The 245,289-nt window shown below is 47.5% G+C and overlaps 4 protein-coding genes and 3 long non-coding RNA genes across 11 annotated transcripts; 5 read left to right on the top strand and 2 right to left on the bottom strand.

Annotated features, from left to right (window-relative positions):
• The first annotated feature begins 9,975 nt into the window (after nucleotides 1-9,975).
• On the top strand, nucleotides 9,976-12,193 carry SMIM33 (small integral membrane protein 33). Its single transcript, XM_090289402.1, has 2 exons — nucleotides 9,976-10,021; nucleotides 11,602-12,193. Exons 1-2 carry the CDS (start codon nucleotides 10,013-10,015, stop codon nucleotides 11,989-11,991), a joined length of 399 nt encoding a protein of 132 aa, XP_090145528.1. The 5' UTR covers nucleotides 9,976-10,012; the 3' UTR covers nucleotides 11,992-12,193.
• Nucleotides 12,194-14,683: 2,490 nt separating this feature from the next.
• Nucleotides 14,684-19,329, bottom strand: STING1 (stimulator of interferon response cGAMP interactor 1). The gene is made up of 7 exons (XM_090288203.1): nucleotides 19,129-19,329; nucleotides 18,423-18,649; nucleotides 18,114-18,297; nucleotides 17,749-17,857; nucleotides 16,642-16,880; nucleotides 15,719-15,905; nucleotides 14,684-15,194 (listed from the first exon to the last, which is right to left on the bottom strand). The coding sequence occupies exons 2-7, from the start codon at nucleotides 18,647-18,649 to the stop codon at nucleotides 14,998-15,000; spliced, it is 1,143 nt and encodes a 380-aa protein (XP_090144329.1). The 5' UTR covers nucleotides 19,129-19,329; the 3' UTR covers nucleotides 14,684-14,997.
• A 25,607-nt stretch (nucleotides 19,330-44,936) lies between these two features.
• LOC150000702 (uncharacterized) lies at nucleotides 44,937-61,128 on the bottom strand. 2 transcript variants are annotated; one of them, XR_016513305.1, is made up of 4 exons: nucleotides 60,836-61,128; nucleotides 56,905-57,033; nucleotides 49,023-49,085; nucleotides 44,937-45,128 (listed from the first exon to the last, which is right to left on the bottom strand). It is a non-coding gene; the product is annotated as an uncharacterized LOC150000702 (long non-coding RNA). The 2 variants fall into 2 exon arrangements; XR_016513304.1 differs by lacking the exon at nucleotides 49,023-49,085 and having other exon boundaries at nucleotides 44,938-45,128.
• On the top strand, nucleotides 60,772-108,143 carry UBE2D2 (ubiquitin conjugating enzyme E2 D2). Its single transcript, XM_090288202.1, has 7 exons — nucleotides 60,772-61,262; nucleotides 93,406-93,469; nucleotides 99,561-99,592; nucleotides 99,672-99,749; nucleotides 99,832-99,937; nucleotides 104,669-104,762; nucleotides 106,508-108,143. The coding sequence occupies exons 1-7, from the start codon at nucleotides 61,239-61,241 to the stop codon at nucleotides 106,551-106,553; spliced, it is 444 nt and encodes a 147-aa protein (XP_090144328.1). The 5' UTR covers nucleotides 60,772-61,238; the 3' UTR covers nucleotides 106,554-108,143.
• A 3,222-nt stretch (nucleotides 108,144-111,365) lies between these two features.
• Nucleotides 111,366-116,451, top strand: LOC150000700 (uncharacterized). Its single transcript, XR_016513531.1, has 2 exons — nucleotides 111,366-111,484; nucleotides 116,330-116,451. It is a non-coding gene; the product is annotated as an uncharacterized LOC150000700 (long non-coding RNA).
• A 9,588-nt stretch (nucleotides 116,452-126,039) lies between these two features.
• Nucleotides 126,040-159,321, top strand: CXXC5 (CXXC finger protein 5). Of its 4 annotated transcripts, XM_090288200.1 has the most exons (4): nucleotides 126,676-126,745; nucleotides 152,015-152,085; nucleotides 155,718-156,795; nucleotides 158,289-159,321. In XM_090288200.1, the coding sequence occupies exons 3-4, from the start codon at nucleotides 155,878-155,880 to the stop codon at nucleotides 158,331-158,333; spliced, it is 963 nt and encodes a 320-aa protein (XP_090144326.1). In that variant the 5' UTR covers nucleotides 126,676-126,745; nucleotides 152,015-152,085; nucleotides 155,718-155,877; the 3' UTR covers nucleotides 158,334-159,321. The 4 variants fall into 4 exon arrangements, with proteins under 4 accessions (XP_090144324.1, XP_090144325.1, XP_090144326.1 ...); XM_090288198.1 differs by lacking the exons at nucleotides 126,676-126,745; nucleotides 152,015-152,085 and adding an exon at nucleotides 126,040-126,580; XM_090288199.1 differs by lacking the exon at nucleotides 152,015-152,085 and having other exon boundaries at nucleotides 126,663-126,745.
• Nucleotides 159,322-183,144: 23,823 nt separating this feature from the next.
• LOC150000698 (uncharacterized) lies at nucleotides 183,145-202,346 on the top strand. The gene is made up of 6 exons (XR_016513527.1): nucleotides 183,145-183,295; nucleotides 188,397-188,517; nucleotides 190,113-190,224; nucleotides 191,082-191,227; nucleotides 200,555-200,668; nucleotides 202,027-202,346. It is a non-coding gene; the product is annotated as an uncharacterized LOC150000698 (long non-coding RNA).
• The last annotated feature ends 42,943 nt before the right edge of the window (nucleotides 202,347-245,289 follow it).

The following is a 245,289-nucleotide window of genomic DNA, read 5'->3' as shown; positions in this document are numbered from 1 at the left end:
AATATTACATATTACAATCATTTATTATTTTGATGCTCAAATTGTCCCCATTTTGGTCACTGGGAACCCCTTCAGGCTGACTTCTGAGTCCTTTCAACATGTCTCCATCATTCTTTGAACACTTCCTTACTTTCTGGCATAATAAGATGTTCCAGGTTCATTTCATGCTTTACCAGCCCCAGCTCTGCAATCAGCTATTTCTCTGAGGAGCCCTACTCCTTTAATGGAATCAGATTTAGAAACTGAGACATCATAGATACAGAAAACAAACTGATAATTGCCAGATGGGAGGGGAGGTGGAGGTGGGGCTGAGTGAAAAAGATGAAGAGATTAAGAAGTACAAATGGGTAGTTACAGAAAAGTCATGGGATGTAAAATACAGCATAGGGAATAGAGACATTAATATTGCAGTAACTATGTGTAGTGCCAGGTGGTCGCTGGACTTACTGGGGGGGATCACTTTGTAAATTATATAAATGTCAACCACTATGCTCTACACCTGAAACTGATATAAAATAATATTGAATGTCAACTGTAGTTGAAAAAATAAAACACCTGACATCCACATTGTGGGTGTGCTCATTGTTATGAGCAGGTAGCTTCTCCAAGGCTCTTTTCTGAAATTTGGCTCCTATTATCCTTATTTGATCACTTGCTTTGTAACCAAGCTCCCATCTCTGCCACTATCCTTGCCTCATGGCTGCCTTCCACACCCCACTGGCCCTCCACCCTGAACCATTCCCCTACCTTTCTCACTCCTCCTGGGCTCCCTGCTCTGGACCACTGTGACTTTCCCCACCCCCACCTTCACGGGCATATTGCTTACCTTCTTCTGCTTGCCCTTTAGGACTGAATTATTCCAGAAGGGAAAGGAAGAGGAAAAAGAAAGCTTGTCCTTATTCTCAAATCATAAGCATTTTCTGCTGACTCACAGTCTTCATAGTGATTTTTTTAAAAGATTTTATTTATTTATTTCTAGATAGAGAGAAAGAGGGGGAAAGAAATATCAATGTGCGGTTGCCTCTTGAACGTCCCCAACTGGGGACCCAGACATGTGCCCTGACCGGGAATCGGACTGGCGACCATTTGGTTCACAGGCTGGCACTCAATCCACTGAGTCACTCCAGCCAGGGCTATAGTGATGATTTTTTATGGCAATTTATGTAATATTCTGTGGTCTATTTAATCATCTTTCTGTTTTTTGTACATTTAAGCTGCTTCCATTTTTTGCTTTTATGACTGATTTTGGCATGAAGAGCTACAGTACTATCACATTGTTGTCTCAGCCATTCTTAGAAGTGTGTGATTTTTCATTGTGGTTTTTTAAAAAGATTTTATTTATTTATTTTTAGAGGGAGAGGAAGGGAAGGAGAAAGAGAGGGAGAGAAACATTGGTGTAAGAGGGCAGCATCCATTGGTCACCTCCTGTAGAAACCCCAACCAGGACCGAACCCACAACCCAGGCATGTGCCCCGATAGGGAACTGAACCAGCAACCTTTTGCTTTGAAGGATGATACCCAACCAAATGAGCCACACCTGTCAGGGCTCCTGGTGTGTGTGTGTGTGTGTGTGTGTGTGTGTGTGTGTGCTTAACAACTTTATTGAGATACACACTGCTTGCTATAGGCTGAAAGATTGCGTCTTCTCCAAATTCATATATTGAAATCCTAACTCCGATGGTGATGGTATTAGGCCACGGGGCCTTTGGGAGGTGATTAAGTCATGAGGATAGAGCCCTCATGACTGAGGTGAGTGTCCTTATAAAAGAGGCCCCAGAGAGCTAGCTTGCCCGTTCTGCCATGTGATGCAGCAAGAAGGCACTATCTGTGAATCAGGAAGTGGGCTAGTTCTCATCAGAGACTAGATCTGTTGGTGTTTTGATCTTGGATTTCCCAGCCTTCAGAACTGTGAGAAACAATTTTCTGTTGTTTATAAACCACCCAGTTCATGGTATTTTTGTATAGCAGCCTGAACACACTAAGACGTATACTATGCAATTTATCGATTAGAAGTTTACAACTCAGTGCTTTTTAGTATATTTAGAGACTTCCATAACCATTCCCACAAACAATTTTAGAATATTTTTATTACCCCACAAAGAAATCCCACTCCCCTTATAGATGTATAGCTTGTAATAAGAAGGCTGGAAGCAGGGTGTGGCTGAAATGCGCAGCCCTAGCTCTTGGCTTACACCAATGACCCAGAGCTTAAGATGAACTCTGGAAGTCAGCCAGCTGTCAATGGCTCCCTATCATGGCAACCTTCCATTGGCTTGCTCAGGATATTCCCACAAGTCCTTCTCCTTCAGCTTCCTTTGCAGAATCCTAACCCTGGCTGCTTCAGTGGGGACAGAATGAGGGAAGAAGGGCTGCTCTTTGCCTTACTGAGGCCAACAGGGCCACTTCCACCTCCCACAGTGAGTTGGAAAACAGAAGTGACCCCAGTGTAAAGAACTGAGTCAGGGAACTCCAGCCCGGATGGGTGATGGTGGGGAGGACCCCAGAGTCTTTTCACCTTTGGTCCGAGAGCTCACACCTCGAAAGCCAGGACTTTTCTTCTCTGTGAAATAAGAGCAGATTCTTAATCATTTTAGCCCCCTGAAATCATCTAAGAGGTTCCACGAGAGCAAAAAGCAAAAATGAAACAGAGGGAGCAAGTTAGTGGCTCAGAAGTGCCCTCCCACAGGTGAAGGGTGCTCCTTACCAGCCTCTGGTACTAAGGACAGGATGATGGTGGAAGGCTTGTCCAGGTTCCGGTTCTATTCAGCAAACTCTAGTCCAGCACCTGTGTGTAGTATCACTTACTGTGATAGACTCTGGGACACACACAGGCATGCCCTGATGGGGTTCACAGGCTAGGAAGAAAAATGAGCCCCCACACACCAGGACCATAAGACAAATGTCAGGAGCAAGTTAAGAAACATACTGCTACAAGGTTTAAGGAAAAGGGAAATTTACTTCAGTATACATTCCTGGAGGAGGTAACACTTGAACTAAACCATAAAAGATGGTTAGTGTTTGGATGGTGGGAATCGGGGAAGGGCAGCTCATAAGAGTGAGCATGGAGATGGGAAAGTGAGAGGAGGCTGGGACAATAATCTGGTCCCTGAAGTGCCACCCCCTTATCCTTTCTGAAGCCTTTTAGGAAATAAATCCAGGACTGATGAGGGAGGGGAAGGAAAAATGAGCCATCAGAAGGATCAGAAATTGGGTTTTTGGACTCGAAGGCTGGAGCCCCAATGGTGGTGGCTGTGAGAGCAATGGGACATGTATCTTGAGGAGGCAGGAGGCAAAGAGCAGTGGCTGGAGCTCTGAACTGTGACAGGATCTAGATTCCCTTTGGCTGATGATGTCTAAGTGGTCCAGGTGGGAGGCAGAGAATGACTGCAGCTTTTGATTGCATGGGGCAGTGGTGGGAGCCTCCTAGTTGGTTTAATGGCCAGCCAGCTACTGGTCTCAATTACTTTGCAGGTGAGATCGGCAGCCCAGTGACCTAGGCTTAAATAAGCTTGGAGGTCTGAGTGGGGTTCCTGAATGTTAGGGTGTGGAGCAGCTTGGCTGAGGGCCGGGGAATCAGGGTAAAGCCACTGGATGAGGGAAGTTGCCGGAGGTCTCTTGGTCTTCACACTGGAATGGAATGTGACACATGCACAACAAGGGACAGAATGAGGGATGGCTGGTCCCATAGAATTAACTGGGACAAAAAATTGTCCTTTGTAAACTGTCCCCAGAGAGAGGAGAGACTGGTGCACACTTTCTGTGACTTAGACATGTTAAAGCACACACATTCCCTCTTTTTTTAAATTATATTTTATTGATTATACTATTATAGTGGTCCTGATTTTTTCCCCTTTGCCCCTGCTCCACCCAGCACCCTTAATCCCTCAGGCAATTCCCCCTACTATTGTTTATGTCCATGGGTCATATGTATAAGTTCTTTGGTTACTTCACTTCCTATACAGTACTTTACATGTATATGGCTATTCTCTAACTACCTATTTGTACTTTTAATCCCCTCACCTCTTCACCCATTCTCCTACAGCCCCGTCCCATCTGGCAACCAACAAAAAGCTCTCTGTATCCATGATTCTGTCTGTTCTTCTTGTTTGTATGTTTGTTTTCTTAGATTTACTTGGTGATAGATTTGTACTTTTTGCCATTTTATTGTTCATAGTTTTGTTCTTCTTGTTCTTAAATAAGTCCTTTAACATTTCATATAATAAGGGTTTGGTGATGATGAACTCCTTTACCTTTTTCTTGTCTGGGAAGCTCTTTATGTGCCTTTCGATTCTAAATGATGTCTTTGCTGGGTAGAGCAATCTTGGCTGTAGGTCCCTGCATTTCATGACTGAATATTTCTTGCCAGTCCCTTCTAGCCTGCAAAGTTTTTTTTTTAAGTATATTTTATTGATTATGTTGTTACAGTAGTTCCAATTTTTTCCCCCTTTGCTCTCCTCTGCTCCATACCCTCCTTCTCTCCAGCAATCCCACCTCTTTAGTTCATGTCCATGGGTCATGCATATAAGTTCTTTGGCTTCACCCTTTCCTGTATTATTCTTAACTTCCCCCTGTCTATTTTGAACCAATTGATTATGCTTCTTAATCCCTGCACCATATCCCCATTACTCTCCCTTCCCCCTCCCAGCTGATAACCCTTCAAATGATCCCCATACCTATGATTCTGTTCCTATTCTGGTTTGCTTAGTTGGATTTTTTTTTTTCAGATTTAATGTGTTTTATTGATTAAAATATTACATTTGTGCCAATTTCCCTTCCCTCTGCTCCCCTCCACCCGGTGGCCCCCCTCCCTCCAGTTGTCCCCCCCTTTTAGATTATGTCCATTAGTTGTGCATACAGTTCCTCCCAACCTCTCTCCGTCTATTCCATTCCCTCCTACCATGATCCCCAATTCCTATATCATCTCCCTCCCTCTCCCCACTCCCCCTCCCTGTTGACCTCCCCCCAATATGCTTCCCGTACCCACAGTTCCTTTTCCACTCTCGTTGCCTGTTTAGTTTGCCTTTGTTTCATCTCCCTAGCTTCTGTTTTTTAAACCAGTCCCTTTAACATCTCATATAACAGTGGTTTGGATCTAATGAACTCTTTCAGTTTTATTTTGTCCTGGAAACACTTTCTCTGTCCTTCTATTCTGAACGACAATTTCGCTGGATAGAGTATTCGTGGTTGTAGGTTTTGGATTTTCATTACTTTGAATATTTCTTGCCAGTCCCTTCTTGCCTGTAGGGTCTCCCTTGAGAAGTCAGCTGATAGTCTAATTGGGACCCCTTTGTACATAATTCTTTTCTTCTCTCTTGCTGCTTTTAAGATTCTCTCTTTATCTTTAATTTTTGACATTTTGATTATAATGTGTCTTGGAGTGGTTCTCCCTGGGTCCAGTCTCTTGGGAACTCTCCTTGCTTCCTGGACCTGCAAGTCTATTCCCTTCCCCAAGTCTGGGAAGTTCTCCTTTATTATATTTTCACTCAATTTTTCAAGTTCTAGTTCATCTTCCTCACTCTCTGGCAAACCAATGATTCTTATGTTGGGCCTTTTATAGCTGTCCCAGAGGTTTCTGATCCTCTCATTGTTGCTTCCCATTTCCTCTCTCTGCATTGGTTGACTGCTTGTTCCTTCTCCATATTCCAGTTTGTTGAAATGAACTCTGGATTTTTTTTCCTCACCATCTGTCTCGTATGTGGTTTTGTTCCTTTCGTTATGAATGTTTTTCGCTTCTTTCTTATCTTTTTCCTGCTCTTTTGTGAATTCTGTAAGCCACCTGATAACAATGGCCCAGAACTGAGCCTCTGACAGGTTTCTTATCTGTTCATCTGTCAGGTTCTCTATCTGTTGCCTGGTGAGCTGTGCCACCGGGATTTCTATAGTTGTCTGCCTCATTTTGACAGATGCGTTTTGTTTTCTTGGGCTGGCTGTAGGGGGCAATGCCTGTGTCCGCGTCACAATTCAGCAACCGGCGCCTGTCCGCGACCTATTTCGCAGCCCTGTGGTGCTTTCTTTGGGGGCGGGGGTCCAAGATGGATTCACACAGTTATTCAGCTAGGAGACCGGGATCCGTCCTCCCGCCCCCCTGGGCCTCACTGTTCAAGGCGATGCGGTGGTTGCTTTCCCCAGCGCTGGGGTCGCACACTGCCAGGGGCTTGACTGCCGCCGGGATTTTTCGCCGCCCTGCCGCTGTCCCAGGTGCGACCGCAAACAGCACTGCCCTCTTTAACTCTTACCTGCCCAAATGGCACCGCTGGTTTATAACTTCATATGTTGGGCTTCCGTGTAGTTTTATTTTCTGGAATTTCTAGTTATCCTTTGTTTTGAAGTAGTTGTATTCCTCTCTAGTTGTAGAGGGAGACCTAGCGTGTCCGTCTAAGCCTCCATCTTGGCCGGAAGTCATCGGATTTTGTTTTTATTTTTTAGATTCAGTTGTTGAGAGTTGTGAGTTTGTTGTCATTTTAGTGTTCATAGTTTTGACCTTCTTTTTCTTAAATAAGTCCTTTTGACATTTCATATAATAATGGCTTGGTGACGATGAACTGCTTTAGCTTTACCTTGTCTGGAAAGCACTTCATCTGCCCTTCCATTCCAAATGATAGCCTTGCTGGGTAGAGTAGTCCTGGTTGCAGGTTGCCTTTCATCACATTGAATACTGCTTGCCAGTCCTTTCCTGCCTGCAAAGTGTCCTCTGAGAAATCAGCTGATAGTCCTATAGGCACCCCCCTGTAGGCAACTCTCTGCCTCTCTCTTGCTGCCCCCAGGACTGTGTCTTTACCTTTCACCTTTGGCATCTCAATCATGATGCATCCTAGTGTGATTCCCTCTGGATCCAGTTCCCCTGGGACCCTTCGTGCTTCCTAGAGTTGTATGTCGATCTCCTTAGCAAAATTTGGGAAGTTTTCATTTTTTTCAGTTCTTGCTTCCTCATTCTGCACTGGTTGACTGTTTTTTTCTTCCTTATGTTCCAAATCATTGATTTGAACTCTGGTTTCCTTCCCTTCACTATTGGTTTTGTGTGGATTTTTCTTCGTTTCACTTAGCATAGCCTTCACTTCTTCTCTTATGCGTTTGCCATACTCAAGCATATCTGTCAAGCCTGTGAGCATCTTTATCACCAGTGTTTTGAATTCTGCGTCTTTTAGGTTGTCTGTCTCCTCATCTGTGAGGCTGGCTATCTCCCCGTCGCTTAGTTCTCCCACTGGAACCTTGATCCATTCCCTTTTTTGGGCCATACTTCTCTGTCTCCTCATTCTGACAGGCTCCTGTGTTTGTTTGCCTCTGCATGCCAGGTAGAGCTGTCACTCCTGTTACATTTAAGGGGTGGAGCCTTAGGGATTCATCAATAGAAGGGGACCTGTTCCACCACGTTGTGGCGCTGTATGTTGGGGAGGGGTCCGAGAGGGAATAATGCCGTCTGCCCAGCACTCGTCCCTTTTCCAGGCACCTCTCCCACTTCTGCACCGGACTGGTGCCCCTCTAGCTGCTGCCCTGGCTGTCGTTCCCAGAGTGGGTGGGTCTGTGGATGTTCTAGGACGTGGGGGCCCTTTAAACAAGTGGACCCTGCTGAGAGACCAGCAGTTTCTTCCTCCACCCCAACCCCTACTGGTCCACATAGTCAGAAGCAATGAGGCTTGATTTTCCCCAGTGCTGGGACCGTGAGCTGGGAGGTCCGGTGAGGAGCTGGGAATGCTCCCCAGGTGTCCCTCCTGACTTTAAAACATGTGACTGTGCTTTCTGCTGGCCTGCTGCTGCCACCGCCGCTGCTGCCACCACACCGGGTCCTCTCCACTCTGGTTCTGCCCCTCCTACCTGTCTGGATGAGTATTTCTTCTTTATATCTTTGTTTGCTGGACTTCCATGCCGTTTGATTTTCTGGAACTTCTGGCTGTTTCTAGTTTTGAGGTAGTTGTATTCCTTCTTAGTTGTGGAGGGAGACACAGCATGTCTGTCTATGCCTCCATCTTGTCTGGAAGTGTGCAAAGTTTCTTTTGAGAAATCAGCTGACAGTCTTATGGGAAGTCCCCTATAGGTAACTAACTTCTTTTATCTTGCTAGTTTTAAGATTCTCTCTTTACCTTTAACCTTTGGCATTTTAATTATGATGTGTCTTGGAGTCAGCCTCTTTGCATTCATCTTGTTTGGGACTCTGTGCTTCCTGGACTTGTGTGTCTATTTCCTTCACCAAATTAGGAAATTTTTCTTTCATTATTTTTTCAAATAGATTTCCAATTTCTTACTCTTTCTCTTCTCCTTCTGGTACTTCTATGATGCGAATGTTGGACCTCTTGAAGTTGTCCCAGAGGCTGCTTACGCCATCACTGTTTTTTAAATTCTTTTTGCTTCTTGTTGTCCTGATTGCTTGTTTTTTGCTTCCTTATGTTCCATATCACTGATTTGATTCTTGGCTTCATCCACTCTACTGTTGTTTTCCTATAAATTGTTCTTTATTTCAATTAGTATATTCTTTGTTTCTGACTGGATCTTTTTTATGCTGTTGAGGTCCTCACTAAGTTCCCCGAGCATGCTTATAACCAGTGTTTTGAACTCTGCATCTGATAGATTGCTTATCTCCATTTTGTTTTGCTCTTTTTGTGGAGCTTTGACCTGTTCTTTCATTTGGGCCATGTTTCTTAGTCTCCTCATTTTGGCAGCCTCCCTGTGTTTGTTTCTATGTACTGGGTTAGAGCTGCTTTGACTCCATGTCTTGGTAGTGTGGCCTAATGTAGTAGGTGTCCTGTAGGGACCAGTGGCACAGCCTCCCCTATCACCCAAGCTGGGTACTTGAGGTGCACCCTTTATGTGGGCTGGGTACAGCCTCCTCTTGTGGTGGAGCCTTAGTTGCTGTTGGCAGATCAATGGGAGGGATTTACCCAGGCCAATCAGCTGCCAAGATTGGCTGTGACCACTTACCACCAACCTCTGCCCTCCGTGGAAGATCAGCTGTGCATGGGCAGGGTGGTGGAAAGCACACACATTCTCAGATGAAGTTGCTGCATTCAGACAAATGCGGAGACATACAGAATTTATATTGTAAAAACCAAAGGAAAAAAAATCGCAAAAAGAAAAGAATGCCTTGCATGGGAATGCTAAACATCAAATTCTACAAGATGGTTATCTCTGGGGTGAGAGGGAGGGGAGAGACCAGGGAGTGGGGTTCTATTTTATTTGTAACATTAGGTTCTTAAGAAAAAAATTTTCTCTCCCTTGTTGGTGTGGCTTAGTAGATTGAGTACCACCTGCAGACCAAAAGGTCACGGGTTTGGAATTGAACCAGTTGAGACACATGCCTGGGTCGCAGGCTGGATCCCCAGTAGGGGGCATGAGAGAGGCAACCGAAGGATGTTTCTCTCCCTCTCCTCCCTTCCATTCTCTCTAAAAATAAATAAATAAAATGTTTAAATTTATTTATTTATTTTTATTGTAGGCTTTTTATCACCATCTATCTCCCTTGTGCCCTCTTCCACCTCCACCAACCCCCTACTCTCCAAAAGTTTTGAAATAAATGTGGCAAACTATTGAGACGGATAGAGCTGGTGGTTGGGCCAAAGAGATTTAGTATATTATAGTCTGTGATTCTCCTGTGTGCTTGAGATATTACTGTAAAAAAAAATCAAAAGACAGTACCCCAGGAAATTGGTTGGAGTGGGGAATCACTATGTCCTGGTGGGTGGCAGGGCTGGGTAGGAACGATAAATGGCCAAGTATCTGGGATTGGGTGGAGAAGGAATAGGCAGGCAGACCCAGGCTCCTGAAGCTGGCAGAGAGCATGAAAGGAGGTGCCGAGGAGTAAGATCAAGGTACTGTCAGAGTTAAGGGCTGGTGTCAGTATTGTCCCTATGTTCAAGGAAGTGAAAGCGCGGGAGAGAGCATAGAGGGCGTGTGTGCAGAGGGCGTGTGCCCTGTGAGCCCCATAGGATGTGGCAGCTCCGGGTAGGGGCTGAGCTCAGGCAGCAGGCTCTCCTTTGCCCAGCTGGCCACCAGTCTTGAGGGAGTCTTCTGCCGGGGAAAAATGAACCAGGTAGATGCTCCCCTCACCCCTTCCTGCCAGGCTGGCCTGACTCCCTGAAGGGGCCCCTTGCCTTTCACCAACCTGTGCTTCCTTTTTCCCCTGTACATCCGGGGGAGCTGCTTCCCCACCCCCTGCTTCCCCCAGCTGTGACCTGGGTCCCAGAGAGCCTCAGACTTTGAAGGGGGGTCGGGTATTGGGCTTCCCACATTCAAAGGGACACATATTGGGGGTGGGATGGGGTGAACAGTGTGACTGAGAGACTAAAGGGAATGAGTGGGTTTCTTCTGGACAGCCCTTTCTGGACTCCAAATGCCTATCCATCGAAAAAGCCGGGCTGAGAACTCAAGAGTTAAGGGAGGGGCTCCACCTCACAGTGTCTACTTCTGACAGTCCAGCTGGGCACAATGAGGCTGGGTAGAAGTTCCTGGAGTCTGTGATGACCTTGCTGGCTCTGGGATTTATAGTTTGGAGGTTTGCTCTCTTCATGGCAACCCACATAACCCCACACTTAGCAGGGTGGAGATGGATAAGTAGGGATCAGGGCCTCCAGCTTCAGGCATAAAACTCTGGGACCCTGAAAGAGGTAGATAAAGGCTGGCATGGCAACTCCTCAATCTGTCCTGGGCAATGCCAGAAATCCAGTCTGGGCAGCTCCCCCACCCTGCCCCTGCCTGGAACCTGATCCTGACCTGAGGGGATATTGTAAATGAGATATTCCTTACCAAGTTTCTGGGGTTTCTGTTTCCTTTTCCTCTTTCCCTTCCTCTAGGTCACTCCTTCCCTGCCCTACCTTCTCTGTGTATAGTGGGAACCTAAGATGCTGGACATAATGACTCCCTTTTCCCAGGACTTCAAGAAACATTGCTCACTGCCCACTGCCACTGCCCAGGACATGGGAAAGCAGCCCACAGTGTGCTGAGATGCCTGACCTAGGACACAGGGTCTATTCAGGAATTTTGATGGAGACCTGGGAAGAGAGGGCAGAGGGAGGGGACCTGCAGGGCCTAACTACATAATGAAGCCCCTCTCTTCATCCCTTTCTGAACAACTTTGTTCCCCTTTCTCTGTTTCTTTTTTCTTTTTCTTTTTAAATTGTTTTTCTATTACAGTTTTTCCATTTTTCCCCCATTGCTCTCCCTTACCCCACCCACCTACCCCACCAGTCCCAGAGTCAATCCCCACCCTGTTGTCCATGTCCATGGGTCATTTATACTAGTTCCTTGTGTTTCTTTTTTCTCTCTCTGTATCTATCTTCATTGCTTTTCTTTTTTCTCTGTCTCTCTGTATCTATCTTCATTGCTTCTGTTGATCTCTTTTTCTTTTTGTGTCTTTCTTTCTCCCCATATCCCCTCTGTCTGTCTTTTCCTTTTATTCTATCTGTGTGTATTTATCTCTGTGTTTCTCTCTCTATTCTCTCTCTCTCTCCATGTCTTCACTGTCCCCCTCTCTTTGCCTCTGTTTCTCTCTCTCTCCCCCTGAGGCTCTCTGTCTCTCTCTGTCAGCTCCCTTTGGGGTCTCTCTCTCTCTATTTTGGTCTTTTTCTGGGTGTACTTTCCCATGTCACCCTCTCTCTGCCATTCCCCTCCCAGGCTGACCACTATTCCTGGCTTCCTCCAGTTGTGAACGGCTCAGAGGGGCAGGAGCCCCAGAGGCAGCTCCCAGAGGTGCTGCGCGGGGCCTGGGAACCACCTCAAGAGGATGGACTGCCTCTGCTTGCCGTCATCATCGCTCTGTTTGTCCTGCTGGCAGTCTGTATCGTGGTGGCAGTCCACTTTGGGCCAAGTCTACGCCAGGGCCATGCCAATCTCCTCACAGAGCCACCAGCCCCAAAGCCAGAGGGTGGCATCTCCCTCACCCACTGGCGAGTGCTGGGACCCGAGGACAGACATGAAGACACCCAGCAGGGCCCTCCTCTCCCCAGCTCCTGCCTTGTGCCAGGTGGGCCTAGACTCAGCATTGATCAAGTCACGTATCTGTAGCAGGGAGACTTTGGCAAGTTGGTATGACCTGATTCAGAACAAGAAACTGGACAGAGAACCAGGGCTGAGGCAAGATGGGGCCTGGGTATCAGAGCTTCGGAACTGCACACATAGACAAAGCTGGGGCTGTCCTCTGCAGAATACAGAGAAAGCCTTGCTGTGGACAGGGGAAAATAAAAGGAGCTTGAGGGCCCTGCCCAGACACATGCTGCTATGACCATTCCCAATGCCCAAGACTGCCCTTACAAAGCTTCTCCCTCTTCTTCAGGGACTGCCAGACCCCCGAGCTTCCTTCTCTGTGTCCCTACCCTTCCTCCCACCCCTAATCTCCTCTCCTTTTGGTGTCAAGGTAAATCCATCTTCGGAGATTCCACCACTCAGCTGACCTATGTGCAAGGATGACAGAGGCTCCCTATAGAGGCCTGCCGCCCCAGCCCCTAGGTATCCATGTGGGCCAGCCAGAGAGTGCCAGGGCAGAGAGCCCTGCCTTCTCTGGGACTCAGGAGAGGAAGGAAAATCTGTTGCCCTTCACTGATTGGGACACATCCCTTTGGCTGTCAGGGCCCAAGACTTGTTATCAATTTTTAAGGCCCTTGAAAAACCCCAAGCACCAATTATAGCTCCCCAAATTGATTTTGAATGGCCCCCAATCTCTTGGGGCAAGACTCTGTCTTGCCTTCCCATGGTGAGATGGGGGACATTTGGGAGCTCTCACTACTTTCTGCTTTCTGTGTGCATGGGACTGTTGTAACTAGCCTAGAATTTTCCCCAGGACATTTCCTGACTCCAGAACCTTCCACCTGATGGGGAAACAGGAAAGAAAAGGGAGCTTCACGGAGCTTGTCTGGGGGAAGAAAGGAGTGGGGAAAAGACCTGCAGGAGGAGGGACATGGAGGTTGGGAAGAGGCAGGAGGCCAGGAAGACAGAGCTGAGCCTCCCAGCAGCTCCCTGGAAAGGTACCCCTTTTCCCTGCTGTTATGAAAATGCAGACAGACATTTGTGGAGGGACTTCTGGGTGCTTTACCCTGGGAACAACTGAGGGCAACAAGTCAACCCTGAGCATTGCCCTTAGTGAGACCCCAGCACAGTTGGGGAGGCTGGGGAATAACAGAAGGCAAAGAGGAACAGAGGTGGGGATTGTAATGTGTGCAGAGGACTGGCTTGCCACCTTTGCGCTGATGAGAGACAGCTATAATGTTAATACCTCCTCCTTCTTGAAGGCCAGCTATGTGTTGGGCACTGGATTCCTCCATGGGCCTGCAGATATTATACCATTCATCCTCATAACCTTGGGAAGAATAGCCACTATTATCCCCATTTTACACCTGGGGATATTAAGATACCCAGGTGGATGAGAATCTCCTGAGAAGGATTCGAACCTGAGGCCATCAGACTCCACAGCCTGAGCATCATGTTGGGGGCCAGATAGGTGGGGAAAGTCGTGCTGGGGAGGCCCTTGATTCTGGTCTGGTTTCTAGGTATAGGAGCGACCGATATGATGTTGGAGGATCCTCAGGCCTTGGGGACAGAATGGCTGGGACAACTGGGGAGAGTTTCCCCTTCATTCTCTCGGCTCTGTCATTGTTAGGGGCATCAGTTTCTTCTGGCCAATGTGTCTGTGTGTGGAGCCTTTCTCTACAGCATGCTGTACTCAGATATGCATATTGAACATTTGTGACAAAAACAAAGGTGGGAGGGAAGGAAGGCACAAGTTCTGGATGGAATGAATGGAACTGGTAGAAATGGGCCACCTCCCCTCCCAGATGGGGGCAATTTTGCCACCACAGTGTCATTGCAGTGACTCAATTCTAACAGCAATAGCATATAGTGTGGCAGGTGGCTGGCTGTGTTGTCCCCCAGAGTATGTCCTACCTCCTCACACAGGCCCTCTTCCCCCTTTATCTCTCTGCAGGCTCTCTCATCCAGGGATGTTTATTCAGTGCCCCCTGCTTCTTTGAGCAACCTCTTGCCCATGACACAGCTGTGTACCCCTCATGGCATTGGTATGCTCCCTCAGGCAGCCTCTGGTCCCTCCCAGCTCCCCAAGCCTCACACTGGAGACAAGGGTGCTGAAAGGGCAGGTGGAGTGGAGGCTGCTGCCCAACTCTCCGCCCTCAGTCTCCCTGTCCACATTGAACTGATACCCAGCACCCCACCACCTTGTACTAGGAAGGGGAGGGGAGTAAGGAAGCATGTCTGAGCAAGCCGATTTAGACACTGCAGGTAATAAATGCCAATAGCTTGTATCGATCAATCAGAGTTCAGCCAGGGAAAGATGGCATACTCAAACGTGTAATCTGAAGGGACCATTTAGGAAGGGCAGGGATAAGGAAACCAAAAGCGAGCATGAGTAGGACAGGGTGAACATTGGTGGGGAGCCATGCCACTGCTGGGTCTGAAGGGCCAGGGGGAAGAAGCTGTTCACTGGACCTAGAGAGAGACCAGGTTCCTGAGCAGGTTTGCTCAAGACATGCAGAGAGTTCATAGTGACCTTGACACCATAGGGAGGGTGCTGGGGGAATAAATACTTGAATTTCATTCTCCTCCTCTCCTTCATTCTCCCACTGGGATTTCCCCATTAACCAAACATAACCAGAAGCCATGGGGCAAGGGAACCTGTTGATTCCATCCCAGGGAGGATGCAGAGAGCGGTGGAGAGAGTAGATCCAGAGGGTCCAATGGAAGACACCTGGCACATTCCTTAAGTTTATCTGAAAATTAGAGTTTACAAGAAACTTCCATACAGTCACAGTCCTCACGACAACCCTGTGAGGTAGGTAGGGCAATGATTATGACCCCAGTTCATAGATGAGGACACTGAGGCTCAGGTAAAACAACTTGCCCGAGGGCATAGGACTCATCTTGAGATGTCAAGTCCCTGTACCTTCTCTGAGAGGCCCCCTGTGGGAGGAAATGACTTTGCTGAGCATCTAGCCCCTAAAGAAAGTCCCCAAATGCCGAGAGTTTTGGGGACTGCTTGGGGCTCAGACAAGCTGACCCTGGGCTTCAGAAGAGATCTGTGCGGAGCGGGAGAGGCTGATCCATGCTACTGATGAGGAGCTCAGGCCGCTCTTGGGGCAGCATGGAAGAGTCAGGCATCACTGAGGTTCTCGCACTATCCACAGCAACCTCCTCCCTTTCCTCCTGCTTCAAGTGCCTGAGAATCTCCTGGGCCAGGGAGAAGCTGCTTCCCTCTGCAGATTCTGGAATGGGGTGGGGAGTGCAGTGAGAACCTCTCACATTCCCACTCCAACACACCCAGAGGACTTGCTGGGCAGATCCTTCAACCCTCCCTCCTCTCCTCCTTCCTACTCCCCCTCCCCATTCAACTCATTAGAGATAGTGGAATTCTGTCCTCTTGCTTTTAAGATGATGCTTAGAGAAGGGCAGAGACCTGCCCAAGATCATACAGTGAAGGAGTATCAGAGCTGAAGCCGCAGCGCCTGTCAGTCTCTTAGTTCCTGGCTTGGGCTCTTTTGCTTCCTCTGCTTCCCTAGATGAAGTGAGGAGCCCCTAGAGCCCACCTCTTTGTGCTGCACCCAAGACCCACAGTCAAAGGCCTTAAAGCAACCAAGCATCCCAGCATGGGCGTGGTCCTCTCTAGGGGAGGAAGGGACAGGGCTCGAATGCTTGACCACTTGGGAAGTCCCAGGGCACGATGCTGTCCTATCTCCTGACCCCTGGAAGACCCTGACTCCTCCTGCCCTCCAGACTATCAATACCTTACCCTGGTAGACAATGAGGCGACAGTTGTTCTGACACTCAGGGGCATCTGCCAGAATGTCCTCAAGCATCCGGCAGAAGAGTTTGGCCTGCTCAAGTCGATCCTCCCGGCTCAAGCTAGCTCGGCTATCCTGGGACATGGCAAACAGGGTCTGCAAGGGGGTAGCGTACTCCAGAACACAGGTGCCCACCTGGAGGAGGTGAGAGGAAGACCGGACTAAACCAGGGCAGACAGACTCTGGACATCAGTACCACTGAAGGGACCCTACTCCTTCAGTGCATAGAGATGGAGTCCTGGGAGGAGCTGCCCTAATACGGTTATGCTGTCCAGCTGAATTTGCTTCTGATACCCCACTGCAAAAATCAGGGCCAGGGCTGAACCACATTTACCCTTCACAGATCCTCTTCCTGAGATCCCAGGGCAAGGCCCCCTGAGCTAGGCTGTCAACTGCTCCAGCTTGAAACCAGTCCGGGCGCTAGGCTCTGGGTTCCACCCTACTCTGGGTCTCCCCACCCACCCATGCAAAATCCATCAGATATTCTCACAGCCTTCATCTAGGGCAGCTTTATGGTCAAAAGCATGGTATACTCAGGTCAAAATTGTCTACTTTCTCCCTGGTTTTCTGAGTATCAGTTTCGCCATCTGTACAGTACAGGTCATGACAGTCCCTACTCCATAGAGTGATGGTGAGGATTCATTGAGGGGTTAGAGAAGCATCTAGGATAGCATATGGCATGCATAAGTGCTCAGTAAATGTTACTTATTGTCCTCACTCAGCACTGAATCTTGACCAGCCCTGGGACTAATTAGGTAAACTGAGACTCAGGGAAGGGCTGTAAATTTTTATCAGTGGTTGGCCAGAACTCAGAGTTCTGGGGGTCTTGGTGTGAGCCTCTCCAGCAAGACCCAGCTTGCTGCACACTCACCGGCCTCCCGTTCTCCAGAAGCTCATAGATGCTATTGGTGTAAACCCGGCCCCTGATGCCCGCGCGGTCAGCTGTCTGCGGGGGCAGCTGATGCAGGAAGCGAATGTTGGGGTCGACCACACTCAGGTCATCAGGCACCCCACAGTCCAGTGGGAAGAGGATGTACAGCCGATGGCTTCCTGCGCCCCGTAGCACATTGTTGTGGTGCTGATTGTAGCTGCGGATCCGGGCCGGGAGCCCTGCGGCGGAGAGGCCCAAGAGGACATTCTCACTAACGCTGTCTCCTGCCTGGGTCATTGGTCCCCTCAATGTGTAGATGCAAGAGAACTGAGGGTCCAGCCCCTCATACTGCCTAGGAGGCCAGGAGGGGCAGTGCATCCAAGAACCCTCTCCACCCCTCCGCCTACTCCCACCACTGCTTTCTCCCCTTCCTTGTCCTTTGTCCAGATTTCTGTCAGCCCCATTCATTACCCCCACAGCTTCCAGGGCTCTGAGAGGCAGGCAGAGCCCTGGAAGGTGACGTGGCCAACATCCCCAGGTGCACTGGATCACACCTCCAGCACAAGCCATTTCCTAGCAGAGGCCCTGGTGCTTAGGGAAGGCAGCAATAAGATGTGGGAGAACCCTGGCCTTGGCTGGCAAGTCAGAAGAATGAGACACAACACATAGACTCACACAGTAGAATGGTCAAGGATCCAAGCTCTGGACAGACCTGGATTCAAATCTTGTCTCCTCTCACTAAGCTGTGTGACTTTGGACAAGTCTCTTTATCTCTGGGAACCACAATTTTATCTTTTAAGCAGGAATAATGATTATCCCCTTCTTCATAGGATGTGAATTAAAAGAGAAAATGCACATGAAGAGCACACAGCATGCAGAAAATAGTTATTGAAAGAACTCATGGGTGACCTTGATATTGACTTAATATTTCTTCCTATAAACCAGACATAATAACAACATTCTTCATGCCTACACAGTTGCTTGGGGAATCAAGTGATTTGTTAGATATGAAAACACTTTGAAAAATACACTGAGTTCTAGAAACTATGTGTCTTATTGTCTGCGTGTCTTGTAGATCTAGAAATAGGGACACAGAGAATAGCCCACCTGGCAGGATCAGTCGCAGGTACCCGATATAAAATGACCATGCCAGCCCATGGGCCACGTTGAAGTTCCTTTTTTCACAGACTGCAGAGACCTCAGCTGGGGCCAGGCCCTGTGGACAACAAGGTGGGGCTGGGAGTCCTCCTTGAAGGACAATGAGAGCTTTTCCTCCTCCAAGAAGATCTCCCCACCTGCTGCTGATTGTCTCCCTTCTCTGCCATTGCTGACACCACCGTTCTAGGACATTATAGGTTCTGCTCCAAGAATCAACCTCTAAACTAGTCCTACTCCCTGTACTGAGCTCAGAGCAGGTCCCACTTGCCACAGCCTCCACTTGGTCATGCCCTCCACTTCCCTCTGTGTCACACCTGGAGGTCCAGGAGGATGCTTAGTGCCTGGGAGAGGCCCAGAAGCGAAAGCATCCAAGTGAAGGGCAGGCCAGCTGTATTTGGGAGGGAGTCGTAGAAATAGCAGGACAGCAGCAGCAGGGCCCCACAGCGGGTGGGGCAGCCCAGGCAGGCTCGCACAGCCTTCCAGTAGCTGCCCTGGTACCTGCAGGTGACAGCCAAACCCCAGACCCCAGCTCAGCAAGAGACATTCAAGGAGGGGCAGGGCTGCACGTCAAGGGAGTAAGACATGCTGGATGCCCGATCACCATGGGAGCTGCAGGAACTCACCTGGAGTGGACGTGGCATAGTTCCTCAGCTAGATCGCAGACTCCTTTGAACAACTGCCCCAGCTGCAGGGAGGCCAGGTGAAGCACCAGCCACCGGAGAATGCGGTCTGGCTGCTCCCCTAAGTCCCAGAGAGCTGCTAGGCAGGCACTCAGCAAAACAAAGGCTGCCTTCTTGGCCCTGTGACCCCTGGGCCGAGGGATGGATGGGTGCAAGCTGGAGGGGGACATCTGTGGGTACCAAGAAATCCATGGCTATGATCCTCTCCCTCTCCTGTCATTCCAGGACTGAGGACCTGGCTGGGCACCTCCCCCCAGCTCTCCCTTTTCCTGATGCCCAGCCATACCCCAGGGCTGCTCTTGGAGACCCCTCTAGGGGACAGCATCCCAGAACTCCAGTCCTGAAGAGATTTGTTGAAAACATAACAGGTGGAGAAGTGGGCCCACACATATATCATACATACCACCCAAACCCAGGAAGGCCACAGAGCAAGGAAGAAAGAAGGCAGCAACCCTCTCAGACCCAGATCTATGAGGTGCTACCCACCTAGAAACCCTTGGGGAACTGGGCTTCCCTCTCCCAAAATCCACCCCAGGATGGCTATTAATAAAGCTGAAAACTACAGTTCAGGTAGTGGGAGCAGGGTAGCCAGAAGGGGTCCCCAGAGGCCTCAGCCTTGGAGCTTTGGCTGGGCTGCTTCTGATCCTACCTTCTACCTCCAGACAGGTTGTTTCTTGCAGTCCACAGGGTGAGAAGTCCCAGTGCAATGGCTCCCAGTAAGTAAGGGCAGCAGCCCCTCTGGGTGGAGCCTAAAAATGGATGAGTTAAAAACAATTTGAAGCTTTCTGTACAATACTCCAGCCCTAGCACCTCAAACCACAGCTCAGGCTGCTCTGGGGAGGAGGGTGTTTCCTGGCCTCCCGGAGAAAGAGAAGAACCCTCCCCTCAAAGCCCTGATGAGTCATGCCCCAGTGCAGGGTATGTGGTTGGCAAAGCTTGTGAAGGCTCCCATTCTGTTGCAGTTTGCTACTCTAAAGCCAAAGACGTTCAGATATTTTTTCACACTCCCCTGAACCACAACCTGAACACCAGCTTCTCCTTAAGCTCCCCACAATTAAACACACTCTGCCAATACACACGCGGCACTCCACACACTCAGCTAAGGCATCACACACACTACACCAGGCTGCCTGGCCTGGTTATTTTTATTCTCATTTCCAGATGAAACTCTTTTTTTCTGAAGACTGTGATATCAGGAGGGAGGCAGGGAAAATGAGCAATCACTTCTCGTAACAGCAGCATTTCAAGTAAAGGGTTTGGTAGCAACAGAAAGAAGCCAGCAGGGGAATGTGGGATTTGGGCTCTTCACAGGAAGTGGTCACGCCTGTGACTTCTCAGAGAGAATCTGGTGCTTCCAGCCAAAGAGGAAGTTGCATGGATAATAAAAATATATTATACCAAGTGTTACATATATTATTTCACTTAATCAACTCAGCTGCCCTGTCAAATAGGTTAATTTGAGGCTCAGTGGGATAAATTAATTTTCCCAGGCCCCACAGATAGTAAATGAGGGAGGGGGCACTGGAAGCCAGGTGGGCTGCTCCAAAGGGTAGCTTAATTTGTGCCTTGATTTCCTGAGAAAGGGTAGAAAGTGCTAGAATCCAGTTTCATGCTTACAGTTTCTCCTGGAGTGGGGAGTGTCTCTGGCCACCTCCCAGCAACCTGATGAGCTGATCTGACTTGAGGATGGGCAGGCCTGGAGAGTGGAATTGGGGTGCCAGCCACAGAGCAGCAGCAGTTCATTCCTGCCCAGGTCAGAGGGTCCTTGCTTTGACCTTCCTCCACATCACAATCAGACACAAGAAGACACAACAAGGCTTCTGAAAACTCTCTTGGTTTTGAAAACCATTTCCTAAGAATGGAGGTAATTCTCTAAATTTTCTCTCTCCTACAATTGACTCACAAAGAGGCTCACTGAGGTGCACAGAGTCTCAGCCGTTTCAAGACCAAAGAAAGTGGAGGCTGCCAGAGAGAAGGCCTGCGCAGAGTCCTGCAGGAGCAGCCCCGAGGTCCAGCTATGCCAAACAGGCTCAGCCTCCGGGATCCTGCCCCACTTTCTAGCACCAGCTCTCCTGGGTGGCACTGCTCCTGCCAGCTCTGCTGCTCCGCACTGGTTGTCATTTTTGTCATTTCCTCCGAAACCTATTTTTTCTCCAAATCCTGGTCTTCCTTCCCTGGAAGAAGATCCTTTACTTGATAGGCTAGGTTGGCACTATGCTTCAGAAGTCTCAAAAAACACACATAATCGTGGACCTAGCAATCTACTTCTAGGAATCTTTTTTTTTTTTCCTTTTTATTGAATTTACTGAGGTGATGTTGGTTAACAAAATTATACAAGTTTCAGATGCCCAATTCTACAACATATCATCTGTACACTGTATTGTGTGTCCGTTACCATTTATCCCCCCATACCCTCCTCCAACTCTCCCCAACCCCCTAGGAATCCTTCCTCAAGAAGTAATCACTTCTAACCTGAAATCTATGTAATTTAAAAAAAAATTTTATTTATTACTGATTTTAGAGAAAGAGAGAGAGCAACAGTAATCCACTGTTTCGCCTGTTTCTGCATTTATTGGTTTCTTCCTGTATGTGTCCTGGCTGGGGATCGAATGGCAACCTCTGTGTATTGGGATGACGCTCTAACCAACTGAGCTACTTGGCCAAGGCAAAACCTATGTAATTTTACTAACCAATGTCACCCCAATAAATCCAGTTAAAAGGAAAAAAGAAAAAAAGAAATAATCGCCATGTATGCATCTCAGTCTAGAAGCGTCCCACAGTCTCCTCTGCAAATGGGCCCCATGGCCTCCACCCGCCTGTGATTTCCCAATGAAGCAAGTAAAGGGTCACCCCCAAGGTTTCCACCAGCCCACAAGCAAGAGCATGGCAGCCACCAGCTTGCTCATAGCAGGAGGATTCCACTTTCAGTAACAGCAGCACCTGTGGAAGTGCCAAGTACCCCAGGAAAGCCATCCCCCACCAACCCAGTATCCCGAAGTCCAACACTGGTCACTGTGAGAGAACTTATTTTTTGGGAAGTCCACTATCCCACTCATGGCCGTGAAGTTGGGGTCCCCAGAGCACTTGGAAGCTCTGCCAGGCCTCCAGTGGTATGATCACCTGTGACATGGCTCAGGAAGCCATGAGAAAGCAGCCTAGCAGCCAGCCTGGCAAAGCCAACCCCAGTCACCAGGCTTTCAGATGCACTGTAATCATCAGATTCTTTCCCCTCCCCACAACACCCTACCTGCCTCATAGACTAGGCAGGCTGCAGCAAGCACAAGCAGTTGGGTTCTTTTACATCAAAACAACAAAACACCAAAAAGGAAGTTGAAAGAGTCCGTTCTTTAACATCCAAACCACACTCGAGCCTCCCATATGTTTTATACCAAGTGAAAAATGAACACCAAGAGGCCAACAAGAGAAGGAAGGGAGGGAGGAAGCAAGGGAGGAAGGAAGGAAGGAAGGAAGAACCAGACAAGGGTACAAAAAGGCCCATTTTTCAAATGTTTGTAGCAGCATTGTTCACACCAGAGAAAAACTAAAAATTATCTAAATGCCCAACAATTGGAGGCTGGTTAACTAAATAAATTGTGGTTCATCTTAGAGTAGAATGTTGGGCAGCCACTAAAAATGGTGATGTAATTTTGTATTATTGACCCTTAAATGTGCTTATTATATCTTTCTTACTGGAGAAAAGCAGTGCACAAAACAGTAAAATTGCATTTTAAGAAATATACATGGCTGCCCTGATCGGTGTGGCCTAGTTGATTGGGTGTCTTTCCTCAAAGCAAAAGGTCACCAATTCGATTCCTGGTCAGGGCACATGCCTGAGTTGTGGGTTCAGCCACTGGTCCAGGAGCGTACGAGAGGCAATTGATTTATGTTTCTCTCTCACATTGATGTTTCTCTCCCTTCCTTTCGCCCTCCTTTCCCCCTCTCTAAAAAGAAATAAATAAAGTCTTAAAAAAAAAAAAGAAATATACATGGCATGAAAAAACTCTGGAAGGATATATGACAAAATGCTAACAATGATTACTCTGTGTAGTGGGAATATAGACGATTTTTAGTATTACTTCCCTTTTTGTTCGTTATGTTTTTGAGGGTTTCTTTTTCCATCATTGAACATATATTGCTTGTTTACTGTTTAGAGAACGCTGTAAAGAGAAAAAATTCTAACATCGCCTCAGCCTTGGGGCTTTGGGAATAGATAGGACTGCTGGTGAATGTATCAGGCCAGGCACTGTTGTCATGACAACTATAGCTGGGTCAGGCAGTGGGTATTACACAACTGTATGAGTAAGTAATTAACTACAGATGTGCTAAGAGCTGCGAAGAATGCATTCCTATTGCTGCTCTGAGGGAAACCCAAGTCCACATTTACCTGAAGGAGACCATTTAAAGCCAAGCTCAGAAGGAGCAAGGGAGGGGGCATGGGGAAGATGTTGGTATAAGAGCATTCAGAAAGAGCAGTATGTATAAAGGCCCTGGGGTTGTGAGAAGGAACTTAGCCTGTGGAGGAGCAGAGAAATGGGTGGTGTGGCTAAGGCATGAAAGCATGTTGGAGGTCTTTATTATTTTCCTAGGGCTACTGTAACAAAGAAACATAAACGTGGTGGCTTTAAACAACAGAAATTTATTCTCTCGTACTTCTGGAGGCTTGAAGTCTGAATCAAGGTGTTGGCAGGGCCATGCTTCCCCAGAAGCCTCTTGGGTGAGCATCTCTCTTCGCCTCTTCCAGCTTCTGGTGGCCCCAGGTGATCCTTGGTTTGGAGCCACAGCACCTCAGTCTCTGCCTCCATCACAGGATGTTCTTCAACTTGTGTATCTCTTTCTTCACATGATGTTTTCTCTTCTTTTTATTTTTTTTAAATTTATTTATTTATTTTTAGAAAGAGGGGAAGAGAGGGAGAGAAACATAAATGTGTGGGTTGCCTCTCGTGCGTCCACAACTGGGGACCTGGCCCACAACCCAGGCATAAGCCCTGACTGGTTCACAGGCCGGTAGTCAATCCACTGAGCCACACCAGCCAGGGCTATTTTCTCTTATAAGGGTACCAGTCATATTGGATTAGGGCCCACTTTAATGACTACAAAGACACTATCTCCAAATAAGGTCACATTCACAGGTATCGGGGGGTTAGGATTTCAACATATCTTTTTAGGGTACACAGTTAAACCCACAACAGGGTCAGTGGTGAAATAAGGGGCCTCGAGAGTGGTAAGAACCCTGCAGGCTGTGACCAGGGCCTTTGGTCCTGGAGAGCATCAAGGCAGCCACATGCATGGGACTGTCTTGAACATTCAGACAGACCAGCTCTCCCAGACTGACACTGGTGTCTGAAGAGGAAGCTAAGGGCCACAGAGAGAAGTTAGGCCCAAGTTGTAGGCTGCCCGGCTCACATGCTGCTGAGTGACACTGTGTGGTAGTTGCTTCTTCCCTCCAGACACCTGACAGTGCTGGTCTGGATCAGTCCTCATTTCTATACTGAACGCAGTTATAGCTTCCATCTTCATCATCAGTGTGCCCGGGACACTTGTTCAGCAGACTCTGAGCCTGAGACAGAGTGTGTGGAGGGTAAGGAGGCCTGTGGCCTCAAATGAGCCACCCTTTTTCAATACCTTTCATATGTAAAAGTTTCTGAAATTAATATGCAAAGGTCCCTGAATCCTGCTAGGATGCAGGACATTGGGGGGATTTTAATATCAGCTGAACATGGATCCAGTTTGGCCTCTGCCTCTCCTAGCTATGTGACCTTGGCCCAGTTACTTAGCTTGCTTGAGCCTCAATTTCCTCACACTTTAAATGGGAATGGTCGCACCTTTTATCTCAGAAAATTGTCATGAGGATGGAAAATAATGACATTGTAGACCTGACTTCTTGTAAGTGCTCAGTGACTGCTAACTCTAATCACCACCACCAAACCATTATCATCCTCACCATTAACAATCACACTCCTGGAGTTGACAGACCCTGTCATCATGGCCTCTACCGTGGGCTCCAGTCACCTTTCCAACAGACGCAGAGATTTGATGTCTCATCCATGGGTTGCTCTGAGTCTGACGCCAGTTACCTCCTTGTGATAATTTCATTGCACCATCACGGAGTCAACTAGTGTGTCATGGTCTTTCCTGGATAGGATGATAGCTTAGAAGATGTGATAGAAAAAAAAGGGGCTGAATGATGCATGTTTGGGGTGCAGAAGCACATCTGGCTGAGCTACTGTTTCTTTAGGGAGTGAATAATGGAGCCACAGACTCTCAGAAGGAGGTATCCAGCAGGGTAGAGAGATCTACAGTTATTTTTGGTAACAGCTTTATTGAGATATAATTCACATACCATATTTAAGTAGTTTTTAGTATATTCACATATTTGTACAACCATCATCATAACCAACTTTAGAACATTTTCATCATCCCAAAAGAAATCCTGTAACCATCACCCCTCAACCACCCTTACCTCCAGCCCACCCCCCGGGCACCCACTAATCTACCTTCTGTTTCTATAGATTTGCCTATTCTGGACATTTCATATACATGAAATCATACAATATGTGATTGTGTCTGTCTTCTTATTGTATATGATGAGGAACCACAACAAAAAATGGTAATGTAGCACTAGATTTACTGACACTGAAAGACATCTATAGTATATGTTTAAGTCTCAGCACTAGTTACAAAATAGTCCATATTAAATAAACTCTGGTGCTTCCATTCAAGAAAATATTCTGTGGCTTTTTTAAAAAACGAGACAGCTCTTTATATGCTGATGTGGAAATATCTGAAAGAGATATAGAGAGGGAGAAGAGCAAGTTGCTGAGCAGTGAGTGTGCAAACAAAAGAGTAGATATGCATATTTTATAATACAGTGAAGGCAGTGAACTGATTGAGTGAGAGCAAGTGAGAGGGAGACTCACTTTAAAAAAAAATATTTTTATTTATTTATTTATTTATTTATAGAGTGAGGGGAAAAGAAAAAGAGAGGGAGAGAAACATCACTGTGTGGTTGCCTCTCACGTGCCCCCAACTGGGGACCTGATGTGCAACCTAGTCATGTGCCCTGACTGGGAATCGAACCAGTGACACTTGGTTCACAGGCCAATGCTCAATCCACTGAGCCACAGCAGCCAGGGATAGGAGATTCACTTTTAACTGTATACCTTTTTGTGCTTCTGTACCCTTTAAGTTTTATACTGTGTGCATTATTACCTATTCAAACATTAAATAAAATAGTAATAAACCACACTATGTATGATTCCATTTTTATTTTTTGAGGGAGACATATATTCACATGAGAAAAATTCATACAACAAAATCTTCATAATGGTTATTTTGAAAGGGGATTTAGGATATCTGGGGGCTTAAAAATATATCCGCCAATTCTTCAATACTCTGCCCTTCAAAAGTGTAGGACTGCCCTGGCTGGGTAGTTCGGCTGGTTGGAGCGGCATCCCAATGCTCCAGGGTTGTGCACTCCATCCCTGATCTGGGCACATGCAAGAGTCAACCAATGAATGCAGAAATAAGTGGAACAACACTTATGTCTCTCTCTCTCTCTCTCTCTCTCTCTCTCTCTCGCTCTCACTCTCATCAATAATAAAGTTGTTTTTTTTTTTTTTTAATTTTAAGTATAGGACTAACTAGATCATAAAAAACTTTGTGGCTTCTTCCTTGTTCTCTTTCTTGGGTCACTTGCTCTGGGACAGTTAGCTGCCATATCATAAGACTTTCAAGCAGCTACAGAGTGGTCCAAATGGTGAGCTACAATGCCTGTCATGAGCAATCAGGAACATTTTGCCAGGTGTGAAAATCAGACACCTAGGAAGTGAAACCCCAGCCCCTGTCAAGCCTTCAGATGACTGCAGCTCTGGCTGACAACCTGATTACAATCTCATGAGAAACCCAGTTTAGCCAAAATTCCTGATCTGAGCAACTGTGAGGGAGCAAATGCTTGTTGTTTGAAGCTACTAAGTTTTGGGGTAATTGTTGCATAGCAATAAATACAGTAGAGTGAGGTAATTTTAGATTTGTATTTTGTTTATTGTAGTTGTAAATTTAAATTAAAATTAATGCATATTATTTGTGTAATTAAAACTGAGAAAAGCCATGGCTACGTTCAGTTTGTTAGAGCATGATCCTGATACACCAAAGTTGAGGATTCGATTCCCGGCCAGGGCACATACAAGACTCAACCAATGAATACATAAATAAGTAGAACAACAAATCAATCTCCCTCTCTCTTTCTCTCCCTCTCTCTCTCTCTGCCTCCTTTCCTCTCTTTCTCTTAAAAAAAAATCAATAAATAAAAATTTTTAAATAATTTTAATAAAACTAAACTTTGCTTTATATTTGATAAAGCACTGCACAAATTTTTTAAAATAATAAAAAATAAAACTGAGAAAAAAAGAAAATGGGCAAGAGAGCAATGGGAATACAGCTCTCTCTGAGGTTCATTCACTCAGCTGTGTGATCCCTAGATGGGGACACTTCGGCCTCCTAGCACTTTGAGTGAAGACTCTTTAAGGACTGAGAACCAAAAGTGCACTGTAAGTCACCATCAAAAGGCTGCTGCCCTCCCAGGCTGTGTTTGTGGGAATGTAGTGTCTGCATTGAGGGAAGTGATCTTGTGGTTCGCCAGACCTCACATCAGATCAGATTTGGGCATCGGACACATGTGTCCAGAAGCTGCTGAAGGACCTGAGAATAACTCCTCCTTTTTGGGAGGCCTCTTGCCTCATTGCTCCTTCCTTAGTTGTACACTCCAGCAAGACTGGGCCTTGTCATGGCCCCTGATACTTCATGCTATCTCTCACTATCTGAATGGCTTTTCCTGTCCTCTAAGCACCCTACTTATCCCCATGATGCTGCCTTTCCCAATGAGCATACTAAGCTCAGAGTACCAGCAAAACTCTCCCAATTTTTCTTTAAAAACTTTGATATTTGAACAGCATTGAAGTTGCTCACCCTTTGCCTGACCACAGAGAGATCTCCCCAGGAAGTCTTCGCTTCGCAGGTCCCATGCTGGCTGAGGGCCTTGTCACCAGCTCCGTGTCAGCCCAGATCTCTTCTGTCAGGCCTCGTGCATATTTTATTATTACTCTTGGTTTGGTTGCTGGTTCCTTGGACAGATTAAAGGCCATCGGAGGATAGGCATCAGCCTTGCTTGCCCTCTGCTGTGGACTCGAGGCCTGACATACAGTAAATGCTCTGTATACAGTCATGAATGATAAATGAACAAACAAACTCAGGGGGACTGAGCAATCTCTGCGTGTCTGAAGGGTTTTATGGGGCAGAAAAGTCTTTCTCTTTGTGACCACAGAAGGCAGAACTAGGACAAGTCAAAGTGAGTGCCAAAGTTTGTTTTTTAAGTCAGGAAGAATCTTACAATAATATAGGCTACCTGTAGGTGAGCTGTAGGCCCCAAAGGGGTTTACAAGAAGTCTGGTGGGCTCTCTGTGAGGGACGGGCTGCAGAGAGAATTCCAGACTGGACAAAGTTTGTGAGCTCCCAAGGTCCCAGGCAAGCTGGGCTGTTAAGGAAGTCATGAGGGTGTCTTTTTGGTGGAGGAGGGGCGAGGAGGTGGGATTGGTTTTTTCCTCTCACTTGAGAAACTTGCTTCTGATTCAGACTGGCTGAGGGGAGCTGATCAGGTTCACGCATCTACACTTCCCATTCCAACTGACTTTTTCTCAGACCATGGAGAGGCTTTGTGACTGGCACTGGTGACACCTGGTGGCCAACTGGACTTGGACAGAGGCAGCGTCACCACCTACCTGTTCATCTGGTTCATGGTTATACCAGGGCCTAGTACAAAGCTTCGCACATTCAATGAGTGAGTGAATGAATGAATGAATGAATGAACGCAGATTGTGAAGAGGAAGAGGAAGAGGAGATGTTATCTCTGTGGGCCTGAGATCTGACCAAGGAGACCACTTGGAACTTCAGGAGGGGGCCAGACAGACAATTCATCCACTCAGGGATACACAGACAGAGGATCTCTGCTCTTTCTCCCACCTCCCTCCTCTGTGTCTGTCCTGTGTCCTAGTGGTACTTGTGAAATGAGAAAGGGGGCTATTTAGAGAAAAATCTAAGGTTAATTAAAAACTGTTTCTGCATCTGAGCTTAACTGTGCTCTGGAGCTATGAATGGAGAATCATGAACTTGGTTGGAAATGCCTGAGTAATGCTTTTTTTCCAAGTGAGGACACTGGGACCCAGAGAGGGCGGGGACCTGCTTAAGGTCCAATAGCCAGACTGTAGCAGGGCCAGGATTCCCAGCTCCAGTTTCTCAGGTCAAATCGTAGCACTTGACAACCTAAGGTAGAAATACAGTGGAAAGGAGAAGTTGATGCGGTGCCTGGAGGAGCAAGTACAAGCACTTTGGCCTAGCAAACGGGGCTTATGCATTACTGATGATACCTCTACTGCACGCTTTTCCTTCCAATTAAAGAGGTGCAGCACCATCTGCCCCAAAATGAATGTGCCTCCCCTCCCAACTCACCCATAGCCCTCCTCTCAACCACTCTGCTTTATACCCATCCCTTCAACTGTATGGATAGGTTTAACCCGCCCGAGCCTCAGCTTCCTAATCTGCAAAGGGATTGTTTGAGGTATGAGGGAGGCTGCATGTCAAATGCTTAGAAGAATGTTTGGTACCTGGTAAGCATTCAATAAGAATCATATTTGTTATTATTGTTGCTATGGTAATTAAGACCCAATTCAAGTTCTTCCCACAACCTTCAACCAGATGGAGACATCCTTGAGGGCAGAGGGCAGACTTCCTTGCCTCTGTACCCAGAGAAGACTGAGAACATGGCAGTGGCCTCTATTGGCTCTGGAGGGCATCTGCTGGCTGATTTCCCTTAGTGTCTTCTTTGTGGGCTGGGCTGCTGTCTGAGCCTGGCTTTCGGCTTTCATTCCTTGAGGCTGTAATGAGTCATTTGTCTGGGCTGAGCTTGGGATTTCTCTGATGAGTCAAAAAAACAAAGAGAGACAAGGTGCTGCTGGAGTACAAAGATGCTGTCCCCAGCTGCCCTGCATGGTACAGAGGGGACTCAAAGCCTCCACCAGAGGAGCAGAGACAGGTCTGTGAGGCCACAGAGAAGAAAGCTAATATAGCAGGTTGGTGCAAAAGTAATGTCCGACTTTTTAAAAGGAAGTTTTAGATAGTATTTATTAAATTTGTGCCTCATAATTTTTTGATGTCACAGTGACTAATTTATACCTTACTTTTTCAGATTATCGAAGTATTGTTCATAATCATCCATAATATTTGCTCCCATGTTCATCCGATCTAAAGACCACATTAGAAATGTTTTACTCTGTGAATTTTGTAAAGGTGCCAATGCAAGTACAGAAGCAAAGTCTATTCAGAGCGCTTATGGGGATGATGCAGTGACTGAAAGAAGTTGCAGGAGGTGGTTTTCCCATTTTCAAAGTGGGGATTTCAGTTTGAAAGACGAGCCAAAAGAGGGTCGTTCAAAAAAACTTGATTCCGAAGTGTTGGAAGCTGTTGTCACAGAAAACCTCACCATTACCTCTAGGGAACTAGCAGAACAATTTAACGTAGCCCATACAACTGTGCTATGCCAAATGAAAAGAATCGGCAAGGGTTCAGTAATTGGAAAATGGGTCCCACATGAACTGTCTCCAGAGAATCTGCAACAGCATGTTGCTTGTTGTGAATCATTGCTTTCGGGACACCTTCAGGCACCATTTTTAGGCAGGCTTGTTACAGGTGCTGAGAAGTGAATTCTTTACCATAACATTAAACGCCACCAATTGTGGATCAGCTGAAGAGGAAGAAGAGTTCAACAACCAAGGGGAGGACTTCATCCAAAAAAGATCATGTTGAGTGTATGGTGGGATATGGAAAGAATTGTCCATTACAAACTGTTAGACAACAATCAAACAATTACTGCTAATCTGTACTGTGAACAACTTTGTTGTCTGAAAGTAGCTTTGAACCAAAAGCGACCCTCCTTAGTCAACAGAAAGGGTGTCATCTTCCATCACAATAATGCTCATCCTCACACAGCTCGACTCACCAAAAATTTCTTGAAAGAGCTTGGTTGGGAAATATTGCTTCATCTTCCATATTCTCCTGACCTTGCTCCTTCTGATTATCAGTTGTTTCGGGGACTACAGAACCATTATGATGGTCTTAGGCTGACATCAAGAGAAGAGGTTGAAAAATGAGTTGGATTCATATTTTGCTTCAAAAACCTAAAGAATTTTACAAGCGTGGCATTTATAAGCTAGTTGGCAGATGGAGTGAGGTTCTAGAAAGCAAAGGAGGTTATGTTAATGAATAAATACTTTCATAATCACGGGCTTTTTCATTTTTAAAATAGACCTCGAAATCGGACATTATTTTTGCACCAGCCTTATATAGGCACAAGTTCTTCTGGGCATCCTTGGGAAGTCCTGCGCTCCTAAACTAGCCCCCTGTGGGTGGTAGCTTAAGGGGAACTGAAAGGACCCACTACCCCTCGGTCACTCCCTCTCTTCTATCTTCAGGGTTGGCTTATTCTGGGTTGCTCTTCTCTCTCACACCACCATGCCAGGTCCTAAAGTTGCCTTGAGCTTGGATTATGCCCAGGTATTCATTCATTCAGTATTCATAGAGTACTTATTGAGCCCCTTCTCTGTGCCCGTCACCTTGCCATAGCTCTTACATTCTAGTTGAGGGGACAGACAAAGAAGCAAACAGGTAAAACTCCACTGAAGAAGGGCTGTCTCAGGAGTGAGCCCAGGCAGGGCTCAGGGAGAGCAGGAGAGAGGTGACTTTTTAGCTCAGTCGGAAAAAAGTGCAGGAGGTCTGGTCTCTAGGCAAAGGGAAACTGCGTACAGTCCAGGAATAAAGAGAACCCTGGTATTTTTGAGGACCTGAGTCTACAGCTGGACAGAGACCAGAGAGGCCCAGACCTCACGCAGCTGGGTGCACACCCACCCTCTGTCCCTTCAGTGACCCGCCCCCGGCGTCTGCCATTCCCCGCAGGTCTCCTGGCGGTGACTTCATGAGGCTCAGGTGCCAGGGCCCCGGCGTCCGCTAGGTGGCACTGCTCCCAGCGGTCCCCTTCGGCCGAGTCGGTCGGCCGGCTCCTACTTCATAGTCGCTTGGGCAGTAAGTCCGGACTGGCCCTGCCCCAGTGGTCAGCGCCGCCTCAGAGCTGGGGCCGCTGGCTGGCTGGCTGGCTGGTTCTGCCACTTCCTCCGCGCTACTGCCCAGAGAGCCTGTGTTTTTGCACGCTTCTCCGGGTGTGCAAGCAGAAACGTGGGCACCGTCCCTGAAAGTGTTAGCATCCTCACACCCACAATCCAGGCGGTAATGGAGTCTGGTCTCCTTTCTCTCTTCCCATCGTCTCCAGAACCTTCCCCTGACCCCTGCGCTCCCTCAGACCCGCTAGCATGACGATGAAAACAACAGATTGCAGGATCAACTCCTGTCTGTGAGCTTGAGGAAACAATACTCCCCATGCTCGTTTCCTCTAAAATTAAATGGAAATAATACAGCCTCATGAGATCGCTGGGAGAACTAAAAGAAATAATTTTTATTACAAAGCACGTGGTCAATTAATATCAGCTATTTTAACACTTTTCTCTGTGGTGTTGGAATATACTCACTGGCCCAAACTCTTCAATGGCTTCTGGCTGCCCTCAGGCTACAGTCCAAACCTTTTGCTTGGCCTATAAGGCTCTTCCAGTCTCATTTCCTGTTACTTCCACCTCTTCCTCTCCAACACCTTTTGTTGGCTTTGTCACAGACTCCTCTGTGCCTTGGCCTGAACACCCTTTCCCCATCTTCTTTACCTGCCAAAAACTCTCCCCACCGCTTGAGACTCGCCTCAAAAGCCTCTTATCAAATGCCGCTTAGTTTTAAGATACTCAGAACTGGCATTATCAGAGACAACATGGAAACACTAAGGAACAATATGTCACAATTATAGACATACTTGAGTACTCTATGCTTAGCTTTAGAGACACAAATGGCTGGGGAAGTGACTGAGCTGGGTTTTTAGAACAGGAGTGAATGAGGGAGGAGAAAAGAAAAAGAGCTTCTCCTACTCCTTCCCCCACCAGGTGCCCTGGCCCTGAGTAGGCCACCTCCCCAGGAACCAGGTCAGGTTTCCAGACAAAACTAGTTTATAGGTTCTTAGATGCAGTTGCTGCTCACCCATTTGAGCAGCTTTCTAGCTGTGGGAATGGGTGCCACTTAGTCACCTTGTAACAGAACCCACGGGCTGCTCCAATTGAAACAGAACCCAGGGCTGTTCAGTTATTAGGGGCCCGATTGCCCACCGCCAGAAGCATAACTCTCAATATCAGAGTTTGGTGAAAAGAAAAAGAATTGTTTATTTAATGATTATGTAGATTTAGATTATTTGCGGACTTTTGTCGTAAGTCTTATTTTCTTTTAAACACCCACAGACACATAGTTCTGCCTCCCCCTACTGTTACAGAGTGGGGGTGTCCAGAAATCCCCAGAGCCTGCAGGTTGGGGGATGGGGAAAAGGAAACAGCTTTTAAGATGCCTTCACATGCCTGTGGCTAGTGTCTAGTGTCTTTGTTACACAAATGGCTTTGATACTTCCAAGGCCCCAAGAAGATGGGAGGGGTTTTTGGACCAGAGAATGGTACAGAAAGCATACAAGGGCCTGCACAGGGTTGTGTGACTGGTCAGAACTGGTTACCACACCCACTGAGTCAGAGAACGCAGTCAGGGGGTTAAAAATAGACGGCAGACATTTTAGCTAGGTTCTCCATGCGGTTTTGAAGAGAATACCATGTGGCTTTGAAAGAGCAAAGGGAGAACCATGCGTGATCCAGTGCAACAAGGCACATGTTTTTCTGGACTGTTATATGGAGGCTGATGACATGGTACACCAGATCCTGAAGGAGACAGCTGACAGATAAGGGATGGGGAACTTCTGGGCATGTTTTTAGATTCTAGCTTTTAGGGGAGCAAGGGAAGTGCTGGGTCCTGTGGGAGAACAGGGCTCTGAGCTGAAGTGCTCACTGTCCTCCCCAGGTTGGAATGTTGTAAATAAAGACCTGTTTTCTTCAACACTAATTGTTGGGTTTTACACCAAGGCGCCACGTGAAAGAACCCCCTTTCGCTCTGTAACACTACCAAACCAGGCTAGTTTTAGAAAAGTCAGAGATACAGTCTTCCTATTTCCCAGACACAGTTCAGCTTTACCGACAGCTCCCAATCATTCGATCCTGATTGGAGAGGTTTTGCCTGTGTTGTGGTGTCCTCCAGCTCTTAATGCAGAACCACGTGGAGTTCTTCCTTTCCTTTCAGAGACGCATGGCGTTCTTTCCCTAAAATGTCTGCCACTTATTTTTAAATCCTTGACTGCGTCCTGTGACACAGTGGGCATGGTAACCAGTTCTGACCATTCACAAAACTTTGCACAGGCTCTGTGTGCTCTTTCTGTACCATCTCCTGGTCCAAAACCCCTCCCATCTTCTTGGGGCCTTGGAAGAACCAAAGCCATTTGAGTAACAAAGACACTAGCCACTAGCCACAGGCATGTGAAGGCATCTTAAAAGCTGTTTCCTTTCCCTATCTCCCAACCCCCAGGCTCTGGGGATTTTTGGAGACCCCCATTCTGGAACAACCTGCCCGTTGGCATCTGGTACCCTGAAAACCAGAGACAGCACATGTGAGGAGGCCAGCAAGATCTGGGGCAATACCAGCTGATGGAGGATTTGAGCTGGCAGCCTCTGTAGGGGAATCTAGACCTCAGCAGACCCTTGTAAATAACCCAATATACCCACTCCTATACCCAAACTCTTTCAGTTCCCCTACCAGGTCATCCAGAGTCTTTGTTCAACTGGGTCATCTTCACACAGGTGAAGTGCACAAAATAAAAAACCCCTCCCCAACCATCTCAGTCCTTCCCCAGTACTTATTGATACATATTTCAGACACTGGGCTGGGCAATGCTGGATATATGGGACAGTTAGAACAGTATCATTCATGCCATCTTGGTGGGGGAGATGGGTAAACCATGAGGACAAGATGTGACAAGTGCTGTGTGAGGATTAAGTGAACTAGAGGCAGGCAATGTATTGGAGTGGTTAGAGGCCTAAAATGATGCTCTAAAAGTGCTAGTTCCATACATGACATGTAAGGCATGATCAAAAATATTTACCTGATGCTTTTTACCTGAGTCTACTGAAGATGTAAAGGTCTAGTATCTAGCTCATCCTCTAAGCTTTCTGTATGCTCCCCAAAAATGTGAACTACCCCCCATTAAAGCTCTGTAGTTATCATTCATAGTGCCCCTGAGCAGAGATGAGCAACCCCCCACCCCCACAGATAGTTCAGGTTGATTACCTGAACAGAGAACAATGAGGAGGTGAGGACAATGAAAGAAAGACTGGGGGAGGGGCTGCCACCTCTAGAGGAGGTAGTTCAGGTCCTTATGGTGCTGAACAATGAGGAGCCCTTCTGGTGGAAGGGGTCCCTACAGGACTTGTCCTGGAAGTCCACTTGAATCAATTATCTGTATCAAAGAAAAAGAAGGGGTTCCCAGCCCTCTATGGCAATGCCAGGGTCATGTCCCTAGCTCTCCAGATCATTAAGGACATTACTGCTGTTGCCAAAGAGTGTTAGAAAGGGGCCACAGTGGTGGTTGGATGTTCTTTCTTGCTACTGCTTTTCTTTTGACCTAAACTTTTAGATCTGCTGAGGCTTCTTATTCTGGAGTTCAATGGGCCACAGGAAGACAGAGGTCCACCCAAGGGCTAAATATAAAGCCAATCAAAGGCCACTGACTCCCATTTCTACCCGTTTTGCCAAATATGGCCTTTCCCCCTTTATTATAGGATACATATGTGCTCATTTGCAAATAAATTAGAAACCACAGATAAGCAACAAAGAAAAAATATTTTATATACTGTAATGTTTTATCATTTTTCTCAAAAATATAAAAAGTTAAGCAAAATACATTCTGAACATTTGCTCCTGTTGTTACAGAGTGGGGGGTCTCCAAAAATCCCCAGAGTCTGCGGGTTGGAGGATGGGGTAAAGACAACAGCTTTTAAGATGCCTTTGTATGACTATGGCTAGTAGCTTAGTTTCTCAGTTATGCAAGTAGTTCTGGTTCTTCTAAGACCCCAAGAAGATGGCAGGAGTTTGGACCATGGAAGGGTGCAGAAAGAGCACACAGATCCTGTGCAAGGTTTTGTGAATGGTCAGAACTGGTTACCATGCCCACTGCGTCACAGGATACAGTTAGGGATTTAAAAATAGGCGGCAGACATTTTGGCTAAGAGAACACTATGTGGCTTGGAAAGGAACGGGAGAACTCCATGCGGTTTACAAGGAGTCTGGGAACTCCTCGAGGTTCTGCATTAAGAGCTGGAGGGCACCACAACACAGGCAAAACCTCCCCAATCAGGATCAAATGATTGGGAGCTGCCGTTAAAGCTGAATTGTGTCTGGGAAGTAGGAAGACTGTATCTGACTTTTCTAAAACTAGCCTGGTTTGGTAGGGGGAGGCAGAACTATGTGTCTGTGGGTCTTTTAAAGAAAATAAGACTTAACAGCAGAAATCTGCAAATAATCTAAATCTATATAACTATTAAATAAACAATTCTTTTTCTTTTCACTAAACTCTGGTATTGAGAGTTATGCTTCTGGCGGTGGGCAATCGGGCCCCTAATAACTGAATAGCCTGTGGGTTCTGTTTCAATCAGAGCAGCACATGGGTTCTGTTACACTGTCATTAAAAATTGCTGCAGAATTTTTAGGGGCTGTAGACTGTTGTGTTAATGAGGTGCGTGCATGTGTGTGTGACTGCGCGTGTGGCCGGCCAGTCTCCTACCATTAGACACGGGGGTTGCTTTTGTTCAAAAATAACAATGAAAGGATATAATGGATGGAGTAGCATAAAACTTGCTTCCTGGGACTTCCTGCCAAGATGGAAGCATGGACGGACACGCTGCATCTCCCTCTGCAGCTGGAAAGGAATGCAACTGCCTTGGGGCTGGAGACAATCAGGAGTTCCTGAGGGTAGAGCTGCATGGAAGTCCAGCAAACGGGGATGTGAGGAGGAGTTACTCATCCAAACAGGGGATGAGGGGTGGAGCCAGGGCCAAGAGGATGTGGTGTGGTGGCAGCAGCAGCTGCAGTGGCAGCAGTGGCAGGCCAGCAAAGAGCGCAGTCACACGTTTTGAAGGGTTGGGAGGGACACCTGGGGAGAGTTCCCAGCTCCTCGCCAGACCTTGCAGGCCACGGTCCTGGCACCGGGGAGGATCAGGCCTCATTGCTTCTAACTGTGCAGACCAGTGGGGGTTGGGGTGGAGGCGGAAACTGCCAGTCTCTGCAGAGTCCACTTGTTTGGAGGGCCCCAGTGGTCCTGCAGCATTTGCAGACCCACCAACTCTGGCCGCAATGGCCAGGGTGGCAGCTAGAGGGGCGTCAGTCCCATGCGAGAGATGCCTGGAAGGGGGGTGAGTGCTGGGCAGGTGGTTCCTTCTCAGAGCCCTCCCCCACATACAGTGCCACAACATGGTGAAACAGGTCACCCTGTACTGATGAATCCCTAAGGGTCTGCCCCTTACAACGTAACAGGAACAACAGCTCTACCTAAGACACAGAGGCAAACAAACACAGGAGCCTGTCAGAATGAGGAGACAGAGAAGTAAGGCCCAAAAGGGGAAATGGATCAAGGTTCCAGTGGAAGAACTAAGCAACGAGGAGATAGCCAACCTAAAAGATGCAGAATTCAAAACACTGGTGATAAAGATGCTCATAGGCTTGCCAGATATGTTGAGTATGGCAAACGCATAAGAGAAATGAAGGCTATGCTAAGTGAAATGAAGGAAAATCCACACAAAACCAATGGTGAAGTGAAGGAAACCAGGGTTCAAATCAATGATTTGGAACATAAGGAAGAAAAAAACAGTCAACCAGTGCAGAATGAGGAAGCAAGAACTGAAAAAAAAGAGGAAAACTTCCCAAATTTTGCTAAGGAGATCGACATACAAGTCTGGGAAACATGAAGGGTCCCAGGGGAACTGGATCCAGAGGGAACCACACTAGGATGCATCATGATTGAGATGCCAAAGGTGAAAGGTAAAGACACAGTCCTGGGGGCAGCAAGAGAGAGGCAGAGAGTTGCCTACAGGGGGGTGCCTATAGGACTATCAGCTGATTTCTCAGAGGACACTTTGCAGGCAGGAAAGGACTGGCAAGCAGTATTCAATGTGATGAAAGGCAACCTGCAACCAGGACTACTCTACCCAGCAAGGCTATCATTTGGAATGGAAGGGCAAATGAAGTGCTTCCCAGACAAGGTGAAGCTAAAGGATTCATCATCACCAAGCCATTATTATATGAAATGTCAAGGGACTTATTTAAGAAAAAGGTCAAAACTATGAACACTAAAATGACAACAAACTCACAACTCTCAACAACTGAGTCTAAACAATAGAAACAAAATCCAACTAAGCAAACCAGAGTAGGAACAGAATCATAGGTAGGGGGATCATTTGGAGGGTTATCAGCTGAGAGAGGAGATGGGGAGAAATGGGGAAATGGTGCAGGGACTAAGAAGCATAATTGGTTGGTACAAATAGACAGGGGGAATAATATAGGAAAGAGTGAAGTCACAGAACTTATATGCACGACCCATGGACATGAACTAAAGAGGGTGGCATTGCTGGAGGGAAGGGGGGTGCTGGGCAGAGGGGAGTAAAGCAGAAAAATATTGGAACTACTATAACAACATAATCAATAAAGTATACTTAAAAAATAAAAATAACATTGAGAGGCCTGTCCTTATAACAGAATCCTTGCTAGGCACCTTAGTTATTTCAAGATACATTTCTAGATGTGGACTTGCTGGGTCAAAGGGAACAAACTCACTTTTGACTGTGTTGCCAAAATACAATGGGCCTCTTCAGTGTCACATTTTAGGAGTCGAATTAGGAAATAAAGCTGCTGGGAGGTGAAGAGGGGCAGGAGGAGGAGAAGCTGGCCTGGGTTTAGAAAACCATGACCTAGACTACTTTGCTTTTCCTCAATATTTAATTTTAGGTAATTGTGCTAAATGATTTATAAGCATTATGTAATTTAATTCTCATCAAAGTAAGTATTATCTTTATTTCCAATTTATGGATGAGGACAGTGAGGCACAAAGGAGCTAAGTGATTTGGCTGAGGCCATAGAGCTAGCAGGTGGCAGAGTAAGAGTTCTGAAGAAACTAAGATTTTCCCCACCATCAACCCTGCTGGGTGGGCTGTCTGGATCTGATCCAAACTTGGTTACCCTGGGAAGGAAGAACTTGACAAAAGACAGTTGAAACTTCACATGCTCACCTCCCAACCTTCTCCAGGAGCTACATTTTGGCCAGGGCCAGCAGCTGACCTAGTGATGAGGGAGACTTCCAAAGAGCCTCTTCCCTCACTTGTGACCTTTGACCTTTAAGGAGGTTGGATAGCCCCAGCAAGGATGGAGAGGATAGCTGGATTGGGAGAGATTGGGGAGCTAATCCTTTGTGACTCCATGAAGGTCTTTAATAAGTGGAAGGACAATGAGTGATGAAAGGGATATTGAAAATCCCAGTGGGTGGCCTGGAGATGAGAGAGGAGAGAAAAATCAGGGGAAGCTGAAGTACCAGCCCAGGTAAGGACAGGTTTGGCAGCAGAGCTGTCCTGGAGGTAATGAGCACTTTGTTCAGAGTCCCAGAGCAGGCTTTCAGTCCCCAGCTTACACCTCGGCCCCATGCCCTTTTGTTGCCTTCTCACTTTGAATAGTTAAGGACCCTCAGCCTTCTTTTTCATGTCTGTAACAGTATCTTCCACCTAGAACAGTCATGAGGGGTTTGGTAACTGATAAGCACTCAAAAGAAGCTAGCTATTATTATGATCTAGTGTGAAGTCTTGGGTGTGGTAAGCATTCCAACAAGAAGCCATTGTTAGGCACTACATGGCCACCTCTGCGGGCTCAGCCTAGAAATCTCCACAGGGTGGTGGTGCTGGGGGGCATCAAAGGAGGCCTAAAGACCATGACCGTGAAAGCCCCTTAGGGGACTCCAAGTCTCCTTACCCTAACCAGGAAGGCCTTTATGATGATTATTAAGCACTAGGCAGGGGACCAATCCCAAACTTGGCTCATTCACCCTCACCCCCTCCATTTCTGGGTGGGGTCAATGGTCCCCCAGGGCCTTGGCAGGAGAAGTATAAAGATCTGGGTGAAAAGAGCCAAGAAAGCCACACACAGAAGTTGGGCCAGGTGCAAACATTCCCATCCTGCCTCCACGCCAAAAGACAGCACCTGGGCCTACAGAGATGGGTTCTGGGCAAAGAAAGAGTGGGAGGTGCCCACAGGAGCACTACCACGTGCTACCTTCCCTCCCCACAGTTAGACAAGCTGCATCTGAAACAAGGGAGAAAAAGGAAAAGCTTCAGAGGGCCTTAAAAATGACCCTCCCCTGACTACAGAACTCTCATGAATAAACGGAACTGACAGGAGGAGGTATTAAGATTAGCCTGCAAGAGGGATTTTGTGTATCTACTGACAGCAATGTTAAGTGAGCTGCTTCTAGAGAGGTCAGGAACCTTCTGCTGGCAATTTGTTAGAATAATGATACCTACTTGTTTACCTCGTGCTTGAGGAGGACCAAAGATTTGCTATCCCAAAGTGTGCTCTTTTGGAATATTGATGTTAAACTGGTTCTTAACAAAAGACTCAGAAAGAACCTTTGACCCTCCTCTTCCTGCCTAAAAAAAATTCTGATAGGAAACCCTGCATCAGGAAGGGAACTTTAGCATATGCACCTAATCATATATGAATTAGCACATATGTGACACAAGAAGAAATCTAGCAAAGACTGTTTTGCTCTGTGTCCCATCGTTTCTGGATGGCCCAGCAAGAATTTATTTACCATACATTTATTTGCTCTTTCTTCTACCTTAGAATTACCTACTCTCCTTTTGGAATCCCAGACTCCTCCCCTTTTTCTCCTTTGTCCAGACGGGCATAACGTCCTCATCTGCCCAATGTGTTTCAGGTCTCATATCTCATGACACCCCTGCGCATACATCCGTAATACACTTTGTACATTTTATCCTGTTAAACAGTTAATCTGTCTCTGTTAATTTGATTATTAGTCCAGCTAGAAGAACTTAAAAGGTAGAAGGAAAATTATTTTTTTATGTGCCCAAATGCTCTTCATATGTGCCTGCATCATTCCATTGGGTAAGTGCTATTATTACACCTTTTTAGATGAAGAAACTGCACTTAGAATTTGGCAAGCCACTTGCCCAGTGTTATTCAGCAAAATAAATGGCAGTGCCAAAACCTCCATCCATTGACCAACTCTGCCTCTTGGACATTAACCTTCAGAGAGGGGCTGGGTGGGCCCAATTAAGAGCCTCCCATAACGGCTCAAGGATTCTTGTGTTTAATTTGTATTCTGGCCATCTCCATAAAGCTGTCACTTAGCATTACAGGTGGATGTGGATGCTGTTAATCATTGATTACCATGGGTTGGGGGCTTCCCATGAATTACAAAAAGGGCTCAAAGGCCTCTCAGAGCAGAAGTCCTTAGTGTCCTCTCTTTAGAGCCAGAGGCCTTCTTCAAAAAAGGAGCACTGTGTGTGGGGTTCTCCCCCACAACAGCAGGAGTGAGGGTGACAGGAACTGCACAGGCATTGCCATTCGTCCTTAATCTAATAATTCTCATGTCTGGGAGTCCCAGGAGTCAACATCCCATTTTTACAAATGAAGAAACCCAGGTTCAGAAAGATACAAGTATAGGCATGCAAGTCTTTGAGCAAGAAATACAAGTAACCAAAAAGCATATGAAAAAGCGTATCTGACTTCATATTTGATGGAAATGTCTCTGGACATGGGGAAACAGTCTCATACACTGTTGGTGGAAGGTGTAAATCTTACAACCTCCTTAAGAAATGGTCTGGCAATATTTACTGATAATTTAAATTTGCATATCCTTTCAAGTGTACTAAAGATTAACCCCAAATTAAATATCTTTTAATAGGGGTCAGTTAAATACATTATGATACAATCCTCATTATGAAATTATAGTTCTTAAAAAGAAAGTATAGTGCCACATGTAACACTACCCTGTCTAAATTTCTGACCCATGGAACCCATGAGCATAATATAATAAATTGTTGTTTTATACCACCGCATTTGAGGGCACTTAGTTTCACAGTCACAGGAACCAGAACACTGCTCCATTAGCATGTGAGCTGTACAAGGGCTGCAACTTCACCTAGTTTACACCTTGGAGCTAACATGTGGGCCAGCACAAACTAGCTGCTCTGTGAGTATTTGTTGAGTGAAAGAATATATCACTCTCTTCATTCCCTATCATATAACTGACACAATTGGTCCTAAGGTGTTAAAGGCCGAAGATGACCTTTGCAGGGACCATTTACATGTTCGAAGGGAATTTTTGACCGCCAGAAGTAAACCTCAGGGTGAAGATTCAGGGGTTAGGTGAGAGTTTGGCTCACGAAGGGGACCACACACACACATACACACACACACACACACACACACACACACACACACCTTTCACTTCCTGTCTGGCTTTAGTGTCAGCAGCTGGCCAACCTGTTAGTGTGAAAGGCCTCAGTTCAGCCACCCATCCTCAGGTACCTGACAGTATGTGGAGTGACCTGGTGCTCCGAAAGGGCAATTTGATTGTAGGCTCTGGTCTGCAAGGTAATAAAGAGGTCTTTACGGAAAAGGGGAAGAGCTGGCACAGAACAGATATGTCAGATACTTGCCCTACAATTTTATACACACACACACACACACACACACACATACATACATACACCTTATGATGTCTGTCTGGAAAAAGTTTAGCCATTGTTAATATAATGAGAACAGTTAATACAAGATCAGTGTAACCTGGCAACCAAGGAGAGTAGACTGGAATGTACATGCATGAACAATGATGACTTCACTGTACTAGTCAGTGGAGATGATAGATGTGTATACTATGTGGCTGTTGCATTCAAAATGACTGAGCAAATAGATCAACAAATCTACATCAAATTTTGTGTTACATTTGAACATTCTTCCACAAAAACCATTCAGACGATTCAGAAGGCCACAGCTATGGGCAACTGGTGATTGGCAGCTTCATCATAACAATGCACCCACTCACGCATCATGTCTCCTGCAGAGTTTTTTGGCAAAACATCAAATCACCCAGGTGACTCAGCACTGCCTCCCCCCATAACCCAGATTTGGTGCCCTGCAACTTCTGATTTTTCCCAAAGCTAAAATCAACTTTGAAAGATTTCAGACCATTGATGAGATTCAGGAAAACATGACAGGGCAGCTGATGGCAATTGGAATTGTGTGAGGTCCCAAGGTTCCTACTTTGAAGGGGACTGAGGCTCATTGTCCTATGTATAATGTTTCTTGTACCTTGTATCTTCTTCAATAAATGTCTCTATTTTTCATATTACATGGCTGGATACCTATTGGACAGACATTATAGTGTGTGTGTATGTCTATATGTTTATATGTGTATATATATATGTTCACATTTTATGAATATATATACACATAGATATAATATATCCTCACCTGGGGATATGTTTATTGATTTTAGAGTGAGATGAAGGGAGAAAAAGAGAGAGAGAGGAGAGAGAGAGAGAGAGAAACATTGATTGTTTGCACCCTGATCAGGGATTGAACCCATAACCTAGGCATGTGCTCTGACTGGGAATAAAACCTGCAACCCTTTGGTACATGGGAAGATGCTCCAACCAACTGAGCCACTCAGCCAGGGCAGACAATTGCCCTAGAATTTTTGAAGCATGGATGCCGGTGCAGGGAAAGGGAGGCCACAATTGCTCTCCTGACTCTCAGGCTTTTGTGCACACTTTTCCTCTCCCTGGAAAGGCAGTCTTTGTTTACTAGGCCTGGTTACCTCTTACCTCTAATTCAGGTTTCAAATTAGATGTCTGCCCTTCCAAGGCTTATTCCACAGGATTATAATTTCCTATATATCATGGTGCCCCACTTGACCATAAGCACCTTTAGGTCAGTATTATTCATTGTATCCCAGACCCAAGCACAAAGCACATTTATTCAGTCATTTATTCATTCATTGAACAAATAATTATTGATCCATCACCCGATATGTGCCAGATATAGGGCAGGTGTTGAGTGCTCAGGAAGTACTTATTGAAAGAATGACAGAAAACGGAGGCACTCCTGATAAGATCACTCTCCATTTCCATAAGATGGTAGGAGTAAGAACCTCCACTCTATTTCTCAATGCTAAATATTCATTGGGGGATAGTCCTAGCCTCTGCACCTTCTTCTCCTTCTCAAGCACACTCAAAGCCAACATAGAACCTACATATCTATGCAGGAGAAATGAGAACAATTCCATGCAAAGAGTTGCTTATGAATATTCAATAGCAGTATTATTCACAATAACCAAAGAGTAGAAACGATCTTTGGGCTGATTATCAATCAACTGATAAATTCATAACAAAATGAAATGTTACTTAACAATAAAAAGGAAAAAAATGGAACAAAATATTGATGCATACTACAACACTGATGAACTTCAAAAACATTATGCTCAGTAAAAGAATCAAGACATGAACAAATATTATATGTTTTCATTTATATGAAATGTCCAGAAAAAGCAAATCTATAGAGAAAAAATATAGATTAGAGGTTACCTAGGACTGGGTGTGGGACTGAGTGACTGTAAATGGGATGATAAAAATATTCTAAAATTAATTTATGGTGACAGTTGCATAACTATAAATATGCAAAAAAAAATCATTGACTTGTATATTGAAATGAGTGAATTTGATGGCATTTAAGTTATGTTGCCATTAAACTTCCTTTAAAAAAGGAAGAACCCTGGCTGGTGTGACTCAGGGGACTGATTGCTAGCCTGCAAATCGAAAGATTGCTGGTTCGATTCCTGATGAGGGCACATGCCGGGGCTGCAGGCCAGGTCCCTGGTTGGGGGCACTAGAAAGGCAACTGATCGATCAATGTTTCTCTCCCTCTCTTTCTCCCTCCTTTCCCCTCTCTCTAAAAATAAATAAATAAAATCTTTTTTTAAAAAATTAAAAAGAAGAAAAGGATTGTGAATGACCAATATATTGTTGAAAGTATTGAAAAATAGTTAACCTCAAGGATTTTCCTAGAGAATAATCTCCCCATATACACAAAAATCTGAAACATGCACATCCTTTGACCCAGCACTTTCACTTCTAGTAATTTATTCTAAGGAAATAATTAACTGGGCAGGGACATTTGTACAAGAATATTTCCTGCAGTATTGTTTAGAATATTGAATATTTGGAAACAATCCAATGTACTGTTACAGGGAATTGATTAATAAATGTGTAAGGCTGTGAAGCTCTTAAAGAGCATAAAATTGGTCTCCATCTATTAACATGGAAATATGTTCATTGATAAGTATTTTTATTATTATGAAAATTTAAAACACATACAAAGGCATAATAAGCCCTCATACATCCATTCCTCAGCTTCAATAATTACTCTAATGGGAAGTCTTGTTTTATTTGTACCTCCACCTGCTTATTTCTTGTGTTACTTTGAAGCAAATCCAAGAGAGCATTTCATCTGTAAAAATTTCAGTATGTATCTCTGAAAGAGAAAGATTCTATTTTAAAAAAACATAATATGACACTTCTAAAATAGTAATAAATCTTTAAATATCCTCAAATATCTAATCAGTGTTCAAATTTTAAGTTGTATCATACATTTCATTTGTAACAGTTTGTTTGAATCAGAATACAAGTAGGGTCCATACATCATGGTTGATTGATATACTTCTTAAATATTTATCAGATTTAATCATATACAATTCACCCACTTAGAACAAGTTAATAGATTTTAGTGCATTTGCAGAGTTTTGCATCCATTACCACAATTTTAGAACACTTTCATCATCCTAAAAGTAACCCCCATCCTTTAATCATCACTTCCTTCAATTCCCTCATCCTTTATAGCTGCTTTTTTCTTTCTTTCTTTCTTTCTTTCTTTTCTTTCTTTCTTTCTTTCTTTCTTTCTTTCTTTCTTTCTTTCTTTCTTTCTTTCTTTCTTTCTTTCTTTCTTTCTTTCTTCCTTCCTTCCTTCCTTCCTTCCTTCCTTCCTTCCTTCCTTCCTTCCTTCCTTCCTTCCTTCCTTTCTTTCTTTCTTCCTTCCTTCCTTCCTTCCTTCCTTCCTTCCTTCCTTTCTCTCTCTCTCTCTCTCTCGCTCTCTCTCTCTCTCTCTCTCCCTCCCTCCCTCCCTCCCTCCCTCCCTTCCTTCCTTCCTTCCTTCCGTCCTTCCTTCCTTCCTTCCTTCCTTTCTCTCTCTCTCTCTCTCTCTCTCCCCCTCCCTCCCTCCCTTCCTTCCTTCCTTCCTTCCTTCCGTCCTTCCTTCCTTCCTTCCTTTCTTTTTCTCTTTCTTTCTTTCTTTCTTTCTTTCTTTCTTTCTTTCTTTCTTTCTTTCTTTCTTTCTTTCTTTCTTTCTTTCTCTCTTTCTCTCTTTCTTTCTTTCTTCTTTCTTTGATAGTATTGACTCCAAAGCCTCTTGGCCAAGAAGTCATAGTTTTTATTTCTATTTATTTTTAATTTTCATTTATTGATTTGAGAGAGAGAGAGAGGAAAGGGTGGAGAGAGAGAGAAACATTGATTTGTTGTTTCATTTATTTCTGCATTCACTGGTTGATTCTTGGATGTGCCCTGACCCAGGATCAAACCCACAAACTTGACATATTGAGACAATGCTCCAACCAACTGAGCTACCTGGCCAGGGCAAGTATACCTGCTTTCTGTCTCTATGAATTTGCCTACTCTCAACTTTTCATATAAATAAAATCATATAATATGTGGTCCTTTGTGACTGGCTTCTTTTACTGAGCATGTTTTCAAGGTTCATTCATGCTGTAGCATGTATCAATACTTCATTTTTTATGGCCAAATAATATTCCATTGTACAAATATATTCCATTTTATTTACCCATTCATCAGTTGATAAACATTTGAGTTGTCTCCTTTTCTTAAACTATTATGAATAATGCTGTTATGAACATTTTTGTACAAGTATTTGGTGTGGATTCTTAAGTATTTTTTAATTTATAAGTTTCCTCAATCTTAGCATGTGTGCATATGTGCATGTGTTTATGTGAGAGAGAGAACTTAACTACAACCTATTTGCTGAAGAAACTGTGTTGCTTGTCATGCAATTTCTCACAATGTGGATTTTGCTGGTTGCATATCCAAAGTGTGGTTTTGACGTGCTCTCTTTTGTATTTCTTGCTACTTCATATTTAGAAGTAGAGATCTGATGGCAAGACTGCTTCACAGTTGGTGTGGTCTACTGCTACCAGAAGACACATAGGGTCTGGCATTTATACTCCATGCCTCAATCAATTAATTCATCAGAGGTTGCAAAATGCTGATATTCTATCATCCCTTTAAAATATTATCTGGAATACTCTATAAAGAGAAAATTTCCCTCACCTACTATTTTGTTAACCAGTGGCATGATATAGTTTTGATAAAGAAAAACTCATTAGAGAACATCCATGTTCACAGCAGCACAATTCACAATAGCTGTAAGGTAAAAGCAACCCAAGTGTCCATCAAGAGATAAATGAATATTATTCAGCCTTAAAAAGGTAGGGAATTCTGACACATCTACAACATGGCTGAATCTTGAGGACATTAAGTTATGTGGAATATGTTGGTCACAAAAAGATAAATACTGTATTTCCACTTATTTGAGCTATCTAAAGAGTCAAATTCATAGAGACAGAAGTAAAATGGTGGTTGTTAGGGGCTGGGGTAGAGGGATTGGGGAGTTATTGTTTAATGGGTACCAAGTTTCAGCTTTGTAAATGAAAAATGTTCTGTGGATGGATGGTGATAATAGTTATACAACAACATACTTAATGCCACTGAACTAAACACTTAAAAATGGTTAAAATGGCAAATTTTTTAATGTATATTTTACCACAATTTGAAACATTTTAAAAGTACCTTACAGAGTGCAATACTACACAGTAAAAAACAAATGTTGATGCACACAACTTGGATGGATCTCAAGGGCATTATGCAGAGTGAGAAAAGCCATTCTCAAAATGTCACATACTGTATAATTCCATTTACATAGCATTCTCATCTTAAAACTATGGAGATGGAAAATAGATTAGTAATTGCCAAAGGGTAGCGATTCTGGGGTGGAGATGTGGTAGATGTGACTATAAAAAGGTACCATGAAGGAAATCTTTGTGGCAATGGAATAGTTCTGCATCTTGATTGTGGTGATGGTTACAAGAATCTGCACATGTGATAAAATGACATTAAATTATATACACACATTGTACCAACATCAGTTTCCTGGTTTTGATATTGTACTATAATTATATGAGGCAACCACTGGGGGGAAACTGATGAAGGACACAATGGAACTTTTTGTACAATTTTTGCTGCTTCCTGTGAATCTATAAATATTTTAAAAATAAGTCTTAGAACAGCACAGTCATAGAAACTTGTATGTAGTAAGAGTCCACACATATAAAAATTAAAATAGCAGTTATTACTTATTATGCTTATTTTATATTTGAGAAAACTGATGTCCAGGTTAACCATTGTAAAAGTCTTCCTGTATTTTTATTTTTAATATTTTATTTATTTTTAGAGAGAGGGGAAGAGAGGGAGAGAGACATCGATGTGAGAGCGAAATATGGATCTGTTGCCTCTGGTACCCCTTTGGGAACCAAACCCAGGCAAGTGCCCTGACCTGGAATTGAACTGACCTGTCCCTTTCCAGAATGATGCCCAACCAACTGAGCCACACTGGTCAGGGCTCATCCTGTATTCTTAACCGTTATGTCATACCATGTGCATCATGTGGATATTTATATATGCAATATTCACATTAACAAGTTTGGAAGGACACATATAATTTGTTATGGTGGTTATTCCCGGAAAGTAAGAATAAAGGAGGGGAGCTTGAATTTTCAGCTCTATTGGTTTCTGTATTGTTTGTCTCATTTAAAACAAACAACATTCTGTTATAATCAGAGTAAAAATATTTTAAGTATTTTTCATTTGAGGAGGGAGGGGAAGGTAAAGCTAGCGAAGCACGCCCTCCTCCGTGCCCTAATGACTGGCAACACCCCCGACGGGGCCCAGCCAAAAGCTGTAGATGTAGAGAGGGGCGGGACGGTAGAGGCTGCTTTCTCTCCCTAGACTGACGCTTCTCAAAGCGAGCCCAGCCTCTTAGGTCACCCGTGCCTGTTTCCCATTGGTTCACTTTTACTGGAACGAGAACCTTTCCCAAGGAACGCTTCTAGGGCATCGGTAAAAATAGATGTTTAAAAAGTGATAAAGTTCACGAGGAGCTTCGCCAACAATCCTAATTGCAGTGGAAACGTTACATGGTCGTGAGACGTAGCATTCAGGTTCGTCTGTTTTCTTGCTTTAATGAGATTGACTTCACCCAAAAGTTTTATTTTCTTAATGTAAATTAGAAGGAAATCAGTAATACCATGATCCGGACTGGACACAATTTGCCTGAACCATTTGGATGTTCTCGGTTCATCTTCTTTATCTATGAAGAGGAAGGGAAGACAGCAGAATGCCCTTGAAATCAATGGGGTGACCTAGGGAACTCCACAGAAGACAAATAATACATTTATAGCCTTACGTGTTTATTAACCAACTCCCTGTTAGAGTATATATTTTTTTCTATTTCTTTTTTGCTATAACAAAAAGTAATATTTTTAAATAATAAAAGCAAATTATGCTTATTATTTTACAGTGTAATACTGTGGAAGTATGTAAAGCAAAATGTGAAAGACCCTTCCCTCACTTTCCCCATGCATTCCCCAGGGGTAACTAAGTAGCCTATTAGAAATTTAGTCTTCATCTGTCTAGATCTTTTTGTATGCACATTCTAATACATATACCCACACAGTCAACACACAACTGAATTTCATGAAGATAAAAAAATGCTTTTATTGAGATGTAACAGAATAAATTGTGCAACTCTTAAGTGTACAGCTTCATATATATGTAGTATATATTTTATATGAAAAATATACAAGGTCTGTCCAGAAGATATCCAGCTATGTAATGTGAAAAATAGAGACATTTACTGAAGAAGATACAAGATACAAGAAACATTGTACATAGCACAATGACGTTTCAGTCCCCTTCAAAGTAGGCACCTTGGGACCTCACACAGTTCTCCCAGTCACCATCAGCAGCACCATTCATCGTATTTTCCTGAATCTCATCGATGGTCTGAAATCTCTTCCCTTTCAAAGTTGATTTTAGTTTTGAGAAAAGCCAGAAGTCACAGGGCACCAAATCTGGGTTATGGGGGAGGGGGCTGAGTCACCTGGGTGATCTGATGTCTTGCCAAAAAACTGCAGGAGATGTGATGCATTAGTGGGCACATTGTCGTGATGAAACTGCCAATCGCCAGTTGCCCTATCTGTGGCCTTCTGAATCATCTGAATAGTTTCCACAGAGGAATGTTCAAGCTTAATGCAAAAATAAATAAATAAATAAATAAATAAATAATTTTTTTTGCCTAAATGTTTTTATTTGAAACAAATAGAGGCACCAAACAAGCGCTTATTTTCCCCACTCCAGATTAAAACAGAGCACAATAGGGGCAAACATCATTTGGCAGGACGGGTCCAATGTGTGAACATCCTTCTACTCACTGTGGTAACTTTACTCAGAAGCAGCCATTCTTACCCAAAATATTACCCCCACAGTACTAACATCAAACAAAAGGAAGTGGTCTTAATTCAACGTGTGGGGTAGTATGTTCTATAAAAGCCAAAAGGTGGAAGAAGCACAAACACAACCTATTCTTTAAAAACACTAAAAAAACTAAGTAGAATTTTCCATCCCCCCTTTCTCCTGTAATAAAAAAATAGTGTTGGGGTATAAAGCCCAGATCTGGCTTTTATCTGGCCTATTTACAAAGTGTTCCCCCATATGACTTGCATCATTAGGGTTATGGATAATAGTCCATTCACTATGAAGAGATGTATCTACTCCTTCTTCCTCTTCTTGCCTTCATGCTCATGTTCCCTGGGGCAGCTGCTATCTGAGGGTCTTTTAGAGCCACTGTGCTATTTGGCTTCTTCTAAAAACTTGTCCAAACCAAAAGGATCTTTCTCAAACTGAATTGGTCCTTCTCGACCTCTTTGCCTACTGTGGTCTGAACCAGAAAACTCCTTATCGCAAACAAATCTGTTGGTCTTTATTCTGGCTTTGGGTCATCACCATATATATCCTTATCCAGATTTTTACTGGGCCTGTAAATATTCTGGGCCATATCTTTACCACCTCTTCAGGCTTGATCATAAATATTATAAGTTTCATCTTCTCCACCTGCAAAGCCACTGTCAATACCCTTAGGTTGATTCAACTCTATGATATGTTCATTTTCTTTTCCCTGAGGATTGCTACTCATATCAGTACTTAAGATACATTATTTCTATTGTGCATAATGCAAAATTTGACACAGGTTCATTGCTCTACTCAGTCATTTTTTAAAAAATATTTTATTTATTTATTTTTAGAGAGAGGAGAAGGAAGGGAGAAAAGAGAGGGAGAGAAACATCAATGTGTGGCTGCCTCTTGCACACCCCCAACTGGGGACCTGGCTTGCAACCCAGGCATGTGCCCTGACTGGGAATTGAACCAGCGACCTTTTGGTTTGCGGGCCAGCACTCAATCCACTGAGCCGCACTAGCCAGGGCTCACTCAGTCATTTTGAATGCAACTGCCACACACTAGATATGCTCACTCAATGGCATCTACTGCTCCCAATGACTAGTACAGTGAAGTTGTCATTGTTCAGACATGCACATTCCAGTTCACTCTCCTTGACTGCCAGGTTACATCAATGTCACGCAAACCGATCTTGTTATATTAATAATGACTGGACAGACCTTGTGTAGATATACACAACTGTCAAAACTCATGGAACTGAACATTTAAAATTTTGTGTATTTTATTTGTAAATTGTATTGTAAAACATAAAAATGTCCCCAGACATTCCAATCTCTTTAAGATAGTACCACCACGTGAGACTATTAGAGGTTGTTAGAGGCTAATGTAGTTCCTTAGAAAACCAGGCTTTGTGAGTTTGAAGTAGCTCTTTTGTTTTCATGTGGTCAAAAATCAGAACAGTTGTTTACCAAAGGAATGGTAGTATTCAATTTTACATTCTTTTTGTCCAGCTGTCTCTCTTGTTATATACAATTTGGAGTGTGTTCTGCCTACCATCGTGTATTCTGTTTTGGGGTCCTGGTTCCATATCCATGCGCTACTTCATAGAAATTGCTGAGTAAAGAAATGACACTAGCTTTGCCACCCTACTCCTAACACTTTCTTATGTTTGTTGGCAGCCTGATTTTATCCTAAAGTCATTTGCAGGAAGCTTTCCTTGCCAGTCACCTGGATTAGGTTAGGTGCCTTTAGATTAGGGTCCTGCCATCAGAGAGTGATCACATTTTATTGTAATGATTGCACAAATGTCTCATTCAGTAGTGTCAATTTCTGGAGAGGAGGGATGTTGTGTCTTTTGTTTCTCCTTTTAATTCCCAATATCTGACATATCAAAGATACTCATTGAATGAATTCATAAGTGGTTGAATAATGAGCAGTTCAGGAAAACCTTTATATTCACAAATTGTTGGATAAGACAGAAGCTTCCTTAAAAAACAAGTAAACAAACAAAACCACTTCATGGTATTTCAAGACTTTATGTCACAGAACTACAGTCTAAATCCAGTGTAGAAGGGTTAAAAACCTAGTAGAAAGGAGAATATTATTTTCTACTCTGTCTTTGGAGAAGATATTGTACAAATGTGGACTTCCTCCTAGTGAAATAATTGCAAATGAGAAGGAGATGTTTGTGCACCACTGTACTTCTTCCCTTACTGAAGTCAGTAGTACTGAGGTGAGACCTGAATGAAAGAAGGGAACAAGTCATGTATTGTGTTGACCAAAAAGTTAGTTTAGTTTTTTCTGTAAAATAAAAGACATTTTTCATTTTCACCAGTAACTTTATTGATTTGGGTATTTTATGTATGTCAGTTATCTCCTGCATGGTATAACATTGACTGTGTTCTCAATTAATGTCTTGATTTGATCGCTGTCAACTTCAACTGGTCTACCTGACCGTGGAGCATTGTCCATCAAGAAATCTCCAGCACAAAACTTTGCAAACCACTTTTGACATGTTCAATCAGTCATAGCACCTTCTCCATACCCTGCACAAAGCTTTTATTGCATTTCAGTTGTGTTTTTATCTTTCTTGAAATAATAAAGCATAAAGGCCAGAAGTGTTGCGTATTTTCTTCCATCTTCAATATTAAAATGGCTACACAAAAATTCACCAATTTTGATTTTTTTTAAATGCAAGCTGATATGACAGCTATCACAATGCAATTTAACACAGTTGTTTCGCTGAGGTTAAAGACAACTAAGCACTACTAGGAAAAAAACAGAATGAACTCTAGGCCAATTGAGTAGTTACCATAATCTGGAGTTGATATGTGTCTGGTGAACCTAGCTGTGTCACAGAAAGTCATCTGCCTCTTTCCTCAGTATAGTAGGTGGAGTAAATTGGTGCCTTATAGGCTCTGTAAACAAGTTAACAAGTTACAGCCCTGGTTAAAACATTGGTTATAATACATGGAGTACATACAGGCAATAGCAAGGATATTTGATCTCTATAACTGGGGTTTGTTCATTCCACTAATATATGAGAATCTACTCTGTGCTGTAGAGAAGGAAAACTCTGACTCCAAAAAACCTCCGCTGCCTTGCGGCATACCTCTTCAGGGGAAAGGCTAAGGGAGTAAACCCCGACAGAAAATCCGGAGCCGGAGTCCCTAAGGCGGTTTGACGTTGTAGTCAACACCGGCAACTCCTGCGGCGCACCTGAAGCCAAGCTGTATTGACTCCGTCTTTCCCTTGGACCCTTCAGCTGCGAAGAGAGGGGGGGTCTGCTGCATGGGCAATAGCAGACCCTCCATATCACCCTGCCCAGGCTCTGTAGCTTCAGCTTCACTGGAGAGGACACTCCAGCGTCATCGCAAGATGTCGATTCAACACGGGAGGAGACAGATACCGTGTCACTCCCGAGTCGGACTGCACAGCCATTCTCGGCGGTGCAGATAGACTCTTAAGAAGCTACACCATCGTCTCTTGAGGCTCTGTAGCTTCAGCTTCACTGGAGAGGACACTCCAGCGTCATCGCAAGATGTCGATTCAACACGGGAGGAGACAGATACCGTGTCACTCCCGAGTCGGACTGCACAACCATTCTCGGTGGTGCAGATAGACTCTTAAGAAGCTACACCATCGTCTCTCGAGACGGACGGCTGCCGATGATGATGGGTACTGAGAAGTAATGTGATAAGTGATATTTTGGTTTAACATTGGGGCTTTGCAGTCAGTGGGTTTGAGCCCTATTCTGCTATGTATAGTATGAAATTTGCATAAGTTACTTGACCTCTTAAAACTCTGTTTTTCTCATTATTAAAACAGGGGTAATGTTAGCATCTTCATAGGATAGTGAGATTAACAAATGGTACGTTAAAAGTTCATGGCCTGAAGGAAGTACTCATCAAATATTAGCTATGATGATGATGGTGATATTTTTCTATTATAAAAGACTGGTCCCAGCAAACTGTTTGCCCTTGAAAGACATCTACAACATCAGTTCCTGTGTAGCTGGGATTGGTGTTTTGTTTTGGAATTTGCAGAGTCCTCCACCACTACTCTTTCCCGTGGACCTTGTGGCTGGGATAAGAGTGCCTCAGCAAAGGGGCAGCTCACTTACTGCAGGCTCAGCCCACACACCAGGTGGCAGAAATCTTGGGGGCTTTCAGCCTGGAAAGCAAACAGCCTGGCCATTCAATCTAAAGATAGTTCCCCAACCTCCCTCTAGATCCTGGAGAGGAGGTGGGAAGACAAGAAACACTTGAGTGGAAGGCTGTGCATATACAAGTTGTTCACCAGATCTATTACTATTATTTGGTATTATTCAAAGGGAAAGTTTAAACAATTTAAAAATGTGACTCTGTTAGTTATTAACCTTGCTGCTTAAATAAAGGATATACCTATCTGTAAAAGTGGCAAAGGATGTAGACAAGTCATATATTTATCGTGTGTGTGGTGGGGGTGTGGAATTTTTAAAGACAAGAATAGAAAAGGAGCCCTGGTCAGGTAGCTCATCTGGTTAGAGCATTGCCCCAATATGCCAAGGTTGTGAATTTGATCCCAGGTCAGCATACATACAAGAATCAACCAGTGAATGCATACATAAGTGGAACAACAAATCAACGTTTCTACCTCTCCCTTCCTCTCTCTCTCTCTTTAAAAACTTAGTTAAAAAAGAAAGAAAGAAAAAAAGAACAGAAAAGGACCTTAATTCCCAGAGGAGTAGAGGACCTTTGGAGAGAAGGGAGGGATGTTGCTCTGCCGGGAAAAAGGCAGGGTCTGTCTAAGGACAATATGGCAGATGAGGTGGCAGAGCAGTGTAGAAAGGAAAGTCCCTATTTCTGATGAGTTGGTGGTTCTCACAGTCTATTGCTTAAAAAGGCCCAGCCTCTTCACTACTGGGAAAGATATAAGGACCTAGAATTTAAAATCCAATGGCTTCAGCAGCAAACAAGATATATAGTATAACACTAATTGTGTTGTCAATAGTGTATAGAGACTACACGATATAAATTATATATATGGCATATGCATAGAACAACATCTGTATTTGGTGGCTGAGTTGCTTTCTAAACCATACATTTCTGAAATGTTGAATATTTTATACTGAATATGTATTATTTTCTTTTTTTAAAGGAACACACTATTTTTTAAAATACTTTTTTAAAAGATTTTATTTATTTTTAGAGAGAGGGGACAGGAGGGAGAAAGGGGAAGAGAAACATCAATGTGTGAGAGGAACAGCCATCAGTTGCCCCTCCCACACCCCCAACTCGAGACCTGGCCAACAACTCAGGCATGTGCCCTGATCAGGACTCGAATCGGTGACCTTTAAGTTTGCAGGCGGCACTCAATCCACTGAGCCACACCAACCAGAGCTATTATTTTCATATAAATAAAAAATAAAACTTTAATGTTTTAAAATCCAATTACATGTAATAGCAAAAAACTGGACACAGTCTAACTACTCATCAATTGGGAAAGAACAGAGGGTACTGCAATTCATACTGCTGAATACTATGCCATCATGAAAAGAATGGGTTAGATCCACATGTACTACTGTGGAAGTACTACCACAATGTTATTGAAGTTTAAAAAAAGAAGAAACTGTATACCTGAAACTAATATAATATTGTATGTCAACTGTAATTTAAAAATAAAAAATATTTAAAAACAAACAGACAAACAAACAACTGCAAGCCCAGGCCCGATAGTTCAGTTGTTTAGAATGTTGTCCTGATACACCAAGGTTGTGGGTTCGGTCTCTGGTCAGGGCAAATACAAGAATCAACCAATGAATGCATCAATGAGCAGAACAATAAATCCACGTCTCTCTCTCTCTCTCCCCCTTTCCTCTCTCTCTCTAAAGTCAATAATAAAATTTTTTAAAAAATTTAAAGCAACTGCAGTGAAATGTGTTTGATATAATTCTATTTTTGTGGGTTAAAAAAAGTCTCGTTTTACTTTCCTCCCTCAAATGAAAAATTTAAAAATATTTTTACTCTGATTATAAAAGGAGTATGTTTGTTGTAAATGAGTCAAACAATACAGTAACCTATAGAGCTGAAAATTTGAGCTCCCTTCCTTAATTTTGACTTCCCAGGAATAGCCACCAAAATAAATGATGTGTATGCCCCCAAACTTTTTAATGTAAATATTATATATATAAATATCCATACAATACATATGGTATGACATAGCACTTAAGAATACAAGATGACTTTCACAATCAACACTTAACCTGGACATCAGTTTTCTTAAATATAAAATGAGGATAATAAGTAATAACTGCTATTTTAATTTTTTTACATATATGGACTCTTACTGCATAGAATTTCTATGAATGTACTGTTTTAAAGTTTATTTTTAAAAATATTTATAGATTCACAGGAAGCAGCAAGAATTGTACAGAAATTTCTGCTGTGCCTTCATATATCAGATATATAGATATCTGTGTAACATCCACCCAAAACAATATAGAAACCATTTTCATTATCCTTGAAAATTTCCTTGATCCCTTTCTGGACAAATGATCTCCCCAACAACAGCAACCACTTCAAACACTAACAATTAGTTTTGTGCATTTCTGGATTTCATAGAAATGGAACTGTACAGTTCTTATTCTTTTGTGTCTTTCTTCTTTTGCTTAACGTAATTGTTTTGAGACTCACCCATGTTGCCGAATGTATCAATAGTTCATCCTTTGTTGTTGTTGTTGTAGAATTCCATCATATGAATATATCATAATTTGTTATCCCATTCTTCTGTGGGTGGACATCTGGACTGTCTCCACTTTGGAGCTGTATATGAACAAGGATGTTATAAACATTTGTGTACAAGTCATTTTGTGGAGATGTTTTCAATTTTCTTAAGTACATAAGAGAAGAATTGCTGGGTCATATGGTAGGTATATGTTTAATGTTATAAGAAATTACCAGTTTTTCACACTGCTATGCCATTTCACATTCTCACCTGGAACGTATGAGAATTACAACTGCTGTACTTACTTGCTCTCACTTATTGTTGTTAATGTCTTTTATTTTAGCCATTCCAATAAGTATATAATTTTAATCTGCATTTCCCTGTTGCCTAACAAATTCCAAAGTATTTGAAAATAACCCTTGGTCAAAGAATAAATCACAGGGGGGATATGACTATTTTAAACTGAATGAAAATTAAAACATAAAATTGTGGGATGTAGCAAATGCAGTGTGCTTTTAATGCTTTACTAGTAAGTGCTTATATTAGAAAATAGGAAAAGTGTAAAACTGGTGATCTAATCTCCTACTCTAAGAGGCTAAAAAAAGAATGAATTATATCCAAAAAGTAAAAGAGAGAAAATAATAAAAATAAGAACAGAAATAAATAAAATAGAAAATGGATGGAGAAAATATGAGGTCAAAATTTGGTTCCTTGGAAGGTTAATAAAATTGATAAATCTCTAAAGATTTATCAAGGAAAAAATAGAGGAAACACAAATAATCAATATTGGACATAGAAAAAGGACATCATTATGGATGTTACAGATGGTAAGAAAAAAATAATAAGCTATTATGAGTAACTTTATTCTAATAAATTGTACAACTTAAATGAAATGGACAAATTATTTTAAAAACACAAATTATCACAATGAACACAGGAAGCAAAAAGAAAAATCTAAATATCCCATATTTATTAAAGAAATTGAACTTATTATCTAACACTTTCCACAAAGAAAACTCTAGCCCTGACCTGTGTGGCAAGTCGGTTGTGTGTCTTCCCTCAAAGTGAAAGATCACTGGTTGGATCCTAGGTCGGGGCACATGCCTGAGTTGAAATTTCAGTCCCTGGTAGGGGCATGCTCAAGAGGCAACCAATTGCTGTTTCTCTCTCACATCAGTGTTCTCTCCCTCTTTTCCTTCCTCCCTTCCCCTCTCTCTAAAAAGCAAAAAAAAAAAAAAAAAAAAAAGTTAAAATAATGAATTGAACATATTTGGTGTCATGCAGAACAAAAAGAAAACTCCAGGGCCAGATGTCTTCACTGGTGAACTCTACCACATATTTAAGGAAGAAAAAATTAATCATACACAAAATCTTTCAGAGCACAGAGGAGGAAATACTTCCCATTTTATTATTACTTTATTTAAAATCCTCACTTGAGAATATATTTATTGATTTTAGAGAGACACGAAGGGAGAGAGAGAAACATCGATGTGAGAGAGAAACACCAATTGGTTGTCTCTCATACTGCTCCCCAACTGGGGAATCAAACTTGTAGCCTAGGTATGTGCCTTGATTGGGAATTGAACCCTCAATCTTCTGGTGTATGGGACGACACTCCAACCAACTGAGCCACCCAGCTAGGGCCTTTCCAACTTATTTTATGAGGCCAGAATAACCTTGACATAAAAATTTGATAAAGATATTACAGAAAATTATAAACTGATATCCTTCATGAACATAGATGCAAAAATCTGATCACTCTTTGATACAGCAATTATTGTTTCTGGAGTTTACCCTAAAAAAGAACTCTTGAAGTTGTACAAAAATTAACTACAGGGTATCCACTATAGTAATATTTTTAATAGTAAGAATTGGAAACAAATGTACCCAAAATGTGACCAGTTAAATAAATATGGTACATTTACATGATAGAACATGTAGTTATTAAAATATGATAGAAATGTGCATTGAAAAAGAAAAAGTCACTATACATTTTTTATTTTAAAAGTAGATCCCAGGGCCCTGGCTGGGTTGCTCAGTTGGTGAGAGCATCCTCCCAATACCCCAAGGTTGTAGGTTCAGGCACATACAAGAATCAACTATTAAATGCATAAATAAGTGCAATGACAAACTGATGTTTCTCTCTCTCAAATCAATTACAAAAAAATTCTCAGCATCAAGCCACCATAGATTTAGGGGGGAAAAAGGAAGTAGATTCCAAAGATTACAGGTCCTTTCACCCATCTGCCAAAATGAGGAGATGGATGTGTTACCTTGACTGTAGTAAATCATTTCACTGTTTATCAAATCATCATGCTGTACACCTTTAATGTATATAATTTTTATTTTAAAATAAAGGTAGATTACCAAATAGTATTATGGTATGATGTTTTTCAAAGAAAAATATGCATATTTATATGTTAGGAAAAAAGACTGGAAGGACATAAACCAAACGTCAAAAATTATCATTGGATGATGAGAGCGTGGTTGACTTTTACTTACTTCATTTTGCTTATCTGTGTTTCTTGCACAAATATATAATTCTTTTCTAATACAAATTGTTGAAGAAAAATTTAAAATATGACCAATGGGCATTTTTGCACTTCTCCCCTCACACTTATCAGGAAGAAGAGTTGGGGCTGTGTAATGTTCCTTTTTACCTCTAACCTTCAACACACCCACCCTGGAGGGCTGGATATAGTTTTTCCTTCCTCTGACTGACTGACTCCACAGTGGCCCTACCTATTGGACTAACTTTCTCAGGTGAGGCAGTATAAATTTTGTTAATTACCCTACTGAGTGACTTTTGGCAAGATTTGTCTTAGGGGCTCCAGTTTATCCTCTTTAAATTCATAAGTTAGAATCAATGATCTTCAAGGTCCCTTCCAGATAGAGGAGAAAACACAAAACCTAGGGGTGCACTTCATAATGTGGGCATTACCTCCCAGGAGAATATTATTCACTAATGTCCCGTGTGAGTGTCTCCAGCCAGATAGTAAGCGCCTCCCAGCCCAGACCTGGCCTTATATCTCACTGATCTTGGTTCAGGGCTTGTCACAGAGTAGTTAGTTGGTAAATTAGCTTTTTGCATCCAGTTCCTAAAAAACAATTTCAGAATAGGTTTTCTAGGCTTGCTCCCGATGTTGAGCTGAACCACAAGATTGGTGTTAAGTATTGGAGCACACATTGAGCAAATCGCCCCACCCCGAAGTAATTGGTATAGTGCTTGTAACAGTTCACCTAGCAGAGTGAGGTCTGGGCACTTTAACCACTGCCGTGACCGTGACCGAGAGACACTCAAACTGTCATCCAGCTGAGGCCTTGATGGGAAAAGCCATCTCATGGCTGCCTTCGTTATGCGAAGGAACACATTCCCCATAGGTGCTTAGGCTATTAGCACGCGGCTTCAGGAAAGGGATCTGGGGAGTCCCAGCTTTGCCAAGGTGGAGCTGTGTGACCTTGGACAAGTCCCTTTCTCCTTCAGGAACATTACAGTAGGCCTAAATGCCTCCCCCCGGATCGGTCTATCCTATGGGGACGGTCGAGTGACCTAGAAAACATTCCCCTTTAAGCGTTTATTGACCTCCGATGACACTAGCGTAGGGGACCAGAAGCAAGGAACTCAACGGTCGCTGCACGAGAGCATCCACTACTCGCGCCACGGCTCTCGCGAGATGTCCTCACTGAGCTTCGCGGCGTTATCCTTTCCGCGACCGCGCGTAAGGTATCACTAGGAGCGGCTCGTATCCTTCCGCCGCCTACGCTGCCCAGCCCTCCTTCCCATGGTCCGCCAATCCCCGCGCATCCCGACCTGCCCCTCGGCCTGGGCCCACCCTGTGCTCGGACGGCCCCACCCCGGTGGCGCCGCCCGCCCATCCGCCCGCGAGTCCTTCGGTCCACCTGCACCAAGCAGTCCGTCCCTCCAGCTGCCTGACTGAGAGGCGCCAGCCCAGCCTGAGGCCTGGGCTCTTGCTCCTCGGCGGAGGGATTCGCGACGACTAAGGAGGCGGTGCTGAACTAAAGAGGAAGAGGTCCCTACCGCGGCGGCGGCGGCGGCGGCGGCTGCTTGGACAGCAACGCATAAAGGGGCCGCCGCCGGGTGATGCGGTGACCGCTGCGGTAGGCTCAGGAGCCCAGTGGGCCACGGCCCTCAGTAGGTCCCGCTGGACGCACGCTTCCGAGCTCTCCATCTTCTCCGGTCGACCCCGTGATCACTGAGGCGGCCTCGCGCCCCCTCGCCCCGGTCCCGTCCCTCCCCTGTCCCCGTCCCCGCCCCGGGGACTGCCGATACCCGCCTCCCACGATGGCTCTAAAGAGAATCCACAAGGTAAGCTGCCGGAGGTCGGCTGTGGGTTCGGGCCGCTGGGCGGGCCAGCTGAGCAGGCTGCGGCCTGCACTTCCCGCCGTCGCCTCCACCGGGCTTGCGGCCTCTTCGGACACAGCTACGGACGATGTCCTCGCCGGGTGGCCTTCACTCCACTCCTAGTGATGGCGCCGGTGGAGGCCCCGGCGCAGCCCGCGCCTAGGCCCGAGGTGCGCTCGTCCGCTCGGCGTTCCTCCGCGGCCTCCTTCCTGGTCCCTGCGTGGTGTGGCGTCCCAGGGTCTCTCCCCGGCCTGGGACTGCTGCGCTAGTGGGCCATTGTCCCGTCCTGCCGAGAGTGGGGGCCGGGGCATTGGGCGGCTGCTTCGACAGAAGTCGAAAGGGCTCGCCGGCTCTTTTGCACCTTCTCCACCCCACCACCCCCTTCCCTGCTCCTACAGAACCGCCTGCGTACCCTTATCTCAGACTGACGGAGGACCCCTTTTTGTCCTATTCCTAAGTATTTCTTGAGTTCAGTCACCTCCTGGCGGCCGCACACTTCGGCCCACTCTACTTGTCCAGAAACTGTTAAGAATAGGAAGTTCAGAAGGAAAGAAACCTATGAGTCTTGAGAGAGTAAGGAAGAAAAGGGAGAAGCATTTTATTCCTTGAGGTTGCCAAATGTAGTCAGAAACTAACCTTCATTTTTACCGGAATGAATCTAATAGAAAAGCTGTTAAATTGGCAAGGGTAGAGGTAGAAATCTGACTATTGAAAACCACTGGAGAAATTGTACAATTTCCTTTTACAGCTTAAATAAGGTGGTATGTAAAGGGAGACCCTTTTAATATAGAAGGGATTTTGTTAGATTTTTCCATTAGAAAGGACTTCTTTGCCTTTATGACAAAGGGTTATTCATTTAGTCATTTATACGGAGGTTTTCCTAATACTGTGTATAGAATACAGGCTTGTCTTAAAATTTAGGGATCCGCCCCCAATATTGTAACTTTCTAGTGCCTTTCACTATAGTTGTTGGTTTTTTGTTTTTTTGAAGTGGGGAAGTGCCACCGGTGATATTTGTTTAGTATTTCACTTGGTTGTATTAAACCTAGCCTTTTAGAGGTAGATGCTGGGATTATCTATCTGTCCTGAAGGATGTGATGGAGATGCAAGGGAAAGAGAACCAATTTTCACCTTGCCTTAAACAATGCAGATTGTTAGGCAGTTTAAACACTTCAGCTAAGCAGTTGGTTCTCATTTCATTCTTGTCCAAAGTTCTTTAATGTGAAATTAATCCCAATGGTTACTGTAAAATAGGTTACATCCATACCAAATTCTTCTGACTGCTTTGATTTATGACAAATGAAAAGGGGCAAACGTTAGAAAGAGTAAATCTTGTACTGAAATGAAGCAGGTTATTTGTTCAAATGAACTTTAAGCAAAGATCTCAACCATTCATTCAGGGGGCAAGAATACACTGAGGAATAGTAATCCAAGTAAAAATATATATGTATTTTTAAGGCTTTTAGGAGTTACTAGGTTGTTATAGAGGCTAATTGGGAAGTTGGGAGATTGTACCTGTAGAAAATTATGCTCTTATTTTAAAACCCGAAGAGGAGTATGTATAATGCGTGATAATTTAGTCAAGAAATGTAGCCTTTAATCTCTACATTGAATTGATACATGTGTGTGTTTGTTTTTTTCAGAGAAGGATTAGCACTCAAAACATGCATTTAAATTTTTTAATGTACTTGCCCCCAGTAATGTATTTCTTTTGAGTTACTGTTTATTCTCTAGGTTTTCCTCTAAAATATGCCCTTATAAAAATTTTAATAAGGAAAATCAAGTTTAGACAATGATAATTTAAACTTTTGAAACTCAATATTAACTTCCCCACCTCCTCTGGTTTATTACTTAGAGCCCTCCTTAAGTATGGCTCAACTTCGAGACTGCCAAGGATTAGACAAATAACATTTATTTTTGGTATACTTGTGCATAAGATTGTGAAAACAAAATGGAGATTTTTTTTCCTTCCAAGCTTTGTGTATGACACCAATTTTACGTTGCAGACTTACCTAGGTGTGGATGAGATCAATCCTTTCTCATCCTTAGCCCTAACAATGTACCCACAATGGAATCTCCAAAAGACTTAGGTGGCTTATATTAATTGACCTTAGTTTTGAACCTTCCCAACTAATCATTTTCTGAAAAAATAGTTCTACTTAAATACACTCTCAGCTCTCATGAACTGCTGCACCTGGGTTTTAATAAAGTTTTGCTAAGAACAAGTACATTTGACATGGGGCGTCCTGAGGAATTCAATATCTTGTTTCTTTGACAGAGGGCAATAGTGTTGTGTGAATTTGACAGTGCCATGCCTTTTTTGAAAAAATCTTGTGATGGACTTCATTTTTATATACACTTTAAGGTTTCCTGACCTATGCTTTAACAGTATACCAAAGAGGGTATCCAATGTAGTTCTGTCTGGGATTGTTTGTATCTACACAAAATGGCCCCACCCTGCTGTATTTTGAGGTTTTCTGCTGACTTTATAGGGCTTGAGCTTTGATTTTGATGCTTTGAGTGTTTGCCTCTAGCAGCACCACCCCCAGCCTTTTTCCAGTTGGCTGCATCTCATCTGTTGTGGGCTGGGAAACCAGATCACGGAGCTTATTAAAATTATGTCTAAAATAAGAACCAGTAGACTCTTGAGTGAAGAGGGAGTACTTCATGTGTTCTGTGAACTGTGTGGTCTCTGGCCCATCAGAGGCCTTTTATACTCGCTTCCTGTTTTTCTTCACTTTTGTTAGATGCAGGAGGCTTTTTGGTGCTCTTACAGAATCATAATATTGAAGTACAGAGTTAATTTCTTTATTCTTGGGAATGCTAAAAGGCTAGATATCTTAATTCAACAGTAATAGTGCCTTGTACATTTTAATGGTATCCTGCTAGTTATATGTATAACATTTGTTATACACAGCTTTAAAGCCAGGATCATCACTTGATTTAATCTATTTTTATGATAAAGATTTGTTTTAAAAATTTATCTTCCAATTACAGTTGACATAACAATATTTTTGTTAGTGTCAAGTGTACAACATAGTGATTAGACATTTACATACCTTACAAAGTGATCACCTGGTAAGTCTAGTATGTATCTGACACCAAGTATAGTTATTAGAATATTATTATTTATATTCCCTGTGCTGTACTTTGTGACTATTTTTAGAACTGGCAATTTGGATTTCTTAATCCTTTTCACCTTTTTTCACCTATTCCCTCCAATGCCCCTCCCAGTGACCATGAATTTGCTCTCTGTAACTATGATAAAGATTTTTATGGCTAGCTTCTTTTAATGCCCTCTAAGAGACACTAACAAAATAAATAAATAAATAAATTTCTCAGTAAAATAAAGATTTCAAACTGAAGGCTATGAAGGCCAGGCATGTAACCAAAGTGAGCTAAGAGAATAGGGGTGGGGGAGGCGAGGGAGCTAGAAATTGCTTGTGCTATCAGAAGAGGGCAGCTGCTACCCAGCTTTCTCCAAATGTTGCTATTGCTAAAATATGTGGGCCCAATGTTGCCAGACCTTTCTTTTCTTCTTTTTTTAAGGGAAGCCACAAATCCAGATTTTTGGCAACCAATTCAAATTTTAAAACAACCACCACACTTTTTTGGTAGGCACCAGTTTAATATGTGAATGAGAAATAACAAAAGATTGAGGTTCAGTAAGTAATCAGGAGTGTAAGGATTAAATCATTTAAACCATATTTACTATTTTTTTAAAGTTTCAAAGTATTGCATTATATAGATGGGCAAGATTAGGTAGTTTACTTAAACTTCTAATTAGCTTTGTTGCTGAGGTTCTGTATGATTATGTGTATGGTTATAGGGAAAGCAAATTTAGTACATGCATTTATTTCCATAGAAGTTTACATCTTAATTTAATTGTGATGTGTTCATGTTATAAATCATCTTTCTGTAGACCACATACTTTCAAAATGTCTTAAGATTCAGAAGTTACCAAATGATGATTCTTAAGGATATCGGAAAGAAGTTGAAACAATGTAACAAATTTACTAAATTTTAAAAAAGATTATTTTAAAATACTGTACTGGAAGTGTGATACCATATACTACATTAATATAATCAGAGGTAAGGATTGAATGAATTCCAGTCAGAATGATGAAACAGATTTGGAAATAGTCAGGTGGAATAAGTACTGAGAACTTGAAAATAGTGAATGGTTGGCCGAAGATGGCTGTTTGAATTAGTTCTGTCTTGGAAAGCAAATACACATTCTCACTCCAAAACAAGCCCGTTGAAGTCTCCAGGATTTTTTTTTTTTTTTAATTTTAAGAAAAGGATGCTTTGCTTTACAAAAGATTTATTGAATGAGAAACTTTCTTTGCCTCTTCAAGGTTGCTATTTAAATGTAATTTAAACAGCCATCATTGAAGAATAGCTATTAGTAATTCCAGGTTTTCTTTAAAGTCTCTTTGTGAGTATTACTGTACTGTTGACTGACAAAGAGGAAGTGTTGACAAAGTCCAATTCTGGATATTTTAGTCCAGAGAGGACTGCTAAAAGTGCCCAGGCAGTTACCAGGATAGGAATACCTGACTCATGCCTGATACTGCCAGGAACCTCTGCAGCCTCATCCCAGAAATGCAGAAGCACACCTGTTTTTTTCTGTAGAAATGCAGTTTTTTCTGGTTAGGTTCCTAGGCTAACCTTCAAAATCATAATAAACAATGACATAGAAAAATAAAGTATCATTTGTCCTTTTGTCTACGGAGTCAATTGAAATTCCAAGTAATGCAATCCTAAACATTTTAGCATTGCAACACATCTCGAAGCTACTTTCTGAAAAGGCCATGTGACTTACTAAGACTGGATCAAAAACCTGAATTTCTTGACTAAGTCCAGGGTCTTTCTGGCAGGGTCTGTACCCTTATATAGCTGTTACGTCGAGGACGCAATGTTTTTCTTTTGCCCAAACAATTGTATGTTTCAGACTATGCCCTGGAACCAGAAGATTTTTTCCTCAACATATCTTTATGTTGGAGAGGTGTCCCTAACTCCCTTAAAACTGCAGATTTTGGATGTTTGTCCTCCATATATATATTCATCAGAATCATAGGGGTTTTTAATCTCTCCAAAAAATGAAGAATCATTTCCCTACCTCCTTAAACACTGTTTTAATCAGTAGGTGACCTGAGTACCTCTTTTACAGAGAAAATAGAAATCTTATGTGTGAATATTTTTTTAAATTTTCTTTGAAGCCTTTCAAAACAAAACAAAACCCCACAGCTACCATCTTTAGAGTACTTTGTATCAGAATTACTGAATCTTCTGAACATCCTTATTAGAATTCTGTTCTCCCTGCTTAGATGAGAAAATGGAAACTCGGAGAAGTAAACAAACTTGCCTATGATTTATGGTAGGAAGAGCCAGGATTTAGATGCAAGGATGCAAGCTTTTGTGTTATGGTTATTTTATTTTTTTTGTTGTATTTTTTCATTGCCATTTATCCCTTTATACCCTCTTCCACCTCCCCCTGCCCCTTTCCCTCTCAGTCACCACACTGTTGTCCATGTCTATGAGTCCTTTTTCATTTTTGCTCGATCCTGTCACCTTTTAACTGCCCCCCCAGAGCTCTCAGTCTGCTCTCTATGAGTCTCGATTCTACTTTGCTTATTAGTTGTTTGTTTATTAGATTCCACATATGAGTGAAGTCATATGGTATTTGTCTTAATCTGACTGGCTTATTTCAATTAGCATGATGTTCTCCAGGTCCATTCCATACTGCCGCAAAGGGTAAAATTTTCCTTTTTTACGGCTGAGTAGTATTCCATTGTGTAAATGTACCATAGCTGTTTTATTTACTCATCTACTGATGGACACTTGGGCTGCTTCCATATATTGGTGATTGTAAATAACATTGCAGACAACATAGGGTTGCTTATATTCTTTTGAAATAGTGTTTTGGGTTTCTTCGGATAAATTCCCAGAAGTGGAATCGCTGGGTCATAAGGCAGTTCCTTTTTTTTCTTTTTTATTGATTTTAGGGAGAGGAAAGCAGAGAGAGAAAGAGAAGCATCAATTTGTTTTTCCACTTGTTGATGCATTCATGGGTTGATTCTTGAATGTGCCCTGACCAGGTATCAAACCAGCAACCTTGGCATATCAGGACAACACTCTTAACCAACTGAGCTACCAGGCCAGGGCAACAGTTCCATTTTTAATGTTTTGAGGTAACTCCATACTGCTTTCCACAGTGGCTGCACTAGCAGTGCAAAAGGGTTCCCCTTTCTCCACATCTTCACCAGCACTTGTTCATTGTTTTGATGATAGCCATTCTGACTGCTGTGAGGTTTTTTTTCTCATTGTGGTTTTAATTTGCATTTCTCTGATGATTAGTGATGTTGCACATCTTTTAATATGTCTGTTGTCCTCTTTGGAGAAGTGTATTCAGGTTGTTTGACCATTTTTTAATGAAACAGAATGGATAACTCAGAAATAACTCTAAGCCTTTATAGGCAATATTTGACAGAGGAAGCAAGCACATACAATGGGCTAAAGAGAGTTTATTCAATAAATGATGTTGGGAAAATTCGATACATGCAGAAAAGTGAAACTAGAGCACCTTCTTACACCACACTCAAGAATAAATTCAAAATGCATTAAAGACTTAAATGTTAGACCTGAAACTATAAAAATCCTAGAAGAAAACATAGGCAGTAAAATCTCAGACATTGCTCGTAGCAATATTTTTTCTGATGTATCTCCCCAGGCGAGGAAAACAAAAGAAAGTTTATTTTTTGCACAGCAAAGAAAACCATCAAGAAGATAAGACATATTCACCTATACATCTGATAAGGGATTAATATCCAAAATTTATAAAGACGTTATTTAAAAACATGCATTCTTGAGTACATAGCCAGCCATTGCTCCAAAATTACCTTAATTGTCTCTCTTCTTTTCTCTGGAGAAGCTATACTTTTCCCTTTGCCAGGCTAACTTTTGCTTCCCATCTTATTTCTTTCTTTCTGCCAGATCTGTGCTCTCTAGTAATTGTCCCTGAGCTCCTAGTTCCCATCTCTTCTCTGCTAATACCCTTCAGCATTCAAAGTTATCCAGGATTCCTCCCCTCATCCTAAACACACCTTTAACTCCCTTCCTCCACTAGAGCCAATGCCTTCCTCTTCATTATCTCTTCCATCATTGGCATTTCAGTGCCATAGTTCTTGAAACAATATTCTGTTCACTTTTCTGGAATTGTTTAGTAAGGTTATTAATAATTTATTAATAATTAATTATCAAATTCATAGGATACCTCAGTTTTTATTTAACTTCTGTAACAGTTAACCTGGTTATCACTCATTTCTCTTAGCCTTTTTCTTTTTTAATCATCACCTGAGGATATTTTATTACTGATTTGAGAGACAGCGGAGTGGGCTGGGGAGACAGAGAGAAACATTGATATGAGAGAGACGCATCTATCGGTTGCCTCCTGCATGTGCCCTGAACAGGTATTGAACCTGCAAGCTAGTATGTTCCCTAACTGGGAATCAAACCCAAAACCTTTTGGTATATCATACAACACTCCAATTAACTGAGTTACCTGGCCAGGGCTCCTTTAGCTTTCATAAACTGTCTCCTTCTTCCTTATATCTAGTGTTTCCCAACTTCATTAGAACACCTTTCAAACTATAAATATTACTGATTGATATAAACAAGTTCATGAAATAATACACACTTGGATTAAAATTGACAGCACAAATGGTATCAGGTAAGTTCATTAAAATATGTAATCAAAGTATCACAAGCACTAAATTAAATTATTTAAAAACAAAATATATATATTCAGATGGAACATCATTCATTGTCGTTTGTTATAAAGTAACAAACACTTTAACAGTAGTGTTTTTCTTACATAGTAAAAGGGTCCTCATCAGGTGTTGCATTAAATATGTTGTTATATATTGTTTTCATCACAGTATAACATGACAATTTATTTCAAACAGGTGCATTATAGCAAAAGAATACAAACCACAAATTTTCAATATTCATGCAATTAGGTTAGTCCAACATTATTGTCTCATAGACAGGTCAACTAATTTAAAAATATTATAAAGTCTACTCATGTTTGTTTTAAAATAATTTGACTTTGGGGCTTAAGAATCAAGGACTTTGATTTTTATTTAAAGCTTACATATTCTAGCTATAACTCCTTGGGGAATAGGTTAATATAGTAGAAATATTTAATATACAATAATCTTTGGTTAAATAACTTCTCAGATGTATATTGAATTATAACAAGAAACAGAAGAGATTAGTGGAGTCATACAGACAGTAGTGCCTATGGTTAAATGCTATTTGTGCATCAGAACACGATGGTTATCACTTGCTTTGTGTGTGCAAGTTTCTTGAGGTAAATTATTGCTTTAAATCTGCAGAAATATTTAGTATTTTCTTAAAAACATTAAAATGCGCACAATTTAGAACAAAAAATACTGCCACTTTTATTGTATAATACATATTAGTACCTCAAGAGAAATATTACTATAATTGAACCAGTTCTAATTGATCCTACTCAGAATGATTTTCCTAGAGTCTTTGTACTTTTCTTTATACAGAGAATGTCTTCCCACCTTAACTCTTCCTCCTTCTGAATTCTTTATTCATCCTTGGAGACCCAAAAGAAATGGCTTCTCCCTGAAGTGTGCCCCAGGCATGTAGGCAGTAAGTAGAGTTCCATTATAGAACTGTTTCTTAGTATGTAGACATGATTGACTATTCCCTCCTCTAGACTGAGTTCTCCTGGTCAAAGTCCCTGTCTTATTCGTTATATTCCTGGAATATTACTGAATGCCTGATGCATAGTAGGCATTCATTTTTTTGCCAACAATATTCAGTAAGTGGTGTGGTGGGAAACAGTAAGTGGTGTGGTGGGAAAAATATAGCATTTTGGAGCATCATGACTGCAGAGTCATGTTCTGACCTACTGTTCCTTAGGCAAGTCACTCAACTGGTTTTCTTTAGCCTTAACTCCCTTGTCTATAGAATGGGAATAGTGTCACAAACCCTTCAAGCCTATGGGGAATGAGTAGAAAGAAAATATGGATAGAAAGAAAATACAGACACATAATAGGTAGTAGTGTTTAATATTATCACTGTGGCTTAACTGCCTAGTAATGTTGATCCATGGAATTGGTAGAATCGTGAAATCTTAGGTGTCAGTGTTGTCTGTTTAGCATTTCACTTCATTGCCACCCCAACCAAAATAAAAAAACAACAAAAAATAAACACACACCATGGTATTGTAAAAGAGTTGTTTTACAGATGCCATAATGATATCAGTTTAGAAATAGATTCCTTAAAATAATAATATACTGATGGGAATGATTGATTTTCTTCAGATTAAATGTCTCCTTATTTATACTATTTATATTTAGTTTCATAGGGCTGCTATAATAAATTACAAAACAAAAAAACAAAAACCCCAACCCTGAGTGGCTTAAAACAACAGAAATTTATTCTCTCACAGTTTTGGAACCCAGAAGACCAAAATCAGTGTATTAGTAGGGACACACTCTCTGGAGGCTCTGTGGGAGTGGAGTCCTTCCTTGCCTCTGTCCAGTTTACAGTGGCTAGCTATTAGCATTCCTTGGCTTCCTAGATTTGTGGTCACATCACTCCAATCTCTGCTTTCATCTTCGTTACCTTCCCCCTCTGTGTGTCTTCCCCTTTTCTGTCTCTTATAAGGACACTTGATACTAAATTTAGGGCCCACACATATCATTCAGGATGGTCTTATCAAGATCCTTAATTACATCTATAAAGATACTTTTTTCAAATAAGATAATATTCACAGGTTTCAAGAATTAAGATGTGCCACATATCTTTTGGCGGACCATTCAATCCAATATACTCTAATCACATTCTAATAAAGTGACTGCTGTAATTGCTTTTGGGCTTTTCTGATTTCTTTAAACTTTCTAAAATTTTGAAACAAACTCAGACCTACAGAAAAGTTGCAGATACAATACATAGAACATTTTTTCTTTACCCATTTTAGAGTAAGTTGTCAACATGATTCCTTATCAACCCCAAATACTTTAATGTGTCTTTCTTACAAACAAGGACATTCTGCTACACAGTGAGCAAAATTAGGAAATTCATTGAGATCTTCCTGCCATCTAATCTTTAGACCCCATTCAGGTTTTGCCAGTTGTTGTAATAATGTCCTGTATAGAGAAGATCCATTCCAAAGTTACCTTGCATTTAGTTGTCTTTCTTTAGTCTCTTTCAGTTCCTTAGTTTTCCCTTGGCTTTATGACCTTGATGCTCTTAAAAATTAGAATTCAGTTGTTTCTGGAGAAAGTCCCTCAGCTTAGGTTTGTCTGATGTTTTTTCGTGATCAGGTTTAGGCCATACGTCTTTGGCAGGGATGTCACAGTAGCAGTGCTGTATCCTGCTTTCCTTCTTTGCACCCTATCAAGTGGTGTATCATTTTGATTGGCTTCTTTTCATTACACCCTGTCAGGTAGTGTGCAGTTTCACTTTGACCCATTCCTGAGAATTTTTACTTCCATCATTTGACTAAAGTGATGTCTACCAGTATTCTGTTTCCCTCTATAATGAATAAGTAATATGTTAAGAGACAGTTTGAGAGAATGTACTTATCCTGTTTGTATTTCTATTCTAATCCTGCATAGGAAAGTACTCCCAAAATTTAGCTGCTTAAAATAACAAACATTATCACATAATTTCTGAAGATCAGGAATCTTAGAAGGTCTTCTAGCAAGATGGTTCTGACTCAGGGTCATTTTTGAGGTGGCAGCCAAGCTGGTGCTTGAGGCTGCAGTTCAGTACTGTACAGTTCACCCTATATTTCTTATTTTCAGTATTGGCATACCTTTTCTGACAGTGAGAAACTTGGCTTCTCTTATTCTTAATATAGTTCTAATTTGCCCTGTATGTGATCAACCTCCCATTGCTGTGGCTGACCAGCACAGATACCATTCTTTCTCCCCCTCTCCTGGGGATGCCCTTCTTAACTCTGTCCTGACTTTGACATCCTGCACTGGGTCATGCCCTTTCTTCTGTGGATGTTCTTATCATTTTAGAAAAGCAAAGTAAAAAATACAGGACTTAGTTGACATAAATAATTAGATAAAAACTATTTAAAGCAGTGGTGCTAGTCATGTAGAACATAACTTAAAACAGAGGAAGTTCAACCTAGTGAAAATGTGTACCATTAAGTAATTCCCCATCCTCTCTCCTCAGACCCTGGCAACCACCATTCTACTTTCTCTATTATTGACTAGGTTTCTTATAAGTGTAATCATGTAGTATTTATCTTTTTGTGACTGACTTTATTTTTATTTCACTTAGCATAATGTCCTCAAGGATCATTCATATTGGTAGGATTTCCTTTTTAAGGCTAAATAGAATTCCATTTTATGTATATACCCCATTTTGCCTATTGATTTATCTGCTGGTGGGTACTTGGGTGGCTTACACTTTTTAGGTATTCTGAATAATGTTGCTATGAACATGGATGTGCAAATTCTCTTTGAGACCCTTCTTTCAAATATTTTGGATATATACTTAGAAGTGGACTTGCTAGATCATATGGTAATTCTATTTTTGATTTTTTTGAGGAACTGCCAAACTTCCACAGCAGTCATATCATTTTACAGTCCCACTAACAACTCACAAGGGTTCCAGTTTCTCCACATCCTCACCAAAACTGTTTGTGTTGGGGAATTTTTTTTTTTTTTTTTTTTTTTTGATAGTAGCTATCCTGATGGTTTTGAGATGATGGTTTTTTATTTATTTTAAGTTAATTTTTGTATATGGTATGAAGTAGGAGGAGTCTCAGTTCATCTTTTGCATGTGAATATTTAGTTCTAGCATTTGTTGAAAAGACTATCCCCTATTGAATTGTTTTGGCAGCTGTGTCAAAAATCAATTGGCCTTTGATGTATGGGTTTATTTCTGGACTCTCAATTTTTATCTGTTGATCTGTATGTTTATTCTTATGCTAGAACCACACTGTCTTGAATACTGTTGCTTTGCATTAAGTTTTGAAACTAGGAAATGTGAGTCTTCCAACTTTGATCTTTTCCAAAATTGTTTTGGCTCTTTGGGTCCCTTGCATTCTCATACAAACTTTAGGATCAGCTTTCCATTTCTGTAATAAACAAAAAACAAGACAGTTGGACTTTTTATAGAGATTGAATGAATTTGGACTAGACCTCCCACATTTTATTTTCTACTTTCCATCTTTGTCTTTTATCTACTTCCTTTTTAAAATTGTTTTACTTCTTCAATTACAATTTACATTCAGTATTATTTTACATTAGTTTCAGGTGTATAGCATAGTGATTAGGCAATCATACTTTACAAAGTGGTCCCCCTGATATTTTAAGTACCCACCTGGCACCATACAGTTATTGACTATATTCCCTATGCTCTGTTTACATCCCCATGACTGTTTTAATGACTAGCAATCTGTACTTCTTAATTCCTTCACCTTTTTCATCCAGCCCCCCAACTCCCCTCCCTCTTGGCAACCAATCAGTCTGATCTCTATTTATGAATATGTTTCTATGTTGTTTATTTTGCTCTTTATACTCCACATATAAGTGAAATCATGTGGTATTTATCTTTCTCTAACTTATTTCACTTAGCATAATATCCTCTAGTTCCATCTGTGTTGTCTCAAATGGTAAGATTTCATTCTTTTTTTGTGGCCAAGTAATATTCTATTATATATGTACCACAGCTTTTAACTTGAGGATATGTTTGCTATATATATTTTTTTAATAGAGAGGAAGGGAAAGAGAGAGAAACACTGATGTGAGAAAGAAACATCAATTGGTTGCCTCCTGTACACACCCCAAGCAGGGACTGAACCCTCAACCAGGTTATGTGCCCTGACCTTTTGGTGTACAGGACTACACTTGAACCAACTGAGCCATTTGGCCAGGGCTGTGCTACAGCTTTTTTATCTACTCCTCTGTTGCTGGGCATTTGGGTTGCTTCCATATCTTGGCTATTCTAAATAACACTGCAAGTCTTTTATCTACTTTCTGAAAGACTTTCTCATTCTCAGAATGTATGTTTGTTTTAAGGATTTTACTCTTGTTTCATAGAAGCAATAACTTCTCTTATCTTTAAGGGTATTTATGATAGTTTTTCTTTTGTTTTGACATTTTCTTCTCCCTGCATGGTCTTTGTTTTCTTTTGCTTTTTTTCTCAACATTGTTTTGGTCATTCATGTTATAGATGAATCATATAGCTGATTCCTTCATTGTCAGTTGCCTGTAGTTTTAAATTTAAGAGGAGGGCATTAAAAAGCTGCTTAAAAGGTCTGAGCATATGGGGGTAAGGTTTGGCAGTATGGTTTGCTGGCTTGGCTATTTCTACAGATCAACCACTAATGCCACTGAATTATATAGCTCTTCACATTGTATTGGTTAGGTTTTCCTCAGGATCTTCTTAGGCCAGGCTTCCAGTGTTCTCAAAACCACTGGGAACAAAATGCGTATAGAAGTGTTCACTTAACTTTCCTGTTTGCCGTACATCATCTGTGCTGTTGACTGTGCTTACTGTCTCTCAGTCCTGAGACCTTCTGTTTTATCCTCTTCAGAAAACAAACCTACAGCCTGTTGCTTGGGAGGGGAGGACATTCACTGGAGGAATCCAGAGTCAGGGAAGTATCCTAGACAGCACATTATTTTTACATTTTAAAGTTTTAAGATTTTTTTTTCAAGAATTTATTTATTTATTTTTAGAGAAAGGAGAAGGGAGGGAGAAAGAGAGGGAGGGAAACATCAGTGTGTCAGAGGAACATTGATTGATGTGTGAGAAAAACATCAGTCAGTCAGTTGCCTCTCCCAAACACCCTGAATCAGGGACCTGGCCTGTAATCCAAGCATATGCTCTGACTGGGAATCAAACCAGCAACCTTTCGGTTTGTGGGACGATGCCTAACTCACTGAGCCACACCAGTCAAGGCTTAAAGTTTTAAGATTTTTATCTATAAGCAACATATAAGATTCTTTTGGTTGTTGTCAGATTTACATGTTATGGAAATGTGCAGATGGTGTCTCAATTTACAGTGGGATTATATTCCGAGAAACCCATTGTGAGTTGGAAACATCTTGTCAAAAATGCACGTAATACATCCACCCTCCTGAAATGAACATCGTAGCTTACTTATCTTAGCCTACCTCATTAGTGCTCAGAACACTCACATTAGCCTACAGTTGGGCAGTTATCTTGAGTTTCATCTCAAGAGTAACTGCTTTCCTGTTCTCACCGGAAGCAGGAGACACGGGTGGGCATTTTTTAGACATGATGAGATGTGGAAACCCAAAACTCTACATTTAGAAAATGCTGGCAACACAGTACACTGTAGAGTATTGGTTGTTTACCCTTATGATCATGTAGCTCACTGCCGCTGCCCAGCATCACAAGAGCATCATACCAGATACTGCTAGCCCAAAGAAAATATCAAAATTCAAAGTACAGTTTGTACTGAATGTGTATCACTTTCATACCACTCTAAAGTCAGAAAATTGTAAGGTGAACTATTGTAAGTCAGGGGTTATGTGTATACATTTTAAATAACATGCATTTCAGTGAATGCATATATATCAAAAATATTTTTAAAAATTTATTCCCCCGTGATAGGCATTTGTTTCCAAGATTTTGCTATTATAGGCCTTTAAGCTTCATTATTCCTCATAGATGTCTCTTAGTGTACATATAGTAAGTAGAATTATTTGGTTCTAGAGTGTGAGCCTTTTATTTTTTTGTAAAATATTGGCAAATTGTTTTACGGAATTTTTAGACAGCCAACTACAGGATATGAGAATTTATAATTGACTTTTTTTAAGCCCTTATGACAAATATAACACACTATAGAAAAAGACAGGGCTAAAAAATAATTTCTTGATAGCAAATGTCTGGTTAAAATATTTTTTCTTTCGAATTAGATTTTTTTACATTTGTTTGAATCAGTATATAAGCAAAGTCAACGAATTGGTTGATGTCTTTTAAGTCTTTCTTAATATATAATTATCCCTCTTTTTTTATACACTTTTGTTGAATAAAACAGGTTCCTTGTTCTCTATACTGACCCACATTCTGTAGATACTGCTGATTGTATCCTCATCTACTCAGACTTGCAAGCAGTCCTCCTGTTTTTAGCCCTACTTAACCAGTCAATTTATGAGCCTGTGTCAATTAAATTTGGTTCCTTCTTGAGTTTTTCCCATGAACTTTTTGTGACTGTTACATCACTATCAGTTATCAATCTGCGTTTTAGTTTCCAAAAGTTTTGCTGCTGTTTTCTCCACTCATTTTTTGTACTGGTGGGTTAAGCCTTCAAAAAAAATCTGTTTCCTCTTATTGTAATAGGATTTGGGGAGAGAGTAAAAGTAATGTTTGTCACCTTGCCTGGAAATCTGAGATACTTTCAATAGTTCTTCCTATATATATATTTTTTAGCACATGCTGTAGTGTTATATCAAAATTTATATTTCTAGAAATTGTACCTTTAAAGGAACAGGTACTTCAAAAGTCGTAAAATACAGAACCCCTGTGGATCTGTTTACTTATATGTAGCTGATAAAAGTATTAGACATTTATATAGTTTAGAAATAGTTTATGATTTTCTCATAGATTAATACATAACATTTAAAAACAGCTGTCTTCTAAATTTAGCTAAAGTGGGTAACTTATTTACTTCCTTGGAGGTTTTAGGTAAATATTTATACCTGCTAAGATTATATATTATTTATTATTTGGTGTTATAAAGGACCTTGGGCAATGTATTAGAATGTTAAATTTGAAGGGATATGGATCACTTGAAATAAACTACTTTTATTATGACTTTCCCCTCTTAACAGTATTTTAAAATATTAAAATTATTTCTCTTGGATCAATAGCTTTCAGTTAAGAGGGTAGACTTTTTGTTTGTTTTAGTATTTAGCAGAGTTAGAAATTTGTTATTATTTTGCTGACAAACTGTCATGGTGATAATTGTTGGAAGGATCTATTATTCAGAGTCCTATTTTCTTTAGTGACATATAGGGGCATTTATCAGTTAGCTTTGCTGTATAACAAATGACTCCAAAATTTAGTGCCTGAAACAATGATTTATTATTTCATAGGATTCTGTGGACTGACAAGTGGTTTAGCTTCATGTGTCGTCAGCCAGAGTCATTCCTATGGCTGAATTCTGGCATCAGGGTTAGAAGGTCTAAGAAGACCCTTTCCCACATGTCTGGGGCCTTGATGCTGACCGTTGGCTAGGATGTGCATCTCCTACTCCTAAATGGCCTTCCCAACAAGGGAAAGAAGGGAAAGAGACATTGATAGGTTGCCTTCCATACACACTCTGACGGGACGAATCCGCAACCTAGACATGTGTCCTGACCAGGAATCGAACCTGAGACCTTTTGGTTCACAGGATGACTTCTAACTGAGCCACACCGGCCAGGGCAAAATAAGACAGCTACTTCCTTTTTTTTTAATCCTCACCCAAGGACATGCTTATTGATTTTAGAGAGAGCAGGAGAGGGAAAGAAACATTGATACAAAAGAAAAACATCTGTTGGTTTCCTCTTGTAGGCGCCCCAGAGACTGAACTTGCAACCTAGGTGTGTGTTCTGGCCGGGAATTGAACCCGCAACTTTTTGATTTACAAGACTTCTCTCCAACCAAGTGAGCACACCAGCCAGGGCTAGACTTTCTTGATAAGAGAAGTAGTGTGTTCTTACAGGGAAGGGAGAAATTGTTGGCAGCTATCTTTGGACATGATTACTTACAGGGGAAAATGTAGTAAATTTTGTCTTAATAACAAAGTATTTTCTTCTTGGATAAGGTCATTTGTTATAAACTTAATTATGTGATAGAATTTTGCTTCTTTGGATTCATTAAAACAATTCTTTCTTAAAAAAAGATTTTATTTATTTTTCTTTTAGAGAGAGGACAAGGGAGGGAGAAAGAGGGAGAGAAACAACAGTGAGATACATGGATCACTTGCTTCTCGCACGCCCCCTGCTGGGGACCTGGCCTGAAGTCCAGGCATGTGCTCTTACAGGGAATCGAACTGATGACCTTTTGGTTCACAGGCTGGCACTCAATCCACTGAGCTGCACCAGCTAGGACTCATTAAAAGTAATTATAATGGTTAAGTAATGTTAAATTAACACTTTCAAAATATTGATTTCAAAAATTTTTTCTGGAGATTTATTTGACCAGTCAATAGGAGAAAGAAAGAATAGAGGGGAAAGAAAAGGCTGCTGGATGTGAAACCTCAAAATATGATTGTTTTAGAAAGTCTAGCCGTTTAGTTGGGGCTTGCTCTTTTTCTGTCAGAATAACTTACTGAATAGCTTTGTTTATTTTTTCCGGCTTCATTGAAATATAAGTGATATGTAATATGGTTTAAGCTTAAGATACACAGTGTTGATTTGATACAGTTAACATATCGTGAAATGATTATCGCCATAGTGTTAGTTAATGCCTTCATCACAGCATGTAATTACCTTTTTTTTGGTGTGTGTGTTTTAAGATCTATTCTCAGCAAGTTTCAACTATGTAATACACTATTATTAACTATAGTTACTATGCTGTACATTAGGTCCCCAGAACTTACTTTTACTTGTCTTTTAACTGGAAGTTTGTACTCTTTGATCAACATCTCCTCATTTCCCCCAATCTCTCCTGACCCCCAAGTTGCTTTGTTCATGCTAGTGCCAGGGTACTAAGGAAAAGAAATGAAAATGATAAAAGGTATTAGGATCTAAGTGTTCTAAAAAGTCATGTATGTACTGGGATTAAATTATTTCTTGTAGCATTAAAATGTAATCACTAGGTTCTTTTGTATTTTTACCTTTTATTAAGTTTCTCCTGTAACACTACCAGCCTAATGACCACGGAGGTGGCCCTTTTCCTGGATGTCTGTCTGTTCTGGAAAATGTCAGATAAAATTGAGTTGCAGGACGAAAGAATTTCTTACTATCAGCCTTGCTCCTACTAAGACTCTCCACTTAACACATTTTATTGATAGCACACATGTGTTAGGAAACTTGAAGCTGACTAGGTAGTGCTATTTTTTTAAACTTGAGTCAAAATGTTTCATACCAAAGGACTTCTCTGCTTGCCACCTCCTCTTTGTTAATCTCAAAAATGCTCTCAGAATTCTGAAGTGGCACCACTGTAGTGGTTATTTGAGTTAAGCATTCCTTGTAAGTTAATTGGTCAGACCTGCCATATTAAAAACTGCTTTTACAAATGCTATGTTTTGTTCTTAATATCAGAAAGTATAAAATGTTTTTGAAACAGATAATGCTCATTGTGGTACCAGACTTTCCGCCAGCCTCACTGTGGACTTGAATTTTCTGTCTAATCCTCTGCAAATAAAATGGAAATCCATTTAGATTGTGAATTTCATCATAGGAAAACAGAAACTTAATTTTTCTTATTGTCGTGGTACTGTAATATTCACCCCCAAGACAGTAATAAGTGCTTCTATTACTTTGCAGAAGATACTTGAGTAGGTAGCATCTGAAGTGATTTCAACATGGACAAAGAGCTCCTATCTCTAAGCTTACATAAAATGTAATTTTGAAAAGACATTTCTTCAGATGTACCTATTCACACTTTTGTTATTATTGTCTAGTATAGCGTTTTGGAGTTTGGATTGTTCCAGGGAGATGCAAAAACGTTTTTCTAAAGTCAGTTGGTGTTTTGAATAATTATTCTAAAATATAATCCCAGACCTGAGACTTGGTTCAGGCCTTTTTTTTTTTTTTTTTTTTAACTTGAATTGTATTTTTTTGTGCTTTGATTCATCACATGAAACAGCTTTGCCAAATACATAACCAGTCTTCTAGCATAGTAAAATTTAACAGCTTTCTTGACTGTTGGTCACGTACCTAACTTTCTATCATAGAGATTGTTGGTCTATAGGAAGACTGATGTAACTGTGGGAAGATTCATCATTTTGAACTCCCTAGGTTAGTGTTAGAGAATTTGTGACACAAAAACTGACTGTGCTTTGGTGGAAAAGTGAAGTCCATGAGAAGTATTACTTTTAAGTTTCAAGGATTTACAGTTCTAGTTTAACAGTTTTAATATATTTCAAAATATCAGAGTATAGCAATTTAACCATATGCTACTTACTTAAAATAGTATGTGGATTTTTTTTTTTTTTTTTTTACAGGGAAGAGGTGCAGTTTTACAGGGTATAATGGGAAATAGGATGACAATTTTACCTCTTTTTGAGGTCCCCATGTCTTACAACTTTAAATAGCACAGAAGCACAACAGATAATGATATTAAAATTTATTTCCTCAGTTTCTGAAGCTTGGGACTATAGTACATGGTAATTAGTGTTATACAGGAGTGTGGTAGTGACCCTTGAACAACACAGGTTTGAACTGTGGGGGCCCACTTACATGTGGATTTTTTCTAATACAGTATTCCCGCACTTGTTGCGGGTATTACATTCTAGACACACACACACACACACACCACCACCACCACCACCACCACCCCACCCCCCGCGATAGGTGAAAATCTGCGAAGTAGGAACCTTACGTTTATTTTAGTATTTATATATATTTTAAGGTTTTATAAACCCTTCCCATACACTTATAAACCGTTCCCACTCCCTTATTTACCTTTTCCACACTTTTATAAACACTACTTATGTTCTTAAACATATTCTAGACTCTTAAACCTATGTAACTTTAACAACATACATATACAATACTGCAAAATCCCGCGATATAGCGAAAAATCCGCGATAAATAATTAAATATAATATTTTTTAAAATCCTGTGATACAGTGAGGCTGCAATAAGTGAACCATGATATAGAGAGGGACTACTGTACACACAGTACTGTATATAGTATTTTCTCTTTGTTATGGTTTTCTTAATAACATTGTCTTTTCTATAGCTTACTTTATTATAAGAATACAGTATAGCCCGGTTGGTGTGGCTCAGTGGATTGAGCACCAGCCTATGAACCAAAGCGTTGCTGATTCAATTCCCACTCAGGGCACATGTCTGGGTTCTGGGCCAGGTCTCCAGTTATGGGTGTGCGAGAGGCAACCACACATTGAGTTTCTCTCCCTCTCTTCCTCTCTCCCTTCCCCTCTCTCTAAAAATAAATAAATGAATCTTTTTAAAAAAAGAATACAGTATAGAATACATATAACACAAAATATGTGTTATCATCTTGTTTATGTTATTAGTAAGGCTTCCAATCAGCAGTAGACTATTAGTAGTTAAGGTTTGGGGAGTCAAAAATTATACTAACTCCTGTGTTGCCCAAGGATCAACTGTAGTTAACTAAGGAATCAGCTGATGTAGAAGATCCTGGTTACCCAGATGGTTGTCCACAGGTCAGGAAGAAGCTATTTTCCTAGCATTTCAGTATTTTCTTTGGCGCTTACTTAGTGAGTGGTAGAGTCTTTAGCATAGATGCTTCATCTCTGTCCATTAGCACATAGACTCTTCTCATTCACCTGGCTCTGTGCCACCCCCATTTTGGACATAGTATGTTGAAGACATTGACCCACTGCTTCAGTAACTGAAAGGAGAAGGAATTTTACTCATTTAGGCATTGGAATGCCACTTACATTCTAGTCTCTGAAATGCAGTAAAAAATATACACATTGTCTCTCACTAAAGAAATTTATAATTAAGCATTTAAGGGGTGGAGGTGAGGGCATACAGAAGTTAACTTTTCATAGTTGAGGATGAAAAGTTGAAAATGAAATATTACTATACAGTATCACATATGATACTAAATTTTTGTAGTGCAGTGAATGAATGCTGTAGCTGCTTAGAGAAAGAAGGATGTCCCTGGGGAATAAAAAATATTTTTTCATCCTAAAAAAGCAGCCTGTGAACACTAACCTCTTTTTTTTTTTTTTAAAGATTTATTTGTTTTTCGGGGGTGAGGGAGGGAGAAGGAGAAGGAGAGAAGCATTGATGTGTGAGAGAGCTATACATTGATTGGTTGCCTCTTGCATGCTCCCAGCTGGGGACCTGGCTGGCAACCCAGGCATGTGCCCTGACCGGGAATCAAACTGGTGACCTTTCAATTCACAGGCTGGCACTTTAATCCACTGAGCCACACCAGCCAGGGCAACACTCATCTTTTTAATTGGAAGTATTTAGTGTTGTGTTTTAAAACTGTGCTGTGCCTATACTAAATTTTTTAGTATAACAATTATATAAATGAAAATTTTTGCTATTATCTTTAAATAGCATATCATTTCCCTTTTTGAAGATATGTGCTGGCTTTTGGTAACATTTTTTAAGTCCTGGAACCATCAAAAATTTCAAAAGAACAACTGCTCATTTGGTGCAGATGGCAGAAAGATAGATTAGATAGGAGACCTGTTTTGAGACTTGATTTTCTCCAGTAGAATTTCCACAGAAGTGAAGACAAAATGTGTTCTTTCCTTTTGTTTGTTGGAAGCAATGTCCATTTCTGTGAGTCTGGGATATTATGGAGAAGGGGAAAGGATGTCCCTGCATTAATAATCTTAGAATATCTGTAAACTCAAGTACAGAGACAAATTAAGCCCAAAAGGTCCAGGGCATTTAGTCTTAGGGTATGATAATCATTTAGGTAACAAATCTAAACTGTACTTGTCTAATTCCAGCACACCAATAAAATGTCAAAAATAAAAGCACTGGGTTTATAACAGTCACAAGGTGAATAATAATCTCAGCCACTATGAAGTGTTAGTCATAATTTGCCAACGAATGTGATTGGACTCTTCTGAGAAATAGTTTGATGGATAGACTCCCGGGGTCAAGAACCACAAGAAGCAAACTGTTCCTTCTGCTCAAATGGGTTTGTACTGCTTTTTTCCAAAACATTATTTCTCTTCTCATCTCCATTTCTTTCTTTTTAATCCTCATCTGAGGATGTGTTTTTATTGATCTTTAGACAGAGAAAGAAGCATCGATGTGAGAGAGAAACATCACAATCTGTTAGGGATTGAAACCACAACCTAGGTATGTACTGTAACCAGGAATCGAACCTGCAACTTTTCAGTGTACAGGATGATGCTTCAACCAACTGAGCCACCCAGCCAGGGCTCATCTCCATTTCTTTTCTCTTGCTACCCCAGACATTTAAAATGCCCTCACTTAAAATCTCTGCCTGTTGAAACCCTACTTGTGCTTCATTATCCACTTAAAAGTCACCTCCTTCATAAGTCCTTTCCAGCCTGAAGTTACTTCTTTGGGGCCTGTATATCTCAGGGTACTTAGATATTTCTTAGCACTCATATTATTAGTAAGCCAGTCTTATCCGCCTGGCTAGATTGTAAACTCCTGAAGAAAAAAATATGTGTATATAGGTATATCTTATTAATAAGTGTTAATAGTAGTGCTAAATAAGTAAATAAATAAATCCTGTGTGCTTCATAAGAGAAATATTTTCCCCTTTTTATCTAGTAAAACTTTTAAGCCAAGGACACATCAACTATATATTTATTTGATCACAGCTAGAAGCTATCAACATTGTCACATAAATAGCATTTGTAAGGATTTTCTGGAATTTGACAAAAATAATTTTTAAAAAATCTTACCCTGGCTGGTGTGGCTCAGTGGATTAAGTGCCAGCCTGCAAACTGAAAGGTCACCGGTTTGATTCCTAGTCAGGGCACATGCCTGGGTTGGGGGCCAGGTCCTCAGTTGTGCAAGAGGCAGCAGATCAGTGTATCTCTTACACATCAATGTTTTTCTCTTTCTCCTTCTCCCTCCCTTCCCCTCTCTAAAATAAATAAAATCTTTCAAAAATCCCCCTCTGAAAATTAATGGAAACATGTAAACATGTATTCTACTTTGGAAAGGAAATTGATGTTGTATTAACCATGTCTGAAAAGCTGCTTGTATGTGAGCTATCTCCTCTAGAAGCATTCTCTTAAAAAACACTTTTAACACAATCTTATGAATGTATTTAATATCACTAATCTATATATTTAAAATGGATAGGTTGTTAAGTTTTATGTATGTGTATTTTACCACTATAAGTTTTTCTTTTAAATCACTTTGAAGTAATTTATTGTCTAGCTTGGGGAGACAAGATATAGTTGTAAAAAATAACTATAGGAGAATTTCAGTCATGTTGTGTGGATTTCTCTTATGCCATGTTTGAAAGGCTTTTATTCTAAAACAGTAACATTTATTTGTTTAGGATAAAAAGTTTTTTCTTGTTTTTTTAAGACTTATTTCTGACTTTACTATAGACCTTAGGCCTTTTGTGAGGATAAAATTTTGGATTGGGAATGTGGTGTAGGACGAATGGGCTAGGGAAAGGGGCAAATCCTGGTTCTGAGTCCAATTAATAGTATTTTTTTTATATAAGACTTCTTTAGAACCTTGAATATTCTTTTTTTTCTTTAATATTTTTATTTATTGATGGGGGGGCATAAATTTGTTGTTCCACTTATTTATGCATTCATTAGTTCATTCTTGTATGTGCCCTGACCTGGGATTGAACCCACAACCTTGGCATATTGGTTTGGTGCTCTGTCCAGCTGAGCTACTCAGCTAGGGCCTAAATATTCTTATAAGGATGTGGTTTATAATATTTCTCACACTTAATGGACCCTTAAACCTGTAACCAAACTGTGCTTTGTAAACGTCTTTTTTAGTTTAACTTCCTTGTTTTACAGGTGTGAAAACTGATCTGGAGAAGTTAAATGACTTGCTTAAAGTACCTAAGAGCAAATAATGTTAAGACTCAAAAACCTGAATTCTGCCTATTATCTCCTACAGATATCAGCAAGAACATAGATTATAGAACAACCAAATAATCCTCACGGAAACTTATTTTCATGAATATATTTATACATCAGATGGTTAATTTTCAATATTTGCAATATCAAGATCTCCATGCAGTGTTTTTGTAGAACCAGTTATTAAAATGTGAAGAACATCTAGAGTTTTTATAAACTTAGAAAATAGTCATTCACTTAGACATTTAGAAGAAAATTCTTCTTTAATAATGGAAGCATCTCAGTTTAATAAATAGCAAATAAGTTGAATGAAACATTAACTATAGAGATGATGAGAAAATTATTAACTAAAAAGGGGTTCCCCTCAAGCACCGGCACATTTTCTGGTGATACCCAGGAAACATATTCCAGATTTCTTTAGTATTGGATGATGATGAAAGTCTTCTTGGACATTTAATGATTGTTGGCAAGAAATGTGCTGCTAATATGGGCCTGAAGGAGGGTTATCAAATGGTATGAATAAAGGTTCAGGTGGGCATCGTCACGTTATCTCCATGTTCTTGGAGGTTGGCACATGAATTGGCCTCCTGGTTAGGCATGTTTTAGGAATAATTTTTCCTTCTCTAGGCAGTGATCAAGTTCGCAAGTTCCAGTGTGCTCAGTAATATACTTATTTTTACCTGTGTGTGTGGATTGAAGAAATACGTAATTCTAAAAGCCCAAACTTAATAAAAGACATTGTTGCATGGTTAAAAAGAAGTTGGGGGGTGGGTCGTATTTTTAGGTAAATCAAAGAAGGGTTTACCTAGAGGAACTTGTGCTGCATATACAAGAATAAAAGAGAATTTTTATTTAAACATTGTAATAGTGAAAAATACACTAAGTACGTTAAATGTCCATCAACTAGAAGGATCCATTGTGATTTAGACATTGAATAGCAAAATAAAACAATGGTAAAAAGGAATGAGTAGACTAGATCTACTTGTGTATCTTTATGGAAAAATAGTATGTTGAGGGAAAAGCAAAGTACAGAAGAATACATGCCATGTAGCACTTTTAAAATAAAAGTTAAAAAACATGATACTAAGACTATTGTTTATGAACACAGAAAAGTATAAAAGAGTGCAAGGGAATGATAAACACTAAATTCAGGGTAATAATTACTTCAAAAAACATACACAGGGGACTTCTTAAAGATCCACATTTAATATAGTAGTATTAAGATTTTGCAAAGCTGGGTGGTAAGTTTTGTGGTGGATGTATTCCATACTTTAGTTGACTTGAATTTTTTGAAGGAAGTGTAGACTAATCTTTTTTTTTTAAAATAAGTATATTTTATTGATTATGTTGTTACAGTAGTCCCAATTTTTTTCCCTTTGCTCCCCTCTGCCCAGTACCCCCCTTCCCTCCAATAATCCCACCCCAACCCCCTTAGTTCATGTCCATGGGTCATGCATATAAGTTCTTTGGCTTCACCCTTTCCTATATTATTCTTAACTTCTGCCTGTCTATTTTGTACCAAACAGTTTTGCTGCTTAATCCCTGCACCATTCCCCCATTTCTCCCCCTTCCCCATCCCAGCTGATAACCCTCCAAATGATCCCCACACCTATGATTCTGTTCCTATCCTGGTTTGCTTAGTTGGATTTTGTTTTTATTTCTTAAATTCAGTTGTTGATAGTTATGAGTTTGTTGTCATTTTAATGTTCATAATTTTTATCTTTTTCTTAATAAGTCCCTTTGACACTTCATATAATAATAGCTTGGTGATGGTGAACTCCTTTAGCTTTACCTTGTCTGGGAAGCACTTTATCTGCCCTTCCATTCTAAATGATACCTTTGCTGGATAGAGTCATCTTGGTTGTAAATTCTTGTTTTTCATCACCTTGAATACTTTGTGCCAGTCCCTTCTTGCCTGCAAGGTTCCTTTTGAGAAATCAGCTGATAGTCTTATAGGCACCCCTTTGTTAGGAAAATCTGCTTTTCTCTTGCTGCTTTTAAGATTCTCTTTTTATCTTGAACCTTTGGCATTTTAGTTATGATATATCTTGGTGTGGTCTTTTTTGGGTCTGGCTTGTTTGGGACATTCTGTGCATCCTGGGCTTGTATATCTTATTTTCTTCAACAAATTTGGGAGGTTTTTCATTATTTTCTCACATAAGTTTTCAATTTCTTGCTCTTCCTCTTCTCCTTTTGGCACCCCTGTGGTTCAGATGTTGGCACATTTAAGTTGTCCCAGGGTTCCTAAGTCTCTCCTCATTTTTTTCAATTCTTGTTTCCTCATTCTGTACTGGTTGACTCTTTTTTCTTCCTTATGTTCCAAATCATTGATTTGAACCCCAGTTTCCTCCCCTTCACCATTGGTTTTGTGTGGATTTTCCTTCATTTCATTTAACATAGCCTTCACTTCCCTTATGTGTTTGCCGTACTTAAGCATATCTGTCAAGTGTGTGAGCATCTTTATCACCAGTGTTTTGAACTCTGCATCTGTTAGGTTGGTTATCTCCTTGTTTGTTAGGTTGGCTCTCTCCTCATCACTTAGTTCTGCCACTGGAACCTTGATCCGTTCTCTCTTTCAGGCCATACTTCTCTGTCTCCTCATCTTGACAGGCTCCTGTGTTTGTTTGCCTCTGTGTCTCAGGTAGAGCTGTTGCTCCTGTTACTTTGTAAGGGGCAGAGCCATAGGTATTCGTCAGCACAGGGTGACCTGTGTCAGCATGTTGTGGCACTGTATGTGGGGAATGGGTCTGAGAGGGAACAATGCCTCTTGCTCAGCACTCTCCCCCTTTCCAGGCACTTCTCCCACTTAGTATGAGACTGACACCTCTTTAGCTGTTGCCCTGGCTGTCGTTCCCAGAGTGGGTGGGTCTGCAGATGTTCTAGCACTGTGGACCCTTTAAACAAGCAGACTCTACTGTGAAACCAGCAGTTTCTTCCTCTGCCCCAACCCCACTGGTTTTCACAGTCAGGAGCAATGAGGCTTTATTTTCCCCAGTGTTGGGACCATGAGCTGTGCAGTCTGATCTGGTGCTGGGAGTGCTCCCCAGGTGTCCCTCCCTACGTTTTAAAACACGTGACTGCACTTTCCATTGGCCTGCCGCTGTTGCTGCCACTGCCGCCACCACACCGCATCCTCTCTGCCCTAGCTCCACACCTCCTACCTGTCTGGATGAGTATTTCTTCTTTATATCTTTTTTTGTTGGGCTTCATGCAGCTTCATTTTCTGGAACTTCTGGTTGTGTCTAGTTTTGAGGCAGTTGTATTCCTTCTTAGTTGTGGAGGGAGACGCAGCGTGTCTGTCTAGGTCTCCATCTTGACCAGAAGTAGGTGTAGACTAATCTTAAATAAGGTTACCACTTCTCCTTATACTCAGTTCAGGGAAAGATTAATATTGATACATGTTTTCATTAACTTGTCTTTATAATAAAAGGTGGCAGCATTACTAAGAAAGAAACAGTAAGTATGTGAGAGTGCCAAGATGTTAAGTCTGTTGGTGCCAGATAATTTGAGATCTATAATTTGATATTGTCAAATATTATATTGTTTCTTTCAAATTCCTTATAACTATGAGTTACTAATACTTCCCAAATTTAAAAAAATTGTAATTTTAAATACTCCAGCAATTATTTTCAAGTATTAGCTTCAAGTACTGTAAGGACACATAAACGAGTAGCAAAAATTAAGTTATTGTCTGTTGGAACTGATAGAATTGGAGCAGGGAGGTTGCAGTACTGTGTAGTGTTGAACTACTTCCCTTCCCTTATGTCTTGAAAATGTGCAATACGTCTTAATGTTTCTACGTCTCACCCCTTTCTTGAATTCTTCATTTGTGCTACCATTTTGCCCTTCACCTTCTTTTCCCTCCCCATCTTGCTAGTAGTGAGTTTTCTGGTATTGTCTTTTGTATCTAATGCTTAATGTGTCAAACATAAGGGTTGTCAAGATTTAGTGTACATCATGATTTTCTGGGGGGCTTGTTAAAACATATTGTTAGGCTAAACTCTATATATAGTTTCTGATTTAGTAAGTCTGGCTGGAGCCTGAGAATTTGCATTTCTAATGTTTTCTTGTGATACAATGCTGCTGTGCCAAGACCTCATTTTTGAGAACTACTACTGATCTAGCTATTCTTTCTTTCCAGTTCAATATTGTTAAAGTAGGTTTAGCTTAATTTCCTGGGCAACGTAAAGGTTCTCAGACATTCTAACTTGTACATTTCTAGTATGTTAGATCCAGACTAAAAAAGCGTGATATAATAGAACATTGTCTAGTTTTATAGAACACCACATCCTTACTTTGCTAATTACTAGTATCTTCCTTGGGTTAGATATTTTTATCTTGTTTTCTTATAAAATTGGAAATTGGTCTCAGTGATCTCTTCTGACTTTGAAATTATAATTCTCTGAGTTATAATTTCCTTAAATCTTCTCATATTCTGATTATCATCACCAAAGATAAAAATATTTATATAGCAATATTCAGAAGTATTAAAACTTTAGAGCCATTTTTCTACAAAATTAACTATAACCTCTCATTTTCCCATCTTGTTCCTTTCACTTTATGTAATAGGGTGAAGACATCTCTATTATATGTCATCTGTATTTTGTTTTGTAATTGTTAGGTTGAGGAAAGAGGGTTATTTAAAAATAGCTAATAGAAGCACTACTTTTTACTAACTAATGACCTAACGAGTGAGTACTTAGGGATACAGTGGAAAGGAAATCTGTATATTCTTTGTAGGACTTCCTCCCCTCAGAGTTAGGAAGGCTTCTTTCTTTTTGCAATAATGCTATGATACAAAGATATCTAAGGCTTTCAGAGGTTTCAGTGTTCTTCCAAGGACATTTTTTCATTTCTTAGAGAGACAGAGAGAGAGAGAGAGAGAGAAACATTGATAGGTTCTAGGTTCTACTGCATGCCTCAAGTGAGGATGGAACTCGCAACCCAGGTATGTGCCCTGGCTAGGAATCAAACTGATGACCTTTAAATAAGCGCTGATCCTTTGGAAAACAGGTGTTCTTAAGGAATAAGGCACTGTTATTATCCCTGCATATCTCTTCATTGGAAATCATATTCCTGGTCCAAAAAGATAGTAGTAGGAAGTATATTTAAAAGTTCATAGAAAGTTCAAATTAATTGGTATAAGCTTTGGGGGCAGTTTGAACTAAGATGAGAAACACTTAGGAAAGTTGCGGAGAATCTAAGTTTATAACCCTTAATCTGTAAAAATATTAGTTCTGTATACCTAGACACACAAGGGCAGTGTACAGCACCAAGGAAAATTTTAAAATTGAGAACCATTTAGTAAAATACATAATTTGCTCTCAAAATAAGTTTTAACTTTTTTTTTTAGATTTCAAGGGAAGTTAGAATATAAAGTCTTTTTAGAAATTGAGAATTCTCGTCCTGGCTGATGTGGCTTAGTGGATTGAGAGCCAGCCTGCGAATCGAAGTGTCACTGGTTCAATTCCCAGTCAGGGCACATGCCTGGGTTGCGGACCAGGTTCCCCAGTTGGGGGTGTGTGAGAGGCAAGCAATCAATGTATCTCTCTTTCACACATTGATGTTTCTCTCCCTTCCCTTCTCTTTAAAAAGTAAATTAAAATCTTTTTAAAAAATTTAAAAAGAAAAGAAATTGAGGATTCCCTATTTTAACTGTCCGTCTTTTAAAAATTTAATTGCATATACTTTATTTCTCTTGTTCTTTCTACAGAAAAGAAGTTTTTAAATAAGTAGAATAATTCCTTGGTTTTTGTTTTGTCTTAGCCCTACACTCAATCCTGGTAATTTTTTTTAGAATAAAAAGTTGAATAAATTAATGTATAGGTATAAAACCAAATGATAAAGCCGACTGTTAAACAAAAAACAGCCCTGATATATTGGGGTATTTTTCTGCCGAAGTGATTTGTCTAGGTCAATCAATGCCTTTATTAAAATTTAAGATTCAGCTTCATTTTTCATCTTCATGCAGACATCAAATTTTGTGTTTATTCAGTCTGTGATTTCAGTATTTCAATTATCCTACTACTTTTAATAGATATTTTATTTTAACCTAAATTTATAGCCAGGAACTGGTCATTTGTTTTTCAAAAAGGAAGTAAATACACTTGTTATAAAATTTAAAAGGTATAAAAGAATATGTAAGAGTTCCCATTCTTGCCCCCAAAGCAAGCTTTCCTTCTGAAGACAAATACTGTTAACCAGTTTCTTACATATTCTTAAGAGATATTTTATGTATATACAAAGATGGATGGATATCTACTTTTTAAAAATAAACTTTGAAATGTTGTCAACAATTTTAAGTATCAGTGTGAGTTTTGATAAATATATACACAATTGTTCAATCTCTACCTAAGTCATGATATAGAACATTTTCATCATCCGCACATTTTTATTCTTTTATAGTCAGTCCTCTCCAACTCTCTTCCTCCCTTGGAACTACTATTGATGTTTCTGTCAATATAAGTTTGCCTTCCCTAGAGTGTCATATTGATAAAATCATACAGAACGTAGCCTTTTTTTTTTCTTTTTTTCAGAACATAGTCTTTTTATGTCTGACTTATTTTACTTAGTATTATGCTTGTGAGATTCATCCATATCCATGCCTTGAACCAAGGAAGTTGTTGAATGACTGTGTTAAATGTCTATTAGCCTAAGTTTGGGCTAGATTTTTAAAATTAATTATATCATACTGGCTCATGAAATGAACTGATAGATCTTATATTCAACTTAAGTAAAAAAGGGACAAAAAAGGATGACTTAATTTGAAAGAAGCAAAATACGAAGGATAAATCACAAGTAAAATTTCACTTAATGAACATGGCAAGACTTCAGCGTAGCCTGTTCAATTCAGATTATGTTTCAATAGCAATCTATTGCTGTATTAGTCAAAAGAAATAGAAAACTTTTGTGTTTTAAATCAGGCAAGCATTCTTAGTTATACTGACCTGTATTAAAATATTTGGGAATGGGCACTGTATCTTGAAATGGGCAAGGAATGTGTTGTAGAGAAGTACAAAATCCAGAAATTGAGACACTTGAAAAAGTAAATATTGTTAAATCTTTATCTCAATTTTAGCACTTTAAAAAGACAAACTTTATTTCTGTACTTTTATGTTTTGTCCTCCAAGCTTACAGATAGGAGAAAACAGAATAATTTGATGTACCAAAACGACTGGTTGAATAAGTTAACTCAGAGGAAAAGACTTACAGAGATAACTATGGTATTGCAAATTAAAAAGTATATAATATTTGAAAAAAATAGAAAAACAAAAATAATATATTTTTTAAAGTATATAATATTTGGAATATTAAAACCATATCTTTATTAATTCAATGATTGTAAGTAGTTTTTATTGTACTTTTAAAATATTAGGTTTTAACTGTTTTAATTATAAAATAAAATCTAAAACTAGTTCTTCCCCAGAGTTTGATTTTTATCTCAAATACCAACTTAAGGGGAGAGGAAATACAGTATGGTTTCCTGCCTTGGGGTTTTTCTGACATCTCCACCCAGGAACAGATCTCAGGTTTGTTGGCTCTTATGTTTAAATAGCTTAAGAAGCTGGGGTCTGGTTGTAGAGCATTACTACAGGTAGACCCATCTCTGATTATAAAACTTTATGATGGGTTTTATTACTTCAGCCAACCTTTTTAATGCATTTTTATTTTAAGGTGTTTTTTTTTTTTCCTACTACCTTTGGAACCCTGGTAGTAGATATCATATGAAAACATGTCAACATCTTGTCAGATGATCCCGTATAATTTGGAACATTTATGACTTCAAGAGGTTGTCCTGAGTGTAACCTAATCTTTGTGAAATAACAAAAACTGGCCATGGATCTTTTTTGAAAACTAATAAATGGAGTTTTTATTTTAAAACAGTTTTTGCGGCTCTTTAGTACATAATTGTGTTTACCTTTGTTATATTTACCTTTAAACTGTAAGCAAAAATAATCCACCATTTAAAACATGGTGTTGCTCAGTGAATTGAGTGCAGACCTGAGAACCAAAAGGACGCTGGTTTGATTCCAGGTCAGGGCATATTCCTGGGTTGCCGGCCAGGTCCCATGTGGAGTCTGTGCAAGAGGCAACTAATTGATGTATCTTGCACATTGATGTTTCTCTTCATCTCTTTCTCCCTCTCTTCCTCTCTTTCCAATCTTTAAAAATTAGAAAAAAACAAAACAAAACATACATTTGTATCCGAGAGTCTGAAATACTTTAACCTACCCTTCTGAATCTGAAGGAGTGCTCCTAAAAAACCTTTACCAGTGAGACAGAGAATATTGGTAACAGTGAAAAATTCTATTAATGGGTAACAGTTAGATTTATGTTGAATACATTTCTTTTTTCTCCTCCCTTAAGGAATTGAATGACCTGGCACGGGACCCCCCAGCACAGTGTTCAGCAGGTCCTGTTGGAGATGACAGTAAGTATTTAAAAGGAATGATGGAGTAAAACAATTTGCCTCTTGGGAACTTTGGAACTGATGAATAAACACTCCTAAGGTTATTTTCCTCTAGAAAAGAGGCAGCGTTGACCCTTATTTGTTCATGAAAGATGCAGTTCTATGTGTATCCCATCATCTTCTGTATGTATTGCTGATTATTACATTTTGAACCTCTCTTGCCAGATATTGTCTTTGTAATTATTCTTGTCTCTTCCTACCTATCTTTCACCCAATCTGGGTACTTTGGGGTAGAATATTTGAGCTTTTACCTCCAACTAGGTATCGTTCTTTAAGATAACACTAGGGATGAGCGTGTGTGTGTTTGTGTGTGTGTGTGTGTGTCTGCTGGCTTATACTTGTGAAGACAGGTACTTTTTAGCTTATTTTTAGTGTCCAACTTATTTGCTTAATTCTGTCTGAAGTAATGTATTAAATCTTAATGCACATGTTGGATGATTTCCTTCTGTTCTACTTTGTCTCAAAATAGTTTTTACCCCCTTATACTATTTTCTAGCCTTTTAAAAGGAAAGATATTTCAATAAGACTGATTTTTTTTACACAAAACTAATTCACAGAAAAATGTAACACTTAGTAAATAGAAAAAAAGAGCATACTTGGAAACATTTGTATCAAAGAAGTAATAGATTAAGACAAGTAAACATGAGAATATATTAGCTTGTATTTAAAATTATATTTTCCTGATATTTCTTAAAAATAGTGTTTTTAGTTTGCTAAACGCTTAAGAATCAAAGCAAGGGCCTATTATAAAGATTACTTTACAGATTAAACAGATTTTACAAATTAAAAGACTAAGTACATGTGATGAAAAAGTCCATTTACATTATTACATTCAGATCTGTCCAGACTTGTCTAGTATAAGTGACTATAGTATTTGATTCCAAACAGGACAAGACAGGTACTTAAATATCTCATTTAAACTTCACAATAACAATTATTTTGGGTTAATAGAGTAGAAGTTGTAAAGTATTTTAGAGAAAAATATAGTGAGAGGCTTATGGAGGTTCCTGAAGTGGACTCGAATATTCAAGTTTTCTGATTCTAGTTTTGTATTATATAGTGTACCTGCATTCGTATGCTCTTTTTCAGTTGAAAAAGTGGTTTTATTTCAGGCAAGTTTCTTAAAGTTGAGAATAGCTAAAGTCTGGGGATTAGATTTCATTTTTGAAGTTATTTTCAATGTGCTAAAATAATTTGCCTTTCTTATAATTAATAACTATCACATTTCTTTCTCAGATAGAAGAGTTGTTACACTGGAAAGTTAAACCCCCCCAAAGTATAAATAATAAAATAAAAAATAAATAAATTAGAATCCATCATAATTTAAAACCCAGGTGCTGTAAACGATACCCTTAAGAAAGCAAAAAACACCTAAAATTGGAGAAAAATTGCAGGTCATAATTTTCGATATGGAATATTTATCCAAAATATATTTATAAAAAGTATTACTCAGCAATATAAACAACCCAATTTTAAAATGGGCAAAGGATCTGAATAGACATTTCTCCAAAGAAGATGAAAAATAGCCAATAAGCACATGGAAAGATGCTCAACATCATTAGTCATTAGGGAAATACACATTAATATCATGTACAGATTCCAGTTTATACATACTAGGATGACTAGAATCAAAATGTCAAATAATACCAAGTGTTGATGAGCACATGGAGAAATTGGAACCTCCATATTTGCTGATAAGAAGACAAAATAGTACAACCAGTTGGAAAACAGTCTGGCAGGTCCTCAAAAAGTTAAATATATGACCCAGTGAGTTCACTTCTTAGGTACATATCTAAGAGAAATAAAAATATAATGTCCACACAAAAACTTGCATGAATGTTCATAGGAGCATTTTTTATAATAACCAAAAAGTATAAATAATTAAAATGCCCAGCACTGATGGAGGGATAAGTAAATGTGGTATATGCACACAATGGAATATTATTTTGGCAGTGAAAGGACTGAAGTACTGATATATACTACACCAACTACAGCATGGGTGAGCCTTAAAAACATGCTGAGTGAGAGAAGTCAGATACAAAAGGCCACAGAATATATGATTTCATTTATAGGAAATATCCAGAATAGATAGATTTATAGAGACAGAAAATAGATAATGGTTGCACAGGACTGAAAATTTGGAGGGAATGGAGATTGACTACTAACGGATTTGGAGTTTCTTTTGGGGATGATGAAAATGTTCTAAAATTAATTGTGATGGTTGCACAACTTGGAATGTACTAACCACCATTGAATTGTACACTTTCAGTGGATGAATCGTATGGTATGTAGTTTCTCTGTCAAAAAGCTATTTTAAAAATAATAACCTCTTCCTGAACTCCTAGCCTTCCTATTCAACTTTGAGTGTCTGGAGTCATACACTACTAAACTGTCAACAGTACCTGTCTTCTAAAACAGAATAAGGAAAATCTCACTAGGGACAAAATAACTTTCTTAAACTTTTGGTCATCTAGGTAGTATTTGCTGATATAGGCATGTTTTTTGTGGGTGTTTGAGATTATTAGAGGATGAATTGCTGTCAAAAAGTCTTAAGTCTCCTGATGAACCACATAAGGATTTTAAAAAATGTAATTAGATAGCTAAATGCACTTTCATCATCTTTTATCATAAGGAGACAGAATTTAGTCCTAGGAAGAAAGAAATTTGGCCAAATGAAATTTTTTGATCTCCTGTTGGCTACCTAGATCTAAATCCCTCGGCACCATGTTATTGATATTTAGTGTAAAAATAAAGTGGTCTTTATTTTACACTTAAAATAATATATATTTAATAAGTTTCATAATAAAAGACTATGTTTTTAAATATCCAGATTTTAAAGTGCCATTACATTTTTTTCCCCCTTTCTGCAAAGATCCGGTAAGCAAGAAAAAGTGTATTTTCTGAAAAGAACTTAGCTGAAGATTTATTGGTCATATAATCTACTTTGTTTTCTGTTTTGAACACTTTGTGAATGTAACTCCACGGACTTGTACTTGAATTCCGATGTAGATCTCTTTTGAGATTTAGTCTCAAACTATAACAAATATTCTCACTATCCCTTTTAGCCTTAAGGCTTCATCCTTGAGGATACTGAAGAGTAACCATTTGAGCTGTGAACTTCACGTTTAAACTCATAAGAGGGAATGTAGCTTTCAGATTGTGTAATTTGGTTTTTCAATGGCAGATGAAGATGGTAGTGGGAATTTTTGTGTTTTTTAACTATCAAAACTTTATAATTCAGTACCATGAAATTATATTTTGAATAGCCACTGAGATTGATCCTTAAATGAAAGGTTTTTGAAATCGTTTTTATATAAAATATTGCATTATTTTATGCTTATGTCCAAATATTTCACCCAGAAATTATTTCTGGAGTTCCTTCTACTTGGGACCTGTAGTGATTCTTGAACTATTGACAAAATCATTGTAATTTGAGGCAAGTTAGGTATTATCTCACTACCTTTTCTCTTTTTTATACTTCCATTTAGGAGAGCTAGGAGCCTAGGAGAGTTCCAGAGGCAGACCTAAGTTAGTGATTCCAATAGGTATCCTTATTTTTAACCAATGTGGCAGAATACTGAAGATTTAAATGGTAGATCTTCAAATGCATTCAGTAATTAATTTCATCATAATGTGGTTTTAGTTTGTCTTTCTCTGCCTTTTGTAGGTTCTAGATTATTTCAACAAGGGGTAAATATTGATCTGAGTTGTTCCATTAGCAATTTTTTTCATCTTTTTTCCCTCTTACTGTAGAGATTTAACCCCATGTGTGTGTGTTTTGGTTCATTTTTCTGATGACAGTGATTGAACATTTGTTTGTAAGGGTGAAGACAAATAGTTAATCATTAAATAAAGGTTAATACTTGATAATAGGTTTTTATTTAGAGTTTTAAATGCCAACTGTTTATATTCATTTCATTCTGTTGTGGAATATTAAACATGATTTACTAACTAAATATATATGAAATAGCATGTTGATGTTGCATGTAAAAGTTATCAGTAATATAAGACTCTTACTTAGATACACTAGAATGTCTTCAACTTTCTGGAGTGCCAAGTGTAAAAGAGATTGCAATATTACTTGAAAATATTGCTCATAACTGTTCTAGTTGCCAGTTTGCAAGAACTTCTGCTCCATACCTGTTGGGAGTTCTGTGTTGTCCAAATTTTAGAGGATTTTAATCACAGAGCATAAAATATCCTTTGTTTTCTGCAGAGGAAGAATGGGAACTCACAAGAAAGTATTTTATCTTAAGTAAAAATTTGGTTCTGATTTAAATTTTCTTTACTAGTAACCTCTTAAATCTGGGAGTATTTTTAACAAGAAAAGGACCGATCTTGGAAAGACTCAGAAGAAAAAAATTAATGGAAAATTTAACTTCATTTTTTAACATGTCTTGGTATTTGTATATTTTATTATCCAAGTGCTTTCTTATCGTTAACTTTTTTGACTCTTGCAATCTTGAGCAAGAATGCAAGTATATTATAGCCTCCCATTTATTGCTACAAGCAAAAGGATTAAATGGAAGAACAAGACCTGTTTTTTTATTTTTTTATTGATTTTTTTAGAGAGAGAGAGAGAGACTTCTTTATGCATTCATTTGTTGATTTCCTTTATGTACCCTGGCGAGGTATTAAACATGCAACCTTGGCATATTGGGACGTTGCTCTAACCAACTGAGCTACCTGGCCAGGCATACAAACCTGTTTTAAAACAGGGTTCTTTGACCTGTAGCTTGGTCATCCTTTTATCTAATATGGTTTATAGCCTTGTTATTGGGGTTGTTTACTCCAGATATCAGTATATTTTGTCTACTCAGATTGTACTTGTGATTAAAAAACAGTGAGGCTCTTGTTTCTTTCAACGGGACATTAGGAGACTTTTTTAGGACCTTTGCTGAAGGTACTAGGACCAATCTTAGTGGCTCAAAGTAACTTAATCCATTAAAAAGTTGATTGGGGAAGACAGTCTGTTAGGGTATAAACCCTCTGTCTTCTCAGATCGCCGACCACCTGAATAAAGCGCTCATAAAGATTTAAAAAAAAAAAAAGTTGATTGGCAGAAAATGGATAATCTAAGCAATACCTATCGTTTATTTTTAATTCCTAATAAACAGGCTGCTATTTGCTGGTTCGGACCTCAGTGAGGAGCAGAGCAGCCATAGGGGCAGTTTCATATGCAAGAGGTTGGAAAGATTTGGACTGACATTCCAGTGGATTTTCATATGGCTTCTTATTTTTCACATTTCCTCCATCTGACAAAAGTTAGCTAATTTGGGTTGTTCCCATATAATCTCATTGACAAATTCCCTTAGTTTGCCAAGAACCTATTACGAATGTTTGGTGCTGAGTAGCTTGCTTGTGAGAAAACTCTGGCTTTTTGGTCTCTGTATTGTACTTGGTTACACTACCTTTGAAATGGAACGGGCATCATTTTTGTAGTTTGAAGAGGTTTCCTTATTAAACAGCTTCATAATTGATTTGGATTGTCCTTAGAGCTTGTAATGAAGCTTTCACCTTTCAGCTAATGTTTTCTTTATTAAGGTATACCAGTAATTCTAAAGACCTACACAGGAGAGTTGTTAGAAATTTTTTCTCATTGTAAAAACCATTCTTTCCTAATTTTAGTATTATCTACTTTGACTTCACGTTTCTGCTCTATACTGGTAATATAAAAGGAATAAAGTATATATAATTGTGTTGGGGAAATGATGTAACACATCAAAGAGTTGAATCTTTTGGTTCTTTTATATTCTTTGAGGGAAGAAATGCCTGTTTAAAGTGGAACTTTGGGACTTATCAAGAATTCTGTCCCCCTGATGTGAGCTTTCATGTCTCAGCCCAAATACTTTTTCATTGAGCATTTTATCAGTGTGCCAGACCATGCTAGTCATTTTTCTCTTCAGACTCAAACTTGATTTAGATTTCTCACCCTGTCCAAGAGTCATCATATTGCTTATAAATGAACTGGGATTAGATGGGGAATATGTTGTTATGATTAGGTACAGTGTGGATATTGCTTCATGGTTATTTCTTTGTTGTTCTTTTTCAGTGTTCCATTGGCAAGCTACAATAATGGGGCCAGTAAGTACTCAGATTAATTTCAAAATAAATAGTTTATGTAATTCACTCATTTTAATCCCACTTTTCTTGTTATCAACAGAACGACAGTCCCTATCAGGGTGGAGTATTTTTCTTGACAATTCATTTCCCAACAGATTACCCCTTCAAACCACCTAAGGTAATTGGAATATGTCAGTTGTTTTTAATATGCTTTCCATGATACTAATAAACCAGTTTACAAAAAATTTCTTTTCCTATAGGTTGCATTTACAACAAGAATTTATCATCCAAATATTAACAGTAATGGCAGCATTTGTCTTGATATTCTACGGTCACAGTGGTCTCCAGCATTAACTATTTCAAAAGGTAATGGAATGGATGTCGATATCATAGATAAAGCAGCTGTGTTTTAAAAGTCTTTTGAAAAAATTTCTCATATTCCTTTTAAGAGGAGGTAGCAATCCCCCTTATTCTTGAATAGATCTTGAGACCACTGGAGTGAGCTGGATTTTGAAACATATGTATTCCTTTGTGTTGTGACTATGTCCATTTTGCTATTCAGGTATAGGTTGGAAAATAAATTTTTATTTGAGCATCTTAACAATCTCTGGCAAATAGTTGTGTGCACGTGTGTTTGTTTGAAAATGTGTAGAGAAAGCTAGTTGCTAATTTTGTGATGAAACGTCCAGTTCTTCTATTAAGACCTAATTATACAAATAGGTAGGGTTTTTTTTTTTTTACATTATTACATTTTATTATTTTAATTTTATTTTTTAATTACAGTTTACATTTAATATTATTTTGTATTAGTTTCAGGTGTACAGCATAATCATATACTTTACAAAGTCGTCCTCCCAATATTTCAAGTACCCACCTAGCACCGTACCTAGTTATTACAATATTATTGACTATTTTTTATGCTATACTTTACATTCCTGGAACTTTTTTTCTTTTTTTTTAATCCTCACCCAAGCACATGCTTTGATTTTAGAGAGGGAAAGGGAGAGAGAGAAACATTGATTGGTTGCCTCTCATTATGTGCACCCAGACCAGAGATTGAACCTACAACTCAAGCATGTGCCCTGACCAAAATTGGACCCCATGTCCCTTCAGTTTACAGGATGATGCTCTAACCAACTGAGCCACATGGGCCAGGCCCAGAACTATCTTGTGACTACAAATTTGTAGTTCTTAATCTGTTTTATCTTTTTCACCTAGCCCCAGAATTTTTTTTATATCAGTGAACTGAGTGGGAAGTTAACGAACACTATCTTATATGTTAATTTGAAATTGTGCAACCCTTAAATATCAAGTGAATTTCATATCTAAATGAAATCACAAGTGGATTAAAGTTGTTAAAATACAAATACAAAAAATAGGCTGCAAATAAGATAATGGGCTAATATGTTTAAAATATAAATAGCATATATAAATCAGTAAGAGAAAAAAAAAACCTAGATCCCAACAGATGAATAAAATAAATGAAAAATAAGTTACCATTTTTCACTCTTTTAATTAACAAAGATCTTTTAAAAAGAAAGCTAAATGCTGGTGAGGTACATAGAAGTGAATGTTTATGTATTTCAGAAGCATAGGTTTATATAGCCTAGTATGTATTAAGAGATGAGACTTAATAATACACTGTGACCCAGTAATGCTAGTTTCATTCATTTGTATTAAAACAACCCCAAATGCTAAAAAAGGTTTGTGCGAAAGTACATTTGTGACAGTGCTGTTTATTTCTGAAAATCAAAAATTATAGGGCCAACCATAGAGGAAGAAATAGATGAGTTCTAGCACATGCATTTAAAAGAATATTGATCTTTACAAATATTGTGAAAAATGGGAAAATATTTTTGAAAAAATAAGAAAAAAGTAATATTAGTATATATTATAACCTGAGTTATACAGAAAAATATGTTAAATAGCTACAAAGAAATAGACAGTTTGGGTATTTGGGTGGTAATATTTAGTGAATGAAAATATTTTTCTTATGTTTTATTACTCCTTTACACATGTAGACAGGAGGCAGCATAGTTTCATGTTAAAGAACATAGATTCTACCCTGGCCAGAGTAGCTCAGTTGGTTAGAGCATCATCCTGATATGCCAAGGTTGTGGGTTTGATCCCTGTTCAGGCCACATACAAGACTCAACCAATGAATGCATAAATAAGTAGAACAACAAATCAATGTCTGTCTCTCTTCCCCCCTTCCTCTTTCTCTCTAAAATCAATCAATTAAAAAAAATGTTTTTAAAAGAAGAACATAGATTCTGGTTCCAACTACCTGTATTCAGATCTCTACTTCACCTCTTATTGAATGAGACTTAAGACAAATTAGCTTCTGTTTCTCTTTTCATCTATAGAGTAGGGATGATAATAACAACTTCGCTGTTATGAAGATTAAAAAAAGCAAAAATATACAGTTTACTGGTTCCTTGTAGGCACTCAAATAACTGGGATAAAGATACTGAAAAAAATGTTGTATATTTGTCTCTTTATAACTATTATAAGATGTGTATACTCTGACATTAATTTTTTTAAAAAATATTTTACTTATTTTATTTTTAGAGAAGGGAAGAGAGGGAGAAAAAGGGAAAGAAACATCAGTGTGTTGTTGCCTCTCATGCGCCCCTGACTGGGGACGTGGCCCACAACCCAGGCATGTGACCTGACTGGGAATTGAACTGGCCACCCTTTGGTTCACAGGCTGGTGCTCAATTCACTGAGCCACACCAGCCAGGGCTGACATTAATTTTTTTAAAGGAAATAAGAACTCTGGGGCATTAAATTAAAATTTCTGGGGTCCTAGACAAAAATAAAAACAAAAAACCAGAGGACTACATTTTTAAAAATTGTGACTGAAATAGTTTCAGACACGTGGCCCCTTTTCTTTTTTGTAGGTTCCTTACAATTCATGGGCTACTTGTGAGAGTATTCATATACTCTTTGTGATTTCCTGGCCTGCTTGCTCTTCCTTCACAAAGTAGCAGTTAGCAGTAGAAATAAATCTAGTAAAGTAATGAGACCAAGAGAAGTGGAATATTGGGGGTGGGGGGGTCTAGATAGCTGAAATGGTTACCATAGATTTTTTTTCCTTCCACTTCTGTGCCTATTGTTGATTTTTCAGTTATTCTAAATCATAAGGGCTGTTTTTGTAGCTATCTTTTAAGATAACTGCAGTGCCACTTTATTGAATTTGTTTATATCAGGGTATCTAGGTTTAATGTTTTAATGACTCTTTGGTAAATTGAATGTATAGGCAAGCAGTTCTGTGAAAGACCTGAATTCTGTGTGTAATACTAATTATTCCTTTAACATAGTCTACTTTCAAGGGCAATAATTTTGACTTTAAATATACAGAAAACTTAAGCAGATAAGTGTACCATAAAGCCCTTTGGTTATGTTTTTAGAATTAGAAGTGACTGTGGGTTATGACACTAATGAAAATGAAGAGTCTATGCTGGTTGTACAAGTAGGAGTTATTCCCTGTACAGCAAACGAAAGTGTAGTACTTTATAAACCAAAATTAATTAATCTATGAATTTAAGGATTAATTTAAGTAGTATACTAAGGATTCTTTCACCAAGTCCAGATAAACACCACCCCAACTTCCTTTCTTGGATAGAAAGTAAGACAAGGGTTTTTTTGTTTGTTTGTTTGTTTGTTTGTTTGTTTGTTTAATTTATCTTTTAAAAATATCTTTCTTGAAATAATCAAAATTGTAAATAATGGAAATTTGTAACTGATAACTAATTAGGTAGTATGTCTAATTTTAGGTGAAGAATCGGTTGTACTCTTGCCAGTTTGATAGGCTGGACTAGTTTCTTCTTTCTGTAGTCAGTAATTTCATGAGCATTCAAAAATCTATAATTCCCTGTTGTCATTTCCAGGATATACATGAAATCATTCCTAATTGCTGTTTAGAATGTTCTGTGCTTGAAGAGGGCATCAGGTGATACACCTGACAATGGGAAGAGAAGATGTTTTGGGAATGCCATCTGCCAGAATTGTGGGCAACAGGAATGAAGAGTCAGAAAACATCTTTCCTGATGTTTTTTTATTTTCCATATACTCTTAAGGCAAGGAAATAGCTTTTTTGTTAACAAACCGAATGAAAAAGGGCATGTAAACTTTTTCTTCACCTCTCAGAAGCCCTTGATCTCTATAAAACAGATTTGATAGGAAAATGAATAAATCCTTTTTCTGCTGAATTTGAAGTTTTGGGAGTAAAGTGGGATCAGAGTCATTGTCTCTTGCTACAGAACATTAGAGTTGAGTTCTGTTAGCATCAGAATAGGAGGATTGGAATTTATTTCCATATGTCAGAGGCCACTGCATTTAATATAATTAGTGGCCTTGGCTTCCTTTTTACTTTCAGTAAGGAATACATAAATTAACAGATTTAACAGAGGAAATTGTACTTTTGAAATTTGTCTGTTATACTCCAGATTGTCACTGAGAAAATGGCTTAGATGAGATTTTAAATTGTCATTGAAAAGAATTTGAGACCTTAGTAGAAGTATGTTGTATCCTCTGTAATAAGTGTGGCCAGCCCCATTTGGGGGCAAGTACTAGCTTTTATGGTCTTAGACTAAATTGTTTTCAACTAAAAATGAAACAGATCCATTGCATCTGAATATAATACCTGCCACTGAGAAAGTGATCTTGGATTTCATGGTTGTCATTTCTAAGAAATTCACAATAGTGTGGTTGTCTGGAATTTTGAAAACCATTTATCCCTGAACATGGGCTTCTAAAAATTGAACTTTATGGGCTATGAAAAGTGTTATTGGTCTGAGATTTGGAAGACGTGATTCTAATTCCACTCTAATTGCTCACTAACTGGGGACATTGAGCAAGTCACTTCATTCACCAGCTTGGGCCAGTTTCCTTAAGGATTTAAGCATAAAGAAATCTTAGAATCTTTGTTGATTACTGTTATTATGAAGTTAAGAGTTTACAAAGCTACTAGGCACTGCAGTATAAATAGATTCTTCGAATTTTTTCATGTGTTGGCATCTCATGTTTCTTTGAATCCTTTGCTTTTATTCTGTACTGATTTGTAGGGTTGTTTTTTTTTCCCCTTGATTCTAGTACTCTTGTCCATCTGTTCTCTGTTGTGTGATCCTAATCCAGATGATCCCTTAGTGCCTGAGATTGCTCGGATCTACAAAACAGATAGAGAAAAGTAAGTATGGCCTCCAGACAGAAAAGTACCTGCGGTGGGGTGGAGATGTTTGTGCGTCAAATTGTTCTTAACTAACAGCTGGGTATGGGTCAGATACTTAAAATGAAGGCCTAGGGATGGGAAAGAGGAATATTTGCATTGAGTATTATTATATGTAGATGATACAGATATTATCTCTTAATTACTTCATATGATTCCTGCTGTCTAGAAAAACTTCTCTATAGTGTATTTTCAACAGTTTTATGTCTTCTTGGCTTTTTACATATAAAGCATTTTGCATCAAGAGCCCATTTGTCTTAGGTATTGAAAATTAATGGGAAAAGGACATTGTTTTTCTACCATTTGGTATAATCTAAAAAAGAAAGTGAATAAATGCCACAAGACATGAAAACCCAAATTTTCCTTCAAAAATAAAAGAGCATTTATTTACATGTTTTAGAATTCTATTAATTATTTAAAATGGTCAGTATATCAAAAGAAATAGTAACTAAGAGTGTTCTAATCCATTTTGTTTGTATATTCAGTAAAATAGTAAGAAATAGATGGGAAAGAGTAGATAATGTTCTAGTTAGGATTTTAACATTTTTTAAAAGGATTAAAGAATTATTTGAATTCTGTTTGAGGAGGGAGGCATATAGATATGATATTTTTATTTCTAAAGATTTTATTTACTTTTAGAGAGTGGGAAAGGGAAGGGGGAAGAGAGAGATAGAAACATCCATGTGTGAGAGAATATATCATCGGTTGCCTCTGGCACACCCCCAACTGGGGACCTGGCCCACAACCCAGACATGGGCCCTGACAGGGGAAAAACCAGTGACCTTTCAGTTCACAGGCTTGTGTTCAGTCCACTGAGCCACACCAGCCAGGGCTAGACACAATATTTTTAAATGGGGCAGTGGGGAATTTAACCACAGTTGGTTCTTAGTTTAGTTTTTGTCTATGTTTAGGTATGAATTGTATCTATAGTCCTATGTGTATGGCTGCATTCAGAATAAAATTAGATCATGCTTTTTTTCTATTTGTGAGTTTATTCAAATAAAATGTTTGATTGGAGAACCATTTTGTCAAATACGTAGAATTGTGGGCATGAATGCCTACCAAAAGGCATTTATTTCCTACATTGTTGTGGTAATGTTCAGAAGAACTTGCCTGCATCCCTTTTTAAGTCAAAGAATTGTGGAACCTTTTGCCCTGCTTATTTTACTCCTAGAATCTTCTTCTGGAACAATAGACCCATTCATTTTAGAAACCAAATTGTTAAAATATGTTTTGCCAGAGCTAGTTATTTTATTAAGACAGGAAAGTATTAAATCATTTTAATCACTACTAGTATATGATTTCAAGAATCATATAATGTAGAAGTATATAGTTTAAAGAACTCCAAATAAATGAACGTGGGTGGAAGATCTTCCTTAGAAATAAGGTCAGTCGAATATAGAACATGGGTATACCAGCAAATGCTAAAATTTAATCAGAATCTCCTATTAGTAGCATTTACAGGACATTGTTTTTCATTTTACAGCTTTTTTCCACTATCATTAAATAAATGCTTATTAGAAATTTGGGGTAAAAAGATGGCTTTGAAATGTATGCTACATTTTCCCCCTCAAGTTACTATGGGTTTTTAATAAAGGAACACCAGAGAGGGGGAAAAAGTTACCAGATGGGATAATGAGTGAAATCTGTTGCCTTCTGACTGACTCCTCACCTATGTTAAGCTAAGCTTCTCTTTGTGTGTACAGGTACAACAGAATAGCTCGGGAATGGACTCAGAAGTATGCGATGTAATTAAAGAAATTATTGGATAACCTCTACAAATAAAGATAGGGGAACTCTGAAAGAGAAAGTCCTTTTGATTTCCATTTGACTGCTTTCTATGAGCCCATGCCTCATCTTCCCCTGTGCACATGTTTACCTGATACAGCAGTGCTGCGTGTTGTACATACTTGGAACAACAAACTAGAAATACTGTACTTCTGTACCAACATTGCCTCCTAGCAGAGAAGTGTGTGTGTGACAAGCCAGTTCTCCAGGCGTAACCTAGGTGTGAGACTAAAAGCTTTCCTATTGACTTTAATTTGGATAATGGCAAGGTGAGGGGTGGTGTGTATGGTGTGTGCTTGGGTGGGGAAGAAAAGCTCCACTGACTTATAGGAGATGGTTTTTAAGTGGAATCCTTTTAAACTCAAAACAAATGAAAAGGAATGCGAAGAACATGAAGCTGTTTCTGTATTCATTTTATGCTCAAGGACCTACGTCTTAGGTGAAAGTTATGACCAACCAGATTAAAATCTACCATTTTAAGGTCTAAGTTTAACTGGATTGGAGCTATCAGTACATAAAGTGTGACGGGCTTTGTTCCCACCTCTTACACCTCCCCACCCTTTAACCCTCATCCTTTCTGTCCCTCTTTTTCTCTTCCATATTCTTTGGTTTGTATGTGGTTTCTCAGTTAATACATAGCTAATAGCTCTTATTTTTCTTATGTTTTTAACTGCTTAGGTCTCTATGGAAAAGGGTGAAAATTCATTTGATGGAAATATTTGTGTATATTTAAAGACCCAGTTGCTCCTCTGGAGCTTGTACGTTCAAGAATGATTAATCTGTGTAATAAACTGATTACTTACAGTCATTACATATAATTTTGTGTGAATAAGGCTTTTTGATTTTAAGAACTTTATCTAGCTGAAATTAGTGGTGGATTTTCCCCACCCCTGAAATATTTTCATTTATACTGGTTGCATTTCAAAATCATGAAACAATGCCAGTTTATATAGTAAAAAGGATATCTTGAAAATAATTTTACTGAACAAGATAAGGGCATAAGCTTAAAAGCTTTTCCATGAAACTTATATGTGCAGTATTTCAGGAACATGACTGTTAAACTAAATTAGAAATTTGCTTCATGAATGAAACTAAGCTACATTTCACCAAAACCTTGTGACATTTCCTTGGTACATAGGACATAAAACAAAGGCATTGCTATTTGGTAAGTTAAGCTTCTGTGATTGTAAAAGAGCAACATTGACCAACCCTGGGAAACATGAGCACAATCTTGTATTGGATAGTCTACATAATTACTTTGCACTAACATTGCAGGATGTTCATTCAGTTTTAAATTGTACTGTATGTGACTTTTTGAAGTCATCCTTTGACTCTAGTAAAATGTAGTTTGAAACTTGTAAAAAACTGTGTTTGCCAGAAACATCATTCATGTGAACTAGGCAAGTTACCTTTTTTTCCCTCTCCTCCTAATTGCAAACTGGGCCAGCCTGACGGCCGTGGCTGATGCTTACTAGCCATCAGGTTCTTTCAAATGCATCTTTACACTCTTGCACAAAAATTGAGGAATAAATGTCCACTGCTTTTGGTTTTAAACTTGTTCAACTTGTCTTATCTCTCTCAGTGTCCACTACTCCTCCATCTCGGACTAAAGTGTGACATAACCAGAAAACTCTTTAAAATGTTGCATTTTAGCTGCTAGCTACTTATTAATATTTCTAGTATTCTTGACTTTGCAAAGAAAGTTTGAGCTCTAGCCTAAAATTACCCTGTATTCTCAGTATCATGGGAAGGTGGGAATTCATCAATTTTTGACTTGCTGTTAACTATATTGTTGACTATAGGTCAATTGCACAGACCCTGAAGGCCGATTCTTTGTTATCTTAAAGCATAACCAGTTAATTACCATTTATTAGGTCATAATGTAAATACTTTTGCAAAAGTGCTGTTAAGTATTTTTTAAGTGCTAAGTAAAAGCCGTTATCCTGGTGTGCAGGTGTGTAATGAAAGGGTTTTTACATGGCCACAAACATTAGACTTTTGAATATAGTTTGGTTTTGCTCATCTGAGTACGGAGCATATTTAGGCCAGTCTATACACATGCCTTGGTCAGAATAAAGGCTCAGTCAGGGTGGCCACCTTCCCCACTCACAAAAAAATGTCACTCAGGATAGTTCTTACTAGGGATCACATTGCATTTTACAGGAGTGTCTTGGCTTTATCATATGTGAAAGGTTGTTTGCAGTAATCCTGCTTATCTTCGTGAGGCTGTGGTTATAAGGGAATGTCTGTTGTATAGGTTCCCTTTTCTTTGCTTCTTAATTACGTGGAGTGCTTGGTCAAGTTATAGTTGGAGTAGTTTATTTTGGTAAATCTACATGATTTCAGATACTTGCATGCTTTCTTGCTAGCCAGTTGTCAAAGATAGCATTGCCCTGCTGGCTTCTGCACTTTGGGTGGGACAAAGACTTGGAAAGAGGACTGTTGGAGTAGGGGGTGGCTGGAGGTCTGCAGAGAGGAGACATGATGGTCAGAGAGGGGGACCTGTGTTCTCTGCCCTGATCTAGCGAAAGAGGCAATCTTTCTACTTCTGCTCCAGTAGTCCACTTTTTGAGTCATTCTTTGCCTCAACAAGTTATTTTGAGCCATAGGTAGATTGTCAGGAGAAATGAATTATTTCAAAATTGCTATTGGAATGCCTATAAACTGCCCTTTGTTTGCAATTAAGGTGAACCCCTTAACAACCAGTGGCTAAGTTTTAGTAGAAGAACTTTCTTTACTTCCTGGGTCTTCTGGATTATGAACATATCTTTTCTTCCTTCCTACTCTGGAATAAGCATCTTTATTACCCTTGCAGAAAATTGTCACCTGTGTTAAGGACCCATTACCACCTTTTGATTCCATTTGTGAACACTCAGTTTCAAGTGATGGATTATTTTCATGGATATGATGTTATATGAGAAGGCAGATTTTTAATATGAAAATAACTGGAAGGTAGTAAGCTATCAGATATACATTCATACACATCTAAGAGAAGAAAATAGACTTCCTTGGGGACACTTATGGAGCCTGTTCCCTATTTAATTTTTCCTTATGTTGTATATGCACTTAAATTCAAAAGTGCCTCTGAGTTCTCTACCCTACAGAAGCCTGCCTTTAAATCCTTTTCCTAACCATACTTACCTCCAGCTGATGTAAATGGTTAATAATCAGGCCCCTCTGAATATTTCGAGGCCAATTCCTGAGATGGGCTTAAAATATGAAAACTGGCCATTGGATCACTATCTTAGTCAATATTAAGTGGGAAAGTTCAAAGATTGGGACTGACTACTAAAACCTTTAAGGCTTTGGGCCTCAGTGGCTGAATATAGAACACAGTCACCAACCAGCTTTGCCCTTCCTCAGTGAGTGCTCCTGGGCTGGTTGAGGCAGAAGTAGACATTTTTGTTAAAAGGGATCACTTTTCATATTTGAATTGTTTGTGGAGCTGCACCTGATCAGAGGCAAAGTGTAATCTTCCTGTTAGCAGATGTAGAGCTATATATAAATATCTCAGCATCAGGACAGCAACTTAATAGTTTTCGATTGAGTGGGGGTTTTCTTTTTAACCTCCTATAGAAGTTGTTATTGGTAGCATGGCCTTTTCCAGGGCTAGGGCTCATGATTACCCTACACAATGTACTCAGAAAGGAAATGAATGATTAAGTTTGGGAAGGCCAAGAAGAAGCCACTAAATGTCCAGCCCGGCCTGTGGTGATTGCTGTCTAGGGAATAGCAGAGCCAGGCTTGGTAAATGTGTTACACGCTCCTTTTCAGACTTCTGAGGATATGAGGTATGGTAACTACCATTTTCCCAGGCACCAATCTCTCCTTCACCTGAGCCACTTGTTCTCCTATTTGAATTTCTTCCAAAGTCCTGAAAAATCTTGACTCAAAAAGGGTATACCCCTGCCATAAATTGTAGGGCCCCTAGAAACTGAGTATAAGTAGGTAGAGTTTAGTTTTGCTGACCTCAGAGCCAACCACTCCCCAAACTGCCAGCTTTCTCAGCTTTTGGAGTTTTCCATAGGAAATGAAGGTAGCTTTGGAAGCTCCAAAGCTTGGGGCCCCCTTGGAGGTTTCTAGAAACAGCTCACAAATACAACCTGACCCAGCATCATCTGACAGCAGGAGTGGCTGGACTTACCCCAGCTAATTAAGGGACTATACTGCCAGTATGACTCAGTCAGTTGGGCCTCATTCTGCAAACCTGAAAAGGTTGCTGGTTTGATTCCCAGTCAGAGCACAGGACTGGGTTACGGGTTTGGTGTCCGATTGGGGCACATGCAGGAGGCAACAAGTCAATGTTTCTCTCGTATCAATTTTCCCTCCCTCTCTTTCCCTTCCCACCTCTCTAGAACTGATAAAACCATTTTTAAAAAAGTTATGGGTCCTTCCAGGGTGTTGCACTAAGACTTGAGAGGAGCTTACCTTGTTTCAGAGGACATGCAGGACTTCCATTCACCTGCTGCAGTGTGACAACCAGGGGAACCAAAGCTTTCTCATCCTTTTTTGGAAGGATGGCTCCAGATCATCTCAATCTGGCCCTTCTTTGAAGACAAAGGGCATAAGGGAAGGTTATAGGGTCTGGTACTGTTTCCCTGAGGGTGAGATCAAATCAACCTCCAAGATGGATAGAAAGGGCACTTTCTTTTCAAGTTTCAGGTATAATTTTGGTTAGGGGTGCTGAATTCCTTATTAGTTTCTCCTCTGACACACTGTGTCCATGGGTTCACTCTTTCTTATCCTGCCCTGACACCCGCTTGACTTTAGGTGAGAGATAGGTTGAAGTTTCTGTGCCGACTGATGGAGGATGTATATGAAATGCATTTGGAGTGGATGCCAGTGCCTGAGTAGCCAGCAGAGGGCAGTGGTGACCCACAACTAAAAGCCATGAGGTGGGTGGTCAGTAAATCCGCTTGGATAAAACCTGAGAGGGGCTTTTGTTGGGGTGTGGAGGCCTGTTTGGGCTTGGCTTTGTTTACGGTTTATCCAGAACTGGATGGGCCAGTGCCTAGCTCAGTGAGGCTCCCTCATAAGCTTACTCACAGGCGGGAAACAGGTTAGTATTGGGGCCTAAGGCCTGCCAGAAGTGTCAAGCCGCCAGTCCCATCCCATCCCTACCTTCCCCGCCTTGATATAGCAGCCATAGACAAGTTAGTAGGATCCAGACCGGACAAATTAGTAGGGTCCAGGCCAGGTCCTTTGCCCACTTTGCTGCAGGTTGCATGAGGGCAAAGATTTCATTGCTTCATGTGAACAATGGGATCTCATATTTTTGGCAGTTGTCTGCCTGGTACCCACTGTTGCCTTTCCCCAGAGTTAGGCAGTCCCTGTGACCCCAGCCATCTAGCCCGATCTCATTTGCCTGCCCACCTACTCTGGGAAACCAGAACATGGCTTCTTATACCCTGAGGGATGGAGGCCTGGGGGCTAGAGGAACAGAACTGGAGGCTAGTGATAAAGCCTGGGAAAGGTTCTTCTCTTGTCCTTTTCAATCTGTCTTGTGTTTTGGGGTCTCAGGCTCCTCAATTTTCCAGCGCAACAACTATGAGACTCCAGGGCCGCTACCCCTAAGCTAGCTGCCTCTTCTTGGGGAATTCTTTGAAATTCCAGACTTGGCCATTTGGGTATGCAAATAGCTCCAGATCTGCTGAGTTTGCCAAGTGGCTATACCCCAACCAGAGCTGTGAGAATTAACCCCCACTACCCCCAGATGGGGAAAGCTGCCTTGGGGCTGTTGGTGCCTGGAACCCAGGCTTTCCCTGCTGCAATTCTTATAAGAGGGGAGGGAGAGAGGAGTCCTGGGAGTTCCCCAGGTCCTGCTCTAGTTTCTAACTTTGTAAGAGATTTTACATCCAAAAGGTGAGTTAGGAGACCCCTTTGGGGCCCTTTCTGGAGCATGAAGCTCTGGACCTAAGAAAGTCTCTGGAATAAGGAGGGCAGCCTGGATTCCAGCCTGGCTAGAGGAGTAGGGGCTCCTTTCAAGGAAAGCTGGTTCCTACCATGCCAGATTCAGGCAATAGAGCTGGGCTTAGGCAGCCCAGAGTAGGGCCAGCAGCCTGGCCCCCAGAATGCCTTGCTTTCCTCCAGGCCTCCCCCTGGGGCTGGTTATCTGGCTGCAGCAGGAGGAATGTGTGCTCTGAGTTGGGGGGAGGGGGGTCAGGGTCAGGGCGGAAACCTGGGAATGTGGACTCCTGCCTGCCCCTGTCCCTGTTGGAGGGAGGGAGCCGTGGAGAATGTGGCTGACAGGCCTCAGGCGTGGGAGAGTGTAGGACTGCCTGTGTGTGTCTGTGCAGGAGGGGGCTGCCCATGTGTGCAGGAACTTGTGAGAGTGTGAGAATTGTGAGCATGAACATTCCTTAGTGTTTATGCATGTGGGTGTGAGCCTAAGCTGTATAGCCTTTGAGGAACAGGAGTCAAGTCTGGGTTTGAATCACAGGCCTAGGACTTTTCAGTTGTATATTCTTGGGCAACCAATTTATTTCTCCTTTACTTAGTTTTCTCATGTAGGAAATGCCACCCTCCCTCCCTAGCCCATAGGCAATGCTTGGTGGGAAATGTCCTTATCAAATTAGAGGGTTGTGGCTATGGGTGCTTATAGGTTCAGGGAGATGGACATGGACAGTGGGACTTGTTTCCTGGGTTCCTGTGTAGACAGAGATTTGCTACTCTTGGAGCAGGACCAGCTCCTGGACACCCAGGGACTCGGAAACCTGTCAGGGCCTCTTTGGGACCCACTTGGCAAGGTTTTTAAGTGTATCCACAAACAGAATGGATAGGCATTTGAATGGATATGCCTAGACAGCCTGTGTGTCCTTGCCTAGGGTCTGTCTGTCCATCTGCTGCTCTTGGGGGACAAAAGGGGAGTCTAGCTACCCCATCTGATAAATAAAAGCCTGGAAAGGTGGTCTCCAGCCATGGGTGTTGGGGGGTAATGTGAAGAGAGGCCAGACTTCCCCCATTTGTTTGCCAGACCTACCTGAAGGATGAGGGCAAGGTGAGCCATGGGTGATTTGTAACATTGCTCACAGCCCAGGATTCCTTCTTTCCCATCATAGGTCACAGGCCAACTAGTGGTCCTACAACTCTCCTTAGTTAAAGAGTGCCTGTGTGTGTGTGTGTGCATGCGTGCATGTGCACTCATGCACATAGTTGTGGTGGGCAGTATTAGAGTCTTGGATCAACAGACAGGATTTGGGATCCTGGTACATAAGAGTTTGGGGAGATAGCCAAGGGTCACACAACCATGCAAAACTAGGGAATGTTGGAAGTCTTCCCAGGTGAAACCTTTAGGGGGAGCTCCCTGGCTGCAAGGGATTCCTGGGAACCCCTGAGAGGACCCAGGTCTTCACTGGAGCAAGTAAGGGCTACAGCCCAGCTGGCCCTACACTGAAACCACAGGAGTGGCCTATAAGGGTGTGTTGAAGGAATGACAGTCTGGTCCTATGGGAATGAGGGTTGGGGGGTAATGACTGAGATCAGGAAATACTGTAGTCCTGTTTTCTGCTTTGGATTTGGACTAGAGAGAGGGCTTTTCTTAGGGCTCTAGAACTGATGTTTCCGTTTATGTTTGGGGAAATAATGGAATAGGGTGACTAATTAGGGATGGTGCTTAAGGAGTTTACATGGGAGGTTCTGGGACCATGTAACTGGATCACCGTTGGGAGGAAGGTGCTTTGTGTTCTAAAACTTCTTGAGAGTGGCAGGAAATGGGGTCAGTAGCTATGCACCTGGTGAGGGATTGGGGGTGGTTTCCCCACCAGAGTCCCAGAGTGTGTGTGGCCGTTATGGCTGTTTACTAGGGGAAGTGATAATGTGTGGCCACTATGTGGGTGAGTGCAGCAGTGTGAGTTGTTTTTGTGACACTTGTGTTTCCAAGGTGTGTGTAATGGTAGATTATTATGGTATACATAATAATGGTAGTCATATCAATATAACTTACTAATATATAAGCATTAGTGATGATCCCAAGACCCTCTGTTTTGAGCCCTTACCCAGGTGCTGGGCACTGAGTTAATGTTGGTTTGCCTGTGCCACAGTGTTTGTTGTGCTACGTTATATTCATGTTGAGGGATGTGATAACAGCTGCATCTGTGTTTTAATTGCTGGGGTACAACTTGTATTGTGTCTCTGTTGTATATTTGGGCTCTTGATTCATTGTGTTGCCAGTATGGGACACAATTGTATTGTTGCATAGTGTGATACCCATTTGACAATGTTCTTTGAGATGGTGGTGGTTATGTATAATTTGGCTGTGTGACTTTTGCTTTGTTGTGTGACTTCCTTGTGCAGCCATAATATAGAGCTCCCTACTGTTGTGTGATTGAGACCAGCTAGTGGAATGTATGACTCATTTTCTCTACTGGTGATGTGGGTGTGTAGTGTAGGGTCATCTGTTGTGGTGTGAGGCCCTGTTGTGGTGAAATGAACTGGTTGTGTGATGGTCCTGGTTGTGTGATGGTGTGACAAACTGTATCGTTGTGTGTTTGTGACCCTATTGTATGTATCCATGTGAACCATTTGACCCTGCAGCTGCCTGTGGTAAGTGTGTCTCCTTTGTGGTGGTGGTGGCCCATAGTAGTGCTTCCCTGTACAGATGGTGTGTCCGTGTGACCTCTCTGTTGCTGCTGTTCCCCTTTGTGGGTCTGTGTGTTGCTTGACCTCAGCCCCCGACACTCCTCCCCCGCACCGTCCGCCAGAGCCGTGCAGCAATCGATCGCCATTGATTGTCCCTGACGAGCTGCTCCACTTTCCAGCCAATGTCAGGAGGGGGGATCTCTGCCGCCCTGGCGGTGTCATTTCCACACACTCCCTGGGTTGCTGCCAGTGCGGGCGTCACCAAAAACTGGCCTGGATCGGCCAGAGCGTGGATCAGAGCGCCGCCACCATGCCAGGATGTGCGCCACCCACCCCCCTTCACCCGCCCCCCCACGGCCTGAAGGCCCCCTCCTTCCCCGGGTGGGTGTATGTTGTCACACCAGTTTGAGCTGGTGAGGGGGGGCGGGGGGGCTGGGCAGCTAGCTTTTCTGTGTCCCAAACAGATGCTAATGATTTTCCGTGAGGCCCCGGTTATCTAGCCTCCACCTGCCAGTGTGGGGGCACAGACTGCACAGACACCTCCTCACCTTCCCCCTCACCCCCATGAGCAGCACTCCCCATGACCACCTGGCCTCAGTGAACAGTGCAGGTCACAGGCTGCCCAGGGCAGTCCCACATCATACAATTGGTCACACTATTACCCAGGATGCTACTGTGTCCCCTTCCCAAAGCTGCAGCTACCCACCACCCATTCATGCACAGGTGAGCAGGAGAAACTGAGGCTCAGAGAGGTGTGGCCCAAGGTCACAAGATCCTTAGCCTGCTCTGCTGAGTGGGTCACCCTCTCATCTTAGTTACCCAGTCAGGGACTGGTAGCCCCGCCTGGTCCCCCATTGCCCAGGGGCCAGAGTCAGTTTCCAGGCTCCCCAGTGGAAGTGCTGACGTGGCTCTGGGCAGCTGTCTGGGGCCTGGAAGCAGGGCAGATGTCACAGTGCCCCGGGGGAGGAGGTGGCTCCATGGGGAGGATGGGCAGGGCCTCCTGCCTGGGTGGACACGCCTCCTCCCCCTAGGCCTGGCTGTCTTGTCTGGGGCTGGGGCGCAGCCCTGGGCCAGGCTGACCTGCCTGCAAATCTAGCTCCAGCTCCTCTGTGTGGCTGCTGACAAGTGTTGCAACCTCTCTGGGTTTATTTCTCCTCTATCAGAGAAGAATAACAGCACCTGCTTTGGATGGAAGCCAGCCTCAAACGGAAGCAGGGATGTGCGAAGCCCCCAGTCCTGTGCTGGGCACTCTGTTCCTGCTCAATAAATGTCACCTATTGTTGTCCCCGCAAGTGGGAGTTTGGTGTGTCCAAAGGCAAAACTGGGTCTTGATGGTACCGGCTGGTTTCAGGGGCCATTCCAGCCAGCTTCCTGCCTTGCTACTGCTGGCCCTCTGCATTTCTCATGCCTGTCTAGCTTTGTTCCTTCTTGTTGAAGTGTCAGCCCCCCTCAGCTCTGCCTGTTGCCAAGCTGCCCCCACTCCCTCTTATCGTGTGGTTCCCTCCTATCTGGCCAACACATTGGGTCCCTCAAGCAGCACAGCCCCCTGGGAACAGCAATCGATGGGGCGGAACAGCCTCCCTGACAGATGGACCTACGGAGGCTGGGCTGCTTCAGCAGAGCTCCCTAGGAAACCAGAGACAGGAGCCGAGCCACCATGGCTGCCTCCTAAATAGAAATGGGAGGTGGTGGAGAAATGAGGAGGAGGAGGCCAGAACTTCTAACCAGCCACAGGCTGGGCCAGCCCTCTGGGAATGGATCTGGAGGGCCAGGGCAGCCCCTATGCTTGAGGAGAGCCCTCTTGGGAAGATGCCTCTTTAGGGTTTGCCTGGTAGGTGGGGATATGTCTGAGTCCCCCCTCCATGGCAGATAAAGAGTTTTGACAGTCCTCCTCCCCCTGCCTCCCATGTTGTGGGCACACTTTCTAACAATCTCAGAGGCTGGTGACTAGGTAGGTGAGCAGGCAGGCTGCATACCTCATTCCTTAGGCCATAAGGGGCCTTTGAAGCCAGAATGTCAGAAGGATCCTCTGCCTGTGGGGGTGGGGGGTGATGAGCCTTGGCCCTTGTGTATGTGTATAGAATATCTCCTGCCTCCTACCCAGATGAGTCAGGGAAGTTCTTCCCAACGTTTTTCAACCTCAGCACTGTTGACATGTGGGGTTATTTAATTCTTTGTCCTGTGCATTGTAAAATGTTTAGCAGCATCCTACCCATCAGATGCTAGTAACAGCAGTGATGACAACCAAAAATGTCTCCATACATGGGCCAGTGTCCCCTGGGAGGTAAAATCAGCAATAGCTGAGAACCACAGGTCTTACCTGAGGAGGAGCCCCCTGGGTTGGGGGGTAGCCAGGACCTGTGAGAATGCCAAAGAAGTTTCCAAAATGGCCCTGTCCCCAACTATCTCAGACCCAGGAGGATGGGTGATGCCCTTTCCCCTCAGCCCCATGGTCCCAACTGCCAGGTTGGAGGGAACCATACTTACAATGGCAGGGCTCTTGGTGTCTGCTCAGCTGCACTAGGCGTGGTGCCAACAACACACTGCTGGACTACACAGCATGGGGTTGAGGGAGTGGGGACAGCCGTGGGGGGTACTCGGGTTGCCTGGATGGCCTTCTGTCCAGCCAGCTTGAGTTGGGGGAAACCAGCATGGATGATCAGCCTCCTTACTTCCCTTGGTGTCCTGGCAATGTCTGCTGCCCCCCTCTGTGCTGGTGTTGGGCTGGGGGTGGGGCTGGCAGGCCTCAGAGCCAGTGGGGGCTACTGCCCAAAGTAGAAGGATTGTGGACACAAGTCCAGGAGGCTCAGCCAGCTGACAGCTGGGCTACCTGAGTGCCAAGCTGTCCCCTCCAAGAAAGGGAGGGAGAAAGGCACTGTGGGCTCGCTAAATGGTCCCCGAGTCCCCTGGCCCACCAGCCCTTGAGCCAGACTCCCTTTGCAGTCATCTCCTTCCTGCCCAGGCAGGCAGGCAGGCAGTGAGGTGAGGGAAAGTTCTCTAGTGTTCATTCTCACTACTGGGAAGTCCTACTTATGTCTAACCTGCTTCCTTTCCTTAGACAGCATCCATCCTATCCTGGCTTGCATGCTCCAGCCCCTGCAGAGTCAGGGCCCAACATTTCAGGGTGAGCCCTTATTCTGGGGGAAGAGAACCCTCATCCACGGGGGAGATTCAGTCAGAATACAGGTCAGTGTGGTCCCTCTGTGGGTAGAAGGATGAGGGTACCCAAGTGGGCAAGGATGAGGAAGTAGAGAGGAGCATTTGTGCCAGTTGCTAGACTAAGGCCTACTGAGAACAGGGTTGCCGCAAAACACATTGAACACAGCACCAGCCTAGGGGGTCCCTGGGTGGGGAGAAGGAAGTGTCTGGGAGGTGGGCAGTGGCTTTGTAACCAGAGATGGCCCCGGCTGGCTGAGGTGGCAGCTTGCGACTGGGGTTTAAAAGAGCTCCTCGGCCTGGCCAGGATCGGGTTCCGGTCACCCACAAGGCAGCGTGGCCGCCACCATCCGGCTCAAGTTTCTTGCCTGCCTGGATGACTTGATGGAGGAGGGGGCTATCTAGGCAGATGGTCCTAAGAAAAGGGGTCCAGGCATTGCTGCTACAGTCCACTGCCAGCCTCAGGCCTGTCTTCCTACTCCAGACCCACTCCCATGGGGCAGATTGCCTGCTGCTCCTAATTCTCTCCCTGTTCTTCAGTAAACATTTAACACCAACTGGGGTACCAGTCCTTAACCAAGAATGGAGATGAGTAAGACCTTAACTCTGTCCCTGGCCCCGGGATTGCACAAAATTGGGAGGGTGATCAGTATTCAGCAGAGACCCTCCATGTTTCACTAATAGCCCAGACTCACCTTGAAAGCCCTAGGCATGGGGAAAGCAAGGAGCAGAACAAGCCCTACAGCTACAGGCTAGGAGGGTTAGACCTCAGATAATATGCCTGCACCAGAGAAATGAAGAGGGGAGAATCTTCTCTCAAAAGCTAGTGATCATCCTTGAAAACTACCCCTGGGGTGGTTCACTCCCCTAAGTGTTCCCTGAAGAGAGGGACCAAACAGAATGACCTGCCCACTTCCCCAAGGCAAAGCCCTCAGACACAAGTTTAAAAGGGTATTCTGGTCCTTCTGTGTCCAAGTATGGTGCCCACTTCCTCAGGCTGACCCAGGGATTAGGGAAAGGAGTCATGGGAAATGAAAGGGAGTCCCCTCTTTAGTTTTTCAGGGGAAGTACATAGTTCTTGCCCTGCCACACCCCAATATGCTGTTGACAAGAGGGACAAGCCACACTTAAAAAGTTCTGCCTAAACCTAATCCTTTCTATTCCACTTTGTTGCTAGAGTCTCTGGGCCCCTGGGAGCAGTGGTAACCTCTGGGCAGTGGCTCCTGGGGCCTGGCAGGTAGGGTTCCTCTCTACTTCCCCAGCCAGTGGGTCTGAGTGGGAGGAGGTGACACTGGAGGCCAAGCCAACTCGGGGCCTGATCTCTTAACTGGAACAGTGGCCAGCGCTCCTGACAAAGTTCACATATATCTTAAAAAAGCGTTTTGTATATCTTAATGATTTTTCAACGGCCCCTGATTGAAGCATGCCCAATTTAGCCATACCGTAAGTAACTTTTTATATTTCCTCGGGGAATCATTTCACTTATGAATCTTTCTGAATCTGCAACCTTGATTAAAAGTTGATTTTTTTTGGTCTGTCTCCTCAATTCTGAGATGTGTACCTAGTGAAAAGAGTGGTAGCATCACCATCCATCCTCTGTCATTAGCTTGTTCAGGGTAGAATTCTTCCTGGGGGTCTGGGGAGCAGCAGCCAAGCCTCCCCCATGGTAGCACGTGAGGGGAATGTGACCTGAGGGGCAGCTGGCCTGGAGGAGGGGCTCACAGAGAGGTAGGGGGGACATTGCCAGTCTCCTCCCCACATATCCTCCCATATCAGCCCCCCCACACACACACATACCCTACTGGGGGGATTATCTAGCCCATTTTGCCATTAGGGTGTCTCCTCACCAGTGGCTTAGGAATTTGAGCAGAGAACCCTTCAAGAATTATGCTTGAGTGCATAAAACTGGTTCAGATCCTGGCCTTGTCAGCCTGGGCCTGGGTCAGTCACCTCTCCTCTCAGAGTCCCAGTTTCCTTATTTGCAAAATGGGTATGTGATTGCTAAACAGATTACCAAGCAGGTAGAGAGTTCACTTAGCTAGCACAATGCCTCCAGAAAGGCAGCCTTTATTACAGTATTTCTCTAGGAGGACCCCAGCACCAGGAAATAGGGCTGGAACAATGCTGAGGGTCCTATCCCAATTCAGACCAGAATCGAGTTCTTTTGTTCAACCTATTCATTATCTAGTCCTGGTGATACTCCTTTCTGTAGAGTGGGTGAGACTGGTATAATTATCTCCCTGAGGAGCATAAAGGTCTGATGGGGTTGGGACTGGCCCAGGGATTGCCCCAGGAGGCCCCCAGATCTCCAGACCCTCTCCCCTAACCCAAAGGTTAGGGTTGCGGCAGGAAGGCTGGAGGGCAAAGTAGGGTGAGAAGCTTAAACTTAAAAGTGCCTTTCCTGTAGATACTCTCCCTGACCACCCCCCCCCCCAATAGTTGGGGGAGAGACTTGCCTAGGTGCTGGGAATTCTGGCTCTGACCTCTAACCTCTGACTTCTGGCCTGGGGGTGAGCTCTGAGGGCCAGTCATGACTGGGGGTGGGGCTCCTGGGGACCGGCAGTGGTGGTGGTGGAGGTGGCAGCTGTGGGAGTTAACGATTTACGAGGGGCCCCTTCCTGAGGCCTCCCTCCTCCCAGGCCTGGCTGGCAACCCGTGACTTCCCAGGCGGCTAGACACAGAACCAGTCCCGCCAGTTCAAAGAGCAGTTCTTCCCGGCCCACCCCCAGGCACTGTCTGAGCACCCCATTCTCAGGAATCTGAAGGAGAAGGCAAAGTAGGAGCTGGTGGGTGGGGCCCCTGGTCTGAGGAGAGAGGCTCAGTCCTGTTTTCAAAAGTCCCAGTATGAGGGACATTTAACACCCTTCCTTGCCTTCTGGGGCCTTGTTTGTGAGGGGAGGCTGTGCCCCACCCTTCTACCTTCAGCAAGCGTTCCCTATACCACCCCACCTTAGCCTGCAGGTCCGGGTAGGGCACTTTCAGGCCAGGCTGGCTTCTGGATGCCCAACGCTTCCCCTCCCTGTGGGCCTGGTCTGGGGCCTCCAGTTTAGGGACAGCGTGCCCTTCCCCTCCCCCAGGACCCGTACATTTACCTCCAGGCCCCTCCCTCTTCCTGAAAGAGGGGGCAGGGTTCTGGAGCCACAGCTTTGGCCTCTGGAACATGCACTCCCACTACCACAGGAGAGGCAGTTGAACCACGATTGTTCCCAGAAAAGTCAAGGGTTACTGTCAGGGGCAAGACGCATGCCCTTCAAACAGTCCTCACTCCACCTACAGGCTGAGTTCCCTGTGCCTGGCAGTGAATGAAGCTGTGTCTGGTGGTCTGTGGCATGTGTGGAGCTGTGCCTGAGCAAGGAGGAATATGGAGTGTGAGTGTGCGTGTGCTGGCCTGGTCTCTGCTCCCTCCCAGCCTCATGCACCCCCATCCCCCCACCCCTGATCATTTGGTTCTAGAACTGGAGCCCCCCCTCAGCCCTCCTCCCTTCTTCCCATTTAAACAGCTCAGGGCCAGGCTTGGGCCACCAAGCTGACTTCTCAGAGACGGAGGAGCCTTGGCCTCCTAAGAGACAGGCCTGGCTTTTCTGATTTTCCCCTCTAGTTCCACAGCTCTCTTGTCCCTTAAGTGGTCATGGGGACAGGTATTGGGAGATCTAAGGACCAATGACCTGTTTGTGAAGGCTGAGACCCCAAAGACCTGGGCCTATGTCTCTTCCCCTGCCATGTTCTCACCCCCAGGCCTGCCCTGGGATTTTGGTTGAGGTCACACATTCCAGTGTGACCCCACTGAAAACTGAGCTGAGTCAGGGCTTCAAATGACCCTGTTCACATCCTCTTGATACAGTGGGGGTAAGGGGAATCATGGCCCAAAAGGGGTAGACATTAGGCCAGGCTCTGGTTGGCCTTCTTTATTGGAGACCATAACTCCTGCACTTCTCTCCATGCAGCCATTTCCCAGTCGTTGGATGTTTAATCAATGACCGACATTAGCTGATAAATGGCAGTTGTGGAAAAGGCAGATCTCTCAGACAAGACATGGATTTAAATCCTGGTTTTGCTATTTGTAACCATGAGCAGGTGTCTGAGCCTGATGATTAAATAAGCATATGCGCATAGAGCAATTAATGTGGTGCCTGACATATAGTAAGTGCTCAGAAAGATGTTGGCTACAATTAATGTCACTGGTACCTATTTAGTGCCAGGCTTCAGGCCCAGAGCAGGTAGGAGATTTTCCCTTACCCTCAAAGAATTTTCATGGGTGGTGGTAGTGAGGGGATGGGGAGACAAGTGAGCAAATAAAAGCTATTTTTGTGCAATGTGGTCACTGTGGCCATAGGAGAGAAATAAATGAGGGACCCCAAAGCCTGGCTACAGCATACAGTTGATCAGCACATGCACTGCAAAAAGGCCCCTGGCAAAGGAAGTTAGGGAGATGGAAAGAGAGTTCATGACCTGCAGCCAAAAGGGGTACCTATGTCTGCTCCATAGGGGCAGTTTGTTCTAATTTGCACAAATGCTAATGGTGGTCCTGTAGATATGGACCAAACTAAAGCTGGGAGTTAGAGGTTCCCAGTGGAGGTGACACATGCTATTGTTCTTCAGTGAGGAGTTCATGAGGTGAGCTTGATTAAGGCCCTTCTGGGCAAAGGGAATGTGCAAAGCCATGGAAATTTGAAGAGGGAGTTTTGGAGTGTCTGAGGGATCCACTATTGTTGGGTGGTGGTGGTAAGCAGTGCCCAGGAATTGCAAGGAGGCACAGAGCTGGCGAGGGAAGCCAGGCCAGGTAGCTGGGGTGGGAGTGGGGTGGGGTGGGGGCTGGGCTGAACCCTCTGGGCTCTGAGAAATCACTACAGGAGGTGAAGCAGGTGAGCCCCGGGGCAGATCTGTATGTGAGAAGCCTCACTAGGACAGCAAATCTCAGAGGTTATGAGAACAGTTTTGGTGCCAGTTTCACTTAAATTTCCTCATCCGAAAAATTGGGATGATGCTACTGCTGGGTTGATTAAGGATTAAATAAGATAGTGCACCTTAGCTGTTTAGCACAACGCCCTGCCCAGCGTATTGGCTTCATAAATGCGGCCATGGATATTATAACCAGGATCCAGGAGAGCTAGATGCAGGGTACTACTGACATACTTCTACCTAGAGGACAATCCCCCCCCCCCGCCCCCTAAAGATGCTAGACACTTAAAGGAACTTGCTTCCTGAATCTAAGCTGATTGATTGAATAACAATACGAAACTTAAATATTCCTCTTTGGAGGCAGGGAGAAAGGAGGGAAATAGTGAACCAGGGTGGCTTCACTTCTTATGGAAGAAGACTGGGCTGGACGGTCTTCCCCCAAGGCCAGATCTCACACCCAATCCTTCCTGGGTGTCCCCCATTTATTTCATGTGTTATGGTGGAGAGTCCTGTGTGGATGGCTTGCACATGACATTTACTGTTCATGTTGCATTTTCTGTGTGGACAATTCTGCCCCTCTCTGGTTAATATCTGGGTTGGATAGGAGAGGGTATGGATCTCCCTCCAGTTCTTAATATCTAAGAGCAGGGGCAGTTTCCTGGATCCATTCTCTAAACTGGGCCAGGCATAGGCCAAAATCCCTTCTCCAAGAAAGTCACTACTGGGATCACCTGGCTCATCTCCATTGCAGCCTGTAGCCCCTTGGCTTTCCTCTTCTGAGTTGGGGACAGAAGTCTCAAAAAAAAAAAAAAAAGTGGATAATTAATAGTAATTCTCTAAGGTGGAAGCTACTACCCATCTTCCCCAGGGGTGCCAGCATGAAGCTTCTTTTAGGTGTGCAAACGTGACTTTGCACTGACCCTCAGCTATAAGAGCTCTGCAGGATTGTGCTTTAATTTTTGGGTCCTAGTCCTCTTAGGCCCTGCTGGGAACTCTTGGGAAACAGATGCCGCCTCAGTCTGTGCTTCAGCTTCCCCAAAAAAAGTAGATGGTGGTGGGTTAAGTGTTTGGAGATCCTGCAGCATCTAGAACTGGAACCCTCCCTCCTTTTTCTTTGTATAATCAGTGCCAACAAGGTACCTGACACTCAGTGTGGGGCCTAGAATGTCTGTCTTTAAGCAGTTTAGGGGTGATTACCTGGATGTGTTCACTTGCCTTAAAACTGTGTTCCCAGAGCAAGTACCTTGCTTTCATTCACACAGTATGTTGGCTTCTGTTGACTTTGAGGAAGGGTGCAGGAGAGGAGAGGGAAGGCTAAACACCTCCGCTAGGAAGCCATTCCTTGAGCATGGTTAAGGGAGGACACATCTCCAAATTTGTGTAAGGGAGGGAGAAGGTGCCCATGATGTCCAGGGAGGGGCCGATCCCTGTGGCCTAGGTCAGGAGGAGGTAGAGAGGCAACAAACACATTCTAGGTGAGCTCTGCCCTTTACACCTCCCTCACTCCCCTACCCCCTGGCTAGGTCACAGTCCCACTGCCAGATTTAGAAGACTTGCTGGGTGAGCAGGCATCTGCTCCTCCAGAAACCCCTGTGTCAAGGCCCTCCACTGTCTCCTCCTCAGAGATAGGCAGGCTGCACAGAGGAGAGGAAGCAGCGAGGTGGGAGCTGGTTTCGCTTCTCCCACGGAGGCCAGGCCCGCCTGTGGCTGGAGGCAGGCGAGTGGCCACAGTTAACTCCCTGTTTTCTGGGCCCCAATGGATCTAGGTCTGCAATTGCTTAACTCTAGGCAGACTACCCCAGCGGCTTTCCTCCCCTTCCCTGCCCCCTGCACCAGGGTCTAGGGGTCTGATTTCTTTGCCTCGCATAAGGAACCCTAACCCACACCCCACAAATTCCACAGAATTGCGGAAACTTTCCACTTTGGGATTATCTGCAGTTTAGGATTATAGGAGCCAGGAGTTTACTCTGAGATGTCCCTGAGATGGCAAAAAAGGACTTCTGCCATGTCATTAGCTCAACCTGGGCAGATGGAGGGGGTACCAAGAACGAGGATATGCTGGCAGGCCTAAAATCTGTACCCGCTGGGCTTTTGTTATCTCTTCCAACCGGAGTCTGTTGAGTGCTGCTTTAAGTCAGGCACTATTTCAGGCTGGGAGTTCACAGGCACCACAATGTGGAGGCCATAGCCCCAGGACTCAGGGCTTGGACTGGCGCCGGCATAGGACACAAAGCATCCTTTCTTGGATCAGTCTCTTCATCTGTGAAATGGGGACAGGAATCGCTTCCCCTTTTCTCCCAGAGAGCCAGAGCCCACCCAGTCCGGGAAAGCTCTCTGGGAAGGTGGGCTGTTTTCGTCTAGTTCCAAGAGCCCTCCGCTTGCAGATACGGGACCTACAAGCACCTGAGCCGAGAGGCGCGGCCAAACCCTCCCTATTGGTCCCCGTAGCTTCGCGGCCCGCTGAAGACAGGGGGCAGAGGGACGGCGGATTTAAGCGTATGGTGGGTGTCCAAGCGTATTCACTCCTCACAAAACGGGGGAGAACCTCTTATTATTTTTGTAAAGTTCTGGAAAAAGAGGTGAAGACGGGGCACGCTGGGGCGCTGAACCTGGGCCGACGTCATCAGAGCGCGGGGAGCTCGAGGCGCAGTGGCTGCGGCTCCGGTCTCAGAGCCTGCGGCGTCAAAGTGGCCAGAGCTGCGCTGGGAGGAAGGCGGAGGGAGGTGGGAGGGGAGCCGAGGTGGGGGGGGTGGGGGAGGAGGGAGCGGTGAGTCCGGTCCGGGTTTTGCCGGCAGCCCCCGGGCAGCGTTCAGAGCTTCTGCCCGGGCGGGCGCGCGGCGGCGGCGGCGGCGGCGGCTGAGGCGGCGGAGCCTGAACGGGGATGTAGAGGCGGCGGCACTGGCGGCAGCAGAGGCGGCGGTGGCAGCGAGAGCAGGCGCCCGAGCTTAGCGAGAAGAGCTGCCGAACCTTACCCCCCGAAGCCGGGCCCAGTGTCCCAGCCCTGCCCAGCCCGCGCCCAGCCATGCGCGCCGCCTGCTGAGTCCGGGCGCCTCACCCTGCGCCCTCCGCCCGCCGCGCCGCGCTCTGCTCTGGGGTGATTAGTTGCTTTTTGTTGTTTTTTAATTTGGGCCGCGGGGAGGGGGAGGAGGGGCAGGTGCTGCAGGCTCCCCCCCCCTCCCCGCCTCGGGCCAGCCAAGGCAGCTTGACTCCGGCTCCGGACCCGGGCACGGCGGTCGGCGGAGCTGGAGTGGAGCGCACCGCGGCGGCGGTGCCCAGAGCGGAGCGCAGCTCCCCGCCCCGCCCCTCCCCCTCGTCCTCGCGGCGGCGGCGGCGGTGGCGGCTTGGACGACTCAGAGCCGGTAGGTGTCGGGCCACGGCCCTCCCCCGACCCCCCCTCGGAGGCCGGCCCCCTCCCCTTCCCCGCCTACCTCCCTCTCCTCCCCCGGGGCCCGGTGCGCGGCCGGGGCCGGAGTTCGCTGCAAGTCGGCGGAAAGTTTGGCGGCGCGGGTTCCCCCGAAGTTCAGGTGCGGAGAGCCAGGGACAGGGAAGGAAGGGTCCGTGTTTGGGAGGGGCGGGGGACGCCCGCAGCCTGAACCCCGGAGCCCCGGAGGCTGAGAACCCTAGCGCCTGTGATCGTTCGGTGGCCGCCGCTGTACCCAAGCCGCAGTCGGCGCGGTCGCAGATCACTGAGTTCAGACAAAAAGAGAGGTTTTAGGGTCGGGGACTGCGGGTTGGGCTCCGTGGATTGGGGCTGGGACTCTCCCTGCGAGGTACTGTCCTCTCCCCAAGTACTCGAGCTGGAGGGTGTTGGGGTGGCGGGAGCCCGGGTCCCCACCTCCCGGGGTTGAGCTGGCGCTCCGCCTGCGGGGGCGGCTGATTGGAGATCCCCGGCGCGTACTCCCCCGTCAGACCCCACTCGCAGCCCTGTGTTTTGGGGGCGACGGTAACTGTTCCGAGTGCCCTGGACCACGCGTGGCTGAGTCTACCCTCCACTTGGAGCGGGTGGAGGCCACATTTTCCCCTCCGGCTCCTCTCCCCGACTGCCCGCAGGGTGCCTGGCGGGCTGATCAAGTTTGACCTTTTTTTCCGTCAAAGTATCACGCCCCCCCTCCCCCGCACCGCGCCTTTCTCTCCCTTCCTCTTCAGCCTTGGGTGGGGTGGGGGGGTCTTTCAGGCTGTCTCTCGAGCTCCGCATGGCCAAGCAGCTCGCAAAACCTGAGAGGGAGAATGGGGGTGTTCCTCTAGCTGCGGAGCTGTGGGAGGCTGGTGTCCCAGGCGCCCGCCTCGCGGTTCTGGCCCCACATTTACCCGTGAAGTTCGGCCCCGAATCCCCCTCCCCTTGTGTTCCCCAGGGCGAGGGGCTGAACCGCCGCGAGAAGAATGTGTTAATTTTCTTGCTGGGGGAAGTTGTCCTCTCCCGGAATGAGCTGCTTTCCGGCGGGGAGCGCGGGGTGCGCCTGGCTTTGTTTATTTGTAGGATCGACAGCAAGTGAGTGACCCCAGCTTTTAAATGGGGGGCCGCCTCCGGGACCTGTCAGAAGAGCTGAAGCCCAGTGAGGGAGCAAGACTGCATTTTGTTTTTTCCTCTCAGGAATAGGAAGGGGTGCGTGTAGTTGGGCTGGTGCCCCGGGCTTCAAGGAGGCACCGGCAGTTTTGGGCGGGGGGTTCTGTAGACACTCATCCGGAAAGACCCACTCTTACTTGTCTCCTGCGAAACGGGTCTGTAGGGCTGGCAGCCGCGCCCTACTTTGCCCCCTGGACCCTGGGTGGTCTGAGAGTCGCGTCTTCGGATTGAAGGGGGGGCTGTTGGGGCCTTCGGAGAACCACCCTATTGACCTCCGTCTTCCTCCGCGCCGCGGGTTCTGTTCGGTTTTGTGGCCGGCCTACCCCCACCCCCCGCATTTGCGCAGGAAGCGCTGGGGAGGGGGGCGTGTGTGATGGTTCAGCCCTCGCCCCCGCCCGAGCTGCCCCAGGGCGGCCGGCGAAGTCCCTTTCAAGTTTTCCGCTGGGGCCGCCTGGCGGGGGCTGCGTGCGCGGTTGCTGCGGGCTTGTTTGGAGCGCTATTTGAACGCCCGGCGCCACCTCAGCTGCCCCGGCCCGCGGAGGCGGGGGGGTGGGTGGGCGGGGTGTCCTCCGTGCAATTGAGAGCATTTAAATTAGATGTTTTTACGGGATGTATTGGCCTCAGCTTGCCTTGGTACCCCTCTCAAAAGACCCCGTACTTTGGGTTTCAACGCCGTGGGAAACCCAGAAACTGGGGTCCGAACGAAACCTCCCAAACCCCTTTTTGAGAGCGCTGCAGAGAGACTGAGGCCGGCGTTCCCTACTACTGCGTAGTGTTGATTTAGCAGTTTCCCTGGATGAGAGCAAGAGCTGGGGGCGGGGGGGGGGGGTAGTGGCCCGCTCTGCAGCTGTCACCCCCCCTCCCAGAACGGAAATTGTTCTCTCTCCTTGGGGAGGAGGGAGAGGGGGTGATTTTTGCCCTGGGAAGGGTGGGAACTGCTGAGGGAGGTTGGTCTCTGGAGATCTTGGTGGAAGCCCCCCAACCCCCCATCCTGGCAGAAGCCGAAGCTCTCCCAGGGAAGCCTCTAACCAGCCGTGTACCTCCCTCCCCCATGCCACCTCCTTTTCCAAGGTTCCTCTGCAGAAGACAGACCCTTGGCTGGCTGGTTGGCTGGCTGGCTGGCTGTCCGTTGGCGCCTTATTTATGTGTGTGTATTTGGGTCCGGCTGTTTTCTCGGCTCAGCAGGTGACCCTGGCCCGGGCCTCCTATCTCTCGCGCGACAGAGCCTGTTGACTTACCCGTGGGCCAGCGGCCTCGTCTTTTATCACGTGAGGCCTGGAATGTCCACCCGACAGGGCTGGGCTGGGCTGGGCTGGGTGGGGGAAGGGAAGGGGAGGGGAGGATTCTGCATCCAGGGCCCAGGCCCAAGCAGGCCTATGTTCTGTGAGCTCCCGCTTTGACCCCCCAACTCTTGCTGCCTCTTCCCGGCTTTTTGCTTGCCTCCTACCCATTCGTTAAGTGTGAAACTGAGGCTCATGGGAATGTGCATGGGGTGGACAGGGTTGCATCTGGATAAAGAACTAAATCTCTGGTAATTAAATACTCCTCCTTCTTTAGGACCCCATCTAGTTAATTTGGGAGGGTGGAATGGAGATGGGGTTCTCCTTGGAATGGCGGAGTATGGTCTGGGTTGAGGTCAACTGACTTTCCAAGGTGCAGGATAGGGTAGAAGAATGGGGGATTACTGATGAGCCAGACCCAGGCCTGCTTTCCCAGAGCCCCTGTCTGGAGGCCTGATCATGAAGTCAGAACTTCCCAAGCATGGCGCTCCGGAGCATGCCTTAATTGGCCAAGGAAGGGATGGGGCTCACTTGTTATTACTGTTATTATTGCTGACCTTTATATGTAATTGTCTTATTCATTAATTGACCCAATGTGTGTTTATTGAGCACCTACTATGTCTCAAAGCCCCACCCTTCTGAAAGTGCAGAATTGAATCATTGACTCTGCCCTTGCTCTGGAGGCAGGCCCAGGGTGGAAGCTCCACCCTCTTTCTCCACCTCCTGAGGCCCTGATTGGAGCTTCTCCATTTTTTTTTTTCTGGCCTCTCCCTTTCTTATCCTCATCACCTGGTCTCATTCTAACCCCTAGCCGTGAGTGTGTGTGCGTGTGTGTATGTGTGTGTTCCTTGATTAAGAGTATTAATAGTTAAACTCTCACTCATAGCTGGAGCTCACCAGACCACAAAAAACCTCCCTAGTTACTCACGCGCTACTGCCCAACAAGAATATCCCACTCAAAGTTTTTTTTTTTGTTTTCCTCTTGCTTCCCCCTTTTTTTCCCCAACTCTGAGCCCCCCTCCCAGGCTGCAGGCAATGAGAAAAGACTGGCCCCCATTCCACCTGGCCCTTTAAAGCCAAAGCCACTGTCAGCTGCTAGATGAGGCTGTGTGGATCTAGTCTGTTGGCCTGGGGTGTGGGAATCTAGGCGCCGTGTGTGCTTATGACTCAAGACATGTATATCTGTGGACCTGTGTGTTGAATGTTTGTCTGTCTTGGGGTGTAGGAGTCTGAGCATGTATATCTGTGGAACTTGGAATTGCTTGTATGTGCATTGCATTTGTGAATTTGGGAATATGAATATTCTGAGTTATGTATGCATGCTTGGAACTTTGTGGAGTGTATGTTTGTGATTTGTGTATATCTGTGTTTGTATATGCCTGTTAATCTGGGAGTGTCTGACACTCCCAAAGTGGTATATCTGAACTGGGAAAGTGCATGTGAACCTGGGCATATCTGAGCCGTGTGGCATTGGTCTGTGTCTGTCTTTGGTGTCTGGTGTCTGTGTTCCTTTCTCTTTCTGTATCTCTGTCCAGCCTGTTTTTCTGAATCTCTCCCTCACTGATTGAGACCCTCAGTATGATTGTAGTATCGGGCCTCTCCTACCCTGTCCTTTCCCTCCTCTGTCCTCCCTGGCAGTAACTGGACAGCTTCCCCGTCTGCCTGCCTGCTGGGAGTTTGGGAAGCTGAGGAGGGAGACAGGCTGGGGCCGGGGTGACAGTGCGTATCCACATCGATGGCAGCCTGTGATTACAGGAATAAAAGGATTTTAAGGTCATGGGTGTAATTTTTTTTGAGCCCCCTGCCTTTGGTGGAGCCAGTGGCAACAAAGGGCCAGAGCTCTGTGTCTGCTGGTTGGGAGTCTGTCCCCATGCAAGTGAACATGGATATGTGGGGCTTTCCTGGGAATATGAACACATGTGTATACATGCATGAGCAGAGCCTGCGAGCACATGTGTTCCTATTTGCCTATTCCCTAGGGGAGAATTCCCAGGAAAACTTCTTGCTTTTGGGTGTTAAATGGGGCTGGAACCTGCAGTTCTCTACCCACCTTTCCCAACCCTCCCAGTAGGGTGTCACCTGGACCAGGCCACATCTTGGGGTGTCAGTGCCCCTGGCCCTGCTCCAGCCCCTGTAATTGCATTCTGCCGCCTAATCCCCCGCCAGCTCAATTAGATTGCAAATTCTTCTTCATTTCCTGCTTCTGATGCTGGCCTCCCTCTGGGCTTGAAGGGCCTAGAAGGGAGGGAGGGGATCCTGCCCTCCTTCCACCAACACTAGGGGCTCTTGGGGTGGTGGTGAGATTAGTTCCTGGCACAAGGGCCCTGGGGTTCAACTTGGAACCTTGGCAGTCAAGAGGACAGGACTCTGCTGGCCCTTTTTGGACTAGCCTCAGTATGCCCACACTTGGGGAGGGGACTTTTGTTATCTGGTACACAGACTCTGGGTAGACAAGGCAAATCACTCTTTCCAGGTCCCTAGGCAGGGCCCTCAGCCCTGCCCCTACAGGCTCCGCCCATCTTGTGTTCCCAGAGCAGTTGCTGGCCATCCCCTGGCACAGAGGTTGTAACCTTGTTTTTGACCTTTTCATGGTGTCCATTCTAGGGGCCAGTGGGACCAATGAGTTCCCCTCTACTGAGCCCTCATTACCCCCTCCCTTGACTTCACCCAGACAAGTGTGTTTGAGCTCTGGCTCTGGAGTCAGACCTACTTCCAAATCCTGGTCATGTCACTGCCTCGATGTATGACCTTTGTGTTCTATGATCCGTAGATTCTTTGTCCCTGGAATAGGATAATAGGAGCACCTGGTGCACAAGACCATTTTTCAGATGGACGCAAGGATTGTCATGTAGTGCCTAGACTCAGTGGCTAACTCACAGTCAGCATTCAATTAAAGTTGACTTTTATGGTGAAGAGAACTTCATGTGCCCCAGTGAAAAGGAAGAAAAGAACACGTGGCTCACACTTAGTGTTTCGGTCTCCATTCTGCTAAAGATCAGGTGTGTGACCTTGGGCACATCACTCTACCCTCTGAGTTTCTCTTCCCCATCTCTAAAATGGGACTGATAATAGGCCTGATTTCAAAGAGGCTTGGGAGGGTTGTCTGCATGCAGGTGCTTGGCCTCAGCTGCCCAGCGGGTTTTCAACATATTACTTGCTTTCTTCTTTCTTTCCTCACATCAAGCCTGGGTGGGGTGGGGCTGGTGAAGACACAGGCTCAGGGATGAGGGGACTGACCAAGGTCTCGAGGCTGGTAATGGGGCCTGGGTGGGGTAGGAGGGCTAAGGGATGACCTGCTGGTTTGCTGGCTGGTTTACTCTCTGGCTTACTTGCTGGCTCAGCTGAGCTTTGAGGCATGGCCTTCCCTCCCCACTGGTCTCTGTGGAAAGTGGTGGCTTGCTTGATTTTTTTCTGTGAAGAAGCTGGAAGTCTACCCTCTCCTCCCCCAGGAGGCACTGTGGCAGCGGCTGTGCTGACAGGTCTCCTGGCCTTCTCGCTAGGATGGCCGGCTGTTCTGGAAGGCCGTCTGCGCACAGATCAGCCAGAGGGAAGAGGGAACTGCAAAGGTCCCCTGCCATCACTAATCCCCATGGCCCCTCCCACCCTCAGCCTGTCCTCTCTGTGGGTGGAAAGACTGAAAGGAGCCACAGCAGGACGAAAGCTGGGGAGACTGGCTCTGCTGGAGGTGGTGGAGAGGGACAGGTGGTGGGGGGCCCTAGTTGCGGGGGGGCATATCTCCCTCACTAGTCTCCTTATTTCTATGACCTCTTGTCACTCATTGGCCTAGGCTCTTTAATATTTCATGGCCCTTGGAGTCAGCCCCCTGCCCCAGCTCACAGGCCCCCTTTTGTCTGCCTGCCGCTGAATTGCTGAATTACTGACCCGAGGCTGCCTCTGACTTCCCCCAGCTGGCCCTGACACCTTCCCTGTCCCTCCTGACCTGCGTCCCTGACACCTCTACTTGTCATACCCTCCATCTCTCATACTCATCCTCTCCCCTTCTCTCACATCTCTGACCATCTCTTTGCCCTTTCTCTCCATTTTCCTCTTTTGTTGGCCTTCTCCTCCCAAGCAGAACAGAAACCTCAGCGACTGGTCCGCCTGCCTGCCTCACCCCTCCCGGGTCCACCCCTTCCTGCCCCCTCCCCCCAGCCATGCTGGCCGTGAGAGCTGGTTTTATTTATTTTTCTGTTTGTTTGGGAAGAGGGCAGTGGCAGTTTTGGGCCCTGGCTGCTGTGTTCTGCCTAGAGCAGCGGGCAGGCCGGCTGTGCTGGCCTCCCAGGAATGTGGCCGGGACGCCCCGCGCTATATTTACTCCCCTCCAGCTGCCGGCCCGAGCACGGCAGAGCCAGGCCTGCCTAGTGGCCCTGGGGGTAGCCTGGTACCCATCCTCCCCCATCTAGCAGACCCCACATGGCCTTTGGGCCCACTGTTCTCTCCCCTCTCTGTGACCTCCACTGACCTCCTAGGACTTTCCTGGCTTGCCAGCAGAAATGCTTATTCGTGGTGACAGTATAGCCATAAAGTGGGAGTTCTAGGGCCTGATCCGTGTGGGCCAACACCTGGTGGTGCCCCCCCACGTCACCTAGGGGCCTATCTTAGCCCTGTAATCTGGTGGCCAGAACTATGTAAAGCATCTTTCTGGGCCTCTCCCCACTGGGCCTGGTCCTTGTTCTTGCCACATCCCATGATCACTGGTAGGGGTGGGTGGGGTGGGGTGGGGTTGTAGGGGGCCTGACCAGGTATGAGCAGCTGTGTTCCCTGTACTGCTGTTCTTCTCCCACATAATTTGCCCTCTGCTGGAACTCCCAAGTCCCTCGCTTGGACATACATGTGCACACCTAAGTGTCCACACATATATGTGCACCATGCATGGACACATGCTAGATTGTACTCTCCTTGGAGGCAGGGCCATGCCTCCTGTCATTGACTCCCTCATTCATCAGATGCTTATGGGACTTTGAGCCTGCTCCTTGATAGCCTTGCAGTCGGTTGTGGCAATGATTCCTTCCTGTTCCCCCAGTGCCTGGCACCAGCTAAGTGTTTGAAGAGCTCTAGCTGCTACTCTAATCAATTGCTGTTCCCCAATTATTACAATAACAGTAATAAGTTAACTGGTAATGACAACAGCTAACCGGCACTGTGTTTCTAGCCTTCACTTCCTTCCATCTTTACAGTAGTCCATTGAGTTGGGTGCTGTTAGCATCCCTAAATACAGATGGGAAAACTGAGACTGGGGAGTTTGTGACTTGCCCCAGGTCATGCCACTGACAAGTGGAATTAGGACTTGGCAGAGACCTTCTTCCTTGCCTGTCTGTGAACACCATAAGGACAGCCAGGCCTGGTCTGCATATAGCTTTTCCTACACTTTCCACGCTGCCTGGCACACAGCAGGGACTACCTAAATGCGTGGTGACCACAGGCTTTACTTTCTTTCCTTCTTGAGATCTCCATATCCCTGTCAAGGATCCTGGCATATAGTGAGGAGATGGACTGATTGACCAGTTGGGTGAATGAAATAATGAATTAATGACCAGATGATTACTTGTGGGAATGAGTGCTCTCAACAGACACTGGGATGGGAGGCATGCTTGTGGTCAGACTGATATGTAGAGATCATTGGCCAAATAGAGAATCATGGGAAGTGAGGTGGGGGATAGGGCTGAGAGATGTGGCCAGAGACCAGTAGGCTCCTGGGGCAGGTCACATCTTCTCCCTGGACCTCAGTTTTTCCATCTGTCAAATGGGCTTGGGAGCCTTTGTCCTGGCTGGCTGCCTGCTGGCCTGAGCTGGGGCTGGCCTGGGACCTGAGAGGTGAGGGGACTGGTGGGAGGAGGAAGCAGTGGGTGGTGAAGACAGGAAGGTGAAGCGTGGAGCTTGGCTTGGAACCTGAGAAGCAGGGAGACCAGCCCTGACCTGACGCCCGTCCTCCCTCTGAGCTACAGGGTCGGGGGTGCGGGCTCACAAACCTCTAGCTACCCACTGTTGCTCTGGCGAGGGCTGGGCTTCCCGCCATCTGCATTGTCTATGGCCATGTGTGCCCTGAGGAGTTGGTCCATTCTCCAGGACCAGACCAGCTATGTCCACAGGCCCACTGCTCCCCACGCCAACCTCATGTCCACTTCCTGTTGACCCTGATGGGAGAGACCCAGCCTCTCAGCTCCCCCAAAGCTAGATGGAAAATTGGTTAGCTGGGCACCTTTAGTGTCAGATCTTGGTGGTCTAGAATTTTTAGTCACAGGAGTCTAGAATCACAGAGTGCTGGGGGCAGAGGAATTCTTGAGTCAGGATTGCTATGCTGTTGAGATTCTAGAATCACGGAACTATGGGTTTTACTGCTAGAGGGAAGCGCATGAATGGTCTTGTTTCAATCTTGTTTGATGCTAGGGGACATTGAGGAAATGAAGGGAGGGGCTTCCCTGTGGTGCCCTCAGGTGACATGAGTGTATACCTGAGACAGAAACCCAGTTCTGTCACTGGCCTGCTGCTCTGTGGAGATGTAGCCAGTACAGAGAGGCTTGCGTGGCAGCAAGGGGTTGTGGCTGGCCTGTAGGCACAGGAGGGGTCCTCTTGGTGGTGCCCACCCACCCGCTGCCCACGCTTCCCGAGGCACCAGTGTGAGGAGGAAATACAGGCTGTTGCTTCCAGCGACAGCCGGCAGGGCCGGGCGGCTTCCCAGCTCCCCCTATGATTCATGGCCGCCTGCAGCTCCCCCCCTCCCCTGGGGGCCTCAGCAGCCCCATCTGTGCAATGGGAGAGGAGGCTGTACCTTACAGTCTAGCGTCACAAAGACGATTCAGTTGGGATTCTTTTCAAGGCCACCATCAGGCTGTGGGAGAGTAGTCCGAACTAGCCAGCTGGACATTTGGACCCAAAACACTGAGAAATCCTTCTTGGAGTCACCCCAATGCCTCCAGTAGCTTGGAAGGGCTGAGTCGGTTCCTGGGGAGGAAGTTATTGGTATAGGGTTAATGGAGAGGAAAGGGTCCTGCAGTCAGTCTCTTTCCTTCAGGGAGACAGAGCAGTGAATGGGAGGGCTAGCTCACCAGGCTGTCTCCTGACCTCAGTATACCTGTCTGTGAAATGGAGGGTGTTATTCCATGAGGTCCTTCATTCAGGGTCTACTCTGTGCGTGGATATGTGCTGTGGGTACTGGGCATGTCGAGGCAAGTGGTGGGGCGGGGAAGGGGGCCCCTTGGCTGCAGACATGGGGTGGGAGTGTGACTTGGCTGAAGGAGTGACTTGGAAGAAGGAATGAGGTGGGGGAGATAAGGAGCTGGCCAGTTAGGCAATGTCTAGAGGAAAATCCCAGCCGATCTCAGGAAGTGTTTCCTCCACTGGTCTCTTGGGAGGAAGGCAAAGCAAGCAGGAAGGAGGGTGGCTGGGGGCAAATAAGGGCCCCCAGCCAGTCCAAGTGGAGACATCCTAGGTCTGGAAGCTGGGTGGGTGTGTCCCTCACTCTGCTGGGCTGAATCACAACCCCTTTCCCCGTGCTCTGAGGCTGGGCCTGTGGTGGGGGCCTGGGGCTGCTAGAGGGGGCTGAGCCACAGTCCATATTTCAAAGCCTTCCCCAGGAGTTTCTTGGTACCCCTCCCATCACCCCCCCACTGCCTTGTCCTGCCCTGTCCTGAGCTGCCATAGCGGGGGTGGCAGATGCTGTTTCATCGCTGAGGCAAGTGGGAGGCCTCCGGAAGGTCCTCCTGGGAGGTTCCGGGGCGGGGGGGTGGAGGGTAGCGGGGGCGTTGGCAGCTGCCTCCCAACGAGCTGGCTCAAATGGCCTCCTAGGTCTCTTAGTCCCCCAGGTCTGGAGGTGTGTGGTGGTGCCGCCGAATTGAGACTGGTCCCTCCTACCTTCGCTACCCTCACTGCCCACCAAGCTTCTTGGCTCTGGCCCCCTCCCATCCCTGGCTGCGTCTGCAGAGCCCCCCGGGAAAGGCAGGGGAGGAGGCGCAGCGGGCTCAGAACAGCGGGTGCCCGCGCAGCCAAGTATTTGTGCGAGCTGTCAGAGACAGACAGGCATGTGGGGAATTTGGTGCGTGTGGGGCTGGGGGAAGCAGCCGGGTGGGCAGGCAGGCAGGAGGTGGGAAGCTGGGAGCTGGGGCTGGCTACCTCCCCCGCCTGTAACCCTGCAGAGACCACCATTCTCCCTGCCCAGATCAGAAGGTATATTCAGCCCTTCTTTCTGCCTGTACCAGTACAGTGTGGGGAGTGGGACTGGGACTGTGGCTGGTGTCTGATGACAGAGCTGACACTGAGGAAGGGAATGCCTCGGTAAGGGCCTGATCTCAGGAGAGGCTCTCTGGTAGAGTATGGAGCCAGCAGGAATCCGGGTTGTGCCCGACTGTGGCCTCCAGGAAATAGCAGCTGTCATGCTCCCAAGCCCCCCCTGCCCCCACCCCCAAGCCTGGCACAACTTGTTTCCTGGCCAGGGTCCGGCTGGGGCAGATTGGAGGAGCCTGGTATTGGCCAGCCTGGGTGTGGAACAGGCAGGATGGAGGGGGTCATGTTTATAAGCCTAAAGGTAGTTGGGCTGCTGGGTAGGGGCTCCAGTTATTATTTTGCTGAACCAGGTTGGAGTCACTTTGAGGAGGGTACAACAGCCCTTATCTTCCTGGACAAAGACCCCAATTTGGTAACCTTTGTGGTCTCCTCCTCAACAGTGCCTGTTAGGCAGGTCAGGGCCTAGAGCTGAGTAATAGTTGGCATTTCATAGCTGAGAGCCCAGAGAGGCCAAACACTAGCCCAAGGTCACACAGTAGGCTCCCCAGCCTTCCTACCCTCATGTGGGTGGAGCCAATGGGTAGAGGTGAACATCGGGGATGGGGGCTATATTTAGTCAATCTCGCAGAGCCAGAGGGCCCCTGGGAGCAGCTGTTGTTGGTGGGGGGGGTTGCAGACAGAGGCCTGGAGCTGCATTTAGTCTGCACAGAAATATCCTCCCCACCAACCCACCCACCCACCCACTGGCTCAGTGGCCAGGCTGCGGGCTTGTCCCCTGAGGGGCAGCTTGCCTGGGCCTGGCGGCCGGCGGGACAGGCAAGATGACCCGATAGGCTTTTCCCAGCTCAGGTTTCGATGAAACAGGAACCGGAGCTGCAGCCTGGGCTGTGGGGGCCAGGGCAGCCGGAGCCTGGGGGGCCAGAGCTGCCTCCCTTACTCCTCCCCTTTCTCCCCATGATGCAGCCTCCCCTTCTCAGAGGCCTGGGGAAGCAGCAGGTTATTTATCAAACCAGCCTCCCCACCGTGTCTGGCGGCTATGAGCCCAGCAGAGCAGGGTGAGCTGGGCGGGCGGGCCTCGGGATGAGCTCAGGAGACGTGAGTCACCCCATCCCCAGCAGCCCCACGAGGCCCTGCGGCCTGGCAGGCGGAGCAGGAGCAGACTCACGCAGTCCCCATTCGGCACACCCAGGGGCACACACTTGGGACAGACACAGTCACTCAGCTCACACAGTTCCTCATGATCTGCACACACAACTGACACGCATGGCACAGGCTTGATCACCTATACCGTGGACACTCCAGAAGCACACTTGCTGTTAACACTCACAGCCCCAGCCTCTGATGCACACACACGTTGGCATGTATATCAGCGAATGGACATGCACACTCACACATGTGCATGACATGCTTTGGGGAGGACCCCACACACTGCTCCATAAGGCAGTTGTATGTGTGCCTCATCCTGTCACAGGCTCAGGCAGTCGTCCTCAGGCCATAGCTTGCATGCAGATGGTAGCACAGAGTTGGGTCAGGAGCACTGACACCATGGAGCCTGGAGCATGCACATGGACTAGTTGGGGTTCCTCTCACCCAAATGTCCCCTCTTTCGACTCACACAGAGGAGGCCCAACCCTTGGCCACATAGAAGCAGCTGAGTTCTGTAAGGTGGGCGTGAGAAGGGAGACATTTTCTCCCAGTCTTTCTTCCAGACTGGCTCGCCCTTCCTGAGGAGGAGGCGCAAATATCAGGTGTGGCACTGCTAAACCTACCCTTTCCCCAAGATGTGGCGCTCTGGCCATGACAGAGCCCATTGCAGGGTGGGGGGTACGTAGAGGAGCTAGGAAGAGGACAGGCAGGAGAAGGAAAGCCATGGACTATTGGTTTTACTCAGAGTACCAAGTAGTCAGCCGCTCCCCGAACTTGGGGTGGTGTCCTTGGGGGTGTTGGAGATTGGAGGTGCCAGAGATTGAGGGAGTAATGAGGTCCCCTTATCTAGTGAGTTGTGCCCCAAGAGTCTGTCTGCCCATCCTCTGCTCACCGTGTCACCCACTTTCATCTGTCCCCTTGGGTCCCAAGCCCCTCATTATCTCCCCCTAGTTCTTAGTCTACTGGCCTGCAAAATAGGTACAGAGCTAGCATGAGTACAGGAGGGTCTGGGCTGCTAGGTTGGGGGGATGCCTCTACGCTTCTGCTGCCCATTGGGGCTAAGACCTGCCTTGCCTGGACAAGGCAGAACTGGGGGCATACCCATTTTTCATATACTGGAAAGTAACACCATATTTCAGATGAGAGAATTGAGTCTGATGAGGATGGCTTCGTGGCCATCTAACACCCAGATTACATACAGATTATTCCAGGCCTACGGGATTGAGACAGCCCAAAAGGGGTGAAGGGGCAGGTGCCTTTAAGGCCTTGGCCCAGGCTGGCTTCCACTTCCTGGCCACAAAGGTCTCTCCCATAAAGGCCTGGACAGCAGTCAGGGAGGGAAGAGGGGCTCAAGCATCCTGAGGAAAACAAAGGACCGTGGTCACAGTGCATGACCCTGAGCTGTGGACTTGAGTTGGACAGGCTTGATCATGGGCCTGTCTGCCAACCTCTCTGACCTCACTTTTGCCACCTATAAAATGGGTATGAGCCTTATCTGTGTGTCTCAAAACTTCAGGACCTGAAGTAGACCGTGGGGTGTGGTTCTCATCGTGTCACACCTGGACCTCCAGGTGAATGCAGCCCTCGCCATCCTCCACCTGACTACTCCACCAAAGCTGGCATTTTCCTGGGAGTGGTACCCCCACAACATGGACTCTTTAATTAGAATGTCTTGGAGTTGGCCTTCTCTAAAGCTGGTCTTAGATGGGAATGTTGAGGTGTGGGAGTGAAGAGGCTGGCCTTCAGGCCACAGGGAGGGGGAGGGATGGGAATGGGTTGGACCCAGGGCAGAAGGGCCTGGGCTTCTTGAGTGGACATTTCTGGGGGCTTCACATTATGAGAAAACAGAAAGAATCAAGGCTTTCTCTGGTCCCTGCCCCCCAACACACAGCGAGGCCATAAATTAGTCCCAAATTGGGACTTACGGGTGGCAGATGGGGCATTTGCAGGGTGGTGAGGAGCTTGGCACATGCCTGTGTGGAAGAGCCGTTGGGACTGAGAGACCGAAGAAGTGCTGACATATAGTAGGCAGGGCTGGGGGGCCAAAGAGAGAAAAGAAAAGGTTGGCAGGAAGTAGGGTGGGTTCTTCCTCTGGCCAGAAAAGGAAGTGTAAGCCTGGACAGCTCAGCGCTGCCCTCCTTGTAGCCTCTAGACCTCTTACTGTATGCTCATCTCCCCATGTTCCTTCAGGTAAGGGGAGGATACTCTATTTATTTGGGGCTGGGGAAACTGAGGCACAAGGGACTATCTCAGACTCAAAGGCAAACAGTTGCAGAATGGAGGCCACAGCCTTGATTCCCTGACACTCCTGGCTTGAGCTGTCCTTCACTGATGATGACAGTAAAAATCAGAACGGAGCTATCATTTATTGAACACCTTCTACACACTGGCCCTGCAGTGAGAACTTCACATTTGTCCTCTCTAGGACTCTTGATGGGGGTGGGGCATTTCACAGATCAGGGAATGGGCCCAGCAAGGGCAAGCAACTTGCCTGAGGTCACCTAGGATAGAGCTTGCAGAGTGGAAGAGGAACCTTGACTCAAAGCCCATGCGGATCCTTTCATAGTCTGTATTTGTGCCTCTGGAGGCTCCCACCCACCCCCCATGATCACACACTATGAGCCATGTTCCTAGTTGGGCCAGCTCCCTCCCCACCTATGCCTAGTCCCATGACTGTCTTAGGGACCCCTGCAATGGCAGTCCCCATGTTTGGACAAAAAGGCCTTAGAAAGGTGAGCCCTGTTGCCTTGGGTTCTGCAGGGGGAGTGGTTTCCTGAGAGTGGGGTAGGGGATGCTCCAGGGAGCAGCTTGCTGCCCTGAGAGATCTCCTTGCAGACAAATTCTGGGAAACTATTGTGACAGCTGCCTAGGGGCCTGGTCAGGGTCACACACTGCCCCATCCCCATCCCCCAACCTCCCACCTTCCTGGGGCTCCTTTACCCTCTGGGGAGCCCTGCAGGGAGTTGTTGAGAGAGTGCCCTTGAGCTGAAAATACCTTCCTTTCTGTACACTGGGACAGTCAGAGACCCCACCCCCACCCCCAGCAGTGTGCTGGTTAGCCAAAGACAATAGGCACAATGTGGCCCTGGGTTGGGGCTCACTAAAGGTCACTGAGTCGAGTATATGTTGCTGGAATCGGTGCTGGCCACAAGTGGAGGAGCAGACTCTGGGGTTGAGGCCTTGTGCTGTGTGGCAAGTCACTTCCCCTTTCTGGTCTCAGTTTCTGCATCTGTGAAATGACTGCGAGTCTGCTCTGCACATCTCCGAGGCAGGGGTAAGTCACAGTCAGACAGACTCACCCACATGCCCTTCAACTGGTGTCCCCATGGCTCCTGCAACCTTCTCACGCTAGCGCAGGATCCAGAAGGCGCTGGGTAGGCCCTAGAGTTGGGCCAACCTGGGTTTTAGTCTCCCCTGCACCATCCACAACTTGGGTGACTTTGACCAGTCATTGCCCTACTCAACTCTGAACATCAGTGTCCTCATCTGTGAAACGGATGGACCGTGGTACCTACCTCTTTAGGATGATGTGGACAGACCACCTGGCACCAGGATGGTGGTGACAGTGTAACTGTCCCCTCCTGAAGGCTGTCCTGGGTGCGGTCCCCCCAGCCTTGGTCTCAGGGATTCTGGGAAGGAGACAGTGCCAGTCTGCTGGCTCAGCTGGCTTGGCCACTGACCTTCAGAGCACCCAGGCTGTCAAGGCCACCTGACTGCCTGCTGGGCGGGCGGGTGGCAGCAGGGAGTGTCAGCCAGCTCCTCGCCTGATGCTGCCCTCTCCTGCTCCCACTCTCCTCTCCCTCTCTGCGCCTGTGTGTGAGCTAATTAATCTCAGCCCCCTTTGGGAAATTAGAACGCCGCAGCCTCGGCTTCCGCAGCCTCAGTGCCCGTGCTACTCCTGGGCCCAGCTAGACCCACTGTGGTTTGGGGGCATGGGGTCAGGGATGGGGGCAGCAGGAGGAGCTGCACAGGCATGGCTCTCCATGAGCCCCCACATCCTGGCTGGTGAAGGGAGGGCTCTGGCTTCTCAGCCCCCTCCCCTTCCCTACCAGACAGCATCCATAAGGATACTAGGTAGTTGCCCTGCTGGGGTGAAGCCCAACTCCGTGCCTCTTCCACCTGATCCTGGGGCCGGCATAGTCATCCCTTTATCCCACATTCTGTGTCAGTGTGGGGTCTTCTTGCCTGCCCAGCTCAAACTGATGGAGACATGTAATTGTGGAATTTTGCTTGGGAAATTAATTCAAAAAAGTCAATTAATTGGCAGTTTCGGAGGAGGCAGACTCCACGCCCAGCTGGTCCTACTGACGTTAGTGCTGACCTGCCTGAGAAGCTTCTGGGGCAGGCTGGAGAGGGACCCCAGTGACCTGGCTGGGCAGCTCTAGGACAGGCAGCAGATGCACAGGAAGGAGGAAAGTGCAGACCAGTGTCATGACCCAGAGCAGGCACCTTGAAAGGGTTTGTCAGCTGGATCTGCTGAGATATGCTTGGCACCCTGAGAACTCAGCCACTTGTCTCTATATTCAACAAGCCATTGTAAAGCTTCTGCTGTACACTGACCTCAGTGTCTCAGGTGTCCCCGGCCAACATAGACCACTGAATGTTTTGTCCCAATTCTTCTGAATCTCTTTTCTCAAGGAAAACCTCTAAACCTATACCCAAAGCCTCTTCCAAAGGGCTCAAGGGACATTTTTGGGTCCATTGTGTAGATGAAGCAACTGAGGCTCAGAGAGGATGTGACTTGGCCAAGTCATTCAGTTGTATCTGCCAGCAGGATGGAGTAGAGGTCGTATAAAGCTTAGACTTCTTCCTAAGAGCCAAACACTACCACAGGCAGCCCCTCTGAAGTAGGCCAGAGAACATGGCCAATACATCACACTGGCACCCCTAGAACCACTGTGTCTCCTCCCCACTACTCCCCACCCTCGGACATTTGTGTGTGCATATAGGGGCTTCCCCCACCATCCCACCCAATCCTCAGGATGACCCAGCTGGGCTGAAGCAGAAGGCCCCATGTCCCAGGTCTCTAGGGCCCCTAATGACAATAGCCCATCTAAGTTCTAGTTTCTGGAGGCGTGTGGGCTCGGCACAGTCTTATCCAGACAGAAGAAGGATAAAGGCTGGGGCAAGAGGTGGCTAGGCCTAGAATAGTTCAGGGTTACTGACCGCAGGAGGCCAACAAGATGAGGAACATGGGCTTTCAAGAAGTCGTGTGGCCTTGGGCAGGTCACTTGGATTCTCTGAGCATCATTTCTCTAGTCTGGGAAACAGCGATGGTCGTTTATACCACTCAGAGGGCTGTGGTGAGGTGCAGGGAGGTGTAACTGATTGAAGCATCTGACCTTGGCACCAGGCTGGGTGGGAGAGCAGAAAGTCAATGGGATTGTGTTGGCTCCAGGGCCTGAGAAGGCCAGCAGATTTGGGAGGGGAACCTGCTCCATGTGGTTGGGACAGGAGCTGGAGGACACAAGAAGAGGTGATAAATGTGAGGCACCCAAGAGCCAAGAGCTAGGAACCCAGAGTCCTAGGGCCTCTAGGGGGAGTCAGTCCATACAGCATCCGCTCCCGGATTTGTTTGGTGCATTGCCTCACCTCCAGGCTCCAAGTGGGCTCTGCAGTAAATTGTGTAGGCCTTACTTTTTAAAGGGGCTCAGAATAAAAGTGACTGTCTTGGGCAGGCTGAGCTGAGCACTTTGTGCTCCATATATTATGATGTGGTCATTAGTTCTGGGTTTCTTCAAAGACTGACCCCCAGTCTTGGGTTTAAGTGGGCCACACCCACTCCCTGAGCATCCTGTGTGGGCTAGGTTATGGGGTCAGAAAGAAGAAGCTTCCTCTGCTCACCTCACCTCCTACAAAATAAAAAGCCTGGTGCCACCTCCTCATCCACCAGCACGTTAGACCCTTGGCTGAATACTTGGGGTTCTCTGCATAGACTCTTAAACCCTTTGTGCATGTCTGTCCATTTCCTGCCTGGACTGGGAGCTCTCTGAGGGTGGGGGTTCAGGGCATATCTCTGTCCCATTCCCAGCACAGAGTTAATGCTGGACTTGGGATCTAGGGCTCCTGTTTTCCTGTTTCACAGATGGCCCTGTGGGGGTGTTGGTCAGCTAAAGTCACAGCTTTTTGAGGGGCAGAGCTACCATGGCCCAGGTGGGTGTGGAGCTGCTGGTGCTGGGGTCTCCCTGCAGACCTCAGGGCCTCCCCAGACTTCTCTGGGGCCTGCTGCTCCTGACCCACCTGGCTGACAGTGTTCTGGGTGTCCAGCCTTGAGTCCTGTACTCCTAAGAGCTTAGGGAGTGAGGAGTTCTGGCATCTCCCAGCCTCAGTTTATTTGTAAAATGGGGGTCCCAGTACCTCTCCCTGGAATTGCTTGGTGGGGTGGTGATTAAAACAAATAATGGATGCTTGGAACTTAGAACTCCTTGAGTGCTCCCCATCATTATCACTAACTGTTACTTTATTTATTTATTTATTTATTTATTTATCACATTATTATTCATGCTCCCAGCAGCTGCAGTGGCTCTGGGCCTGGGCAGAGAGCTCTGGTCTGCAGAGAAGTTGCAGTTTCTAATTAGTCCGTGCCCCAAGGAGAGGACCTGGGTTTTTTATTTTTGCTAGGGGATCCCACCTGCCCAAGGCTTCCGCAGGCAGTCATCCACTGGGCTAGGGCTGTGTCCCCTCTCCAGCCTCAGGTAGGGGGCCTGGCTGCAGGCAAAAGCCTCCCCAAATTTCCCCTGCCACTCCCTCCGCCTCCCAGACCTCCAGGGCCATGAATCATTTATGAGGCAAAAATGAAACCAATTAAGGACAAACTTTGAAAGCCTCTAATTGCTGTGCCTGGTGGCACCGAGGAATGAGGGGAGGCAGGCCAGGCCGGTGTGGAATCTCCTTGGCCCGGGCCTTCCCAGGCCTCCTGTCCCAGCGCGTCGCAGGGCGCCACGGCTCCCCGCCGCCTCCCGGCCGGCCGCGGATGTGCCTGCACAGCTCTGGCTCCGGCGGCGGCGGCGGCGGCGGCGGCTGCGTCTGCCGCTCCGGCGCCCGCCCGGGTCCCAGGCCGACTAATTAGGGCCGGCTCCCCTCCCCGCACAGCCCGCTCCAGGCCCGAGGTGATGGCGGCTGTTTCTGCCGTTCTGGGGCCCGTGACCCAGAGCTGGCCGCGTTTCTCAGGGCAGGAGCCAGCTCTGCTCGCCTGGCTTAACCCAGACAAGCCCAGGACGCCCTGTCCTTGAACTGGGAGGCTGGGGCTCCCTGCGCCCCCATCATGGGGTACACGCTCTGGGCGGCGCTGGGGTACATGACTTGGACAATCCCATTCAGTGTCGTGGGGAGAGAGACTCATCCCAGGGAGAGTGGAGGCGGCTGTGGGAAGGACTGATGAGATGGAAGCTGCGGGGGGATCCAGGGGAAGGGATGGGATGGGGCGGGCTGAGCTTCTGAGGTGTTGCCTTTGTGCACCAGGATCCAACTCTTCCTTTTGGCTTTGCCACAAACACAGTGATCTTGGGCAGATTCCTTAGCCTCAGTTTCCCCATCTGAAACTATTAGGCCTGACTACTTTTCTTCTGGATTTGGGATTTGAGGAGCTAGGTTTTATTTGCCCCCTATTCCCCTCTCTTGGGGGCTGTTGAGGGGGGTGGAGGTCGAGGGCTGGAGGGAGTATGGGCCCAGCAGGGCCTGCCTCACTGCCAAGAGCCCTGAGCACCAATGCCCAGCCTGCTCACCGTGCTGAAGGCCAGGCAGGCCCTGGGCACTCAGGCACGTTGTTTGCTGAAACCGAATTTCTGTGCTTGTGTTTTTCCATAATTATATTAGCAGGTGGGATTTTTCCTCGGGGAAGCGGTGGGAGGGGGAGCGCCACGGCAGTGTCCCCGCCCGCTCTGAGCGTGAGCTCACACGGCTTTGCCCGCCTGCCCGCCCGTAATGATTTTTTAATTATGCAGCCAGTGCTCGGAATTGCTAATCCACCTCCAGCCCAGCATCCCCTCCTGCAGCTCACACCCCTGCCCCCTCACTGGTGTCCCCAGAGTGGTGGTGCCCAGCCCTATGCCCATCATTGATGGTCGTGCCGGACCATGGCCACAGCATGAGAGGGGGTAGACCAGGAAGGGCTGAAGGGGCACCTCTTCAGCTGCAAGTGCAAGAACTTGGTGAGAGGGAGGCTTGTGGCTCTTTGTCCCCCTGTCCCCAACTCTTGGAAGGGGGCAGGGGAGTTATCAGTGCCTACCCCTTAGTGATGTGGCCACACCCATTTCAGGGACATCAGCCCATCTCTCCCGCCTTGTGTGACCTGCAAAGACACACACAGATGTATGATCTTTGTCTCTGTCACACTCACACATTTTGCTTCTCTTTTCCACACACACAGCCTCACAGTTACACAGCATAACATCACGCTCTGTGTGTTTCTCATATATAGAGCCACACCTGGGGGCCAGGGCACCCTCCGGAGACCCCATGCTGCCTTCCCTGCCCTGCAGTGGCCCTGCCCCCACTCCCCTGTTCCCATACACCCCCCCCCCCCACGGGGAACAACTCAGGTCTCCCTGCTCCCACCTGGTGGGGTGGCTTCCTGTGGCTGGGGCCTTCTTGAACCTCCATCAACCTGGCCTAAGGGAGGTGGCAGGGGGGTTGTGGGGGGTTTCTGCAGCACTGTGGCGGCGGCTCCTCTCCAGGCGCCCAGCTGTGGCATCTGTCAAGGTCAGATAGCAACTCCGGAACCAGCCGGCTGGGCCCCATGGCCCCTCTCGCCTCATTATTTTTGTGTTCCGGGGCTGCGGCGACACCTCCCTCCCTCCCTCCTCCTCAGTCTCCCGCCTCTTGCCTGCCTCCCCCATGCCTCTGCAGGGAGGGCCTGCGGTCTGGGGGCTTTTGTTTTCCAGTTTTTTCCATGCTCAGGCCAGGCAGGCCTGTAGACACTGGCCAGAACTGTAGGGTTTTGAACACAGACAAGGCAGGTGCCTTCCTCATGGCTGGGACAGGCTAGTGGAACCCTAGGTTGGTTTCTCAGGGGGACAAACTGAACCTGGGCGGAGCCCAGCTGCACCACAGCCCCAGTGCACCTGTGGGCAGCTTCCTGTTTCCATAGGGGCCCCAGCACCTGGCATCAGTTCCTGTGTATATCATCCCCTTCCCAGATGGGCCTCAGGCTCACATCCCAGACCCCTCAGAGGCCCTGATACTACTCACAGTCCACACGTACACGTACACACACACTGTTGTACACGTGGCAGAGACGTGTTGACACTCACAAGCCAGAAGAACCCACAAACACACAGCCACCATGTATACTATTATACTTGTGCACACACTCACTCTAGGGCATACAGGTACATCACCGATATAGATAGCACACATTTCCCCACAAAGACCTCTCTACCTGGTATATAAGCCCCATGTATACATCAGTGCTCAAACCCATAAAGAGTGACATCTCAGACTACACATGCACCTGGGCACACTCACAGCCCCCTGGAACATCCACAGCCCCGCAGACACACACACACTCAAAATTCACAGGTGTCTGACGCGCCTCCCAGATGGGTACACTCAGATGTAAGTGTCCATACTGCTGCTCCTCACAATGCACCCTCCAGCCTGAGCTCACCCACTGGGCCTTAGTGTTCCTGGAGCAGTTATACCACCCAAGCTTGAGACCTCCCCCTTGATGTGCTCTGTGTTTCCAGGGAGCCCCTGGACAGGGAAAAATGGCAGCTGACAGATGGCTGCCCTACCCACCTGGCCAGCTCTGAACCCAAGAGCACCAAGATGGAGTGGGATGGGGGTGTTCCAGGTGGGTCACAATGGGAATTGGTGACTCCTGACAGAGAGGGTAGGCTCAGGGGAGGTGGCCTCAAGCTCTCAGCCACTGTCTCTGGGTCCTTCTTCCTACCTCCAGCTCCTGATTAGGGTGTATAAGTGTTTGGGGGATGATATGTGGGCAGACTTCAGGTCCCCCAGGGTCTCTGGGGTAGCCCTGGCCATTCTCTCACTTCCTTCTCCAGCTGTGGCCTGCTGTGACCGCCCCTGAGAGGGGGAGGTAGCTGGAGGTTTAGCAGGGGCAGGGCCCCCACCCCCCAGGAAACTCAAAACCCTGGGCCAGCCGCGGGTGGCGGGTTGGGGCAGGCACAAAGAGGGCCTCTGTGCGGCCCGGCTGGGCTGCCCACAGGATTCTGGGGGAGGAGGCAGGAGCCAGTTTCCGTCCCATTCTGCTTCCTGCGGAGGCCGCCGGAATGCCCGGAGCTCTGGCCCAGACTGGCCTGTCCGGCCCACCCGCAGCCCCTTCCCCTGTCTTTTCCTGGGCCTTAGGGTACAGCTGCAGACTTTTCTGCAACAGTGCCCTAACGTGTTTTGACCAGAGCCTGAGAGCCAGAACCCATAGGAAACTTGGGGGGGTTCCCCTAGACTGAGAGCTGAATAACCAAAATCCCTCCCCTTGTGTGCCTCAGAGCCCTTGGCCAATGTTGGAGAGCCAGGCCCTGGAATTACACAGACCTGGTTTCAAGTCCTTGCTCTGCCACTAATTGACCTTGTGACCTTAGGCAGACCTTGTGACTTTACTTTCCTGAATCTCAGTTGTCTCATCTGTAAAAGGGAATGATACTAGAGTTATAGAGAGAATTCAGTGGAAAAAAATGCATGTTAAATGCTTCGCTCTTGGCAGAGAGTAAGCACTCAATATTAGGGCCTGCCATCATGAGGACATCTGGGGAGATGGAGGCGGATGGGGGCTGGGTGCTTCTTGCCCCAATAAGCCTCATGTCATCTGCAGCTTGGTCCCAACCCTATGATCTGCCCAAAACCCTTCTCTCTAGACCTCAGTTTTCCTAGCTGCAAATCACACCAAGGGCCAATTTAGGCCCACTGGGGCCCTCCTGGGATTTGGAGAGTGGGAGGGGCCATGGTCTGGAATCTTTGTTTCTCTACCTCCTCCCCCAGGGGCCCATCTGGGATCATGTCTACTGCAGTTTGGGATGAGGAACACGAACCACTCCTCATTTTATGATGGGAAATTGAGGTTCAGTGTGTGTGTGTGGGGGGGGGGTCTTGGTCAGAGTCAATAGGAAGGGAAAAAGATGGAGGCACAAACCTAGGCCTCAGGACTCCAGTCCCCTAGCTAGTCGTGACAGACACCACTCCCCCTCAATTCCTTGGCCCAAGTGTCTCCAAGCCTGCCTTCCCTCGCGCTTGCCCAGTGGTGAGGCCCACCCGGAGGGAGGTCCTAAGTAGATGTGTGGGCTCTGATCCCATGTTGCTGTCGGCTTAGACGTCACCACTTTGAGAAACGTCAGCTAAGATCCAGGCAGGGGTTAACTGGGGAGGGCAACATTTTCTGTATATCACAACTGCTTATCAAACTGTCTGCCCTAAAAGGGGCAATAATAGTACTTCAGGAAGTGCAAATGAGGATTTAGTGAGACAAGGTATAAAAAGTGTTTGGCACACAGTGGGGCCTCCAAACATGTTCACGCTCATCCTCGTGGTCCCAGGTTACAGGTCGGGAAGCTGGCTCAGAGGCCATATGTCATGGTCACACAGCAAGGAAGAGCCCTCCTCATCCTTTTGACTCTCCCGGAGAAGGAACCAGGCTGTTGAGGAATACCTTGTCTTTATCAGAGGTGTCCCAGGCTCTGCATTTCACCTGCTAGAGCCTCAGGTCAGGACACGCTGCCTGCCTCCCACAGTGGCCTCATCCATAAGGTGGGCTGATCCCCTCTTCCTGCTGTTTTGGGGAGTGTTGTGAGGGAGAACAGAGCCCCATGTACTCGGAAGGTTTTCTCAACAGCACGCTTCAGTCCCCAGGCCAGGGGGTTGTGCCTGCCCTGGGAGGAAGGGGATATGGAATCCAAGAAATGGGATGCAGCCTCCTACCCCCACCCCGGGTTCTGTCCTTGGCAGTCAATTTTAGGGTAATAACCTTGGGGAGACACTAGTAGTATTGAGGGCGTGTCCCACCCCAAGCCATCTGCTGAGTGCTGGCATGTTCAGTGTGTCCTTGTATGTGTGTCCATCCATAGCTGGATGTGTGCTCTGTGCTCTCAGCCATGTCTGCACATCTCCCAGCCTCTTAAGACCAGTGTCCCATGTGCATCTCCTTGGGCCTGAGTGGGGTTTTTGTTCCCTCTGGAAACTCCCCAGGCTGAATCATGGAAATCAGAGACAGGAACCCCCCCACCCCACCCATGCACACCCAATTGCTCAGCTCAGTTCAACCACTATAGCCTGTGGTCTGCACTCCCTGCCACCACTGGCCAGCCGGCCATCAGTGTGTCTGTCCATCTCTCCTCCCTCAGAGGCCAAGGAGACCAGCCCACCAAGGTGGGTGGAGGAGTGTGAGGGGTTGGAGGAGGGACGTCTGGAGTGAGCAGGGAACTGTGGGGGAAGGGCGCGAAGAGCCAGGGTGTGCAAGTCTTCAAAGCTGGGCTGCCCAGGCTGTGGCAGCCCTGGCTCCCCTGCATAGCCTCAGGGTCCTGAAGGCTTCACTGAAAAGCAGCTTCCTCCAGGAGGCCTTCCCTCAGCAGCAGGGACAGCTGGGAGGCTGTTCAGCCAGCAAAAGTAGGGAAGGATTGGCCCCTTACTCACACCCTGCCCTTGGTAGTGGTAATGGTTGCACAACTCGGCAAATTTACTAAAAATTATTGAATTATTCAGCCACTTATAAATGGCTGAATTTTACAGTAGGTTAACTATATCTCAGTAAAGTTGCTTTTAAAAATGCTGCCCTTCGTCTCACGGCTCTGCCCTGTTAGGACCTTGCCAACCTTATAGCCACACCTCGCACCTACTTCTCCATTTCTTAGGAACCCTTTCAGGCTTGTGTCCCCTCTGGTAACCTCTCCTTATCCTTAACTCTCAAGCTAGTGGTCCCTTCCTCCAAGAAGGCCCTTCATTCCATGCACCACTCAGTCCCCTTCCTGCTCTCCTTTCACATTGGGCAGCCTAGCTCCTGTGCGGGGTCTCTGCAACACTGCCTCTCAGCACAGGGCACGGGCTGCTGTAGCGTGTAGCTGAACATCCAGAACATCTCACTGTGGGCCACCTGTCTGCATGTCTACGTGCTGACAGCACCATCCCGCCCCACAGTGCCCCACCCCCTGCTGTCTGGCTTGGGAGGCTCAAGATAGAGCCCCACTGGGGGTGAATCCTGGCTCCTCTGGGACTGAGGGTAGAGTGAAGGCATGGCTGCCACCTCTGGCCGCCTCCTTGTCAGCTGGCCTTATGATGTCACTGCCCCAGCATTCTGGGTTCCTGCCTGGGTATTTCCAAGCCACGTAGGTGGGGATACTCCCCTGGGGTCTGTGACATCTTGCCCCTTGACTATGTAAAGGTGACAGGCATGGTAACAACTCGGGGGGGTGGGGACAGTATCAGGGTAGCCGGGTCACCTTGCCCTTGGCTACTCTTGTCAATTGCCCAGGTGAGCAGAGGCGGTCACCAGGGCGGGGTGGCAACTAACATTTGAGCTCTGGGTTCAAGTTCTACCCCACACAGCACTGGCTCTTTGACCTTGTCCTGATAGCTTGAACCTCTTTGAGCCTCCATTTCCTCATTTCTAAAGTTGGTTAATGGTTCCTATTTCCCAGGGTCTTGGGGGGAGTCAAGGAAGGAGAGGAGACATGTAGAGCATAAGAGCACGGACCCTGGAACACAGCAGGTGTGCAGTAAATGCCAGCTGACAGGGTGAGTCAGTCAGTTAAGGGAGTATGAGTGCCACTTGGTGGTGGGAGCTGGTCAGAGAAGGGCAGGGTCTATGCCTGCTGGGGCTGATGAGGGGCTGGGGCTGGAGGCAGGTGGTGGACCCACTGTCAGGAGAGTGGTCCAGCTTTGACTCTTCTCTTCCTAGCTCAGCCAGTGAGCTTGAGCCCACAAGAAGTTGGGCCTCATGACCAGACCCTCGGGCCAGAATGGGCCGGGGCCCTAAGGAGGTGGTTCTCATCTGGTCTCCCCAAAGCGTCCGCTCTGCCTCCCTCACCTGTGGGTATATCCAACCGCTTTCTCTTGGTCCCCAGGTCCCTGAGCCTGGTATTCTCCGCTCGGCTCTGTTTCCATGTCTCTCAGACTGAAGTTGGTGCCCGGGGTCTCTTTGAACCCGGTCCCCAAGTCTCTGCTTCCCATGATGCTGTGTCCTCTAGCCTTGACCCTTTGCCCTGTCCTCTCCACATCCCCTTCCCTGACCCACCCCTCGGGTTCTCTGTCTCATGATCCTCTATCTCTACCACCTGTCTGTTCTTCTGCCCCCATGTCCGCCTCTGCCCCCCAACTCTCTAAGACTGGCTCCCCCCTCACCCCCGCCCCCAGGGCTCTGTCCCGCCCGTCAGCCCCTGGTCCCAGCTCCCGGCCGCCAGGCTCCTGCGCGGACAAAGGGGTCCTTTGTGGCCTGACCGCGCCTGGCGGGGCGGCGGGGCGCTGGCTCCACATTGCTGATGAAACGGAGCCCTTTGTTGTCCCTCCTCAGGCGCAGTATTTCTTTTTGGGGGCTGGATGCGTTCCTGGCAGGGCCGATGATGGATGCGCCCGCCGCCGCCCGCCTGCCCGCCAGCTTTCCCTCCCGCTCATTCCCGCTCCGCTTCAACGCAGCCCCAGCTCCTCCCCTGCTGCCTTGGCACTGCCAGGCCCTTCCTGGCCTGGGAAGGGTTGCTGTGTGCCCTGCAGTAGAAAGCTGGGGCCTGGGAGGTGGTCTTCTTTTATGTCCTCTTGTTCCATGAGTAGGGTGAATGGGTCCTGTGGTCAGGGGTCCACTAGGACCAGGGCATCAGCTTTTTCCAGGGTCTAAAGGAGATGAGCCAGATACAGGGGCAGATTCGGGACACCTTAGGGACAGGACCTTGGGGACTAGGTGTTGGTATCTTCCCACTCTGGGGTCTGAGGACAGTTATCCTGCATTGCCAAGCCCCCTTTGTATACCCCCCCACCTTCAGTTTCTGCAACTGACAAACCCCAGTGTTCTGCCTCCAGCACCTGTTCAATGACATATCACGTCCTCTGGTCCTGAGCTCAGCATGTCCCAGGACCTGGCGGGCTGGGAGTGAGTAGTCCCTGAGGAAGGACAGAAAGATGGAAGATCAGAGAGATTCAAAGAGAGGGCCTGAGATGAACAGAACGTAAGGTTTGGTCCCCACCACAAGAGACTCAGGATGGAGACAAAAGCAGTGGGGTTCAGCCAGAGCGCCAGCCCTGAACGCAGGCCGGGCTGTGTCGGAGGGAGCTGACTTCTAATTGACCTGCCAGCCCCGCACACAGAGCCAGATCCTGAGGCTGTGAAGAGGGAGGGGGGAGTTGAGCAAGAGCAGAGTTAATGCCGCTATCGATTTCTGCCACCAGCCAGCAGGCCGCAGAGGCGGGGGACACACAGGGGCTAGGGCGCAGACTGCTCCCCTCCCCAGCTCTCCAACCTGAGGGCGCCTGCATTCTCCTGTCTGGTGCTGTCAGGAATGTAGTCCAGGGCTAGGTAGCTGAGCTCACTTGGGAAGGGGCTGGGTGAGTTGACTTGCAGTGATGGTCTCTGGGAGTGATCACACTGGTCCTAGTCCCTAACACCTAACCCGTGCCACTGGTGCCTGGGAGGGAGGGATACTGATCTCTGAGGAGAGAGGCCACAGAGCAAGCCTGTTCTTGGCCCTTCGGAGAGAGGGTGGAGCACAGCCTTCCTTGGGGATACATGACCCTCTTCCTCTTACTATAGCTCTGACGTCCATGACATCTGAAGCCCAGCCTGGACGAGCCCTCCTTGGTTTGTCCCAGCAGAACCTGCCAGCCTGCCCGGCTCTTCTTCACCATTCATCTACTTTCACTATGAAGGAGCCTAGGTGGGCTGGTGCCCACTAGGGCAGGGCAAGGAGTGTCTGGTTTTCTGCTGATGCCTGCCATTTGCCTCATCCTGGAGATAGTGTTTCCCTTTCCTATGCTCGATCCTCCTTGTTACCACTCCTTAGCAGTTTTGGGACAGGGGCTCTGCCTGCCTGGGGCCTCAATTTCCCTCTCTGTGAGCACAGAGGGTTGGGCTAGATGACCTCCTAGGACAGGCTGAGTCCTATGACTGGGGGATGGTGGGGTTGACTGAGGACAAAGATACAGTATGTGCCGCCCCCAAGCCCAGGGCAGTACAGGCCCAACCAGATGTGTGCCTCCTCCTTGAGGCGCCAGCTGTTCAGGCTGGGCCCTGTCCTCCCGCCTCTCTTCTGGGGGGTGCTGGGCCAAGGCAAGCAGACAGGAAAGGAATGCTAGAGAGCCGAGGCCGATGAGGAAACTGCCACTCCAGTGCATCTGTTCCTCCCAGAGCTCCTGGCCAAGGAGCCTGACTGCTCACGTGCCTTAGTTTTGGGGCCTGAGCAAAACAGGCTCTGTCCTGGGAAGGGTCACATCTGCTCTCAGTTCCAACTTGCACCAGCCAGAGGTTTCTCCTACCCCCACCCAGGTCCAGCTGGGAGCCAGGCTGGAGCACAACAGTGAAGCCTGAATAGAGAGACAAGAGTGGGTCTGAGGTTTGGGAGTGAGAAGGAAGTGTGTGCCGATGTGTACACAAGTGTGGTCCCCATTCTTGCAGGCGAAGCCTTGTCCTCTGGCACAGTATCCACCTGCCTTCTAGCAGGAGGGTACATGCTCCTTGAAATAAGATTTCTGAGCTCTATTTGGCAAACTCTGTTAAACAAAAGCAAATCTAAAATGTCCTTTACCTGCAGGACTTGCCAGAGCCTTGAGATAATTGATATGTGATAGGAATAGCCAATGAGGATCAGGGACAGCTTCCACACTTTGTGGTCTACACCTTCTGTTGATCTACGCTTCAGAGGTTTTTCCAACTCCTCTTCTCTATAGTTGCATCAGGGAAGGCAGATTAGGAAACAGAGGATGACTAACCCCCACAAGTTCATAAACATCTCCAGCTCTCCTGCCTGCCACTGTCAGGTCGGTGGGCATGACCTGGTGGCAGCCATGGCTATGGACCAAAGCAAACCTACTGCAAAGGCAGTTCTGGCTGTGGAGAGCAAGCTGAGCCACTTGGTATATTCATGGGCTAGTCATTTCTCCTAAACCTTGTCTTCCTCATCTATAAAATAGGGCATTACTAGCCACTGCTCCATAGGGTTCTTGTGAGTCTTAACTGAGATAGTACAAATAAAAAATTCCTCACGGGGGTGGGGGGCAGGTAGGGGCTGGCACTTACTAAATAACTAGTCAGGCTTGTGGTTGTTAAATGGCAATGTGGTTATTGGTGGTGGGGTGGTGGTGGTAGAGGAGGAGGAGGTATTTACCCTGCCCTGACCCTGTATCTTCTTGTCCTGACAGAGTGAAGACACTTCCACGTGGACACCTGACCATGTGCCTGCCCTGAGCATCGAGGCCCACCAGGCATCTCTGTTGTGGGCAGCTGGGCCCAGTGCTTGTCGGAGGACCCTCTGTAGTTGGCAGGCTCCCCCAGCAGCGGGGTCTGGGCCTCGGCCCCACCATGTCGAGCCTTAGCAGTGGCTCCCAGGACACCAGCAGCGGTAGCAGTAGCAACAATGCCAATGGCAGCAGTGGCAGTGGCCCAAAGGCAGGAGTGGCTGACAAGAGTGCAGCGGTGGCCACTGCTGCACCAGCCTCAGTGGCAGATGATGCACCACCCCCTGAACGCCGGAACAAAAGTGGCATCATCAGTGAACCCCTCAACAAGAGCCTGCGCCGCTCCCGCCCTCTCTCCCACTACTCTTCCTTTGGGGGCAGTGGGGGCAGTGGCGGTGGCAGCATGATGGGCGGGGAGTCTGCCGAAAAGGCTGCTGCGGCTGCAGCCGCTGCCTCCCTGTTGGCCAATGGGCACGACCTGGCGGCAGCCATGGCTGTGGACAAAAGCAACCCTACCTCAAAGCACAAAAGTGGTGCTGTGGCCAGCCTGCTGAGCAAGGCTGAGCGGGCCACAGAGCTGGCAGCCGAGGGACAGCTGACGCTGCAGCAGTTCGCACAGTCCACGGAGATGTTGAAGCGCGTGGTGCAGGAGCACCTACCGCTGATGAGCGAGGCTGGCGCGGGCCTGCCCGACATGGAGGCTGTGGCGGGGGCCGAAGCCCTCAACGGCCAGTCCGACTTCCCCTACCTGGGCGCCTTCCCCATCAACCCAGGCCTCTTCATCATGACCCCAGCGGGTGTGTTTCTGGCTGAGAGCGCGCTGCACATGGCGGGCCTAGCCGAGTACCCCATGCAGGGTGAGCTGGCTTCAGCCATCAGCTCGGGCAAGAAGAAGCGGAAACGCTGTGGCATGTGCCCGCCCTGCCGGCGGCGCATCAACTGCGAGCAGTGCAGCAGTTGTAGGAACCGAAAGACTGGCCATCAGATTTGCAAATTCAGAAAATGTGAGGAACTCAAAAAGAAGCCTTCCGCTGCTCTGGAGGTAACAGCGCCTTAGAGGGAGGTGTGTGGGCTCTTGCATCTGTCTGGCAGTCCAAACCCACCCCCAACCCCACCTTTCCTGCCTGGGTGAGGGTCTGGGGGACACCGAGCCAATCCCTGGGCTCTGGGGTTCTAGGCCAGCCTTTGAGACACCAGCTCACTGCCCTACAAATCAGAGCCACATCCTGACATTCTATTAGGTTGTAGTTTGCAAGACAAGCATAAAACTTCAGGCAGGGGCCAGCATTCCCAGCCAGTACCCTAGCATTCTGAACACCTTCTTGGAGTTCTGGGTCAGGTATTGAGATTCCCATACACATCCTGAGTTTCCAACTTTAACACATGTCCTAAAGCTTCCTGTCTGTGACCTAATATTCTGGGACTCTCCCCTGTCCCATTTGGCAGGGTTAGGTCCTGTGGACCCTGTGGCTTTGAGAGTTAACCCTTTGACTTGTTCCTTCCAGAGCCCAGCCTTTCCCCCAAGGCCACCTAAGGACAGAGCAGTCCAGGTGCTGACAGCCCTGCTCCAAGGCCTGGAAAAACCCTGGGTCTAGGCACCTAGTTGATAGATTTGGGGTGCCTTGGGCCCCCAAGATCAGTCTGGTTGCACAGCTAATGGCTAGGGATCCTATGGGCCTGGAGTTAGGGGGTGAGCCTGGACTGTGGGCAAGGCCTGTCCACTATGGGATTGGCTTAAAGAAGGCCAAATGTTCCCATATTGCTTTCTCCCCACCTCATGGCTGGGCCTGTCCCCTGTCCCCAGCTGTAGCAGCCTGGCTTTGGTGCCAGGCCTGGGTACAAAAGCATCTTTTCAGCCTGCTGTCACTGCCCTGTCCCCACCCCTCTATGAGTGGGCTTGATGCAAATGTCCAGAATTGTTGGAAAACAATAATGGCATCCCAGCCGTGGCTACCCACCCCTGAGCCCCAAACCTCATACATCTCTGCTGCCCATAGAACACACCTATATGCACACAAAGGCATCCTCTCTTGTGTGGTGTAGACGCGCGCACACGCACACACAGCCCAGTACGCATAGGCAGTAGCCTCTTAATAAACACAGCAGGTATCCTTCCCTCCCACCACAGCTTCAAACACACTATACACTGTAGCAGAGCTCAAGGCATATATCCATATATGTGTCCAGTGCACAGGCTTACACGCTTATTCGACAAACGTGCATATAGCTCCCAGATGCACCACAACCGCCTGGCGCCTGTGGCCTTTGGACCGGGGAAAGGGGCATTCCTGTCTGGAAGGAGGGTTCCTGGGCACCGTGGCTCAGGAGGCCTCAGGGTGCTCCAGGCCCTTCAGTGACCCAGTAGGTCAAGGCTCCTTCTCTGGCCTGGCAGGATGGCGGAACTCCACAGGGTGCCTGCCTTTACTCCATGCCCATCCCTCCACCATGAGGCCGTCCACAGGGAACGTCTTTGCACCAGGCCCAGCCGGACCCTGACTGAACTCTCTCCTTGTTTTTGTCTCTCGCCCCCGCCAGAAGGTGATGCTTCCGACAGGAGCCGCCTTCCGGTGGTTTCAGTGACGGCGGCGGGAACCCAAAGCTGCCCTCTCCGTGCAATGTCACTGCTCGTGTGGTCTCCGGCAAGGGATTCGGGCGAAGACAAACGGCTGCACCCGTCTTTAGAACCAAAAATATTCTCTCACAGATTTCATTCCTGTTTTTATATATATATTTTTTGTTGTCGTTTTAACATCTCCACGTCCCTAGTATAAAAAGAAAAAAAAAATTTTAACTGCTTTTTCGGAAGAACAACAAAAAGAGAGGTAAAGACGAATCTAAAGTACCGAGACTTCCTGGGCAAAGAATGGACAATCAGTTTCCTTCCTGTGTCGATGTCGATGTTGTCTGTGCAGGAGATGCAGTTTTGTGTAGAGAATGTAAATTTTCTGTAACCTTTTGAAATCTAGTTACTAATAAGCACTACTGTAATTTAGCACAGTTTAACTCCACCCTCATTTAAACTTCCTTTGATTCTTTCTGACCATGAAATAGTGCATAGTTTGCCTGGAGAACCCACTCACGTTTATAAAGAGAATGTTGATGGAGCCGTGCTGAAGCCCCTCTGTATCCATCCACGTAGGCAGAGCTGCCTTGAGGAGCTCACAGAAGGGGAGGGAGCAGACACCCCACCCCTACCCCCGGGCCCATGCCAGGTGTGCTACATCCACAATCCCCACAATGGGATCCCCCACCCCAACAATGATTTTGAAAAAATGGAAGTTTTGTTTGTTTATCCACTGAGATGTGGGGAGCCCATGTCTCAACAGTTCTGATCCTGGCTACTTCCCTTCAAGAAAACAAGTCCCCTCTTTCCTGCCTGGCTGATGGCGACAGAAGAAAGGGCTTCTTTGCGTGGTCTCCTGCCGGTGGGGGTGGGTGCCAAGGGGGTCCCCCTCGGCCTGGGCCCCCTTGCCCATGGCCAGCTTCCTGCTGATGAACATGCTGTTTGTATTGTTTTAGGAAACCAGGCTGTTTTGTGAATAAAATGAATGCATGTTTGTGTCACGAAGCACTGCTGGCTTCTTGCTCTCCGGTTTTGGGGGCTGTTGCTGGGCAGGGGTTGTCTCGGACTACCTTGGGAAGGAGGAAGAATCACCCAGGGACACTTAAAGGGGAGATCTCTTGGGAAGTTAGGCCCTCTGGATCCACGGGGCGAGGGGGCAAGCAGGAGCAGCCCTCCTGGATGACAGGATGGAGATGCTGTTAATCTGGCAGTGACTGTTCCTAGAGCACGTCATCTGCCTGGTTGTACCCCAATCTCAGAACTTGGTCCTGCAGGGACCTTCGTTCACCTGGGGCCACCTCTATTCACCTAAAATCAACAGCACCTGATCAGTGCAAAGCAGCCAGCAGTCCTGGGGATGGGGCCTGAGCTGCCTGTTCAGGTTCTTATCTCATTACTTTCAGGGATCTAGTGCTCCCCAGTCACTGATGTGAGTCCCCAGGGAACAGTTTTAGCCCATGGGGACCTGGCTGTACTCAGCGTGCACACAGAGACCCGCACATACCCTGCTTTAGGCCTGAGGCCTGTTGGAGTGGGATCTAGGGTGTCCTTGGCTTTGTCTCTTATGACTATCCCCACCCTCAGAAAGTTTGTTGGCATAAGGTTGTCTGGGACCTCAGAGGCCAGATAACTGGGGAATTCACCCACAAAGCCACGTGGTTTAGGCCAGGGCAGCCGGAACAGAAGGGGTGGCTGCTACATACCTCGCAGCCCCCTACATGTCAAGAGACTGGCCTGCAGGATAAAGCCTATCACCCACTTGACAGGGAGGCGTTCTTCCTTCCCAGCTGCTTTGAGCCTGGCAGAGGGAGGCTAGACTTGAGGAAGAACTTTCTGAAGATGTTAGGCCTGGCTTCAAGTGGGCGAGGGCTTTCAGGATGACAGAAAGGGCAACTTCTGAGGTTGTGGGCAGAGAGGTGGGGCAGTTGGGATGTCTCTGTCATTGTTTCTGGGAGGAGGAAAAGCAGCCATGTTGGGTGGGGGTTCTGGCCCTCAACCCCTTCCCTTGTGTCACAAGCTCCTTTCCAGCACCAGGAGCCCAGCAGCTTGGCCTGACACAGCGGGGGCCGGAGGGGGCGGTGGGAGGCAGCTTTCAACTCCATCTCTGCCTGGGAAAAATTCCCTTTCATGTGGCTGCCTGTGATCTCTCCAGGCAGCTCTACCGAATGGGGCGTCCAGCGGGAAGTAGGGGGAGGTGTTGCAGCCTGGGGCACCCTCACCCTGCACAAGGCAAACCAGCGCCTCAGAACCTCCAGGGGGCAGAGAGGACCCTCCTTGAGGGCATGGGGGTGGAAGCCTGGCCAGCAGGGAGCACCCAGGCAGGAGGTCCCTGCCTGCCCCCACCTGGTTGCTGGCAACACACAGGCCGCAGATGGCCTCGGCCAGCCCTTGTTGGCATGCCTACAGGTGTGGGGTGGACAGCTCCTGTGCCAGCCCCAAGGCGGGGTGTGCCGTGACTCAGCCAGTCTGTACCTTGTAGTTTGCCAACTTACAGCCCAGCCATAGCAACTCCTGCCCACCCCACACCCCAATACAGAGGAGCTCTTAAGCTTGAAGCCCCTCTCCTCTTCCAACTTCAGCCTCTTGTGTTCTGCTCTGTGCAGATATTAGGCCAATCTCTCTGTCTGGAGGAGACCCAGGCAGAGGTGGGGATGACTCTGAGGCTGAACAGAACACATGATGAGACCTCAGTTACCTCATCTGGGAAACGGGGACAATAATAGTCTTTCTCCTTTAAAGTTGCCTGAGGATGAAATGAGATCACTTCAGGGAAGGGCCTGGCTCATCTTAAGTGCTTGGTCAATGGCAGCTGGTGTTGCTATTTTAAAACTGTTCACCTAAATCTTTACCAAAATGGCCCCACCTTCTGCCCAGAGTGTGTGGCTTCCCTAAAAACCTAGCCACCCACTCCCACCTTCCGCCCCTTCCCCCAGCAAGCGCCAGCCCTGTCTGCCTGCCTGTTTCTCTGGCTCACTGCGTCTGAAGCTCTCTCCCTGATGGTCTCTGTTGGTCTCTGACTCTTCTTTGTCTCTGAGTCTCCGTGTCTCTCGTGTCTGTACATCTCCATATCTTGCTCCTCTGCATCTTTCAGTCGCAGACTCCTGCTGCTGTCCTGTCTGAGAGAAGTACTTAGAGGCGGGCTCCCCGTGGAGAAATATGCCCTCAGCTCCACTCTGCTGCAGTTGGGAGCCTGACCTAGTGACCCAGGAGCCTTTACCTGGGTGGCAGGGAGTGGTGTGATGGGTTGGAGGTGCACACAAGGCTGGAGACAAACTCAGCCTCCACGCAGCCTTGTATGTGAGTGTGTGTGTGTGCGTGTGTGTGTGAGAGAGAGAAAGAGAGGCTTCAAGGCCCTGACAACCATGTGAGGCCTTGTGCAGCACTGTGACCTTGTGCAGCAATGTAGCTATGTGTGACACTGCATGTGACATGGAAATGGGTCTGTGACAATGTGTGGTAGACTATGATGTGAGAGCTCATGTGGCTATGGGTTAGTATATGATGTCAGCAGCCACGTTGGGATGTTCTGTGACATTGCGTGTGTAATCCTGTGACATTGTACAATTCTATAGCAGACCCAGTAGAATACCAGGTTATACAACAGAACAAGTGACTGGGTATGCAGCACTGATAATGTAGAGCAGCCATGACCCTATCTCTATGGCAGACACTAGATGATTCTATATGGTTTGTGACACTGTCTGGGACTGACATCAGGTATTGTATGGGATTGTGTGATGCTGGCTTGTGACTGTGATACTGCCCATCTAACCCTGGGTGTGTGCTCATGACATTGTGTGTCAGTGTGCACCTGTGACCCTCAGTGATGCTGACACTATGTGCCTTGTGTGTCTTTGTCTACACCATTTCCTGGCTCTCTTCCCTTATAACCATCCAACTCTGAGGACAGAGTGGGAGCCCTGACAGCCCCTATCACCCGCAGCCTGGCCCTGAGGCCCAGTCTGAGTGGGAGAGCTGGCGTGGGGGCAGCAGGCACCGTTCCCACGGCCCCTCTTTCAGCCCCACCACAGGGCTTCAGCTCCACAGAATATCCTGGCAACCCCAGCCTCTTTGTTATCTGTGGCCGCCAAAGGCCTCCCCCACCCCAGCCTGCCCAGTGCCTGCCAGGCGCCCCCTCCTCCCCACAACATCAGGGCTCAGCCTGACCTAGTCCCTTGCTGCCCTTATCCCTGCTCCTGGCCCGGGGCCCCTGTCTCATGCCCGGAGCCTGACTCAACACTCTAGACTGAGCCTTGACCCTCTGCCATGAGCTTGCTGTGGTCAGTCACGTTGTGCAGGAAGAAGGAAGCAAGACCGCTCCTGTAGTGTACCGGGTGAGTATGGGGCAGGAGCTAAGCTCTCTGTATGGATACTTCCTCTTGGCCCAAGGCTAGTTGGAGGCTGTCTTCAGTTTGGGATAGTTTTAATTTGTTGAGTAAGTTTGCTTCTTTGGCTCCAGAAAGTCATCAGGATAGGGATTATTGCATATTTTACAGATGAGAAACTGAATCCCAGAGAGAGTATGTGACATGTCCAAGTCACAGAGCAAGAGGGTAGCAGTATCCTGATTAGAACTCGGCTCATGGCTGCCAGATCCCTGCATCAGGCTGCTTTGGAAGGATCAGCTTCCTCAATGAATGAGAAAGAGGGTCTGGGAGTCTGGACACATTGGTCCTCTTCACTTCTTGGTCACCATGTGTCAAAGTCGCATTGTGTGTGTGCATGCACGCGCGCATGCTGGTGTCCTTGATGCCCTTGCCTCTCTGTTCCCAAGAAGGACGACGTAACCAGAGGTTGTGGGGTGGGGCATGTGGCAGGGTGCTTTGCAGAACAAGGTCACCTCACTGCCAAGACCTCACAGCATCTCCAACAGGGTCATGGGGTTGGTGGCCCAAGGGGCAGATTCTGGCTTGGGGCCCCAGTCTTTATTCCCAGGTTAAGCCTAGCTCTGCTATCACAAAGAAGGAGGTGGTAATGACCGCAGGACTCTGCTGTAGTCAAGGCCACTTCAGCCTGACCTGATTGCAGCATCAGCTCCCACTCCCTCCCAGGTGCCAGAGATGGATGTATATGGATGGAGGTCACAGTGCAGGCGGCCCCAGCCCCGCACTGCCCCCCCCGCAGCCTTTTGCCGACAGGCACTACTGACGACAGCCAAGGTGGGGGAGGACAGCAGAGGTGGGGGAGGGATGGGCAGGTACCAGCATGTTAATAATACAGACCTTGGCCCAGGCACCCTGCAGGCAGGAAATAGGCACAGAGAGGCTCAGCTGCCCATCCCCCCAGGGTCACACAGCCCTTCAGGGAGTCCTGTCCCAGAGGTCCCCCTGAGGGCCCTCTGAAGGCTCTTCCTACCTCTGAGAGGAGATGGCCGGGGAGGATGGAGGGGGTGCAGGAGGGTCCCCTGAGGCCGCTGACCCAGCTGCCAGAGAGGCCACTTTCATCTCTTCGCCTGTCGACCTGCCATCCCTCAGCGGCATTAAATTCCCCTCCTGCCAGAGAACAAGGGCTGCCTCTGATTTCAGGCAGCAGGGCGTGAAGATGGGGCAGGCCCAGGGGAGGGGAGCTGGACCCTCTAGGTTCCAGGCCTGGGTACAGAGCTCATGGGCTTGGGGCAGGGGACCTGGTCTGTGGGTTCTGGTGGCGGGCTATCCCGGTCAGATGCGATCAGTTGCAGGCTGTCTCCTCTGCCTTCTGACTGGTGCCTTCCTTCCCCTTCAGGTGCTTCCTCCTGCTCAGGAGACTTGTTAACCCCTGCGGGTCAGGCCTAGTGTCCCTGTGCCACCCCCATTACTACGCTGATCACTCTGGGTGGCATCACCTGGCCTCTGGGATGCAGTCTGCAACACTGGCACCAGAAAACTGCTATGGGCTGAGCAAAAACCTGATCTCTTTCTGGCCACTTTTTCTCATGTGTTTCCAGCCCTAAGTGGAGTGCTGGCTACTGGTGAGGGGAAACTTACTAGGAAGAGCCCCTTTCCCCAGTCCCCTGGAACGTTCATTTCGTACTCTGCATCTCTGCCCTCAGAGGTGCTAACGATATCTCCCTGCCTCACAAGGCACAGGGCCGCGTGCCGGGCATTGGCCAGTCCGCTGCAAGGACTAGCTCACTTAATCCTCACAATCCCATGAGGAGGGCATTAATCAGTTATCCCATTTTACAGATGAGAAAGTTGAGGCTCAGAGAGGTAGAGGTAGATACACACAGGGTCACACAGCCAGGTACCTCTGGTTTTAGGAGCTGGCCTTTAAACACTTGGTTATGCTTCAAGCTTTGACTGGAAGGAACAAACCCCCACCCCCACCCCACATGCTGCATGTGATCCTGCCCAGACATGGGACTAGGGTCAAGCATGACTTCCTTAAACTTTTCTGCACTTTCGGACTTTTTGTTTTTTACGTCTTTCTTTTTTTCTTTCTTTCTTTCTTTCTTTCTTCCTTTCTCTCTTTCTTTTTCTTTCCTTCCTTCCTTCCTTCCTTCCTTCCTTCCTTCCTTCCTTCCTTCCTTCCTTCCTTCCTTCCTTCCTTCCTTCCTTCCTTCCTCCCTCCCTCCCTCCCTCCCTCCCTTCCTCCCTTCCTTCCTCCCTCCCTCCCTCCCTCCCTCCCTCCCCCTCTCTCTCTTTCTCTCTCTTTTGCAGTAAACATATATTGATTGCTTTTCAAATCAGAAAAACCCAATATAGTTAACCAAATGTTCTTAAGTCTCAAAAGGTTTGGAAACAAAGAAGGCTATGTGGAGTGAAGGTGGGGGGTAAGAGGGTAGCCCACGATCACTGCCGCTTCCCCTGAAATGACAGGGTTTGGGTATCTGGGGGGTTCAAAGAGGGTGTATCCTGACTCTACCAAGGCCTCCTCCCCTCCACCCCACTGGGATCTGCCTGCCACGCTCCCAGCCACTCACCCAGCTCAGGCCTGCCCAGGAGAGGGCACCGCCTATGGATGAGTTTCGGCTCTGCCACAGTGGGATCCACAGGCAGCTGCTAGGGTCCAAGGGGGAGTGGCTTTGAGAGGGAGGGCAAGGGCAGTGCCCGCTGTTGATAAGGCGACAGAGCCTTCGGGAGCCAGGACGCAGTGAAGCCATGGAAACGCGGCCAAGGTGTGAGGCTGGCTCAGCTGCTTCCCCCAGGTGGCTGCCTCCCAGGCCTGGCTAGGGCCCAGCAAGACAGGTCCACCCACTCCCTGACCTCCTGCCAGGCTTGGGCAGGCGGCTGGGCAGGCTTGATGTCACCCTAGCTCACTTTCCCCAGGGCCAGGCTGGGGTCAAGCCTTGGGTCTGAGAGGGGAGGGCTGAGGACAGAGGCCAGGGTGCTCGGAGTCCCTGGCCCCAAAGCTCCCTGACCCCATTCAGTCCCTCCCTCCTTCAGCACCCCTCCCTTTCGTATAAATATGTGTGCATTATTTACCTTAAGCATTTTGATAAATCATAATAGCAGAGACATCTGCTGTCAAAACTGCAAACTGCATTTGGGGCTCAGCTGGCAGCTAGGGCTGGAGGCTGGGGTACAAGGGTTCTGATGGCCTGAGGGGGATAATATGGACAACCCCCTCTCTGCTTCCTCCAGGGCTGGGCCTTAAAGGGGACCCAGGTCCCATCCTTTGGGACCCCTCCTCAGCAGCTGCTGACCAGGAAATCTTCCTAAGGAGGCTACCCGCCCGTTACCCCCCCCCCCCAACTGTGTTTCCTCCTTCCTGCCTCCCTCTGCCTCAGAATTAATGCAGCCGTGACAGCGGCTGTGAGAAGTCCCCGAGCAGAGATTAACTCCCAGGGCAGCAGGCGGGGTTGACCATGGGAGGCTGAGGGGTGGGGGCTGACGCACAGGCCTCACAAGATTAATCACCCTGCAGCGGGCTTCATCACGAGGGTGCCCAGCGCTGCCTTACCCCCACCCCCAGGAGGAGAGCTGGCTCCTGTGTCAGGAGCCTGCCCTGCCTCTTGCAGTCCCTGTGGCCCCCAGTCCAACTGGTGGGAAGATTTTGGGAACCAAGACTGAGTTACTTCCTCATTTTCTCTCCCATTCCTGGTCTCCCAGGGACCCTAAGGACCAAGCAGCAATTCCATGGCCTCCTCCTCTCCCCTGATCTCAGGTTGGCTCAGCAGCTCCGGGAGAGGGAGGCTTTCCCCTTGCCTGCCGACCTACCTCCTGCTGGTCCCACTGTTATCATTGGTCCTTCTGGCCTGCCAGCTCCCTAAAGCAGAGCTGGGATTTGGGAGGCTCAAGGAGATGTGCAGTGGATCTGCTGGCTCTAGGCCTGGTGGGCCTGCTGTCCAGCCAGCCCCCTCAAACCATCCTGGTGGGTCTGTGGAGATGGTGGAGAGAAGGGATCCTGAGTACATATAAAGTTGCTGGTTGATAAAGCACTGGGCTCAAAGACCTATGTATTGACTTTCTCAGTCAGTCACCTACTTACAAGTCTTTTAGGGGTGGCAGTTAGTCGGATTGAGGGTAGACCTGGGAGTAAAGTTCCCCAGAGAGGCAGGACCTAAGAGAGGCTGAGCTGTGGTTGGCGTCAGCCTTGACTCTGCAAGTCTGGCTGGAGAACCCTCTCCTGGCCACACAGTGCCTCAGATGCCCCCTTACAGCCTTGCTGGGATCATACTGGATGAATCCTCCTGTTCAATCACTGATCTTCCCAGCTGGTAGGTGACCTCCAAGGGGGAGGAGATTGTCTCCCTGTTATGTTAGGTGCTCGCTAATGTTAAATAAATAGATGAATTAAAGGTAGAGGACATGGGTTGGCCCTCTATGTATCAGGAGCTAGAGAAAGAAACTGTGGGGTGTGAGCTTGAGGATCCCAACTGTAGTGCCACAGGCCAGTGATACCAAGAGGGGGGCCCCAAGAGAAAAAGGGGCCTCCAGCTGGGTACCAAGTTGACACTCATAGGCTGTGTGACTTTCTACAAGAGGTTTTCCTCTCTGGGCCTTGCTTTACTCACCAGCAAGGAACATCACTTCCCAGTGATACTGTGAGGGTAGCATGGGAAGGCCTGTGTGAAAGGTCCTTGTGAACTCTCAAGCCTTATACTCCTTGGTGAGCAAGAGATCTCAGTGGATGGAAAGAACCAAGAAGGCTGCTTGAAGGAGGTGTGAGTGGAGCTAAGCTTCAAAGGACTCTGCTGCTTACCTAGGAGACCTAGAGTCTGGTACTTCTGAGACAGTGAGGAGACCATACTGGAGGGAGCTCAGAGGGTTGTGGAGTCAACCTCAAGTTCCAAGATAAGTGATACATTTTGTCTTGGGGACAGTGGGAATCAATGCTGGTTCTGGAACCTGGGCAGCTTTTGGAGGGACTCAAGTCTGGAATGAAGCCTTCAATCAACTTGGGTATGTGGAGCAAATGCCCAACCCCACTCTGGGCCCCTGGGGCAGGGGTGGGGAGTCAGCAAGAGGTCATGATCCCTGCCATGCCCCCTTCCAGAAGAGCCACAACGTGTTCTGTGTTAGAAAGTTGGGGACTAGGCTTGACAAGAAGTGACCTGTCAGTTTTGGGGAATTGATCACTCATTACAGGATGGGGAATCCAAGTCACAAAAAGACCAGGCTGGTTGAAGGGCTTCTGGACCTGTTCACCTCCTAGAGATGGGGATAAGGGGACATCTGAGCCCCACCTCTTACCACCCAAGACCCTAACCTAGAGGCTTCAGGGTCCTGGACTGGAAAGCAAAAGTCTAGGATTTCCATCCAAGCCCTACATGCTAGCTGGCTTCATGAGCACACAACCAAAGGCAGAGCCAGCTTTCCTGCGCTAGCTTTCCCAAGCAGCGTAACAGAGTCCCTTCCAGCATCAATCAGCCAAAGCTCCAGGTCTTTCCTGGGCATTCAGCCCTCAGGAAGGAGCTGTATTTCCGGGGTCCTTCATTCCAGCTCCTTCCACCACCCTTGTGCTGGGCCCCCTCCTTTCTTCTGCTTCGCCACCCACACCCCCCTCACCCCTGACCCTGTGGCCAGCAGCCTCTGCTGCTGTCATCCGTTGTCATGGGAACCTCACAGTTCTGACCTGGTGGTGCAGGCAGAGAGCGGGCCTGGAGCTTATAGCAGGGGAAGCTGAGGGTAGCAGGGGGTGAGATGGGGGTACCTGTCTTTGCCAGCTTGGCTGGGTGCTGATGCATCCCATGGAAGGGGACATTGGAAAGATGACCCAGATGGGGGTGGGCTGGGGTGCAGGGTCTCAGGGCCTGACTGCTCCCAGTCCCTGGGGCTGGGCTCCCCCAGCCCAAAATCAGCTCTAGGCTGACAGTTGTAGGGAGGAGTCGCAGGGACCTTCCCATTTCCCTCAGTGCCTTTGGTTGCCCAGAGCCCTGAGCTCAGCTCATTCTCAAGGCTAAAAATACCAGGGAGGCGGCAGCGGCAGTTCCCCTGACACCCTGTCCACCCCCTGCCCCCCACTCCAGCAACACACACACACACACACACACACACATACACACACACACACACACACACACACACACACGCTGCCAGCCTGGGCCAGGCGCTGAGGTGCCGCTTATTCCACAGAGTGCTATGGTCTATGGAGTCTCCTGAAGTCCCACCCCCGCACGAAACCCAGATCTCAGCGCCACTTCCACCTCTGTGTGATCTTGGAGTAGTCCTTTGCCCTCTGTGGGCCTTGGTTTCCCTTCCTTTGTAATGAGAGAGCTGCAAGGAAGAGGAGAGGCTCAGGAAGGGAGTATAAGGCTGAACCCTGGCCATTCCACCTCAGTGAACTCCCATAGCAGTCCTGGCAGCACCCTGAAGAATGCGCTGGGTCAGAATCCCCCTTTTCTAGATAAGTGCACTGAGGCTGGCGAGGTAAGGATGGCTCGAGGGAGGCGGATCAGGCCTTTGGTTCCAGGGTGGCCCTCCCTTGTCCTGCAGTGGGAAGTTGAGTTTCTGGGACCTCCAGGCATTTATTGAAAAACAAGTCTGAGCCCTAGCAGGGTAGTCAAGTTGGTTGGAGCATCATCCTTACAACGGCACCTACACAAAGCAACCAATGAATACATAAATAAGTGGAACAACAAATTGATGTTATTTTCTCTCTCTCTCTCTTCCTCTATCTCTAAAATCAATAAATAAAATTTAAAAAGAAAGAAAAGTCTGGGTCCCCACAGTAGTGCAGGGGTTAGCACCCTTAAAGCTCAAAGGAGTTCTCGGTTCTGAGGGCTTGACATTGCCTAGGGAGCAGTCCACTTTGCCTCCACCTGGCTGAGGCTTGAGGAGAGGGTCCGCCCTGCCCACCCAGGATGTGGCTGAAGTTCAGGTGAGTGCTCACATTGCCCCTCTGCCCAAGGCCTGGCCGAGGTATGGAGTCACTGTCTGTACCACTCAGCCACTTGGGCCTGACCAAGGCTGGGGTGGCCTGTCTGCCAAGCCCTGGCTGAGGCTGAGATGAGGGTCCACACTGCCCACAAGAAGCTGAGGTCACCCACATTCTGCCCATTTGCCTTGGCCCTGTGTCTTAATAGCAGCCCTGAGCTCAGACTTTATTTTGGGTTTCCTATTCTCTCTCCCTTCCTGGAAACCAGAGTGTTTGCTTTTCTGCTCTGCTTTAGAGGAGGCCCAGTTTCATCTGGGGACCCATGGGAGGAGGAAAGATGGGTGCCCCTGCTATTTCCAGGAGCCTCCTGGGGCCCATGGAATCCACCATAGAAGTCACAGCGATTGGGCACTAAGAGGCCTGGAAAACCAGACCTAGATCTCAGGGACTGAAGTCAGGGAGTCCCACTCCTCCCCAATGGCCCTGTCACCCAATTCGGCTGACACCCCGAGAACCGCAAAACACACACTTCCTCACTGATCTAAGATCTCAAAGTTTAGAACTGTGTCTGCAAAACCAGGGCATAGATTTTCTGAGGGGGCCTCCAATTCTTCAGTGCATAGAGTGGGCTTTGAGTCATGCACCCTAAGTTTGCAATGCCACCTCTTCCTTTTAGTTACTGTGGGACCCTGGACAGACACTTTATCTTTCTACATCTGTTTGTCCATCTGCAGAATAAGTATTTAAAAGCAGCTGTCTATAAGGATTGGTGCAAGAATTAAATGAGATGTTCCCATAGAGTGTCTGGTCATCCAAACATTCAATAATCATTCTTTTTGGAGTTGTCAGGGAAGGAGCATACTCTGAAAGGGTTCTGGGACATGTGTTCATTAATTAATTATTCCAATGTCCTGCACTATGTAGATTGCTGGGTCTCAGGGCCTGAGGCTCCAGCTGGGGTCCGCCACTCTGAACCAGGAGTTTCCAAAAGAGAAGCACTGCCCATTAGTTTTGTGAACATATTTTCAGGTCATAAATAGATGCTCTTGGGTAAAACATTAATAAACTGCATCACATTGGTGGGGAAAATTAAATGTAAATTAGATAATTAAAAATGAAGCTGATGCCCGCTGCTTAGTGCTATTACCTCTTATTAAAAGTTGTGAGAGGTGAACCTGGGTGAGGTGGGAGGCTGGTAGTGGGGTTCTGATGGAGGTAGGGGCTGCAAGAGATCACCTGCTGGTGCCCAGTTTGGTTTTTGGAAGAGTCAGTTGAAGAGGATGTTCCTGTGTGGGCTCTGGAGAGCTCAGGGGGTGCCGGGACCAGAGTCCCTGTGTGGGCTGAGGTTCTGCCACTTGTGGGTCGCTGGATCAGTATCTTCCCCTCACCAAGCCTCAATGTTTCCTCATGTGAGAAAGGATAATAACAGAACTTACTTCACAGGACTGAGGCAGGGATGATATTAGTTAATGTCTAGAAGGTACCCAGCCTGAGGCCTGGCACATAGTAGGTGTTCATTAAATAGTTGCGATTACTAGTAATATCATCACCGCCATTATTGTGACTGAGTCCCTCTCAGTGGCAGGCCCTGCCTGAGCTGAGGGTTTTACAGACAAAAGCTTCTGCATAAGCCACCCGTGTTAGCATATGGGGCAGGTACTGTTATTCCCACTATATCAGGTGAGGAAAACAAGGCTCAGACAAGCGGAATAAGGAATCCAAGGTCACCCATCCTATGAAGTAGGTGGCTTTGTTTATTATCCCCACATCACAGAGGAGAAGTCCCAGAAACAGTACCTGCTACAGCTTCCCAAACTGAACAGGTTACATTGACTCGGTTATTTTTTCTGCACCTGCCCTGTGCTCCAGGCCAGGTGCTGACTGTGGGGACCCAGAGGTGAGTCATTCTGGAGTGAGGGAGACAACCAGAGGGGCTAAGTCCCAAACGAGTGTTCTAACCAGAGCATGAGACCAGAGAATAGACAGGTCTGGAGAGGGGCCTCTCAGGACTCCCCAGGAGGTTCGATCCGGTTCAGTACTACAGGAGATTGGTAGACACTGGAGGATGGGCAAGGCAGGTAGCAGGACCAGCTGGAGCGAAGGCAGGGAGGCTGGAAAGTCGGTGGCCAGGCCTGTGGTGGGCTGTGGAGGGTGCACGATGAGGGGGTGGGAACACGGAACGGGTGAGTCACCGTTTCTGGGCCAGGCAGGCGGCGGCTGCGGAGCGGGGGGCGCATTCCTGACTGGCAGGGCGGCCGGCACTAATGTCTTTCCCACATGGCCCCGAATTCCCGACTCGGCACGATCACACGGGCAAGACGCTCCCGCGGCCACCCCCGCCCCAGCTGCCTCCTTCCCACAGAGAGGGGAAGGGGGGTGGAGAGAGTGTGGTGGAGGCAGCGGAACTGGCCCCTCCTGGGGCGCAGTGGGGGCCTGCGGCGTGGCCTCCCAGGGGCCTGCGCCTATTGCGCCGTGCGCACTGTGAGCGGGACGAACAGGGCAGTATTAGTGAAAATAAGAGCTGGGAAATGCAGAAGGCCAGAAAGACCATGGGTCCTTGGCCGCATCCCTGCTTCTCTGGCCCCCATTCATCCACCCCCGCCCTGTGTATGGCCGAGGGGGAGTGTGGTTGGAGGGCGCAGCGGCCCGATTGGAGGCCGGTCATCCACAATTTCGGCAGCCTCAGATCCAACGCCATCTTCTGCCCCCGCCCCCCCTTCCTGACCCTTGGGCGCTGGTTGGGGTGGGGGTCTATCTGAGGCTGCCGGGCATCCGGTGGGGGACTGGGGCGGGGGTTCCTGGAAGAGGCCACACCCATCCCCTCATTCCTTGGGGCGGAGGACAGCCCCGGCTCAGAGGAGGGGACTATGAGCCACTGCTCTCCCACGCAGTCCCTGTCGCCGCGCCAGGCCTCTGGGGGGAAACTGAGGCTGGGAAGGCGGCCCACCCAGAGCTCCCTTGTCTGCTGGGGGAAGTTGGCGGTTGTCCCTACCAGCTGGGCTCAGAGGCGCTAATGAGAGTTAAATGTGGGGCGTGAGTCACCTCAGAGAGGGGGCTGGAACCACCCCCAGATGTGGATCCTGGGTGGAATGGAGGTTTGTCTAGACTGCTCAGCCTTCTCCCACTCCCCTGTGCTCTATCCCCTACCCTTTTGCAGTGTGGGGCATGGATGCCTGACCTAGCAGATCAGGCCCTGGCACCTCGGTCAACCTCCCTCAAATATCTGGCTACCTGGGGATGGGGTGAGGGGACTATGGAACCACAAGGGGACACCAGATCTCAGGAGGGAGCTCAGTACCCCAGGACTTGGAGGATGGACCTACACCTGTCACTGTCTGGTGGCTGTAAGCCCTGGGATATGGTTATGTGCCTTGGGATGGGGGTGGAGTGGGGGTGGGCAAAGAGCCCAGGCCACCCGGAAGGATCCCCTCACCCCCTACCGCCCATCTGGCCTCTCTCAGACCACCAGGCTCTGACCACACAGGGTGTCTGTCCCTTCTACCTCCCAGCCCTGACCTCGGGCCAGCACAGGGACTTCAGTCTGCAGTCCTCATGGCAGGGCAGACTCTGAGTGTGTGTGCCTGTGTATATACATGTGTGTGCCCCTATTAACTAGGTCAGTTTTCCTCAGTGTGTGTATTTGTGACTAAATGTGCAGTTGTGTATATTTATGTGTGATGGGCTGTCTGTGTGGGTCTCGGTGTCACAGGGGGCTTGAGAGGGAATGTGGGCCTCTACATGTGTATATCTGTGTCTCCTCTAGGTATATGAGTAGGCCTTTCTGTGTGACTATGAGTGTTTGTGTCAATCTAGCTTCATCCACAGGACTCCTGGCTCCCCCTTGAGCACCCTATCACCATGCCACCAGGAGCCACAGGGTTAGGGAAGCGGGTCTGGAAGGAAGTTCTAGTGGGGACGAAGTGTCCGCTGTTTCCAGAATGTAATGGACTGGCTGGGTGGGCAGCACCAGGGGGTGGGCGTGGGCAGCCACAGGGGAGAGAGAAAAGGGGACAGGGGAGGGCCCCTGATCAGCAGTCCCCTCCCTGCTCGCTCTACTCCTAGCCCAGCGCCTCCTGGCAAGAGCTTATTTGCATGGTATTTACATTTCATTTGCATCGCGTTCAATTAAAAACCTGACCAGCTCCCGCCTGCCTGGCGCTGCCTGCCCAGCCTGGTGAAAACATTGGTTGGGCATTGCCTGCTGCCTTCGCTTCCCCCCTAGGGATTGACCGATATGGGAGGGGTCCTCCCCTCAGTGAGATCATCCAAGTCACCCACCCTAGGAGTGAGAGGGCTGGAAGTACAAATAGAGAAACTGAGGTAGGTCCAGAAAGAGCTTCGGGGAGCTCCAGGCTAAGGCCAGGTTTGGACAGAGAATATTAGTAGTGAGAGCTGTCCCTTTATGGAAGAGTCACTGTGCTAGAGCAGTGCCAGCACCTGGATGCAGTATCTCATTTGACCTTTGCTATATACCTTGAGGTCAGGCCTTGTATAATCCCCATTTTACAGATGAGAAAACCGAGGCTGGAGAGGGCAAGCCCAAGGTCACTCAGCTGATCCAAAATCCAGATCTCTGTCAGTATGACTTCTAAGTCCATGCTCCAAACTGTGAGCATGACTGTCAAAAGTACAGTGCTTTCCTCCTCCTCCCAGTGAAGTGATCTCATCACCTCCAGAGTCATTAGCTCTAGGCCGAGCTACCACAGCAGCATTCACCCTCATCTAGGGGCTGGTCTGAGTGTTCTCTTGCCACCTAACACTCACAGCCATGCCCATCCCTAGCTACAGGGTGGAACACTCTCCCTGTAGAAGTTCTTCCTGGCACCTGGCCACAGTCTTTTCTATTGCAAGACTGTCCTTCTTGGCAGTCAGAGCTGGTGATTTTGTAAAAGGCAATTAAGGACCCTGATAATGAAACAAACTCTGGGGAAAACTTATAGCTGGGCTAAGGGTGAAGAATGGGTGGAGAGATCATGCAGGCCCGTGGAGCAATCGACAGCAGGAGAAACCCTCAAGGCCCTCCTGTCCCGGGTCAGGAGGCTTCCTGGAGCCTCCTCTGCCCAGGCCAGAGCTGGGCTGGTGGATGTCATCTACACAGGTGGAAACTCTTGAAATTGGGGACAGTAGGAGTCCTCCAGGTGCCCATGCAGAGTTATCCAGGGCCCACAACACCTCACTATAATTGAAGAACCTTGGTGCTGACTACCTCTTGCCCCCCTCCTCCCCACCACTCTTAGGGCTCTAGAGGGATTCCACCAGGTGTTGAGGGACCTGGCCAATCAGCAGATTCCTCCTCCCTGACCACAGTGATTAGTTCAGAGATGGACATGTGACTTTGCTCTGGCCAATCAGGTTGAATCCCAGGGCTTTCACTGAAATTATTGGGAGAGTGGTTGTCTGATATGGTAGTGTGGAAATTTGAAGCTACCAGCACTTGGGGAGCACTGTCCATGAGGCCAGCAAAGGGAAACTGATCCTTTTATTGATTATGCTGTTACAGTTGTCCCAATTTCTTTTCCCCTTGCTCCCCTCCACCCAGTGACCCTCCTCCCTCCAGTCATCCACCCCCCCCTTAGTCCATGCCCATTGGTTGTGCATATAGTTCTTCTCAACATCTTCCTGTCTACTCCACTCCCTCCCACTATGCTTCTTAATTCCTGTACCATCTCCCTCCCTTTCCCCCCTTCCCCCTCCCAGTTGACCTCCCTCCTATATGTTCCCCATACCTATAATTCTTTTTCCACTCTTGTTGCCTAATTTGCCATTGTTTTGATTCCCTAGCTTCTGTTATTGGTTGTTGTGATACATTTTTCATTTTAATGTTCATAGTTTTGATCCTCTTTCTCCTAAACAAGTCCCTTTAGCATCTCATTTAACAGTGGTTTGGATCTGATGAACTCCTTCAGTTTTCCTTTGTCCTGGAAGCACTTTCTCTGCCCTTCTATTCTGAATGACAGCTTCACTGGATAGAGTAATCGTGGTTGTAGGTTTTTGTTTTTCATTACTTTGAATATTTCTTGCCAGTCCCTTCTTGCCTGCAGAGGTTTTTTTTTTTTTTTTTTTTTTTTTTTTGAGAAATCAGCTGATAGTCTTATTGGGACCCCTTTGTATGTAATTCTCTTCTTCTCTCTTGCTGCTTTTAAGATTCTCTCTTTATCCTTAATTTTTGACATTTTGATTATAATGTGTCTTGGTGTGGTTCTCACTGGGTCCAGCTTTTTTGGAACTCTCTGTGCTTCTTGGGCTTGTAAGTCTATTTCCTTCCCCAAGTTAGGGAAGTTCTGCTTCATTATTTTTTCACATAATTTTTCAATTTCTAGTTCTTCTTCACCTTCTGGCAACCCTGTGATTTGGAGGTTGGCCCGCTTTTAGATGTCCCATAGTTTTCTGAGCCTCTCCTCATTTTCCTCACTTTTCATTTCCTCTTTCTGCATTGACTGACTGTTTGTTCCTTCCCTATGTTCCAATTTGTTGATGTGATCTCTGGTTTTCCTTCCCTCACCACTTGTTCCATATGTATTTTCATTCATTTCAGCAGGACTAGCTTTCATTCCTTTCCTGTCTTGTTTAAAATCTGCTGTTAGGTCTGTAAGCATTCGTATAACCAAAGCTCCGAACTGTGCCTCAGAAAGATTTCCTATCTGCTGATCTGCATGACCGGGATCTCTATCATGATCTGTGCCATCCTGACGGTTTTGTGTTTACCTTTGTTTCCTGGGCGGGGCTGTCACACCTCCTACACTCTAGGGGGTGGAGCCCTGTGCACTCATCACTACCAGGCGATCCTTCTCACCATGCTGTGGCATTTTGTGTATGGAGGCAGGGATCCAAGGTGGATTCTTGCCGTTTACTCTCCACTGAGAGACTGGGAGCTTCTTCCTCCGTCCCCACCCCCTCCAGCCTGCACAGTCCAAGGCAATGGGGGTCTACCTTCCCTGGCATTGGAATTGCGAGCTGATGGGTTTTGTCTGCAGCTAGGGATGCTCCCAGGCGCTTCTCGCCTCTCCTTAAATATGGGTGTCTGTGCTTACTGTTGTCCCGCCACTGTCGCTGCAGCTGCTGCCGCCAGTGCAGCTTGACCTCTCCGCCCCAGCTTTGCCCCTCCTACTCATCCGGAGGAGCACCACTTGTTTATAACTTCATACGCTGGACTTCCATGTAGCTTTATTTTCTGGTACTTCTGGTTATTTCTGGTTTTGCAGTAGATGTATTCCTTCTTAGTTTTGGAGGGAGATGGAGCGTGTCAGTCTAGGTCTCCATCTTGGCCAGCTGATCCTTGTAGTTGAAGCCTAATGCTCTTCCCTTTGAGTCTTAGAATGAACTGATAGGTTTCAGTTTTGCTTAAGCCAGTGTGTGTTGGGCTTTGTTACTTGCTCATTTTTGCCTTCAAACCTTTGTCCATGCAATTTTCTGCCTGGAACGCCCTCCTCTTGCCCCCTACAGACTAGTCATATCTGTGTTTAGAGGTCCATCTCACCTCTTCTCTAGGACACTCACTTCCATTCTGTCCCCATCTCTCCTGGCTCCACTCACCTGGGAGTGTTACCTGGAACTTCTGACCCCCAGCCTGGCTGTCAGTGTCTATGCTCAGAACTGCTATGTTATTTCCCTTTTTCAGGGCTTGGGTTTCATTGCTCCAAAGTGGATTGAAAATACCTAAACGGCATCAGCTTAGTCTCCTACGGAGAGGCGTGGTTAGACACCTGGCATTGGCATCAGCCAGCCTCAGTTCAAATTTTAGCCCATCTGTGTGAACTTGAACCAGTCCCTCCACCTCTGTGCCTTAGTTTCCTGTTCTTTAAAATAGGGTTGTTGTGAGGATTGAAAGAGTTTGCATGAAAAAGAGTACAGCAGTCCAGAAATGTTTATTGGGCACCCCACTCTTGCCCAGAACTGAGGGTTCAGCTCTGAAGCACCCACAGGCATGGCACAATCCCTGCCCTCCGAGCTGCTGAGGGTGGAAGTCAGGGCAGTGCCCCAGCTGGAGTGGCCAATCAGGAGCGTGGGGGCAGTTTTCCCTAGCCTGCTAATGCTCCTTTCTGAGAGTAGGGGCCCTCTCCTGCCCCCCTTTCTTCCAAGGCACTGGGGCCCTTGGTGGGGGGAGGCCTGGTCGTCCCCTCCCCCTTCCTCTCCCCTCCCTGTAGTCCCTTGGAGCCAGTGCCGCTCAGAGTTAATCTCCTCGCCCGTCAGGGGGTGACAGGAGGTGTCTGTCATTTGGAGCCCAGGCCGTCAGCCTCGCTGGCTAATTGGGACGCAGGCGCCGGGAGCACGGGAAATGGCCGGAGGGAAGGAGCGTGGAAATGAGGGAAGGGAGGCTGCCCTCACCTCCTTCCCGCCAGGCTTGGGCTGATCCACGGGGCTCCTTAGGGGAGGGGGAAGGCCAATCAAAGGAGGAAGGGGCTGTGGGATGGGGACTCTGTGACCTTGGGCATACTGCTATTCCTCTCTGTGCTTCGTAGTATTATTATTCATAATGACAACAGCAAGCCTTTATTGAACAATTACTGTGTAAATCAATTCCCAGCATTCCTGCTGAAAACTTTCAATGGTTTTCTATAGTCCTTGGAATTAAAACCAAACTCCTTCCAAGGTCCTTGAAGACCCCTAGTACCCATGCTTCTGCCCTCACTGTTCCCCCTGCTCTAGCCACCCCACCCTCCCCACAGGTAAGCTCTTCCTGCCTCAGGGCCTTTGCACTTGCTGCTTCTGCTCCTTGGAACACCCTCTGCCTCTTACTGTGATTGACTCCTCCTGGAGCCCCTGACCTCTTACCTAAAACCTCTGGCCCCTACCTCCAGTTGTGCTGTTATGTCACCCTATTACATTAGTTTATTTATATTTTCACAGCATTGTCATATTATGAAAGTCTCTTATTTACATATTTGTGGTTTATATTCATTCTCCCTGTCTAGAATGGAAACCCCTGAGAGCAGGAGACCTTTTCCTTGGGATTTATTGCTAAAACCGTAGTGCTTAAAATAATACCTGGCACATGGAAGTCAATCAATAAATAGAGATTAAATGAATGAAATTCAGGCATGCTGTTAAGGAATTCATCTAACTTAATTCTCACAAGAATCTTAGAAAGTTGGTGTTATCTGCATCTGAAATGATGAAACTGAGGCTCAGGAGATTCTGTGACTGTAAGTTATGGGAACTGGAATTCCCCGAGGACTCTGTACCCCTAGAGGTGTAAGGGTTGAGAAGGTAATTGTGAAGGCCTCTGCCAGCCCGGCTGCTCTGCTGAGCACAGGCTGGTGTTGGGGGCATACACAGGGAGAAGAGACAAGGGGCCAGGAGTGGTTACACCAGGATGGCAGGTTCCTCTGGGAGCTGAGCTGAGAGCCCCCAGGGAACCTCTCCTGGGCATGGCATCTTGGCTTAGTCCATTTGGCTGCTATAACAAAAATGCTATAGACTGGGTGGCTCAAACAACAAACATCTATTTCTTACAGTACTGGAGACTAGAAGGTCCAAGATCAAGGTGCTAGCATGTTCCGTATCTAGTGAAGACCCGTTTCCTAGTTCACAGATGGTCATCTTCTCACTGTGTCCCCACATGGTGAAAGGGAGAGGGAGCTCTCTGGGGTCCCTGTCATAGGGCAGTAATCCCTTTCATGAAGGCTCCATCCTCATGACCTAAACACCTCCCAGAGCCCCTACCTCTTAACACAATCATATTAGGGTTAGGTTTCAACATACACACTTTGGGAGACACAAACATTCAGTCCATTGCAGAGGTAGAACCCAACATACTGTACATGGTGGTAGGCACATGGAATTGATGGTGCACTGGCGAGCTGCACACAGGCCTGACACTTTCCCTGCTTCCAGACAGGGGTAAAGTGTGAGCTGTGGGCGAGGGTGGCAGGCTAGAGTCTCAAAGCCTCTTCCTTCAGCCTGCATCTACCGTTTGTGCCTCCTGCCTGTCAAATTGCTGGCTCCTAGGCTTGGCATTCAAGGCCTGGCAAAATCCATCTCCTAACTTTCCTTTCTCCTATTTTCTGCTGTCTGAAGACATCCTGAAGCAGTCCCTGTCTACTGTGCTTTCAGTTGCATGTCTTGTCATTTCGTCTATCCATTCTCCAAAGCCTGCTACTGTGATGCCTCTGCCGGGAAGGGCTTCTAGGGCAGTGTTTGTGCAGCCACTGTCTGTAGGTCTGAGGATCTCTGCCAGACTGTCAGCACCCTCAGTGCTCCTTACATGGACGGTACGAAGCCATCCAGTAAGCATCCTGCTGTCTTCCAACCATCCAAGGACCCCAGGTGAGACCATTATTCTGAGTTCTTGGATCTCTTGTTTCTGTTCAGCTTCTGGGTGCCTCTGAGCCTGACATCTCAGCCTCTACTGGAGGAAGGAGTATATGTGGGCTGCAAGATGCCTCTAAATCAGTCCTCAACTGCTAATACCTCATGGCCAATCAGACCTCAAGACATTCATTACAATGGTGTCTTGGTTCAATCAGAATAGGTTTTTGGCCTCTATTAATGTATGGGGGTCACACCTTATCAGCGAATCACAATAGGTCCCTCCTTCTATGTCCCCATGTCAGGGCCCCTAGGAGGTCCCTGTCATGGTAGAGGTCCAGGTTGAGTCCAGGCTGTATACTCTATCCCCTTCTTTCAGGACCACAGAGTCACAGTTTTCTTCTTTCTAGACTTTGCTACCTGTCCCATTACTGACATCTCCGTTTCTTCCTGTTCCTCCCCTTCTTCCAGCCTTCCAGCCCAAGCAGCCATATCAGAAGGGTGTGTGTAGGAGTGAGGTGGACTGTGGGAGAGACAGACTGGCCTGGTGTGAAGAGAGGCTGGGGTATGAGGACATGATTGGGGACAGACAGCCCAGCCATCAGCCATCGGCACCACCAGCAGCAGCAGCACTATAGCAATGTCTCTTCCCTCCTTTCCCTTCTGCTCAACCTCTGACATGGGATGGTAGGCAACCCAGCTACCAGATGTTTCCTGCTGCACTGCTCTGTGTGTGTGTGTAACCGCACATACAGGAGCAGAGTGGCCTGCCACTGGCTTCCCTGTCCTGACCCACCACACTTCTCCCAGTAAGGGATGGAGAGGAAGGAGGAAAAAGGGTAGGCAGGGAACTTCCCATCTCTGTCCTCACAACACTGAACATAGACAAGCTTAGGGGAACCCTGAATGGGTACTCTCCCAAATCCCTGACCCCTCTTTTGGGTCATCAGGTTGGGGGGCGGGATACCAAGAGAGGGAGGAGGGTACCAGGGCCTAGCCTTTGTGCCTTTTGATGTTATGTGAACAACATGCAAAACAGATGCAAATATTATGCAAACTAGAACTTTTCTTTTTCTAGTCAACAGCTCTGACAGGCTCTGACATGGGCTATAGGGGGCCCAAGAGGAGATTTGGAGGTGAGGGTAGGCATCACTACTGCTTGCCAAGAGGATTCTACCTTGTTTTAGCATTACTTAAGCACCTACTGTATACCTGGCACCAGACTGGGATCCTGAGGATTCAGATGAAGCCTTAAGCACAGGGAAGCTGAGGGAACTAAGGGCAAAATCTGTTTCCACAGGACTTTGGGTGAAGGCCTTTTGGAGACTTCCTTGCATTTAATAGCATATGAGACCAGACAGCAGAATGGCCTCCACCAGACCTGGGTTTGATTCCCAGCTCCACCACTTAATCCCATGTGATCTTGGGCAAGGCACTTCACCTCTGGAAGCTTCTGTTTATTAGCTCTGAACTCCTAGAGAACCAACTGCAATTGTGTTGTCTGAGCACCTGCCTGAGGGCAGGGCCTGGGTATGTTTCTCTCTGTCCACACCACAGCCAGTTCCTGGCTGAATGAATAATACTGAATGCTGGCTACTGTTCTGGCAGACAGGGATGGCAGGTCCTTCTTGAGACCACTGAAGGGCACTGGGAGGATTACTCCAGGATGGTGAGTTGGGCTCCTGGGATGAGAAGGGATCCCACCAGTCAGTTCAGTGAACAATGACTGGGTGGGTCTCCACCCAGTGACCCCACTTCCTCAACTGCCCTCCAAACAAAGGTGTGGGGCAGGAGGTGGGAAGAGGAGCTTCTGCTCTCTGCACCTGAAAACAGCAGAGGGTGGCCCTGGGAGGCCAGGGGATGCTTCTGGTAGGAAGTGGCAGCTGTGTGTGACAGGGGATGGGTGGAATATCGACAACACAAATAATAATAGCCAAAACTTACTGAACCTTTTACCAGGCTCTGTGAGAAACACTTTCCACATGTCATATCATATTCAAACCTTAAAATGACAATCCTTTTCTTTTTAAATGCTTGAGGAAATTGATAGAGATGCTTGCCCAAGGTCACTCAGCTAAGTGAATATCAATTAGTACCAGGATTTGAACCCTGGCATTCTTGCTCTGTAGGCTTGCCCTTGACCTCCAAGCAGCTCCTTCACGCTCTGAAAGGCAAACCTGAGTTCAAATCCTGCCACTTTCACCAAGCTTCTGTTACTCTACCTCCCCTCTACATCCACTTCATCTGCCAAAATATATCACTAATCCAGCAAACTTTCCTTTACCTCTTTCTTCCCTTTAGCCTGTCCTCTCCCCCTCCTCTCTGGTCTCCCCGCTTGCACCTTTGCCTTCCTCTGATCTATACAGTAGCCAGAGGGGTCTTTTAAAAATTTAAGTCAGACCATGTCACTCCCAGCGTAGAACCCACTTTGCATAAACCCTGACACTGCCCCTGCTCTGCAAAGCCCTGCTGTATCTGCTTCTTTGGGCCATGACCACAGTGGCATGCTCCACATCCTCTCCTTAACTTGGCTGCTCCTCTTGGCCTTTCAGGCCTCAGTTCAGATGTCACCTCCTCAGAGAGGTCCGTCCGCCCTGACTACCATAGCTCATATAGTCTCCTCTCTGAAGTCAGTCTCACATGACCTATTTTAAATCTTCACGGCTCTTCAGACTCTGAAATGCTCTTGTTCAACTATTTGTTTACTTGATTATATAGTCCGTCTCCCTGTAAGTCCTATGAAACTGGGGAATAGACTATTTTTGTTTTCTGGTGACTCCTTAGTTTAAACAGTACCTGGCACATATTAGGTACTCAATGAACATCTAAAAGAATGTGGCTGGTGTGACCAAGCCCCTCTCTACCTCAGTTTCCTCTTTCTGTTCGGCTTTGCATTCTCCCAGACTCTCAGGGAGAGCCCTGGATGAGATCAGAGATGGCAAAAGTCGCCCTCCGGGGGAGGGAGGACGCGATGCCCGCCTGGAGATGAGGTCAGCGCGGTAGACACCTCTCCGCTGTGCAGGAGGCAAGCCGAGCCGCAAAGATCATCTTGGCTAGACCCCTGCCCCGGCATGAGATCCTAGACGGGCAGGGGAGGACGCGTAACCCCTTCCTCCGGTGGGAAGCTCCTCCCGGCGGGGCCTCTTCTTCCACCCCCTCCCTCCCCAGGGAGGCAGGTGGAGCTGCGTCCTCATCTTTGTTCCCATCTGGAGCGCGTTTGGCGCGGCGTGGCGGGGGCGGGGCTGCGCCCCCGCCGTGCCCGGAGAGACGGGCCCGCCCGCTTATCTGATCTGCGGCTAATTGAAACTCCCTGCTCGCGAAGGTCAGCTCGGTCCCCTGACAGCTGCCGAGCCGAGCCGGGCCGGATGGAAAACCCGGGCTGTGCAGGGCCCGGCGGGGCGCGGCGGGGAGGGGTTGTGGGGGGCTGCCTCTGCGGCAAAGTAGACAAAGGCGGCCCCTCCCTCCTCGTGCACGCTGCTGGGGGTCTCCAGAGGTATCGGCCTTCGCCCTCACTCCGCAGGACCCTCCGGCTGGGGTCACTCGGCCTACAGCTACAGGCAGGGGTACCCTTAATCCCTACGCGTCCATCTACCCTGCTCCCACGCCGGGGCCCCGTCTGGGGTCTCTGGGAGAGTCACCCCCAACTTCCTGCCCCTACCCCGCCTCCACGCCCCGGCTCTGAGACTTCCTGCCTCCCCGGCTCCGGGCAGCTCAGGCTGTGGGAAGCTGGCGGGGCGGGGGCGGCCGGGTCCCCTCCCCCTACGCGCCCGACGGGGCTCTGGGGTCCGGGAGGAAGTGTGCGCGGTGGGGGGCACGGCCTGGTCCCTGGGCGGCCATCCGGTGGGGCAGGTGCGGCCTCAGCCCTGGGAGGGAGGGCTAGTAGGCCTGTTGCTAATGATGCTGGGACGGGGGAGGGGCGCGCCACGTTTCCAGAGTTCCGAGTACAGATGCGTCCCCACCTCTCCCACCTGTGAGTCTAGGCTGAGTTGCCGGGGAGCTCCCGAGGTGTAACTCCCAGCGCTCAGGCTGACCGCGCCATTTAGCAACACCTTTTGGGCTTCGGCTTTCCCAGCCTGGAAAAAAATCACCTTAACCACAGTACCATTTTTCGGAACCGCGTGACTACGATAGTGTTAAGTGTTTAATGTATTTTGTCCCAAGTCTCAACAATTCCATTTTGCTGACGAGCAAGCTGAGACGCAGAGGTTGTGACTCGCCCTAAGTCACATAGCTAGTAAGTTACTTAGGTGGGACTTGGCTGACTCCCTAGCCCGCGTTCTCAACCACCAGTGGTCTGTCTCATTTTAGCCAGAGCTCTGGAGTTGTGCGTCTATATAGGTCGATCCCCCAGGGCATTCACTAGTGCAGTGAGCCCCTCGGTGGCGTCTCGCCGCACGTGTTCTCGTCTTGAAGCTGCGCACGTGTTTCTTGGCGCATTCCCCCGTGCCAGTGCTGGGGGACAGAGGCATAGCCTAGCGCACGGGTGCCCAGATGCGCCATTCTTGGTTGGGACCCTACGAAGTCATATGGCCTGAGCTGCGGGCGGAGTGGAGCGGGGGCGGGGAACTCGGAATAGAGTCCACGCGGGCCGCCGCGCCTGGGAGGCCACAATCCGGGCGTCTGCAGCCGGCGAGGCGCGGGGTGATGCGCGGGGGCCCAGCTACCGTGACCTCCTCCGCGGTTTCCATGGAGACGGTGCACTATAAATAAAAAAAAAAAGAGGAGGAATTTCAAACCCGTTTTCTACGGCGCTTGGCGGGTGGGGGGAGGAAAGCTCTCTTTGAATCGAGTTTCCCATTTCACCTTCCCAGGCGGTGGGAGCGCTTCCCCCGCAGCCCAGCCGGGAAATTGCCGCCCCTCACGCCGCGTGGCGCCCCCGGAGGAAGCTAATTAGCGCAGCCCAGGAAGCTGGGGACTGGGGACCTGGCCCCGGGGGGTCTCTTGGGTGGGGGGAACGCTTATAAATTGCACCCCCCCCCCCAATCTCTCCAGGAGCGCACGTAGCCCGGCGCAGGCCAGGGCACAGGGCGCAGGCGGGAGGTCGCATCTGCAGCTTTGGCGCAATGAATCAGGCGCGGCCGCCGTCGCCGCCACGGAGCGCGTCTGGCATCCGGAGTCTCCCGGGATCGAAAATAATTTGGGCAAAGCGGTGGGAGGTGTGTGTGCTCGAGCTCCGAGGGGAGGGCGGTGGAGCAGGCCGGGCGGGGTGCGCCGGGCTGGGGGAGGTGCCATCCGACAGCCCCGCTGTGGTGAGAACAGAGTTGACACTTCTTTCCTTTCCACTTACTGCGGCAAGTACCGGGAGGAAGCTTAACCCTCTCGTTGCTTGGAGGGGTTAGAGGCACCTCGAGCGCCCTCCTAAGGACGCCTCCGAGGTTGGGGGCCAGTGTGTGTACTTTTGAGACCGGTTATTGTGGCCTGGCTGGTTCAGCTCTCTGGCTTCCCGGACTGGCACTCCCATCAGAACATTCCTCAAGGCATTCTCCCCAGGGCGTTTCTTGATCCCTCGTTTTACTTTCTCCAGGTCTGGCAGTGTCCGCACTATGGTCTCAGTTTCCCCACCTAGACAAGATGGGGTGTATGTGTGAGTGGGGGTGCTTTACTGTCTGGTGACCTTAGTTTCGTGACCGTCTGGCTTGGGCACTGGGCAGAGGCGGGAATGGCGGTTAGGGAGGCGGGTGCAGGAGGCTGAACCCTACCCTCCTTCATCTCCCGCCGCACTCTGGAAGCCCTTCATCAAATGGCCGGGCTCCTGTTTTTGCCTCTGACGGCAGAAATGTCACGGCCGCTGCATTAAGCACGCTCGGTGGGAACTCGGTTTGGATCTAGAAGCTGGCATTCAGCCCTGCCAAGCTGCCTGCCGCAGGGGAGTGGGGGTGGTCTGGCTGGCCAGTGGGCCTGACTGGGGTCAGCCTTTGTGCAGTTTTCACCTTCCTGCCTCTCTAGCTGCCCCCCATCCCCCAGGAGCCCCCTCCCTCAGCTATGCCGGTTACTCCCACCCTACTTGGGTTTTTTAGATGGTGTCTGTTCAAACCCTGGCTCAGAAATGGCAGGGGGAGATGACTGGGGGGTCAGAACTGACTTCTTCCTCCTCGCCACCCCCATGATGGAGAGCAACTCTGGAATTCACGAATCTTCTCCCCATTAGATGAGGAATTACCCATTGGATAAGAAAAGAGTGGTAGGCAAGCCTCAGAACATCCCCAGCCTTGTAACTGAAGTTCCCCAGCAGGGCTCGAGAGGGGGCGCTTTTCACTTCCCCTTCCTTTCTGCCAAGGACTCCCACCACCCCAGGAATTCTCAAACCTTGGTGCACTGCAGACCACTTGGTCTGTGAGCTTGCAAATGTGAAGAGGGAGGGGACAGTTTGTGGAGAGTCTGATTCAGTGGGTCTGGGGTGGTCCTGTCATCTGCATGCTCCCCAAGACCCCAGAGGAGGCCCTAGCTCTCACTTGGAGGCCTGGCTCCCTCACTCAGGAGTCAGAGCCAGGAGGTCATGTCATGGTGATTAGCACCCTCACTGCACAGACTGAGGGATTAAGAGAGAAGGGACTTTTTAGGGTCACTCTGAAAAGTCAGGGCTCCATGGTTAAGAGAAGTGGGCTCTCCTGGTTCTGCTGCCTGCTGGAGGGCAGGTGAACTAAATTGCCTGTGCCTTGGTTTCCTCAGATGTACAATAGGGAGAACACTGATAGTCCCTAAGGCTCATGGAAACTATGTGGCTTCAATGCATGGAAAGTGGGGAGTGCAGGTCCAGGTACTTAGTAACTGCATGATAAATGTGAACTTTATAACATTGTTATCACTGGTAGCACCAGAACTGGAGCTCTGTGGTTCAGACACTTGTTTAGGGGGCAGAGAGTCTGACCCAACTATCTCTGGTTTTAGGGGCTCCACCAGGTCCTGGTCAGGGGATGGTGGAGGGGGTAGGAGTCAGTCCCCTGGAGGTGGTCTCATCTGTGGATTTCCGTTGCAAGACCTAGAGCTTTGGGCTTTTTTCACCCTTGTAAAGTATTGTCCCCTCACAGTTGCAGCAGTACCCACTGGGCACTGGCCTGGTTAATGCTTGAAGGCTTGCCCCTCCTAGACCCATGTCAGACACACTTCTTTGTCAAACATCAGATCCTGTGATGGTGGGAAAGCGGCCATGTAACTTAGCCTCACCTCCTCCCCAAGGGGATGGTAGTGGGACAGGGAGTGTTGATGTTGGGCATTCTAGGGCAGGAATAGGATACCCAAATTGGTGATACCTTTGGGAGTGCGGGATCCCACCTCTCACCTTTGGAAGGGTGGGTTGTGGGGGAGCTGAATGAGGATGTAGGATCAACATGGCCTGGAACAGAGGGCTGATATCTTTCATTCAGGGGCTTTGGGATTACTGGTTTCTGAAGTGTCACCCAGGGATTGTGGTCAGAATGCTGGAAGAACTTCCTGAAAATGGGGGCTATGCACTGGGAGGGTCCTGTGGCGGTCTCTGGGCACAAGAGCGTTCAGGTCTGACTTGGGAAGGGGTATGTATTGACCTGAGGCTGGTGCATGGCTGAGATGACCTCTCAGAGCTGCTTCTTGGGGAGCAGGCAGCTGAGGGCACCAGCTTTGGGTCCCGTCGTTCTTACACACTGGCCTACATATCGACCCTTGCTTAACCACACTCATCCAGGCCCCTGCTGGCCCATGTGTTCTGATGCCCTTAATGCACATTCATGTACCCACGAACACTTGTGCATACACATGCTAAAACACCACATGTACAGCACTATGCGTGAACACACAGGTATGCACTTGGGTACCTAGATGCATGGACCCTAACATGCATGTGCACATGGGTATCCTGATGCGCCCATACACACATTAATACCTATGTATACACATGTGCACACATGGGCGAACCCCTAGACATTTTCACTCCCACCAGCTAATTTGTGTGTATGTGGATTGTATGTTTCCCATGAGGATAGGACTATCTTTGTTCATTGCCAGGTACCCCGGAAAACAAATTTGTTCAACCTCAGGGCCCATGTGCCTGGTGTTCGGAATGTATATAATTCAGTATTATCTGGAATGGATGAGGAAATGTATGAGTGAATAATAACCATTATAGTAAAAGCCAACTACCATTTATTGAGTGCCTGCATGTGCCTAATCCTGTGGTAAGTGCTGTCTTTATAGGTACCATCTCACCTAAGCCTCATAGCAACGTAGGAGGCAAGTACTATTACATAATAGTAATTCCTGTTCAGGCCTATGGGAACCGAGGCTCCGAGAAACAGTCACTAACTATATTAGTTTCTCAGGGCTGCCCTAACATTACCACAGACTGGGTGGCTTAACAACAGAATTTTATTGTCTCACAGTTCTGGAGGCCAGAAGTCCAAAATCAAGGTATTGGCAGCCTCCTTTTGAGGGCTGAGGGAAGGAACTGTTCCAGTCCTCTCACCTTGACTGGTAGATGGCCATCTTCTCTGTGCCTCTTTACAAATTGTCTTCCTTCTTTGTGTGTCTGCGTCCAAATTCCCCCTTCTTGTCAGGACACTGGTGGTATTGGGTTGGGTCCACCCTAATGACCTTGTTTTAACTCGACTATCTCTGGAAAGGCACCATCTCCGAAAAAGATCGCATTCTGAGATACTGGCAGTCAATGACGTCAGCATGAGTTTTTTGGGGAATAGAGTTCAACCCATAACACTGCCCAGGGTCACACATCTCGGAAGGAGGGTAAGCAGGAATTGATCCCAGGTCTGGAATGCCAGAACCCACAGCATCCCCCTGCCATCCCCCTATATGGTGCAGAGTGTGTGTGTGTGTTCTGGTGTCTCTCTCTGTGGCTTCCCATCTCCCACCAGCATGTGGGTGTCTAGTGCCTGTTCGCATGAAGGAGCTGGTCCTTGGCAGCTCAGGCTCACTGGCGTGCTGATAGCTTTAATGTCCCTTTGACCATGATATGGGCACCCAAAGCATCCCCCAGGACCCTCCCTGGTGACCACTGCTGCCCGACAAGTCAACATTGACAGGAGTGCCTGGAGATACACACAGGGGGCCGGGGGCTTCCTGACTCCCCCCACCAGCTGCCATATCGGATGCTGCAGCCTCATTTCAGAGGCTGCTGGCTTTGAAGTACTCAGCCCAGTCAGGTGAGAAGCTGGAGCCCGTATGGGAGCGGGAAGGGGGGGGCGGGGGGAGGGCAGCCACACAGCCTCTTGCATCAGCTGGGGCAGCTAGAACCAGGCAGGCCCCTTGCTGACCTCTCCTTGTGCTGCAAGGAGGCAGGGGGGCTGGACTTCGCCGCCTCCTGCTCTTTTGAGCTTGGCTGGGGGAGGCTATAAAGGAGACCTGTTCTCTGGGCCAATGAGGGAGACAAAATTCTCAGTCTGATGGGGAAGGCACAGTCTCAATCCTATGGGGAACCCAGACTTGGGAGGCATGGCCTCTGCCTTCAGGGATTTTTTCAATCTGAAAAGTCCTAGCTTTTCTGAGCCTCATTTTACCCATCCAGGAAGCAGGGATGACAATCTAATTTGCTCAGAAGTTTCAGGGAGTTACTATGTAGAAAAGGACCAGGATTAATATGGGCATTTTACCCCACACATAGTTGCAGTATTTAGGAGGAGGAGGATGATGATGGTCATGATGATGACAATGGATAACATTTATTGAGCACTTACTGGGCTTTAGGCTGGTTGCTGGGTACATTCTTTACCCAATTACCTCGATCTTTTCTTTTTAAATTTGATTTTAGAGGAAAGGAGAGAGAGAGAGAGAGAAACATCCATTTGTTATCCCATTTATTTATGCATTCATTGGTTGATTCTTGTATGTGCCCTGACTGGGGATTGAACCCCCAACCTTGGTGTATCTGGATGACACTAACCAACTGAGCTACTCGGCCAGGGCCAATTACCTCAATCTTTCTACAACATCTGGGAGGCAATTGCCCTTATCATTGCCATTTTATAAGTGAAGAAGTAAGGTTCAGTGTGGTGGACTTGCCCAAAGTCAGTTAGAGAATGAGGGAGTCGCTGTTTGATCCTGCTCTGAAGATTTCATACCAGACCCTGAAACTCTGTGAGGGCGGGAGTCTCAGGGTGGGGGTGTAGGGGTGAGACTCTACCATGGCTGGAAATGGCTCTGGTTCTGGGGTCCCCACCCTCTGAATCCTAGCCTGGCCTTGATGGAGGTGCCTGAGGTGTGCCCATGGTGATGATGATGTGTATCCTTCTTGAAGGTGGCCCCGGCACCTGTGTCCCCACTTGAATTTGTTCCTTATAGCTGCCCTGTGAGGTCAGCAGGTGGGAATTTTTCCTGTTTTGCAGATGAAGATGCTGAGACTCAGTGTTGGAGTCAGTCTCCCACACAAGCCAGGAGGTGGGGCAGGTCTCAAACTCATGTCTCTTGACTCCATGTGGATATTCCTGCTAGAGGCAGGTAAGTGTCTTTGGATCATTTCAGAACAAACCCTCTGGTGTTGTTACCCTCACTCTCTTCAACACACACACTCCTGGGCTGCTGGAACTGTGACAGGGTAGGGACAGGGAGGGAGAGGGTACAAATTCCCAAGAATCAACTGCCCATAGCAACATCAACATTAACAGTTGACATGTTCTGAACCCTCATGTTGTGGTAGATACAGTCCTTACATGTGTTTGTGCAGCCTCAGAATCTGTCTCAACACAGTGCTCAGGCAGCCAGTGCCAGTGGGCACGGAATTCAGTTCAAGTCAGTCAACTATTAGTGAGCACCTACCATAGGCAGGCACAGTCTCAGTCCTATGGGGAGTCCGGACTTGTGAGGTGTGGCATCTACTTCCAGGGGGTTTTCTGTCTGAAAAGTCCTAGCTTTTTTGAGTGGGCTGGGTTGGGGGGATGCAAGGGGAGAGCAAGGGCAACATATGGGGACAGATGTAAGACAATTGTGCTAATGTAGGGGAGTGACTAGATGGGTACACAGGCATGCGGCCTCTAGTGTCTTAGGTGTCTAATTGAGGGTTTAGGAAACGTTTCTCAGAGGAAATAATATTTAAGCTGAGGGCTGAGGGTTCAATATGATTTAGCTGGGCAAAGAAAAAGGGGTGGGAGGGAGGAATCCTAGGCCGGGAGAACAGAGGCCTGAAGGTAGGAGAACAGCCTATCTGAGGAACTTAAGGGCAGAGGGTGGGGTGTGAGGGGGGAGTGAGGAGGGCAGGGCATTGATTCAAGACACTTGCAGCCCAAGGTAAGAGGTCTGGTCTTAACCCTGTGGCATGGGGGCCCACTGATCCAGCTTCCTGTCCCCCCTTCCACAAGGTACTTTCCTGTCTCCAAGACCCTCACCTCAGTCGGACTCACCCAATCCCATTGAGAAGATGGTGGATCAGGGATCACCCTGCCCATCTTACAGATGAAGAAACTGAGTCTCAGAGGTTACAGAGTTGGTCCATTCTATCTGGCTGGTAAGCAGGACACTGGGCCTGGGCCCTAGACCTCTTCGGGCTGGTACTGAGCTGAGGACCTGGACTATTTGAAGGACATAGTGTGGATTCTAGGATGATGGTATGGGGCTGTGCGGGGGCACCGTTTAGTTTGGGGAAGCCCTGGGGAGGTAGATGGAGGGTGGGGATACCCCTTCCTTAATGCTCAAAGCTGAAGAGAACCGCCACCGCCTCCCCCTTGCAGTCCATTCCCAGGGGCTGGCTGGGGTGAGTCAGCCTGGATGAAGTCACCCGCTTGCTTCCGCACAGCCTGTGCCCCCTGACCTGGGAGGCGCCTGCCAGGGGCACCAGCCGAGCCAGAGGACGGGCTGGGCAGCTCTCCAGGTTGCTCCGTCGCAGCTGATTTAGGGGGGCTGGAGGTGTCCGGAGCCATCAGAAGCAGCTGGGCGTCTGGGGCTGCAAGGCCCATAAGTCATTCCGCTGCCCGCCCTTCCCTGCAGTGCTTCCTGCGAGGTCTGTGATGAATCGCCAGGGACTGGGCTCATCAAAATCAGTTTATGCCAAAGGGAAATTAATTTCTGTCTCTCTGCGGTGAGGTGTGGGGAAGGGAAGGGCAGCTCCAGAGGCAGGGCAGGCCTGTGACAGCACTGCAGGGAGGGGACGGGACTGGACAGTGTGGCCATGGTTGTCCCTAGGCTAGAGGCCTTGCCCATTCTACAGAGGCGATGACTGAGGCATCACAGCAGACTTCTAGTCTCAGGGACAAGAACTCAAGATTTTGTTCATTAATTCTTTCTCCCTTGACTCTCTTTTGTCCTTCCCTATTTCTTCAAGTATTTATTGAGCACCTGCTATGTGCCAGGCACTGTTCTGTGGTGGGGACACAATGATGCACAAGACAAAGATCTGCTTTTGAGGGGCATACATTCTGGTTAGGTAAGATAGACAGGCTGGTAATAGATAAAGAAGAAAATACTAGACAGGGAAGAGTGCTGAGTGAGCATTAAGATAGGGTCCTGCGGTCAGGGAAGACCTCTGTGAAGAAGAAACAGATAAGCTGACACTTGTTTCAAGATGAAGATAACCTTTTAGTTGTGAAGCAAAATTTCTGAAAATCTAGCCTTGGTGGGACCGGGCTGGGGCTGGGACTGGGGTAGGAGGAGAGCACATTTCAGGGGGAAGAACCAGTGCGCTTAAAGGCAGGGAGCGCCCAGCCAAGCAGTTCTTGTGACTGCATCCACTTGTGTAGCTCAGCCTGGGGCCTGACAGTATGGGTGGTGGGGGCAGCTGTGTAAATGGCATGGATTGCTTATAGGAGAATCCACAAGGCTCTTTAAAGATAAAACAGGAGATGTTAAAGAAACTTTGGGCGGGGTGGCTGGCCTTAATCCAAGGATCTGCTTTTACTCTTCTTCAGCCCAGCGACCCCTTCGCGTGGAGGCATCAGCAGCTGGGGCAGCGCTTTCCCAGCCCAGCCATACTTCAGCCTCTCTGTCAGGAGTCCTCTGTGCTCCCCGTGGCACAGGAGCAAGAACTACCGCCCGCTCTCTGTTTTTGCATTATTGCCTTAGGCTGGGCATAGTGTCTGTCTGAATTCTCAGAACAGTGCTGTTGTCGTAGATATACGTTTTCATGGGATATGGACTCAGTTGGTCCAGGCAACCCTTACACCCAGCTTCAAGAAGGGAAGAGAATTTTCCCAGATCTTACAGCTGATCAGTGACAAAACCAGGATTCAGTCTCACAGCCTGAGCTATTCATTGCCACTGCCTCTCCTCTGTAGCCACATCCTCCCTCTTACCTACTTTTGACCCACTTTCCCATTATCCTGTGCTCCACAGACTGAGCAAACTGTCCCTTTGCTGCTACCCAGACATGTTGCACAGGTTCTACCTCAGGACCTTTCCAAGTGCTGTTCCCTCCACCGGGATTCCCTGCCTCCCCACCTCTGTTTGTTGAAACTCTGACTGTTCTTCATGGTTTTGTTTAGTTTCTTCCTCTTCCGTGAAGTCATGTGCTTAATCCCACAAACAAGGGGTCGACCTTTATCTCTAAAGCCCCACAGTTCTACTTGGGCTACAGTCTGGGCCCTTATCATACATATTTTGTGTGCCCAGAGTTTGGAGTGTGGCAGACTAGGATTTAGGTTCAAGACTCATTTCTGTCCTTATTGGCTATGACCTTTGTATCATTTTTTTCATTAGTTAAATGGGCCGATAGCAGGGAGCAGCAAATAGACAATGAATTAGGAATACTCAGCATAGGATCTAGTTAACATTTAATAAATAACAACTGTTGTTACATAGCCTCTCCTAGCCTCAGTTTCTTCATCTGTAAAATGGGTGGGCATGAGAAATGGCAAAGGGCATCCAAAGTGCCTGGCACACAGTGCCCAACCAGAGAGGGCAGATCTAGGGGTTTATCACACACACCTTCTTCCCTCACAGACCCAGTCCAGGGCTTTGTGGCTTGGTGCATATTTTAAGTTGAAGTTGTCATAGATATACATTTCCATGGGATATGGACTCAGTCAGTTCAGGCAGCCCTTACACCCAGCCTGATGGCAGAAGAGGGCATGCCTGGTGCCCACAAAATCTCCATCATCATCATTGTGATCACTAAAGTTCATTTTTTGATACGAGCAACTGGCATTTTCTATGCTCCATGTAAAGCACTTCTGGAAAACTTTGCTGTTTTTATTGATTTGTAAGCTATTATTTAAGTAAAAACAGTGGCTGTACACGCAGCATTAAGCAAAGCTCTCAGCTGCCTTCCATAGAGACTGTTGCTTGAAGTCCTTCCTAAGTAGGAATTCGCTCCCTCTGTTCAGCCATTCCATCCACCCTCCCTTGGTTATGAAGCAAATTCTCTGGAAACGGCCCTTTAGTTGTGGGTGTGGAGTGGGGTAGGGGGAGACCATAGCTCCTTCCATAGAGGGAGGGGTCGTCATCAATTTCAGTCACCTTCACGGGGAAAACCAGGTCTGAACAGCATTGGCAGAAAGATGGACTGAGGGGGCAGGCAGGGAAATCTAGTCTGAGGTAGGGGCTGTCCTCAGAAGGCCTCTGTCCCCAAACACCTGCAACCCTTTATGCCCAGTGTCAGAGGTGGGAAGACAGATTGAAGTTCCAGGGGCCCCCACTTGGGGGTTATTTGGGGCGTGGGATGGATCCTACTTTGAAAGTGCAGAGAGGGCTGATGGGAGGCTGGGGCCTGGTTGTGTCTCCTTTCTGGGCCACAGCCAGTGGAAATGGAGCTTCTCAAAGGAAGAAGCTCTGTCAAAGGGGCAGCCCTTAAGTCTGGCTGGTTTCCTGGGTATCCAGGTGTCCTGCTGGTTGGGATCTGAGCATCAGTTTGAAAACGTTAGTCAAGATCTGGAGCAACTATCCAACAGTTTGGAAAATTGGATGTAAGAAGAGATAAATGAGGCAGTAAACCCTAGGAAGTCTACCTTTTTGTTTCATTGTGCCTGGAGATTTTAAGAGAACTTTCTTTGCTTGGAGGGACATGGAGACCTGGGAGCAGCTGGCCTCCAGGTGACCCTGTGGGGCCTGATAGGCCCTCTTTCCCTCCCCAGTTTTCCATAGCCCCATGTGCCCAGGGACAGCAGAGAAATTGCAGAGTGACAAAACAGATGGTTTGTGGTCTTGGGAGGGGAGAGAACTCCTTGGGCCTTTTGGGGAAGCCCCTACCTCCTTCCCTCTTGGTACATTCTAATTGTGCTTAAAGTTATTTACTCACCAAGTTTCTTGAGAGTCCCTATGGCCCAGGTTTGTGCTAGTGGTTGATCTCCTGGGGACTCCCCAGTGTGTCCCAATGGGAGCCCTTAAGGGGCTCACTATCAAGAGAGGGGAGTCAGACCAGTGGACAGCTGATTACATCTCAGGTATAAGGTTGGGGATGCTCACACCAACGAGCCTCATGTGGTCTGAGAGGCCAGGGAAGGCTGCCTGGAAGTGACTTGCTGGGTTCCAATGGCAGTCATGTGCCACATAATGACATTACATATATGGTGGTTGCCCCATAAAACGATAGTGGAGCTGAAAACGTTCTTTGATGTTGCTTAATGATGCCGTCATCATAACTTCCTCATAGTGTAACACATTACTCATGTGCTTGTGGTGACGCTGATGTAAACAAACCTGTGCTGCCAGTTGTATAAAAGTACAGCACGTGCAGTTACAGTAGCAGGCTGTACCGTCTAGGTTTGTGTAAGAGCATTATGATATTCACACAATGACAAAATTGACTAATGACAAAATTCCTTAACAACGTATTTCTCAGAACATATTCCTGTGGTTCAGCAGCATGATTGGTTATAGCTTCATCCCTTACGAGCTCTGTGACCTTGGAAGAGTTCCTTAACCTTGCTGTGCTTCACTTGCCTCATCTTTAAAGTGGGATAATGTTAGCACTATCTTCAAAGGGTTGTGAGGATAATGAGTTAATACATGTAAATATCCCTTAGAACACTGCCTGAGACACAGTAATTATATATGTTAAATAGAAAATAAAAACAGCTACCACTTGGATGAGTAGGACTTGACAAGCAGATGGATGGGCAAGAGTGTCCTAGGCAAACAGAATAGGGGCCTGGGTGTGAGAAATTTGCTTCTCTGTCACTGTGACTGGTGGCTGTCTTGGTCTGTGATTGGGGCTGGTAACTCTTCCCCGCTTTCCTCCACTGCTACAGTGTGGTCTTGGGGCCTGAGATGAGACTGAGTCTGTGGGCCTGGCTGTGCCCACTTACCTATTCCTCTGCCAGGACTGCCATTGCCTATAAGCCAGGCCCCAGGCTGGGCGGTGCTGGGCATTTTCTTGTGGGCACCTGGAGCTCCCTGGGGAAATTTGGTGGGGAAGCCCAGGGGTCAGGAAGCGTTCTTGGCAGAGGTATTCTCTGAACAATGTCCTAAAGGAAAATGAAAATGTCCCCAGACAAGGGAAGGGGAGGGAGATCCAGGCAGAGGGAACAACCTGTGCAGCAAATGTTGGGAGGGGGAGATCTGACTCAGAAACAAATAGGTCTTTGGTGGAATTTAACTCTGGGCCTGGGGGCCTCTTTGGTCGGTTTTTATCAGGAGGTTTGGATTGTCCTCACCTTGCCCTCTTGCCCCAGCAGGGGTGATGGCCTAAGAGGTTAAAGTCCAGTCTTGCTCCAGGGCCAGCCCAGATACTGGGGGTAGAGGCCAGTTGCCCTGGTCCCTCCCTCCCACTCCAGAGCTGGGAGGGTTTGGCAAAGCAACAAGGCAGCCTTTGTGTCCTTCTGTGGGTCTAGGCACGTCTGGCCCAGCCTAGGCGGCTGCTGGTTTCAGTACCCTGTGATCCCCGCCAGGCAGTACAGGGCGGGGCAGGCAAAACAGGCATGGCATCCTCAGGGTCCCCAGTGTGGCTTGTGTCCCCTCCACCCCCATCAGGGTTCCCCAGGTGAGGATGGCTATACCAGAAGAACGTGGAGATGTGGGGATGTGTGGGGCTGGCAGTGTGGACCCAGAGCAAGCAGTGGGTGGGAGGAGGTGTGCACAGACGTGGGGCAGGGGGGAGGGGGTGGTTTGGGAGCCTGCACATTCGAAGGCTCCTGTGTGCAGCAGCGTGTGCCTGAGGGGTCCCCCAGGGTGAGTCTGCACTAGGGTGAGGATATGCTTCGGGGTGTAAGGGTCTGGGCTAGAGCACATGAGCAGCCCCTGGCCTGCTCAGAACAGAGTGCTGCTGTCTCTCTGCAGCGCCAACAACGAGGCCTCTCTCTCAGTGCATAATGTCCCCTCTGTATTGTCTGCTGCGCGGTGGTGACGATAATTTTAAGGCCCAAATCCTTTTTGTGGGTGGTGGCGGGGAGGACGGAGGCCATCTGGGGAGGACCAGAACTCCTGGGCTGGGTTTCTGTCCTGTGTGCCTGGAGGTCTGTGGTGTGTTTGGGGCTTCCCCCTACACACAATCCCTACAGGGGCAGCAGAGGGAAGTTGGGGACTCCCAGAAGCCTCTGCCAGCACCCCCACCCTGACATCACGTGGCCCTACCCTGCTCCAAGCCCCCTCCCTGTAACATACACCCAGATGTCAATGCCTGGGGCTGGGACCTCCTCAAAGGAGCCAGCGCTGGTAGCCCCTTTGGTCACTGCCTATCTGTGCTGATGCAGATGTTTCTTTATGTCTACCCCTAGTCTTTCCTGCTGGGGAAGTATCAGACCAGTGGTTGTCAGTCTTTTTTTTTCCCCTCAGGACTCCGTTGCAGGCTTAATAATTATTGAGGACCCCAAAGAGTTTTTGTTTATGTAAGTTACATCCATCAAGATTTACCATATTAGAATTAAAACAGAAAATTTAAAACCATGTAATTATTCATCCATTTAAAAGTAACTACTAATTCAATTACATGTTAACATAGATCATGTATTTTTTGAAAAACAGCTGTTTCTGGAACAAAACAAAATGAGCAAGAAGAGTGGCATTGTTTTGACATTTTCACATTTTATCACTGTTTGGTTTAATAGAGCAAATGGCCCCCTCAAGTTTGGCTTCTCAGATCTGCTTTGGCTCTCAATCTGTTGTGGTGTTTGGTTTTGTTTGTTGTCATTGAGGTATATGAAGAAAATCTGGTCTCACACAGATTTATGGTGGGAAAAGTGAGGAGTATTTTCATAGCCTTTTCAGATAGATAATTTGATACTACACCAAAACTTGACAAGTGGTAGTTTCTTAAAGGTTAGTTGTCATGTAGAATCTGAAACCCTATCATACTCTGTTACATTCAAGTCCATTTGTCTGTCTCACACTTTGAAGAGATCTTCTGCCCATGCCTGATTTTCTAATGTATATGCATCAGTCATTTAGAAAACATTAGTTCACTGAGTTATGCAGATCTCTCAAATGATAACACATTTCATTATATAATATATAATCACATCCATCGCTATCACCACTCATTTCATCAGAAATATACCAGGAAGCCGTCAACCTTATAGTAAACTATACAAATATTCCAAAATGGGAATTATCACTTAAAAAGTAGAATTTTATCATTGCCAGTAAATACTGTTGTTCTCCTTGAAGTGATGGGCTCACTTGATTATTTTTGAGAGTGTCTCTGCCAAATTTTCAAGTCTAAAGTTTGTCAGTCTTTCTGGTCAAGTGAAATGGTGTTCTATGTAAAAAGCGGCTATTTCAGCCCTTAACTCAAACAACTGCACAAGTGCTTTTCCTTGAGGCAGCAATCATACTTTGGTATGTTACAGAAATACTTTAATTGAATGTCCTATATCATTACACATAATGCTCAATGTGTATGCAAGGCTTAAGATTTAATAAAATGACTAATTTTACTGCTTTACTTCAACAGGACATCCTTAAGTGAAACTAGCTATTTCTTTTTTTAAATGTAAGCTCTTGACAGTGGCGAATACAATGACTCCTAGTAGTTTGCCTTAATTTGTGCTAAGACACCAACAATTTTACCCACTATTGCTTCTGCCCCATCAATACAAATTTCAACACAGTAAAAATGTCAAGTAATGCATTAATATTATTAAAATAATTTGAACCTTACCTACCCCTGCTGAGGTCTTGGAGACTCCCAGGGATGTATGGACCCTGCTCTGAGAACCCCAAGCCTGGTTCTGTTCCCAGTGGTGGTGGACTGTGTCTTACATATCTCACTGATTAGGACACCAAGTCCCAGTGAAGCCCCACATGGGTTCTCATCTCTGAAGTGAGAATTTTTTTCCTGGCAGGGACTCGGGAGGCTTTTTAGGGGAAGTTGCATTGATTTGATAGGTGGGCAGAATGCCAAAAGGGGTGGGGTGGGGCCTGGGAGTGCATTCCTGGTGGAGGTAAGAGCATTGGTAAAGGCTGAGGTGAAAGAAAGTAGGAGGAGGCCAGATCGCTAAGGGCCGTGGGTGCAGGGCAATGGCACGGCAAAACAGTGTTGACAGGGGAGGTAATGGCTGAGATATCCTCTGAGACAGAGAGGGCCAGAGCAGAAGGCCCTAGTCCTTCACTAGGAGGTCTCCGCAATCTGACTGACCTGAGGGCTGTGTTCTTAGGGTAGTGTTGACATGACAGTGACATCATCACCCTTCATGACCATGGCTGGCAGAGCATGGTCTGCTGTCCAGAACCCTCTTCTGAAAAGTGTCTCTGCAGGTTTTTCCACTGATAAGCAGCTTCTCTTTTTCTTTGTATTGGCTTTTGTGGTGACAGTGGCTAAGTAACTAGCCTCACCTAGTGTCTTGTGCTATGCATGAATGCGAGGGTGACCTGGGCAGAGATGACAGTGGAGAGGAGTGGGTGGTCGCGGTGGCTTGTCAGTGTGTGATGAGGTCCTGGGCTCAAGACCTGTGAAAGTGGGGGCTACAGAGCTGACCCTGAGCAGGGACTGCTTCCCATCTGTAGTCCAGGTCTGACCCGCCCTTTTCTTCCTCCAGTAGCTCTGTGTCCCTGTCCCAGCTTGTTCTCCTGAGCTCCTGGCCAGGTACAATACTGGGAGACAGACCTCAGTTTTTGTGCAAGACAGGCCTCTCCACCCTGCTGTGCACATCTGAGTTCCTGGGCTGGGTACCTGGGCCGATGTGAGCGTGCCCCACACATGTTCATGGCTGTGCTGTGTGACTGTGGATATGTTCTGGGCCATTGTGTTTATGACTGTGGCACATGATGCGGTCCGCAGTGCAGCTGTTTGTGAGCTCGTATACCCTGCTGTGCACTTTGAGTCATGCATATGTTTATATTTGTGCCTTAAATTGGGTGTTGTGTATTTGTGTACATACTTTTATGTATCTTTAAGGGGGTGAGTGTCACTGTGGTGGGTATGTTTTTTTTGTGTGATGGTTTGACAGTGTATATCTTGGCCCAGCCCCAGAAGAAGGCTCCCTGAGGTGCGGGGTTGGGGATGGGGCTGGACAGGAAGCACACAGCCAGGAGGTTTGACTGAGAACGGACATGTCCTCACCTGCCCAGAGAGCTTAACAGGCTTCAAAGAGCCCCTGTCTAGCTTTACCACCCCTGGCCAGTCAGGATGGGTGGCTGGAAAGGGGGCACGAGAGAACCAAAATGACCTCGGCCCACCTCACACACCTTGCTGGCACTTGAGCCTGGTGACTGTGGCCCAGTGCCCCAGACCTGTCCTCCTAAGGCTCCAAGCACTTCGTGTGGTGGGAGTTGGACAGGTGCCAGAGACACGGCTCAGTCTGGCTCTTGCTGCTAACTTCGGCTCATAGTGGCCATAGGGGCAGAGCTGGCCCTGGGACTTCCTGGGGCTGGGGCTGCTGGCAAGACCAGCCCCACTGAGCCTGATGTTAACTTCATGGCATGTGTCATTCATTCAACAAATATTTAATGGGCATGCGCTCTGTTTCAGGCCCAGCTTTAGGTGCTTGGGAATGCAGCAGCACTGCACTAAATTAGAGGGGAGTGGAGAGGAAGGGGTATGGCTGCTGTGCATTTCACAGATGAAGAAACAGATCCTGAGAAGGTAAGTGATTTGTTCAAAGTCACAGCCAAGCTGAGATTCGAAACCAGGCCTAACCCATGCCAGAGCCTCCCTCGCCCTGCCCTTGATGCTCACAATTACAGCCTCCATGCCTGGTGAGCTAGGACCAGGAGGACAAGTGGGTGGGCAGACAGTGCTTGGCCAGCCTGGTGCCCCAGGCTATTGGCTGATGCAGAAGAGTGGGTACAGCCACTAGATAGTGAGCTCTTAGTTGCTCTACAGGGAAGATGGCTTGCCTACGGTTGATCTCCAAAGGCTGTGCATGGAGGTGGAGATTCAGGTGTAGGGAGGGCATGGAATGTGGACCTTGTGTCTCCAGGGTGAATAAGGACCCAAGGAAACACCCCCCTCTGTGGCTGTGTCACCTGCGATGGGCCCCTGCTTTATTCTGAGCCTGAGCTTCCTCATCTGTAAAGTGGGCACAAAAATTGCCCCCTCTCAGTGGCACAATCCTCATGGCATGGCGCCTGGCACACAGTAGGGCAGCTGGGGGACTGGGCCAGAGCTGGAAGTTGGCTGGGTCCCCCTCGGGCCCTTGGTTCAGTCCCAGGAAATGGGTAGGGGTAGGGAAAAGGAGGAGCTACGTCTCACAAGAGCAGCCCCATTTAGCCACAGAGTCGGGATTGAAATATTCCTGAGGGAGAAGAACCCTGAGGCTTCAGGGCGGCAACAGCTCGTCAGTGGGGAGCGGGGAAGGGATGTTGTCACCATCTGCCTCGTGTCTGTCTGCGACTAAAATAATACTGGGGTGAGACTCGCCGCAGGCACGAGCCCAGCCGCAAGGTTCCCCGCAAGAGGGAGGTGTGGGGGTGCTGGGAGGCTTGTAGGGCCTCAGCCTCCTGAGTGCAGGGCCAGGGGACCCCCCAGACCAGGCTGGGGTCTGCTCTGGAGGGGAAACCAAGCAGGTGCTGAGATCCCAGGAAAGCAGGAGCAACAAGAGAAACAAGAGGGACAAATTGCCTGATTCAGCTTCCACAAGCTGATCCTGAATATAGGAACCAGAAAACGTAGCAAGGAGCTATTTTAATTTCAGCCGACGTATAAGTTTTGGGTCTATGGTTCACTGTGGTTTTTATTTTGAATTGAATGTGGAGGGTGCACCATCATCTCCTCAGAGCTCAGGGCTCTGGGGATGGAGTGTCCCTCTTTCCCACTGGGCACAGTAGTCATGTGCCAACTGCCTCTCAGTGTTGACATCCATGGGCCTGGGCAGGTGCTCCTTCTGATTGGGACCTGGCAGAGAGCTTGTCTCTTGGCCTCTGGGAGGTGATGCAGTCACATCTGGTCTTTTTCTGTGGGTTTCACCAGGCATAAACTGTTGGGTATTTTTATTTTTGCAGAGAGAACAGACCCATGACCTCAGCAGTCTAACTGCAGAAGCACCCTAACTGCTGGTTGCCATGTGCTGACGTGGTACAGGACTTTCAGTTCAGCAAGCAGCACCTGAACACCTACTGTGCGCAGGCCCTGAGCTGGGACAGGCTGGGTTCACTCTCAGCGTACAAGGGGAGACCCCCAAACTCCTGGAATTTATTTATAAAAAGTTGTGTATTTATTCTTACTTGTTTAAACTTCAATCACCTTCAAAGTCCTCTCCATTTGATACACTACACCTATCAAGACTTTTTCCCACTGCTCCAAACAGTTTTTGAACTTGTCAATTTTGATGCCTTTTAGTGCTTCTGCCATTTTTTGTTTCACTGCTTCCACATCAGCAAAAACATTTCCCTTTGAGGATTTTTTACATCTGGGGAAACAAAAAGAAAAAAATTGCTCGGGGCAAGATCAGGTGAATAGGAAAGGTGGGGCCTGGCGGTCACGCCATTTTTCTGGTCAAAAACTGCTGAACACTCAGTGTGGTGTGGGTCTGTGCGCTGATAAATCACCCAGCATGAGATGGGCAAATGCGTTGAAAGAGTCCTCAAGATTCAAATTCACTGAAGCTGAACGCAGCCTCTCACAACAATGCCAGCTTTTATACTGATGCAGATGGGTTCCCAGAACACTCACCTAGTGGAGAAGCCTGTACTATCAGGGGCCCACCCCCCAGAAGATAATTATTTTTGGGGGGTTCCCCCCTAGTACATGGCCAGCCCACCACTTTTTGACTGGCTGTTTGTGGCAAGGGTAGCCACATCACAATCTTAGCTGCAATGTGGAGTCCTTCCTGTAGGCCAGACCCCAAGCTAACTGCTTTATCTGTGTTTTCCCAGTCAATACTTCTAATGCCCCATGAGATCGGGACACTTAGTACCCATCTATCCATCTTACAGGTGAAGAAACTGAGGCTCAGAGTTGCCTAGTAACTTGTGTAAGTGGTAGAGGCTCGGCCTTGGGCTACTGTGTGCCATCCATGCACAGTGCCCTCCTTCAGTGGGTAGCAGCTGAGTACCTACTATAAGCAGGCCCTGAGCCAGGGTGCTTCCTGGATTTGGACCCCAGTGGCAAACTCCAGAGTGTCCTCAGATGGCTGGGGTTCCTCATCTGCATCTGGGCACAGTGACCAAAGGAACCTCTCTCCAAGGTATGTGAGTGTGTGTATATGGGGGAAAGGGATGTAGGTGGGAGCCTGGAGCCTCCTGCTTTAGAGCCTTGAGCAAATCACTTCCTCTGAGCCTCAGGTTTCTCATCTATAAAATGGGGCTACAGTGCCTGCTGTGCAGGCTTCTGGTGAGGATTAAAAATGAAAGCCTGCTTGAGAAGTCCTCTGTGAGTTCAGTGAGCCCCCAATCTGGGCTGATTCTCCTCAACACATTGGGAGTGATCTTCCCAGAATAATTCAGCCACCAAGCTTTCCTTGCAGCTGACATCGCCCCTGCCCCCGCCCAGCAGCCACCACCCTGAATTATTCAGGACCCTTCAGGCCTCTGCGACAGCCCCTCCTCTTCCCTCGCACACCAGGCTGTCAATACCAGCCTCTGCCAGGGCTCTGCTGACCGCAGGGCCCCAGAACTTCAGCCTGTTCAGGTGGAGCCATTAGTGTCATAAGGTGAGAGTGTGTGTGAGTGTGAGAGAGTGCCAATGAGTGTGTGAGGTCATTAGTGTGCATATGCATGACCATATGTGTTACAATGAAAGTGTAAAGTAAGTGTGTGAAGTGTGGCTATGTGAGAGTTGTGAGTGTGCAAGGGTACGTGAGTGTGTGAGGGTGAGTATGAGTTTGTGGGTGTGGGTGTGAGGGTGAGAGTGTGTATTAATGTATGTGAATTTGTATGAGGAGAGTGTGAGCAAGAGTATGCATGTGTGTGCTGTGCCGTGTGTGAGTGAGGATGGGAGGGCATCTGGAGCCTGGGCCCTCCTTAGATGCCTGGAAACCAGGCTGAGAGGGCGTCCCCTCTGGCTCGAGGGCACACAGTGATCTGGGAGTCAGATTCAAGCCTGGATAAGATGGGGCTCAGCTCACCTTGGGGTTGGGTGTAGGGAGGAGAGGCAGACGTTTGGGGTGTGTAGTGGGTTGGGTCAAGGGCAGGATCTAGAGTTCACCATCCTTGGGGCTCAGACCACTGCCAGACTATTCCTGCAGGGTCTCATTTCCTTGTGCATTGAGACCCTCAGAGGAGAGGCAGTGTCCTCCTGCTGGTTCCTTTGCTCCTCCTGAGACTGGGAGAGCTGAGGGCCCTGTGGTGAGAGGCGGGAACTGTTCTCTTGGCTTTGTGACAAGGTGGCGGCCCTCAAAGTCTTGGAGAGGGGGCACTGACACTCTTGCTGGAGGGCCCTCACCCATAGGTGGGAAGGACAGAGCAGACCTCTGTCTGCCTGGCCCTCTAGGCCCTTGTGGAAACCTCTCCCTATGTTGCTAACCAGAACCTACCCATGCTTACCCACACAATGGCTCTGTTTGGAGGGTTACTGTGCAGTGTGTGGGAAGATGGAGTAGCTGGGGGGTGGGGTGGGATTTAGGACTGGGAACCTGCAGTGTGTTGAGGTTGGGGGTGGGCTGTGGGTGAGCTTTGGGGGGAGTGGTGAGATTTGTGTGTTGGTGTGAGGATGTGGGTGACTCTGAGTTTATGTTTGTATCTGTGAGTTTGTATGTATACTAGCAATGTATATGTGATTGTGCTTGTGTTTCTCTGCAAGTGTGTGTGTGAGTACCTGTTAATGTGACCAGATGAATGTGTATGAGCTACAAGTTAGACTGCATCTGTGTGGAAGCATGCTGTTTGTGAGAGGGAGGTGAGAGGACTGACAGAAGAGGGGCAGGTAGGGGAGCGACACTTGGCCCCAGGGCCTCATTCTTCCTTAGGCCTTGCTTGGCATGGCCTGACAGCCTGTCTGATTGTGCTGGGACCATCCTGCGTGGAGCACCACTGCCTGGCTTTGGCTGGCAGAACCTCAGAGCCCATGGGATGGAAGCTACAGGTAGGGGAGGTAAGGCAGGTGACAGACATGATTATTATAAGGGACAGAAATAACTGGGTACAGAGTGAGGGCTTCTGGAGCCTGGGGTCCAAGTCCCAGCTTTTCTACTCACTGGAGTGAACTGGGCAACTCACTTACCTCTCTGAGCCTCAGTGTCCTAGTCAGAACAAGGTCATGACACCTTGGGGTGCAGGACCTGCACACTGAGCATCACCCACCAAACATCTCATGAGCCTGCCTTCTCCTCCTGGTTCTGGGAAGTTGATCAGTGCGGGTCTGGACACTGGCTTGCCAGAGGCAGGAAAGATGGTTTTTCCTCCCCTTACCAGGCCCAGAAGGCCTGACTTGTCTCTACTGCATCCCTCCGGTCAGAGAGGTAAGTGTGAACATGTGGAGGGCTCATGGGAGCATAAGTCAGCAGGTTGTTCTGTCCACCCCTTTTATTCTCAGAGGGTCAGCCCCCAGCCCAGGGAATGTTTCTATTTCTCTACCCCTCTCATGGTCAGAAGCAGAAATGGAACAAGACTTCTTCCCTCTCTGTGGAGATAGTCAGGTGAGGTGCACCGAGGTGCGAGTCCTGCTGCCAGGTCCTCAAGCTGGTTAGCTCCCTGAGCACCCCGCATCCGCTGGCCTACAGAGCTGTGGCCTGGGCAGCTGTCCGGCTGAGTGGGTTAGCTATACAAGGCAGATGGCAAAGGATTATCTCAGCTTCTCAGAGTGCAATGGCGGCAGTGGTGGGATGGGGTGGGGGTGAGGGAGGCTCTCGTACCCTTCCTATGTGTGTATACATACACACAGAAATGCATGCACATGCAGCTCCCCACTCTTGCCTCAGCCTCAGCTCAGCCTCTTGCTGTTTATGAGGTGGGCAGGGAGGCAGGAGGAGAGATGAGATTATGAGAATTGGTGAGAACCGTGGGACTTGGCAATCAGGTCACTGTCCAACTGGACTCTTGGACCACAGGCTGAACCAGCTGGGCCTCTGAGAAGGTCCTCCCAGGCCCCTCTTGGACTCTGCCCCTGCTTCTAGGGTTTTTCTGCATCTGCCTCCTCTGAAGCATGGACTTAGAGGGGACCTTGAGTCTCAGAGATGTGTCAGCTGTGCCCAAAGTCACATAGGAAGTTTAGTACATCAACTGGCTAAATTCTGGGTTTTGACAGGTGGCAGAGTCTCTCAACTCTCTGGGCACTGGCTGTAGGGTCCCTGGGTCTTCTGTAAACAAGAGGTATTTGCCCCATCACTCGATGCTGCTGCCCCAGGTCCTGTGTGCATAACCTGTCACAGGAACAACTGTATGCACATAAGGACTCCGGCACAGCCAGCCTCCCCTTGACATTTATTTCAGGTTCTGGATGAAGACTACTTGGAGTTGAGCAACAAAGCCAGATCTTCAGGCTATGTCACTGGGAAAGCATTGGGGTGGGGTTAGAGCCCCAGTAGAGCTAATTCTCCCACCTGTCCCCCAATTCGTCATACGCAGATGATTGGAGGGATTCTTTCTTCAGCATTAGCCACAGACTCAGTACCCACCCTATATCCTCCCTTAGATGCCCTCTTGTCCTGCCAGGCCTGAGTCATCTGCCCTGCTCCCAGGGAGGGGTATAAGCCGGGAAGCTGGGCCAGATTTGCAAATGGCAACCCCAGGGGACCCTTTTCCCAGCATGAGTGAGAGAGGGAGGGTGGGGTGGAGGCCCCATGACAGAAACTCACTCTCCACTCCTAGCTGCCAATGTCCAAAGCTCTCCTCCCTCCCTCAGAGTGACTCAAGCCTACTGATCCAGGAGTGGGGACTAGGGTCTGTGCAAGACTGCTAGGTTGGCCTGGCCTCACTCTGCATGGAGCAGACCTACTCCTCTAGGCCCCTGAGGCTGCAACTTGTAACTGGACTTCCTGTGTTCCCATGTGCCTGTCTAGAACTTGAGGCCTAGTGGCCAGCTGGGGAACCAATTGTGCCTGCCTTTATTATTTGAGGACTTGTAGAACTTGTTGACACCACCCACACTGTTCCTGTCACAGACAAGACTCTGTGTACCACAGACTCCCCATCCACAAGCCAGACCAGCCCCTCACTCCTCTCGACCTTCAGTCCGAAATGACTACTGACCACACATTTGGGTATATGGAGGTGGGAACAGGGAAGGGTGTGCACAGAACCTATCACATGGTCCAGGCCAAGCTCCACCTCTTTGACTCTCCCACTTCGTTAGTCATCTATATTGTGAGGGTTGGGGGAGACCATGTCTAAACTCCCCACCTCCCCTCAGAGCTCAGCTTGGGAGGGCCCTACATGAAACTGAGGGGTCTGATCAGTGTCCCCCCCCCCCCCCCCCCATCAGTGAGACTTTATTTCTTCAGGTTTCAAAGTGACATTCTAAAGAGGCACGGTGAAGGCCAATCAGAGAGCCCATGTAAATGTAAGCTCGTTGATTGGCTGTCTCCTTCACGCCCTTTGTGAAACTTCATCAACTCAGCAAAGATTTTTCGCTTTAGCCTCCCGAGCCTGGCAGAAGGCGGGGCTGAGGGTCATCCCCCTGTAGCAGGGGGCCTAGCAGGCCTAGGCGGGCCGCATGGGGACTGGCGTGGGCGACGTCGCTCGCTTCGCCCCGGCCTCTCAGGGATTTATTCTGGCATAGAATCCCCGCGGGGGTGGATTGAAGAGTGAGCCCTCCTCCTCGTCTTTGTAGGACCGCTGCAGAGCGGGCTGCAGGCTGCGGGTATCGAGCTTGGCTGGGCCGGATCGATATCTGCCCGCTGGACTGATGCGCCGGGGAGTCGGCTCGACAGGGCGGCTCTGCGGCAGAGTGATGGCCCTGCAGCCCCCCGAAACGCCTCCCCCCATCCTCTTCATACGCACTCCCTAGGAAACCGAGGCGCGGAAGTGGTGTTGGGATCGAGGTCTCGACCTTGGGCAGAGAAACTCCCCCGTTATGGGCCTTGGACCTTACGGTGGGGCGAGGGTAGCCCAGGGATGCACCCTGGTGCTCAGCATCCGCTCGGCCCCCACCTCCCCATGATCACCTGCAGCTCGAGGCTGTTCTCGCCTGGATCCTGTCCCCTTGTGCTCTCCTTCGCCTTCCTCCCACTCTCTTTGTGTGTCTCCTCTCTGGCTCTGAGGCCCCTTCCTCCTGGCCATGATGTGGGTGTCTCTGTCCTTCTCTACACCTCCGTCTCCATTTCTTTCCCTGCCTGTCTCTGTCTCTTGCAGTGTCTGTCCCTCTGTCTCTGCTTAGGTCTCTCCTGCCTTTTGCTCATTTTGGTTTCCTCTCTTTGTCTGGCTCTTTCTTCTCTACCCCACTTCAGCTCCCCCCCACCCCGCCCCAACGCACACCTCACAGCCCTGTTTACGACATCCCCAGGGCTGGCAGGTGGGCGGGGCTGCAGCAGATAGAGGTGAAAGAGGGAGACGCAGCCTCCCCCCCAGCTGTTAACCTTCACGCTTCAGGCCTCTGCGGATGGCAGAGGAGGGGGAAAGCCCAGCTGCCAGCTTGGCGGAGGTGACCAGGCGGGGGGCTGTGGGCTGCCACTCCCTTTGGACTCATCTCTGGGGAGATCTGGGACCGGAAGGAGTGCGACGGCGGGCGTCTCCGGTAGAGAGAGGCTGTTGGCGGATTCGTGGCCTCCCGAAGGCTTTTGCTCGCCGGGCGGGTGCCCAAAGGGGCCTCTGAGCCGCGCGGGCCCTGCCCGCGGCCGAGCCGGACGTGGGGGCCGGCGTGAGAATCCCGCCCATCTGTGAGCCGGCCTCACGCCGTCAGACCCAATTTATCTCGCCGCCAAAGTTTCACAGCCATCTGCTCGAGTGGAACGGCTTCCAGCGCTGGCCCCACCGGGCCCCCCAGCCAGCGCGGGGATGTTTTCCAATACGGCAGCATCGCAGCCCCCCCCCCCCCCACACAAAGCAAGGAGGGGGTTGGGGGAGGCGGCAGTGCGCGGTGCGTGGGGCTGGCAGGCAGCCCTCTCCGGCAAGCGAGCCGACCCTGAATTTTAAGCGATTGATCAGGAAGCGCAGGCCGTTCCCATCACTTAGAGCAGCCAAATGCAACGGCGCAGGGATTTCAAGGGGCCTTTGCGGAGGCGGTAATGAGGTCACCGTCACCGCGCCAGCCCGCGGGCAGGAGGGGGTGAAGGCCTGCGGGTACTCGTGTGCAGGCACGGCTGCGAACACGGCCACGCCCATACCCACGTGACCCCGGGGGGTCCCAGCACTGACCCAGGAGAACTCGGCATTTGGATTTGAGCTGATCACCGTCTGTCTCCCCAACCCCCACACCCCGCGGGAAAAAGGAGACCAATGTAGAACCTAGCTTCTGTCCCATTATGATTGCCTCAGACAGCTTCAGCACAGTCCTCGTCCCTCCCCGCTGTGTACCTAAAATACAAATGTTTGGGCACCTGCCCACTGCACTTCTGACAAACACCTGCAGAGACAGATGTACCCCAGGCCTCAGGCAATCACACAGGTGCATACATTCCGATTACACACCTGACCTCTATGTTCATGCGTTGGTACACTCTCAACCACCACCAACGGCCCGCCCCCAAACATGGACCCAGGAGTTCCACCATTCTCAGCCCAGCATCTTCTTCCCCGCGACGCACACGTGTGCACACTCGCCCCCCAGACTCCGAGCTTGCTGATGCGTCCGCGCGGGTGGGCGCCTCCACTGCCCGCCAGGAAGCGCGGGTACAGACCTCAAAGAGAACAAAGGCCGGCCAGGCCGGTGGGAGGTAGGGGGGCTGTTCTCCTGGGCGATGCTCGTCTGTCTCAGCTCCGGGGCCACCGAATCGAGCGGCTCTGATTGCCGAGTAAATCACCGCGATGATCTGAATAATTATCGCCTCCTGAAAAGGGAAAAAAACAGGGGAATAAATAAACAGAGGAGAGAGCAGCCACCTGATTTCTCAGAGCCCTGGGTGGAGGGAGTACACCAGGGTGTCAGCGGTCCCTTGCAGATCCTAAGCATTTTCTTCAGATGCATTGCAGATGGGGGTGGGGTGGGCCTCAGGGCAGAGTTCTTCCATAGAGGTGGCAGCTAGGATCAGGTCCCCTCTCCTCATCTCCGCAGGATGTCAGGCCAGCTGGAGCTGGCCTCTCCCTGTTCCTCACAGTCAGGCCCACCTGCCCTGCAGAGCTCCCTCCTGTCTTCAGGGCTTGGCTCCAGCCCATCTTCCCTCCCGGATGCCCTCTCCCTTCCACTCCAGCTTGCCTGGCCTTCCCATCTCTGAAGTTCATACCCAGGCTACTTCCTCTGGGAGGCTGTTCCTGACTGTCCAGCCCTCCAGGATCTTCCCTTCCCAGCAACCCAGAGCCTGATTCTCAAGAGCCTGTCTGATTTGGGAGTGTTTACCTGGTCTCAGCTGGATTGAGAGAGAGCTTTGGGGGGAAGCAGCTATTTTAAACAATATAATGATAATAACAACAATAGCAGCTACTACCCTGTCCTGAGCATTAGCGATGTCCTGGCCTCATATTTAAAACATTTTCTCACTGTAGATCTTTCCCCAGGATCCTGTCTGGAAAGGAATATTCCAGTTTACCAAAGGGAAAACTGAGGCTTGGCCCTGCCCTTTCCTCCAGGATTAAAATGCTGGTCATCTTCTGGATCCTTTCTGGAGTCCCCTGATCCTACAGGTCCCAGCATCATGGCATAAATACCTCAACTTCATCCTCCCATTTCTGCTTTCCCCACCTCCCCTACCTCTGTTTTCCTATCCTCAGGAGGGGTGCCATCGATGCATTGTGACCCCCCGACCCCCCCCAAAGGTCATGACCCTTCCCCACAGCCCCATCATCAAAGGAGGGGCAGCTCAGTCCTCTGCCTGAAATGGTTCCAGATGAGGGGCCTGCAGGGGCCTGCAGAAGAGCGGAGTGATGGTTTGGCACATGGCTACATTTCCTCCTGGAGGCTGCCCTGAGGGAGGCCCATCCACCTCCCACTCCTGGCACCTGGTCAGTAAGTGGGAGTAGAACATGGTTCAGGGTAGAAAGGTCTCCCAGGAGGCTGGGGAGGGAGGATCTCTTGTGGAACCTGGGTGTCTGGGACAGGAAAGAAGCTGAATCCATTGTGGGTTTGCATTCTACCCTCCGTGAGGAGCAGGCTGCTGGACCTGGGCCCTGGGGGCCATAGCCACGGCTGGGTTCTCCAGGCTGTACAAGGAGGCCCAAGACTGAGTAGTTTAGATACCCCACACTCCTCCTCAGAGAAATACCATTGTAGGTGGGGAAAACTGAGTCAGGAGTCCCAAATTGGCTAATGGTGCCTGTGCAGACCTGCCCCATGGGGGTCTTGATTCAGGGCTCCAACTTTTTCTGAAAGTCTTTGTGGCTTGTGTAGAGAGGGGACAGGCAAGACGTAGTGCTGGCGTGAAGACACATTCAGGTAGTCCAGCTTCTGGGTGTGGGTGAAGACGAGGCAGGGAACAGCCTGACTCTGGAAAACCCTCAGTCCCTACTCCCCAGCCCTCTTTGGGGCTCAGGGCGGCACCTCCTCCCTGGGAGGTAAGTAGAGACGGCCAGGATTCGTTGGTTGGTTCACAGGCACCTCCCTGCCCCAACACCTCTGCCAGCTTTTCTTAGCATCAGAGCAGAACAGGATGTCTTTGCTCTCTACTCCCTTCAATAAATAGATATTTCTTTGGCATTTACTATGTGGACACAGGGGGCACAGAAGCCTGGGGTTCAGAGAGTTCTCAGGCAGATGGGCAGGCATACTCACCTACCAAACATACTCACATAGATTCTCCCCCATGCCCTCAGAGTGTGACCACTGGGAACCCAAGGGGAGGCAGTAATGAATGTGGCAACACCTTTGGAATCAGACAAACCCAGGTTCAGACTCTGGCTCTATTACTTATTAGCTGTGAGCAAATCAATGAACCTTAGTTTTTGTATCTGTGAAGTGGGAATTCTAGTAGTACATGCTTCATAGTGCATCTGCGAGAGTTCAGTGAGATAATCCAGATGTAAGATCTAATCCAGGGCCCAACCCCTGGTGACTGCTCATCACCATTAGTTCTTTAGAGAGGAAGGGAGGGAGAAACTCTAGGGTACTCTTTCGCCACTCCAGGGTGCATCGCTGAGGGTTGGAGATGGTGGGTCTTGGCAGGTCCTCTGAACTGCACAGACCCACAGACTCCTGAAAGCGTGGTTCCCTCCCTGTCATAGCCTCTCCCAACTGGCCTGAGCTGGCTGTCACTTTCTTGCTGCCTGCCCATAATTCCATCTATTCATGTCTCCCCCCGCATACATAGAGCTCTTCCTCCCACAAGAACATCACCCTAACCCCACCCGGCATCCAGCTCAACTCATCAGGCACGTGCACGTAACAGTCACAAACATACCCACTCACACTCAGTGCACACAGGCAAGGAGACACACAGAGGCAAAGGGGTGGGGCGATAGAACTGTGCACACACACTCGGGTGCACACAGGCATGCAGATATCTACATCAACACCGCTCCCCCCTCCCCACAGATGCATACACAGCCCAAATAGGTACAAATAGGTGAGTACACACTCAGGGACAAACACAGGGCTATGCAAGCAAATTGCTCACAAGGATCTTCAGACATATGTGCTCCCCACACACATGCATACTAGAACAGACAGGAACAAAGAGTTACATGCACACACAAGGACACAAGCACATGTGCATTGTAAGGCACACACACACATGTACATGCACATAGGCACACACCAGCTCCCTTGCCCCCAGTGGAAAGCTGGCTGCCGGCCAAGTGCCGCACTTTCTGCTGGGTGTGCACAACCTTTCACAGGCTCTAATTGAGTCGAGGGTGATTTATAACCAGCAGCGCCCCTGCCCAAGTAGGCTGCCCCCTCCTGCTACAGCCCTGGCCGGAGCCTTTGACCACCTCCCACAGCCTCCTCACACAGGGTCACACACACAGTTCCCTTAGAAGGAGAAGGGGACTTTTTCCTCCTCGCCACCAGCCCCTTTCTTTATTTTTGCCTTTCTTCCGGGCCAGACACTGGGCTCTGAGAGGTTTTGCCTCAACCCACCCACACCACCACCAAACCTGGCATTACACAGTCCAGACCCTGGGAGACCATCATGGCCTTCCTGTCTAGCAAGGGACAGCCAGAACCTTGACTGCAGATCCCATGTACTTCCTGGGCTGTAGCAGGAGAAACTGGATTTAGATATGAGAAGGGACTTCCCCAGTGAGCAGGAGCTGGAAGAGCCTCAGTTCAGGGTGATAGGAGAAGGAGAGGTCACTGAGACTCTTGTTTCTTGCTCCTCCATCCTTTTGGGTAACTGAGCTGACCATGACCCTCCCTCCTAGCTGTCCCCATGGCCTGTGTGGCTGGGCCTGTGATTAATCGCATTAATTAGGCCTTGAGATTTGACTCATAAAGTCCCCTTGTCCACCTTAGAAGGAGCTGCTGGGAGAACCTTTTTCCTGATGTGTGGGGAGAGTATGCACCCTGACCTCTCACCTCTGATCCCAACATGGGCTAGTATCTCCAGGCATGGCCCATGAGCTCAGCCTGATAGCTATTTCATCCTCCAAGCGGCCTCCTGGGTTGGCTGCTGATGCTGTTAACCTATTTGACAGTGAAGGCAACCAAGACTTAGAGAGGCCAAGTCCTTGCCTAAGTTGTACACCTGTTTCATGGTGAAGCTGGGATTTGAAATCAGACAGCAAAGCAAAGCATGCCTGAGTCAGGGGCCTGACCTCAAGATGAAGCCCCATCTTTCTTCTAGGACCCCTGGTGCTCAGGTTGCTTTGTTTTGGAAGAGAAGAAGCTCCTTGGAAGGGCTAGCCCTCTCCATTCCCAGAACTGGGGTTAGTTTACAGTATGAGGGACTTGGATTAGATTTAAGAGGGATATCTCTGGCAGTAAAGAGATTGGGAGCCAAGAGAAGTGTGTGTGTGTGTGTGTGTGTGTGTGTGTGTGTGTGTGTGTGATGGGGAGATGTGCATGGAGAGTCTGGGCTGCCCCTAAGGGAGTTCACATGGTAACGGTAGCCAACGTTTAGTTCTTGGCTATGCCTATTGGCTCACACAATCCTACGGAAGAGGAGTTGAACCCAATTTTAGAGGTGAATAAAACCTATATTTGGGCAGCTTAAGCCATCTGCCCCAGCCTACTCCTTTCGCCATTGTCATGTTCTCTGGCCTCTGTGGCCCAATGACCCCACTTCATCCCTGTTGTGGATCAACCCAGCCTTTGGCCCTTCTGAACTCACTTGAACACACTTGAACATCAGTGAGAGTGTGAAATGGGTGGCCTTGTGGGAATGGGGTATGTCCCCGAGCTCACAGAAAGTGGGTGGTGATTTGTGCCTGGATGTGTGTGTCATTGGGTAAGCTTCTGTGCCCCAGGCCTGTCTGTGTGGGGGGTGACTTTGGGACCCTGTATGGTTTGTGCTGGTGTCTGTGTATCTGCATGTTTGTGTTTGTCTGTAGATCTCAGTGTGTATCAATCGGTTTGTCTCTCTCCACCTGGCCTGTGTGATGTGTTTGTATGTGTCTGTGAGCTTGCTCCTCATTTGCTGTTGTGTACCTGGATGTCTGTCTCTGTCCTAGCTTCTGGGTGTGTCTCTATGTGAGCCTCTCCGAAGCCTGTGCTGAGTGTATGTGCCCATGTGGCTTCATGTCTGTTTCTGCAAGTGACTTTAGGTGTGACAATATGTGTGATGGGATGTCTGTGCTGTGGTGTCTGTATCTGTGTGTGTGACTGTGTGTGAGACCGTTTTAACTATCTGTGTGTATGTGAGACAGTGTGTGCGTGTCACTGAACGGTGCTGTCTGTGTGACTGTTTCAGAGCTGGGACTAGGGTGAGCACAAAATTTTTCAGTAATCAGGAAAACTATTTTAGTGTAATATTTTTTAAAAAATCACAATTAATGCAAAAATCCATAATGAAAAAGGTATAAACATATTAAAGCCAGGGTAAGTATGTGTGTCTGACTGCGCGACTGTGAGCGTGGCTGTAATTGTGCACCCTCCCTCCCGCGCCCTGCCAGGTGAGCCCACCCCCCTCCAGTCACGCTGCGCTGGGCTGAGCCGCGATAATTTCCGAGTCGGCTGCGGCTTTGTGTGCACCGGCCGCTGTCTTGGGGGCGGGGATGGAAGGGAGGGTTATTTCTCCCCCTTCTTCCTTTTTATTGGGTCATTAACAACGGGCCGGACTGCCGCTGCGCCCCCCCTTTCATGTCTGCCGCGCCTCCCGCCATTATCTCCCTCCGCCGCGCGGCGTAATTCGATGCCAATCAGGTTTGGGGCGCAGAGGCAGCCGGATCAAAGACGGGGCCGCGGCGCTGGAGGGAGTCATGTGGGGGAGCCGGCTGTGCTACCCCAGGGTTGGGGCGCCCTTCTGTGTGTCCCGCCTGAGCCAGGGTCAGACTGGGATGGCCCCGCCCACCCCGTGAGGAGGTTCACAAAACTGCGTGGGGGTGACCAGATGGTCAGTGGCGGGAAGGGCGCAGTCCAGCAGGCCACGGTGGCCCCTCAAGGGCTCGAGGTTGGAGGTGGTTTCCTGGAGGGCGTGGCCTTTAGGCAGAGCCTTTAAAGAGTTTGGTAACAAATGTGGAGCTGGCAGAGAGAAATGGCATCCAGGCAGAGGGACCAGCTTGGGCAAAGGCTGGAAGGCAAAGACCAAGCAATGTCTCAGGAATAGAGAAGAATCTGGCAGGTTCTGGCTGGGCTTTTGTGCTCTATTCCATGGGCACAGAGCAACGGAGGGTTCTTGAGAGGGAAGGGACAGAATCTGAGGGAACTTAGGACAATTTATCTGATGATGTCCTCTGCCTGCTGGAAGCCCTTCAACCTCAGTTCCCTCCTCTGGGACATGGGGAAGCAAGCTCCCAGCTCCCCTGAAATCCTCCACAAGAGATTAGTGACATGGTGAACATGATAAGACAAGGAAAAACAAACACACACAACTCATATTTTTTGAGCACTTACTGTTTGCCAGGCCCAGCCCAGGTCTTGTTTCATCCTCACAACAGCCCTGCAAAGTTGGAAGTCATTTTACAGATGAGCAGAGGCACAGAGGGGGAAAGTGACCTGCCCAACATTCCACAGCTGGTGAGGAGCATGGCTGGGATTTGAACCAGGCTTTAGACCGAGAGTTTACAGGAAGAGGGTCCTGCCACAGTTCTGGGCCCTACTTCCACCCCACCTGGGCCTTAGGGGAGGTTGGAGGTAAAGGTTGTGGAGTTACCTGTGTAGGGAGGTGATGGTTGCACGGAGTGGCCTGGGTCAGGGGTGGGACCAGAACCATCCTCCCCAGTCTAACAGCCACCTCCATGGTTTACACATCATGGCTTTGGGCAAGTCACCTGCCACCTTCCCCCAGTCTGTTTCTTCATCTGTGAAATGGGGTTAACAAGTTCCTTTGGCTTGCCCCCAAAGAAGCAGTGAGTGCATGCAACAAAGGGCATTTTGAAAGTAAGATACAGTATAAATGGGAGTTTTTATTATTGTCAGCCAAAGACTGGGTTGGGGGAGGCTGTCTGCTAAACAGTCCCGGCTGAGGATGGAAAGCCCCCTTCTTCCCCAAGGAAAATGCCAGTGGTTAGTCCTAATGGTTTTGGAGAGAGTAGTTCCCCTGCTCCCACTGCCAAGAGGGAGAGAGAAATAGATTTTCTTTCCCAAATATTGCTGGGTCTTCACAACTCTAAATATCTCAGACCAGAGAATGTTCTGAGCAAACCGCGGTATACATAATACATGCTTCTGTTCTCAACTAAAAACTCACCTCTGGACAAGGGCCCTGCCTCTGTCCTCTACCCCCCAACCCTCGGATCTGGGCTCTTGGTAAGCTGGGGTTGGGGGTGGGGTGGGGTGGGGAGTAGAGGCCCCTGAGCCCTTGGCTCCTTCCAGATGGTTTCCTGAGTACTGCTAGCTGGGTCTGGGCTGGCACTGGGGAGAGATGGCTTTACGGGGCCCCCAGAGAGCACCCATTCTGGTAGGGGAGGTCACTGGGAGCTCATATGGGTGGGGCTCCCAGTGGGCTGGGGGCACATTCTCTTCCTGGAGGGACAAATTAGTTGCACTGAGAAGAAGGAATAGAAGTTTACCTACTGAAGGCAGGGGACAGGGAGCACATTTCAGGAATGTGCAAAGCCTGGAGGCCTGAAAGAATAGTGCACAGTGAATGTTTCTGGAGGTTGGGAGGATGAACAGGGGGGCTTGGACTGGAAAGGGCTGTGGGACCCCGAAAGGGCATAGTCTGAAGGAGCTTGGATCCAGGGCAGCTTCAGAGCAGAAAGTCTCCCTACCTCAGCTTTCTCATCTGTTCTATGGGCACAAGCCCCTGCCCCCAGCGTTGATGTAAACGAGACAGAGGATGTGGAGGCACTTGCACCTTCACATCCCCTTTCCACTCAGGGAACTAAGGTGCGGGCAAGGGCTGAGGTGAGCAGGCAGGGGTGAGAGGCTCTGTCCCCCCTGTTCTCCATGGCCAGGGAGACAGACCAGGGATCTTGAGTCCCCTTCCAGGCCTGGTCTGGACTGTCTGATGGAGGTTGCTGTGATTAGCAGCCCCCCAGGGACATTGGCATGTGGCTTTGGCCATGTCTGCTGCTGGGGAAATGGGATCTGGGTCCAAGTTCTCAGGCCAGGAAAGCTGCTCTCCACTGGGGGGCTCTGCAGGGCTGAGCCTCAGGCCTGACCAGGTTCTTCTCCTGTCTGTTGACTTTCCTCCTAGCTTCCTGAAGGAGGTCTGTTTCCCCCCGCCATCCTCCATCTCTCCTGAGGAGCCCCTGCCTGGCTGGACTGGGTGCTGTGTGTGCTGGGGGAAGGGGTGGTGGCTGCGTCTCACACCGCAGATTCCCAGCTGCCTCTGGACGTGAAAAATCCAATTTTCTTCCTAATTGCCACCACCCGTGATCTCTCTCCCCTCACAGCCTACTTCTGCTTGGCGGCGCCTCGTCCCCCACCATGCTCCCGACTCCTGCTTCCCGCTGCTCACCCCACGGAGGACGCTGCCCCCCCCCTCGGTCACCCGTGTCAGGACGCACCATACATCATGTCCGCAGCAGGGAGGGGCTGGGGGAGCGGATGGCCCCCACCCTGGGCTCCCTGACGAAATCGTCCTTTTCCGAGGCGGATGACAGGTTGTGGGAACAACAGCTTGAATTACGGAAAGAAGTTTCCCCACTGAGTTAATCTGCAGTGGCTGGAGGTGACCTTCTGGAGACGGCGATTAATCACGGGCCGTGGCGGGCGCCGCGCCACGCCGGGCCCTTTGGGGGAATACTAATTCCACTACAAGATAAATCATAATTTGACAATAATCATCTGCCCTAATCACTCCAATTCTTCCGTTTAATTATTTGTATACACCGTGTTTTTTCAATGAGGACCCTGTGTGCCCATGGGTGGGGAGGGACCGCAGCGTGGGCACAGACCCCTCGTGGGCCCCGCAGCCTCTTTCCCTGCTGGTATGCCTAGGGAGGCCTGACCCAGAACCAACAGGGAGAATGTTGGAGCTCAGAGTTGTGTGTGGCTAGGGAAACTGAGACTCAGAGGCTGAGACTTGCCCAGGCTTGGGGTGAGCTAGGCTGAAGACTCAGGCCTCTCTCTGATGTCCAGTCCTCGGCTGCACCCTATTGCACTGTCCTGCTGAAGAATTGGCCCAGAGTGCCTCACTTCCATGATCCTGCTTCCTGACCTCTGTCCACAGTCTCCTGTGATGCCTGGTCCCACCCTCCATCTGTTGGTATGGACAGGGTTGCTGGTTGCTTTCACTCCCCCTATGCAAGCCCTGAGCCTGGCTGTCCACTCAGGGTATGAGAATCAGGGCTTGTGGGTATTTGAGACGTTGCCTGGCGTCACCTGCCAGGTGCTGTGTGATTGCTAGCAGTCTACAGGAACTCTCTGTAGCCTTTACCTGTAAATTGGGTGGGGCTTGCTCTCTTCCAGGGTAGTGGAGACCTGGCCCAGTGCCAGATCCTCAGGGGTGCTCACGGGGACACTCACAAGGGTGCTCACCGTTCCTCCCAGTTTCCCTTCCTGTTCTCTCAGGGCCCTGCATTTCCTACCCCCACCCTCTCTCCCCAGTCTGGCTCCTGGTGATGCCATGCTCAGCCCTTGGGTTGGGCTGCCAGGAGAGTTCCAGGGACCTAACTCTACCCCTGACTCCCCCCTTGGAGGGGATGGCTGGGCCACTGCCAGCTCTGGCTCCCTGAAGCGGAAATCAGAATGACTCAGTGTCTTTCTTCATCTAGGCTGGCTCCTGGCACCCCACGGTGGTGAGCGGGGTGCAATGGGGGCAGTTGGACACAGCATGGCCTCTCACATGGGGCTCTCAGGGGACCGTGGTGTGGCTTTGTGGAGATGTGAAGGGGGTTGGCTCCCCCAAACAAGAGGCAAAAGCCTAGCTGGGTGTGTGCTGATGGGGCTACAGCCACAGAGGATGATATCCTGATGATAATGAAAATGATGTTAATAGCAGTGAGTGTTCATTCCTGACAGCAGCTTGCCTGGCCATCTCCTGGTCCCAAGGACAGCCAGCTGATGGTGGAGACACAGCCCTTATCCTCAGGAAGCTTCAGTCACAGGGAAGAGATGTGGCCCCTTTGCTCAGATCTTAGAGAGAAGAAAGATGCGGGAATAATCCAAACCCCAGTATTATCTGCCAACTTGATGGCGCTCCTGCTCTGTGCCAAGCCTGGTGCTCTGCACTCTGCCTGCTTCACATCTCTGAGTCCTCGTGACCAAGTATGCATGACGTGCGGCATCAGCCCATTTTACAGATGGAGAAACTGAATTTCAGAGAGGTAAAGTCACTTGCTCTATGTGACCAAGTTTGTGAGTACAAGGCTGGAATTTGAACTCAGCCTCTTCCTCTAGTCTCTCCTGTCTCCAGAAATCTTGACAGAACTGCCTCATCAGTATTACAGAATTTCTGGTCTGAGGACCTGGGAAAAGCTGAGCCAGCCCTTCACCTCTCAGGCTGTTAGATGTTCCAGCTGTGAAAAGGGGCCTGGGGCAGTTGTGAGACTGGGGATGTGAAAGGTCAGCTGGTCCCAGTCTCAGCCCTCTATGCCTGTAAGTCCTGCCATGGGGCTGACTTCCCTCCCTCCACTCATCCTCTGTGGACACAGGGCTTTCTGCTCTTTCTTTGGCTAGATTGGTGCCCTCCCACCCTAGCTCCTCAGTGATACCTGCCTGGAGGAGGGGACATGTGTGGGACAGGCAATGTCTTGTAGCCCAGTGGCCTCTATCTGATGCCATTCCTTGACAACCCTTAGGAAGATCAGCCATGGCTTGTGACTGGTGGGGGACCCTGCTGGCTTTGTGAGATGCATTTTGGTCAGGCACCCCCTGGCTATCTCTTAGTCCTTATCCCACCCAGCCTGCCTTCTGGGACCAGTATTCCCACACATTAAGCATGGCTCTCAAGGGTGGCTGTGAGCAGGAGTGCCACACCCTAGCTATAAAGACCGGAGGAGGGTCATTTGGCCTTTCTGAGCCTCGGTTTCCTTATCTGCAAACCACAGGTAATAATAATACCTAACACACAGTAAGCACTCAATCATTGGATTGGTATCTATTGTTAGTATTAATATCAGGAATGGTGAGATCACAGAGGGGTTAGCCAGTTGTCCCAGTCCCTTGACCTAGCCCTTAAGTCATCTTTTTGGGGAGAGGCATCCCCCTGTAGACAGGACTCTACTCAGCAAGGTACTGGGTCAGCCCCCTCTCAGCCAGAGCCTGCTGCTCTTTCTGCAGGGGTAACGAGGGACTGGCAAGGCAGTGGCTGGCGGAGAGCTGGTGGAGCTGTGGCGGAAGAGAGGGGAAGCGAAGATTGGCCTGGGTATGAGAAAGATGGCCTGGGGGAGAGCAGCTGAGTCGCTGGGGAGAGAGGGAGGCTGTCGCGCTATAAATACCTCCCAGGTAACAGGACCCATAAATGAAGGGAGGGAATTAGTCACATTCCGTGTCGCCTTGGAGAGAGGACAAGGAGCAATGACCTAAATCCATGGAAGGGAAAAAATTAGGCTATCCTTGGGGGCGGGGGCTAAGGGTAGGGGCTGAATACCATGCCTCTTCAGAGGGGTGCCCTGGATGGGATCTGCTGGACAGGGGCCAGGGTGGAATCACTGGGGCAGGAGGGTGTGGAAGGCGGGGCAGCTTGTCTCCTCCATGCCCAGATGTGGGAGATACGTGACAGGCTCTTTTCTTCTCAAGGACTCTTTGGTCTCTCAGAAATTCAAGCCCATTCCTCTTGGAAGTCCTTCAAGGAGTCTAGCCCTGGTCTTTCTTCATGTCACTCTGAAGCATGCTCTCATTTGCTGCCTTCCTTAAGCCCTCACTCTCCCTGAGGCCCCCACCTTATCTTGTATGCAGCTGTGTTCCTGGTTCTGGCAGAAGAATCTTTTGATCGGGAAGTGAGAAGGATGTGTCCTGCTTCTCTGCACCCCACTGCTGGGGCTGGATCCACTTGTCCTTCACTGGGATGATGACATGGCCTGCTCTCTAGTCTCCCAGCCCCAGCTTCACCCCCTTCTGGGCCATCCCCTTTCCCCATGACTGCGAGAGCAAAAATCAATCTGTGCCTTCCCTCGCTCACACCTTCCTCTAGCAAGGGAGTCCAGGCCCCTTGGCCTGTATACCAAGCCTCCAAGCAGCTTTCTAACCCCATCCGCCTTTGCTCTCCCTGACACCCAGCCTGCCAGTTTAAATTCATTTTCTCCCAGGCCCCAAGCTAGAGTCTGAAATTCTCCCTGCCACCTCCCCAGCTGAGTTGGGTCCTCCTCATCTATGTTCTGGAAACACTTGCAGCAGGGTTAGTGTGGGGAAGTGGTTACAATCCAAGTAAGAAGGCTAGCTCTGTCTCTTACTGTGTGGTTTCAAGTGAACAGATGAGCTCTCTTGTGCCTTAGTTTCCTCACCTGCAAAAAGGGGTTGTCATAGTGCTTCCCAAGGGTGGTACGGTTTGGGTGACACCCTGCATGAGGAGGGCACAGCCCACAGTCAGCTGCTGGTTGTTGTTGGGGTCACAATATTGATTTCACTGTTTATGTGTCTGCCTCTTCTCTGGGCTGTGAGGTGGGGTGTGGGTGGGGGGGTGGAGTGCAGCCCGCGGCAGTACGTCCCTGTGTGACTTGTCCCTGCAGCCGCAGTGGCCAGCTTGAGCCTGGCACTGAGACGGTCGGCAAATGTTTGCAGAATTAATGAGTGGGGGCTGCGGGACGAGCTTGGGCTGCAGTTCCACCTGGGCTGCTGCAGCTGGGGCGCCTGTGTACATGTATGTGCTGTGGGAGCATGGGTGAGGGGTGTCTGTGGGTGGGGAAGCTGTATATGTCCCCGGGGTCTGGTGGCGCCGTGGGCAGCCTGGCGCGCCCGCTCCCTGGGGTCTCCGCGGAGCGCCTGCCTGGCTGCGGGACCCCGTTGCCAGGAGCAGTCAGGATGCGGCAGCGTCTCCATGACAACGCGGCATCTCGAGCCGCGAGCCGCCCTCCCCCGGCGCCCTGCAGTGGGCAGGAGGCCGAGCCTGGCAGCCCCTCCAGGGCCCAGCAGCCAGCAAGCTGGGCTAGGAGGCCAAAGCCTGGTGGGAGGGACTGAGGAGGGGCTCCTTATTTTTCTAGAGATGAGGAACTGACTTGTCTTTACTTCCTCCTCCAACTGGGGAAGTAGACAACATGAGGGTTCTGTCCTCCGCCCACCTGCAGCACTCCCTTCCATTTCTGGCCAGGAAATTAGGAACAGGTCCTGGTAAGGGTAGGAGACCCTCACTGGCCAAGGGACATCTCTGATGTCCTGGCTGTGAAAGTGGCACCATGATCCAGGTTTGTAGGGCTGTTGTGTGTGTGTGTGTGTGTGTGTGTGTGTGGGCACTGAGGCTGTTCCAGGCGAGTGCCATCCTGGGCCAGGGTATCAAGGCAAGCCTAGTGCCTTCCTGTACCCATCCAATGTCTGCCAGCATACACAATTTCCACTGATAATGCCCATGTCCCCAGTACCTGACAAGAATTGTCCTAATATCCCTTTACCCTCTCAGTAATGCCATTTCCCCAAACTCAGTGCTTCTCACCATGGGCTCAAGGACACCCTCTCCTGCCCCCCACCCCCTAGTTCCCACCCAGTGACTCTGGTACTTACCCAATATCTTCCCAGTGCCCCCCAGTACTTCCAAGTACCCACTTGGTGTCTCCAGTTGTTATGCAGTATTCCCCTATGCCAGCTTAGTACTTTCATATATCCACTCAGTCCTCCAAGTCCCCACCTAGTAAGCAGCGGGTGCCCTGCTTCCAGTTTAGACTTAGTGCCCCTTAATATCATCCAGGGACGACCTGCTGCCTCCATTACCTGCCTGGTGGCCCCTAGTGCCCTCCTATTATCCACCAGTACCTCACATCCAATGTGGTCCCCAGTACCACTGTTCACCCAGTGCTAACCTCTTCAACCTCATTCTGCTTGGTATACAGTACTCCCCCTCACGCTCCCAGCCTCCACGCGGGAGCCCCGCCAGACAGCAGTTCTCTCGGCGGCCAGGAGAGGGCGTGCAAACAGCCAGCCGAAGACAAGCGCGGGGCGCGGCCAGGGTGGAGGTCGGAGAGATTGCATTGGAGGCCCTTGTCTTACGGAGTCTGAGTCCGCGTCGTCCAGGCTGGGGTTGCATTTCGGGGGAGTACTACAGGAATACCCACACCCTCAGCCCGCATTCTCTGGTAGTCTCTCTGGGCTAGTCACAGCCACCGCCGTCGTGGCTTTGGCTCTGGGAAGGGGCGCGCGCCCTCTGGTGGCCGCGGAGCCTCGCAGTTCCCTGGGCTGCTGCGCGGGGACAGGATGGTGCGCGCTTTCCATTCCTCTAACAGCGTCCTAGTTTATTGGGTTTGTCCTCCTCGGGCTGGAATGTAGAGGGGAGGTGGGTGGGCATTGAGGTTACTGGCAATCCAGGCCCCTCTCTGGTGGGCTAGGCAGAGGGACTGGAGACTGGGGTGAAGAGAGAACATTAGGGAGCTTGGGACTAAGAGCCTGGGACTAAGAGCCCAGGGAGAGGGACTGCAGGAAGAGTGGTGGTAGTGGTGGGAGTACTGAGTCCACTAAGAAATGCATCTCTACTTAAGGATTTAGCAATTTGGGCTTTTATCTCTGTATGTTGCCTTGCAGAAGGGGGTTGGGGGGAAGATAGTGGTGTTAGTATGAGGAGTCTCCATTCTAGGCCAGGCAGGTCCTGCCTGGTCCTAAGCCCTGAGCAATGGCATCCCCATCGATCCAGATCCACCTACCCATCAATGGCCCTATTACTGCCTCTGCCCACATGCCAGCCCGCAGCCCTCTCCCCACCTTCCTGGACCTGTTTTTCAATCTTCAGCAGTCCCGGAGGGGTGTGGGCACCCTTTCTGCCTCCCATAATGTGAGGTTTCCTCTCCTCTGTGAATTGGGGACGTGGTTAGAGCTACAGCAAGAGACATCCAGGTTAGAATTCTGTATTTGGGTGACCTGGCCTGTAGGACCACCCAGGATCAGATCTGTGATCTTGTGCCCATCTCTGGTCTGGCATTAGGACAGCACTCAGCAAGCCTCTTTTCAATGAATTAGTAAATTCCTTTCAATTTATAGGAATAAGATGCCTCCTCCATACTCCTCCTCATTGTATGGATGGGGAAACTGAGGCACCCAGCAAGTAGAATTACTCCAGGATCACCAGGAGTCCATGGGTGAGTGTCAGAACCATGAGATTACGAAGAGCTCTGGTCTGGTCTAGGTTTGTGCTCAGTTTTGATACCTGCCGTAGAAGTTGACTAAGTCACTTCCTTCTTTCTAAACCTCAGTTTCCTCATTTATAAATTGAGGATAAAAACTCTACTTCCCAGGATAGATGTGAGGATTAATTGTGATGATGATGATGTTGGGGAGAATAATGATGGTCATAGGCACTTAGCTGAGTGCTCACTTTGTGTCAGGTGCTGTGCAAAGTGACTCAGCACATGATATCCAAAGGTGGCTACATGAGGCTGACAGGTAAAACTCCTGACTCAGGGCCTTCCTGAAGACGTTCTCAGTAATGACAAGCTCTTAGGCAGAGTGACAAAGCCCCTACCAGGCCTGGTGCCCACTCCAGGCCTCCAGGAAGAGCTCCAGAGCTCCTCTGTCTATGCTAGGGCTAGAGGCAGAGGGAGGGACAAGATGACCTTGGGCTGTCCCCTTGTGCAGTGCTCCCAAGTTCCCTAGTCCTGGATCAGATTTCCGGCCCCCGGGGAGGGCAGAGGGGCCAGATGATGGAGGAAGCATGTGTCCCGGCCTGGCTGGGCAGCTGGACCTGGGGACCTTGCCCTGGAACCTGGGGCTTTTCCTGCAAAGGGACTATCCAAGAGCAGGAAGGAAGGAAGGAAGTGGGGAGGGGAGGAAGAGGGGGAGGGAGAAGGGTTGGGACAGGCCCCAGCTGGAGTGAGTTCTCTCTGGTACTAGCCAAGAAAATAGGACATCTGGACTGGCTTGGAGGAGAGGCTGTAGGGCTGGTCATCCTGGCTGGGGCTCGGATTTGTGTGGTGGTGGTGGTGGTGGGTGTCCGTGTGTGTGTGTGGGGGGTGTGGGGGGTCAAGAAAAGAGGAGGGGTCCCACGCTCTTTCTCCTCATCTGTGTAACAGGTACAAGAACACCTCCTTTCTGGGCTGGATGAGAGTGAAAATGAGGTCAGGAATGTGAAGTGCCATCTGGGCCTGGAATGTCATAGTCGGTATGTCACGCCTGTTAGTCCCTCCTCCCTGGCCTGGCTGCCTGGTCTGAGAGACAATAGTCCACACAGACTCCCACTGCCTGTGACTTGTGCATTCCTTCAACAACCATTATTGAGCACTTATTATGAGATGGGGTCTGGGGCTATTAACCTAAACAGGAGCTGGTTCCTGCCCCACAGAGCCCATCTGTGTTGAGGGAGGAGGAGGAGTCATCAAGCAGTGAGGTGGGTGCACAAGCTCTGTGATGCTTTAGATGAGGTGCCTGCCTGACCCAGCCTGGGAGGAGAGGGAAGGCCTCTTAGAGGAAATGATATTCATGTCTGGACCCAAAGGATGAGTTTGCATTAGCCAGAAGAAGGGACATGGTGGGAAGAGGATTCTAGGTAGAGGGGAGGACAGGTCTCAAGCTCAGGGTTCAGGGAGAGCAGGGCTGGGGCCACACCAGAATGTGTGGCAATAAGTGGAGGGGAGGCAGGACTTTGGGGCTCAGAGACAGGGCTGTGGATTTTATTTTGAGGGCACTGGGGAGCCACAGATAGTTCTAGGCAGGGGTGGCATGGTCAAAGTGGACTAAGGCCCAATGGAGGGAACTCAGGGCCTGCATGGTATAACCTCCCTCCTGCATGGCCTCATCTCTCACGGCTCCTCCACCGGGAGCAGCCAGGCTGGAGCATCGCATCACGTTCCTTAGTAACTCCTCAGGCTTTCCCATCCCCCTGTCTTTGCCACTCTCCTGGGTATTGTTTCCCTGGATAAGCAACCCCATACACTGACCACGAAGACAGCACAGGGAAAACGGAGCCCTGCACCGTCCTTTTCCTTTCAGATGAAAGTAGAGCGTTGCTAGAATGCGTACAAATCCAGAAGTGAAATAAAAACAGTTGAGTTAGTTTGTGCGGTTTTTCCACCTTTCAGGTAAGAATAAAATGCATATACACACACAAGTCACAAAATACAAATTGTAAAATTTTGGTGATTCTGAATATGGGTAAAATGCCTGCATATTTGCATTTAAGACTGGCATCGCACCATATAAAGATGAATGGTACAATTCATGCTACTCGTTTAAACTGTTAATTTTTCTTTACTTAGAATGACATAAACAGCAAGTAAAAAAAAACCATGAAAAATTGAGATGTAGATTATACAGTAAAGCTTTATATATATTTACTTTTATATTTTGTGCCTTTCATGTTGGGTCCTTTTCCCTTGCTTTTTGAACAAGGGGCCCTGCATTTTTAATTTGTGCCGGGTCCTGCAATGTAACCAGCCATGTGTGGAAGACCCTTCCATCTCTCTTTTAGGGTGGGAAGGTGTGAGGATGGAACTGCCTCCTTGTCTGCGATGTACCTCCCAGCTGGTGGGAGGCCTCAGCCCTCCCTGGGGTCTTGCTCTCTCCAGGTGCACCACAGTTCAGGGTGTTGGGGCAGTGGGGACATCGGGGAAAGCCAGCTCCCTCAGGCCTGAAGATGCTGCTGCCTTGGCCTCAGGGAGCATCTTCACTGGCTACCAGGCTGCCATCCAGCCTGGCAAGCTTCATGGGGTTCCTGGCACCCTCCCCTTAAGATGGGTCTCTCCAAGGGCAAGGCCTGCAGAGGGTCCTCAGAAACAGGTTTTTGTGGAGCCAGAGATGATCTTCTTTCTCCCCTCTCCAAGAACCTGTCCCTAGCTGGGTGTGGGGGAGGGGGTTGGTTCTCTGTCCTTGGTTTCCTTCTGGGAGACAGTAAAAGGTAACACAGAAACCACTTGGGAGTGATCAGCCAGCAGTAACCTGGCAACTTGTAGGAGGGCCTGGCATTTGAGGCAGAGGGAATGGGGGTGACGGTGCATCTAGGTGAGAGGAAAAGAGCCTCCTCAGACTGGGTTCCCGAGGGGCAGGGGAGGAGCTGACAGAATGTGGTGCATAAGACTCCCCCTCCCACTGTTTGTTATTGACTCTAGTCCCAGACCCATCAACTCACCCAAACTCTCTGACTCAATTTCCTCCTTTTACCATGAGATAATGACTGTACCTGCTCCAAGGACTGCTGTGAGCATTCTAAGAGCTAATCCACAAAAACATTTAGTGCAGAGCTGGACACTTAGAGACCGCCATTCACGGAAGCTCACCTCTTGTGGAAGAAGAGGTTGGTGACTCACTGGGGACTCCCTCCTCTGCCACCAGAAATGATCTCCATCCCCTCTTCCTCTCCTGGGTCCTCCTTTCCTCTCTACCCTGCTTCCCCCACTTCCTTACTCTTGTTTCTCTAGCATACCAGGCACTTCAGGGCCTTTGCACTTGCTGTTCCCTTTGTCTGCAATTCTGGTCTCCCAGATCCTTGATGACTGACTGGTTTCTTGGGTCTTAGCATAAATGTCACCTCCTCTGGAATGGTTTGCCTGACTGCACCAGCTGACATGTCCCTGATGAAGCCACTGTTACATTTCATTGTTCTAATTTTCCACACAGCACTTGACAGGTGATAATTTTGTTTACTTGTTTATTAGGTGTCTTCCTTCTCTTCCCCTGAGCTGTGAGCCTGAGGTGCATGGACACTTTGTCTTGTTCTCCATGTCCTCAGTGACTGGCAGCACACAGTAAGTGCATCACACAGAGCCCTGCTTTTATGGAGTTCACAGTTTAATAAGTGAAGCAGGGTTGAACAAACACATGTTTTTATACATATTTTTATTTATTATTTTAAATTATAGTAAGATACACATAACATAAAATTTATCATCTTAACCATTTTAAGTGTACAATTCAGGGGCATTAATTACATCATATTGTTGTGCAACCATCATCATTATTCATCTCTAGAACTCTTCTCGTCACCCCAAACTGAAACTCTGTCCCCGTTAGACAGTAACTCCCCATCCCCCCCAGCCTCAGGCAACCACCATTTTACTTCTTGTCTCTATGAATTTGACTACTCTATATAGTGCATAAGAGGAATCATACAGTATTTGTCTATTTTGGCTTATTTCACTTAGCATAATGCCCTCAAGTTTCATTCGTGTTGTAGCATGCATCAAAATTTCCTTCCTTTTTTAAAAAAAGTATATTTTATTGATTATGTTGTTACAATTGTCCCAATTTCTTTTTCCTTTGCTCCCCTCTTCCCAGTACCCCCCTTCCCTCCAGCAATCCCACCCCTCTTAGTTCATGTCCACGGGTTGTGCATATAAGTTCTTTGGTTTCACCCTTTCTTATATTATTCTTAACTTCCCCTTGTCTATTTTGTACCAAACAATCTTGCTGCTTAATCCCTGCACCATTTTCCCATTTCTCCCCCTTCTCCCTCCCAGCTGATAACCTTCCAAATGATCCCCATACCTATGATTTTGTTCCTATTTTTGTTTGCTTAGTTGGATTTTGTTTTATTTTTTAGATTTAGTTGACAGTTGTGAGTTTGTTGTTGTTTTTAATGTTCATGGTTTTTCTCTTCTTTTTCTTAAATAAGTACCTTTAACATTTCATATAATAATGGCTTGGTGATGATGAACTCCTTTACCTTTACCTGGCCTGGAAAGCACTTTATCTGCCCTTCCATTCTCAATGATAGCTTTGCTGGATAGAGTAATCTTGGTTGTAGGTCCTTGCTTTTCATCACATTGAATACTTCTTGCCAGTCCCTTCTTGCCTTCAGTTTCTTTTGAGAAATCAGCTGATAGCCTTATAGGTAACTCTTTGTAGGTAACTCTCTGTTTTTCTCTTGCTGCTTTTAAGATTCTCTCTTTATCTTTAAACTTTGGCATTCTAATTATGATGTGTCTTGGTGTGGTCCTCTTTGGGTCTAGATTGTTTGGGACTCTATGCTCCCTGGACTTGTACGTTCATTTCCTTCGCCAAATTTGGGAAGTTTTCCTTCATTACTTTTTCACATAAGCCTTCAGTTTCTTGCCCTTCCTCGTCTCCTTCTGGCACCCCTATGGTTCAGATGTTGGCAGGTTTAAAGTTGTCCCAAGGGTTCCTAAGCCTCTCCTCATTTTTTTCAATTCTTGTTTCCTCATTCTGTACTGGTTGACTGTTTTTTTCTTCCTTATGTTCCAAATCATTGATATGAACCGGTTTCCTTCCCTTTACCATTGGTTTTATGTGGATTTTCCTTTGTTTCATTTAGCACAGACTTCACTTCTTCCCTTATGCATTTGCCATATGTAAGCATATCTGTCAAGTGTGTGAGCATCTTTATCATCAGTGTTTTGAACTCTTCACCTGTTAGCTTGGCTTCTCCTCGTTTGTTAGGTTGGCTATCTCCTCATCGTTTAGTTCTGCCACTGGAACCTTGATCTGTTCCCTCTTTTGGGCCATACTTCTCTGTCTCCTCATCTTGACAGGCTCCTGTGTTTGTTCACCTCTGTGTCTTAGGTAGAGTTGTTGTACCTGTTATGCTCTAAGAGGCAGAGCCTTAGGTATTCATCAGTACAGGGCGACCGTTTCACCACATTGTGGTGCTGTATGTGGGGGAGGGGCCTGAGAGGGAATAATGCTGCTTTCTGAGCACTCGCCTCTTTTCTAGGCACTTTTTCCACTTCCATATGGGGCTGGCGCCTCTCTAGTTGTTGCCCTGGCCGTGGGTGGGTCTGTGGGTGTTCTAGGACCGTGGGGGCCCTTTAAACAACTGGACTCTGCTGAGAGACCCACAGTTTCTTCCTCCGCCCCAACCCCCACTGGTTTGCACAGTTAGAAGTAATGAAGCTTTATTTTCCCCAGCACTGGAACCGTGAGCTGTGCAGTCTGGTCTGGTGCTGGGAGTGCTCCCCAGGTGTCCCTCTCGACTTTTTAAAATGTTTGACTGCATTTTCCCCCAGCCTACCACTGCCGCCACCACCGCACCGCATTCTCTCCGCCCTGGCTCCACCCCTCCTACCTGTCTGAATGAGTATTTCTTCTTTATATCTTTGTTTGTGGGACTTCCATGCAGCTCAACTTTCTGGAACTTCTGGTTGTCTCTAGTTTTGAGGTAGTTGTATTCCTTCTTAGTTGTGGAGGGAGATGCAGTGTGTATATCTAGGCCTCCATCTTGGCCGAAAGTCCAAAATTTCCTTCCTTTTTAAGGCTAAATAATATTTCATTGCATGTATGCACCATTTTGTTTATACTTTCTTCTGTTGATGGACCCTTGGGTTGGTTGATTCCATCTCTTGGCTATTGTGAATAATGTTTCTGTGAACACGGGTGTACAAATATCTCTTTGAGACCCTGCTTTCAGTTATTTTGTGTATATATCCATAAATAGAACTGTTGGATCATATAGTAATTCTATTTTTTTGAAGAACCACCATACTCTTTTCTACAGTGGTTGCACCCTTGTACACCAATAGTGCACAAGGGTTCCACTTTCCCCACATCCTTGTCAACACTTGTTATTTGCTGTTTTGTTTTGTTTGTGGTTTTATAGTAGTCATCCTAATGGGTGTGAGGTGATATCTCATTGGGGTTTTAATTTGTATTTCTCTAATGATCAGGATACAGGTTTTTGAAGAAAACCTGTTTCAAGAGAATGGAGGATAGGGAGCCTCTTAGCTCCAGTAGCCTGGAAGCTCTGGTGGTCTGGAAGGAGATGGTATTTAAATTGAGGCCTGAAAGAAGGGAAGGAGGCAGCCAAGGGAGGATCTGGAGGAAGAACATTTCAGGGAGAGGGAACAGTAAGTGCAGGGGACCTAAAGTGTGAGCGAGTGCTGCATATTTTTGCTGAAGAAATGGCAAACAGTGGTCAAGGGGCTGGTGGCCAGGGATATGGTCTGAAGGGTAGGCAGGGCTGGATAATCCAGGGCTTTAGGCCATGGAAAGGAGTTTTTAATTGCAATGTTTCGTGTCTTCAGGTTGTGGGGACATGAGGGGAAGGGAGGAGACTCGGGGACAGAGGGATAGATGCACAGGAAAGCAGGGCAGTGATGTTGCCATGTGTGTGAGGAAAAGTGTGTCCCTACAGGCAAGGGATGAGTTTGGGTATGTGCATGTGTGCACACGGGGGCCTGCGGTATGTGAATGCTTATGTGTGTGTGTCCAAACCTCAGATCATTATGTGATCTCTCTCAAGAACATGCTGTATCTACTTCCCTCTAGCTCACAATGGCTGCCCAGGCCAGGAAGGTGCAGTGTTGGTTCCTACCACGGGTCTGGAACCAGCAAGAAGGATCTGGAGCCAAACCTAGGGGTTCAAGCTCTGAAAATGACAACCAGTCTTTGAAGGTTTGGAAGCAAGGGCTTGCCCGCCTGAGACCAGGAGCTGACTCCATGCCCCACCTTTGCAAGGCTGCCGGGATGCCTTGGCCACAAGCTAGATGAGTAGGGCCGGCTGCTGCAGTACTGAGAAGGGCCGCATGGGGGAAGCCGAGGTCGCCGAACCGCGGATAGGAGGCTAGAGTGAAGGGTCAGGAGAGAGGAAGGTTGGGGTGGACATGGGTGGGGGGGCGGCACGTCGGACAGGCCTGGGGGCCCACGTCTGCGGGGATTGTTTCCGCCTCCGAGTGGCTGTGTGTGTGTGTGTGTGTGTGTGTGTATAAAATGAAGTCATGAGGTCATCACCAGCCCAGTGGAATCTCATTTCATCCTCACAGCAACATCCTTTCCTTAGAGTTTCAGAGAAGTGGAGCCACTTGCCCAAGGTCACTCAGCACTAGGATTCAGCCCAACCCTACCTGACCTCTCCTGTTCTCTAATACTGGCCCACTCTAAATGAATTCATCTTCAGAGCAGTGCTGATCTGTTTGTTCATCAGTCTCCTGGCCTCACCTTGCCCACACTACCCCCTGCCTTATCAGAGCACCCTCCCACCTTGGGCAGGGCCAGCACAGCCCGGAGGCTTGGACTTGAGGCCTCCTTAAGGCCCCTGGGGAGGAGAGGTTTTGGGCCCTGGGGTGAGCTCAGATATATGCCCTCATCATCATGGTAACAATACTCCATAGTAATATTGGGCCTCCTTTCTGACTTTCCCCTGAGGCTGAGGGTTGGGGAGCCTAGGGAAACTAGCTGAACCTCTGGCCTGTCTCTGGGGCCACTGCCACCTCTACTCAATCTCTGAGCACCAGGCCAACTCCAAAGGAATATAAATTGAGATACAACCAGGGTCCCCCTCAAAAAAACCCACAGCTGCCCTACCCTCTGTCCCCACATATAGGTGTGTGTCTGTAGCAGTTTGGCTTTCCCTGGAGGAAAAAAAAAAAAAGAACGGTTTCAGTTGAGACCATTGAACAGAGGGGCAGACTGAGGCCCAGAGAGAAATAAGGAGTCATCCAGGATCATGCAGCAAGGCAGGGCCTGAGGCCCTGTTTATATCTATCCAGCAAGGGCTAGAGGACCCCAGACAAGGTAGTCAGTGAGATATATACTACAGGTTGGAGACTGAGGGCCCAGAAGGATGGTGATCTGGCCTCCTCCTCCAGAAAGCTCTCCCTGACTCAGACCTTCTGTGGCTAGTGTCAGACATGGTCTCAGAGTTCCCTTGAAACTTTTTCTCATTAGCGAGGCTAAAAATTCACTTAAAAACAAATTCTCATCCGAGGACATGCTTATTGATTTTAGAGAGAGGAAAGGAGGGAGAGAAACATCAATCATATGCACCCCAATCAAGGACCTAACCTGCAACCTAGGCATGTGCCTTGAGCAGGAGTCAAACCTGTGACCTTTTGGTTGACATGACAATGCTCCAATCAACTGAGCCACACTGGCCAGGGCTAAAATTTCACTCTTGAGTTGCTGCTTTAAGAGACTTTAGAGACCCTCAGTCCATTCTCTTGGTCAACCTAGAAATCCCCTCTCTAACTTTTTTGACAGTCAGCTGTCCATCTTGCTTGCACACCTCATGTAATGGGGAGCTCACTACCTAAAAGGCAGCCTGTTCCATTGGTCTCCTTCCAGTAAGACCAAATTGGCCTTCCTGTGCTATCCAGCTGTTGGTGCTGGCTCATCCTGTCGATGGCAAAGAGGGCTGTACCCTCCCACCCCACACCTGCATTTTCTCCAGCATACATGGTCCCATTTTCCCATAAACAATCTTTCCAGCCCTTCGTCTCCTGAACAGGATATACTCTGTGGTGGCTATTTTTTCTCCTTTTACAGTGAACACCCATAAATCTACCACTCAGAATTTACAATTTATGCTAATATTATATTTGCTTTATCATTATCTATGCATCCCTCCTTCAGCCATCAGTTCATTTTTTGGATGTATTTTAAAGTAAGTTGCAGGTAACCATAAGCTTCACTCCAATCACTTCAGCATGCATATCAATAAGTAGAGTTGAATATTTGTGTGTGGTTCTTTGCTTTTTTGAGGCATAATTTATATATAATGGAATGCACAAATCTTAAGTATACCACTGGTTGAGTTTTTATACATGTGTATACTTGTACACACCAACTCCCATCAAGCTTAGAATATTTCCATCACTACAGAAAGTTTTCTAGTCAACCCTGTCCCCACTGATTCCTCTCCATAATGGTCTAGAACTTCATAAACACAGAATCATGCACTATCTACTACTCTCTTTGTGTCTGGCCTATTTCATTCACCATAATGTTTTGGAGATTCATGAGTACTTTGTTCCTTTTTATTGCCAAGTAGAATTCCATCATATGGATGTGTAATAGTTTGTTAATCCATTTGCCTCTTGATGGACACCTTGGGCTGTTTCTCATGGACAGATGAATGGATGGATGGATGTCCAGCCAGATCTCCGTGCCCTAAACTTGTACAATTGCTTTGTTGGAACCTGAATGTCAACTTTTCCATTAGTCCTCATTAAAGTCCACCTTTTTGGTTTTGACTTAACCCTCCAGCTGGTCCTGATATAATGAGAGTAGCAAACTCACATACACTCACCATGTGTCAGGCACTGGGCTAATCTATTCAGACTTCAGAACCACCCCATGAGCCCTGGCTGGTGTGCCTCAGTGGATTGAGCGCCAGCCTGGGAATCGAAAGGTCTCTGGTTTGATTCCCAGTCAGGGCACAGGCCTGGGTTGTGGGCCAGGCACCCATTTGGGAGCTTCCTTATTCTATTTGTCAGTAATCGTTGATGGTGATTTCTTTACCAGCTGCAAAGCCATGGATCCAGCTGTGGCTCTCCACCGTGGTCTCAGAACAGCATTCATCAGACATGAGTCTGCAATGTCCACACGTCTAGCATTTCATGTCAGTCCCCATGTCCCTGCCCAGGAACAAAGGGAACAGAGTGGGGCTTGGGCAGTAACTGTTTGAGTCCATAAGGGTACCTGGTGGCTCTTCATGGCCCCTGGGCCTTGGCCCAGTGTCTAGCATGTAGTAGACACTCAACAAATGCTTGTTAATTACTTTTTGAGGACCACTTAATTTTGTTTCTTTATTGTAAAATGCACATAAACAAAAGTTATCATTTTACCCATTTTTAAGTACTTTAAAAGTGTTGTGTAACCATCACCACTATCTATTTCTGGAACTTATTCATCATCCCAAACAAAAATTCTGTACCCATTAGACAATAACTCTCTATTCCCCCTCCCCTCAACCCCTGGAAACCTCTATTCTACTTTCTGTTTCTATGAATTTACTTATTTAGATATTTCTTATAAGTGGACACATACAATAATTGTTCATTGATGCCTGGTTTATGTCACTTAGCTTATGTCATAGCATGTGTCATAATTTTATTCCTTATTAGAGCTAAGTAACATTCCATTGTAAGTGTATGCCACACCTTGTTTATCCATTTATCTGCGATGGACACTTAGGTTGTTTCTACCTTCTGGTTATTGTGGAAACTGCTGCTATGAAGCTTGCTAATTGTTATTTCATTATCCCTTTCTAGTCAGGTTCTCTCCAACTCTTTCCACTCAGGTGGCTCTTGTCCACGTCTCCAATGACCTCCATGTCGCTGAATCCAATGGTCAGTTTTTATTCCTCATCTTACTTGAACCAGCAGCGGCATTTGACTTGGCCCATCTCTTTCCTCCTTGACACTGTCTCTTATTTATTATAGGATCCTGCATTTTCCTGCTTTCTCACTACCCCTCTGGACACCCCTTTTCAGTACCCCTTCTTTCCTCCCCTTCCTCCTCCCCTACTTCTTAATGTGGGAGGCCCTTAGGGTTTCATTCTTGGTCCTCTGAAACAGGCTGCCCCCACTCCTCCCAAATATGCATCTCTAGCCCAGTCTATATGCCTATGTGACATCTCCACTTGGTGGCCAGTTGACATCTCAAACTCCACCTGTCCAAAGTGAGCCCCTTCTCTTCTTTCTCTAACACATTCTTCCTCACTTTCCCACCTTAGTTTCTGGCAACTCCATCCTTCCTGTTGTTCAGGTCCTCACATTTTGCTTCAGTCTCGACTCCTCTCTTTCTCTTATACCCCATATTCAATTCCTCAATTTGTATTATTGCTTTTACTTTCAAAATACATCCAGAATCTTGCCACTTCTCACCAGCTCCCACCCTGGAATTCTGCAGTAGCCTCCTAACTGGTCTCTAGGCTCAGCCCGGACCCCTTCAATCTATCCGCAACAGCAGCCAGAGAGAACCTTTAAAAATATAAGTCAAATCAAGTCAGTTCTCTGTCCCAAACTTTGGTTGGCTTCTCATGTCACTGAGTCAAAGCCCAAGTCCTTACAATGGCTTATAGGCCCTACATCATCTGGCTCCTGCTGGCTCTCTGCCTCATTTCCTGCACCCTTCCCTCCTTCCCTTTGCTCCTTGCTATTCCAGAACCATGCCAGGCACACTTCCATGTCAGGGCCTTTGCACTGGCTGTACTTGTTCCTTGGGAATGTCCTCCCCCAGATATCTACATGTCAAATTCCCTTACCTCTTTTTTGTCTTTGCTCAAATTCACCTTCTCAAGTTGTCTACCAGCAGGACTCTATTTAAAGTTGCAATACCCCTCACCTTGTCCACCCTTCTGATTTTCTTTCTTTAAAAAAAAAAAATGCTTTATTGATTATGCTGTTGCAGTTGTCCCAATTTCTTTTCCCTTTGTTCCCCTCCACCAAGTGACCCCCCAGTTGTCCCCCCACTTTGTCCATGCCCATTGGTTGTGCATATAGTTCTTCTCAACATCTTCCTGTCTACTCCACTCCCTCCTACTATGCTTCTTAATTCCTGTACCATCTCCCTCCCTTTCCCCTCTCCCCCCTCCCTGCTTACTTCCCCCCAGTATGTGCCCCATACCTATAATTCTTTCCCCACTCTCGCTGCCTCCTTAGTTTGCCTTTGTTTTGGTTCCCTAGCTTCTTTTGTTGGTTATTGTGGTACAGTTTTCATTTTAATGTTCATAGTTTTTCCTGAACAACTCCTTTTTTTTTTTTTTCACGTAAACAACTCCTTTTAACATTTAATTTAACAGTGGTTCAGATCTGATGAACTCCTTCAGTTTTACTTTGTCCTGGAGGCACTTTCTCTGCCCTTCTATTCTGAATGACAGCTTCGCTGGATAGAGTAATCGTGGTTGTAGGTTTTTGCTTTTCATTACTTTGAATATTTCTTGCCAGTCCCTTCTTGCCTGCAGAGTTTCTTTTGAGAAATCAGCTGATAGTCTTATTGGGACCCCTTTGTACATAGTTCTCTTCTTTTCTCTTGCTGCTTTTAAGATTCTCTTTTTACCCTTAATTTTTGACATTTTGATTATAATGTGTCTTGGTGTGGTTCTCCCTGGGTCCAGCTTTTTTGGAATTCTGTGCTTCCTGGACCTGTAAGTCTATTTCCTTCCCCAAGTTAGGGAAGTTCTGCTTCATTATTTTTTCACATAAATTTTCCATTTCTAGTTCTTCTTCTTCACCTTCTGGCAACCGTATGATTTGGATGTTGGCCCACTTATACTGTCCCATAGTTTTCTGAGCCTCTCCTCATTTTCCTCACTTTTTGTTTCCTCTTTCTGCATTGGTTGACTCTTCCTATGTTCCGATTTATTGATTTGATCCTTGGTTTTTTTCCCCTCACCACTAGTTTCCTATGTGTTTTTGTTCATTTCAGCAGGACTAGCCTTCATTCTTTCCCTGTCTTGTTTAAAAATCTGCTGTTAGGTCTGTAAGCATTTTTATAACCAAAGCTCTGAACTGTGCCTCAGAAAGATTTCCTATCTGCTGCTTCATTAGATTAAATATTTGCTGTCTGGTCAGCTGTGTCACCGGGGTCTCTATCATGATCTGTGTGATCCTGACAGTTTTGTGTTTACCTTTGCTTCCTGGTCAGGGTTGTCACACCTCCTATGCTATAGGGGATGGAGCCCTGTCCACTTGTCACAATGGGGCGACCCTTCTCACCAGGCTGTGATGTTTTTTGTGGGGGTGGGGGTCCAAAATGGATCTCTGTCATTCACTCTCTGCTGAGAGACCAGGAGCCTCCTCCTCCGTCCCCACCCCCTCTGGGCCTCACAGTCCAAGGCAATGGAGGTCTGCCTTCCCCAGCACTGGAATTACAAGCTGACGGGTTTGGTCTGCAGCTGGGGGTGCTCCACTTCTTGCTTCCCCTTAAATACGGGTGTCTGTGCTTACCGCTGTCCTGCCACCTGTTGCTGCTGCTGCCGCCGCCAGCACAACTTGACCTCTCCTCCCTGGCTTCGCTCCTCCTACCTGTCAGGACGAGCACTACCTCTTTATAACTTCATACGTTGGACTTCCATTTATTTTCTGGAACTTCTGGTTATTTCTGGTTTTGCAGTAGTTGTATTGCTTCTTAGCTGTGGAGGGAGATGGAGCATGTCAGTTTAGGCCTTCATCTTGGCCGGAAGTCTCCTTGATTTTCTTTATGTTGCCCTATTTCTCCCTGTAGTACTTATCACTGTTTATAATATAAATTTTATTTATTTATTATGTTTGTTGTTTCTCCCCCCTCACCCCCACTGGAAATGACTCAGGAAGGCAAGAATTTTCGACTCTCTCTCTCTCTTTATAAAAAGATTTTATTTATTTATTTTTATAGAGAGGGGAAAGGAGGGAGAAAGAGAGGGAGAGAAACATTCATCAGCCGCCTCTCGTATGCACCCCAGCCGGGGACTGAACCCACAACTCAGGCATGTGTTCTGACCAAGAATTGAACCACATACCCTTGGCTTATAGCAGTGGTTCTCAACCTTCCTAATGCCGCGACCCTTTAATACAATTTCTCATGTTGTGGTGACCCCCAACCATAACTAAAGCATAGTGATTAATCACAAAAACAATATGTAATTATATATGTGTTTTCTGATTGTCTTAGGTGACCCTTGTGAAAGGGTCGTTTGACTCCCAAAGGGGTTGCGACCCACAGGTTGAGAACTGCTGGCTTATAGGGACGATGCCCAATCAACTGAGCCACACCAGTCAGGGCAGGATTTTTGCCTCTTTTGATTACTGATATGATTCACTTAGAAGAGGGCTTGGTATGGGTAGGCTCTCAGTAAAAGTTTGTTGAATAAACAAATGAAAGAAGGAAGAATCTGATAATTTGGGAAGAGGCCTGTAGTCTAAGTTGGAGCCAAGAAAAGGTGGGCTTCTGGCTGCCATGAACATTAGTGCTGTTTGCTGTGCAGTAGCCTTTTGCCTTTTTCTGGTAACTCTCCCTGTTTTCCTTTGGGACACATCCCCTCCTAACATCACTCCATAAGGGGCAGTGATGCTTTAGGTCACAGTTGTTTGGTTCAGTGATGGCCATACTGTATGTCACTGGCTTGGCCAATGAGACTGAATCCTGAGACTTGATTATATCCTTGGCACAGGGAAGGGTTGGGGGAAGCCTTCTGCCCTTAAAGCCAGACATAAGCTCAGAGCTGCCGTAGCCATTTTGACACTTATTGGGAGAGCTTGCCTGGAAAAGAAGCCAACACAGAGGACTGCTGGCTCCAGATGTGGAGAAAGACCCCATTTGGGAGCCTGGATTCAGTACTGCCTGCAGCTGGTCTACTCCTGGACTTTGCATTTACACGAACCCCTTTGCACCAAAGCCAGGCTCTGTCATTTGCAACCACTTACACTGTACCTGCCTGAGCTCCTGAATTGGGAAGCAAGGATGGGGCTGAGTAGGGTCCTGCAGGGTGTGACGGTCCCAAGTGAAAGGGGCTGAGTATGTATACAGAGGGCCTTCAGTGATCAGTGCTGAGTGGGGGGACATGGGAGCATTTTTCCTTGGCCCTGCCCTAGAAGAGCTCTCAAGCTGTCAAGGAAGAACAGGGACATTAATGGGCGCAGTTCCTGCTATACCAGCTGTAAACTAAGCTAAAGTGGATTATGCCTAAGGTTGGGGCGGGAAGTGGGCCAGGGGAACTCTCCCTCATAGAGCTCATGGCCGAGCCGCTACTCCTCCCACCACTGCTAGTGCAGGCGGCAGAGCTCAGTTAATACATGTCAGGGAATGGAGTTGGGGCTTTGCCCCTTACTAGAGGTGTGCTCTGGGGTAAGTCACTTAACTTGCCTAGCTTCAGGTAGAATGGGATTAGTGATGTCCACCTCATAAGGTGATTGTGAGGATGAAATGAGATATTCCCAAGAATTTAGCACGAACCTGGCTTACAGAACACTCAGCAAAAGTCAGGAGCTGTAATTAGCGTTTTCAGCGGCATTGTCTAGCCAGTGATTGAGTCTGGCGGGTCAGGTGCAGTTCTTGTAGACACCAGGAGATGGCGCCAGGACCCAAAAATAGCCCATTCCTGACCAACCGCTTTCTGTTAAGAGCAATGGAAGGGCTTGGGAGGACTCCTTCTCGGATGTCCGCGAGTTAAACCCCCTACCTTCCCTGCTGCAGTGGGTAGAGGTACCAGCACTCCCCTCAGTTCCAAGGAAAGGGGGCCTGGTCACCATGAGAATGTCAGTGGAGCCTCAATTTTTCATCTGTATTGTGGAAGAACATCTTCTTCCGAGATAGCCTGGGCCAAGGTGAAGAAATGCTTAGGTTGGACCAGGTAAAGGACTTCCGGAACGAGCGAGCACCCCAGCGCAGAGGGCCTGCGGCTGGACCTCGGAGCGCGGCTGGGCCTGGTGCTGAGGCAAGGGGATGACCCATATGACCACTGTTCACTTCCTTTCTGGATGTGAGAGAGAGCGGGGCTGCCCGGCGCAGGGAACCCAGGACAGTGCTGGTAATTCTGAGTCTGGCCAGTAGACGGAGACAGAGAGCTGCCTGGGCCTCGCAAGGGCCTCCTTGCAGCCCCAAGCTTGCCCTCCTGTGAACCAGCCCGGTTTGGCAGGGATCCTTGGGCAGGAGTTGACTTGTCCCATGTCCCTTAGCTTTGAAAAAGTCTTGCCCTACTCCCTCCTGCTAGGTTTCTTGGGGACAATGCGTGGGGTGAGGGAAGGGTCAGATACAACCCTAACTCTGCATCTCCCAGCTGAGCCCCATCTTCCCTGAGCCTCAGTAATCTGGATGGGGTCTGCTGGCCACTCGAATCCTAACAGCTCCGAGTTCCTGGAATGGGGTGGTGTTATTTTCCCAAGGGTAAGGACCCTCTCCCTAACCTGCCATTGACCCAGACCTGGATGGCCTGCTGGATCTCTGGAAGCAGGAGCATGCCCACCCCATGGCACCCTGGCTAGTTCCTGGATAGGCTCCCGGAGTTCCACAAAGGCCCTCAGACAAAGTTCTGGGCCAGGCTTTGCCTGTGTCCTGGGCCTGCAGCCGGCTGGCTCTAGGCTCTGCAAGTCTCTGGCACTCCCTGTGGAACTTTGTCTATAGGCCCTGGACCAGTGTATCCAGGGCCACCTTTGATGGGGGAGGGGGTGGGACAAGCAGCTCTCAGAGCTTGAACAGTCCTTCTTCTCTCCTGCCCATAGCTTTCTCCCCTCCAGGTGACTTTCTCCGACCTGATGCTTGCTCAGGTGGTGCCCTCTCCCACTTACCTTCTCTTGCTGCAAGTCTGAATCTTCGCCTTCTTCAGGGACCTGCTCATGTTCTACCAGTCATTCATGTATGCATTCATCCATTCATTCAGCAAATACTTATTGAGCACCTACTACACTCCAGGACCTTGCTAGATCCTGGGGTCCTAGCAATAACAAGGTGTACAGTTCCTGCCCTTCCTGGACTTTTCATTCCAGGGAGGCACTAAGCAGGAGGCTAGTAAAACCCATACCTAAAATTTGATTTCATCTTGTGATAAATGGGGGAAGCAAATCAGTTGTTTCTCCAGGAAGCTTCACCTACAGGAATACTTGCCTCTGAAATATGGAGGGAGAGGCTTTGTCTGGGCCCTGCCTCCACCCCCCTCCTAGGGCCTGGCATATAGGCAGAATATGTGCTCAGTAGACGTTTGTTGAGTGAATGGATGAATCATTACCTCACTTCGCAGCCAGGGGCTGTCCAGTGAGGATGGCCTTTCCTCCCCAGTCTCCCTCCCAGCTAACCCAGGATTTTTAGATAATATTAGGGAATGTACAGACCCTGAGGCTTCAAGGACACCCCCCTTGCCCCCCTGCCTCTATGGCTCCCTGTCTAGCTCCTTACTGCTTGGCTTTCCTACCTCAGGTCCTGTCAGAATATCACAACCCACGAGTGGATTCGCCCACAACCTCTCATTCATCTGTTCTCTGGCGTCACCACCTTTTGGTTGCCCACTGTATGCTGGCTCTAGGCTCGGGAGGAGCTAGGGACCCAAAGAGGACTGAGAAGGGTCCTTGCCCTCATGGAGCAACCAGTCTAGACAGCATTGGTGCAGTGTGATGCGTGCTGTGATAGGGCAGATGATGGCATTGTGTGGGCCTGGGGGGGGACTTGCCCAGTCTGGGGGCACCTCCTCACAGACACTGTCTCTGACCACCTTGCCGAAGTAGTCCCCACCCTTCCAGCTAAGTTGCTGTCCCATTCCCCCTTTTTTTGGTTTCAAAGCACTTTTTAGTATCTGCAGTGTGGCTGGAAAGAAGGTCAGAAAGGTGTTAGGGACCAAGACATGGAGAGCCTTGCACTATGGCAAAGACTTGGTTTAACTCTTAGTGATAAGTGAGCCATTGGAGGATTTGGAGCAGAGGATTGAATGGTATCCTTTTGGCTGCTGTGTTGGGAATGTCAGTAGTGGGGCTGGGTGGAAGCAGCAGGACCGGTTAGGAGGCTATAGTTATGTTCCAGGTGAGAGGTGACAGTGGCTCGGGCCAGGGTGGTGGCAGTGGAGCTAATGAGAAGCGGTCAATTTGGTACATACTTTGAAATAAACCCCATAGCATTTGTCAAGGGACGTGGAATGTGAGAGAAAGAGAGGCAAGGATGACTCCCAGGTTTTCGGCCTGAGCTGAGGGGAGGTAACATTTCCTGTGACGAGGAAGAGAAGGTCAGTATTGCTTGGGATAAGTGTTCTGGGAACTGTGTCCCTGCCTCTGTCCAACCTCCAGCACTGCTTTCCCAAATCTCATCCTCGGGTGGGTGGGCAGAGGTGGGGGAGGAGAAAAGAGAAGTCACTCAGATGAATGGGGAGAAGCTGTAGATTATTTTTTTTCCTGGAGGGATACTGGGGAGTGGAGTGCATTTTGGCTCCTGGGTGGGTGGACACTGATCTTGTTTTCTTTCAAGAGGCAAAAGTAGCTACGAGGAATAATAACAACAACGCTCTCTCCTTGTCAATGGCATGCAGAGCACTCTCTGGCCCAGAGCCCACCTGTGGCCTGTGACAGTCCTTTGTGCCCTTTGAGCAAGTGAGGTTCAGGGAGGGGATATAGAAGGAAGCAGGAGAGGCCAGACTAGAACCCAGGTCCCCTGTCCTGCTCATGCCTACTGGAGCAGGCTCCTAGACCTGCCAAGGACAGGAGCAGATCCAGGCCAGGGACTAGGTCCTGAGCACGAGCCGGCCAGACTAAGGGGAGAGATGACTGTATCTCCCTTCCTTCTCCCTCCTTTCTTTCTTCCTTCCTATTCATATTTATTGAGCCATACTCTGTGTTAGGTGCTGAGGATACATTGTGAACAAGACAGACCTTGCCTTCAGGGGGCTCTGGGTCCATCTCGGTAGACAGAGATGAAATAACCCATTTCATGAGTAAGCCACTCATTACAACTGATAGTTGTAATAGCCATGGCCTGTTAGTGCATCTGTGTGCCAAGTCTTGGGTGGGTGGGTGGGCACTGAGCACATTACTCCTTTCATCCCCGCCCCATCCCCTCAAGGGAGGGGTCGGTGACCATCCTCGCTGAGTAGATGAGATAGTTAGAAGCTCAGAAAGATGGTCCAGCTGTGACTTGAGATCATGGGTCTTGAGGATGGGGAGTATGGAAGCAAAGTTCTGTCACCTCCACTCCCCCCCACAGCCCCTTCTGGTTGCCTGCTGCCACTCATTCCTGCCTACAGGGAGCAGAGGGCAGAAGGTAGAGGGCAGGACAGGAGGGAAACCACAGTCCCTTTGTGCCCTTCAAGAGGATCCTGGGTGCCTGCAGTAGAGTGGTCCCTTGTATCTGGGCTCTTTGGGAATGTCCTAGGGATCCCCGGGCAATGAAAGGGTGTGGCCAGAGTAGCCTCTCCACTGCCCAGCTGTATCCACAGGATCACACCTCCTGGGACCTTAAGCAAGTGGCTTATGCTTTTGGAGCCTCAAATAATTGCAGGGTGGTTCTGAGGATTAAAAGTCACACACAGAAAGCACTTAGTGTGGATTCTGGCATATGGGAAATGCACAGTTATAGCAGAAATGTCGCCATGGTTGCTGAAACCTCAGCTCTAGCTGTGGCCCAGCTTGAACAGGGAGGAGACACTGCTCAGACATTGCACCTCCAGTTACTGCCACACCGCACAGCTTAGACACCCTATGTAGGTCAGCAGATCCTCTCTTCTCTTACCCTGCTCCCTAAGAACAAGGTCCCTAACTGTCTGTGTGTGTATCTGTGGGAAGAAGGTCAGGGAGAGCTTCATGGAGGAAGGGACATTTAACCAGGGATTTGAGGATTGGGTTGGAGTTCATTGAGCACAGCAGCATCAAAGGCCTGACCAGGCAGAAGGTGAAACACTTGCAAAGGCCCGAAGGCGGGAAGGAGCTGGGTGCAGTGCACAGCTCCTGGGGGCTGGAGTGGAAGGAGAGAGGTGGAAAGCGACTTCCTGTGGCAGGGCCTGCCTCTAACCTGAGCTCCCTTCTCTGGGAGACTGGGCCTGCGCACCCTACTCCTCTTCCCCCAGTTTCTGGTCTCCCTACATCCATATGGGTGGGGGCCCTTTATTATCTCCCAGAGAGGTGGAATCTTGCCCTGCAGGAGCCTCACAGCCAGGAGGTTCTTGGTGTCTCGCCCATGTACAATACCAGCAACGTTTTCTTTTCAGAGCTAGGGACCTGGGGTGAGGGGAGGGCTTCAAGGTGGTAACTAGCATGCAGGAGGGTTACTCAGGAGATGGTTTCCATAGCCCAGAGCACCCTAAATCTCTGCCTAGGGTGGCTATACCCGGGTCTGATGCGGGGACTCTGAATCCTTGATTGGGCCGGTGCCTCACCTTCCACCTCCGGGTCTCTTCCCTTTGTCTCTCTCCTCTGCACTCCCTTCCTCCTTGCAGCTCTGTCTCTATTCCTCCTTCTCACTCCATGTCCCAGGTCTGTCTGTCCCTCTGTCTGTCTCTGTGGTAGGGCTCTGTCTCTCTCTGCCTGCTCCCTGCATTCCACACTCCTTCTGCATCACGTCTGGTCTCCTTGGGTGGGTAGGGGTGTGGAAGGCAAGAAGTCAGACCTCAACAGACCGCAGGAGGAGGG

The sequence above is a fragment of the Furipterus horrens genome, unplaced genomic scaffold (assembly GCF_987537825.1).
Source record: "Furipterus horrens unplaced genomic scaffold, mFurHor1.1.pri manual_scaffold_10, whole genome shotgun sequence".
Classification (NCBI taxonomy): Eukaryota; Metazoa; Chordata; class Mammalia; order Chiroptera; family Furipteridae; genus Furipterus; species Furipterus horrens.
Note: the sequence above shows the minus strand (reverse complement) of the source record. Positions and strands in the feature narration are given on the sequence as shown.

What these genes read in the sequence shown, in the direction of transcription:
- STING1 (XM_090288203.1), bottom strand. Translation starts at nt 18,649, where the DNA reads ATGTCCCCCTCCAGCTTGCACCCATCCATCCCTCGGCCCAGGGGTCAC. An exon ending in CTATGCCACGTCCACTCCAG is followed by an intron (nt 18,298 to 18,422) that starts GTGAGTTCCTGC and finishes TGTCACCTGCAG; the next exon opens with GTACCAGGGCAGCTACTGGA. An exon ending in GCATCCTCCTGGACCTCCAG is followed by an intron (nt 17,858 to 18,113) that starts GTGTGACACAGA and finishes TGTTGTCCACAG; the next exon opens with GGCCTGGCCCCAGCTGAGGT.
- UBE2D2 (XM_090288202.1), top strand. Translation starts at nt 61,239, where the DNA reads ATGGCTCTAAAGAGAATCCACAAG. An exon ending in AGGTCCTGTTGGAGATGACA is followed by an intron (nt 93,470 to 99,560) that starts GTAAGTATTTAA and finishes GTTCTTTTTCAG; the next exon opens with TGTTCCATTGGCAAGCTACA. An exon ending in AAGCTACAATAATGGGGCCA is followed by an intron (nt 99,593 to 99,671) that starts GTAAGTACTCAG and finishes TGTTATCAACAG; the next exon opens with AACGACAGTCCCTATCAGGG.
- CXXC5 (XM_090288198.1), top strand. Translation starts at nt 155,878, where the DNA reads ATGTCGAGCCTTAGCAGTGGCTCCCAGGACACCAGCAGCGGTAGCAGT. An exon ending in AGCCTTCCGCTGCTCTGGAG is followed by an intron (nt 156,796 to 158,288) that starts GTAACAGCGCCT and finishes CGCCCCCGCCAG; the next exon opens with AAGGTGATGCTTCCGACAGG.